At 33.2% G+C, this 288,358-nt stretch overlaps 47 protein-coding genes across 47 annotated transcripts; 21 read left to right on the top strand and 26 right to left on the bottom strand.

Annotated features, from left to right (window-relative positions):
• Window positions 1–50,499: 50,499 nt before the first annotated feature.
• Window positions 50,500–51,211, bottom strand: HO133_009243 (uncharacterized protein; the record flags this gene model as incomplete). The annotated part of the gene is made up of 2 exons (XM_037300104.1): window positions 50,500–50,718; window positions 51,074–51,211. 2 exons carry the CDS (start codon window positions 51,209–51,211, stop codon window positions 50,500–50,502), a joined length of 357 nt encoding a protein of 118 aa, XP_037154930.1.
• Window positions 51,212–52,963: 1,752 nt separating this feature from the next.
• Window positions 52,964–53,495, top strand: HO133_009242 (uncharacterized protein; the record flags this gene model as incomplete). Its single annotated transcript, XM_037300103.1, has 3 exons — window positions 52,964–53,014; window positions 53,072–53,191; window positions 53,247–53,495. The coding sequence occupies 3 exons, from the start codon at window positions 52,964–52,966 to the stop codon at window positions 53,493–53,495; spliced, it is 420 nt and encodes a 139-aa protein (XP_037154929.1).
• A 526-nt stretch (window positions 53,496–54,021) lies between these two features.
• HO133_009241 (uncharacterized protein) lies at window positions 54,022–55,482 on the top strand (the record flags this gene model as incomplete). Its single annotated transcript, XM_037300102.1, has 4 exons — window positions 54,022–54,171; window positions 54,562–54,658; window positions 54,712–54,935; window positions 55,063–55,482. 4 exons carry the CDS (start codon window positions 54,022–54,024, stop codon window positions 55,480–55,482), a joined length of 891 nt encoding a protein of 296 aa, XP_037154928.1.
• Window positions 55,483–57,605: 2,123 nt separating this feature from the next.
• On the top strand, window positions 57,606–58,271 carry HO133_009240 (uncharacterized protein; the record flags this gene model as incomplete). Its single annotated transcript, XM_037300101.1, has 3 exons — window positions 57,606–57,998; window positions 58,059–58,138; window positions 58,193–58,271. The coding sequence occupies 3 exons, from the start codon at window positions 57,606–57,608 to the stop codon at window positions 58,269–58,271; spliced, it is 552 nt and encodes a 183-aa protein (XP_037154927.1).
• Window positions 58,272–59,630: 1,359 nt separating this feature from the next.
• HO133_009239 (uncharacterized protein) lies at window positions 59,631–61,279 on the top strand (the record flags this gene model as incomplete). The annotated part of the gene is made up of 6 exons (XM_037300100.1): window positions 59,631–59,847; window positions 59,901–60,005; window positions 60,057–60,123; window positions 60,271–60,482; window positions 60,535–60,764; window positions 60,920–61,279. The coding sequence occupies 6 exons, from the start codon at window positions 59,631–59,633 to the stop codon at window positions 61,277–61,279; spliced, it is 1,191 nt and encodes a 396-aa protein (XP_037154926.1).
• Window positions 61,280–107,051: 45,772 nt separating this feature from the next.
• HO133_009238 (uncharacterized protein) lies at window positions 107,052–108,288 on the top strand (the record flags this gene model as incomplete). The annotated part of the gene is made up of 4 exons (XM_037300099.1): window positions 107,052–107,254; window positions 107,305–107,361; window positions 107,419–107,767; window positions 107,818–108,288. The coding sequence occupies 4 exons, from the start codon at window positions 107,052–107,054 to the stop codon at window positions 108,286–108,288; spliced, it is 1,080 nt and encodes a 359-aa protein (XP_037154925.1).
• Window positions 108,289–150,451: 42,163 nt separating this feature from the next.
• Window positions 150,452–153,759, bottom strand: HO133_009237 (uncharacterized protein; the record flags this gene model as incomplete). Its single annotated transcript, XM_037300098.1, has 6 exons — window positions 150,452–150,635; window positions 150,688–150,848; window positions 151,125–151,205; window positions 151,254–152,721; window positions 152,769–153,130; window positions 153,181–153,759. The coding sequence occupies 6 exons, from the start codon at window positions 153,757–153,759 to the stop codon at window positions 150,452–150,454; spliced, it is 2,835 nt and encodes a 944-aa protein (XP_037154924.1).
• Window positions 153,760–154,666: 907 nt separating this feature from the next.
• Window positions 154,667–156,703, bottom strand: HO133_009236 (uncharacterized protein; the record flags this gene model as incomplete). Its single annotated transcript, XM_037300097.1, has 4 exons — window positions 154,667–154,870; window positions 154,917–155,153; window positions 155,204–156,217; window positions 156,437–156,703. The coding sequence occupies 4 exons, from the start codon at window positions 156,701–156,703 to the stop codon at window positions 154,667–154,669; spliced, it is 1,722 nt and encodes a 573-aa protein (XP_037154923.1).
• A 414-nt stretch (window positions 156,704–157,117) lies between these two features.
• Window positions 157,118–157,515, bottom strand: HO133_009235 (uncharacterized protein; the record flags this gene model as incomplete). Its single annotated transcript, XM_037300096.1, has 2 exons — window positions 157,118–157,345; window positions 157,420–157,515. 2 exons carry the CDS (start codon window positions 157,513–157,515, stop codon window positions 157,118–157,120), a joined length of 324 nt encoding a protein of 107 aa, XP_037154922.1.
• A 1,110-nt stretch (window positions 157,516–158,625) lies between these two features.
• HO133_009234 (uncharacterized protein) lies at window positions 158,626–162,938 on the top strand (the record flags this gene model as incomplete). Its single annotated transcript, XM_037300095.1, has 5 exons — window positions 158,626–160,592; window positions 160,645–160,830; window positions 160,886–161,351; window positions 161,405–161,989; window positions 162,036–162,938. 5 exons carry the CDS (start codon window positions 158,626–158,628, stop codon window positions 162,936–162,938), a joined length of 4,107 nt encoding a protein of 1,368 aa, XP_037154921.1.
• A 324-nt stretch (window positions 162,939–163,262) lies between these two features.
• HO133_009233 (uncharacterized protein) lies at window positions 163,263–163,773 on the bottom strand (the record flags this gene model as incomplete). The annotated part of the gene is made up of 2 exons (XM_037300094.1): window positions 163,263–163,289; window positions 163,345–163,773. 2 exons carry the CDS (start codon window positions 163,771–163,773, stop codon window positions 163,263–163,265), a joined length of 456 nt encoding a protein of 151 aa, XP_037154920.1.
• Window positions 163,774–164,193: 420 nt separating this feature from the next.
• On the top strand, window positions 164,194–169,248 carry HO133_009232 (uncharacterized protein; the record flags this gene model as incomplete). Its single annotated transcript, XM_037300093.1, has 1 exon — window positions 164,194–169,248. One exon carries the CDS (start codon window positions 164,194–164,196, stop codon window positions 169,246–169,248), a length of 5,055 nt encoding a protein of 1,684 aa, XP_037154919.1.
• A 1,744-nt stretch (window positions 169,249–170,992) lies between these two features.
• HO133_009231 (uncharacterized protein) lies at window positions 170,993–172,761 on the bottom strand (the record flags this gene model as incomplete). The annotated part of the gene is made up of 4 exons (XM_037300092.1): window positions 170,993–171,908; window positions 172,205–172,230; window positions 172,292–172,419; window positions 172,608–172,761. The coding sequence occupies 4 exons, from the start codon at window positions 172,759–172,761 to the stop codon at window positions 170,993–170,995; spliced, it is 1,224 nt and encodes a 407-aa protein (XP_037154918.1).
• A 3,261-nt stretch (window positions 172,762–176,022) lies between these two features.
• HO133_009230 (uncharacterized protein) lies at window positions 176,023–177,930 on the bottom strand (the record flags this gene model as incomplete). Its single annotated transcript, XM_037300091.1, has 5 exons — window positions 176,023–176,289; window positions 176,347–176,852; window positions 176,911–177,387; window positions 177,438–177,841; window positions 177,890–177,930. The coding sequence occupies 5 exons, from the start codon at window positions 177,928–177,930 to the stop codon at window positions 176,023–176,025; spliced, it is 1,695 nt and encodes a 564-aa protein (XP_037154917.1).
• A 2,086-nt stretch (window positions 177,931–180,016) lies between these two features.
• HO133_009229 (uncharacterized protein) lies at window positions 180,017–180,693 on the top strand (the record flags this gene model as incomplete). The annotated part of the gene is made up of 3 exons (XM_037300090.1): window positions 180,017–180,181; window positions 180,234–180,559; window positions 180,612–180,693. 3 exons carry the CDS (start codon window positions 180,017–180,019, stop codon window positions 180,691–180,693), a joined length of 573 nt encoding a protein of 190 aa, XP_037154916.1.
• A 1,536-nt stretch (window positions 180,694–182,229) lies between these two features.
• On the top strand, window positions 182,230–183,142 carry HO133_009228 (uncharacterized protein; the record flags this gene model as incomplete). Its single annotated transcript, XM_037300089.1, has 3 exons — window positions 182,230–182,506; window positions 182,567–182,738; window positions 182,797–183,142. The coding sequence occupies 3 exons, from the start codon at window positions 182,230–182,232 to the stop codon at window positions 183,140–183,142; spliced, it is 795 nt and encodes a 264-aa protein (XP_037154915.1).
• A 3,502-nt stretch (window positions 183,143–186,644) lies between these two features.
• On the bottom strand, window positions 186,645–186,935 carry HO133_009227 (uncharacterized protein; the record flags this gene model as incomplete). Its single annotated transcript, XM_037300088.1, has 1 exon — window positions 186,645–186,935. The coding sequence occupies one exon, from the start codon at window positions 186,933–186,935 to the stop codon at window positions 186,645–186,647; it is 291 nt and encodes a 96-aa protein (XP_037154914.1).
• A 651-nt stretch (window positions 186,936–187,586) lies between these two features.
• On the top strand, window positions 187,587–191,930 carry HO133_009226 (uncharacterized protein; the record flags this gene model as incomplete). Its single annotated transcript, XM_037300087.1, has 3 exons — window positions 187,587–188,792; window positions 188,842–189,185; window positions 189,236–191,930. 3 exons carry the CDS (start codon window positions 187,587–187,589, stop codon window positions 191,928–191,930), a joined length of 4,245 nt encoding a protein of 1,414 aa, XP_037154913.1.
• Window positions 191,931–192,835: 905 nt separating this feature from the next.
• HO133_009225 (uncharacterized protein) lies at window positions 192,836–195,488 on the bottom strand (the record flags this gene model as incomplete). Its single annotated transcript, XM_037300086.1, has 3 exons — window positions 192,836–193,632; window positions 193,730–194,016; window positions 194,080–195,488. 3 exons carry the CDS (start codon window positions 195,486–195,488, stop codon window positions 192,836–192,838), a joined length of 2,493 nt encoding a protein of 830 aa, XP_037154912.1.
• A 588-nt stretch (window positions 195,489–196,076) lies between these two features.
• On the bottom strand, window positions 196,077–196,912 carry HO133_009224 (uncharacterized protein; the record flags this gene model as incomplete). The annotated part of the gene is made up of 4 exons (XM_037300085.1): window positions 196,077–196,164; window positions 196,312–196,705; window positions 196,758–196,835; window positions 196,888–196,912. The coding sequence occupies 4 exons, from the start codon at window positions 196,910–196,912 to the stop codon at window positions 196,077–196,079; spliced, it is 585 nt and encodes a 194-aa protein (XP_037154911.1).
• A 745-nt stretch (window positions 196,913–197,657) lies between these two features.
• HO133_009223 (uncharacterized protein) lies at window positions 197,658–199,435 on the bottom strand (the record flags this gene model as incomplete). The annotated part of the gene is made up of 3 exons (XM_037300084.1): window positions 197,658–198,978; window positions 199,036–199,204; window positions 199,261–199,435. 3 exons carry the CDS (start codon window positions 199,433–199,435, stop codon window positions 197,658–197,660), a joined length of 1,665 nt encoding a protein of 554 aa, XP_037154910.1.
• A 423-nt stretch (window positions 199,436–199,858) lies between these two features.
• Window positions 199,859–201,829, bottom strand: HO133_009222 (uncharacterized protein; the record flags this gene model as incomplete). The annotated part of the gene is made up of 3 exons (XM_037300083.1): window positions 199,859–199,879; window positions 200,225–200,800; window positions 200,855–201,829. 3 exons carry the CDS (start codon window positions 201,827–201,829, stop codon window positions 199,859–199,861), a joined length of 1,572 nt encoding a protein of 523 aa, XP_037154909.1.
• A 1,272-nt stretch (window positions 201,830–203,101) lies between these two features.
• HO133_009221 (uncharacterized protein) lies at window positions 203,102–206,956 on the bottom strand (the record flags this gene model as incomplete). Its single annotated transcript, XM_037300082.1, has 3 exons — window positions 203,102–204,787; window positions 204,887–206,276; window positions 206,334–206,956. 3 exons carry the CDS (start codon window positions 206,954–206,956, stop codon window positions 203,102–203,104), a joined length of 3,699 nt encoding a protein of 1,232 aa, XP_037154908.1.
• Window positions 206,957–209,077: 2,121 nt separating this feature from the next.
• Window positions 209,078–212,137, top strand: HO133_009220 (uncharacterized protein; the record flags this gene model as incomplete). The annotated part of the gene is made up of 2 exons (XM_037300081.1): window positions 209,078–210,982; window positions 211,328–212,137. The coding sequence occupies 2 exons, from the start codon at window positions 209,078–209,080 to the stop codon at window positions 212,135–212,137; spliced, it is 2,715 nt and encodes a 904-aa protein (XP_037154907.1).
• Window positions 212,138–213,437: 1,300 nt separating this feature from the next.
• HO133_009219 (uncharacterized protein) lies at window positions 213,438–214,631 on the top strand (the record flags this gene model as incomplete). The annotated part of the gene is made up of 1 exon (XM_037300080.1): window positions 213,438–214,631. The coding sequence occupies one exon, from the start codon at window positions 213,438–213,440 to the stop codon at window positions 214,629–214,631; it is 1,194 nt and encodes a 397-aa protein (XP_037154906.1).
• A 690-nt stretch (window positions 214,632–215,321) lies between these two features.
• On the top strand, window positions 215,322–216,278 carry HO133_009218 (uncharacterized protein; the record flags this gene model as incomplete). The annotated part of the gene is made up of 1 exon (XM_037300079.1): window positions 215,322–216,278. The coding sequence occupies one exon, from the start codon at window positions 215,322–215,324 to the stop codon at window positions 216,276–216,278; it is 957 nt and encodes a 318-aa protein (XP_037154905.1).
• A 723-nt stretch (window positions 216,279–217,001) lies between these two features.
• HO133_009217 (uncharacterized protein) lies at window positions 217,002–220,970 on the top strand (the record flags this gene model as incomplete). The annotated part of the gene is made up of 3 exons (XM_037300078.1): window positions 217,002–220,224; window positions 220,288–220,307; window positions 220,842–220,970. 3 exons carry the CDS (start codon window positions 217,002–217,004, stop codon window positions 220,968–220,970), a joined length of 3,372 nt encoding a protein of 1,123 aa, XP_037154904.1.
• Window positions 220,971–221,425: 455 nt separating this feature from the next.
• HO133_009216 (uncharacterized protein) lies at window positions 221,426–222,806 on the top strand (the record flags this gene model as incomplete). Its single annotated transcript, XM_037300077.1, has 2 exons — window positions 221,426–221,638; window positions 221,751–222,806. 2 exons carry the CDS (start codon window positions 221,426–221,428, stop codon window positions 222,804–222,806), a joined length of 1,269 nt encoding a protein of 422 aa, XP_037154903.1.
• Window positions 222,807–223,378: 572 nt separating this feature from the next.
• Window positions 223,379–225,016, top strand: HO133_009215 (uncharacterized protein; the record flags this gene model as incomplete). The annotated part of the gene is made up of 2 exons (XM_037300076.1): window positions 223,379–224,247; window positions 224,398–225,016. 2 exons carry the CDS (start codon window positions 223,379–223,381, stop codon window positions 225,014–225,016), a joined length of 1,488 nt encoding a protein of 495 aa, XP_037154902.1.
• Window positions 225,017–225,637: 621 nt separating this feature from the next.
• On the top strand, window positions 225,638–226,421 carry HO133_009214 (uncharacterized protein; the record flags this gene model as incomplete). Its single annotated transcript, XM_037300075.1, has 3 exons — window positions 225,638–225,645; window positions 225,702–225,994; window positions 226,093–226,421. The coding sequence occupies 3 exons, from the start codon at window positions 225,638–225,640 to the stop codon at window positions 226,419–226,421; spliced, it is 630 nt and encodes a 209-aa protein (XP_037154901.1).
• A 1,852-nt stretch (window positions 226,422–228,273) lies between these two features.
• On the bottom strand, window positions 228,274–229,713 carry HO133_009213 (uncharacterized protein; the record flags this gene model as incomplete). The annotated part of the gene is made up of 2 exons (XM_037300074.1): window positions 228,274–229,324; window positions 229,382–229,713. The coding sequence occupies 2 exons, from the start codon at window positions 229,711–229,713 to the stop codon at window positions 228,274–228,276; spliced, it is 1,383 nt and encodes a 460-aa protein (XP_037154900.1).
• Window positions 229,714–232,048: 2,335 nt separating this feature from the next.
• On the bottom strand, window positions 232,049–233,105 carry HO133_009212 (uncharacterized protein; the record flags this gene model as incomplete). The annotated part of the gene is made up of 3 exons (XM_037300073.1): window positions 232,049–232,403; window positions 232,453–232,766; window positions 232,821–233,105. The coding sequence occupies 3 exons, from the start codon at window positions 233,103–233,105 to the stop codon at window positions 232,049–232,051; spliced, it is 954 nt and encodes a 317-aa protein (XP_037154899.1).
• A 20-nt stretch (window positions 233,106–233,125) lies between these two features.
• Window positions 233,126–233,543, bottom strand: HO133_009211 (uncharacterized protein; the record flags this gene model as incomplete). Its single annotated transcript, XM_037300072.1, has 2 exons — window positions 233,126–233,402; window positions 233,464–233,543. 2 exons carry the CDS (start codon window positions 233,541–233,543, stop codon window positions 233,126–233,128), a joined length of 357 nt encoding a protein of 118 aa, XP_037154898.1.
• Window positions 233,544–235,253: 1,710 nt separating this feature from the next.
• HO133_009210 (uncharacterized protein) lies at window positions 235,254–235,742 on the top strand (the record flags this gene model as incomplete). Its single annotated transcript, XM_037300071.1, has 1 exon — window positions 235,254–235,742. The coding sequence occupies one exon, from the start codon at window positions 235,254–235,256 to the stop codon at window positions 235,740–235,742; it is 489 nt and encodes a 162-aa protein (XP_037154897.1).
• A 1,295-nt stretch (window positions 235,743–237,037) lies between these two features.
• Window positions 237,038–238,108, bottom strand: HO133_009209 (uncharacterized protein; the record flags this gene model as incomplete). The annotated part of the gene is made up of 4 exons (XM_037300070.1): window positions 237,038–237,196; window positions 237,285–237,368; window positions 237,525–237,631; window positions 237,718–238,108. The coding sequence occupies 4 exons, from the start codon at window positions 238,106–238,108 to the stop codon at window positions 237,038–237,040; spliced, it is 741 nt and encodes a 246-aa protein (XP_037154896.1).
• A 564-nt stretch (window positions 238,109–238,672) lies between these two features.
• On the bottom strand, window positions 238,673–240,115 carry HO133_009208 (uncharacterized protein; the record flags this gene model as incomplete). Its single annotated transcript, XM_037300069.1, has 2 exons — window positions 238,673–239,944; window positions 240,005–240,115. 2 exons carry the CDS (start codon window positions 240,113–240,115, stop codon window positions 238,673–238,675), a joined length of 1,383 nt encoding a protein of 460 aa, XP_037154895.1.
• An 823-nt stretch (window positions 240,116–240,938) lies between these two features.
• On the bottom strand, window positions 240,939–242,945 carry HO133_009207 (uncharacterized protein; the record flags this gene model as incomplete). The annotated part of the gene is made up of 4 exons (XM_037300068.1): window positions 240,939–241,588; window positions 241,640–242,177; window positions 242,228–242,559; window positions 242,609–242,945. 4 exons carry the CDS (start codon window positions 242,943–242,945, stop codon window positions 240,939–240,941), a joined length of 1,857 nt encoding a protein of 618 aa, XP_037154894.1.
• A 1,680-nt stretch (window positions 242,946–244,625) lies between these two features.
• HO133_009206 (uncharacterized protein) lies at window positions 244,626–245,965 on the bottom strand (the record flags this gene model as incomplete). The annotated part of the gene is made up of 2 exons (XM_037300067.1): window positions 244,626–245,489; window positions 245,942–245,965. 2 exons carry the CDS (start codon window positions 245,963–245,965, stop codon window positions 244,626–244,628), a joined length of 888 nt encoding a protein of 295 aa, XP_037154893.1.
• Window positions 245,966–246,774: 809 nt separating this feature from the next.
• HO133_009205 (uncharacterized protein) lies at window positions 246,775–248,828 on the bottom strand (the record flags this gene model as incomplete). The annotated part of the gene is made up of 2 exons (XM_037300066.1): window positions 246,775–247,083; window positions 247,422–248,828. 2 exons carry the CDS (start codon window positions 248,826–248,828, stop codon window positions 246,775–246,777), a joined length of 1,716 nt encoding a protein of 571 aa, XP_037154892.1.
• Window positions 248,829–251,746: 2,918 nt separating this feature from the next.
• HO133_009204 (uncharacterized protein) lies at window positions 251,747–252,851 on the top strand (the record flags this gene model as incomplete). The annotated part of the gene is made up of 2 exons (XM_037300065.1): window positions 251,747–251,886; window positions 252,500–252,851. The coding sequence occupies 2 exons, from the start codon at window positions 251,747–251,749 to the stop codon at window positions 252,849–252,851; spliced, it is 492 nt and encodes a 163-aa protein (XP_037154891.1).
• An 842-nt stretch (window positions 252,852–253,693) lies between these two features.
• Window positions 253,694–256,606, bottom strand: HO133_009203 (uncharacterized protein; the record flags this gene model as incomplete). The annotated part of the gene is made up of 3 exons (XM_037300064.1): window positions 253,694–255,014; window positions 255,068–256,197; window positions 256,256–256,606. The coding sequence occupies 3 exons, from the start codon at window positions 256,604–256,606 to the stop codon at window positions 253,694–253,696; spliced, it is 2,802 nt and encodes a 933-aa protein (XP_037154890.1).
• Window positions 256,607–257,468: 862 nt separating this feature from the next.
• Window positions 257,469–261,350, top strand: HO133_009202 (uncharacterized protein; the record flags this gene model as incomplete). Its single annotated transcript, XM_037300063.1, has 1 exon — window positions 257,469–261,350. The coding sequence occupies one exon, from the start codon at window positions 257,469–257,471 to the stop codon at window positions 261,348–261,350; it is 3,882 nt and encodes a 1,293-aa protein (XP_037154889.1).
• Window positions 261,351–262,009: 659 nt separating this feature from the next.
• HO133_009201 (uncharacterized protein) lies at window positions 262,010–262,855 on the bottom strand (the record flags this gene model as incomplete). Its single annotated transcript, XM_037300062.1, has 1 exon — window positions 262,010–262,855. The coding sequence occupies one exon, from the start codon at window positions 262,853–262,855 to the stop codon at window positions 262,010–262,012; it is 846 nt and encodes a 281-aa protein (XP_037154888.1).
• A 337-nt stretch (window positions 262,856–263,192) lies between these two features.
• On the bottom strand, window positions 263,193–263,926 carry HO133_009200 (uncharacterized protein; the record flags this gene model as incomplete). The annotated part of the gene is made up of 3 exons (XM_037300061.1): window positions 263,193–263,603; window positions 263,730–263,788; window positions 263,869–263,926. The coding sequence occupies 3 exons, from the start codon at window positions 263,924–263,926 to the stop codon at window positions 263,193–263,195; spliced, it is 528 nt and encodes a 175-aa protein (XP_037154887.1).
• Window positions 263,927–264,329: 403 nt separating this feature from the next.
• HO133_009199 (uncharacterized protein) lies at window positions 264,330–265,508 on the bottom strand (the record flags this gene model as incomplete). Its single annotated transcript, XM_037300060.1, has 4 exons — window positions 264,330–264,853; window positions 265,086–265,314; window positions 265,375–265,445; window positions 265,499–265,508. 4 exons carry the CDS (start codon window positions 265,506–265,508, stop codon window positions 264,330–264,332), a joined length of 834 nt encoding a protein of 277 aa, XP_037154886.1.
• A 360-nt stretch (window positions 265,509–265,868) lies between these two features.
• On the bottom strand, window positions 265,869–266,819 carry HO133_009198 (uncharacterized protein; the record flags this gene model as incomplete). Its single annotated transcript, XM_037300059.1, has 1 exon — window positions 265,869–266,819. The coding sequence occupies one exon, from the start codon at window positions 266,817–266,819 to the stop codon at window positions 265,869–265,871; it is 951 nt and encodes a 316-aa protein (XP_037154885.1).
• A 1,098-nt stretch (window positions 266,820–267,917) lies between these two features.
• HO133_009197 (uncharacterized protein) lies at window positions 267,918–269,660 on the top strand (the record flags this gene model as incomplete). The annotated part of the gene is made up of 1 exon (XM_037300058.1): window positions 267,918–269,660. One exon carries the CDS (start codon window positions 267,918–267,920, stop codon window positions 269,658–269,660), a length of 1,743 nt encoding a protein of 580 aa, XP_037154884.1.
• Between the last annotated feature and the right edge of the window lie 18,698 nt (window positions 269,661–288,358).

Here is a 288,358-nt window from a genome sequence, read left to right as displayed (position 1 = left end):
ATAACTTTAACTACTATCGTTATATTTAATATCTTTTATACTTTAATCTCCTATTATTATATCTAGCGTCTTTTATACTTTAATCTTCTATTATTATATCTAGCGTCTTTTATATTTTAATCTTTTATTATTATATCTAACACTCTTTATTTTTATATTCTCTATTATTATATCTAATATTCTTTATTTTCTACTCTTAATTATATTTAGCGTTATTTCTACTTTAATCTCTTACTACGTATTATAGATTTAAGCTCTAGCTTAGTTCTTAAAATTTATTATATATAATAATTATATTTAACCTTCTAGTAGTAAGAGTTATTACTCTCTACGTTATAAAAATAGCTTATTATAAAAATATATTTATCTCTATACGTTATAAAATAGACTTTATAAATTTCTTATTATTAAATAAATTTATATTTAATAATAATATTATATTAATTTAGTATAATATTAAAAGAAAAGATCTTATAAAATAAAATATTTATAAGAATTCGTTTTAAATTATTAATCTTAATAATTTAGATATCTCGCTATATCTAAAGCTAGAAAATATTTTTCTTAATAGTATAATTATTATAATACGAAATCTAATATTTAATATATCGCTATTTCGAGATAATTAACTCTTAATTTATTTCTATTATTATTACTTATAATATCTTCTAAAATATCTTCATCGAGTTAAATAACTTTATAAAAATCTTTTTAATATCTTTATAATAAAATAATTCTTAATTTAAATTCTTAATATCTTTAATAAGCTCTTTAATATGTTATTAAGAACTTAAAATTTATTAAATCTTTAATATATATAGATAATAAGAAAAATATTTAATAATAAACGTTATATTATTATAAATTATAATTTAATAATTTAATATTATTATATCTTCTACTCGATCTAAATATAAATATTTATATTAATAAAGAATATAATAAGTCTTAAAAAGATCTTATTTAAAGGGAGGTATTTAAAAGGTAATATATCGTTAAGTAAGACCTTTCAATCTTAAATTACTTTCTTTAAAAATTATATAAAATTTATTTTTTAATTAATTTATAGCTACTTTAAATTTAATAATTTACTATATAAAAATAAAAGAGAATAATAAAGATTTATTTATATTTTAATAAATGCGATTATTAATATAGTTAATAAAGATCTTTTATAATAAATAGTAGATTTCTATTATATTTTATACTCGTATTATTTTAATATTTTAACTTAAATCTAACGTAGTTCGCGATTAAATATAGATTTATTTTAAGATTTTATCTTATAATAAACTTAATAATTTATTATTAGAATTTAAGTTTAATTATCTAATAGTTTTATATATAATAACTTTATCTACTTATAAAGACTTTTTATTATTAAAATTCTTAACTAGTTTAATTATAAAGAGACGTATTACTTATTTTAAAGATAACTCGATTAATAAATTTTCGATAAGCTCTATTCGAAAAGAGAATATAAAGAATATATTATCTATTAAATTCTCTAGATTTCTATTAAAGCGTTTAATTCTAATAAAATTTAATAATTTATTTTTCGTAAAAAGAGATTAGATTATAAGATTAATTAAGAGTATAAAATTTCCGCAAAGCGAAAAATAGCGTATTATTTATTACGAGTTTCTAAAGCGAGATTAAATTAAGTTTATTATTATTTATAATAATAATATATAAGAATATTTAATTATAATAATTAAGCGTATAAAAGTTAAGACTTAAAATAATACTTCTAAGCTTTTAAGATTATATAGTAATATAATTAAATTAAAAGAGATTTTTAATAAAGATAATAAAACTTTTATAGTTTATAAATAAATAAATATCTCTTTAAGATTAATTAATAATATTTTTAAGTTATAATAAAATAAGTATAAGATTATAGTAATCTATAGAGAAATAAATCGTATTAGAAATAAGCTATATATCGAATTTAATAAAATTATTTAAATCTTATATAACTTAATTTTTATATATTAAAGATTTTTATATTATTATAAAAAGCTTAACTATAATATAATACTTTTAAATTAAAATAATTATATTAAATTAAATTAACTTTTTAGCTTTAATTTTAAAATAATATTATTAATAATCTATAATTAATATAGAAAATTATATTCTAGAGAAATAGTAATTAATAAAATTAATAAAAAAAGAAGATATTCGAAGTATAAAATATTTAATATTTAAGTTTATAAAAGTTAATATAAGTTTAATAAGATTAAAATTAATTTAACTTTAATATTTAAAGAATTAAAAGAATAATATAGAGATTAAGAAATTTTTTATAATAATTTATATAATTTTAAGAAAGAAGTTATATAAGATAAGAGATTTTTAAATAAAATATTCTTTTCTAGATTAATACTTAATAATATCTATTTCTATTATAAAAATCTCTTTAAAATTACTTAAAGTTATATATTTTTATAACGCTTATTATAGCGAAAATTAGTTAGAATATTATTATATTATCTATTATATTATTAAAAAGTAAATAAAAATAGAGAAGATAGTATAATATTAATATTTTAATTATATTATTTATATTAATATAAATCTAAACTATATATAGACTTCTAGAAAAATCTATTAAAATTAATTTTTCTTATATTAATTTCTCTTATAAAACTAAGAAATCTATATTAATTATATTTTTATATTTATAATATTTAGCGAGTATAGCTTAAAGCGATATTATATTTAAATATTATTAAAATATTTTAAAGTAAGATAATAGTTTAGAAAAGATTTAAATATAGAATCTATTTCTCTAGCGCTAATAATTATCTCGAGATTAATAAAATTAATAAAACTATCTTATTAGAATAGAACTATTATTTAAACTCTCTTATATTAATTAAAAAGCTTTATAATTCTTATAGAGAGTTTACTATAAGAGTTATAAAGATATATTATATTTAGAATTACTTTTAAAGTAAGCTTAAGTTTTTAATTATTATTTTAAATTTAATAATCTCTTAAAGAATATAGAAAGAGCTCTCTCTTTAAATATAATTTAAATAATTTAGCTATTAAAATAAGATAGAGATTTTTTAGTAAATAGATATTATTATCTCTATAGAAATTTAGATTCTTATCTATTAAAATAGATTTATAGTCGATATTACTTATTATAGATATCTAGATTAAATCTTAAAATAATATCTTATATCTCCGCGTATTTTTCTTATTAAGACTTTAAATAAAATCTAAAGATTATAATAATATATCTTACTAATAATAATAATAAATAATTAATAATTATATTTTAGAATTTTTATAATATCTTATCTACGATTATAAATATAATATAAAAAGTATTAAACGCTAAATTAATAACTTAAAGAAGATAAAAGCGATTAAGATAAGTAAGATATCGTTTATAAAATAATATATTATTAATAAATTTATTTATCTAATATTAAAGATATAATATACTTATTTAGAGCTATTATAATATCTCGATAATATTATAATCTTTAAGCCTTAAGTTATATCTATAATAACTTTATTATCTCTTTTTATTATTAATACATCGTTAAGAGTAATTTAAACTTCTTATAATATAATACTATAATTACTAGCTTTCTTTATAATTACGTTTATAATAATATTTATTATTAAAGTTATAATTTTCTTACTACTTTAATATAGATTTATTACTTTATAATAAATATCTTATTATTATATTTAAATCTTTATTAAAGAAATTTATATAGTTATTTATATATATCTTCATCTTAAAACGATTATTTAAAGTTATTCTCTTAAATTAAATTTATATTTTAAAATATTTTAAATAAAGAATTTATATATTTTAAAATATTCGAATTTAAATACTTTCTTCTTTCTACGCTACTTATATATTATTATTAAAATCTTTATTTTTATAATTATTATTATACTCTTAATTCTTCTATCTCTTAATATTATCTATAGAAAGATATTAAATATTAATATATAAAAACTAAATTAACTTATCTAAAATAATATTAAATTTAATTATAATAATTACTATTAGATATATCTTATTCTTATTTTAACTATAATAGTATAAATATACTATATAATCTATAAGAAGTATCGATTCTATATTAAAATCTATTAAGAATATCGTTTTTTATACTTAAGTCTAAATATTATCTTTATCTTAGATATTTTATATAATCTTTACTCTATAGATAATTTCTTTATTATATATAAGAAAATAATTAAAAATATATATTATATCTAAATTAATCGAGATTAAAAGATATTAGATAAAAAAATTAAATAGCGTAATAAGCTTATAACTCGATTAGTAGTTATAAAGATATATCTTATATTAAGAGCTATTAAAGTTTACTCTTAGAGTAAAAACTTAAATAATATATATAATAAACGCGAGTTAATATATCTTTTTTACTTATAATTTATATAGATATTATTAATTATTTTACTCGAGAAGAAAGTTAATCTAATATTTTATTATTAACGAGAGATTTCTAGATTAAACGTTAAGATTATAGAAGATTAATAATCTATAAATTAAAATAAGTATCTTTATATAGCCTTTATATAATTTAAACGCTCGATCGATATATATATTATATATTAATTCATTATATACTTTTTATTTTTTCGTCTTTCTTCTTATTATATTAATAAATCTATTAACGCTATAATTTAAAATAACGTTTACTTAAAATAATAGAAATACTATATTTATAGTATTCTTATAATAACTATTATCGTAAAATAGACGATTTCTATTATATTTATTAAATTCTTATCTTAACTAAATATCTTTATAACTTTATTTATTTTATTAATATACTATACGTTTTAGCTCTTGAATTTTCTTTAAGATATCTTATTTTAATCTATTCTTATTATCTTTATTATATTATTATCTATTATTATTTAACTACTAATTTAATAATAGAGATTTATCTTATAGATCGAAGTCGAGCTTATAATTTAGAGATATTACTTTTACTTTATTTTTATCTAAATTTTTCTAACGATAACTCTATCTTCTAGTATTATTATAATTCTTAACTAAATTTCTTATAACTTTAATTTTTTATTTATATTTTTAATAATTAATCTTTTTAAAATTAATAACTACTTCTTATCTTATTTAACGCTATATATATTTTTTATTAATATAAACGAGTTAGTTTAAATATCGAGACTCTTATAATATTTCATTATCTCACTATTAATAAATTATATTTTTAGAGAGTAGTTATAATAATAAATAGATATCTTTAAGATCGCTTAAGTTACGATATATTTAATCTATATTAATTTAATCTATATTAATATATAATCTAAAAGATACGCTTTTTAAACTCGGCTAATAAATAAAATAGAAATTATTTACTCTATAATTATATCGCTAATTCTTATATTTATTCTTATTATATTCGATATATTCTAAGTAATATTTCGATATAATATTATATTTATTACGAAATCGATTAGTAATATTAATAGTCTTCTCTATTTAACGACGCTTAATTAGCTATTTATAAAAATCTATATATTCGAAATCTATCTTATTAAATTATTTCTTTTTATTTAAAATAAAAATTAAAAGTAAATTTATCTAGATTAAGCTATAATTATAATTATAAAAACTTTATTAATTAGCGACTTTTAAGTTATACTAAATTAAGCATTTACATTATTATTAAGATTTCTTCTTTATATTAAGAGTAATAAGCTCTTTAATTTCGAGATTTTTAATAAAAATATCTCGAGTAATTATAAGAATAATGCGTTACGCGTTTATAGATTAACGATTTAAATTTTAAAAGATTCTCTTAAGATTAATAATAATAAGATTTTTAAGATAAGAAGTTTAAATAAGAAAATATAGATTAGTAATAATAAGATAAGAATAAGTTTAAAGAGATAAGTTTTAATTAATAAAGATTAAGAGATCGTTAGCTTCGCTCTTAAATTTTCTTATAAAGAATTCTCGCGAATATTATAAGTATCTCTTTAAGATATATTATTATAAATTATTACGACTTAAACTTTTAAGTCTTTTTAAATTATATTATAAATTATATATATTAATTAACTAACTAATAGATTATAGATATAATATTATATACTAAATAACTAATATTAATAATCTTATTTATTTTAAGATTTTCAATATTTAAATATAATTATTAATAGATTTTTATAATATTAATAATACTTATAATTATATTAAGCGATTTTTAAACTATATAAATAATTAAGAGTAAACTCTAATATCGAATATTTATAAATAAATATTAAAATATAAAAAGTAATTAAACTTATTAATATATTATATTTAATCTAGAATTTATTAAAATTACTAGAGTATTTTATCGAATATTTATTAGTTTTATAGTCTTTAGAAAAATTCGTCTAATAGAATTTATTTATATATCTACTTATATTATTAATATTTACATCGATATAAATCGCTAATAAAGAAGAATTATATAAGATAGATATAGATAAGTTAAATAATATAATAATAATTAAACTCGAATTAATTAATATAATTAAAGGCTAAAAATCTAAGATTATAGTTAATATTAATAAATTGCTATTTAAAAGAATATTTAATAATTATATCGTTAATATAAGCGAAATACTAATAAAAAAAAGATTAAGAAAATTAATATTATAATAATATTAGTAAATAAAAGAAATAAAAAAGTGAATAGCTATATATTTAATATTATTATAGTATTATTTAAAGAGATAAACCGTTATATAGTTAAAGATAAGAACTCGCTAAAAGCTAACGAAGTTAATTAAAAAAACTTTATTAAGCTTATTAAATTTAGAATAATAAAAAATATTATTAATAATTAATCGATTTAGAATTAAATATAAAATGTTAGCTTATAGAGAGATAGAGTATTATTATAAATATAGATTATACTTATTAAAATTATAGTTATAATTATAATCTTAAATACTATAAATATAGAAATACTTATTAAAAATTCGCTATTAACGAGAGTCTCGATAATATTAATATCTTTAATTATTAATATATTATTTTCTTTATAAATAATTTAAACGAGATAAATACTTCGTAAAATTTCCTTCGAGAATAACGTTATTCTAGAAATCTTATGATTAGTTAATATTATATTTAAAGTCTTTTCTATAATATAAGTTATTAATTCTAAATTAGAAATATCTAAGCTTAATAATATTATATTTATTATATTTTCTAATAAAAGATAGATTAATAATATATTAAGACTATCTCGAAGATTATTAATCGATCTTAATAATCTAAAAGAAGTTTTTAAAGATATTAGAGAATATATAAACTATTAACTCTAATATAAAGATCTTAACTTATTTAGAGTCTATTTAAATAATATTATTATTTAAAATTAAGATTATTATAGAAATTAACTTCGACGTAGAGATAAAGTACTTAATATTAAAAATAGATAAAATAATAATATATAAAGCGCGAGGTAATTTTAGAGTAGAAGTTTCGAAATAAAACGAAGTTATTAACGCGTATATTAAAAGATTATAATTAAAGAGGTATTAGTTAAAGTATAATATCTACGTAGTTAAATAATATATATAAAAAAGAAAAGCTAAACGAGTACGAGCTCGTTATTAAATTTATTTATAATTATTAATATAGAAATAGAGATATACGAAAAAATCTCCTCACGTATATTTAAAAAGTATTAATTTATAAATATTTACTAATAATATAGTAAGAAGATTTCTTCGAAGTTTAAAAATAAACTTATTTTGTTTTTAAGTTTATAAATCTATTTTTTATAGTTTAAAATTAATAAGAAAGAAATCGCTAGCTCTCTAAAAGAAAAATTAAATTATAACTTTTCTCTTCTATCTAAACGCCTAATTAATATTATTAATATATATATTATAGTTTTTATTTATATTTAAATTCGAAGATTTATTAAGTATTATTCTTATAAGATATACTTTTAATTATAATATTATTTCGCTAATATAGAGAAAGATTATAGCGATGATAATAATGATTAATAATAACTTTTCTTATATAAAGGCTTAAATGAAAATATCGAGCGTAAGATTATAAATTTAAGATATACGTCGATTATAAGATTAGTAACTAAAGCGGTTTATATAAGAGTAGAGCTTAACTTTATATGTTTATATAAGAACGATAATTTATAAATTATATAAATAATTAAGAGAATAGAAGATTCGAATTATATAGAACTAGACTATATCTAAAATTATTTACTTAAAATATATCTTTTAAAATTCTTTATATTCTATATAACTATTTATAAGATTAAAATAATAATAAATAATTAATCGCTATACTAGATATTAAGCGAACTTTAATCTAATTTAACTCTTAAATAAAACTTAAAATTAAAGATCTAAAAATAAAAGTCTTAATAAATTATAAAAAATAAAATTAATATTATTCGCTAGTTATATTTAATATACTCTATTACTCTTTATTCTTATCGCTATAATAAATTAAAAAATATTTATTATATCTTATTAAGTAATAATTTATCTTATCTAAGAAATCTAAGATAAAGTTATATAAGATTTATCTTTATTCTTAATAAGAGTTATTATCTAGATCTTCGAATTTAAGCTTAAAAATCGAATATTAAATAACTATAATAGAGTTTAAAATATTATATTTTAAAATTAAATCTAAATATTTAAAGTTAGAGAGATTAAACTTAATTTAATATTAATTAATTCGAATTTAATAATCTATTATAAGTATTAATAAGTATTAAATATCTTATATATATATCTCTAATCTAATTCAAATTCGCGTTAGATATATAAAGCGTTTTTATACTTCTCGAAGAACTTCGAATTATTTCTTAAATACTTAAAGTTTTATTATTTCGATTAATTTATATAAGAGATTAATTTCGATTATAATATTACTCTTAATATCTTAAATATTTATAATAGTAATAATCGATTTATCGTTATATCTACGAGACTCTTATTATATCGCTCTTATAGTTTTTTATTTAATTATTTATTATAAAAGAATAATATAAATAATCTTTAATAGATCGATTTATATTTTAATTATAATAATATTATAGATAAAAGCGAGTATTTAACTATAAAACTCTCTAATATACGAGAAATATATAAAATAAAGCTACGCTATCTAGACGATAATATAAAGTGTATTAAATTATTAGACTCGAAAGAGAAAAAAAGATAAGTAACGAACTTTAAAACGTATTATTGATAAGATCTAATTCTTAATTTTATTAATCTCGATAAAGATTTTAAATCTAAGATGAAAAGCTTAATAAGAAATCTTTTAATTCGCGAGAATAAGATAATATCCTTTTTAAATTGAGTAATTAAGTATTTTAAGAAATTAAAAAGATTAAAGACTCGTCTTATAAGTCGTTTTATTTAATATTTTAAAAAAGAAGAAAGTCGATTAATAAATATAATAGCGAATTTAAAGAATAAGATAAATTTAAATAAAATATATTAAATGATAATAAAAGCGTTAATCTTTATATTTAGACTATTATTATTTTATTAAAACGTTATAAATTAAAGTATAATAGTAATTATTAAAAAGTATCGAAGATAGATTTACTAAGACTAGAAAAGAGAGATTATAAATAAATTATAATGTTTATATTAAGATTAATTATCTTCTAATAAATTTTAGAAATAATAAATTTATATAATTTAATTCTTATTATATATAATTTTTCGTATAATAGTTTTTCTTCTTATTACTTTTTATTAATATAGCGTTTTATATTAATTATAATAAGTTTTCTTATAAGACGCGAGCGTTATATAAGAATTATTAAAGATTATTAAGACTAGAGAACTTTAGAAAAAGATTATAAATTACGATATAAATATTAAAACGAAAGCTTAAGATTAATAAAAGTAAAGAGTAATAAATAATTAAAGATTTAAAATTAGAAATCTTATTTAAAAGTTCTAGAATTAAATTCGTTTTAACTTATTAGAGAGTCTTTTATAAATAGTATTTCTTATTTATTCTCGTATTAATAATATTAATTAATAATATTCTATTATTATAAAGATAGATATAGTATTATTCTATATTAAGTTATTTATCTCTTTATCTTAAGATAATTTTAAATACGTTAAACGCGTTTTTTTTTATAGTTTATAGCCTATAGCGACTATATTCCCTTCTCTATTATTTTTATTATACGCTCTTTTACTAAACTTAACCTTTTATCTATTATTATTATTCTTACTTTTTTAAGAAAGCAATTAGCTTTTGCGTTATACTAATAAGCGTAATATCTAAGTTTTAAATAATATGAGGCTCTAGATACTTATAACTTTCTTAAATAAAATAACTAATTTCTTTATATACTTTTTTAATATAATATAGCGAGATTAATATAAATAAATTTATTAAGATTAAAATCGCTATTAATATCGATATAGTACTTATACTATTAAATATAAATCTATATCTCTAAATTCTTAATTTATTAATCTTCGAAAGTAATAAGAAGCTATTAATTTAGAGAAATCGAGAAATTTTTAAAATTAAAACGATTATTATAACTAATAACGATTTATTTAATTTCTTAAAAATAAAGAGCTTTCTAATAATCGATTTTTTTAATAACGCTAATTATTAAATAATGAGAATTCTATATTAAATATTAATAATTATAATATCTATATATAAAGACTACTCGCGATAATAAATATAAAGCTTTTTAAGCGTCTAAGTAATATTTTAATTAACTTAAATAGATAATAAGATATATAATAGAATTTTAATATAAATATTAAATATATTAGATATTTATTAGATAATAATTTAAAATTATAAATTATTACTCTTTAATTAGAGAAGAGCTATAAAGACGAGAGTAAGATAAAAAGAAAGATATACTCGCTTACTCTCTATAATAAAAGCGAGAAAAATTCTAATATCTTTTACGATAAGCTTATCCTTTATAATAAATATAAAAATATATTATTTAATATAATTGACTTTAGCGATAATAATATCGTAATAAAAATCTTAATAGAGAATATATTAATAGACGTCGAAATAAAATTTACGATAGCGAGAGTGAAAAGTAATTTAAAGATCTTTATAGTTATTAATAAAAAGGCTTTAAATATCTTTAATATTACTAATATTATTATTAGAACTTCTTTTATTATTTTAGATTTTATAGATTATAATTAGATTAAAGAAGTAATTAACGTCGTAGATTTTATTATTAATATTATTATAAATACTTTGATTACTAATTTATTAGATTAGATTATTAAAAAAGTAATTATTACTCTCTTTAAAAGTAGATTATTATTAATAACGCTTTAAAATCTCGATTAATTTCTATAATCTAGTTCTTTCTAATTTATTCTTAAATATAAATCGATTAGTCGCTATAACGAATATTTAAAAAATTATTTAATAAAAGATATTTAGCGATGTCTCTCATATTAATAATAATATGTATTATTCTTATCTATTATCTACGACCTCGAGACGTATATTCTTCTACTTTCTCGAGGTTTATATAATTAATATTAATAATAAAGTAATATTAAAAAAGAATAATTAACGTTTTAAGTAATTTTAATTATATAATAATATATAATTTAGATATATTATCCTCAATTCTAAATCTAAATAACTTCGATTTTATTACTTTTTTAATTTAATATAATTAGAGATATCTGATAAGTATCTTAATATATTATTTTATTTATAAAATCTCTATATTAAAAGTTATCTTAAAGAGTTAAATTAATAATTCTATAAAAATTATATAAAGTATAGAATATCGTAATTATATAATTTATTATTAATCTAACTATCGAAAATAATAAAAGCGATAAGATCGCGATAATTAACTATAATAATAAGAAATATATCGAGGCTAGTAAAGCTAAATATATATATAATAATCTATTATTATTATATAATTATTTCATATTTACAATTAACAAATACGCTCGCTATACTTAAATTATCTTTTACTTCTAAATTCTAAATATTAATATTAATTTCTTTTCTCTTTTATTAGAGACTTAATTATTTTATTAAATCTTAACGCTAGAGTATTTAATATTTATAATAAAATTATTCTTAACTTAAATAAAGACTATAAACTTATTATTTATCTTAATATTTAATATTTTAAAATATATAATCTCTTAATTATTAATCTTCTATTTATTATAGTCTATAAGCTTTTCGCCTTTTTCGATATAAGCGAAATTTCTCTTTTTATTAATATCGATATATTTAATAATATTATTAATATTATATTTATTAATAGTTAAGATAACGCCTATATACTCGCTCTCTTTACTAGGTTATTTACCGCTCTCTCTAATAATAATTATATCTATCTCTTCTATAACGACGTATTTCTCTATTTATTATTAGAAATATATTAAAAGTAAAGCGAGCTAAGCTTCGAAATTAAAAATATAAATATTTTAACTCTTCTCGCTAACGATTATAAATTTTAAATCTATTAAAAAAACGTATTTATCGCTCGCGACTCTCGCTTATAAGATTATATAATAGATTAATATATTATTAATTAATTCTCTTCTTTTAAATTTAATATCTTTTATAATTTTATAATCGATATATAAGCTATCGACTAAAACCGCGATAAATAAATTAAATTTACTATTTTAAGCCTCTTAATCGAATTTAATCTTATTTATTATCTTTACTCCGCTATATTTTTTAGAAGATAATATATAATACGATAATATTAAAGAAGAGTTACTATTTATATAATAATAGAATTAGATTTAGAGTATAAAGTCTTTTAATAATAAAAATATATAAATCTATATATAGACTTATAGAATAAAGGGAATATAATTATTAAGAGCGAGATAAATAATTTAATTAATATATCGTATAGAGATATATAGAGTTTTTCGAAATAGATTAAGTTAATATAAATTTTGAAGAGAAGCTAAAAGAAAGAGAAGTAAAATATCTATTATTCGTATTATAAAAAAGCTATTAATCTTTTATTTAATAGCTTAGAATATATAAAAACTTCGATTATAATATTTATATCTACTTTATCTTCTTCTCTATAGTATTTAATTATCTTATTAATTATCTATTTATTAGTCTTAATATATATTACTTTTATTTAATCTATATCTTAATTCTCTTTATCTCTCTTAATTTATATACTATTAAATTATTAATCTATTTATTCTTTAACGCTAACTCTCTATTACTAAAATTAGAATAAAATATAATTTAAATCTTTAAACTCTTTAGCGTATATAATTTAATTAAATTATATTAGAAATTCCCTTAGCGCTCGCGCTTAATATTTTTTAATACTTATTCTCTTTTAAATTAAAAACTATTAAATTTAAAAATTAAGCTATTTTAGTCTAACGCGTAGTAGATATATAAAAATTAAATATATTAGATTAATTAAAAATACGAGAAATAAATAATAGACTTTAAACGAAATAAAGCGAGTAAATTATATATTAATTATATTATATCGCGATAAAAGATTAACGCGATTTCTTTATATATAATTCTATATATTAATAGAATAACTCTTATATTATAATTAGATAGCTTATAAGTATTAGAATCGATATAGATATAATATTAATGTAGATATATTGAATAAGATAACTAAGGTATCGAACTATGTAGGTGAGAAGGAGGTATGATATAATAGGGGATGTCTCCGCTAAGGCCCGCTAGCTATAGGGCTGAGGGGTGTGTTAAGAATACGCTTATAATACTATCCCCCCCCTTCGTTAAATTATATCTTATGATTGATAAGTGGAAAGGTAGAAAAATGGGTATGTATGCACGCTTGACGCCTGAAAAATGGTAAAAGTAGTAAAGAAATAATCGTATCCGGGAACTCTAGTATCGTATCTTTCTTTGTTAGAGGTATTGGGAATAGTAGTAGCTTTTTATATTTACGCTGTAGCGATATTGCTAGCTAAGATATATACGTATATAGGGGGTCTAGTCGGGAGGAAATCGATGTAATATGATGAAAACTATGCTTATGGGCGTAGGGGTAAATAATAGTAATTTTCGAATTTGTATTTGAGCGAATGAAATGTCTATGAAATAATATAACGTGATTAATTAAGGGCTTTCGAATCGAATCGAGCTATAGGCGCTAAAAACTCTAATTCAATATTAAATAACTTTAATATAGTCTTCTCTATAATATATTATTTAGCTAATATTAATTATATTTCGTAATAGCGATAATGTGGTCTATGTATATACTAGTATAACTTCGAAAGGTCTTTAGAATTATATTAATAACGGGGGTTTACGCGGAAGGCTATATATAAGGTAATTCCTGATTAATATGAATCTAAGGAATCGATTCTTGGTTTCTAAAAAAAATAAGGCTATTATGAAGATATCGGATGGTTTTAATTCGATTAAAAATGGGGTGTCTAAGGTAGTTTCGGCCCGGGGACGCTGTCGCTGTTGAAGGCCTCTCGCCTTGGTTTCTTTATAGGTGAGGCTCTTCGAAATATCGCTTGTAGAAGTCGTTTATTAGATTTTAGCAATTTTCGAATTTATCGTTGTTTGTATTATATTAGTTAGAGTTATTATCGAGGTTTTCTTACTTAACTTTATACTTAAGATGGCTATAGATTAATTTAAAGTTAAGTATTTCTTTAATAACTTATTCGATCTAATTATTAATAGTAATATACTTCGATAAAGAATTTATCTATCTTAGTAAGGGGTTATTTACCGCGAGATTTAAGAGATTAAAATAAAAGACGTCGTAGATTTTTATAATTAGAGGAAGTTTTAGATAATATAAGATTTCTATAAGATCTATAATCTCGAATAAACTAAGTCTCTTATAATTTAGTTTATAGAAAGGGCGATTAAAGATAATATTCTTACTATTTAGAAAGATCGCATTATCTATTTAAAAAGTAATCTTTTATTAATACTTATTAACTTATATAACTATAGTCTTCTAAGCGCGGTCGATATTACTTTAGATATACTTAAGAACTTATTTTATATAATTTATAATATTCTTTACTCGAGTAGTATTAAGACGCTTATATATAATCTTATAGTCGATAGTATTTAGACTAAAAGTCATTTAAGAATAGAACCTCTTATTTATAAGAAAAGGTGGGATATTAGTAGTTAATAAGATAGTATTATTATTGGCGAACTCGGTAATAGATAGCTATTTTGCCTAGTCGTTCTATATATAGTTATAATATATTTAAAGATAACGCTCTATATTCTAATTCGCTTATTTAATTTATTTATTAGTTTTAGAGTAAAAGGCTATTAATAGCTTAGCTATAATATCTAATCTCTTATAAAAAGACTTTTATATAATAGCTATGAATTAAGAGCCTTAATTCGATATTATTAAGATTAATAGATTATATAGACGAAATACTTCTTTAAGTAGTAAGTTAATTATCTTCTTAGTAATAGTATCTTTATTGATATCGGAATAGGCTATATAGTAACGTTCTTTAATAAGCTAATTAATTACTATTTAAATAGTATTATAGCCGTTAAATATGAGTAAGCCTATGATAAAGTTAATTGATATATTTTATTATTATTTTTATGAGATTAATAGAGATTATAATAAGCTATGCTTTCGATCGCGAGATACTTTAATTCTTTAATAGATATAGTAATTCTTAACGTAAGTAACTATAATAGCTCTTATATCTCGCTAGTAGTATTCCCTTTTAAGTAGTTTATAGATATATATTATTTTGAAATAGCCGTAAGATAGTTAATTGTATATCTCTCGAATAATATCGGTGTATATATTATCGAATATCTATAAACGATTCTTATAGTAAAGTATCTTATCTTATACGAAGTATTTATTAAGAGTAATCCCTTAAAACTTATTCTTATTTTTAGCGATAGCCTTACAAATTTTTATATAATATTCATCTTTCTTATTAGCCCTTACTACTTTATAATAAATAGAGTTATTAATTATATATATGTCGATATATTCGCTATCTAATTCTAATCGATTAGAAATAAGAATTATCTAATACTATTAACGTAATCATTTATCTTCGAGATCGATTAATTTATACTTAGCTATTCGTGTAAGTATATTAGCCTTAATATTCTAAGGTTTAGATCGATAAATAATCTTTATATTGAATTCTAATAATATATTCAAATATCGGGCCTAGCGTCGGCTGAGATTTCTTCTCTTAATAAAATATATTAGTTTTTTATAATCGATGAAGATTCTAATAGAGACGTTTATATATTCTAGTTTAGGGTGTTAGTATTCTAGATAGCGAATAATTATTAGTAGTTTCTTATCGTAGATCTGATAATTGCACTTAGCCGAGGTTAGGTTTTTATTATAGAAGACTATCGAGTAAAGTACTTTCTTATTATTATATTAAAAAAGAATATCTTTATTAATATAGTCGAAAGAGTTAATCTCTAAAACGATCTTCTTTATTTTATCGAAATAACGTAGAACTAAAGCTTTAATAATAGTAACTTTAAGAAAGTAAAAGATCTCTTAATATACTAAGAATTAATCGAATATAACTTTCTTTATTATAAGTTTTATTATAAATTTAACTATTTTAGAGAAATCTCTAATAAATCGCTAGTAAAAATTGCAAAATCCGATAAAGGCCTATATCTCTTTAAGATTAATAGATATAATTTACTTAATAATAGCCTAGATTTTAATAGAGTTTATTTATAACCTATCTATAGATATTAGTAAATCTAGAAATTTAATTTTCTAAATATAGAATTCGTATTTAAGAATATTCACTTAAAGGCCGATGTCTTTTAATTTCTAGAGAATTTATCTAACGTGTTAAACGTGTTCCTTTTTTATCTTATTATAAATAAGTATATTATCGAGATAGATCTAATAGAAGTCGTTTAGGTATTTAAATAGAATATTATTTATATATTATTAATATGTGGCTAAGCCATTAATTAGTTCGAAGGGAAGGATTTAATACTTATATACTTTAAGAAAGATAATAAAAGTAATAAAATTCTCGCTATTAAGATATATATGTAGTTTATTAAACGCGGCTATAATATCTAATTGAGTGAGATATTTATATCTCTAAATCCTTATTAAAACCTTATCTATTAATGGAATTAGATATTAATTTCTTTTAATAATAGCATTTAGCTTTCGATAGTCTATATAAAAATATAATTCTTTATTTAGCTTTTCCGCGAATAGAATAGATAAGGCGAATAATATATAGCTTAATGTTATAAAACTCTTCTTTAGATATTTATTTAGATACTTCTTTATCTATTTTAGTTTATATTCTAATATTAAATAGATTCTACTTTTTAAAAGTTTTATTTTATTAAAGCTATTATTAAATTTTAGTTTATAATTATAAGAATAATATAGGGAAAGTATATTTATCTTAATTCTATTGAAAATATTGAGGTAGTTATAATACTCTATAGATAGCTTACGTTTTATCTTTTTAGAACTAATCTCGTTGGCGTTATTAATCTAAATAGGGTAGTTAAAACTATAATATCTCTTATATTTCTTTTCTAAGTTATAGAAATACGGTTTATTAACTAATATATGAGTTCCGCGAGGTATTTGAGTAAGGGGAAGCGTATATAGTATAGGCGATGTGTTATAGATTTCATTCATTATTAATGTAAATAGCTTATTATCTTTTTTATAGACTAATTAATAGTAAGCCGCTATATTAATCTTAGCGATATTAATAAACTTAGACTTCTTACTATTCTCATTCTTATTTAATAAGAAGATATTTAAATCGATCTTATTATCGTAGATAAGTAGAGAAGAGCTTTATTATTTTAGTATAATAGGTAAAAGAGTAAATAATATAAGTAATCGAAGCTCCGAAGTTAATAGAAAGGGGAGATCATCTATTATTAATATTTAATTATTATTATAATTATATCGATCGAGTAGAAAGAGTATCTTATCTTATAATATGTTAAGAATTACCTCGTATTTATTTATCTATGGTTTTTCAACTATTATATCGTATTTTAATAATGCAATTAGTATTGAATATATTTCTTCTTAATAATCTTTTACTATTATCGTAGAGAGTAAATAGTATATAATTAGTCGTTTTATAATCTAGTCATTATAATTTCTTAGTGGTTTAGATTATAATAGTAAGAGTAGTTTTAGATATAAGGCCTTATATATCGCTGGGATTAAGAACTTATTTATAACTATATAAGTCTCGATATATCTATTATCTATAAGAGAGTCTTAAAATAAGTACTTTCTTTCTTATGAAGATAGTATAACTTATATGCGAAAAGAATAATGTGCTAGAGCGTTATTAAGGGTGTCTACTAGGTATACTTCATAAGTATCTCTTATTATAACTTTAGAAGAGGCTATTTATTTCCCGAATCTAAAGAAAAACCGTCGCTACTCGTAGTGTTAACGTTATCAATTTTAAATTCTTTATCTATTTCTATCGCGTGAAGTCGTGCCTTCTCGAAGGCCTTTTTGTCGATCTCGATTTGAGTAGTTATTATATAGTCCTTCCGATAATAGCCTTTCTTATCGCAGTTGTAATATATTGGTTCCCTTAGTTTTAAATTAATCGTGATATTTAGAGGCGTAGTGATTATATTTAAATTAGACTTAATAACGAATATAAGATATATATTAATTATGAATATTATCGTTAATGTTCATATTATAATTAACTTGATAGTGGTTTTTATAAACTTAAAATTCTTATAATTAGTACGTTGTAAGTTATCTAGCTTTTAAAGATATTCTTTTATAATCTTTAAGATAGTAAAACCTTCTATAATCTACTATATCTTCTTTAGTTTTTTTCTTAGTTTTTTAAAAAGATAGTTTTTTAATATAAGAGTTTTATTATAGCTAAGAATAATATCTAATTAAATAAAGTCTAAATAGAAATCGATAAAGGGTTAGGTTTCTTATTATAGAGTATATATATTATATAATATATTACTACGTCGATCTAAATTCTTATAGATATTAATTAACTCGTTTATAATTTTAGTAAAAGACTAATATAGATTAGTAAAGTTTCGAAGTCTTCTATATATTATATATTATATAGTCTTATCGCCAAATTATAAGATTATATAGATTATCTTAAAGTTCTTAATAAAATAATAATCGCTATTAATCTTAAATTTCTATTTTATTCTAAAGGACTAGTCGTTCTAGATAAAATTAATATCATCGATAAATAGAGGTAAGTTTAAGACCTTAACTAATTTCTCTTTTAAATATCTAGATATATGTTTTTTCTCGATTAGTAATAATCGTAAGTCTTTTATTAACTATATTTTAAGACTATTAACTTTCCGCTATAAAGAAGTTATATTCTTCTAGAAATCTTAGACTAGTTAATTTATCTTCTCGATTATTCTATAGATCTGGTATAAATCGTTTATGACTAGATTCTTTTTTATTATAGCGATATGATATCGAGTAGTAACCTTCCAAAAATCATCTCGCTTTTAACGAATTTTATTTAATATAGTTATAAATTTATTGAGTTAGTGCTTAGTCTAATATTATAGTTATAGACTATTAGCGATATTTTAAGATATATCTATTAAGTCTATCTTATTAGAGGTATTATCTAATAGAACTAATACTTATTAAAACTTAGTTTATTTTAGTAGAGTCTTAATTTAATTTATTCTTTCGATGTTGGACTTCGCTATAAAAAAGAAGAAAGAAAGGTTTAAAATAAAGTGAAGAGAAGTTTAAATATTTCGAAAGAATAGATATTAGGAATATTAGATATACTAGAGAATAATAAAGCCTCTCTAAAGCGTATCGAAATTATTCGATATTAAGAATAAAAAATTTTACTATAAAGTCTAAGATAAGGTTATTTCTTTATAAGGGTTTAATATACTTATTTCTTAATTATTTAAGACGTTAAGAAGACTGTAAGTGCTTTAAATAGTGGTCTTTCGAGTACACTTACTTCGCTTAGAGAATCTCTTATCTCGTAGAGAAGTTGTATATAGAGAAGTTTTAGAGAATAGTATCTTTAAATAGCTATAACTTAGCCGTTTCTTGTCTAATTAGGGCTTCGTTAAAACTTTAGGCGTTATAGTATGTGAAGTTGTAAGTAATATTACTAGTATGTATTTTAAATATGGAAATATGAGATGGTGTTGGCTATTTCTTTTAATTCGCTAGTTATATAAATAGTTTAATGCTTTCTTTATTCCTTAATTACTATTTGCCGAGGTCGTTTCGCTATCCCTTTTAGGCTCTTTGAAATTAATTTATCTATTTAATAGGTTTACCTAGAGATATAATAGCTTAACTTAGTTTCTTACTAAAGCCTCTACTAGCGTATTTCTTTGAATTTATTCGCTAATATAAATGAAATAAGTAAGTTAATCTTAGTTATAGTATTAGAATTAGTATAGATATAATATTAATATAGGTATATTAAATAAGATAACTAAGATATCGAACTATATATATGAAAAGAAGGTATAATATAATAGGGGATGCCTCCGCCAAGGCCCGCTAGCTATAGGGCTAAGGGGTGTGTTAAGGGTACGCTCGTAACAATAAGCGCATTTAAAAGAATATTAATATTAATCTTAAATAATTTATTTATTCTCTTTATAGATAAGAGATAGCTTATTTAAATTATCTAAATCTAAGATAAATAAGAAGAAATAGCTAGAATAAAAATTAATATTAAATACTTTTAAAGCGTAACGACGTAATAAAAGGCTTTTACGTATAAAGAATTATATAATATAAATAAGATTATATTAAAGAAGAAAGTAATAATAGATTTAAAAATAAATTTCACGCGTAAGGGCGATAAGAAAGAGATATAAAGGGCTATTAAGAGAATATATAAGATTTTAATATTTCGACGATATAAAGAAGAATTATATAGTAAATTTTAGATTAAATTTATTATAAAGCTTCTTTATTTTATAAGACTCTAAGATATATTATAAGTACTTATAAGTTTTAATAAAATATAATAATCTTAAGTTTATATAAAGATCGTTTAAAATAATATTATTCGAATTTAGAAATATAATAATATTTTATAAAAAGATAAAAGATCTAATAGAAGTAGTTATAGATTTTATTAAGATTATCTTAATAATTATAAGAAGAAAATAGCTAACGCGTATATATATTTTAAGTTAATTTATCTTTACTTATTAATAGCTTTATAAATATAAATAATTAAAGATTTAAAATTAAAAAACTTTCTAGAATTAAATTTATTTTAACTTATTAGAAAATTTTTTAAAAGTAACATTTCTTATTTATTCTCGTATTAATAATATTATTTATATTCTAACTAAAATAATATATCTCGCTTAAAAAATCTAAAATTAAATTATATATAATTTATCTTCATTTTCTATAAAGAGCGCTACTTAAATATTTAAATTTAAGTTTAATAATAAATTATAGATTAAGTATATCTAAATTTAAAGCGTTATCTTTTAAAATCTAATTTAAATAATAAAAGCTAGAAAAGGAGAATTAGTATTAATATTAATCGATTTAAACTTAAGAGTCTATTATAATTATTAATAAACTTTAAATATAATATATATAACTCTCTATATTTAAATATATACTCGAATAGTTAATACGTTTAAAGTCGATTTAGAGAATTTTAAATTGTTTCTTAAATACTTAATATCGTACTTCTTTAATTTATCTATTTATAAAATTAAAATTAAATATAATATTATTTTTAATATATTAAAAATTCGCGATTACGATTTAATAGTAATTAAGTCTATAAAACTCTTAATTTATTATTTTAAAGGCTTTCGATCGAAGTATTTAATATAAAATAATATTATATATAGTTTTTAATAAATCGATTTAGTCTTAGCTAAAAGATTATAAATATTAATTATATAATTTATTAATCTATATAAAGATTATTATCTACTTCTACTAAACTATTTATATTCTCTCTATTATTTTATTAATATATTAGAGTTAAAAGAGTATTAAAAAAGATTAGCGAAATAAAAGCGTTAATATTTAAATATACGCTAGTATATCTTTTCTAAAAATTTAAAAAATCGCTAAGAAATTAAAGTAAATAGTTATTAATTAACGTTAAAAATTAGATTTAATAATTAATTTAATTAAGCTTCTAATCTTTATTATAATCTTTAATTCTATTAACTTCTATAGTAAGTTATAAATATCGATATAAAGACTTTTATCTAAAATTCTTTATCTACTCCTATACGCTCTATTAGTATTATTATTAGTATTATTACTAATATAATTTTAAAAGCGTCTTAATTATTATATAATTTTATAAAGCTTTTCTTTTCTCTAATAGTAATACTTCTTATTTATAGATTATCTAGATATATATAAGCGATAAAGTTCTTTATAATAAGACTAATCGATAAATATACGATTAGACCTCTTTAGAAAAAATTTAATTACTTATTATTATCTATTATATTTAAATTTAATAATTATACTTTTATACGCCTTTATCTATATTTCTAAGATCTACTATTTATTATTTAAGTCTTTTTATCTTATTTTAAATTATAGCTCTTAATCTTAATACTAGATATTTAATAGAAGAGCGTTTATATTAATTTTAAGAATACTATAATTTATCTAATTATATCTTTAATAATTAATATAATAGAAGCTAATAATTCTTCTAATAATAGTATTAATTAATAATTATTTTATAGATTAAGCTTTAAAGATTATCTTTTTATATTAATAATAAAGTAATCTAATACTAGCGAGTTCTTTTATATAAGAATTATTTCATTTAATAGTTAAGTCTAATTAATATTTATTAAGATATAAAAAATCTATAACTCTTTAGATCTTTCTTTAATAAGAAATTAACTTTTATCTTTTAATAGAATTCTATTTATATTAAGATTATTTCGAAATTAGAATATAGATATAATATCGATAACTCGCTTTTAAATTTACTTCTTATAGTATAGATTATAAAAAGTTCCCCGAGATCGCGGCTACCGCTATCTCGATTATACTCTTATATTACCTACGCTATTTATTTCTAAATATATTAAATTTTATTATAATATTATATACTTATCTTCTATTTTTATTAAATATATTATCGAGAATATAGAGGCGAATTTTATATTTTATAGTTTTATAAATATAATAGATAATTAAAATAGATATATCGCGTTTTAGCTATATATTTTAATCGCTATATAAGTTTATAACTTAATTACTTAACGACTATAATAGAATAAAGTCTATATAACTATATAGATTATTAGAGTATATAATCTATATACGCTTATCTCTATATAAATTAATATCTTATATATATTATTTTTTCTTTAATTTAAATAATAGCTTTTTATATACTTAAATAATATATTAAAAGAAGATTAATAAGAAAATTAATAAGAAATAAATAATTAAGACTCGACGTAGATAGAAGTAATATTTAAATTAAATACTCTATATTCTCTTATTAATTAATAATATAACTTCTTATTTAAAGATCTTAAGAATAAATTTAAATCGAATTTTAATAATTTAATAATTGAGAATAATATATACGATAATATTATAAATAATAAATCTATAAATATTTATAAATCTAGCTTATTTTTCGTTTAAATTCTATATTATAATAATAATAATAGATTCTAGAAAGAAGACGTAATAATTTCTTTTTTATAATTATTATAAGACGCTAAAAGTCTAAATTAACGAGCTTAGTTTAAGAAAGATTAATAATATAGAAGATATTAAGCTTAATTATATACTATATAATAAGCTTAATATAAATTTAATAGATTAATATATTTAAAAATTATAGAATTATAGATATCTAATTATATCTAAAAAAATTATTCGCGCTTAAATTTTATTATTTTAAAGTCTCTATACTCTTATAGTCTTTAATTACTTATTAACTATATTCATATTAAAATCTAATAAATTTCTCTTTATATTATTATAATAGCTTTTATATAATATCTATATTCTCTTTTTATATTTATATATCTTTTTAAATAATTTTAAATTCTAAATCTAAAATCGTAACTCTATAACTCTTTATTTATTTTATAATTCACTTGTCGTTATAATCGAATTCTAAATAGATATTATTTATATTCTTTTAAATAAGAATTAATTAATCTATTAAGTATTAGCGAAGTATTAATCTATATAGCTATATTAATATTTATTTAAATTATAATTAACTTTACTAGAGAGTCTTAATAGAGATAAATTATAATATTTATTAATATTTAATAAATCGTTAACTAATATAATAAGTCTACTACCCTCTATATTTAATTTTTCTTTATAATAAATAATTTAATTACTATTAGATTTTCTCTTATAATTAATTTTACGCTTATATAATAACTAATAAAATAAAGATATTAGATTAATCTTTAACTTTATTATAAGTTATTAAATAATTATAAGATTATTATATAAATAGAATTTTACTAATTTAATACTAGATTATTCTAAAAGCTATTAGTATAATAGAAATAGAGATTTAAGATCTTTATCTTAATCTCTCTTTTTATCTAAAATTAAGTCTACTATACTTACTTTACGCTTATACTATTATTTAATTTTTATAGAGACTATAGTAAACTAATACTATTAGAGATTCTCTAAGATTTATAATAAGAAATATATCTCTAATTAATCGACTTACTAAGTCTTCTCTAATTTTAAAAACTCTATTAAGATTATTAACGATTTAAAAAAATAAACTTAATTTAAGTAGTTAAGATTATTCTTATATTTAAACTATATTAAATTTTTAACTCTTAATAAATATTAATCTTAACTCGATAATAATAACTAAATTTAATAAATTACTAATTTATTCTCGATAGCGTATTAAGTCGAACTTACTCTAAGGGCTTTATTAACTTTATTAAAGATATAAAGAAATATACTAACTGCGATTAATTAGAATTCTCTTTTAAATAAATTTAATAGATATCTTAAAGTAATAAGTTATCTTACTCTTTCTTAACTATAATCTTTAATTTATTAAATAAATGAAAAAACTTTATAAATAATTTTAGATATAATATAATACTAAGTAAAGCTATAAAGATTAAGAGATTACGAATTTTTAATAATTATAAATCTTATAATAAATATAAAAAAAGTTATAGAAGACGTAAATTTATATAGATAAAATTTTATTTAATTTCTAAATTAAGATTACTAAGTTATTTATAATATAATAATATTGTCGAGAGAATTAGATTAAATAGAGTATTTTAGAATCTAATAGCTATTATCTAATATTAATTATCTTTATAATAATTTATTTTAATTAAGATCGTTAGCTTCGTTTTTATAATTATAAGTATATTATCGCTAAACTCTAAACGCTAAATCTCTATATTATATAATAATTAATTAATAAAAATATTATAAGATATTTAATCTATATAATTAGCTTTATAATATTAATTCTTAATCTTTCTACTTTAATTATATTTAGCGATTATTATATAAATTCTTACTCTTTAATTTTTATTAATTTTAAATTTATAATTTATAAGAGAAAAGTAAAGATTAGTAAATAAGATAGCTTATATTATAAAATAACTAGAAGATATAGCGAAAAAAACTAAAAGAATAAGCTATATAGCGATTTTCAGCTATAAAAAATATCTTATAATTATCGAATAATCTAAGTTATTATAAAAGATAAATTAAGAGTCTTATTATTATTAAAGAGACTTATAAAGAGATAAAAATCGAATATTCTATTCTCGATCTAAGATCTTAATCGATAATCTAAATTAGTCGAAGATTATTAATAAAAATTAATAAAATATAATAAAAACGAAATATATTAATTAGAAGTATATATAATACTTAATAATACTTTTAAAATTAATAATAATCTAATATAAATAATTTAATTAATTTAAGATAATAGAATATAGAGCTCGATCTTAAATAGCGTAATGCTATAATTACTTAGAAAATTTAAAAATTATTAAGAGAAATAAGAATAATAAATATAAATATTTATAATCTCGATATACGTTAAATTAAAAAAATAGCGAGAAAAATAAAGTATATATTAATATTCTCGAGATAAAGTTAATAAAGCGACGAGGTATATTAAGTCTACGCTTATTCTATTATAACCTCGCTAAACTCTTTCACGTAGTTTATCGTCTTATAATTAAGTAATATTAATTAAAAAAGTTAAGTTTACGCTAAATAGAGATCTAATTAATATCTTAAAATTAAAATATTTAAAAAGAAATTAAAAGAGATACGTAAATAAATAAAATATTAGAAATAAAATAAAATTAATATTTAATATATAAATTTTATCTTCTCGCTATAATAAAAACTTATATCGCTTTAATAATATATCGCTATATTATTTTCAATATTTTAAATTAAAAATTAACTTTTTCTAATTAGTATTATAATTAATAATTATATATTTAAAAATATATAATAATATTAATATAGAATTAATATTTAATTTTATTAATTTAAAACTCTAGCTATTAACGCTTCTCTACTTAATATAATATATACTCTATTTACTTTAATATTAATACTTATTTATTACTATATTATTTTAATTATTAAAATTAAAAATTATATTTATTTAATTAATATTCTAATCGCTAATTATATTAATAAAAGTATATATTAATATCTTAAAACTATTAAATTAATTTTATTAAATATTAATATAGAATTAAAATTTAATTTAAATACTTTAATAATTTAATTAGCTAGACTAATTATTATCTAAATCTTTTATATATAAAAATTAAATCTTTTATTATATTAAAATTATTCTTAAATTTTAAGATCTTTTTTATTAATATAACTCTCTTTTATTTAAATAATATTATAATATTTTTTACTTAAATATTAAAATATTAAAATATTATATTCTTCGCTTTTAATTAAGCGATCTTATCTTTAAATTAATATCTTTAATCTTATAAAAATAATAACTAGTTCGTTATAGACGAAGATAAAAAAGAAATAATATCTTCTCTTATCTTTATAATAGAAGAAGAAAAAAAAAAAAAAATTAATTATAAACTATAAATAACTCGATATCTAAAAATAATAAATTAATAAAGTTATAATATTAGAATAAAGAGTTTTTTTTATAATTAATAAATATAAGATTAAATAGAAATTAATTAAATTAATAAGATTATCTTTAATAAATATATCGCGTATATAAAGAATATTAAAATATATAAAATATAAGAGAGAGCGTATATATATAGCTATAGATATTTAAAGTATATTTAAAATATAAAAAGAAGCGCTTATATATAGCTTTATAATATATATTAATAAAAAAAAATCAACTTCTTTTTCTAATTAGCTTTCTAATTAATATTTAAACTTAATTTATCTTTAAATAATATTTTATTTTAATAAGATTTTAATTATATAATATTAATTAGCTTAATAATAAATATTTAATATTATTCTTTTTTAATCTACTCTCTTCTTTCTTAAAAATTCTTTCTATTATTATAATATTTATATTATAATATATTTATTTATTATAATATTATCTATATTTAAAAAAAATAAAATTATTTTCTCTATACTCTATAGTTAAATTAAATTAATAATATTATTTTTATAAAGTAAATATATATCTAATAATAATATATCTCTTAATATAATAATTAATTATAATATTAATTATAATTTATTAATATATAATATTATTATTTATTAAAGTTATTAACTTAATAATTACGAAAATTTAGAAAATTCTTAATAATTTATTAATTATTAATTTAGATTTATTTAAATTATCGAAGTAAAGTAAAGATAAGACTTCGCGAAGATAAAAATTAGAAGATTATATACGAAGTTTAAGAAGTATAGCTATAAATAAAAAAAGTATATAATTATATTAATTATATATATCTAAATTAAATAGTAAATTAATTATATATATTTATTATATTATTATTAATTAGATTTTAAAACTTATATATTAAAAAAAATCCGCGAATTATAGAGATTAATAAATTTAATTATTTTTTAAATTATATTTATTTAAATAAAAAAGAAGATCTTAATTTATATAGCTTTAAATTCAATTAATTTATTTTAAATTTAAATCTCTATATTAAGCGCACTTTAAGAAGCTATAAAGATAAAATTAGCGAGTAATTTTAATAATATAACTTACTCTTTAATAATTATAAATAAAGAAAATTATTAATTAATATCTAGCGGCTTAATTATATATATTTTATATAAAAAGAATTACTTTATAATTAAAAGATATATAACTTTTTAGATAATTATAATAAGATATAAACTTATAAATAATAATATAATATTATTAAAGTCTAAATATAGTTTTTATAAAAAGAAAATATATAATAAATAAAAGGAAAATTATTCTAAGTTAAGAATAAGATATTCTAATTATTATTTTACTTATTATACTTAATTAATAATATTTAACTATTATACTTAACTTAATAACTTTATATATTTTATACTTATAAAATAAAACTTCTTAAATTAATTTAAATATAAATATATATTTATAAAAATACTACTACTCTAATAAAAGAGACTTCTTATTCTAGAATCTATATTAAATTAAAAATTATATTCCTATATCTAATAGCTTTAATTTCTATAATTATTATTAATATCACGATTAAATTTATATAATAATAATACGCCTTTTTTATTAATAGATATTTCTATATTTAATAGCTTTAATTCTTATAATTACTATTAATATCGCGATTAAATTTATATAATAATAGTATATCTTTCTTATTAGCGAGTATTCCTATATTCGATAATTTTAATTCTTATATTTATTATTAATATCGCGATTAAATTTATATAATAATAGTACGTCTTTCTTATTAGCGAATATCTCTATATTCGATAACTTTAATTCTTATAATTATTATTAATATCGCGATTAAATTCGTATAATAATAATATATCTTTCTTATTAATAAGTATCTTTATATTCGATAACTTTAATTTCTATAATTATTATTAATATCGCGATTAAATTTATATAATAATAATACATCTTTCTTATTAGCGAGTATTCCTATATTTAATAACTTTAATTCTTATAATTATTATTAATATTACGACTAAATTCGTATAATAATAATATATCTTTAATTTTCGTTATTATTCGCGAAGGATAAGAATTAATTAATATTATTTTAAATAAATTTATTTAATATAGTAATCTAAAAAATAAATTAATAAACTATAAAGAAGTTAATATAATTACTAAAAGATTAATTTCTTTAAAATTAATTAATATAATTATAATAATAATTAGAAGTATAATTATTATATTATATAACGTAATTTAATAGATTAAATTTAATAGACTTCGCTAGTATAACGCTAGATAGATTTTAAAATATTAAAACTATAAGTAGAAATTCTCTCTTTCTTTCTTTTTTAATATCTTATTATAAATTAAATATTTTTTCTTATCGATATTTTATATTATAATTATTTTATCTTATTTATCTTAATCTAATTTAATAATAATATATTATTAATAATTATTAATTTCGATAATAATTCTATTATACTATTATTATATAGAGATAGCGATATTAATTTATATACTAAGTCGATTTATTTAAAAAATAATATAAATCTTAATAATCTTTTTAATAATATAAATAATTAGTTAAATAATCGCTTATTTAATCTTTATATTAAGATTTTAAATTAAAAAAAAATTCTAAAGTCTTCTAATTATAAAAAGATAATTACGAAAAAAATTAAATAAAATAAGTTTTTAATTATTCGTATTTTCGATATAAAGACTATAAAAAAAAGTATATTAGAGTTTTTATTTATAAAGATTAAAAATTAATATTAGAAGTAAGAAAGTAAGTATAATAATATAATATATTAATAAATAATATATATATATAATTAATAATATTTTAGTTATTACTTTATAAGAGATTAAAAAATATTAAAAATTAATTAATTTACTTCTTTTAAAAAGATCTTTTATTTATATAATATAAGAGATTATTAATATAATATTATTATTTTATTATATTATATAAATTTAGATTTTTATATTAAATATATTATAAGAAGCTATTAAAGCGATTTTAATATTAAAATTTTATTATATATTAACTTTCTATTAAGTTATTATTTTATTAATAAATTATATAATTAATAATCTCTATACTATTTATAATAAAAGAGTTATATTAATAATTAAAAATATAAAATTTATATAAATAATATATTAATATATAATAAGAGAAAGTATATAAAAAATAAGAATAAGATAATTAAAAATATTTTACTTAGATAGAAGAGAATTAAGATACTTAATATAGAATAAAATTCTAATTATCTTTCTAATTATCGAAAAATATATAAATTTATTCTTCTAATAATAATCTCTTTATATCTTCTTTATTAGCGAGAACTTCTTATCTAAATAAATATATAGCTAATAATTCTAATACGAAATATAAGATCTTAAATTCTTAAATTCTAAAGTATTATAAATTAAATAATAATTATAAACGATTTTAATATAAATTAGATTAGAAGTAAGAATTTAAATATAATTTTTATTATTAATAAGAAGATCGCTAAAAAAGAGATAGCACTTAATATTAATCTATATTTTTAAATATATAAATAAAATATAGTTAAACTATAAAACGCGCTTATAAATTAAATAAGAATTTAAATAATTTATAAATATAGATTTTTTCTATAAAAGCTTATTAAGATAATCTATAAGAGTATAAAATCTTTATTATCTCTATATTCTTATATCGTTAATAGCTTTATCTATAAAAGCATTTAATAAAATAAAAATATCGAGATTAAAAATCGATTAATAAATATTTCTTTCTAATTTATAAAAATACGCTTAAAACTTAATTAAATATCAAAAATTAGAAATTTATATTTAATTACTATAAAGTATTATTTTAGCTCTATATAAAATCTAAAATTCGAGATCTAGATTATAAAATTAATTATATCTATTATATATATAAGAGAAAAGAGAAAAATTAAATATAAGTAAATAAAGAGATATTTAAAGCGTAATAATAATTACTTTAATAAAGAGTCTTAAATAATAATATTAATTATATATATATATCGAGAGTGTAAAATAAGATCTTAAATTCTTAAATTCTATAGTATTATAAGTTAAATAATAATTATAAATAAACTTAATATAAATTAAATTAAAAGTAAAAATTTAATATAATAGCGAGAATTTAAGATATTATTTATAAGATTAAAGAAGAAAAAGTTAAAAAGTTAAGAAAGAAAGATAAGAGTAAATCTAATAGAAATATTAAAGTTAATAAAAAGAAAGATTTAAAAAAAATAAAACGTATATCTAATAAATATAAATATCTAAGATATAAATCTTAATTAAGAAGTATTATTTATTTCTAGATATATCTATAAATAGAAAATACTCGCTATATAAAAAAGATATTATAATTAAAAAGAATTATATTTTAAAATCGATTATAACTTTTAATAGAAATATTAAAGAAGCTTATAAGATAGATAGCGTAAACGACTAAAAACTTAATAGTATAAAATTATTACTTCGCTATTATTAAGTATAAGAAATAATTTTTATAAAAAATCGAGAGATTAATAGCGAAGAGCTATTAAATAATATATTAGTAAATCTACTACCTCTTAATTATCTTAAAAAAGATTTATAAACTCTAAAACTTCGAAGGGGAATACTATAGATCTTAATAAGACTTTAATAATAATTAATTTAATTAAAAGTAGATAATAGCCCTCTTATTATTAGTTAGATATTTTTTCTTATTCTCTATTAATTTTATTTATAAAAAGCGTTAATTAATATCTCTTTAATAATACTAGCTAATTTATTATCTTTTAATAAAAAATATTACTAAAGTATATAAATTTAAATTATTATATTATTTAATAGCTATAAGATTAATATCGTTAATAAAAAATTTTATTTACGATTCTTATTATATAGTTTTTTAATATCTATATTATAATTTATAAATATTTATCTTATTTAATAATAGATATCTTTTCTAATTAATATAATTACTTAAGAAATTTTTATCTTCTCTTATATTTATTACGAATTCTTATATTTTTAAATATTATAATTTATTTCTTTATTTAAATTTTAAATTTATTACGATATTAAAATAATCTAGATTTTAAATAAAAAGTATAATATATAATATAAGAATTAGCGTTTTATATAAGAGAAAAGAATTTATATTATAAAATTCTAAATATCTTTTTAATTAATAGATAGCGAAATCTAATATAATCTCTTCTTTTAAGCTCTTATATTTAAATATTTATATCTTAATAATAAGAATAAAAAGCGATTTAAAATTTTATTATTATAATTATTAATTATTATTTAAAAGATCTCTTTTATCTTATTATTATCTTTATCTAACTTTTATTTATTTAGCGTATAATTATAATTCTTTAATTATTATTTAATTAAGTCTAATAAATCTAGAAAATTATTATTATTTATATTAAATTACTATATTACTAAATTTCTTTATATTATATACTTAATCTTATTAAAATAAATATATAAAAATAATAAATTAAATTTTAATTAATTAATCTAAATAATTTTTAATATACTTTTATTAAAGAGAGAGTAATAAATAAAAAATAATTTACTATAGAATTCGTTTATATATAATTATATATTTTTTTAATCTAAAAATTATAAATTAATAATTTTATATACGCGAGAAATAATAATAATATATTTTATAATTAATTTTAGAAGAATAATTCTATATCGTAAAATCTCTATATTTATATATTTTAATTATATAATAAAATTTATAATCGTAAAAGTTAATATATATTATTTTCGCTTATAGAGACTAATAAGCTCTCTACTAAAACTTTTAAATTATTATAAAAATAAAAAATAATCTTTATTTATAAGATTACTCGATTATATTAAATAATCTAATTAATAACTTTAAGTTATTATCTAATAATATACTTATCTCTTATTCTTTCTCTTTTTTTATTTATCTTAAAATTACGAGATAAATAAAATTATTTAATATTTTCTTCTCTATTAAATCTTTTTATTATAAAATTATACTCTTATTATTATTAATAATACTTTTCTATTTTTAATTATCTAGACTTAATTATATAGCTAATATAAATATATATTTTCTCTTTAAAATATTAAATAAAAAAATTATATATATTAATATCTAATAATACTATAATATAGTTAATCTTATTATTTATAGAAATATATATCTTTAATCTCTTATAATATCTTTTTCTACTTCTCTAAATTTACACTTTTAAATCTATTTATATTTTTAACTTTATCTCTTATAATTAATATTATATTAAAATTAATATTATATATTTTTTATAAGCGAGCTCTAAATAAGTTATATATTTCGAGAGTTATTATATATTAATAAAATTTAATAATATAAGAATTTTAAGAGAGCTCTTCTATCGCTTTATACTTATAATTTTTAATATTAATTAAATAATTATAGAATTTTAATAATAATAGAAATAAAGAGAATTTAATTAAAAGATTATTATTATAAAATATTCGCTAAAAATTATTTATATTATTTACTTTTATATATATAATTAAAATTATAAATTTAATTTTACTTTATAATAATAAAGAATCTTATTTTTTACTTTTAATAATAGATTATTTATAATTCTATTATTATTTATCTTCTCGCTATATAAAATTACTATTATATTAATTTTATAATATATATATTTACTAAATCTATAAATAATAGTATTTAAAAGATATTTTATAAGAAGAAAATAAAATATAACTTCTAAATATCTTTCTAATTATCTTTTTAATTATTATAATATTATAATAAATAAAAGAAAAAAAGAAAAAAAGAAAGAAGTAATATATAAAAAGCTTATTATTCTTATTTTAATTTATAACGTTTATATAAAACTTAAAATAATAATTAATATTATAAAATTATAAGATTTTTAGATAAAGAAGAATAAAATAGATATAATAAAAAACTTAAAAAAGAATTTAAATTTAAATTTAAAGAAAAGTTTATAAGTTTAATTATATATTAATAAGTTAATTAGTAATTAATAATTAATTCTATTAATATATATAATAGAATAAAATAGAGTTAAGCTTAAAAATCTTAAATTTATATATATAGCTAATTATAAATTTAAAGTTATTATACTCTTTAATTAAATTAACTAAATTATCGCGAATAAATAAATTAATATTTATAATTATAAAAAAAATATAGCTAAATAACTCTAATTAAAAAATAAATATATATTATTTAATTTTAAAATAACTTTTTTATTTTCTATTAAAATTTTAAGATTTTTTTTTAAAATTATAGAATAAAATAAGAATTTTTAGATAAAAAAAGAATTTCTAAATTTAGTTTAATAATTATTAAAGTGTAAGAAATTTAAATATTATTTATTAAAGTTCGCTCGATAATCGAATAACTCGCTTATTAAAATTCGCTTATTAAAAATTACTTATCTATTTACTCGATAATCTTAATTAAAAAAATAATTATAAATTTAATTTATAGGCCTTTACTTATAAAAAATATAATATCTTATAGATTTTAATAGAATCTTTCATTTTTTAAAATAATAATAGAAATCTATTATTAAATATAATACTTATTAATTAAATAAGAAAATAAGATATTTAAACTATATTTATAATACTTATAATTTTATAATAATAGATTTTTTTTATAATTTAATAGAATATAATTTTTAATATAATATAATTTTTTAAAAGTATAAATTAAATATTTTATATAGTATTAATTATAAAGATAATTAGAATTCTAAGTTAAATACGAATCTAAAATTAATATAATAAATAAATATCTTATAGATTTTAATTAAAATCTTTTATTTTCTAAGATAATAATAAGAATCTATAAAAATATATATTTATTATTAATTAGATAAGAAAATATAATATATATTTATATTAAAACTATAATTATAATATAAATAATTTTATAATAATAAATAATATTAATTCTTTAATATAATATAAATCTTTTAAATTATAAATTAAATATATTATATAATATTAATTTTAAAGATAACTAGAATTTAAAATAGAATATAATCTTATAAGTAATATTATAATTAAGAGTTATATTATAAATTAAGAAAATCGATAATTTAATTATAAAATATTTTATTCTATTATTTATAATAGTTTAATAATCTATTTAAATTAAATTATAAATTTTTAATCTATCTTTATATTTATATATAACTTAATATTATATAATTTTAAAAGTTTATATAAAAGTAATATATTCTTAATTTATAATATTACGCGTTTACTATAAATTATTAATAATTAAATATTTATATTCTATTATTAGCGAATTTTATATAAGAATAATAAAAAGTCTTATTTAAAAAATTATTAGATAGAAAAGATTCTATCGTCTTCTATATCGCTTTAATAATAAAACTTTATTAATAATACTTAATATTATTCTTAAGTCTATCTATTATATCTAACGAAATTTTTTAAATAAATCTTTAAAATAAAGTTTTCGAAATTAATAGTATAATTAATTTCTAAAAATATTTAATTTCGCGAAGAATAATAGCTAGTAGATTATAATTAGAAAGATAATTAGAAATATATATAAAGCTAAATTTATTATCTAAATAAAATCTATATAATTTTCTTACTTTAAATATATAATTAATAACGCTTTTTCTCTTATTTATACTTTTTTTACTTATAATAGATTTTCTAAAAATCTTATTACTCGACTTTCTAGCTACTTTTACTATTAATAATATTTAAAATATTTTTTTATTTATCGCGACCGCCGCGAAAAGTATAATAAATTTTCTCTTTTTAAATTTCTTATTATATTTATTCTTTTTTAATAATTTACTTATAGATAAATATTCTTTAACTATTATAATTTTAATATTTTTATTATATATATTATTAAAATTTCTACTCTTATAGATAATATCTCGAGATTAAGAGTTAATTTAATTTTAAAATAAAGTCTTATTATTATCGCTAGATATATTATTATTAAATATATATATTAACTCTTTATTCTTATTAATATATTCTTAAATTTATTTAATTTAAAAAATTAGATAATTAGAATAATAATTAAAAAAGAGAAGATTATATCTAAATTCTTTCTTATTATAATAATTAGAATTATAAAAATTATCTCTTCTTCTTCTAATTATATTAATTACTTATATATTAAAATTAATAAACTTATATAAATTCGTTATAAAACTTATTACTAGATTATAATATTATTATTTTTATTATATATTAGAAATTTTTAATTTTAAGCTTCTTTTATAATAAAGTCTATCTCTTCTTTTTCTAATATAATTAAATTTATTAATAAATTATTATCTAAATCTACTAATTAATTACTTTTAGAATTTTCTAATTAAATATCTCTAAAACTTTCTAATTAATTACTTTTAAAACTTTCTAATTAAATATCTCTAAAACTTTCTAATTTATTACTTTTAGAATTTTCTAATTAATTTAATATTTTTTTAGAATTAAGAAATTAAATAATTAGTTAAAAGTTTATTAATAAAAATTCTTAATTAAAAATATCTATATTTATTATTATATCTTTTTAAATATAAATATAAAATAAATAATATTCTAAAAGTAAGTAGTCTAATTAATATTCTAATTATTCTTTTAATTACTCTTCTAATAATTCTTTAAAAAAGAAAACGCGTATAATAAATCGAATGCGTAAAATAAAATCTTAAAAAAGATAAATTTATTTTAAGAAATTCTTAGATCTAAATTCTTAAAAGTTTAAAATAAATATCTATTATTATATAATAGTTAAGAAAAATTTATTATTAATAATAATCCTTAACTATTCTAATTAGATTATTAAATTTAAAAAAATTTAATTAAAATTTAACTTTATAATATTAAAAATTAATATTAAATATTTTTATAAATAAGATTTTAAAAAAATATGAAAATACGCTAGTAAACTAGCCTATTTTTTTATTAGTATATTCTTAAATTTTCTTATATTTTAATCTTTTCTAATATTTTTTCTAATTATATTATCTTTTATAATAATATAATTTTATTTAAATTTTTTTATTATTTCTATTATAATATTAATATACTCTTTATAATATATTCTTTAATATCTTATAATAAGCTTTTTATACGAAAATTATCATTATAATTATTTTAAATAAAAATTTAATTAAGTAAGTAAATTTATATATTTTCTATTATTTCTTAATATTATAAAAGTTAATATTATTAATAAAGATAATAGCTTTAATTCGCTCTATTATACTATTTCTAAAAAAATAAAAATATTTTAAAAGCTTAAATAATAGTAAGATATAAAAAATAATAGATAAATATTTTAAAAATAAGAATATAATAAAGTCGTATTAGTATTTAGTAAATTTAAATATATATAAATTATTAAGAGTAATTTTAAGAAAATAAGATAATATAAATATAATAGCGAAATTTATAGCTAAGAAAAAATTTCTAGCTTTCTTTAAATATTAAATAGTTATTTCTAAAAAAAAAAAAAAAAAATAAAAGGAGAATTATTAAATATATTATATATAATTAATATATTTATTATAAATTCTAATTATTATTATAATTATTTTTATATCTTTCTAATATTATAATTAATATTTACGCGTAATATTTTATATATTATATTAAAAATAATAAATTTTATAAATAATTAGATTTATTAGATATAATTTTAATTCTAGATTTTATTAAGAATATTAATATAAAGCGCGATAAGTAACTTAATATAAAGAAAGAAAATAAAGATATAATTATTAATATATAATTAAATATTATTAATTAAAAAATTAAGCGATTCGAAAATTTTTAACTTCTTTTAAAAAATATAAATTTTTTAATAATATTAATAGAAAAGATATAAGTATAAAAGATTAAAAAATTAATTAATATCTTTTTATTATAGTAATAAATATAATAAACTATAATTAAATCTATTAGAATAAAAATTAAATATCTAGAAATTTTCGAAGATATAATAAACTTTTAAAAAAAACTTAATTTTATTATATAGAAATCTTATATAATTTATAAAAATTTTCTTAAAAAAGAATTATTAAAATAATATTTATTAATATAAATTTTTCTCTATATTAATTTTAATTTTAATATTCTAATTTATATTTAAATAGACTCGTTATTTATATATTAATCTTATTTATATTAAATTTATTTATTAATTATCTTTAATTATAAAGTTTAAAAAAGTTTATTATCTTTTTTTTTTATATATATTTTTTACTAGAATAAAATATATAATTTTTAGAAACTATAAAATATAAGTATTTAAAAATAAAAAAGAATAAATATCGCTATTAAGATTAATTAGATAATAATCTAAAAATTATAATATAATAAGATATAAATTTATATTTAATAAAATAAGCGAAGAAATATAAAAGACTTTTAAATTTATTAATATTAAATTAATATATAAGAATATTATTAATATATTTAAGCGATCTAAGTATCTCTATAAAGATATAAATTATTTAAATTTAAAATCTTAATAAATTAATTATATAATTCTAATTCTAAATTAAAAATAAGAATATAAATATTTTTTATTATTATAATTATCTTTAAATAATAATAATTAGAAAAATAATTAGAATTCTCTATTACTATAAAAATATATATTATAATTTATAATTCTTTATATAATAGATTCTTTTTACAATTAACTTATATTTAAAAGTCTTAAATAATAAAATATTATTTAATACGCGATTAAATATTTATATAAAAATAATATATAAATTTTAATTTAATTAATAAGCTTAATAAAAAAATAGAAATAAGCTTTTAAATAAATTAGATAAAATATAATAAATAAATAATAAATAACTTCGAAGTTTAATTATTATTCTAATAAGTAGATTTATATTTTAATAGTATTATATAAAAAAAGTATATAAATATAATTTAAAGAAAGTCTAGAGTTTTACTCTTTATATAAATTATTATATATATAAATAAAGATAAGAATTTAGATTATAAAAATATAAATAATATTAAAACTAAATAAAATATAAGTATTAAAAATAAATCTATTATATATCTTAATAATTAAATAAACTTTATCTTTTAAATTATTTAAAAATATAATATAAAATTTAATAATAAACTCTATTATAGCTTAGATATAATAATATTAATATATTAATTAATAAATATTAAGCTATTATAAAAATTTTAAAATATTAAATATAATTATATCTAGAAGATAAAATTATAAATCTTTATTAATATATAATTAATTTAATATATAATAATAAAAAATTTACTACGAAAGCTACGCTATTTAGATTAATATTTTAATCTTAATTATTATTTTTACTATTATACGAGTAATATAAAGTTATCTTTTATTTAAATATATTTAATTCTTAATTTTAATTATTATTATAGATATTATTAATTTATTCTAGAATTATTAAATATACTTTTATATACTTTTTATATTTTATCTTTTTTTTAATTAAATAGCGATTAAATTCTAAATTAAAATAAATATTTAGAAAAGAAAAGTTTATAAATACTTAATTATATAATTTTATTTCTCTTATACTTTTTATAATTATTAGAGTAATTAATAATATATAATTATATCTTATAATTATATATATAATAATTAATTAATTTAATAATTAAATTATATAAAGATAAATATATTTTTATTTTTAATTTAAATAACTTAGCTAAAATAATTATAAGATTTAAATTCTTTTTCTATAATATAATTTACTTTTTATATATTATATAAAGATAAATATTTATTTAAATAGAGATTATTAAAGCTAATTATAAAGCGTAATAATAAGAGATTTACTTTTAAATTAATAAATTAGAAAGACTTCTATTATCTTATATAATATTTTAAAAATAAATTTTTAAATATAATAGCGCTTTAATAAATTTTAATTAAGTATAATTTAATAAATTAGATATTAAAAGAGAAGTTTCGAGATTATAAGATTAATTAACTTTTAATAATAATAAATCTCGCGTAAAGCTTAAGCTATAGCTTATATTAATTATATATAATAAATATAATAATAATTAGAAAAATATATTACTTAATTTCTATTAACGCTTTAATATTATTAAAGTAAAAGCGATATCTATTAAAGTAAAGACGATATCTATTAAAATAGAGATAATATCTATTAAAATAGAAGCGATATCTATTAAAATAAGAGTAATATCTATTAAAGTGACGATAATAGCGATTAAAGCGATAATAATATCTAATAAACTCTTTACTTTAACGCTATATCTAATTTAGAATAATATTAACTTTTTTAAAAAGCTATTAATAATAGATTAAGCGTATATAAATTAAGCTCTTTACGTAATTTATCTATATATTAATTTAAAATTATTAAAAAATAAAGAATAAATATATAATTTAATAATTATATTATACTTTTAATATTATTATAATAATATTAAATTATTTAAATAAAAGTCTAACGTATAAAAAAGATAATTTTATAATAAGAAGAATTAATATAAAAAAAAAGTCTTAGAGAGAAGAAAAAGCTTAGATATCTATCGCGTATATTAAATTTTTAAATTATTTTATATTATTTAGCTTAAATTAGATATTAATAAAGCGCTTTCTCTTTAATTTTAAAAATTTAAATTTAAATAAATTACGTTTATTAAGCGCTATTATTTAATATAATTTTAGCTATTTTTATAATAATTATAATTATTATTATAATTTATATAGATTAAAAAATAAAAGATTTAAAAGAGCGAGTTAATAAGTAATTATCTTTATCTAATTTAGCTAGCGTTAACTTATTATAATTTATTAAAATTTTCGTATATTTTATTCTTACTTTCTTTTCTTTAAGTCTTATTATTTTTATAAAAATAATTATTCTTTAAGTCGAACTCTATAATAATATATTTAAAATAATATATAATATATATTCTCTTTATTTCTAATATCGATATTTATTAGAATTAATATATTTTTTAATAAAATAAACTTTAATTAAAATTAAGAATAGTTTAATATTTATAGATATTTATATAAATTCTTTAATTTCTTTATATATATCTATTAATTTATCTTTTTATAGCGATTAAAATAGAAGAGATTAAGTCTAATAATTTATTATAATAAATATTAAATATTAATAATAATAGCGATATTAAAGAATCTCGATATAGCTTAATTAAATAATAATTAAATTCTTAATTAAAATAAAAAGCGAAGAATAAGCTTAATTAAAATAAAAATATTAAGAGATTATAATAGCGAATAAAAATATTTATATTTAAAAAGAAACTAATTAAGAAAGTAAAGAAAGTTAATATTTTAATTATTAATTACGCTATAATTATTAAAAAGTATAAAGTTAAATATATTAATATATTATTATTAAAATAGAAATAAATTTTTAAATAAATTAGATAAGATATAATAAATAAGCGATAAATAATTTCTAATTCTAATTATCGTTTTAATAGACTTATATTTTAATAATATTATATAAAAAAAATACGCGAGCGTAATTACGAAGAAATCTAGAATTTTACTTATCGCGTAAATTATTATATATATAAATAAAGATAAAAGCTCGAATTAGAAGAAAATAAATAATATTAAAATTAAATAAAATATAAGTATTAAGAATAATCTTATTATATACGCTAATAATTAAATAAATTTTATCTTTTAAATTACTTAAAAGTATAATATAGAATTTAATAATAAATACTATTATAGTTTAGATATAATAATATTAATACGCTAGCTAATAAATATTAAATTATTATAAAAATCTTAAAATATTAAATATAATTATATCTAAAAGATAAAATTATAAATCTTTATTTATATATAATTAATTTAATATATAATAATAAAAAGTTTACTATAAAAGCTACGCTATCTAAATTAATATTTTAATCTTAATTATTATTATTACTATTATACGAGTAATATAAAACTATCTTTTATTCGAGTATATCTAATTCTTAATTTTAATTATTATTATAGATATTATTAATTCGTTTTAGAATTATTAAATATACTTTTATATACTTTCTATATCTAATCTTTTTTTTATATATCGCGAGAAGATAGCTTAGAGAAATATAACTTATTATATTAAGTTATAATACTTTTAAGAGAATATTAAGAGATATATTAACTTTTCTAAATTAATAATTTAATAAAAAGATTATAATTATAATATATATAATTTTATATTAGATAGCGATATTAAAAATATATAATAAGCGTATAAAATTATTATTAACAACTTTAATTATAAAATATTAGCGGATTTTATGCGATTAATATTAGAGAAAGATAAGCTTTTCTTATTACTAGTAAATATAACTCGCTTTCTTTTATATATATAGAATAATAAAATATAATTTTATTTAATTTTATATTTTATTAATTTAGTGTAATTATTAATTAGAATAATAATTAGAATAACTATTTCTAAATATAGAAATCTTAATCGAAATATCTTATATATATATTATACTATAGTATAATACTATAGATATATTATATTATAATATATATTATTAAGATTCTATATTATACTAGATATAAAATTATATAAATCTTAATAACTTATATTATATTAGAGTATAATATAATAGATTAATATTCTATATTATATTATATCTTTTCAACTAATAGAAGTTATAAAAAATAAAAATAAATAATTCGAAAGAGGTTTTTATATTCTTTATTATAGTACTATTACTAGTAAGTAATATCTAATAATATAGATAGTAGCGATACGATAATATTTCGCTATTATCTATAAAGCCGCGTCGCTTAACTATTATTATTATTTCTATTATTATTATTAATTAATAATCGAGAGTATTATCGCAGACGCGTTACTCTATTAATTATTACTTTTAAATCTCTATAATAAAGATTATTATTATATTACTTTATTAAAAATATAATACGCTATAGAAATAACGTTATCTATCGAGAAACTCTTCTTTCTTCTTTTATCTACTAGATTTTTAAGATTTTATTATAAGTTTTTAAATGAAATATTATTCGCTATAGAAGCTATTAATTAATACTATAAAAACGTCTACGCTAAGCGCGTCGACCTACTATAAATTATTATTAATTAATATTATAAAAGTAATATTATTCTCGAAGATAATATTAATATTATTATATAATATATTAATAACGCGTCTTCGACGCGTAATAATTAATTCTATTATTTTATTAAAATAATATTATAATAGATTAACTCTTTTCTCTTATTTCTCTATTAGAGTTTAAAGATTTTTTAATAAATATTCTATTTTTACTTAGACGCTTAAGAATTAAGATCTAGAAGAGAAGATAATTATTAAATCTAATACTATTATAGATCTTAACGCTATTTACGCTAAGGCGTCGATATTATATATATTACATTAAGGTTTCTTTTAGAGTTTAATTTTAATAATATATTCTATATACTTAGAAGCTTAATAAATATAGATTTACTTTATATATCTTAAAGTTTTAATATTTCTTAGAGATTAGTTCTATTATTAAATATACTATTAAATTCTATAATAACTCTATATCTTTTATAGTCTATATTCGCTAGCTAATCGTTAGTAAACTATATTCTTATATAAAGACATTATATAACTTAAAAGATATTATTATATATTCGAATAAGCTATATCGAGTAAGAAATATAATTTTTTTCTTATAACTCTTTTTTACTCTAATTTTATTAAAAGCGGCTATAATATCGAATTTACTATATATTCTTATCGCGTATAATTTAGCGAGAATCTCTTTAATTAATAGAGAAGTATTTCGATTAGAAATAATAAGTATATTAAGAGCTCTATAGTTTATATATAGTTTAAATTCTCTATCGAGTTTTTTTTATAATTAGAATAAATGCTATATAGAGAGAAATGCTTAATCTAATATAGTCTTTCTCTAATATTTTATCGATATATTTCTTTATAATTAATATCTAATCTTTAAAAAGCTTATAAACTCTTTTTAATAATAAAATAGCTTTTTCTTTAAGATATATTTTATAATTAATAAAGCGATAAGAGGGAAGTTTATTAATTTTAATAAGATTTTAAATATCTAATTATTCGTAATATACTATAAAAATTTATTCTCGTAGCTGTTTTATAATTAGAGGTTTCTTTTTTAGCTTATAAAAGAATTTCTTATAATCTTCTATTATAATAGCGATAACGTTAATAATAAACTTCGCTTTCTTATTAATATTAAGATTAAAAAGTTATTTAAAATCTTAAAATTATATAATAATAACTTAATTTTCTAATTTCTTAGCTATCTTAATAAAAATATAGATAAAAATCTCTACTATATTCTTTTTTTTAAATATAATCTTTACTATATAATTTAAATTCTTTCTTAAAGACTTATTATTATTTTAAATAATAACGAGTTTACTATATAATAAATAGTTAAATATATAATAATCTAAATTAAGTATAATAATTCTAAATCTAAAGAATATATAAGAGTTATACTATTCTAGTTATAGCATTTCTAGAATAATATTAAATCGTTTTAGTAAGATAATTAAGTATTAAAGTTCTTCTATATAGTCTTCTAAGGTAAGTTTCATTAAGATTATATATTCGATATAGATCTAAGATATCTTTATCTACTCTTATTTTAATAATGTTATACGTAGTAGATTTATAATAGTCTCGTATATAATCGATTTTCTTAAGTTTAATAAGAAAGATTATAGCGCTTTATCTAAATTTCGCTTTAAGATATTAACGCTAGCTATCTTACTTATTTCGATTATTAATATTATAAAAATCTAAAATATTAGAGTATCGTTTATTTAATTCTATATTCTCTACGCGATTCGTAATAGAGATATAGCGTAAGTTTTAATAGATACTATTAATGAGAATACTCGGCTAACGAGATATAATCTTTATATCTTCTTTATCGAAGTTTTTTAAATTAATTAATATATAAGATTATTACTTCTTTAGCTATTATTCTTTACGCTTTAAATCTTACTTAAGTTTCTTATTTTCTTTAGTAAGTTTCGTAATATTAATATAATATCTATTACGTAAATCTCGAAATCTATTATTAATTTCTCGCTTATAAAATAATTAACTATTATTATTACTTAGCTAAATAATAATTATTAATATCTTTATCTTAATATAAGCGATATTATAATCGAATTCTTTATTTTATTATTAAAGTATCTTAATATTACGACTAGTAGTTCGAAAGCTCTCTATTAAAATCTTTAATTTATTATATTAAATATTAAGAGTCATCTGTAAATCTAAAAAGTTTCTACTAAATTTAAAATTGCTAATCTTGCGAATAGGGTTGAAATTAAGAGTTTCGTCGATTTAGCAACTATCTTAAAAATTAGCTAAAATCCCATCAATTTAATAATTATTCTAATCTTTTTTATTAGTTCTATTAGTTTAATAGTAATATATATAAAAAAAGAAAAGTTCTAATAATCGACGTTATAACGATAAGATTTTACGATAACGAGTATTAACGTTAACTTAAATTTAACTATAAAATTAGATAATTTAATAAAATTAGTCGTATAAGTAATACTCTAATATAGCGTATATTAATAATAATATATATTAATATTATATATATATAGAATAGTACTTAGAGTATATTAGAGTATATTACGTAAAAAAATTTTAAAGTTACTAAACTAATAGAACTAGCGGAAAGGATTTAGATATAGATAAAGTCTGCTAAATAGGCTAAATCGTGCTAATCGTACGGATTCGGCGGAAATCGTGCGAAAATTAATTTTTTAGATTTGCAGATGATATTAATAACGCTTTCTATAAAATTCTATAAGTTAATAATAAATATAAAGATTATAATTAACTCTTCGATAATATTTATAAATTACACTTCGATATAATCTAAATTAAATTCGATAATATATCTTCTAGAGATAGAATACTTTCTCTTATATCGTATAAATAATATAGTAATATTTAAGACCTTCTTATCGAAGTTCTTAAGTTCTTCTAAACGATAATATATCTATAACTTATCTATAACGATTTAACTTTATATATTATCTAAATTTAAAGTTAATAAGTTTATAGCTAATATTAAGCTATTATAATTTCAATCGACATTCCTTCTTTAGACTTACGCTAGACTTTATTCGAGCTAGCTTCTTAGCGACTTAATACTCTAATAACTTCGATATATATATTACTTAGTAACCTTTATAGTTAATATTCTATTCATATAATATTATTAATATTATTATTTAATATACGATTTATTCTCTAATATAATATTAACTATTTAATATAGTTATAAGCTAAGCTATTATTATCTATCTACTTCTATCTATCTATCTACTCTACTCTACGAAGATCTCTTAAATATCGACTACTTAATCGCCTTATTATAAAGAAGATATTTAAACGATTCTCTATCTATCTGCCTATCTACCTATCTATCTATTCTATCTCTACGAAGATCTCTTAAATATCGACTACTTAATCGCCTTATTATGAAGAAGATATTTAAACGATTTCCTATCTATCTATCTACTCTATCTCTACGAGAAGATATTTCGACTATCTCTCGCTTATCTTATCTATTATCTATCTATATTAATAAAGAGATCTTTATCTAATTTATTATAGACTCGAATTAAGAAGAAACTTATTCTAAATCGTTATTAACGATTTAGTATTATTAGGTCTAGATTTATAATCTTAATATTATTATTTAGAATCTTAATATAATTATAATACGACTTCGAGAGTTATAAGACCTTTATCGTTTTAATATAAAGACTCTTACTACTATAAATACGAAATTATAAATTAAAATTTAGTATTACGTTTCCAGCATAGCGTGACTAGCGTAACTTGGCATGTCGCTTCCTTTCTTCGATTTCGTTTATAGCTTTAGCTTATTTCAATCAATCAATCACAATCAGAATCAAGAAACATCTTTCCCTTCTTCGTGAAACTCCTTTTTAGAAGTACATGTATGCTTCTTACATAGTATCTCTAAAATTTAGATCTTAATTATTAAAGAAGAAATAATTACTCTAGTAAAGTCTTTAAATTTCGATATAAATGAACAACTAATTAAATTAAAAGTTATTAAGACTAAAATATCTATCTCTACTATTCTTATTATCGAAAATAATAAGAAATATTCTAATATACTCTACTTCTATAGTAAAAAAGAGAAATAAGACAAATAGCGATTCTATCTAGACTTCAAGTTTCGATAAAATACTATATTATTTTCTAGTAAAAAAGATAAAATAAACTATATTCGAGACTACTGTAAGTTAATTATATTCGATATACTTAAGATATAAATAAATCTATTAAGCGAGAATCTCTATAATACTATAAAAGAGATAATTTTAGAGCTTTATAATATATTTAATAATTACGATAAGCTAATAAAGAATAACGCTTTACTTTATAACCCGGCGTTTATTATAAAAAAGAAGAAGGTATATAATAAGTTCTATACTCGATTTTTAGCTATTATTACGCTATTAAACTATAGCGAAAGTTATAAAATTACTATACTACGAAGACTTATTACTCTTAAGCTTTAATTATAAATCGTTAATATCTTATTATCTTTCTTTCGCTTAGTTATTAAGTATTTATAAAAGATTAATTAAGATCTTCGTTAATTAAAGACTATATATATAAATATAAAAGAGATTAATAAATAGAAGTTTAAATTAGATTTATAGCGATTACTCTATTTAAAATAGCTAAAGAATTAATTAAAGAAAGAAGATCGATATTTTAAATATCTTAGCTATAACTATCGATCTAATTAGATTAAAATATATATAATCTTAAAGATATTATTATTTAAAGAGATAAAGATTATTATAATTAAGGAAAAGATTATAAAGAAAGTTATAGAGAAGTAATAACGATATAGATCTTATCTATAGTAGTAGTAATAAATTTCTTCTTCTTTCTCTAATTAGTAATAATCGTTCCGTCTAGTCATATATAGCTAGCGTATTCAAATTAGTTTCGATTTAATAAATCATCGGACTTTACGTTTTTAAACGAATTAGCCTTATTCGATTTCGATTTTTTTTTTTTTTTTTTTTCGCTTTTTTCGGCAATGCGCTAAAACTACGAATCTATTATACTATCTCTCAGCACCCTATACTATTACTTTAAGCACCTTTTCAAGCTATTATCCTATATTAATACCCCTATTATTTATATCCGTAGGCCTACTATATAAGATTTAACTTAATATCACGATCGAATATAGAGAGTATCTGCGAGAAAAAGTTTAAAGTTATTATTTTAAAGAGTAATAAATATGCTTTAAGTTATAAAGACTAATATATTATAAATTATAACGATTATCTCGCTATTATTATCTTACTATCGCTATAATTTAAATTATAAAAATATAATTATTTAAAAAAGAGAGTAATATTATAATTTTAATCGATATTTCTTCTTTAAATTTACGCTAGACTTTATTTAAGCTAGCTTTTTAATAATTTAATACTCTAATAACTTTAATATATATATTATTTAGTAATCTTTATAGTTAATATTTTATTTATATAATACTATTAATATTATTATTCGATATACGATTTATTCTCTAATATAAGCTAGTAGAAGTATAAAGAAGATTTAATTTAAAGTCTATTTCTTTTAATATATTAAAGATATTTATTTCCTTTAGATTCTTATTTAATCTAGCTAGATTAGTCTTTATATAAATAAAAGACTTTCTAATCTTTCGAGTAGTAAGCTTCTTTAACTATAACTACTAACTTCTTAATAATATACTCTCTTCTTAACTATATATTTAATATAATTAGTAAATAAATTACTATCGCTCTAGAAGAAAGATAGATAATATTATATTAGAGACTTAATAGTATATATAATAACTCTATATTATAGTATAAAGAGAATACTATCTATATAGAATTATTATAAGTATAGGTTTCACAGCAAGGTAGAAAGGCCGAAAGGCCTTGGCACGCTAAGCCCAATTGGGCCATAACACAAGTAAGGTCATTGGAACCGTGACATCAGAGCCATGAATGATGCAGATGAGTGCAAGACCTTTCTCAATAGAACGGAAAATGTGATCGATAGCACGAAAATCGATGAAGAATGCTTATCCACTGTGGCACTGATCCGGATATGGTGTTTATACATCAACGTCAGGAGGGCTGTCCCCGTCAAGAAAATAAGAAACACCGCAAAACCATTGTACCAGCGCCAAGAGGAATCGAACCTATTACGGACTAAATGCCTCTAACCTCCATAGGCTCGCGCTTAAGAGAGGGTGTGCTTCTTACGATCGATTGCTTAAATTTCATGACCGATGCTCTCACTCGTACCCATTCAAAAACTCTTATCATAATCTTTCGCCCCTGGATCCACCCTACTTGCTTCCACAACAGCTGGAGTAGCATCAATGAAACTAATAGCTCGTTGTCGAATGGGATGTCGTATAACCAGCCTCGACACCTCCTGCGGGTTCTTACACCAGCGGAAGAAATTTTTCCGTCTATAGAACCCTGGATTAGGGGATGACAGCAATTCCTGTGGAATAGACCTTGAGCTAAGCCTACTCGTCGTTGAACACCGACAAGGTCGAATTGTCTTGGCAAAATTGACCACCGTAAACAGAAGCTAAGCCTATTTGAGGTTTTGAGCGCCGCCAGCCTTAAACTCCCACAACGGTTCAGTCATGAAAACGCTTCAACCTGTCAGCCCGTCAAACCGTAAAAACGTCGACCTTGGCAAAACCTACATCGTAATTCAGAATTCGAAGTTTATCAGCGCCGTCAACGTTCACCCGAGGCCGCAGTCCGTCCTGCCATCTGTCGCAACTGACAATGGTCCTGGTCCCTACGTCGCTAGTCGTCTTCTCCGATTTCCCATCTTCCATGCTTGCAGCCTTTTGTCCAAGCTGGCGTAAGACGTCCGACCAATTGGGCAGAGACACTATATAGGTGATCGCGGGAGAAGAGATGGAGAACAAAGGTGCGGTAGTAGAGAAGGCGGGCCGGGAAAGTCATTGTGGACATTATGGCCTTTTCTTTTCATTAACATCGAGGGATTTCGATTCAACGTCCAGATAAAGAATTCACGGAGCACTTTTTCTTCGTTCTACTCACCTTATCGACGTCACTAACCCTCGTCCACCGCCGCATCGCCTACACTCTTTTCGTTGTTTTCATACTCGTTGTCAGCAATCAACTCCACGCTACCATTCCCGCCACTCATTATCTCATCCTCATCACCCTCTCCCTTTTCATCAGCCCTTTCATCCTCGTCGGGCCCCTCCTCGAATCCATCCTTTCCATCATCTTCCAATGCTACCCGTTCCAAGTCCTCCACGCTCACGATCTCAGATCACCGCACAGCTGTTTTCGTATGTCTTATTGTTTTTGCGATAGCTCGGCTTGACCTTCGATTCTCAAAGCCTCGACATGGAGATGAGGAGGTTGCTACATCTTAAAAATGGATTCTCGAAAAGGTGATGAAGCTGAAATTGAACCCTTTCTGGTTTGTAACTCGTTGGAGGTGAGACAGAAATCTCGGGCTAAAAAGTCACATGAAGATGGCAGATGAGCTGAGTATAGGTTTGCATTCATTTGAGCTGCGAGCAGGTGCCCTTGGACTTCTCAGTTCCGTTTCGGAGTCATTTTGGAGTCATTGGCCCGAGGACCTTGGCTTTTTGTACATACACTGTTAGGTATACGCAAACAATGAGGGAGAATTCATTGTCGAATATTACTGCAGAGGTCTTATGCGTGCCGGTAAAATTGGTGTTGACGAGGGCGTCGACGCAGCTCAAGAGTGCCCAAGAGCACAGAATTACGCTCACTGCGTTCGCCATGACGGGGCCCGTAGGTCTGCTCAACTCCTCCAGAAGGAAACCTGCTCAAGAGCCTGACAAGACTTTGAGACAGAGACCTAAAACCTCGGGCCCCGGATGGACGAAGACGATGTTTGTGGTCATTCGTCGCGCCAGCGCCAATGTGCGCACTATCAGACATCCGGGGCATCCGGGGCGCGTCGCAAGCCTAAACGCCGTTTTAGAGGTTTGGCTGGGGTTGCGAGTTGGCAGCTTGGCAGTTGCTGATTACTTTAGAGCCTAAAGGCCCCTAAGATGCGGCTATTTTTAGGCTCCCTTGGCTGAAACTCCTGAGCAATGACCTCCGGTGATTCAGACCCGCGACCTCTTGATAAGGACGTTTTGCAGGAAGAGCAAAATCGTTCTGTAGAAGGATGATGGAGGTTGGAACGCTTGAGGAGATGCTCGACCTATGGACTGCCGCGCTTGTACCGATCATGCCTGTGGAGGCTAACAAAATTGGAGGATGGGGCGAGATTCAGGCTGTTTGCGTGCATGCGTATAAATGCCTTGATGACAGAGAGATTTGTGGGAAAGGGTTTTGGGACATTGACAAGAATACCGTTAGAAATTTCTCCAAGAACAGAGCACATGCCTCTGTTCGGAATTGCTCTCGGGAGATGTGCTGTAGTGGCCTGCACACAGCCTTGTTGGAATATCAATTTTCGGCGACACATAAGAATGGGCTGTGAATTCATTTCCCAGGAGAAGGCAAGACCTTCAATTTGCAGCATGATTCAGCAACTTGCCACGCGGAAAACTGCATATACAGCAGCTGTGTGACAAATTTCTGGATGCCTCACGTCGCCAGGGTACTTCTTTCCTATGCCAGTCTTGCGGTTTCAGGAGGCGAATGAACATATTCAGGCGGTGCCGTAGCGAAGGCTTAGCAAGCTGACATGATTGCACCGTTTTGGGAAACGACAGTCGAACGATGGCAGCAGCCACTTTGAAGGGTTCAGAGACACTGATAAGAGCTGAAAGGTTTGCAGGCAATTTCCGACCCTTACAGAAGCAGCGCTTAAATGTTCACAGCTGCGACCGGGAGGCAGGGCCAAGCGAATAGAGTTGGCTTGCAATGACTTGCAAAGGGGGGGAAGGGGCCGGGCCCGGAGCCTTTTCGGGAATCGTCGCGGTGTTCATCGAAACCTGTCCTACCTTTTGCGGTAGCGGAATCTCGCATATTAATGCATTGGAGCCCAGTCGCTGACTTGAATCAGCCGTTGATCGATTTTCGTCCCCAAGCGAAACAAGGCTGACGGTTCGCATGGTGCAAGCTCCTGTTGAACAGGTGGAACACCTATCTCCGGCAAATTCGATGCCGCCGGTATGGTTGAAACTTCACTGATGCGATAGTGAGGAGCTAATTGCGGTGTCGGGCATCCAATTATTAGTGGTTACTGACTTGCTGAAGGTCTTTCACCGCTGCGCACCCCCCGTCGTGCTAAAAAGAAGCAAAAGGGTGGTGGATCTTGTGTGGGTGCCTTGGCATCAATACAAAAGCATTTGAGAAATATTATCCTAAATGCGCCGAAGTGGCAACTGAAAAAAACTGTGCATGCGGTTTCACGCAGCATAATTGCGGCCTGATCACGGATGGGCGGGCAGCATGGCAGGGCTGGAAATTAACTTGGTACAAGCGCAAATCCTCGCCCGGCCGTTGGAAGTTCTATAAAAGCTTCCGGTGATGCCACCTGAATTGTTATTCCCGGATCCCTCGAGGTTTTCCGCGTAATGTCTGACTCAAAGCACGGCCAACGGTTGCCCAGTACCGTCCCGAAAAAGGTATGCCGCTGTCTTCTGCCTGTATCTGCTCCCAAGGTTGAATATTGAGTTATACAGGCTAGACAACCTAGTTTTGCAAGTGCAAGCAAGGCAGCCTCGTCTTCGACCAGCCAGTTTGTACCTGGTACGAAGAGCTGTTCAAATGCGGCTGTACCTGAGGAGCCATGGAATGATGTAGTATGACGTTTCTTGCCCAATCAAAGGTGAAAGCTGAATACTAGCCTCGCAACAGTCTTTTGGAATGTACAACGAAGGAAATGTGGTCATCAACAACACTGAGCGGCGGGATGGCACAGGCAAATTGACTCATACCAGATACTGGGTATGCTGCAAACAGAGATTGGACAATGGGCAAGTGCAGTATCGATTGAAAGATAGATCACCACAAGAAGACGATGACCAGCTGGAAGAAGACGAGCTCTATGTGGGTGGAGAAGATAATTGGATTGACGAAGAATGTCTTGACTGGGTTAAGGATTAGGATCCATTGAGTGAGCGATCAGCGCACTTGTTCCCGAGAAAAGGACAAACAAGCAGAATGATGAAGCGCTATGCGCTTGGACCCGTCAGACTCGGTTCCAAGTCTCTGGTTGGATAGACCTCATGTACTTATCTGCTCTCTGCGTTGAAGCCATGCAGCTTACGTTACTTTCCAGAATCAAATCAGAGCATGGTCCGAGGGCCAAACGCCAATGCTGACTAGGGTTGGGGCATAAAGGAGGTGGGCGATTGGCGTCTGTAGATTCCCAACTCTGCAGGATCGCGCACTTGGGATAGAATGGCGGCACAAAGCGCAAAGCAGCGAGACGGGGCTGACTTCGATTGCATCATGAACAGCCCTTGCTTAGCCTCCCGTGGTGTGTGTGACGGCCTGCCCCGTACCTCTTGTTCAAGCCTGGCTCATGATACTTACCTTATTTCGCAATTCGCATCATGGTAAATAATCTCATCAGACAGCCTGACAACAAAAACATCTTATTCTCCTCTGCTCATAATGACACAAAAGAATGGAATTGAAGTCCTACGAAGCTCGCCCCGGGAAGCCGCGCCGCGCCTACGACACCCGCCGTCAACCACGTCAACTAGCCCATCACGCGGAAGCTCATCAAACCTGCTGGTATCAGATGAGTTTGACGCAGAGAAGTCTAGCAACCAAGGTGGGAACTCACTCTACATCTTATGACTCGTTACTGAATCTGCCTTTCCCACGAAGCTCAAAAAGGTGACCTTTGCAGTCGAGCGAAGCAAGCATTTGGACTTTCAAGTCAGCTGCCACCGGGACTTACTTATAAGTACAAGGTGCCTCCAAGGATCCGAACTTGTAAGTACAGAACCAACGGGACGCAAGCTGACACTGACCGAAAGCTTCAGTGGATGAGTACCCGGTTGGCTATCCGCAACTTGCTGCCTTTGAGGACTGCGATCCTGCCTTTTTGATATGCCGCAAATTTGGATGGCTTCACACCCGTCTATTGCTGCATCTTCAGGATGATCTTGAGAAATTAGAATGGGATCTCGAGCAAGTTGACTAATGGCAATCCTCGAAGGGTGACCCTAAGGCAATAAAGTCAAACCGCATGGGCGGTTCCGATTCGGAGCGCCAGACACTGTTGAACAAGATCAAAGAAAAGCTCAAGGAATACGGTGATTTTGCGCACTCTACACATCGGGTCCTTTTTGTACTGATCTCTCTGCAGACGAGCTCATGTTCCACATACAGCGAGTTCAGGCAATCAGAAGGCCAACGGAAACCCATCAGAACGCATTGTACGGACAGATTACCCACAACATTGCTTGGGCAGAGCACAAGTGGATATGTCAATATGATGACCTGGCAGCCTTATCGTCCGACACTGAGCATGGCTGGTTCAACGTGTTCCTCGAGGGGACACTGAACAAGATTTCGAGAAACGCATTGCTGGTAAGTACCGCAACTTCACCCGCCAACGAAAATTTCAATCTTGCCTCGTTACAAGTCTCCCCATTCATATAAATCGTGCACTCGGCGGATATATTTCGAGTTTGCCTTGATGATTCCTCTTCCCTAGCATGTTCAGGATATTGGTGCCTACCGCAACCCCAAAGCTAACAACGTGGTTCAGGCAATTTTCCGCACCCCGGAACAGAACACTAAGACAGGTTCTAAGACCGTGGACCTCGTATCTCCTGGGCGACTTGACTTCCTCCTTCGTGCCATCCTGACGGTCCTCGCCGCCTCCCTGCTCCTCTTTCCCGTCCTTATACTCTTTGAACTCCAGACAGAGGACCCCAGCAAAGCTAAAAGCAGAAGCCGACTTCAGATTCTGGTTGTGTTTCTCTTCACACTCGCGTTCTCGACTTGCTGTTCGCTTTTCACTAAGGCCAGAAAGCAAGAGGTCTTCACTGCCACCGCGGCTTATAGCGCAGTATTGGTGGTTTTCTTGAGCAATACCTCGTATGGGGGAACTACGCCTAGCAGTGCACGATAAGCATGCGTGCGCGAACATACCGCACTGGCCTGATGCATCTATGTCCTGGCTCGGTCTTTCCATTTATGTCTACAGGGCGGTCTATGGTTGCCCAGTCGCCTTTCTACGTCTCTTTCTGTTGGTCGTCGGATAGGATTCGATGGTAGTGCACCGTCGCTGCCATTGCAGGCTTCGAAATTTCACGAAACACTGGAGAGAGTCTTGTAGATTATAAAAGTGGCTTAATCTAAGACTAGACTTGACTTCGGAATAGCGATGTAAGCCAGTCTACGTCGTGGTGCATTGAAAACAAGTTGGCGGGCAATCTTTGACAGCAATGCCTCCTGGAGCTCGAGACATTTGTTGGGTAATGAACAGTGGATAGCATGGAACAAGGGATCATTATGTCGTAGACATGACTCTGATCTAGCCAAACAGACCCAGACAAGGATTCACACTTGATGGTCTCTTACCCGTAAGGCTTTACCAGTATAAAAAGGCATGTTCTCGGAGGTAAGACAAGGAGGACTGCCAATTCACATCCAATTGATGATCTGCTAAATGCTGAGACAAGGCTTCCATACTCCTTACGTCGATATCGAAATATGACTGATATCCGAGATTAGGCTTCCATACTACTTACGTCCGGAATATGACTGATATCCGAGACAAGGCTTCCATACTACTTACGCCGATATCGGAATATGACTGATAGCCGAAACCCAAGAGGAACTCGGTAGGGTATTCTAAATGCTCATGCCCGCCACTTGATAAGCAACAATCCAGGATACTCTCATTGAGCACGAGGCTGATAGAAGTGGGCGGGGTTTTTTTTTGATACGCATGTGATTGTAGTCATACAGCTTCGCATAGCAGACCCAGACCAGGTGGAGCCCTAGCATGCATGCATGCACCGTAACCATCACAAATGTGTTGGAAGCAGACAATCAGGGGGCCATTGCATTGACCAAGGACCCTCGCTTTCACTCACGCACCAAGCACATTGACATCCAATGGCATTTCGTACGGGACCAAGTGGAAACAGGAGCAGTCACATTCGAATGGGTACCCACCAACGATATGGCTGCGGACGGACTTACCAAAGCCCTTACAAATGACAAATTTGCTACATTTGTACACCAAATTGGACTCAAGAAGAGTGGATAGGAGGAACAGCCCAAATTCGGACTGTGTGGGAGTGTTGGAACTAATAGTGTTTCCAGCCCACCATTTGGACTGTGTGGGAGTGTTGGAATCAGCCAATAGGAGGCCAGCATGTCTACACCACTAAGTTCCAAATAGGTGTTGTGACTACTTCTCATGGTGGCAAATAGCCTTATGGTGGCAAATAGCCTTCGCGTGGGCTTCACACCATAATCCTTCCTACATACTTCATAGAACATGACAATAGAATAACTATTCTACATGATATGAGACCATTGAATGCACACATTATCCAATAAAATGATGCCCAGCGAATGCGTTAGCGAGACGTGCAGATACAGATCATGCGAGTGAAGCTGCCTGCACAGGACTTGCTGCGAGCCCGATCAGGCCGAGGGACGCATGCTGTCAAACACGTGGTTCGGCGCTGCTCGTTTCCCTTCGTCTGGGCCCGAAGGGGGAAAAAAAGAGCAGCGCCCCATTTTCTGGACCTTTTCAAGGCTACTTCTGGTGACCATTGCATGAATCGCTGAGGAGCAGCAAATTGCTTTGCAGCTTCAAGAGGCCTTCTACCCGGTCGAGCCTTGCGACCTATCATTTTTCGATCTCTGGGTGATTTTCTTTTGGAGGGTGCTGGGTAGCGAGACTGCTGCATACTTCCTACGCATATATCTTTCATCTAGAGGGTCAGGTTGGGCATCAGGGTAGCCGTCGATACTGCAGAAACACTCACCGCTACATGAGTTGATGCACGGGATGCATGAGATCCTGGATGCCTCAATTTCGGCTCTAATAATTACTTTTAAGATGTCTTCGGAACCACCTTCAGCCTTCCCAAAGAAACGTTGTGACGTGGCAGGATTGTTTGGGCTCTTCTGCGTGACGGGGTGTGGCTGTGAAAATGCGGCTCAAGTCAGAGGAGATGTGGTTGGCCACACCAATCTCGCGGGCAGCGAGATAAGGGCACTCGAGCCTACCGAATGTCTATAAGGCCTAAAGACCCTCCGACAAGAAATGCAAAGAAACCCTTCAGTCGTGCTGTGATCCCCCACATACCACTCTGCAGTCATATCAAAGGTCGATCCAAACGATATGAATCGTTCTACGAAGTATCTGGCCTGTTCTTACAAGATCCACAAGAACCAGGTACGTCAACGAGCTCCGGGTCGCCCAAAACTGCTATTCCGCTTCACCTGCTCAAAGATGGACAGAGTGGGGAAAGAGTGGCTATCAACAAGGCTGCAAGTATCAAAAGTGCCGGAAGAGTGGCTATCAACAAGGCTGCAAGTATCAAAAGTGCCGGTAGATCGACCATCAGCAAGTCCCCGAGCGTCCACAGTGCCGCGGACAGCCAGCGACGCGAAAGTGCACTGGTAAGTCCTCCAGGCTCACAGCCAATCGCTCTTGTGGACAGCGAATCTGATTAGACGCAGCCGCCAAAGAAGTATGAGGATGTCGAGTCCGTCTATGACGAAAATGAGCGAGATGACAGCGGTCGTCCCACGGGCAAACGGTATTGGATCTGCTGCATCGACTGGAGTCAGTCCAAAAGGACGTGGATGTACAGGTTGAAGGACGCGCCGCGTCCGGGTGGAATCACTGTTCGCTGGGTCGAGGAAGAGTCTCTGAGGGAATGGTATGCCTAGCTTCGATTGGAGAGAGTGGTTATGTTGGCGACTTCAGAAGAGGCAGTAGTATTTTCCTTGTATCACCGTATCATATTTTCTGAAAATATGAAAGGAGGGTGAAGGAAAGGGGGAAGCGTTGGGCGAATTACCGAATCATACCCCGAAAGTACGAATCCTTACCGAATCATACCCCTACACCATTTCACACCCAAAGATGGGGTATGATTCGGTAATTTGCCATTGCTTGGGGGTATGATTTGGTAAAGATTCGTACTTGCCATGGTGGTCTACTTGAGTGGCCTACTTGTAGATACAATAGGTGTCTATTAGAAAGTATTCCTTCAGGGCCCCTATAGAGGCCTAAGTAGGGGTGTTTTTGTTTGTAGCGTGAAGTATAGATACCCCTAGGCTGTGTTTACACTTCTGCTCCGGGCCGAAGACCCCTAGAGCGTAAGCTAAAGATAACCTAAGTGTTTGAGTCTTTTAGGGTAAGAGGTACCCGGAAGCGTCTTCGGGGGGGGGTAAACCCTATAAACCTTAAAGCGCAGAGCAAGATGTACTTAGAAATCATTCCTATCAAACGCGGTTAAAGAAATCCCCTTATTTCTATGGTCAGATAGGTCAGATCGCGGATTATCTCCTTCGTAGGTTGAGGCCATTTCGACAATTTATCGAATCATACCTCATATTTGGGTGGAATTTGGTGTAGGGGTATGATTCGGTAAGGATCCATACTTTCGGGGTATGAATTAGTAATTCGCCCGGGAAGCGTCGTTTCATAGGGTTCAACTGTTGCATATGCATGTCATCTAGACGCGGAAGTCATGGTTGAGCGAAATTGAAACAAGGAGAAGGAGTATGGGATTAGCGATCGCCCTGACAAACATGTTTTGATTGGCTAGACAAAACGCCCGACTGCGTACTGAAACATGAGCGGGCTGGATCGTATTCTTCTAACGCAGTCACCCACTCACGACGGCCGAGTTTTGGAAATTCCACCAGTCAGCCGGTGCCCTTGCGTGCGTTCTTCCCACGATCCATGAGAATGCCAAATAAAATAACAGAGACTTGCTGCGGATCATAACGTTTCGCAACAATTGGTCTCACCCGTTGCCGCCCTCTGGGATTTCATCCTTGATCCAAGTACCATTCCGAGGCGTCTCACAGGGGCCTTATCGGTGTGAATGAAGGCATGCCTTGCCCACCGTGTCACACCCATTTTACCAGCCTCCATTCAAGACCTACGCCGTCAGCCCAGTCAAGAAAAGTTCCAGAAAAAAAGTACTCATCCTCTGTGACAATTTTCAATAATCACAAACGGGCACTTGCAAAGTTTGCGCCAAGTGCGCGGGAACTACGAAAATAGACTCTCGATCTATGCCCGCATTACGGCAAGCAAATTGGAATGTGAGCGACGGCGATTTGCAATCCTCTACAACAAATCACGCGCAAGCAGGCCGTGACCAGGTCTACGAGAACCCATCAAGTCCAAACAGCCAGGAGGCATCGACAGAGTCTCCACGTCATAGCGTCTCAAATCTGCCCTACCCCTTCGATTCCCAATCTTCCTTAGAGAACGACAATGGCAGCCACGGTATGTACCGCACTAAGGTTGAGACGATGTCAAGGAGTTGACAGGAGGGCCAGCATGGAGAAGAAGCTTGATCGCACGCATTATAGACACGTTTCAACTGTCCAAGAGCTATCTGCCGGGGCATGTCAAGGGCGATGTAGATCAGATCATACATTCACGTAAGCCTTCTCCCCTTCTAGTTGTTCGTCAGGCTTATACTGTGATTGTAGTCAATGAATACTGTTCAGGCTATGGAAAAGTCGCTGCGATCGAGAATTTGGACTCGGACTTTTTAATGTGTGTATTCTAGGACTCCATAATTTCTTTTCCGCGCGGATCTTGAGTCTTGAGACACAGCTTGGAAGTTTTCTCTCTTCAAACGTGTTTTAAGCCTCGATATTGCCCCCTCAAATAGGCATCACTAACCGCGAAATTGTAATCCAGATACAGGAAATTTGGATGGCTTCGCAATTACGCTCTGCTACACCTTCAGGATGAACTTGCTGCTCTCCAACATGAGTTGGAGGAATTTGATAAATGGGATTTCAGAGATGGTGATCAGAAGCGGCTAGTTTCGCGCCAACTGGACTATGGACGCCCAGACTCAAGACGCAGGGAGATCATGGCCAGTGTGCACGGCAAGCTTAGAGAATATGGCACGCTCACAGCTTCTTTCCGGTCCGGATTCGCATACTAATGCAATAGCAGATGAAGCGCTGTTGCGAACGCAGAAAATCCAGGCGATCAAAAGGCCTTCTCGCAGATCTCAGCGGAACGTGCATAATCTGATACACAATACTGAAAGCCTAGTCCGCAACGAAGCTGACTGGATTCGTGAAGGAACCGACCTAGCTGCTCTAGGTTGTGCTGCCGACCGAGGGTGGCTGAATACTTGTCTGGAGAACACATTAAACACAATATCAAGGACCGCTACTAAAGTGAGTGCTCAACATCGCCTGCGTCGTGTTTCTGTTCAACGCCATCCCAGTATGGTGTGGCCACGTTTCCTCTGCCTGTGACCATATATGGTTCAGGTTCAAGCCTTCCATGCATTTCTGTGGACCTCGTCTGGCTCTCTAACATTGCTGAACAGAAGCTCTTCCAAACTCACGAGCAGGAAATTAAGACTGGAGACGAAGCACTCCACCTGGTCTCTCTCGACCGCCTCGACAACGTCCTGCGCGCCATCGTTACGATGGTAGCAGCGATTTTACTGCTCGTCCCCGTATACGTGCTTTTCAAGTTGCAACCAACCAGCATGTCAGATGTCGAGCGGAGGGGCATCTACCAGATCCTCACAATCTTCATCTTCACCCTGCTCTTCTCCGCCTCTTGCTCAATCTTTACGCAGGCAAAGAAACAGGAAGTTTTTGCTGCAACTGCCGCATACTCCGCTGTGCTGGTCGTGTTTCTAGGCAACACATCAAACGTCTTGGTGGCCACGAACAATTAGATGGCCATGGAGAATTTAACACCTTGAGCTGCTTTTAGCTTTCCTACTCTTCGTGCCTTCTTCGAACATACTTTCCGCTTAGCCGGTGCTCATAGCCGGCAGTTGTACATGGTATGGTGCTTGCTTTGCTTGGAGAAATTTGGAGAAAATATACCCTTCATTTAACGGGACGGACTAAAGACGGCTTTGATTTTGAAAGACTACTAATTTTGGATATTTTATTTTCATTGGTATACACGTTCCTTGACCTTTGCGTTCTAGTGGTATTGCGCATAGTCTTTGGAATGGAAAAGCATGGAAAGAGTTACAACAACGAGTTTCTGGACCTCTTTGTACGTCAGACACATCTTAATGTGCGCCTGAATAATGTTTCCTCCTGTACCGCTTATTCACAGAGTCAAGGGGGCCATACGGGAGCGTAAAAACTTTTCACCTTCCTGTCGCTTATCGCAAGTTCAAAAAACAATAGCTGCATATCGGGAGTATGTGCACATTGCGGGCTACCATACCACTTCCGCTGGGACAGGGTTACCTGCATTGACTTTGCATCTGATTAATAGGATGCTTTTACTGGACTACCTCCCTAGGATCTCAACGCTAGCTCTCGGCCGAGCCGTGCTTCATGTATACAGATCGTCTTCGGAACCCGTTGGTCTCAACAGCAGGGGACGCTGGTGAATATAACAATACCTCAAAGCCGAGACAGGCTTTCAAGGGCACACCAGTTTAAACATCTTGATTAAACATGGAACGACAGATTGCGGTAAAGACTTTCGTCGTGGATTTCCACGCTCTCAAGCTCATGTCGATTTCGCAAGGCTTTAGGATTATGTCTCGGTGCATTTCATTGATCGAATCGTGCAAGATCACTGATTGATGCGATTATCTCTTTTCAGTTCCAAGAAATCAGAGCATCCGCCTCTCTTCTTCGATATGCATTACGAATCCACGTTTTCCGCACATTATTGAAGATCAGCGTCAATCTGATCAAAAAGAGAACGGCATTTGACCTTCGATTGAAGGTCTGTGCGTAACGCCGAGGGCTTTGAAAGAAGAAGTCCTCGTCCAGACTCTTGATGCTAACAATTACCGATGCTCTACAGGATCGCATACCTTCCGGTAACAACCTCGAAGCGGATCCGGCTTTAGCGATCTTGATATGGCTAAGATCGTGGACAATATCGGTCATTGGCCCGTCGGGTGCTGCACCTCGTGCAGATGCGGCTGCGGCTGCACTGCTAACCCGAATGGTCGAAGCTCTAGAACGGGGGGATCTGCAATATTCAATTCGAAATTTATTCGCCGGATTCGATATTAGATCCTGTCATCGTGCCTACCTAAGCCATTCATCCAGTAGCTTTTCCAGCTCTGGGGACGGACGCTTGACTCCTGCGTGGGGTCTGCGGCGTAGGTGGGTTGGCACTGCAAGCGTCCGTATCACGACCTGATTAGCTAGTCGGAGTTGATCTCCCTCATCTCCCGAAAGCGCTGTCACGGTTCTAATGACCTTACGACCTTACTTATATTATGGCCTAATTAAGCTTAACATATCAAGGCCTTTCGGCCTTTCTATCTTATTATAAAGCCTATATTTATAATAATTCTATATAGATAGTATTCTCTTTATACTATAATATAGAGTTATTATATATATTATTAAATCTCTAATATAATATTATTTATCTTTCTTTTAAAGTAATAGCGATTTATTTATTAATTATATTAAATATATAATTAAAAAAAGAGTATATTATTAAGAAGTTAGTAGTTATAATTAGAAAAGCTTATTATTTAAAAGATTATTTAAAAAAAAAAATTCTATTTATATAAAGATTAATCTAATTAGATTAAATAAGAATTTAAAAAAAAAATATCTTTAATATATTAAAAGAAATAGATCTTAGATTAAATTTTTTTTATATTTTTATCGATTTAATACTAGCTATAAATTTCTTAATTTTAAATCTAAATAATATTTAAAGTTAAATTATTATAAATAAATTATAAATATAATATTATTTAGAAGAATTTAAGAATTTTAATAAAAAAGTCTTAAATATTAGTAAAGCTAGATTATTTATATAATATAAGAGAAAGCGTTTTATTATTAGAAGATATATTATTAAATTTAATTTAAATTATATTAAAATATAATTTATAAATATTATCGAAAAAGAGTTAATTATAATCTTTATCTTTATTATTAATTTATAAAATTTTATAAAAAATACTATTAAAACTTCTAATACTTAATATAATAAATTAAAAATATTAATAGAAAGCTTTCGAATTATTAATTATAATATTAAGATATTTTAATAATAAAATAAAGAATTTAATTATAATATTATTTAAGCTAAAATAAAAATATTAATAATTATTATTTAACTAAATAATAGTAATAGCTAATTATTTTATAAATAAGAAATTAATAATAGATTTCGAGATTTACGTAATAGATATTATATTAATATTATAAAATTTATTAAAGAAAATAAAAAATTTAAATAAGATTTAAAATATAAAGAGTAATAGTTAAAGAAGTAATAATCTTCTATATTAATTAATTTAAAAAACTTTAATAAAAAAGATATAAAGATTATATCTTATTAGTCGAGTATTTTTATTAATAATCTTTATTAAAATTTATATTATATCTTTATTATAAATTATATAAAGAATATAAAATTAAATAAATAATATTTCGATATCTCGAATTTTTATAATATTAATAATTAAGATAAGTAAAATAGCTAATATTAATATCTTAAAGCGAAATTTAAATAAAGTATTATAATCTTTTTTATTAAATTTAAAAAAATCGATTATATATAAAACTATTATAAGTCTATTATATATAATATTATTAAAATAAAAATAAATAAAGATATTTTAAACTTATACTAAATTATTTAAAAAATAATTAATAAATTAAATAATATATTCGAAATATATAATAAAATTATTAAATTAAATATTAAGATATTTAATTTTAAATTTAATATAAGAATAATAGATAAAAAGAAATTATTTAAGAATTTCTATATATAATTCTCTATAGCTATTACTTTCTTAGAATTTATTAATATTTATAAAATATTTAATCTAAAATAATTAATCTCTATATATCTAAAATATTAAATTTTAAAATAATCTTTTAATACTTTTTAAGAATTAATTATTTTTCTATAAATATTAAATATAAATCTTTAAGTTATTAATAACGCGTTAAATTTAAAAAGTAAGAAAGAAATTAATAAAATTAATAATAATTATAAAAATTTTACTTTTTTAAATAATTAGCGTAATTCTTTTTTTATTAAAAGAAATAATAATATTATTATCGAAAATTCTTATATATAAAAATATAAATATTCTAAATTATTAATAGATAGAATTTAAAAAGAAGATAGATATTTTAAATATTTAAAAATTAGATATTATTTTAGCGATAATAATACTTTATATAAAAATATAGATTTATTAATAAAAGAATAAATCGATATAGTTCTAAAAGCCGTCAATATAAAGAAGAATATTCTTATCGAATTATTATAAGAATTAAAAAATTAAATATCTTTAATTAAATCGTTATTAGAAATTTAAAAGTCTTATATATAAGAATTAAAAAGTTAAAAATAGAAAGAATACTCGCTTTTATCTTTTTATTTATATATATTATTACTATTAAAGTCTCTTTATAAAATAAATATTAATTAAACTTTTATAGAAAAATTATTATATTAATAAAATAGATTAAGATTAATTATTTTTTAAATATTAAAATTTTAATATTAAGCTTTATAAATATATTTTTTATTAAAATAAATAAATTATTTAAAATAATATTAATATAATTTTATAGATTATAATTAATTAATAATAAATTTATTTTTATTTTTAATATTATATATATAATCTTAATAAAATTTATTTTAAAAGATTATATAGAAGAACTTTAATATTTAATTATCTTATTAAAATAATTTAATATTATTTTAGAGATATTATAATTAAAATAATATAATTTTTATATATTTTTTAAATTTAAAATTATTATATTTAATTTAGATTATTATATATTTAACTATTTATTATATAATAAATCTATTATTATTTAGAGTAATAATAAATTTTTAAAAAAGAATTTAAATTATATAGTAAAGATTATATTTAAAAAAAAATATAATAAAGATTTTTATCTATATCTTTATTAAAATAATTAAAAAATTAAAAAATTAAATTATTATTATATAGTTTTAAGATTTTAAATAATTTTTTAACTTTATTAATAAAAAAGCGAAGTTTATTATTAATATTATTACTATTATAATAAAAGATTATAAAAAATTCTTTTATAAATTAAAAAAGAAATTCTTAATTATAAAATAATTATAAAAATAAATTTTTATAATATATTATAAATAATTAGATATTTAAAATTTAATTAAAATTAATAAACTTTTCTCTTATTACTTTATTAATTATAAAATATATCTTAAAAAAAAAGCTATTTTATTATTAAAAAAAGTTTATAAACTCTTTAGAAATTAAATATTAATTATAAAGAAATATATTAATAAAATATTAAAGAAAAATTATATTAGATTAAATACTTCTCTCTATATAATATTTATTCTAATTATAAAAAAACTTAATAAAGAATTTAAATTATATATAAACTATAGAGTTCTTAATATACTTATTATTTTTAATCGAAATATTCTCTTATTAATTAAAAAGATTTTTATTAAATTATATATAATAAGAATATATAGTAAATTTAATATTATAATTACTTTTAACGAAATTAGAATAAAAAAGAATTATAAAGAAAAAATTATATTTCTTACTCGATATAGTCTATTCGAATATATAATAATATCTTTTAAATTATATAATATCTTTATTACTTTTTAAATATTTATTAATAATATCTTATATAAATATCTAGATATATTTTATATTATTTATTTAAATAATATTCTTATTTATAATAATATTAAAAATAAATATATTTAATATATAAAAAAGATATTAAAGAAATTTTAATAAGTTAATCTCTATTTTAATATTAATAAATATAATTTTTATATTATTAAAATTAAATATCTAAAATTAATTATTATAATAAAAGAAGTAAAAATAAATATAAAGAAAATTAAGATTATTACTTAATAAAAGAAATTTAGATATATTAAAAATATATAAATATTTCTAAAATTCGCTAATTTCTATCGAAAGTTTATTATAAAGTACTTTAAAATTATTATATTTCTAATAAATTTTATTTATATTTAATAAAAAAAAGATTTTATTTATTTATAAATTTAAAAATATCTTAAATAACTCGCTTTTAAAATACTTAAAAAAGCTTTTACTATTATCTCTATATTTATTTATTTTAATTTAAATAAAAAGACTTAATTAGAAATAAACGCGTTTAATTTTATAATTATAATTATTTTATTATAAGAAAATAAAGATAAAGTATTTAAATTTATAATTTTTTTTTTAAAAAGATATCTTTTATAGAGTATAATTATAATATTTATAATAAGAAACTTATAATTATAATATAAGTTTTTAAAAAATAATATTCTAAATTAGCTAATACTCTTATCGAGAATTCTATTAAAATTATTTTAAATTATAAAAATTTATAATATTTTATATTTTTTAAATAATTTAATTTCTATTAAATAAGATAAATAGAGTTTTTTTTCGAATTTAATTTTTATATTATTTATTATTTAGAAAAATAAAATATTAAATTTAATAATTTTACTCGATAAGTAAAAGATCTATTTAAAAATAAAAATAATAATTATATTTATTATTAATATTATATAATTTTTAAAAATAATAATCTTAATAAAAATATTAAGAATATTATATATTTTATTATTATATTTTTAAATAATATAAAAAAAAATATTATCTCTCTAATTATAATATTATATAAATTTAATAAATAAAATAATATTAATAATAAGAAATCTAATAAAGAATTATTATTAAAGATCTTAATAGAGATTTTTTAAGAGAAGTCTATAGAAGAATTAAGAGAAGTCTTTATTATTAATACTTCTAAATTATTATATTAAATAAAAAATACTTATAATTATAATAATATTATTTAAAAAATTATATAATTAAAGATATTTAAATAGAGAAAGTTATTATTTAAAATAATTAAGAATAATCTCAAATTAGAATTAGATAATTATTACTTTTATAACGAGTTATTATATATTAATAATAGATTATATATATTAGATATTATTAGAGACTTAATAATATATATAATAACTTTATATTATAGTATAAAGAGAATACTATCTATATAGAATTATTATAAGTATATAAACTTTATAATAAGATAGAAAGATCGAAAGGTCTTAATACGCTAAGCTTAATTAGATTATAATATAAGTAAGATTAATAAGATTATTAAAATCGTAATATTACTCTTCTCTTTAATTCGAAGCTTTAGTAATAACTATTATATAGTAGATATCGATTTTATAAAAAGTATATCTAGATATATACGAAGTAATATTCTTAGATATATTAACTTAGTATTCTATAACGGGTTTAAAATCTTTTTATAAGTCGATATAGCTACTATAGATTAATAGCGTTAATAGAGGAGATTATTTCGAAGGTTTTTTAAATAATAAATAAGGGTTAATAGCCTTAAGGTAATAATAATAGAAATCTACTATTAGATTCGAATATTCTATTATATCTATAAATAATTATTAGAATAAATTTTCCTCGATCTTAGAGTCTCTATATCTAATTTTATATATTAGATATCCCCTCTTACTAATTAAGAGATTATTTTTTTATTTATTTAATTTAGATTAAACTATTTCTTTAATATTATAAATTTCGTCTTTTTTATTAATATCGATAAAAGATAATAAAGACTTAATCTATTTTAATAGTAAGTTATTATTATTAAGATATAATAGCTATAAATAGAAGATAAAGTAAATATTATTTATAAAAGTTAAGAGTTTTAACTTATAAGCGAAATTATTTAAAACTTTAATAATTCTAAATAATTTAAAATTTTTATAATTTAATAATTTATTAAGATATATAATTTTAATATTTCTTTTATTAAATATAACTATATCTTCGACTCTAAATTTTAATATCGAGAGTTAATAATAATTAATTTATTTCTTCTATAAAGCTTATAATTATTCGAGCTAACTTCTTAAATAATTTTTTATAATATTTATCTTCTTAATAAATCTATTAGCTAATTTAATATCTCTCTTCGCTTTTTAATTAGCGAATTAATTTTAAAGAATAAAGAATTCTATTTTTAAGTGAAGAATATATCTTTTAATAAGAAGAAATAATAATATATTTAATAAAGCGTTCTTATCGAAGTTAGCTTCGAACTTTATTATTAATAATAAATTTATCTAATTATCTTAGTTATAATTAATATAAGCTCTAAAATATTACTTTAGAATAGCGTTAGCGTTTCTATTTATTAATTTCGAAGTAAAATATAGTAAAGAGTTTAGATTTAATTCTAATTCTTTTATATAGTTTTCTCTAGAAATATATTATAAACTAAGTATCTTAATCGAAGATAATAATAAATAGATATTCTTTCTCTTACTATATAAATTCGATAAAGACTTAAATTATTACTTTTACTTCTAAGAAGTCTAAAAAAATAAATTTTTTCTTCTTATTAAGCTTATTTATAATTATTATAATATATTAATAAAAATATCTATATCTAAGATAAATAGATAATAATATAATAAAGTTAATAAAAATGTTTTACTAGTATTATTTAAAAATAGATAGAGATTTAAAAAAACTTTATTTACTCTTTTTATAAATTTTAAATCTTTTATAGATATAATAGCTTTTAATATAATAAATAATAAAATTTATTATTCTTAGTTAATAGTAGTATCTACTTAATTTATTATAAATTAATAATCTATTAACGTAGCCTTTAAATAAAAAATTATAAATATCTCTAATAATTTTAATTTATAATTCGAGAATATTTAATATATATAATCTATTATTAATATATAATAACTTATCGTAAAAATAATAATTATTTAATTTTAGCTTAAAGTTATTCTTAATTATTTTAAATAATAACTTTCTCTATTTAGATATTTTTAATTAAATAATTTTTTAAATAATATTATTATAATTATAAATATTTTTTATTTAATATAATAATTTAGAAGTATTAATAATAGAGATTTCTCTTAATTTTTCTATAAACTTCTCTTAAGAAATCTCTATTAAAATCTTTAATAGTAATTCTTTATTAGACTTTTTATTATTAATATTATTTTATTTATTAAATTTATATAGTATTATAATTAGAGAGATAATATTTTTTTTTATATTATTTAAAAATATAATAATAAAATATATAATATTCTTAATATTTTTATTAAGATTATTATTTTTAAAAATTATATAATATTAATAATAAATATAATTATTATTCTCGTTTTTAAATAGATCTCTTACTTATTAAATAAGATTATTAGATTTAATATTTTATTTTTTTAGATAATAAATAATATAAAAGTTAAATTTAAAAAGAAACTTCGCTTATTTTATTTAATAAAAATTAAATTATTTAAAAAATATAAAATATTATAAATTTTTATAGTCTAAAATAATTTTAATAAGATTCTCGATAGAGATATTAATTAGTTTAGAATATTATTTTTTAAAAATCTATATTATAATTATAAATTTTTTATTATAAATATTATAATTATATTTTATAAAAGATATATTTTTAAAGAGAAATATTATAAATTTAAATATTTTATTTTTATTTTTTTATAATAAAATAATAATAATTATAAAATTAAACGCGTTTATTTCTAATTAAGTCTTTTTATTTAAATTAAAATAAATAAATATAGAGATAATAATAAAAGCTTTCTTAAGTATTTTAAAAGCGAGTTATTTAAAATATTTTTAAATTTATAAATAGATAAAGTCTTTTTTCTATTAAGTATAAATAAAATTTATTAAAAATATAATAATTTTAGAGTATCTTATAATAAACTTTTAATAGAAATTAATAAATTTTAGAAATATTTATATATCTTTAATATATCTAAATTTTTTTTATTAAATAATAATTTTAATTTTCTTTATATTTATTTTAATTTTTTTTATTATAATAATTAGTTTTAAATATTTAATTCTAATAATATAAAAATTATATTTATTAATATTAAAATAGAAATTAACTTATTAAAAAAATTTTAATATCTTTTTTATATATTAAATATATTTATTTTTAATATTATTATAAATAAGAATATTATTTAAATAGATAATATAGAATATATTTAAATATTCGCGTAAGATATTATTAATAAATATTTAAAAAGTAATAGAAGTATTATATAATTTAAAAGATATTACTATATATTTAAATAGATTATATTAAATAAAAAATATAATTTTTTTTTATAACTCTTTTTTATTTTAATTTTATTAAAAGTAATTATAATATCGAATTTATTATATATTCTTATTATATATAATTTAGCGAGAGTCTTTTTAATTAATAAAAAAGTATTTTAATTAAAAATAATAAATACGTTAAAAACTCTATAGTTTATATATAATTTAAATCTCTTATTAAGTTTTTTTATAATTAAAATAAGTATTATATAGAGAGAAGTACTTAATCTAATATAGTCTTTTTCTAATATTTTATTAATATATTTCTTTATAACTAATATCTAATCTCTAGAGAATCTATAAACTCTTTTTAGTAATAAAATAATTTCTTCTTTAAAATATATTTTATAATTAATAGAGTAATAAGAGAAAAGTTTATTAGTTTTAATAAGATTTTAAATATCTAGCTATTCGTAATATATTATAAAAATTTATTTTTATAATTATTTTATAATTAGAGATTTCTTTTTTAGTTTATAAAAGAATTTTTTATAATTTTTTATTATAATAATAACAATATTAATAATAAACTTCGCTTTCTTATTAATAAAATTAAAAAGTTATTTAAAATCTTAAAATTATATAATAATAATTTAATTCTCTAATTTTTTAACTATCTTAATAAAGATATAAATAAATTTTTTTATTATATTCTTTTTTTTAAATATAATCTTTATTATATAATTTAAATTTTTTTTTAAAAATTTATTATTACTCTAAATAGTAATAGATTTATTATATAATAAATAATTAAATATATAATAATCTAAATTAAATATAATAATTCTAGATTTAAAAAATATATAAGAATTATATTATTTTAGTTATAGTATTTTTAAAATAATATTAAATTATTCTAATAAGATAATTAAATATTAAAATTCTTCTATATAATCTTTTAAAATAAGTTTTATTAAGATTATATATATAATATTAAAAATAAAGATAGATTTATTATTAATTAATTATAATTTATAAAGTTATATTAATATTACTTTAAATAATTTATTTATTTTAATAAAAGATATATCTATAAAGCTTAATATTAAAGCTTTAATATTTAAAAAATAATTAATCTTAATTTATTTTATTAATATAATAATTTTTTTATAAAAGTTTAATTAATATTTATTTTATAAAGAGATTTTAATAATAATAATATACGCGAATAGAGAGATAAAAGCGAGTATTCTTTCTATTTCTAACTCTTTAATTCTTATATATAAAACTTCTAAATCTCTAATAATAACTTAATTAGAGATATTTAATTTTTTAATTTTTATAATAATTCGATAAGAATATTCTTCTCTACGCCGACAAATTTTAAAATTATATCGATTTATTCTTTTATTAATAAATCTATATTTTTATATAGAGTATTATTATTATTAAAATAATATTTAATTTTTAAATACTTAAAATATCTATCTTCTTTTCGAATTCTATTTATTAATAACTTAAAATACTTATATTTTTATATATAAATTTTTTTAATAATAATAATAATATTTCTTTTAGTAAAGAAAGAATTACGCTAATTATTTAAGAGGGTAAAATTTTTATAACTATTATTAATTTTATTAATCTCTTTTTTACTCTTTAAATCTAACGCATTATTAATAGCTTAAAGATTTATATTTAATATTTATAGAAAAATAATTAATTTCTAAAAAGTATTAAAAGATTATTCTAAAATTCGATATTTTAGATATATAGAGATTAATCGTTTTAAGTTAAATATCTTATAAATATTAGTAAATTTTAAGGAAGTAATAGTTATAGAGAATCGAGCGTAGAAATTCTTAAATAATTCTTTTTTATCTATTACTCTTATATTAAATTTAGAATTAAATATCTTAATATTCGATTTAATAATCTTATTATATATTTCGAATATATTATTTAATTTATTAATTATTTCTTAAGTAATTTAATATAAATTTAAGATATCTTCGTTTACTTTTATTTTAATAATATCGTATATAGTAGACTTATAATAGTCTTATATATAATCGATTTTCTTAAGTTTAGTAAAGAAAATTATAGCACTTTATTTAAATTTCGTTTTAAGATATTAATATTAATTATTTTACTTATCTTAATTATTAGTATTATAAAAATTACTAATCGAAAAGATATAAAATATCTTATAAGATATTTCATATTAAGTAATATTATATCGTACTCGAATATAATATAAATAGAGTCGAATATTATTTCATTTTTCTAATATGAATTCGAAATCTTAATGAGATATTTTACGATATAATATATCTGTAATATTATATTAGTATATATAAAAGAATAAGATAGAGCTAAACTAGAAAACCTTGAATTTGTATATGCAGCCAATTATAAATTTATTAGGTCTACGCTTTTTGATTAGATACCGCGGATAAACAAATTAATATCCGCAATCATTAAAAAAATAGGTGTATATTATTAATATATAGAAAAACTTTTTTATTTTCTATTAACTTTTTGAGATTTTAAATTTTAAATTTTAGAACGCAGTCTGCGCTTTCCGAATTTTTAAGAATTATAAAATTTAATCTTATAATTATTAAAGCGCAAGGAATTTAAATATCGCTTATCAAAGTTCGCTTACCAAAATCCGCTCGACAGCCCTAATCAAAAAATAGGTGTACATTATTTAATTTTAGAATAACTTTTTTATTTTCTATTAAAATTTTAAAATCTTTTATTTAAATTATAGAGTATAATATAGGCTTTTAGATAAAAAAAGAATTACTAAATTTAGTCTTATAGATATTTAAAGGTAAGAAATTCAGATATCGCTTATCAAAGATCGCTCACCAAAATTTACTCGACAGCCCCGATTAAAAAAAAATGATTATGAATTTAATTTATAGGCCTTTACTCGTTATAATATAATATATATATAAGATATCTCGATTAGAATTTCTATATTTATAGAATAATCCAATTAAGATATATAGAATATATTTATTCTTCTTTATTAAGAGAGAGAAAATATAAAGAGTAATTTAATATAGCTATTTATCTTTTTATTAATAGTAATAATTAGAATAATAATTAGAACTATAAATATCTCTATTATTCTTTCTAAAATTATAATATAAAAAAATATTTGAAATTTTAAATCTTTAAATATTATAAGAATAAAATTCTATAATTATCTTTATTTATATATTTATTTTAACGCGTTAAATAAGCTTAATAGATTTTATATTCGTTCTTCTCTTAAACTCTATTCTACTCTTCTATTCTACTTTATTTTAATTCTTTTAAATATCTTAAATCTGTTACGAGCGTACCCTACTCAGCCCTCAGCCCTATGGCTAGCGGGCCTTGGCGGAGGCATCCCCTACTATATCATGCCTTCTTCCCACCTACATAGTTCGGTAGCCTTATTATCCTATTCTACCTCACCCATATGATATGCCTCTATGCTGGTCCTGACATTATAATAAGGCTCCTTCGTACACCCGGCGAAGAGAAACACATACGGGCCAATCAACGCACACTCACGCCCATTCGGATTAGCGGACGAATGGTTAATAAACAAACGCGCTGGCAGGGGCTTTGTCAAGATACTAAGTTGAGGTGTCAAGATACCAAGTTGAGACATCAAGATACGAACTTGAGGCATCGTATCCCTGGGTAAGCCCACCATACGGGTAACTCGATTCCAAAGAGCCTAATGGGACAGCGGAACGGCCTCGCCAAAATAGTAGGCGAGGGATAAACAAGGCACTGGGACCATTCGTACGACTAGCGAATTGATAGTAGAAAGAAATCGTCACAAACCCCACACACAGTGAGCCTGCTACAAGGGCAGCAAATGTATGACCTCTTCACTGAGCATGTCGACAACATAGTGAGCCTGCTACAACGGCGACGGGAACAGCCCCGAAACGACTACGATTCGACCTCTTCACTGAGTATATCGACAACACACATAGTAAGCCTGCTATCAAATGGCATTCAACACATTCGATTCTTATCACCTACCTCCCTACCAAACCTACGAATCGACAAGTGCATGAGTTTACGGAAGTGGTCTATATCAATGCAATGGATAGCACTACGAAGCGAGATGGCTATGAGTTAAGACAAAGGATGGAATGGAGGATAGACTTGATGGCAAGAGCATGGGAGACACAGGGCAAATCTACAGTGAAGCTCCCAGGCCAGGCTGCCAACAGATGTTGGAGTTGAATACATGACACATGCATACGTTGGATTTTTTTCAATTCTACCGAAGGACTACGGCAAGGAGAAGAACTCGGAGAATCTTACTGGCACGCAGGCAAGATATGGCTAATATCTCCAGGATCTCTGCAGGACAATGTGGGTATGGCAGGTATGGATAGCACAGTCAAGACCAGCATGCGATCCGATGTTTTCGACTACTACCACTACACCTCGGCAAATCGTCTCCGATCGAGGCCTACACGGACTATGGATGTTTGGAGACACAGGGCAAGCAATGGGCGTGCATCTCCGGTCTACCAGCCATGGGGGCCATGGCTCTTTGAGAGGGGGGGTAGTGTTACGAGCGTACCCTTGACACACCACTCAGCCCTATGGCTAGCGGGCCTTGGCGGAGGCATCTCCTACTATATCATGCCTCCTTCCTACATACATAGTTCGGTAGCCTTATTATCCTATTCTACCTCACCCATACTGATATCGCACCTATACTGGTCCTGACAAAATCTATCTCTATCTAATTAAACTTATTAATTATTTATAAATAAATTCGCTTTTTAAATTATTCTAAATCTTTTTATTAAGATTAGATTTATTATTATTAATTTTCTCTAATTATAAATTTATTAATTATCTCTTTATATATTACGAGTACAGAGGTCTGCACCGAAAGTCCTGCACCCGCCAAGACTCTTGCGCTCAGACTTCGGATAACGCCTCACCTAAAGGGTTACCTGGACAATACGTCTGGAGTTCTTCGGAATCGCACCTAGCTCTAGCCAGGTTTCAGGGCTTATTGCCCCTATCAAGGCTAAAAGAAATACCATCATGCGCTATAAGAAGATATTTTTAGACTTCCCCTCTATAGGGCCGCTTTTCGAAAGTAGGATTAAGGCTGCACTAGTGCGGGTGTAGGACTTTCAGTGCAGACCTCTGTAAAGGCCTATGAATTAAATTCATAATCATTTTTTTAATTAGGGCTATCGAGTAAGTAGGTGAGCGATCTTTGGTAAGCGAACTTTGGTGAGCGAACTTTGGTGAGCGATATTTGAATTCCTTGCGCTTTAATAATTATAAGACTAAATTTCAAAATTCTTAAAAATTCGGAAAGCACAAACAGCACTTTAAAATTTTAAAAAAAAATCTCAAAATTTTGATAGAAAATAAAAAAGTAATTCTATGTGTCAATAATGTACACCTATTTTTTTGATGAGGGAGACGCGGGAGGGCGAGATTTTGATGGTTGCGGACGCTAATTTATTTACCCGCGATGACTCAGCCGGTCTAACCAAAGAGCGTAGCGAACCCGAATTGATGATTGGCTGCACATACAAATTCAAGGTTTCCAAGCTCAGCTCTATCTTATTCTATTATATATACTAATAAAGTATTAATAATATATCTTAATAAATTTATAAATATTAAATTTATTAAAATACTTTTTATAAGCTCGTTATCTTCGCTAATATAATTATTATAATTATTAATTAAATTTTTATATAAAGTATTATTAGCTCTTTTAGTCTAATTTAATATACTAAGATCTTCTTTAAAATTAAATTTAATTTATTTAAACTTATTTTCTTAATACTCTATATAAAAAATTATTATTAAAATATAAAATATCGCTAATAAATAATATTTTTAAATATTATAATATCTTTTAATTATTAAAAAGTATCGCTTATACGTAATAGCTCTCGCGAGAGAATAAAGAATATTATAAGTTATTTAAGTAATTATAATATATTTAAATTTTAATTTCTTTTATTATTTTAAAATTAAAAGATTCGTTAAATTAATAAAAGAAGCTTTATAAAGATTAAAAATAAAATTATAATTAGAATAATAATTAGAAAACTTATTATTTCTTCTATATTACTAAAATTAATTATATTTATTTTTATTATCTAAATTTTTAATCTTAAATTCTATTATTTAATTAAATATATTTTTATTTAATTAACTTATTCGCTTAGCTCTTTATAATTAATTACTTATATTAATATTTTAATAATTTTAAAATATTCTTTTAAACGCTTCTTAATAGATCTTTATTTATAGCTTTTCTTTAATATTAATTTTTTAATTTAATTTCTTTAATTTTATATTATTATAATTTAAATATAAAAGCGTAACTTATTTATATAGATAGTTTAAATTTAATTAAGTTTAATTATAATAGATAATTAATTTCTTATAAATCGTTTTAAAAGCTTTAAAAAGTTCTTTTTTTTAAGAAATTCTCTTTCTTCTTAATTTTTCGAGCTCTTTATCTATATAATTAAATAAATAATTATAAATATTAAAGACGTAGTAAATTATAATTTTCTTTTCTCTATTTATTAACTTTATAAATTTATAAAAAGATTTAATAAATTAAATTAAATATTAAATCTATTAGAAATTAATCGAAAATTATTTAAATATCTAAATTATAATTTCTATTTATAATTATTTTTTATTATTTAATTTTAAATAAGTAGTTAATCTATTTTTTAAGAAGTATATAATATTAATATAAAGAAGTAAAATGCGAATTAATATCTAATAAGTTAAATTTTAATAAGTCTTAATATTTTAAAAGAGTTTAAGAGAATATCTCTAATAATATTACTTTTTTTTAGAAAATTAATATTTATTTAATATTAAAATATCTTTATCTTAAAGTTATTTAATTTATAATATAAAAAAAATCTCTTTATACTAATCGCTAATATTAATATATATAATAATTTTTTAAATTTTAATTTAATTAATAATATAATAATTAAAATAATAATAAGAAATATTATATTTTTATTAAGATTATTAATAGATTAATTATATTTATTTAAACTTAATTCTTATTTTCTTTATTATCTTAGCTTCTCTAGAATTTCTTATTTATTAAAATAATTCTAATATTATTTAGAAATTCTTTTAAGACTAATTAAATAATATACGCTATATAAAGAATATATTATAAATAATTTGAGAACTTAAATTCTTTAATATTAAGTAGATTATTTATTATAAAAATAAAAAGATAAGTAATTAAATTATCGAAGAGTATATTATTATTACTAATATTATTAATTATAAATCTAAATATATAAGATTAAATCTTATATTTTATAAAAATTAGATTAATAATATTTATAAGTTTTTAATTAATATATTTATCTTTAATATACTCGAAATTTATAAGAATCTTATATTATTATTAATTAATATTAATAAAAAAGATTAGAATTATTATAAATAATTAATAATTATAAAATAACTAATAATTTAGAGTTAAAGAGACTTTAATATTATTAATTAATAAATTTTTTAATAATCTTATTTTTAGCTTTATAGCTTTTCTTATTAATTAATTCTTTATAATAAATATTAATTTTAATTATATATTAAAGTTAAGATAATATAAAAGTTATAATATTTTAAAATTATTAATAATTATAAATAAAATATTAATATTTATAATTTAGCGATAAAATTATTTTAAAAAGTCTTCGCGTATAAGCTTTTAATTTTTTAATATTATAAGAGAATTTTAATATTATCTTTTCTAGAGTAAATAGTAAATTAGATATTTTATTTATTATTTTATTTATTAATAATCTATATTATCTAATTTAAAAATATATTTAATTTTTATAACTATTAATTAAATTCGTTTATTATAAACTACTTAAATTAAATTTCTTAATATATTTCTTAAACTTAATATATACTTTTATATTACTTATTTTATAATCTATAAATAAATAAATTAAAATCTTATTATAGTAATAATAAATAATATATAATTTTCTAAAATCGATAAGCGTATATTTATTAAATTATATTTATTTCTAGAATTTTCTAATTTCTAAATCTTAATAAATAAATTAATAATCGCTATTAGATTTAAATTAATTCTATATAATCTATATTATTTTTATCTATTACTATATCTATTATTTTTTATTATTAATATTAAAAAGAAAATAAAGTTTATTATTATCTTTATATTAAAATATACTTATTAATATCTTATATTAAATATTATTAATTAAGAAAATTAAGTTTACGCTAAATAAAGATTTAATTAATATTTTAAAATTAAGATATTTAAAGAGAAATTAAAAGAGATATATAAATAAATAAAATATTAGAAATAAAATAAAATTAATATTTAATATATAAATTCTATCTTCTCGCTATAATAGAAACTTATATCGCTTTAATAATATATCGCTATATTATTCTTAATATTTTAAATTAGAGATTAACTTTTTCTAATTAATATTATAATTAATAATTATATATTTAAAAGTATATAATAATATTAATATAGAATTAATATTTAATTTTATTAATTTAAAACTCTAATTAATCTAATTATTAACGCTTTTCTACTTAATATAATATATACTTTATTCACTTTAATACTAATACTTATTTACTATTATATTATTTTAATTATTAAAATTAGAGATTATATTTATTTAATTAATATTTTAATCGCTAATTATATTAATAAAAATATATATTAATATTTTAAAATTATTAAATTAATTTTATTAGATATTAATATAGAATTAAAATTTAATTTAGATACTTTAATAATTTAATTAACTAGATTAATTATTATTTAAATCTTTTATATATAAAAATTAAATCTTTTTTTAAATTTTAAAATCTTTCTTATTAATATAACTCTCTCTTATTTAAATAATATTATAATATCTTTTATTTAAGCGTTAAAATATTAAAATATTATATTCTTTACTTTTAATTAAGCGATCTTATTTTTAAATTAATATTTTTAATCTTATAAAAATAATAATTAATTCGTTATAGACGAAGGCGAAAAAGAAATAATATCTTCTTCTATTTTTATAATAAAAGAAGAGAAAAAAGTAAGTAAATTAATTATAAATTATAAATAACTTAATATCTATAAATTATAAATTAATAAAATTATAATATTAAAATAAAAAGCTTTTTTTATAATTAATAAATATAAAATTAAATAGAAATTAATTAGATTAATAAGATTATCTTTAATAAATATATCGCATATATAAAGAATATCGAAATATATAAAATATAAGAGAAAGCGTATATATATAGTTATAGATATTTAAAATATATTTAAAATAGAAAAAGAAACGCTTATATATAGCTTTATAATATATATTAATAAAAAAAAATCAACTTCTTTTTCTAATTAGCTTTCTAATTAATATTTAAATTTAATTTATTTTTAAATAATATTTTATTCTAATAAGATTTTAATTATATAATATTAGTTAGTTTAATAATAAATATTTAATATTATTCTTTTCTAATTTACCCTCTTCTTTCTTAAAAATTCTTTTTATTATTATAATATTTATATTATAATACGCTTATTTATTATAATATTATCTATATCTAAAAAAAATAAAATTATTTTCTCTATATTCTATAATTAAATTAAATTAATAATATTATTTTTATAAAGTAAATATATATCTAATAGCGCTATATCTCTTAATATAATAATTAATTATAATATTAATTATAATTTATTAATATATAATATTATTATTTATTAAAGTTATTAACTCGATAATTATAGAAACTTAGAAAATTCTTAATAATTTATTAATTATTAATTTAGATTTATTTAAATTATCGAAGTAAAGTAAAGATAAGACTTCGCGAAGATAAAAATTAGAAGATTATATACGAAATTTAATAAATAAAAAAGTGCGTAATTACGTTAATTACGTATATTTAAATTAAATAATAAATTAATTATATATATTAATTATATTATTACTAATTAAACTTTAAAGTTTATATATTAAAGAAAATCCGCGAACTATAAAGATTAATAAATTTAATTATTTTTTAAATTATATTTATTTAAATAATAAAGAAGATCTTAATTTATATAATTTTAAATTTAAATCTCTATATTAAGTATATTTTAAGAAGTTATAAAGATAAAATTAGCGAGCGATTTTAATAATATAACTTACTCTTTAATAATTATAAATAAAGAAAATTATTAACTAAAATCTAGCGGTTTAATTATATATATTTTATATAAAAAGAGATTACTTTATAATTAAAAAATATATAGCTTCTTAAATAATTATAATAAGATATAAATTTATAAATAATAATATAATATTATTAAAGTCTAAATATAGTTTTTATAAAAAGAAAATATATAATAAATAAAAGAAAAACTATTCTAAGTTAAGAATAAGATATTTTAATTATTATTCTACTTATTACGCTTAATTAATAATATTTAACTATTATACTTAATCTAATAATTTTATATATTTTATATTTATAGAATAAAACTTCTTAAATCGATTTAAATATAGATATATATTTATAAAAATACTATTACTCTAATAAAAGAGACTTCTTATTCTAAAATCTATATTAAATTAAAAATTATATTTCTATATTTAATAGCTTTAATTTCTATAAATATTATTAATATTATAATTAAATTTATATAATAATAATACGCCTTTCTTATTAGCGAGTATCTCTATATTTAATAACTTTAATTTCTATAATTATTATTAATATCGCGATTAAATTCGTATAATAATAATACGCCTTTTTTATTAATAGATATCTCTATATTTAATAGCTTTAATTCTTATAATTATTATTAATATCGTAATTAAATTCGTATAATAATAATACGCCTTTTTTATTAGCGAGTATTTCTATATTTAATAACTTTAGTTTCTATAATTATTATTAATATTACGATTAAATTCGCATAGTAATAATACGCCTTTAATTTTTATTATTATTCGCGAAGAATAAGAATTAATTAGTATTATTTTAAATAAATTTATTCGATATAATAATCTAAGAAGTAAATTAATAAATTATAAAAGAGTTAATATAATCGCTAAAAGATTAATTTCTTTAAAGTTAATTAATATAATTATAATAATAATTAGAAATATAATTATTATATTATATAGTATAATTTAATAAATTAAATTTAATAAGCTTCGCTAGTATAACGCTAGATAGATTTTAAAATATTAAAGCTATAAGTAGAAATTCTCTCTTTCTTTCTTTCTTAATATCTTATTATAAATTAAATATTTTCTCTTATTAATATTTTATATTATAATTATTTTATCTTATTCGTTTTAATTTAATTTAATAATAATATATTATTAATAATTATTAATTTTAATAATAATTTTATTATATTATTATTATATAGAGATAATAATATTAATTTATATATTAAGTTAACTTATTTAAAAGATAATATAAATCTTAATAATCTTCTTAACGATATAAATAATTAATTAAATAATTATTTATTTAATCTTTATATTAGAGCTTTAAGTTGAAATTTTTTTTAAGTCTTCTAATTATAAAAAGATAATTGCGAAAAAAATCGAATAAGATAAGTCTTTAGTTATTCGCGCTTTTAATATAAAGATTATAAAAAAAAAAATATTAAGATTTTTATTTATAAAGATTAAAAATTAATATTAAAAGTAAGAAAGTAAGTATAGTAATATAATATATTAATAAGTAATATATATATATAATTAATAATATTTTAGCTATTACTTTACGAAAGATTAAAAAATATTAGAAATTAATTAATTTACTTCTTTTAAAAAGATCTTTCGCTTATATAATATAAGAGATTATTAATATAATATTATTATCTTATTATATTATATAGATTTAAGCTTTTATATTAAATACGTTATAAAAAATTATTAAAGCGACTTTAATATCGAAATTTTATCGTATATTAGCTTTTTATTAAATTATTATTTTATTAATAAATTATATAATTAATAATCTCTACGCTATTTATAATAAAAGAGTTATATTAATAATTAAAGATATAAAGCTTATATAAATAATATATTAATATATAATAAAAGGGAGTACGTAAAAAATAAAAATAAGATAATTAAAAATACTTTATTTAGATAAAAGAGAATTAAGATATTTAATATAGAATAGAATTCTAATTATCTTTCTAATTACTAAAAAATCTATAAATTTATTCTTCTAATAATAATCTCTTTATATCCCCTTTATTAGCGAGAATTTTTTATTCGAAAAGATATATAGCTAATAATTTTAATATAAAAAATAAGATCTTAAATTCTCGAATTTTAAAGTATTATAAATTAAATAATAGTTATAAATAATCTTAATATAAATTAAATTAGAAGTAAGAATTTAAATATAATCTTTATTATTAATAAGAAGATTATTAAAAAAGAGATAATACTTAATATTAATCTATATTTTCGAATATATAAATAAAATATAATCGAATTATAAAACGCGTTTATAGATTAAATAAGAATTCGAATAATTTATAAATATAAATTTTTTTTATAAAAGCTTATTAAGATAATCTATAAGAGTATAAAATCTCTATTATCTTTATATTCTTATATCGTTAATAGTTTTATCTATAAAGATATTTAATAAAATAAAAATATCGAGATTAAAGATTAATCGATAAATTTTTTTTTAATTTATAAAAGTATATTTAAACTTTAATTAAATATCGAAAATTAGAAATTTATATTTAATTATTATAAAGTATTATTTTAGCTTTACGCGAAGTTTAAATTTTAAAATTTAAATTATAGAATTAATTATATTTATTACGCGTATAAGAGAGAAGAGGAATATTAAATATAAGTAAGTAAAGGAACGCTTAAGATATAATAATAATTACTTTAATAAAGAATTTTAAGTAATAATATTAATTATATATATATATCGAAAGTATAAAATAAGATCTTAAATTCTTAAATCTTATAATATCGTAAGCTAAATAATAATTATAAATAAATTTAATATAAATTAAATTAGAAATAAGAATTTAATATAATAATAAGAATTTAAGATATTATTTATAAGATTAAAAAAGAAAAAGTTAAAAAGTTAAAAAAGAAAGATAAAAGTAAATCTAATAGAAATATTAAAGTTAATAAGAAGAAAAATTCGAAGAAAATAAAATATATATTTAACGAATATAGATATTTAAGATATAAATCTTAATTAAGAAGTATTATTTATTTCTAGATATATCTATAAATAGAAAGCACTCGCCGCGTAAAAAAGATATTATAATTAAAAAGAATTATATCTTAAAATTAATTATAACTCTTAATAGAAATATTAAAAGAGCTTATAAGATAGATAGCGTAAATAGCTAAAAACTTAATAATATAAAATTATTACTTTATTATTATTAAGTATAAAAAATAGCTTTTATAAAGAATTAAGAAATTAATAATAAAGAGTTATTAGATAATATATTAATAAATCTACTATCTCTTAATTATCTTAAAAAAAATTATAAACTTTAAAATTTTTAAAGAGAAATATTATAGATCTTAATAAGATTTTAATAATAATTAATTTAATTAAAAGTAGATAATAGCCCTCTTATTATTAATTAGATATTTTTTTTTATTCTCTATTAATTTTATTTATAAGAAGTATTAATTAATATCTCTTTAATAATACTAATTAATTTATTATCTCTTAATAAAAAATATCGCTAAAGTATATAAATCTAAACTATTATATTATTTAATAATTATAAAATTAATATTATTAATAAAAAGTCTTATTCGCGATTTTTATTATATAGCTTTTTAGTATTTATATTATAATCTATAAATATCTATCTTATTTAATAATAAATATCTTTTCTAGTTAATATAATTACTTAAAAAATTTTTATCTTCTCTTATATTTATTATAAATTCTTATATTCTTAGATATTATAATTTATTTCTTTATCTAAACTTTAAATTTATCGCGATATTAAAATAATCTAGATTTTAAATAAAGAGTATAATATATAATATAAGAATTAGCGTTCGATATAAGAAGAAAGAATTTATATTATAAAATTCTAAATATTTTTTTAATTAATAAATAGCGAAATCTAATATAATCTCTTCTTTTAAGCTCTTATATCTAAATATTTATATCTTAATAATAAGAATAAAAAGTAATTTAAAATTTTATTATTATAGTTATTAGCTATTATTCGAAAGATCTCTTCTACCCTATTATTATCTTTATCTAACTCTTATTTATTTAATATATAATTATAATTCTTTAATTATTATTTAATCGAGTCTAGTAAATCTAAAAAATTATTATTATTTATATTAAATTATTATATTATTAAATTTCTTTATATTAAACGCTTAGTCTTATTAAAATAAATATATAAAGATAATAAATCGAATTTTAATTAATTAATCTAGATAATTTTTAATATACTTTTATTTAAAAGAGAGTAATAAATAAAAAAAACCTTTTATTATAAAATTCGTTTATATATAATTATATATTTTTCTAATCTAAAAATTATAAATTAATAATTTTATATACGCGAGAAATAATAATAATATATCTTATAATCGATTTTAGAAGAATAGTTCTATATCGTAAATTTTTTATATTTATATATTTTAATTATATAATAAAGTTTATAGTTATAAAAGTTAATATATATTATTTATATTTATAAAGATTAATAAGCTTTTTATTAAAATTTTTAAATTATTATAAAAATAAGAAATAATCTTTATTTATAAGATTATTTAATTATATTAAATAATCTAATTAATAACTTTAAGTTATTATCTAATAATATACTTATCTCTTATTTTTTCTCTTTTTTTATTTATCTTAAAGTTATAAGATAAATAAAATTATTTAATATTTTCTTCTTTATTAAATCTTTCTATTATAAAATTATACTCTTATTATTATTAATAATACTTTTCTATTTTTAATTATTTAGACTTAATTATATAACTAATATAGATATATATTTTTCCTTTAAAATATTAAATAAAAAAATTATATATATTAATATTTAATAATATTACGATATAATTAATCTTATTATTTATAAAAGTATATATCTTTAATCTCTTATAATATCTTTTTCTATTTCTTTAAATTTACACTTTTAAATCTATTTATATTTTTAATTTTATCTCTTATAATTAATATTATATTAAAATTAATATTATATATTTTTTATAAGTAAGCTTTAAATAGATTATATACTTTAAGAGCTATTATATATCGATAAAATTTAATAATATAAGAATTCTAAAAGAGCTCTTCTATTATTTTATATTTATAATTTTTAATATTAATTAAATAATTATAGAATCTTAATAGCGATAAAAATAAGAAGAATTTAATTAAAAGATTATTATCGCGAAATATTCGCTAAAGATTATTTATATTATTTACTTCTATATATATAATTAAAATTATAAATTTAATTTTACTTTATAATAATAAAGAATTTTATCTTTTACTTTTAATAATAGATTATTTATAATTCTATTATTATTTATCTTCTCGCTATATAAAATTACTATTATATTAATTTTATAGTATATATATTTATTAGATTTATAAATAATAGTATTTAAAAGATACTCTATAAGAAGAAAATAAAATATAATTTCTAAGTATCTTTTTAATTATCTTTCTAATTATTATAATATTATAATAAATAAAAGAAAAAAAGAAAAAAAGAAAGAAGTAGTATATAAAAAGTTTATTATTCTTATTTTAATTTATAGCGCTCGCGTAAAATTTAAGATAATAATTAATATTATAAAATTATAAAATTTTTAAATAAAAAAGAATAAAATAAATATAATAAAAAATTTAAAAAAGAATTTAAGTTTAAATTTAAAGAAAAGTTCGCGAGTTTAATTATATATTAATAAATTAGTTAATAATTAATAATTAATTTTATTAATATATACAAGTAAAGGCCCATGAATTAAATTCATGGAGTTGGATTTTTCTAAGTCAAATCGAATTTTAGCCCTAGCCCTAAGTCAAATCGAACTCTGATCGCTTGCTGTGCGTTTTTGACCTACTTCCACCACTATAAAATTGATTTAGATAATCTATGTGGTATACAGGCATATATGTGCGGAGAGAGGCGCGCTAAGGCCTAATTAGGAAGGTGTATCGAGTGTGAAGGATTGATCCGTAATAATTGCCTATAAAAAATAGAGAAAGGCCATATTCTTATGGCAAGAAGTATCGAAATACCGGAAAGAAATGGAGACAACGTGTTAATTAGTGGTGTGAATTCCATAATATCTCCTGCCGCAGTGAAATCTTTCGAATAATGAGATAGCTGTAGACATCGGACGGTTTCAATTCGTCCAAATATGCATCGTCCGATGTTCCTTCTGTAGAGGCTTAATTGACTATGATCGTCGCAGTAGATCCTCCTCTTGTGACGTTATTGTAGTGATATACCATATCAATGCAGTGGGGATAACAGGCCAAGTTGCAGTGGTGTTCTCCGCTTGCTGAGTGATGATTTAACGTGGGATCTTGGAGAGCTGAGCCGTGTTCTTGACGATGGTAGCCTTATTGCCGCTTGGTTTCTCCGCAGTGTTCTCCGTAGTGTTCTCCGCAGTGTTCTCCGCATTTGCCTATTGTAGTTCCTCCTCTTACTCTTCCTCTTGTAGAGTATCAGACTAAGTGACTAGCTGAGTGGCTAACTGAGTGGATGACTGATATGACGTGGGATCTTGGAGAGCTGAGCCGTGTTCTTGACGATGGTGGCCTTGTTGCCGCTTGGTTTCTCCGTAGTGTTCTCCGCATTTGCCTGTTGTAGTTCCTCCTCTTGCTCCTCCTCTTGTAGAGTATCAGACTGAGTGGCTAGCTGAGTGGCTGACTGAGTGGATGACTGATATGACGTGGGATCTTGGAGAGCTGAGCCGTGTTCTTGACGATGGTGGCCTTGTTGCCGCTTGGTTTCTCCGCAGTATTCTCCATAGTGTTCTCCGCAGTGTTCTCCGCAGTGTTCTCCGCATTTGCCTGTTGTAGTTCCTCCTCTTACTCCTTAATGTAGTGGGGATGGATCCCGGATGCGTCTGGTGTGATTATTATATTTTTAGGAGCTTCTTCTTGACGATGTTTAGGATCTAACACGCGTTGAGAGGCTTTAAAATAGAGTGATGAAGAACGGGTAGAGAAGGAAGATGCGTCTTGGGAGGTAGCATCGCTGGGTTGAAAGGCACCACCGCTGGCTTGGAAGGAGTATATAGGGGAGGACGATGGCTGTGAATTCGTTCGGGCTCTTTTTGAGAGCTTTTTAACGCGTTTATGAGTAGTAGTAGGTAGCTGTTGGGCTCGCTTGCGGCCTCGATTGTTAGTAGTAGGGGCGTCAGTAAGGGGTTCAAAAGACGGGCGGAAGGGATACGTGCCTTAGATACTTAGTAATGTTTCCGCGAGGGGTATCGACGACGATTGTGTTTATATTGGTAAATTGATAGAATAGTGGAAGAAGAATGGTTACACAAATAGGTGGAAGGATTATTATCCGATTCCCGGACGCGTCTGGTGTGACTACTATGACTATTATATTTGAATATTCATTTAATCCACCAATAGTAGGCCAAACTTCATTATTTTTACAGCGTTAGAAAGCGCAAAGCGAGCTCTACAATTTGAGGAATTATGAAGTAACTGTATGTATCGCAAGCTGAGTACTTCAAAGTGTAAGACTTCTACACACAAATTTTTGATGAGGAGGCGCGGGAGGGCTACCGGGCTGACTCAGCCGGTCTAACCAAAAAGCGTATAGGACCCGAATTGATGATTGGCTGCATATACAAATTCAAGGTTTCTAAGCTCAGCCCTACCTTATTCTTTTATCAGTATATATAATAGAATAAGGTAGGGCTGAGCTTGAAAACCTTGAATTTGTATGTGCAGCCAATCATCAATTCAGGGTCACTACGCTCTTTGGTTAGACCGGCTGAGTCACCGCGGGTAAATAAATTAGCGTCCGCAACCATCAAAATCTCGCCCTCCCGCGTCTCCCTCATCAAAAAATTGGTGTACGTTATTCACAAATAGAATAACTTTTTTGTTTTCTATTGAAATTTTGAGATTTTTTTTTAAATTATGGAGCGTTATTTGCGCTTTCCAAATCTTTAAGAATTTTGAAATTTGGTCCTATAGTTATTAATAAGTAAGGAATTCAAATATCGCTCACCAAAGTTCGCTCGACAGCCGGACAGCCCGCTCACCAAAGTTCGCTCACCTATTTACTCGATAGCCCTAATCAAAAAAATGATTATGAATTTAATTCATAGGCCTTTACTCGTATACTGATAAAAGAATAAGATAGAGCTAAGCTTAAAAATCTTAAATTTATATATATAATTAATTATAAATTTAGAGTTACTATACTTTTTAATTAAATTAATTAAATTATTATAAGTAAATAAATTAATATTTATAATTATAAAAAAAATATAATCGAATAACCTTAATTAAAAAATAGATATATATTATTTAATTTTAGAATAACTTTTTTATTTTTTATTAAAATTTTAAGATTTTTTTTTAAAATTATAAAACGAAATAAGAACTTTTAGATAAAAAAAGAATTTTTAAATTTAGTCTAATAATTATTAAAGTATAAGAAATTTAAATATTTTTTATTAAAGTTCGCTCGATAGCCGAATAACTCGCTTATTAAAATTCGCTTATTAAAGATTACTTATCTATTTACTCGATAGCTCTAATTAAAAAAAAAATTATAAATTTAATTTATAAGCCTTTATTTATAAAAAATATAATATCTTATAAATTTTAATAGAATCTTTTATTTTTTAAAATAATAATAGAAATCTATTATTAAATATAATACTTATTAATTAAATAAAAAAATAAGATATTTAAACTATAATTATAAAAGATTTTTTTTACAATTTAATATAATATAATTTTTAATATAATATAATTTTCTAAAAGTATAAATTAAATACTTTATATAGTATTAATTATAAAGATAATTAGAATTCTAAGTTAAATACGAATCTAAGATTAATATAATAAATAAATATCTTATAAATTTTAATTAAAATCTTTTATTTTCTAAAATAATAATAAGAATCTATTATATAAATATAGTATTTATTAATTAAATAAGTAAGTATAATAAATATATTTCTATATTAAAACTATTATTATAATATAGATAATTTTATAATAATAACTTATTTTAATTTTTTAATATAATATAATTTTTTAGAATTATAAATTAATAATTTTATATAATATTAATTATAAAGATAATTAGAATTCTAAATCGAGAATTAATATAATAATTAAATATATATAAACTTTAATAAAATCTTTTATTTTTTAAAATAATAATAAGAATTTATAAAAATATATATTTATTATTAATTAGATAAGAAAATATAATATATATTTATATTAAAATTATAATTATAATATAAATAATTTTATAATAATAAATAATATTAATTCTTTAATATAATATAAATCTTTTAAATTATAAATTAAATATATTATATAATATTAATTTTAAAGATAATTAGAATTTAAAGTAGAATATAATCTTATAAGTAATATTATAATTAAGAGTTATATTATAAATTAAAAAAGTCGATAATTTAATTATAAAGTACGAGTAAAGGCCTATGAATTAAATTCCACAATTTTTTTTTTGATCGGGGCTGTCGAGTAAATTTTGGTGAGCGATCTTTAATAAGCGATATCTGAATTTCTTATCTTTAAATATCTATAAGACTAAATTTAGTAATTCTTTTTTTATCTAAAAGCCTACATTATACTCTATAGTTTAAATCAAAAATTCTAAAATTTTAATAGAAAATAAAAAAGTTATTCTAAAATCAAATAATGTACACCTGTTTTTTGATTAGGGCTGTCGAGCGGATTTTGATAAGCGGACTTTAGTGGGCGATATTTGAATTCCTTGCGCTTTAATAATTATAAGACCAAATTTCAAAATTCTTAAAAATTCGGAAAGCGCAGACTGCGCTTCAAAATTTAAAATTTAAAATCTTAAAAAGTTAATAGAAAATAAAAAAGTTTTTCTATATGTTAATAATGTATATCTATTTTTTTAATAGTTACGGATATTAATTTATTTATCTACGATATCTAATTAAAAAGCGTAGACCTAACGAATTAATAATTAGCTATATATACAAATTTAAGGTTTTCTAGTTTAGCTCTACCTTATTCTATTATATATACTAATTCTATTTTATTACTTATAGTAATTTAATAGTCTATCTAAACTAAACTATAAGCTTTTAATCTATCTTTATACTTATATATAGTTTAATATTATATAATTTTAAAAGTCTATATAAAAGTAATATATTCTTAATTTATAATATTATATATTTATTATAAATTATTAATAGTTAAATATCTATATTCTATTATTAATAAATTTTATATAAGAATAATAAAAAGTTTTATTTAAAAAATTATTAGATAGAAAAGATTCTATTATCTTCTATATTATCTTAATAATAGAATTTTATTAATAATACTTAATATTATTCTTAAGTCTATCTATTATATCTAACGAAATTTCTTAAATAAATTTTTAAAATAAAGCTTTCGAAATTAATAGCGTAATTAATTTCTAGAAATATTTAATTTTATAAAAAATAATAGCTAATAGACTATAATTAGAAAGATAATTAAAAATATATATAAGATTAAACTTATTATCTAAGTAAAATCTATATAATTTTCTTACTTTAAATATATAATTAATAACGCTTTTTCTCTTATCTACTATACTCTTTTTATTTATAGTAGATTTTTTAAAAATCTTATTATTTAACTTTCTAATTACTTTTATTATTAATAATATTTAAAATACTCTTTTATTTATCGCGACCGCCGCGAAAAATATAGTAGATTTTCTCTTTCTAAGTTTCTTATTATATATTTTTTTTTTTAATAATTTATTCTTAAATAGATATTCTTTAACTATTACAATTTTAATATTTTTATTATATATATTATTAAAATTTCTATCTTTATAGATAATATCTCGAGATTAAAAGTTAATCTAATTTTAAAATAAAGTCTTATTATTATTATTAAATATATTATTATTAAATATATATATTAATTTTTTATTTTTATTAATATATTTTTAAGTTTATTTAATTTAGAAAGTTAGATAATTAGAATAATAATTAGAAAAGAGAAGATTATATTTAAACTCTTTTTTATTATAATAATTAAAATTATAAAAATTATCTCTTTTTCTTCTAGTTATATTAATTACTTATATATTAAAATTAATAAATTTATATAAATTTATTATAAAACTTATCGCTAAATTATAATATTATTATTTTTATTATATATTAGAAATTTCTAATTTTAAGCTTCTTTTATAATAAAGTCTATCTCTTCTTTTTCTAATATAATTAAATTTATTAATAAATTATTATTTAAATTTATTAATTAATTACTTTTAGAACTTTATAATTAATTACTTTTAGAATTTTCTAATTAAATATCTTTAAAACTTTCTAATTAATTATTTCTAGAATTTTCTAATTAAATATCTCTAGAATTTTCTAATTAATTATTTTAAGAACTTTCTAATTTATCGCTTTTAGAATCTTCTAGCTAACTCGATATTTTTTTAGAATTAAAAAATTAAATAATTAATTAAAAGTTTATTAATAAAAATTCTTAATTAGAAATATTTATATTTATTATTATATTTTTTTAAATATAAGTATAAAATAAGTAATATTCTAAAAGTAAGCGATCTAATTAATATTCTAATTATCTTTCTAATAATTCTTTAAAAGAAAAAACGCGTATAATAAATTAAAAGCGTAAAATAAAATCTTAAAAAAGATAAATTTATTTTATAAGATTTTTAGATCTAAATTTTTAGAAGCTTAAAATAGATATTTATTATTATATAAAAGCTAGAAAAAGTTTATTAGTATATATAAAAGAATAAGATAGAGCTAAGCTTAAAAACCTTGAATTTGTATGTGCAGCCAATTATAAATTCGGGTTCGCTACGCTCTTTGATTAGATCGACTGAGTCATCGCGGATAAATAAATTAGCGTCCGCAACCATCAAAATCTCGCCCTTCCGCGCCTCCTCATCAAAAATTAGGTGTACGTTATTTACAAATGAAATAACTTTTTTGTTTTCTATTAAAATTTTGAGATTTCTTTTTTAAATTATGGAGGGTAGTTTGCGCTATCTAACGATAAAAAAATTATAAAATTCGATCTTATAACTATTAAGAAGCAAGGAGCTCAAATATCGTTTACCAAAGTTCGCTCACCAAATTCGCGGCAGCCCTAATAAAAAAATAGGTGTACATTATTTAATTTTAGAATAACTTTTTTGTTTTCTATTAAAATTTTAAGATTTTTTCTTTAAATTATAGCCTATAGCTTACGTTTTTTAAAAAATAAAAAAATTACGAAATTTAGTCTTATAATTCTTTAAAGGCATAGAATTCAAATATCGCTCACCAAAAATCGCTCACTAAAGATCGCTCACCAAATTTACTCGACAGCCCTGATCAAAAAAAATGGTTATGAATTTAATTCATAGGCCTTTACTCGTTTATTAATAATAATCCTTAACTATTCTAATTAGATTATTAAATTTAAAAAAATTTAATTAAAATTTAATTTTATAATATTAAAAATTAGTATTAAATATTTTTATAAATAAGATTTTAAAAAAATACGAAAACGCGCTAGTAAACTAGCCTGTTTTTTTATTAGTATATTCTTAAATTTTCTTAAATTTTAATCTTTTCTAATATTTTTTTTAATTATATTATCTTTTATAGTAATATAATTCTATTTAAATTTTCTTATTATTTCTATTATAATATTAATATACTCTTTATAATATATTCTTTAATATCTTATAATAAGCTTTTTATATAAAAATTATTATTATAATTATCTTAAATAAGAATTTAATTAAATAAATAAATTTATATATTTTCTATTATTTCTTAATATTATAAAAATTAATATTATTAATAAAGATAATAGCTTTAATTCGCTTTATTATAGTATCTCTAAAGAAATAAAAATATTTTAAAAATTTAAATAATAGTAAGATATAAAAAATAGTAGATAAATATTTTAAAAATAAGAATATAATAAAATCGCGTTAATATTTAATAAGTCTAAATATATATAAATTATTAAGAATAATTTTAAGAAAATAAAATAATATAAATATAATAGCGAAATTTATAACTAAAAAAAAACTTCTAACTTTCTTTAAATATTAAATAATTACTTTTAAAAAAAAAGAAAATAAAAAAGAGAATTATTAAACGTATTATATATAATTAATATACTTATTATAAATTCTAATTATTATTATAATTATTCTTATATCTTTTTAATATTATAATTAATATTTATATATAATATTTTATATATTATATTAAAGATAATAAACTTTATAAATAATTAATTTTATTAGATATAATTTTAGTTTTAGATTTTATTAAGAATATTAATATAAAGTATAATAAGTAATTTAATATAAAGAAAGAAGATAAAGATATAATTATCGATATATAATTAAATATTATTAATTAAAAAATTAAGTAATTCGAAAACTTTTAATTTTTTTTAAAGAATATAAATTTCTTAATAATATTAATAGAAAAGATATAAATATAAAAGATCGAAATATTTATTAATATCTTTTTATTATAATAATAAGTATAATAAATTATAATTAAATCTATTAGAAAGAAGATTAAATATCTAGAAATTTTCGAAGATATAATAAACTCTTAAAAGAATATCTATTCTTATTACGTAGAAGTCTTATATAATTTATAGAAATTTTCTTAAAAAAGAATTATTAAAATAATATTTATTAATATAAATTTTTTTTTATATTAATTTTAATTTTAATATTTTAATTTATATTTAAATAGATTTATTATTTATATATTAATCTTATTTATATTAAATTTATTTATTAATTATTTTTAATTATAAAATCTAAGAAAATTTATTATCTTTCTCTTTTATATATATTTTTTATTAGAATAAAATATATAATTCTTAGAAATTATATAATATAAGTATTTAAAAATAAAAAAGAATAAATATTACTATTAAAATTAATTAGATAATAATTTAAGAATTATAATATAATAAAATATAAATTTATATTTAATAAAATAAGCGAAGAGATATAAGAGATTTTTAAGTTTATTAATATTAAATTAATATATAAGAATATTACTAATATACTTAAGCGATTTAAATATTTCTATAAGAGTATAAATTATTTAAATCTAAAATTTTAATAAATTAATTATATAATTTTAATTCTAGATTAGAGATAAGAATATAAATATTTTTTATTATTATAATTATTTTTAAATAATAATAATTAGAAAGATAATTAGAATTCTCTATCGCTATAAAAATATATATTATAATTTATAATTTTTTATATAATAGATTTTTTTTTAATTAGATTATATTTAAAAGTCTTAAATAATAAAATATTATTTAATATGCGATTAGATATTTATATAAAAATAATATATAAACTCTAATCTAATTAATAGGCTTAGTAAGAAAATAGAAGTAAGCTCTTAAGTAGATTAGATAAAATATAATAAATAAATAATAAATAACTTCGAAGTTTAATTATTATTCTAATAAGTAGATTTATATTTTAATAATATTATATAAAAAAAGTATATAAGCGTAATTTAGAGAAAGTCTAGAATTCTATTTTTTTATATAAATTATTATATATATAAATAAAGATAAAAGCTTAGATTATAAGAATATAAATAATATTAAAATTAAATAAAATATAAGTATTAAAAATAAATTTATTATATATCTTAATAATTAAATAGATTTTATTTTTTAAATTATTTAAAAGTGTAATATAAAATTTAATAATAAGCTCTATTATAGCTTAGATATAATAATATTAATATATTAATTAATAAATATTAAGCTATTATAAAAATCTTAAAATATTAAATATAATTATATTTAAAAGATAAAATTATAAATCTTTATTAATATATAATTAATCTAATATATAATAATAAAAAATTTATTATAAAAGCTACGCTATATAGATTAATATTTTAATCTTAATTATTATTTTTACTATTATATAAATAATATAAAATTATCTTTTATTTAAATATATTTAATTTTTAATTCTAATTATTATTATAGATATCGTTAATTTATTCTAGAATTATTAAATATACTTTTATATACTTTTTATATTTTATCTTTTTTTTAATTAAATAGCGATTAAACTCTAAATTAAAATAAATACTTAAAAGAAAAAAGTTTATAAATACTTAATTATATAATTTTATTTCTCTTATACTTTTTATAATTATTAAAATAATTAATAATATATAATTATATCTTATAATTAATTATATAATAATTAATTACTTTAATAGTTAAATTATATAAAGATAAATATATTTTAATTTTTAATTTAAAGAATTTAATTAAATAAATTATAAGATTTAAATTCTTTTTTTATAATATAATTTATTTTTTATATATTATATAAAGATAAATATCTATTTAAATAAAAATTATTAGAGTTAATTATAAAGTATAATAATAAAAAATTTACTCTTAAATTAATAAATTAGAAAGACTTTTATTATCTTATATAATACTTTAAAAGCGAATCTTTAAATATAATAGTATTTTAATAAATTTTAATTAAATATAATTTAACGAATTAAGCGCTAGAAAAAAAGTTTTAAAATTATAAAATTAATTAATTTTTAATAATAATAAATCTTATATAAAGCTTAAGCTATAGCTCGCGTTAATTATATATAATAAATATAATAATAATTAAAAAAATATATTATCTAATTTCTATTAACGCTTTAATATTATTAAAATAAAGATAATATTTATTAAAATAAAGATAATATTTATTAAAGTAATAATAATAGCGATTAAAGCGATAATAATATTTAATAAATTCTTTATTTTAATACTATATCTAATACTCTAAAATAATATTAATTTTTTTAAAGAGCTATTAATAATAGATTAAATATATATAAATTAAGCTTTTCGCGTAATTTATTTATATATTAGCTTAAAGTTATTAAAAGATAAAGAATAAATATATAATTTAATAATTATATTATACTTTTAATATTATTATAATAATATTAAATTATTTAAATAGAAATTTAATATATAAAGAAAATAATCTAATAATAAAAAGAGTTAATATAAAAAAAAAGTTTTAAAAAGAAAGAAGAAGAGAAGAAAAGCTTAGATATCTATCGCGCGTATTAAATTTTTAAATTATTTTATATTATCTAACTTAAATTAAATATTAATAAAATACTTTTTTTTAATTTTAAAGATTTAAATTTAAATAAATTATATTTATTAAGCGCTATTATTTAATATAATCTTAGTTATTTCTATAATAATTATAATTATTATTATAATTTATATAAATTAAAAGATAAAAGATTTAAAAGAGTAAATTAATAAATATTTATTTTTATTTAATTTAATTAGCGCTAAATTATTATAACTTATTAAAATTTTTATATATTTTATTCTTACTTTCTTATCTTTAAATCTTACTATCTTTATAAAAATAATTATTCTTTAAGCTAGACTTTATAATAATATATTTAAAATAATATATAATATATATTCTCTTTATTTCTAATATCGATACTTACTAGAATTAATATACTTTTTAATAAAATAAATTTTAATTAAAATTAAAAATAGTTTAATATTTATAAATATTTATATAAATCTTTTAATTCTTTTATATATATTTATTAATTTATTTTTTTATAATAATTAAAATAAAAGAGATTAAATCTAATAATTTATTATAATAAATATTAAATATTAATAATAATAGCGATATTAAAAAGTTTTAATATAGATTAATTAAATAATAATTAGATTTTTAATTAAAATAAAAAGCGAAGAATAAATTTAATTAAAATAAAAATATTAAGAGATCGCGATAGCGAATAAATATATTTATATTTAAGAAGAAATTAATTAAAAAAATAAAGAAAGCTAATATTTTAATTATTAACTACGCTATAATTATTAAAAAATATAAAATTAAATATATTAATATATCGTTATTATAATAGAAGTAAGCTTTTAAATAAATTAGATAAGATATAATAAATAAATAATAAATAATTTCTAATTCTAATTATTATTTTAATAAATTTATATTTTAATAATATTATATAAAAAAAATACGCGAGCGTAATTACGAAGAAGTCTAGAGTTTTACTTATTACGCGAATTATTATATATATAAATAAAGATAAAAGCTCGAATTAAGAGAAAATAAATAATATCGAAATTAAATAAAATATAAATATTAAAAATAATTTTATTATATATATTAATAATTAAGTAGATTTTATTTTTTAAATTATTTAAGAGTATAATATAAAATTTAATAATAAGCGTTATTATAGTTTAGATATAATAATATTAATACGCTAATTAATAAATATCGAATTATTATAAAAATCTTAAAATATTAAACGCGATTATATTTAGAAGATAAAATTATAAATCTTTATTTATATATAATTAATCTAGCGTATAATAATAAAAAGCTTACTATAAAAGCTATATTATTTAAATTAATATTTTAATCTTAATTATTATTATCGCTATTATACGAGTAATATAAAATTATCTTTTATTCAAATATATTTAATTCTTAATTTTAATTATTATTATAAATATTATTAATTCGTTCTAGAATTATTAAATATACTTTTATATACTTTCTATATTTAATCTTTTTTTTATATATCGTAAAAAGGCGATTTAAAGAAATATAGCTTATTATATTAAGCTATAATACTTTTAAGAGAATATTAAGAAATATATTAACTTTCTTAGATTAACGATTTAATAAAAAGGCTATAATTATAATATATATAATTTTATATTAAATAGCGATATTAAAAATACGTAATAGATATATAAAATTATCGTTAATAACTTTAATTATAAAGTATCGGCGGATTTCGCGCGACTAATATTAGAAGAAAATAAATTTTTCTTATTATTAGTAAATATAGCTCGCTTTCTTTTATATATATAAAATAATAAAATATAATTTTATTTAATTTTATATCTTATTAATTTAATGTAATTATTAATTAGAATAATAATTAGAATAATTACTTCTAAATATAAAAATCTTAATTAAGATATCTTATATATATATTATTTTATAATATAATATTATAAATATATTATATTATAAAATATTTTATTAAGATCTTATATTATATTAGATATAAGATTATATAAATCTTAATAACTTATATTATATTAGAGTATAATATAATAGATTAATATCTTATATTATATTATACCTTTTCGACTAGTAATAAAAATTCGAGATATCGAGATATCGTTTATTTAATTCTATATTCTTTACGTAATTCGTAATAGAAGTATAATATAAGTTTTAATAAATACTATTAATAAAAATACTCGACTAATAAGATATAATCTCTATATCTTTTTTATCGAAGTTTTTTAAATTAGCTAATATAAGAGATTATTACTTCTTTTATTAGAATTAATATAGATATAATATTAATATAAGTAAGATAGAATAAGAATAATAAGGCTATCGAATTATATATATAGAAAGAAGATATAATATAGTAGAGGATATCTTCGTTAAGGCTCGCTAGCTATAAAGCTAAGTAATATATTAAGAATACGCTTATAATACTACCTTTCTTCTTTATTAAATTATATCCTATAATTAATAAGTAAAAAGATAGAAAAATAAATATATATGCACGCTTAACGTCTAAAAAATAGTAAAAGTAGTAAAGAAATAATCGTATTCGAGAACCTCAATATCGTATCTTTCTTTATAAGAGATATTGGAGACGATAGTAGCTTTTTATATTTACGCTATAGCGACGTCGCTAGTCGAGATATAGATGTATATAAAAAGCCTAGCCGAGAGGAAATTAATATAATATAGCGAAAACTATATCTATGGGCGTAGGGGTAAATAATAATAATTTCCGAATTCGTATTTAAGCGGATGAGATATCTGTGAAATAATGCGATATAATTAGTTAAGGGCTTTCGAATCGAATCGAGCCGTAGGCGCTAAAACTCTAAATTAATATTAGATGATTCTGGTGTGAGTTTCTTTATAGAGTGTTATATAGTCGATATCGATGAGGGCTATCGATGAGAACAGTGAGGCCTATAGGTAACGTACTATGGCTTCGAAGAATACTTAAGTATTCGTTAATAAGGGAAGCCTACTTGATAGGCTTGATATAAAGTTATTATTAAACAATATAGGCTTAAGAAATCGATTCGCGAATATAAAAAAATGAGGCTATAGTGAAGATATCGAATAATTTTAATTTGACTGAAAACGCGATATTTAAGATATTGCCGAGTCGCTTATAGAAAGTCCTAGCAACTAAACTCGTATACTTCGTCGAAATTTATATCGAGTTCGATGTATTTATTATACTTTTATATATAAGTCTAATTCTTATCTATAAGATCCTCTGTCTTAATAAGATTTAAACTCTCTATATTAAAAGTAAGACGAGTTATAATTAAGTATTTACTCTTCTTTACGTTAGCCTCGACCTTTACTTTTATATATTACTTCGCGAATCTTTTAATCTTCTTTTCGATAAATTCCTTAATAGATTATTAATATTAAAGCTATATTTTTATAATATATTTCTTTAATTTAGATATAATTTAATTTCTTATTAATAGATTAATTAAGTTATATAAACGAAGTTTTAATTTCTTTTATATATCGTTTATTAGATTATTATTTCTAAGAAGACTAAGACTATTATTCTTAAAATCATATTCGATATATTTAATAAGATTATCGTAGAATTTAAGAAATAATTAATTTTCTTAGCTCATTTTATTATAAGTATATTAATAGATTATTCTAAGAATAAATAAGAGTATCTTATATACGTTACTTAAATAATTTAGAAGATTATCGACTATAGAGTATAAGCGATATCGTTATCTAATAGATATATATTAATTAACTTTTCCTTTAAGTCTCGCTATAACGTAGATAATTTTAAAAGTATTAGTAGGGAAATAATTACTATTATAGATAAGCTTATCTTAGATTCTTATTTTCTAATTATTAAATAATATTAAATTAGTATCTATAAAGATAGATAAATCTAATAATCTTAGACTAAGTAACTATCTAATTTACGATTATCGATTTACTCTAAATATCTTAAAATCTTATAAAGTAAGTAATAATGGTGGGGATAAGGGCGGAATAGAGATTCTAGGCGAGTTTTGATCTTACGTCTTCTATTATTATTCTAATATCTTCTCTTAATTAATAAATCGCTAATAAAGATTCTTAGTAGATAGAGAGCGCTATATACGTAATATATAGAGTTATAGCGAATTTGAAGGTAAGTATCTTCTATATAGATCGTTATATATGAGATAAGACTAGCTATAGTATATAGATAATCGGCGATGCGGAGGGATATATCTTGGTATTAATATAGGTGAGGTTAAGTCGGAATTTATGATGTATTGAATGTAGATAAGAACGGAGCGGAGAAGATAGGCGTAAAAATGGCGATTTTGGCTGGGCTTCCCCGTCGAGGGTTACTGCAAATATCGATAGAATGAAGAGATCTCTAGAACTTCGGTACTGTGAAGGTGTATGCGAGTCGAGAAAGGTGGTAGATCTCTGTGTTGAGTGTTGATATTTGGCTGTGACGCCTGAAATACTCGTTTCTTGACCGATTAAGTCGCTGTAAAGACTATGAGTACTCTGAATAATATCCTTTCGAATGGTAGAAAGTCCGCCGGAGGTCTGTTAGTTGGTGATAGATTTTTTGCGGGGAACGAAGTAGAGAAGAATTTCTTATATTCGATGTAGGAAACTCGTTTTTTAATAGATTAGACTATTATTAATAATATAGATTATCTAATATAGATTCTTTCGAATAATATAGGTGGTTTATGATTTATATATATAGTAAGGCTTCTATATAATAGAAATACCCAGCGTTTTCTTTATTAGACTCGATCGCTTACTTCGAGTAGAAAGTAAAAAAACCCGTTAGTTCTCTTCGCCGGGCCGGGGGGTATATAAAGAAGTCTTATTATAATGTTAGGACTAGCATAGATACGATATTAGTATAGATGAGATAGATAGAATAATAAGACTATCGAACTATATATATGAGAAGAAGATATAATATAATAGGGGATACCTTCGTTAAGGCTCGCTAGTTATAGGGCTAAGTAATATATTAAGAGTACGCTCGTAACATCTTTAACTATTATTCTTTATATTTTAAGTCTTACTTAAATTTTTTATTTTCTTTAATAAGATTTATAGTATTAATATAATATCTATTATATAAACCTCGAAGTCTATTATTAATTTCTTATTTATAAAATAATTAATTATTATTATTATTTAGCTAGATATTAATTATTAATATCTTTATCTTAGTTTAAGCGATATTATAATTAAATTCTTTATTTTATTATTAAAGTATCTTAATATTATAATTAATAGTTTAAAAGTTTTTTATTAATATCTTTAATTTATTATATTAAGTATTAGAAGTTTTAATAGCATTTTTTATAAAATTCTATAAGTTAATAATAAAGATAAAGATTATAATTAACTCTTCTTCGATAATATTTATAAGTTATACTTCGATATAACTTAAATTAGATTTAATAGTATATCTTCTAATAATAGAACGCTTTCTCTTACGTCGTGCGGATGATCTAGCTTTATTAATATTTAGAATCTTCTTATTAAAGTTTTTAAGTTTTTCTAAATAATAATATATTTATAACTTATTTATAATAATTTAACTTTAAATATTATTTAAATTTAAAATTAAGAAATTTATAGCTAATATTAAGCTAATAAAAGTATAAAGAAGATTTAATCTAAGATTTATTTCTTTTAATATATTAAAAGTATTTTTTTTAAATTCTTATTTAATTTAATTAGATTAATCTTTATATAAGTGAAAGGTTTTCTTTTAAATAATCTTTTAAGTAGTAAGCTTCTTTAGCTATAGCTATTAACTTTTTAATAATATACTCTCTTTTTAGCTATATATTTAGTATAACTAGTAAATAAATTACTATCGCTTTAGAAGAAAGATAGATAATATTATATTAGAAACTTAATAATATATATAATAACTCTATATTATAATATAAAGAGAATACTATCTATATAGAATTATTATAAGTATATAGACTTTATAGTAAGATAGAAAGATCGAAAGGCCTTAATATATTAAGCTTAATTAAGTTATAATATAAGTAAGATTAATAAGATTATTAAAATCGTAATAGATATTCTCAAATTACGAATTAAAATTATTAGAGATATTTAATTTTTTATTTAAAGGCTACGTTAATAGATTATTAATTTATAATAGATTAAATAGATATTACTATTAGCTAAAAATAATAAATTTTATTATCTATTATATTAAGAGCTATTATATCTATAAGAGATTTAAAACTTATAGAGAGAGTAAATAAGATCTTCTTAAATCTCTTTTTATTCTCGAATAATATTAATAAGATATTTTTATTAACTTTATTATATTATTATCTATCTATCTTAAATATAAATACTTTTATTAATATATTATAATAATTATAAATAAACTTAATAAAAAGAAGAAATTTATTCTTTTAGACTTCTTAAAAGTAAAGATAGTAATTTAAGTCTTTATCAAATTTATATAATAAGAGAAAGAATATTTATTTATTATTATCTCGAATCGAGATATTTAATTTATAGTATATTTCTAAAGAAGACTATATAAAAGAATTAAGATTAAATTTAAACTCTTTATTATATTTTATCTCGAAATTAATAAATAGATAGAGAATACTAACGCTATCTTAAAGTAATATTTTAAAATTTATATTAATTATAATTAAGATAATTAAATAAATTTATTATTAATAGTAAAGTTCGAAGTAAACTTCGATAAAAACGCCTTATTAGATATATTATTATTTCTTTTTATTAAAGAATATATTCCTTACTCGAGAATAGAATTCTTTATCTCTTAAAATTAATTCGCTAATTAAAAAGTAAAGAGAGATATTAAATTAATTAATAGATTTATTAAGAAGATAGATATTATAAGAAATTATTTAAAAAGTTAATTTAAATAATTATAAGCTTTATAAAAGAAATAAGCTAATTATTATTAGCTTTCTATATTAAAATTTAGAGTTAAAGATATAGTTATACTTAATAAAAGAAATATTAAAATTATATATTCTAATAAATTATTAAATTATAAAAATTTCGAATTATTTAAAATTATTAAGACTTTAAATAATTTCGCTTATAAATTAAAACTCTTAATTTTTATAAATAATATTTACTCTATCTTTTATTTATAATTATTATATTTTAATAATAATAACTTACTATTAAAATAGATTAAGTTTTTATTATTTTCTATCGATATTAATAAAGAAGATAAAATTTATAATATTAAAAAAATAATCTAATCTAAATTAGATAAATAAAAAAATAATCTCTTAATTAGTAAGAGAGAATATCTAATATATAAAATTAGATATAAAGATCTTAAGATCGAGAAAAATCTATTCTAATAACTATTTATAAATATAATAAAATATTCGAATTTAATAGCAGATTTTTATTATTATTATCTCGAGATTATTAATCTTTATTTATTATTTAAAAGACCTTCGAAATAGTTTTTTCTATTAGCGCTATTAATCTATAGTAATTATATTAATTTATAAAAAAATCTTAATATCGTAATAAAATATTAAATTAATATATCTAAGAATATTACTTTATATATATCTAGATATACTTTTTATAAAATCGATATTTACTATATAGTAATTATCGTTAAAGCTCTAAAATTAAAGAAAGAAATAATATTACGATTTTAATAATCTTATAATCTTATTTATATTATAGCCTAATTAGGCTTAGCGTGCTAAGGCCTTTCGGTCTTTCTATCTTATTATGAAGTCTATACTTATAATAATCCTATATAGATAGTATTCTCTTTATACTACAATACAGAGTTACCACACACATTATTGAGTCCCTGACAAGCGCGTATTGATGCCAAATCAGTCCACCTGGGATTACGTCCGCGGTTCTCGAGTACTTGATGCGGTAAATTGGTCCAAAACCGGGGAAATGGGTGCTGAATCCTAGCCTGACATTGCATGTTTCCGCCCTCAGGTTCATTGGCGTACGGACTTGGGAATCCGTAACCCCCGCTCGTTGAAGCTTCACTGTGTTTCAAACGCTGAGGACGTGGAGTTCAACGTCCGGCACTGCGGCCAGACATCCTGTTCCTCGAGTCTACGAGACTAATGTCTTACAGAGGCTATTGAAACGACGTCACTTTTGTCGCATCATCTTGCTCCTTCTCCTTCGTTTCAGCCTTCGGCACCTGCTCTTGCTCACCGCTGCCCGCAACAGGCTCTGTTTTCTCCGTTTCACTCTTCGGCGCCTGCGCCTGCTCACTGCTGCTTCCCACAGTACTATCTTCCCCCCCCCCGGGCCGCCCCCCGGTCCGAGTCCCTAGCCTCGGCGTCGTACCGCGACTACTCCGCTCGCTTATCACCAATTCACGTACCATCTCGCTACGTTTCCGCGCCTCGCTCATGTCTTTTGCCTCATCCCATTCCAAAATAGGATCCCTGAAGTGAGGCGCGGATCCTAATCACCGCCAGGCATGCACTCTTGACTTCGCCCTCATCTCCAGGCACGTCTTTCCGATTACCAAAAATACTACTTCAACTTTCCCCCTCTGATTAACATGTCTGTGATCCAATAGGGCCTGCCTATGGTGATGTCATCGGACTCGACTCATATTTTGTCGCCGACTGCAAGGAAGGGGAGTCGCTATCAGTATGTTGGGTGAGATGATGATTGTGGATTGCAACTGCCCTGTCTTCGGGATCCTCATCGAGAGAGGGAGTCGAAGTTCGAGACACTGAGAATTAAGTCGCTAGTAATGGAGGAGCCGGCTTTTTGCTTTCTTTGCGTCAGGTTGTGATGGAGTTAAGTTGGAAGAAAGCTCGACGGTGCTGGGGAAGCACCGTGTTCTGTGTCCGCTGAGTTCGGAAGTCACCCTGTCTTTCACGCCGTGTAGACCTGTAGATTGACAAAGCACATGTTTCGGGTGATTTCTCGTTAGCAGATGGGTCGTCTTGAGCGTTCTCGCGCCATCCAGATTATTGTCGGGGATTGTAGGATCCTCCCTCTCCCAAGAAGGCCGCCATTCACAGCTGCCTCTGTTCTCGAATCACAATGATAATCAAGTAACCGCACCCCTTTCTTCGATCTGACTTGGTTTCCAATACATGTTGTTGGGTGGCCGAATTACTCTGTCCAAGACGTAGTCCCTGCCTATTGCAGTGGTTCGATCACTCCACTGGTAGCCATAGGCAAAGAGCGTCAAGGAAACACAGGGAAGATCCCATCATCCGCGACGACAAGAGCCAGTGCACAAATCAAAAGTATGAGAAGAGCTCTGCGTTTGTTCTGGCTGTGATGCTGGCCCCACGGTATATACTGCGTGTCAGTTGAGAGCTGTGTCTGCGTAGTCGGCAGTATCAATGAACGACGTTGTTTTTAAATGCGCAAATGCACAATACTGATAGTGGATGGCTCGCCTCGCAGAGAATGTTACGTCTCAAGAAGATATCGAGGAAGCAACTGGACGATTCCCTCTTCGAGACAAGCGTAGCTTTATCTCAAAGTTTAAAATTTTCTCGATTATGCCTTGATGACCTCAGTGTCAAAGTCTAAATCTTCTCGATTATGCCTGGGTGACCTCAATGTCAAAAGTCTTATCCTAACCGGTGATCCGAATGTATGTGAATTATAGGACGGCAATGGCGGCAAGATGCTCCGGCAAGGGGCTACTTTATCATTGCGTCAGAGCAGGATAATGATGGTGTCTCTCACTCGGTCGAATTGCACTGTTCGAGAAATCTGCTCTGTACCCACGATCTACACTGGCACCGTCGAAATCTATAGAGATATCTACTCGTACACCCTCTCAATACCGCAACAATGAGCACGTCATACAAGTTTCAAGGATGGCTAGGTTTCGACCCCAGCTCCGTCAAGGGTAACATGAAATGGCAGGGCTACGAGCCCAAGACGTGGGAGGAGACCGACGTCGATATCAAGATCACGCATTGTGGCATCTGTGGCAGTGATCTACACACTCTTCGCAGTGGCTGGGCTCCAACAATTTACCCATGCTGTGTTGGGTATGTCGTCGCCTCCAAAGGATTGAGCTGCATTGGCTAAGTCGCAACAGGCATGAGGTCGTTGGCACAGCGGTCAAGGTCGGCAGCAAGGCTGAGAGGGGCATTAAGTAAGATCGAAGAACATTCCACATTGGCCTTGGTCATGGTGCTAATTCAATACACAGAGTTGGTGACCGTGTTGGCGTTGGCGCTCAATCGTCCTCCTGCCTCAAGCCAGATTGTGAGGAATGCGCGAGCGGTATGGAGAACCACTGCATGAACATGGTCGGCACCTACAATGGAAAATACGATGACGGCAGCAAATCGTACGGTGGATACTCGGATTACTGCAGGGCACCGTCACACTTCGTCTTGAAGATCCCTGATGCCATCCCATCTGAAGAAGCAGCGCCTATGCTCTGCGGTGGTATCACGGTCTTCTCACCCTTGAAGAAGAACGGGTGTGGGCCGGGCAAGAAGGTTGGCATTGTTGGTGTTGGTGGACTAGGCCACTTCGGAATTCTCTATGCTAAGGTACTATCAACTGTTCTGTTGAAGACGGAGAATCGACTAAGCTGCCTTAGGCCCTCGGAGCTGATAGCGTCACCGCCATAAGCCGGTCGGCTGCGAAGAAGGAGGATGCGATGAAGATTGGAGCCGAGAAGTACATCGCAACAAACGATGACAAAGACTGGGCCACCCACCACGCTCGCTCGCTAGATCTCATTGTCAGCACGGTCTCCTCGCCCAACATGCCACTCGAACAATATCTGATGCTTCTCCGCACCAATGGAACATTTATCCAGGTCGGCGCGCCCGAAGATAGATTGCCAGCTTTTAATGCCTTCTCGCTGATTGCAAAGGGCTGCAAGATCGGCGGGAGCGCGATTGGTGCACCGCATGAGATAGAGGAGATGTTGGAGTTGACGGCGAAGAAAGGCGTCAAGCCTTGGATTCAGAAGAGGCCGATGAAGGATGCGAACGAGGCGGTGGTAGATATGGATGCGGGAAAGGCGAGGTATCGCTATGTGTTGGTCAACGAGGCCCATGCTTAAGATACAGGCAGCCTCCCCTCAGGAGATAGATACGATTATCATCCATAAACAAGTCACATGAATCAAATCCTGCCAATTGGAAAGACAGATGAAGTTCAGATCTGACATTACGGACTCGAACAGCACCACGACTAATACTCCTACTATTCACCATGAGACTGCGATCCTGCAAGGTTTGATCCTCGACCTCGGACGAGACGGCACCGTAACCACGACATCTCCACCGCTCGACCGTCGCAATCGGCCGCCGTCCATCCATCCATCAGCCCCACCCCAAAATATAGACCAGAAGACCCCATGGCAGGTGCGCAAGAAACGGTGGCCCAAGGGAAAAGCCATGCGTGTTTGGAACCAAAATCCCAGGTACAGACAGGCACGTTGGCCCCAAGTCGTCGGCGTCCAACCCAACTAACTGACTCACTTGCCGCTCTACCAACGGCTCTGGGCCCCACCAATTTAGCCACGTCGAAATGGTGGCGTGTGAGAGTGTGCAGCTCCGGAGCTTCGGGCCCCCTCCCGGGCGAGATACCCGGACCGAGGATGACCTGCCCATGACGGATGGGTTGGGGGGGGGACCTCCTCCCTAGTCTCAGCTTGGCCCTACCGGCCTTGAGATAGGTCTGAGTAGGAAACCCTACCAAGACCTATTTTTTTAATATGTGCTGGGGCGCGGGCTTCCCAGTAGTGAAAAGCTTGCCGAGTACTGGTTTTTGACTATATTTGATTCTTAGGGAGACCCCCTAAAACCCCTCGGACCCTTCGGGGGGCTCTTTAAGGGCTCTTCGAGAGCTTGTATCGGAGGGGCTGTTAAAGTAAGCTCGAAATTTGATTATTTTAGTGATATTTGATTAATTTCGAGCTTGCTTTGATAGCCCCTTCGATATAAGCTCTCGGAGAGCTCTTAAAAAGCTTCGAAGGGCTTAAGAGATTTTAAGTAGTTTAACCCTAAGAATCGAGAGAGAGATATTATATTTCACTGAGAATCGAGAGAGATGCTGTAATTTATTTGATATACTTAGGGGGAGATTCTCTGAAACCCCTCTAACCCTTCGGGGGCTCTTCGAGAGCTCTTCGAGGGCTTCTGTCGAAGAGGCTCTTCTCGTAAGCTCGATAATTTAAATAAAAATCTTAGTTCTTAATATATCTTTACGAATACTTTATTAAATCTTATCTACGCTATACTATTTAAAAGCCTTTAATTAACTCTATAACTCTACGTATTTAGTTTATTATTATACTCTTAATAAAAGAAAAGAAATCAAAAAAGGTAGATTTAAGGTTTTTAAAGTTCTTTTCTAGCTTCCTCTTTTGAATATACCCGTGTGTACCCGCTTTTAGATCGAAAATGAAGAAATAAGATGTGTTTTAAACTGAAAATAATGAAATATAATGATCTGATTGGTTACTAGCATCTTAGCGTAGAAGTTATTTAAGATTTCAACTCTTAAGTATTAAGAAAGCAAGCTTTTCAAATATATTACCCGATATATAATATTTATACTCTACGTATATATAATTCTTAATAAAAATACGTAACTACGTAATATAGCCTTTTTTAAAATTCTTAAAAAAAGTTAAATAAATAGTTAAATAGATTCTTATTAAATTAGAAGCTATAATATAGTAATTAAAAAGTAAGCTTTTAATTCTATTCTACTAAAAAACTTAGTTAAATTAGTTATAGCAGCGATATTAATACTTAAAAACGTCGTATATCTTAATAGACTTATAGCTACGATAGCTCGATTAGCTAAGATAATTAAAATATCTCTATAGCTGCGATAGTTTAACTAGCTAAAATAGTTAAAATATCTTTATAGCTGCGATAGTCTAAATAGATAAAATAATTAAGATCTCTTTATAGCTGCGATAGCTTAAATAGCTAGAATAGTTATAATCTCTTTATTCGTTAAATATTAAGAGATAATAAATTATTTCTCCGTATTATTATTTCGATTACTATTCTACTATATTAATATAATTTAATAAATATAGTCTAGATCTATTATATAGAGTTTAATGTATTATTTCTTTTATAAAATTATTTTATATAATTCTCTTTACGATATAAGAAGATCTAATATACTTTATATTCTTTATATATCTTAAGAGTATTATTACTATTCTTATTAATCTCTTATCTAAAATCTTAATTTTAAATATTCTTATAGTATATAAGATACGCTCGAATAGCCTTTAAGTCTTATTAATTATATTTATCTCGTAGTATAAAGATAGAGAGAGAATTTAATCTTACTTAATAGATATCTTCTTTTTTTAACGACTTTATTATTATACTTTTATAAATAATAGAAAAGTAAAAGATTTCTATATAGATTATAATAGCGATAAAGATTTTAAGCTCTAATATAGTTATAGAGTATTAATAAGAATTACGAGAACTTTAAATAGAGATATATAAATTAATATTATTTTAAAGTATTTTCGAGATAATAGTAGTTTATATAAGATTAAATATAGTATATAAAATAAGAAATAGATTATTTAAAAGATGACTAATAGCTACTTAATACTTAATTATTATTAATTAATACTCTAAAAATAGTGAAATATACTAAAGAAGATTATTACGTTTTTTAAGAAATATCTATCTCTTACTAATTTTCATGAATTTTTTTTACTACTTTAGGGTCTAATCTAATTCGTTCTTATTAGAAGCAAGTAAAGTAGTAATTTAAGATATATTAAACTATTAATAGTAAAGTTATTTAATAATTAATATAAGAAAACTATTAAATATAAGAGAAGAATCTCGATTAAATTTATTATCTCGACGTCGGCGTTTATCGAATAGCTACGATAGTCTAAATAGCTAAAATAGTTAAGATCTCTTTATAGCTACAGAGGTCTGCATCGAAAGTCCTACACTCGCACTAATGCAGCCCTAACCCTACTTTCGAAAAGCGACTCTATAGAGGGGAAGCTTAGAAATATCTTCTTATAGCGTATAGATGAGACTTTAGATACTTCTTTTAGCTTAATAGAGATATTAAGCCTTAAAACCTAACTAGAACTAGATGCAATTTCGAAAAACTTTAGATATATTATTTAGATAGCCTTTTAGGTGAGGCGTTATTTGAAGTCTAAGCGTAAAAGTCTTAGCGGGTATAGAACTTTCGGTGTAGACCTCTATACAATAGTCTAAATAACTAAAATAGCTAAGATATCTCTATAGCTGCGAGAAATTAAATATATAACTTTTTTTCTTTTCTCTAAAATTAATTCGCTAAATATCTTAAAACTTTATATTCGTTAGAAGAAAGAATATTTTTATAAATTATAAAGAGGTTTATCTGTAAATCTAAAAAGTTTCTATAAAATTTGAAATTGCTAATCGCGCGTTTATCGCGGAAATTATAAAATTCGTCGAATTAGTAAATCTAATTAGAATCTATCTAAATTCTATCGATTTAATAAATCTAATTAGAATTCGCCTAAATTTCGCTAATTTAATAACTATTTTAATCTTTTTTATTAGTTCTATTAGTTTAATAGTAATACGTACGAAAAAAGAAAAGTTCTAATAATCGACGTTATAACGATAAGATTCTACGGCGATAAGTATTAACGTTAACTTAAATTTAATTATAAAATTAAACGATTTAATAAAATTAATCGCGTAAGTAATACTCTAATATAGCGTATAATAATATATATATTAATAATAATATATATTAATATTATATATATATAGAATAGTACTTAGAGTATATTAAAGTATATTATATAAAATTTTTAAAGTTACTAAAATTTTTTAAAGTTATTAAATTAATAGAACTAGCGAAAAAAATTAAAATAGTTACTAAATCGACGAAAAGAGTTAGATATAAGTAAAGTCTACTAAATAAACTAAATTATACTTATAATACGAACTCGGCGGAAATTATATAAGAAGAAACTTTTTAGATTTATAGATGTAATATATATAATTCGAAGATATCTCGCTATCGTCGTTAGAGAGAAAATCGCGTATCTAAGCGTCTCTTATAATCTCTTTATTCGCTTTAATTCATTTTAAACGCGTTAAGCGCGTTAAAATCATTTAAAGTATATATTTTATACTCTCTTTAACTTCTAAATAATATACTTCTAAGTTAACGAATATATATATAAAGAGAATAGCTTTAATACTCGATTTTTATTAGATAATAATATAATTAAATTTATAATTTAATTATTATACTTAACTCGTTATATTATAAGCGTATTTTTAATATACTACTTAGCTCTATAACTAGCGAGTCTTAACGAAGATATTCTCTATTATATTATATCTTCTTCTTATATATATAATTCGATAGTCTTATTATTCTATTCTATCTTACTTATATTAATATTATATTTATACTAGTTCTAATATTATAATAAGACTTTTTCGTATTTCCCCCTCGACGAAGAAAATTAATAAGTTTTTTACTTTCTACTTAAAGTAAGCGATCGAGTTTAATAAAGAAAACGCTAAGTATTTCTATTATATAGAAGCTTTATTATATATCTAAATTATAAGAATCTATATTAGATAATCTATATTATTAACGATAGTTTAATCTATTAAAAAACGAGTTCTCTATATCGAATATAAGAAATCTTTCTTCGTCTTCGTTATTTGTAAAAAGTCTATTATTAACTAAGAGATCTTTAGCGAACTTTCTACTATTCGAAAGAATATTATTTAGAGTACTTATAGTCTTTATAACGACTTAATCGATTAAGAAATGAAAGAAATAATATTATTTTAAGCGTTATAGTTAAATTTCGACTCTTAATATAGAGATTTATTATCTTTTTTAACTTATATACGCCTTTATAGTATCGAAGTCTTAGAGATCTCTTTATTTTACTCGATAAAGATATTATTTAATATTTATAATTTCTCGATAGAAAAGTCTAGCTAAAATCGCTATTTTTATATCTATCTTCTCCGCTTTTATCTATATTTAATATATTATAAATTCTTTAAATTCACCTATATCAATATTAAAATATTACTTACTATATCGTCGTTATGAGAACGCTTTCTCTTTCTCTAAATTACGATCTTCTATATATCGTAATTAATCTTATTCTATATATTATCTTATATACGAAAATCTATATACGAGATATTCGCCTTTAAATTCGCTATAACTTCGTATATTATATATATAGCGATCTCTATCTACTAAGAATCTTTATTAGCGATATTATAAGATATTAAGTTATTCGAAGAAGAGGCGTAGTCAAAATTCGTTTAGTATCTCAGCTTCTTCTTCTTTATAGAAGATATTAGAATAGAAAAGAGAGATATAGATCTAAAACTCGGCTGACATCTCTATTCTTTTATCCCCATCTCTATCTTTACTTATACTATAAGATTTCGAAGCATTAAGAGTATATCGATATCGATTAATCTCGCTATAGTAGATAAATAGATAGTTACTTAGCTCGAGACTATCGAATCTATCTATCTTTAATAGTATTAATAAATCTAAGTTTAAGAATTAAAAGCTAAAGATTATAGATAAGCTTATCGTTAATAAAGATTATTATTTAATCGATATCTCTTAAATTATATATATTATAATACGTCTTAATAGAAAAGCTATTAAGTATACGCTACCTCGTCGTCGAAAGACTATCTCGAATTTATATATTCTAATCGACGAACTTCTAGATTAACTAAGTAATCTTTATAAAGATTTATTATATAATACTTAACGAATAAATAATAAAGCTTTTTATATACTAAAATAGAATAAGTAGTTATTCCTCGAGTTCTACGTGAAATTTATAAGATATTTTAGCGATCTATTATATATTCTTATAAAGAAAAATCTAATATATAACTTAAAAATTAGAGTTATAAAGTATCTTTAGAATATTCTTAATAGATATAAAAAATTAATAAAGCTTAAATCGCTATTAGATATAAAAGAATATCTAATAATATTAGATTATTATTATCGAGTTAGAGTAGAGATATAGATATAAATACTTATAAAAAAGAAGATAAGACTATTTATTAAATAGTATATTAAAATAAGATTTAAAGAGATAGTTAAACTACGTAATAAATATGCTATTATTTCTCGCTTTAATTTAGAGAAATATAGGCGATAAGTATAACTATATAAATATACTAGATTTATAAATAATATAGTTATAAGAACGTAGTAGACGAATATAGTTAAGAACGTAATAGCTCTATAAATATAGTCGAAATTAGTATAAATATCGATAAATTCTCGAATATCGTATTTTTAAATGAATTAAAATTATTCGATATCTTTAGAATAGTCTTATTTTTTCATATTCGAAAATCGATTTCTTAGATCTATATTGCTTATTAATAGCCTTATAATAGATTCATTAAGTAGACTTCTCTTATTATTATATATCTAAAGAACTTTCGAAGCTATAATATATTATCTACGAATCTTATTATCGTTATTAATAGCCTAGATCGATATAAGCTATAAAATATTTTATAAAGAAACTTATATTAGAATTATTTGATATTAATTTAGAGTTTTAGTATCTACGGCTCGATTTAACTAGAGAGTAACTAATTAATTAAATCTTATTATTTTATAAATTTTCTTATTATTATAAAAGTAAATATTAAATAACTATTCGATATTAGACTACGTTTTTAATTACTATTTATTTAATTCTTTATAAATCTTCGTTAAATTAAAAACTCTTAATACTTTAATAAAGTGCTATTAATAATACGCTAGCGAAATCTTCTATTACTATTATCGCTATTATTAGAGAAAAGTACTAATTTAATCTAATATAATATATTAAAAATTCTTATTTTTTAAATATTAGCGAGTAATTAAGTTATAATTTTAATAAGTAATTAAATTATAATATATACTAATAAGAAGATTAAAGAAGAGTTTAAAGATTCTTATTAATACGTAGATAAAATATAATCTATATCTTTAAAATCTCTAATAAATCTTCTTTATTTAAGATCTATAGAGATTATATATATTTAAAGATATAAGATAAGTAATAGACCTATATCTTTAGTTTATCAGCTATGAGAGTTATAGCTATTTAAGAGAGAGAAGTACTATTATAAGCGTATTTTTAATATATTACTTAGTTTTATAACTAGCGAGCCTTAGCGGAGACATTCTCTATTATATTATATCTCCTTTTCATCTATATAGTTCGATAGCCTTATTATTCTATTCTATCTTACTTATACTAATATCGCACTTATACTAATTCTAATACGTTATATAATCTTTTAATAATATTAAATATAATACGCTATCATCTAAAATTTAATTATCGAAGAGTAATTAGCTAAAAGTAGATACTATAATCGTTAGCGAAGAACGCGTATTCGAATAAGCTTATATAATAATAACGAGCTATTTAATTATAATAAAAAGTTTATATACTTATTTAGCGATCTCGAAAGACTTATTAACTTCTTAATTAATTATTAGAAACTTAATAGTATATATAATAACTCTATATTATAGTATAAAGAGAATACTATCTATATAGAATTATTATAAGTATAGACTTTATAATAAGATAGAAAGATCGAAAGATCTTAATACGCTAAGTTTAATTAAGTTATAATATAAGTAAGTAAGATTATAAGATTATTAAAATTATAATATTATCTTTTCTCTTTAATTTAAAGCTTTAATAATAATTATTATATAGTAAATATCGATTTTATAAAAAGTATATCTAGATATATATAAAGTAATATTCTTAAATATATTAATTTAGTATTTTATTACGATATTAAGATCTTTTTATAAATTAATATAATTATTATAAATTAGTAGCGCTAATAAAGAAAATTATTCTAAAGATCTTTTAAATAATAAATAAGAGTTAACGATCTCGAGATAATAATAATAGAAGTCTATTATTAGATTTGAATATTTTATTATATTTATAAATAATTATTAGAATAGATTTTTCTTAATCTTAAAGTCTTTATATCTAATTTTATATATTAAATATTCTCTCTTACTAATTAAGAGATTATTCTTTTATTTATCTAATTTAAATTAAACTATTTCTTTAATATCGTAGATTTTATCTTCTTTATTAACATCGATAGATAATAATAAAAACTTAATCTATTCTAATAATAGATTATTATTATTAAGATATAATAGTTATAAATAAAAGATAAAGTAAATATTATTTATAAAAGTCGAGAGTTTTAATTTATAAGCGAAATTATTTAAAGCTTTAATAATTTTAAATAATTTAAAATTCTTATAATTTAATAATTTATTAAAGCGTATAATTTTAATATTTTTTTTATTAAGTATAATTATATCTTTAACTCTAAATTTTAATATCGAAAGTTAATAATAATTAACTTATTTCTTTTATAAAACTTATAATTATTTAAATTAACTTCTTAAATAATTTCTTATAAAATCTATCTTTTCGATAAACTTATTAGTTAATTTAATATCTCTCTTCGCTTTTTAATTAATAGATTAATCTTAAAAAATTAAAAGTTCTATTTTTAAATAAAGAATATATTCTTTAATAAGAAGAAATAATAATACGCTTAATAAGGCGTTTTTATTAAAATTAATTTCGAACTCTACTATTAATAATAGATTTATCTAATTATCTTAATTATAATTAATATAAATTCTAAGATATTACTTTAAGATAGCGTTAGCGTTCTCTATTTATCTATTAATTTTAAAATAAAATATAATAAAGAGTTTAGATTTAATCTTAATTCTTTTATATAATCTTCTCTAGAAATATATTATAAATTAAATATCTCGATCGAAAATAATAATAAATAGATATTCTTTCTCTCGCTATATAAATTCGATAAAAGTTTAAATTACTGTCTTTATTTTTAGAGAGTCTAAAAAAACGAATTTCTTCTTTTTATTAAGTCTATTTATAACTATTATAATATATTAATAAAAATATCTATATTTAAAATAAATAGATAATAATATAATAAAGTTAATAGAAATATTTTATTAATATTATTTAGAAATAGAAAGAAATTTAAATAAATCTTATTTATCTTTTTTATAAGTTTTAAATCTTTTATAAATATAATAGCTCTTAATATAGCGAGTAATAAAATCTATTATTCTTAGTTAATAGTAAAGTCTATTTATTTTATTATAAATTAATAATCTATTAGCGTAGCCTTCGAGTAAAAAGTTATAAATATCTTTAATAATTTTAGTTCGTAATTTAAAAATATCTAGTATATATAATTTATTATAAAGATAATAATTATCTAATTTTAATTTAAGATTATTCTTAATTATTTTAAATAATAGCTTTCTCTATTTAAATATCTTTAATTAAATAATTTCTTAAATAATATTATTATAATTATAAGCGTTTTTTATTTAATATAATAATTTAGAAATATTAATAATAAAGACTTCTCTTAATTCTTCTAAGAACTTCTCTTAAGAAATCTTTATTAAAACTCTTAATAATAATTCTTTATTAAACTCTTTATTATTAATATTATTTTATTTATTAAATTTATATAATATTATAGCTAGAGAGATAATACTTTTTCTTATATTATCTAAAAGTATAATAGTAAAATATATAGTATTCTTAATATCTCTATTAAGATTATTATTTTTAAGAATTATATAATATTAATAATAAGTATAATCGTTATTCTCGTTTTTAGATAGATTTTCTACTTATTAAATAAGATTATTAAATTTAATACTTTATTATTTTAAGCGATAAATAATATAAAAGTTAAATTTAAAGAGAAATTATTAGGAATACTATATAAGAAGCATACATATACTTCTAAAAAGGAGTTTCACGAAGAAGAAAAAGATATTTCTTAATTTTAATTATAATTAATTAATTAAGCTATAAACGTTCTCGAAAAAAGAAAAGAAAGCGATATATTAAGTTACGCTAGTAAGAAGTTACGCTAGTAAGATTTCTTACGCTATATTAAAAATGTAATAGTTATTCTCCCTTATAAAAAGCTATATTATTCTTAAGCTTTTTCTTATCTCGTAAAGATTTAGATATAAAATATATAAGAGAAATCTTATAAAGTTTTAGATATAAAGATATAGAAAAAAGATATACGGGTTTTAAAGAAAAGCTTCTTTATAAAAGTATCGCGATAAGACCTAATTAGATTTAAGATTCTTTCTTTTACTCTTAAAACTCTATGGAAATAAGTATAAAGAATACTAGATCTAAAATAGAGAAAAGAAGATATATATTTTTCTTAAGAGATATAAAAGTGCGATAAGACCTAGCCGAATATAAGATTCTTTCTTCTACTCTTAAAACTCTATGGAAATAAGTATAAAGGATACTAGATCTAAGGTAGAGAAAAGAAGATATATACTTTTCTTAAGAGACGTGAAAGTATCGCGGTAGGTCTAGTCGGATTTAAGATAGAGAAAGAAAAGTATATTGAATTTATACCTTAGTCGTAATATTAGAAACGAAAAATCCTTTCTTTTACTCTTCGAACTCTATAAAAAACTTTTCGTTATCGTTATAAACGAATATTAAGGTTACTAGATTTAGATATTTCTTAGTAAAGATCTCTTACGCTTTATTTAAGATATCGAGAATCTTATTTAATAATAGCTTATTAATATTCTAATATTTCTTAATACTCTTAATATTAATCTTCTTATCTTTAATTTATTTATAATCTTAATTTAGAGAAGATAAAAGTTTTATAACGTCTTTAATAAGTTTTATTATATTTTTATACTATATTAAGAGTAAAGTAATTATCTTATAAATTCTTTTTATTATTATTAAAAGTGCTATTAGCTTTTTTTATATTCTTAAAAAAATATTCTTTAATAAGTTAATCTTCTTCTTTATATATATATAATTATTATAAATATCTACTTTCTTAACTTTTAATTCTAAATTTAAATTTTTAAAGATAAATAACTAGTAAATTAATTTCTTTTTAATTATTATCTTATTACTTAAATTCTTAAATTTCGACTTCTTAAAGTTCGACTTTTTAACGATTTTTTTTAAGAATTTAGCTTTAATTATAATATTCTTTATTATAGATCTAGTCTTATAAATAATCTTATTCTTTTTAAATCGTTTTATATTAACATTTAACGATAATATTATCTATTTCTTAATCTCTAATAAAGTATTTTTAGATTTTTTCGAGAAATCTATCTTCTTTATAGCGACTTTCTTAATCTCTAATAAGATATTTTTAAACTTTTTCGAGAAATCTATCTTCTTTATAGCGACTTTCTTTATCTTCTTAAAATTATATTTAAAGTTTTAAATAAAGTAGAGATACTTTTAATAAAGATTATAATTATTATACTTCGTAATATTAATATAATTATTAATATCTCGAAAGTAGTTATATTCTTTTTCTTTATTTTTATATAACTATTAGATTTTAAATATAATCTTATAATATTACTTAATTCTATTATTATCTTTTATATTTATCTTTATTAATTAATCTTTTATAATATAATTTTAATATAAATATTTACTCGCGAAGATCTAAGATTAATATTAATATCGCTAAGATTTAATAAAGTTCTATATTTTTACTATCTTAATAATTTAAATATTTAAAAGATTTATATAGTAAAAAGAAGAATTAATATCTTTAATTACTTTCTCGATAGAAATAGCTTTATTTTAATAATAGTTTTTATTCTTAGATAGATCTTTCATTTAATATAAGATTAACTTAAATTTCGAGATAAAAGATATTCTTAAATAACGAGCTACGAAATTAAGAAAGTTATTTAAATTTTTATAATAAAGATTCGATAGATACGTGAAAAAGCCTTATTATGAATAGAGATAATAAGAATCCTAATTGTAAAGCGTATTTATTTAAGAATTCCTAAGTTTATAAAAGTAATTTAGATAAATTTAAGAAGAACGATCGAGGATATATTATAGTAGATTTTCGTAATCTTACTATTTTAAGAGTAAATCTTCTTTTACTTTAAGTTAAATATAATTAATTATTTTATTAAGATCTATAATACTTAATTAAAAGAATTTAAATTATTTAGATATATATTCGATTTAGTCTTAGAGAATTAATTTTAAAATCTTAAGATTCGCTATTTCTACTTTTTTAAATCTCGAATAAAATTATTAAAACTTTACTTTCTTAGCGATAACTTTTAAATCGTTAAGATTATAAAAAGTTTTCTCTTAAAAAGTAGAGTTATATTCGATTATAAAGTGTTAAAAGAAAAATATAATAAAATAAAAAAAAGAAATAAGAGGCTAATTAAATTACTTTACTTCGCAATTATAAGTTATAAAGTATTTCGAAATTCTCGAAATTTCTAAGATTCTCGAAATTTTTAAATTTAAGCTTCTATATAATAATATATTAGAAAATATAAGTTAATAAAGTAAATTATATTTATAATCTAGCGACTTAATAAAGTCTAAAAATTATACTTTATTTAATATTTAATTTAATAATATATTAATAGCGTAAGAAATAATTTTCACGCTACGAGCTTATATAGAATTCTAAAATTTTCTCTTTTAATACTCTCTTTATAAGCGTTTTTTATACTTTAAATTATAGTTATAAATTAAATTCTTTATATTCTCTAAATCTTTTATCTTATATTATATATTATAAATCTTTCTCTAATCTTTTTATTTTATTAAATACTCTATAATATCTTTTTTATTTTTACTTTCTTAACTCGAAGATTAATTAATATATTAATTTATTAATCTCTAAATCTTATAGCGATTCTTAATTACTAGCTTCTTATAATTAAATATAAAAGCTTATTCTTTTTTATAAAATCGATAATAAAAATTTTCCCTCTTAGATATAAGCTTAAATATTACGATTAAGATAATAAAATAAATCTTTTAAATAATTAAAAGATTAAGTCTATAGACTAAACTTTTAACTCGCTCTAAAATAATAATAAATTTAACTCTTTAATTCGAAAGTTTTATATTCTTAAATTTAAAAAGATAATATTCTCTATAAAGCTTAACGAAAGCTTTATTCTCTTTCTCTATAATTAAAGCTTTATACTTTAAATTATATCTAAATTTTATATTAATTATCGCGAAGACTAAGATATCTAAAGCTTTTTATTAATATCGAATATAATTATTTATAATATTTATTTAATTTTTTATTAAGATATCTATTATATTAGATTTATCGTTAAGTTTTATACTATAAATAATCTTATTAAGAGCCTTTTTTATTAATATATTTATAGAGTTATTAAGATTACTTTTAAGATATATAAAGAATTTATTTTAGAAATTATTAAGAATATAAAAAATATAAAATTTTAAAGTAATCTCTATTATCTAATTCGTTTATTTAAATTAATTATTTATTTATAAATAATAAGTAGTAGAGATAAGAAGCTTCGTTTTTAAAGTCTTAAAAATAGCTTTTTAGAGATTTAAAAGAAATTTTAAATCTCTATCTAAAATAATAGCTTTAGAAATTTCTTAGTTAGCGAGAGTAAGAAGTAAGATTTCTATTTATTCGATAGTATTTTATATATCTTTTCTTAATACTAATATATTTCTTTTAAAAAACTTATTAATAATAGTTATTATTATATTAAATTTATTTTCTAGAAATAATAATATTAGAATAAAATTAATAGTAATTATATAAAAAATTAAAAAAGAAGTTATAATAGATTTAAGACTTTTATATAGAATATATCTTATAATCTAATTTAGTTAATACTTTAAATAATAAATAATATAGCGCTTTAAGCGTTAAGTTAAATATCTTATATAATAAATCTCTATAATTCTCTTATATAATTTATAAAAATTAATATAATTATAATTATTATAAGTAAGCTCGAAAATCTTCTATTTCGTCTTCTTTAGAATATAAAGTTATTTTTATTTATTAAACTTATCTTAATAATAGATAATTTTATTATAAAGTAGAAATTATATATTTAAGAGTTTAACGTATTTTATAGATTCTTATTTTTCGAGAAGCTATATCTTTCGAGTAATAAGAGTATCGAGAATCTTTAATTATTTCTTATTCTCTTAATAGTTAAATATAAATTTAATATAAAATTTTTTAGATATTTTTATAAGTATTAAGTTATATATAAGAATTTTATTAAGAATTTCTAAATCTTAGATATCGAATTTCTCTTTTTACTTATAAAGTAATCTAAATAAAGTATTAAGAATTATATTTTACTTATTAAGTCTTTATTAAATATTTAAATTAAATTAAGAGATATATTATAAAGTATATATAAGTTATAAATTTATTTAATTAGAGAATAAAGAAGAAAGTATAATTTAATAAGTAATATCGATAATAATAGAGTAATTAATAAAAATAATAATCTTCTTTTTTATTCTTTAGCTAAGTATATAAAAAATCTTTTTTAAGATTTAAATTAAGATAATTACTTTTAATTTTATTAATTAGTAATATAACTCTATAATATTTAAGAGCTTAGATAGAAATATAATAAATTAAATATTCGTTTTAAAAAAGAAATTTTCTTAAAAATTATTTATTATATAATATATTATAACTTCGAAATTATACTTTTTAAATTTATTAAGATTAATATAAAGTTAATAATTAGCGTTATAATAATATAGATAAATTTTTATAATTAATATTTATTATAAAATATAAAAAGCTTCTACTTCTTTTTCGATAGAGATTATCTTTATAATCTTCGAGAAATTTCTATAAAGACGATTATCTAAGACTAAAGATCGCTTTAAAAGTTTTATCTTTAAGCGTTATAGTAGCTTAGAAATCTAAATAAAATATTTAATATTTCTTTATAATTAATTCGCTATTTTTATATAAATTTTAAATATCTTTAAAATAGTAAGAAATTATATTTTTTTAATCGCTATAATTCTTTTCTTAATAATAATAAGATTAAATTTATTTATCTTCTATTCTAGAAGCGTAATTAATAAGTATTTAAAATAGAATTTCTTAGATTTAAGAGTAATTTTAAATTTCGTAAAGAGATAAAAGATTATTCTTAAGTGCTCGAAATAATCTTTTATATTTTAAAAAAAGATAATAATATTATTTATATAGTATTTAATAAAATAATAATATAAATAAAGAAAATTATCTATTTTTCTTTAAACGTAAAATATTAAATTTTTAAAATCTATTATTATTATATTAAAATACTTTAATTCTTAATAAGATATTATAATAAATTATTATTAATAATCTTTTTTTATTAAAAAAAAATAAAATTATCTATTATAATTAATTATATTAATAAAAATATATTTTTAAATAATTATAACTATATTATTTTATAGAGAAAGAAAATAATTATTAAAAATCGTAATTTTATTAAAACTTCTAATATTAATAATAACTCTTTTCTTTTACTTAGATATTTTCTTAAACTTAATATAAACTATTTTATAGATTACGAAAATAGAGAAAATAAAAAAAATTAATTTCTTAGATTAGCTTATTTTATCTTATATATATATTTTATTAAACTTTTTATTAATAAATTTATAATCTTCTAAAATTAGAGAATAGATCTTATTCTTTAACTTCGTTAAAAAAGATTATTAGTTTATAATAATTAATATCTATAATTACTTTACTTTAGAAAGATTAATAATATTATTAAAGTCTTTCTAGATATAAGAGTTTTTTTCTAAAATACTTCACATTATATCGATATATTTCTATTTTTTATAAATAATAATTTTATTAGATAATCGCGTTTCTAAAGTAAGATTTATAATTATCTTCTCGATAACTAACTTTAATATAATAAGATTAATAAATTTCTTAAATATAGACTTCTTATTTTCGAATATTTTAATTATTAAAGAGTAATTCTTTATTTAAATCGAGTAATCTTCTTTAACTTTATATTTAATTATAAAGCTAATTTTATAATAGCGAGATATTATAAACGAAATAACGCTATTATTTCGAATAGAAATAAAATTAAAATTTATATCTATAAGATATATATAAATTTTATTTATTTTTAATTTAAAAAGAAAGTTTTAATTAGAAAGTAGATCTTTATCTTATAAAGATATAGTAATAGATCTAGTAAATTTTAAAGAAATAACTTAATATCGTTTCGATCTTACGATTTATTAAATTCTTATATTATTTTTAATAGTAGCTTATATCGATATAGCGATATTTTTATACTTAATAAGAATTACTTTCTTCTATAGAAGATTAATTATTATTTTTTCTAGATCGAGTATATTTATTTCTATTAGAAGATTTATTTTAAGATTATTTATAATATATATATCTCGAGTAAACTTAATTATAATAAACTTTTTTTTCGAAGTTTTATTTTTTATAAAGAAAGAAAGAATAATCTATTTATTAATAAAATATTAATTTAAGTTAATCTTACGTAAGATAATCGAAGCTATATACTTCTTAATAGAGAAAGAAAATATTAATCTTTTTAAGAAAACTCGATTTCTTATACTTATTAGATATTTAATATCTAGATATTCTAATTTTAATAAAACTTCTAAAGAAAGATTAAATAGCTTAATAAGATAATATTATAATTAAAAGATTATTTTATTATTCGAATTTATAGATATTATAAATTTAATTAACTCGAGTTTTTTAGAAATAGATATCTTTTCTAATAGTATTTTCTTAGAGATTTATATTAACTTCTCTAATAATAAATTAAATATAGAATTTTTCTCTCTAGAAATCTTCTTAGTATTTTTTAAAAGGGCTATTTAATAATAAGATTTCTTTTTAAAATAAATATATAATTAATTATTAGATAAAAACTTCTTTTAGTATTTTCGATAAACTAATAAATCTTTTATTTTACTTATAATAATATAATAAATAATTAAGATAAATTTAATATCGACTTTCTCGTTCTTATAATTAAATTTCTTATCTTTTAAAATCTTATTCTTATATATATTATAGAAATAATTATTATTACTTATATAATATATTAAAGAATTCTATAAGTATATAAAATTATAGTCTCTATAATAGCCCTTAGAAATAAAGCTCTTATTTCTAAAATTATAAAAGTATACTTTCTATAGAGATTAAGATATAGATATTCTCATAAATTTCTAATTATTATATCTCTAATTACCGCTATATTATCTAATTAAATAAAATAAATATTTATTATAATTCTAATAGTTTATTTAATTTAAATACTATAATTAATTTAATTAGATATTTTCGATTATAATTATAAATAACTATTTAAAAGTTAATAAAGCGTTTTTTAAAATTTAATTTCTCGAAGTTATAATCGAAGTCTAAGCTTAAGTTTAAAGCGAAGTCTATAGAAATTATTATCTAAATAATTATATATAAAAAAATACTTAATTATCTTAATTTTATTAATAAAGCGTATAAGCTTAAAAAGTATAAGAGAAATATATAGAGAAATTCGATTATTACTAATATCTATAATTTAAATATAATAATTTTAACTAATAAAAACGAGTATTATAAATTTATAAATTCATTATAAAAGGGCGAGAAGAAAGAAATAATCGCTTTTAAGCTTTCTAAAATCTATCTTATTATTCTCTAAATAAAAATCTATCTTTATTAAATTATTATTTATAATCTTAATCTTAATCTCTCTCTTAATCTTAATCTCGAATTTTCTTTTATATATTTTTATATTATAATTTTTTTTACTAATTAAAATAATATTATAGCTTCTTTCTATTATTAAGTTTCTCTATAAATTTATAAAGTATAGTTTAAAAAATTAAAGAAGATATAATAACTTATAACTCGATTTTTAAATAATTTTATATCTAAATAACTTAAGCGTACTTTTTAAAGATTTCTATTTATATAATATATTTAAAGACGCTCTATATATAATTTATAGAATTATATTTATTATTAATATTATTAAGAGTATAAATTTATCTTATAAATTAATTTAAAGTCGAGAATATAAATATCTTAAAACGATTCTATAATCGAGTAAGCGTTCTTTTTAATTCTATTTAAAATTATATTATTATATCTTTTTTATCTTAAAATAGAGTATTTAATTATTAGAATAAAATAGCTTTTTAAAAATAAGTTAAGAGATTTATATATATAATATTCTCTTCTTTAATTATAACGTAATCTTCTATATATTAATAAAAAGAATATATTTTCTAATATATAATTTCTTTACTATTAAAAATAATATTATTAATATTATATAATTCTTTAAAATCTAAATAAAAGAATTCTAGATTAAAGATATAAAAATTATTATTAAATTCCCTCGAAATAGCTTATTTAGAAGATTCTAAAAGACTTTATAAATCTATTAAATCTATAATATTAGATATAAATTATAAATTTCTTATAATTACTTATATAGCTTATAATATAATTTATTATATTATTAAATTTACTCTTATAAATAAAAACGATATTTATTAAAGACTTTCTTAATTTTATAAAAATTAATTTCTATTAGAATTAAATCTTAAAGCGATATTTTCTAAATTAAAAGATTCTAACTAATTAAAAATTAATCTATTAAATTTATTATCAGAAAATCCTATACTTATAAAATTTCGATATTCTTTATTATTATTTCTCGATATCTTATCGAATATAGCTTAATCTAATAAAAAGAGAATTTTATTTACTAAGTCCGTAGCTATATAAAGATTCTAAAGATTTAATATACTTAATTTTCTTAAAATAGAATTTATTTTTAATATAGAATTTAAAAGTAATAAGAAGAAAGGTGAGGATTAAGATTAATAAAGAGATTAAGTTTTTCGCGTAAATATTATAGATAATAATAAGAAAAGATTAATAAATCTTCTTTCTTTATCTTTATTAAGCTTAAAAAAAGAAATTCTATTATTAAGACGAGAAGATTAAATTATCTTAAGAAAAGGAGAAGATAACGACTCTAAGGAGATATCTATATAACCTCTTAAATCGAGATTTAGATTCTTAAAAATAGAGATATTTTTAGATTTAAAATAAGTTATTCTAGCTTATTAAATAAGAAAGTAATTATTATTTATATAATAATAAACTTCTTATATAAAGATAATAACTACTCTTATTAAAGTATTTATAAATTTAAAATTATAATTCTAAAAAAGAGAATAAATAAGAGATTTCTCTAATTAAGTAATCTTCGAAAAAGAGATTAAGTTAATACTCTAAGATTAACTCTATTAAATATATAGATCTTAATTATATAGAATATCGATAGATAGATTATAAATCTATATAATCGATTTAATAATCTAACAATAGTTCTTATTAAGAACCTATTTATAAAGTTTAAGATTTTTTATTAAGAAAGCTTAAAATTAAAAGATAAGTAAAATCGTTAAGTCTAATAGAATAGATTTTCTAACTTTATCGATTATAAATAGTTATACTCTATTATAAAAAGATATAAAGAAAATATAAAAAGAAAGATTTATTAAGAAAGAAGAAAAGTGTTAAAAATAAGAGATTAGTTTTTTTTAAAAGAAGAAAAGTTATTTAAAAAGGTAGAAAGAATCAAATAACTTTTATAGCGGTTTTTTCTTCTAAAAAAAGATTCTTTCTTTAAGAAAGTAATAGAAGTAAAACTTTTTAATATAAGAATAATATCTTTAATACGGAAAATAATAAAAATAATAATTAAAGAATATAGAAAAGTCGTATATTACTATTAATTATTAGAGATATTATATAAAAAGCATATATATACTTCTAGAAAGAAGTTTTACGAAGAAGAGAAAGATATTTCTTAATTCTAATTGTGATTGATTAATTAATTAAGCTATAAACGTTCTCGAAGAAAGAAAAGAAAGCGATATATCAAGTTACGCTAGTAAGGAGTTACGCTAGTAAGATTTCTTACGCTATATTAAGAACGTAATAGAAATTCTATCTATCTTACTTAGCGAAAGTTAAATTATTTAAAAAATATAAAGTATTATAAATTTAAAATGATTTAAAATAATTTTAATAAGATTCTCGATAGAGATATTAATTAATTTAAAATATTATTTTTTAAAGGCCTATATTATAACTATAAGTTTCTTATTATAGATATTATAATTATACTCTATAGAAGATATCTTCTTAAAAAGAAATATTATAAATCTAAGTACTTCGTTTTTATTTTCTTATAATAGAATAATAATAATTATAAAATTAAACGCGTTTATTTCTAATTAAGTCTTTTTATTTAAATTAAAATAAATAAATATAGAGATAGTAATAAAAGCTTTCTTAAGTATTTTAAAAGTAAGTTATTTAAAGTATTCTTAAATTTATAAATAGATAAAATCTTTCTTTTATTAAGTATAAATAAAATTTATTAAAGATATAATAATTTTAGAATACTTCGTAATAAACTTTTAATAGAAATTAGCGAATTTTAGAAATACTTATATATTTTTAATATATCTAGATTCTTTTTATTAAGTAATAATCTTAATTTTCTTTATATTTATTTTTACTTCTTTTATTATAATAATTAGTTTTAGATATTTAACTCTAATAATATAAAAGTTATATTTATTAATATTAAAATAGAGATTAGCTTATTAAAGTTTTTTTAATATCTTTTCTATATATTAAATATATTTATTTTTAATATTATTATAGATAAGAATATTATCTAAATAGATAATATAAAATATATTTAAATATTTATATAAGATATTATTAATAAATATTTAAAAAGTAATAGAGATATTATATAATTTAAAAGATATTATTATATATTTAAATAAGCTATATTAAATAAAAAATATAGTTTTTTTTATATAACTCTTTTTTACTCTAATTTTATTAAAAGTAATTATAATATTAAATTTACTATATATTCTTATCGTATATAATTTAGCGAGAGTCTCTTTAATTAATAAGAGAGTATTTTAATTAGAAATAATAAATATATTTAGAACTTTATAATTTATATATAATTTAAATTTTTTATCGAGTTTCTTTATAATTAGAATAAGTATTATATAGAGAGAAATATTTAATCTAATATAATCTTTCTTTAATATCTTATTAATATATTTCTTTATAATTAATATCTAATCTCTAAAGAGCTTATAAACTCTTTTTAATAATAAAATAATTTCTTTTTTAAGATTTATTTTATAATTAATAGAGTAGTAAAAGAAAAGTTTATTAATTTTAATAGAATTTTAAATATCTAACTATTCGTAATATATTATAAAAACTTATTTTTATAACTATTTTATAATTAATAATTTTTTTTTTAGTTTATAAAAGAATTTTTTATAATCTTTTATTATAATAGCGATAACGTTAATAATAAACTTTACTTTTTTATTAATAAAATTAGAAAATTATTTAAAATCTTAAAATTATATAGTAATAATTTAATTCTCTAATTTTTTAATTATCTTAATAAAGATATAAATAAAAATCTCTATTATATTCTTTTTTTTAAATATAATTTTTACTATATAATTTAAATTCTTTTTTAAAAACTTATTATTACTTTAAATAATAATAAGTTTATTATATAATAAATAGTTAAATATATAATAATCTAAATTAAGTATAATAGTTTTAGATTTAAAGAATATATAAGAATTATACTATTCTAATTATAGTATATCTAGAATAATATTAAATTATTTTAATAAGATAATTAAGTATTAAAATTTTTCTATATAATCTTTTAAAGCGAGTTTTATTAAGATTATATATATAATATTAAATATAAAAATAGATTTATTATTAACTAATTATAATTTATAAAATTATATTAATATTATTTTAAGTAATTTATTTATTTTAATAAAAAATATATTTATAAAATTTAATATTAAAGCTTTAATATTCGAGAGATAATTAATTTTAATCTATTTTATTAATATAATATTTTTTTTATAAAAGTTTAATTAATATCTATTCTATAAAGAGATTTTAATAATAATAATATACGCGAATAGAAAGATAAAAGCGAGTATTCTTTCTATTTCTAACTCTTTAATTTTTATATATAAAATTTTTAGATTCTTAATAGCAACTTAATTAGAGATATTTAATTTTTTAATTTTTATAATAATTCGATAAAGATATTCTTCTTACTATTAACGATTTTTAGAATTATATTAATTTATTTTTTTATTAATAGATTTATATTTTTATATAGAATACTATTATTACTAAAACGATATCTAATTTTTAAATATTTAAAATATCTATCTTCTTTTTAAATTCTATTTATTAATAATTTAAGATATTTATATTTTTATATATAAGAATAAGAAATAATAATATTATTATTTCTTTTAATAAAGAAAGTATTATATTAATTATTTAAGGGGATAAAATTTTTATTAATTTTATTAATCTCTTTCTTACTTTTTAGATTTAATATATTATTAATAACTCGAAAATCTATATTTAATACTTATAGAAAAATAATTAATTCTCGAAAAGTATTAAAAGATTATTCTAAAATTCGATATTTTAGATATATAGAGATTAATCGTTTTAGATTAAATATCTTATAGATATTAGTAAATTTTAAGAGAGTAATAATTATAAAGAATTATATATAGAAATTCTTAAACGATTTTTTCTTATCTATTACTTTTATATTAAATTTAAAATTAAATATCTTAATATTTAATTTAATATAAATCTAAAATATCTTTATTTACTTTTATTTTAATAATATTATATATAGTAAACTTATAATAATCTTATATATAATCGATTTTTTTAAATTTAATAAGAAAGATTATAGCGCTTTATTTAAACTTTACTTTAAGATAATAATATTAATTATTTTACTTATTTCGATTATTAATATTATAAAAATTCGAGATATTAAGATATTATTTATTTAATTCTATATTCTCTACGCGATTTATAATAAAGATATAATATAAGTTTCGATAGATATTACTAATAAGAATATTCGATTAATAAGATATAGATATAATCTTTATATCTTTTTTATTAAAGTTTTTTAAATTAATTAATATATAAGGTTATTACTTTTTTAACTATTACTCTTTACACTTTAAATCTTACTTAAATTTTTTATTTTCTTTAATAAATTTTATAATATTAATACGATATCTATTATATAAATCTCGAAATCTATTATTAATTTCTCGCTTATAAAATAATTAGTTATTATTATTATTTAGCTAAATAATAATTATTAATATCTTTATCTTAATATAAGCGATATTCTAATTAAATTCTTTATTTTATTATTAAAATATTTTAATATTATAACTAGCAGTTTAAAAGCTCTCTATTAAAATCTTTAATTTATTATATTAAATATTAAAAGTATCGATAGCGCTTTTTATAAAATTTTATAAATTAATAATAAATATAAAGATTATAATTAACTCTTTTTTAATAATATTTATAAATTATACTCTAATATAATCTAAATTAGATTTAATAGTATATCTTTTAAAGATAGAATACTTTCTTTTATATTATATAAATAATATAGTAATATTTAAGATCTTCTTATCGAAGTTTTTAAATTTTTCTAGATAATAATATATCTATAATTTACTTATAACGATTTAACTTTAAATATTATTTAAATTTAAGATTAATAGATTTATAATTAAGTTTATAGCTAATATTAAACTAGTAAAAATATAAAGAAAATTTAATTTAAAATCTATTTCTTTTAATATATTAAAGATATCTATTTTTTTTAAATTCTTATTTAATCTAATTAAATTAATCTTTATATAAATAAAAGATTTTTTTTTAAATAATCTTTCGAGTAATAAGCTTCTTTAATTATAATTACTAACTTCTTAATAATATACTCTCTTTTTAATTATATATTTAATATAATTAATAAATAAATCGCTATCGCTTTAAAAGAAAGATAGATAATATTATATTAGAGATTTAATAATATATATAATAACTCTATATTATAGTATAAAGAGAATATTATTTATATAAAATTATTATAAGTATAAGCTTTATAGTAAGATAGAAAGACTAAAAGATCTTAGTACGCTAAGCTTAATTAGGTTATAATATAAGTAAGTAAGATCGTAAGATTATTAAAATCGTAATATTAATATTAAAAGACTATATAATAATAGTTGGAAAATTAAAGGAAATCGCGACTTTTCGATAATGGGGTAATTATTGCGGTAGGTTTATATAAATTAACGGTTAATATAGCGATTCGGGGGTTTTCTACTTAGACTCTAAGGGAGGGGTATACCGTAATGAGCTTGCGATATGATTAGCTCCCGAAGCGAGGCACGAGTGTAGGGCTGGCCATAGGTACCCCGGCTAGCCGTGAGTCTGAATTACTGAGACTACCTCCTCCCGGCCTGGGTAGGTACAGTACAATCTGTTGGGATCGCGCCTGTCTCATCGTCACTGCTTTTATGCCCTTTGTGATTCGCACCTTCCATACGGATATTTACCTGTTTTCGCCGTTTCGAGCATTTCTATCATCGTCGCTATCGCCCTCCGCGCCAAGGTCACCGCGTCCCCACGTTCGGGAGTCCCGTCTCATGCAATATCGTACAGATCCTTCTTCCTATTCTCCACCCCCAGCGGCGCGGCGCATCAGCCCCACACAGCTGTCCCACAAGCTTCTCCCAATTCCATTTGCACACTTCAGGCTGCTCAAATTGTTCTCCTTTCTCTCTCTCTCTCTCTCTCTCTCTCTCTCCCTCCCTCTTTCGACACTATCATCTTCTTATCCTACAGCCGTGGTATGGTTCTCCATTTATTCAATGTCTCACAACCCTGAATCGATGAGTTGATGCTCGTCAAAGAGTGCTAGAAACAAATTGGATGGCTCAAGTGTCCTTGAGCAATCCCAGCGAAGGATTCCAGCGAAGGATTCTCAAAGGGATCGTTGCGGATAATCCGGCGGTACCCCTATATTCTTAACTATTGGGAAACAAAAAAGTTCCCGCAAGCACCCCTCTCTCGAAAAATGAAAAATGGGAATAACTTCACGACGATAAATTATAACTTTCTAAAAACTTTATAACTATAAGAAGATATAATAAAGATTAAGATCTTTAATTTTTGAAATATTCTTATTATCTGCTATATAGTAAAATAAAAATCTATTAAATTCTTAAGATTTTTTAGATAAGTCTTAGCGATTATAGAATAGTCGAGGTAACTTTTCAACGTAAAGCGTAGATTTTTAATTTATACTATATCTTATAATATCGAAATTAAAATCTTTTAAAATTCTTAAAATTAATTATTTAGTATTATGAGAAAAGATTATAAAAATTATAGATTATAAAGAGTAGTAGTTATAAAGACATTTAAGAAATTTTAATTTTTGATTTTCGAGGGGGGGTACTTACGGAAACTTTTTTATTTTCTAATGATTAAGAGTCTAGTTAGTTTTATAAGAAAACGCGAAATACTAGAAAATGCGAAATTTTTAAATCCGATAAATTCGACTTAGATGGCTACTACTATTATGGCGTATATAACTACTACTATTACTTATTTAAATAGTCTACTATTATAGTTTATTATAATAACTAATACTACGATATTATAGTCGCCGCCTATAGATTTAATATAGTAGATATCTCTATCTTAAACTTAGATATAATCTATTTTTATCTAGCGATATATATATCTAAGTAGTATTCGATATTTCGAAGGCTTTATCGCAGTAATAATAGTAAGATAAAAGAGATAAAAGAGATAAGGTAGTAGAAGAAGAGATAGTAGAAGAAGAGATAGTAGAAGAAGAGATAGTAGAGATATAATTTTCACGAAATAATAGATCGATAAGGTCTAAAAACGATAAATTAAATTCTGCGATAAAAGAATAAGAATAACTAGGATCGTATGAGTAGAAGAGAATATAGATTCTATAGAGAAAGGATCTAAAGAATTCTCTAAGAATTTAATTAAGTAAGCTATACTATATATAGCTAGTAAGAAAGATCTTATAGAAAGTATCTTTTAATTACTACGAAATAAATAAGAAAGAGCTCTAGCGATTATAAAGCTATATATAAATATAAATAAAAATTACTTTTATAGTAAATAAAGTCGTAATATAGTATAATACTTAAAGTAAAAATAAAACTATTATCTTTACTACTATTTATATAATATTAAAAAAAGCTCTAAACTTAGAAGAAAGAGAAAATAAGAATATTAAAGAATATTCTAAAGAAAGCTTTAAAGAAAGCTTCGAAGAAAGCTCTAAAGAAAGCTCTAAAGAAAGCTCTAAAGAAAGCTCTAAAGAAAGCTTCGAAGAAAGCTCTAAAGAAAGCTTCGAAGAAAGCTCTAAAGAAAGCTTCGAAGAAAGCTCTAAAGAAAGCTTCGAAAAAAGCTTTAAAGAAAGTAAGAATACTAAAGCTTTCTATAAAATATATATATTTTAATTTACAAAAGTATATACTTTCGAAAAAGTATAAATTCTAAAGTTTTCTATAAAAAGTATAATTTTTTAAAAAAATTTAAATTTCTAGAAAAACTTCTAGCGAGAATATTAAATAGTTTATTATTATAATAATAGAAGAGTAGTAAGATCTAGAAGATAATCTATATAAGTAACGAATTTCTTAAGATAATTATCGTAAAATATATATCTAATTTTTTAACTATTAAGTTATATAAGTATAAAGAATCTTTTATAAGATTTATTATATTTACTTATTCGAAATAAATCTCTTTAACGAGCTTTTAACTTTTCTATATTCTTTTAATATAATATAATTAAATTATTAGTATAATATATAACTTACTTAATTCTCTTATTATATCGCGAAGTTATATTTTACTTCTATTAATTTAAATATTATATAATAATATTATAAAGATTTATTTAATAAATAAGATATTATTATATAAATTAAGAATAACTAATAGAATTCTCTAACTTAGCTATTTAAGTAGAAATATTATATTTAAAAAATATATATAAGATAGATATATTAGTAGAAGTTTTTTATAACGATTTAAAAAGAATATTAATAGAAGAGATTTCTAAGTACTTAATAATTTATATATTTATCGATTCTTTAATCTTTAATAAACGCTAATTTCATTTTACTTTAATATAAAGAGAATTTTTATAAAGTATTACTTTTAATAGTTTACTATAAATCTCGATTACTCTTATACTCTTAAAAGTATTAGAAGAACTATATATAATAGTAATATCTTCAGATCTTAAGAATTCTTTTAGTTCATTATTAAAGAAATGCTAACTACGATTAAGATAGTAGATATAAGACTTTTAATATATAGTAAAGAATAATTTAAGATATTAGATAATATTCTTTATATTAGTAGATATAGTAGTAAAGAAAAGTATAAATCTACTTATATAGTAGACTTTTATAAATATAAAAATCGATTCTACTTTAATAGTTTTAAGTAAGTTTATAAAATTTATACTTATAAGTTAAAAAGAATATATAACTTTAATAGAATATAAAGATTAAGATTTAATAGTAAGTCTATATTTAATCAATTTAAAATATCTAATAATATACTTCTTGATATTTTATACTTTTCTAAACTAATAGTAGTTATATAGTCTTATTAGAATATTAATCTTAATTTAATAACTACTCTTATTATAAACTTCTTATAATATTATAAATATCTTTTCTTTTAATACGTAAGATAAATATATATCTTCTTAAAAGATTTATAGAATATATCGTATTATTTAATATTTAAAAGCTTTATAAAGTAGCGTAATAGTAAGAATCGAAGATCTTATAATAAGAAATTCGTATATTTTATTAAATTAGATACTATTATAATAAGCTTTAATTTAAATCTAATTATTTTTATTAATTATATTAAAGTCTTTTATAGACGATTATATAAGTTTTATAATAAAAATAGCTTTTAATAAAAAAGAAGAAATACTATATAGCGTATCTCTATTAATAATTTCAAGTTATCTTAATTTAATAAATACTATTAAAAACGAATTAAATTTATTCTTATCGTTTTTTTAAATTTATGTTAAGTTATAATTTTTTAATTTCTATTATACTCGCGTAATTATAAAATTCTCTAAATATTTAATATTAAATAAAATTCTCGATAAGTCGTTAATAGCTTTATTTTAAAACTTTAATATATATTAAATAATAAGATTTAAGCGACGAAGTCTATTAATCTAATATCTATAGATTCTTTTATAAAGATCTAAATTAAGAAAGTATATAAGAGACTTATAATTAGTATATATTATAGTAAACTAATATAAGTACTTATATAAATAATTATACTTTTTATAAAACGTAATAATAATATAAAGTTCTTACTTATAAGTAGAATATTTCTTTTAAATAAGATTAAAGATAAATAAATCGTATAAAATAAATACTTTTATATTCTTTTTTATTATAATAGACTTTTAAAATTATAAAGCTTTTAATAGAGTAGCTTCTTATAATATAGAAGTATAATATTATATAATAGTATATTTAACTATAAAATAAAAGATATTAATATATATATAAACGATTCGACTTAATTAATATCGTATATATTTATTTTTATAATATATTTAATACGTAGAATTTCGAATAATAGCTATTTTATTTAAGTCTATCGCTATTTTATCTTTCTTATAAATCTAAAAAAAGATCTCGCGATTTTTATAAAATTCTTTACTTATTAATATATAATATCGATAATTTCTAAGAAATCTTAAACTTTTAATTAATCTAAAGAAATAGAGTATTTAAGTATCTTAATAATCTATTCTTTAAGAATATAAATATATTCTTTAATAATATAAGTTATATTAAGAGTCTTAATTAATAATATAAATAATTATAATTTCTTAAAGAATAAGAGTAATTTAATTAATTCGACTTTAGAAAAGAAGTAATATTATAAAAAAGAAAATAAATTCTCGAAGTTATAGAAACTATTAAAGAAGTCGTTTATATAAAATATAAGAGATAATAAAATCTTAGAATTCGACGAATATAGTAAGGAATATTTAAAAGAAATAGGGCTAAATATTTTATAAGCTAGCTTTACTATAATAAAGCTTATAAATTATAATTTCTATTATATTCTAGTAAGCTATATCTAATTAATATCTAAAATAATAAAAATAAAGTAATATCTATTATTAGAATATAGAGATATTATAAAATATATATATTTTAAATTAGCTAAGAATAAGTATTTATAATATAAATTAAATAGATAATTATAAACTTTTAAGTTTAGCTTAAGATAAACTCTTAAAAGAAGCTTTATAATTTATAAATAATCGAAAATTATTCGAGACTTATTAATAGATTTTAGATCCTCAATTTTATTTATTATAATAGCTCGTATATTCTATAAAGATAAATATCTATTTATAGACTTACTAAGTTTATAGATATTATCTTCAAGATTATCTTAAATAAGCTTTTTTAATTATTATTCTATATAAGAAGATTAGTACTTCTAAGATTTCGAAAAAATAGACTTTATATTAGATATAATATGTACTTAATATATAATAAAATTTATATAAGATAAATCTCTTAGATCTTTTTTATTAAAATACTTATATTAATATAATAATTATAATATTTCTAATCTCTACTTTACTATAATAATAAGCGATTTAAAATTAAATCTAATTCTAGCTTATTAATTTATTCTTTAAATTCTAATAATAAAAAATATTATAAAAAACTTTTACGAATTATTCTTCTAGTAGAAAATACTTATTTAAGAGATATTTATAAAAATAATAATACTAATAGTTTAGAAGTATTAAAGGCTTTAATAGACTAGTTTAAAAGCTTATAATAGTTACTTATTTTGATAAAGAAAAAGAATTAAAATTTTTAAAGATAATAATAAAGATATTTAAGAGACTTAAATTCTTAAGATTAACTATTATAAATCTTAATATTTTAATATTCTATTTAAGATAGACTTAATTTACTAAAAATTCTAACGCTTAATCTCTTTAATATCTAATAAGTTATTTCTAGAATTAGAAGAATTATTAAATTTTAAAGAATTAATTTTCTTAATAAAAGTCTTTAATATAGCTCTTTTAATAGCCTTCGAGATAATTATAGCGAATTTAGAATATATTAATAAATTATAATCTTTATAGAAAATTATTTTCGAACTTACGACTTCTCGAACTTTCTTATTTATTAATTTATCTCTTAGGAAAATAGTAGAAAAATAAATTAAAATAAAAGTATTTATAGAATAAAGCTATGAAATTTTAAGAATTAGATTAAAATACTTAAATCTTTCTAATTTTATAAAAAATATAACTTTCGAAGTTATAAAGTATCGAATATTTCTTTAAATTTCTTTTATATTAATTATAAACTATATTTAATATTCTAATACGATATTATAATAATTCGTTATATATATATATAGACTTTTAAATTTAATCTTCGAAAATAAGTAAAGATATAAATTTAAAAGGCGTATTAATCTCGAAGATATTATATTTATATCGAAACCTTAATTCATCTAAATATAAGATTTCTTAAAACTAATATCGAATCTATTAACTTTCTTCGTAATAATAGAAATACGGAATATCTTATTTATATTTATAAGAGAGTTTAAAAAGTATATATTTTTCTTAGCTTTTATAGTAGAAGTATTAATATAAAATATAGATATTAATATAATAAGATTCTCTAAAATTTACTAAATAGAAAGCTAAGATATAAATATTTAAGATATTAATATAAAAGAAAATATCGATATAAATTAATAAACTTATAAATACTCTTAAGATAATATAAATATCTATAGAATTTATTAAATAAAAGTAAATTAAAAGCTAATTAAAGGTGCTTGCGTAGTATTTATAGTAGGCTTTAAAATTTATTTCTTTAAAACTCGAGTATAAAGGCGCTTTAACTTTTTATATATAGTAGATAATTATATTATAAGATTTATCTAACTTATATCGACTTTAATACTCTAAAATATATATTAACTTAAATAGAAAACTTAAATTTAAATTTATTAAATAGACTTATTAAAGATTAAAATTCTACTTTCTTATTAACTTACTTCTTACTCTTATATTTAAAATACTCTTCTTTTAAAGTAATTTAAAATAGATATAACTAATTCTAAAATGAAGATTCTTAATTTATAATTATTAAAGATTATTACGAACTTATTTAAATAGAAACTTATAGCGAATAAAAAGAAGTATTAAAATTTAGATTAATATTAAGCTACTTTTATAAATATTAAAATATCTAAAATTATTATAATATAAATTACTATAATTAAATAGATATTAATTAGAGTCTTTTAGATTTTTTTTTATTATTTCTAAGATACTAATATCGATATTTATATTAATACTTCTTTCACGTAAGCTCACTTATTAAATTTTAATTCTTTATTAAAAAAAGCTTTAGCGATTTTTATATTAGCGAAATAAGATTAATTTAGCTTTATTATTTCGAATTATACTAAATTAAAATAAGAAGAAATATATAAATTTATAGAGCTTAAAGACGTTATTTGATTAGATCTAGTAAAAAAAGAAGAAAAAGAAGTTATATACTAGAAGCAATGATCTAATTAATGTAATAAAACTTAATTAATTATATTAATAAAGAATTTACTTTCTAAGTAAGTAATTCCTCGCTAAGTAAATTTACTAGAAGTAATAATCTAATTAATATAATATAACTTAATTAATTATATTAATAAAGAATCTACTTTCTAAGTAAGTAATTTCTTATTAAGCTTTACTTAGCGAAAGCCCTTACTTAATAAAAGCCCTTATTTTTCCTAATAAGATATCGCTAAATAAAAAATAAAAGTAACGTTCTCATTAAAAGTAGTAAGTAAGAAAAAAAGTTCTAGAAAATTGAATTCTTTAAAAAAGAAAGTTTTGGGAAATCGAATTTCTTAAGAAAACTCTTATATTTAAGTATTTATAATTTGTCTACTTCTACGTAATATTACTTCTTAGAAAACTAGTTTTTTAATTGAAATTTCCACTCTTATTAATCTCTATTTTAGTTAAAGATTTGTTATTTCTAAATAAGATCCCGAAGTTTCTTTTAAAAGTCGAGTCGTCGTTTTTTGCGGTGTGGAATATGGTGGCGGTGTGGAATTCGATGCTTTCTTGATGCTTCTGAGAGGTTTTAAAGCTTCTTCTAGGAGTCGAGGCGGTGTGAAATTCGGTGTTTTCTCGATACTTCTAGAAAGTTCTAAAGCTTCTTTTAGAAGTTGAGGCGTTATCGTTTCTATAGAATTAAAAACGTCGATATACTTATTCTTATAATTCTAAATTAATTCTTAAATATTATCGAGGTTCTTTATATTTATCTACTTATTATACTATAGTCTATATTCTTTTTATTTAATAAGATATTTTATAATAAAATCTTTTTCTTTAATAATAACGCGCTTATTTAAAAATTAATCGAGTTTTTAGAATCTAAAAATCTCGATATTATTTTTAATAAAGATAGAAGATAGCTTGTTAAAATAAGGTTGGGGCTAAGTGTATAAATCGATTTAAGAATTTAAATATAATTTTAATTATACTACGATAAAAATCGAGTATATTTTTTAATTATTAAGAATATCTAATTAATAGATAAAACGCTTAACTCGTTTAAGAATCTTAAAGAAATTGATAAATTATAAATTATATTTTCTTTTAATAAGCTAAATAGCTAAAATATTATAATTACGATATAATTATAGAAATATATAATTATTTATATAAAAGAATTAAAACTAATATTATTAATTATAATAAAATTTCGAATTTATTTAAGTAAAGATAATAGTATTCGATATTTTTAGATAAGCGATATTTTTTAATATTAATTATTTCTTATAAACGTTAAAATCTAATAACTAATTTAATAAGAAATTATAAAAAATCTTATTTAGAGATTTATTTAAAGAAGTAAAGATAGCGTTATTATAGTTTACTTAAATAGCTAGAATTATAATTAATTAGATTATAATGTTATTAAGCGTAGATATCTAAAAGCGAATAGCGATCTTAATAATCTAATTAATACGCTTATTAAATTTATTAATTTATAAATAATAAATAGTTAAGTATAATAACTTAACGTCTAGCTTAATAAAAAGAATCTTTTATAATTTACTAAGAAATTTATAATTATAATTTAAAATAATTTACTTCGATAATTCTTAATTAATCTTTTAAAGTTATTGAAATAGATAATATATCTAATTCTCGATAGTAAAAATCGACTTATTAGAAATTAATATAATTCTTTTAAAAAATTTATTAATAATAAATATAATTATATTATAGTCTTTAATAGAAGTTAATAAGATAAGAATAAAATTAATTATTAAGATATAAAATAATATAGATAAGATAAGAATAAACTATAGAGATTTATATAATAGATATCGAGATATTTCATAAAGCTAATATTAAGAATAATATCGAATATACTTCTATAGCTAGCGTATAAGGTTGCGTATATATTATTAATAAGATATACTTTTATAATATTTAGTAAATTCGATATAATAGAATTAATTAAAGTAGATAACTTCGAAAAAGATTTATATATAAGAGAATAGTATATAGAGTCGACTCGGTGTGAAAGCATAGTTGTTAATTAATATATCGACTTTTTATATAAGATCGTTATTATTTTAGAAAAAAGAAAGAGAAGCGATATTCTTATCTACTTAATTATTCGAGTTAAAAGTTTTTAAGATCTTATATTATTCTAAATTCTTTTAATAATTATTAAGAATTTATTAATATAGTTTCGAGTTTAGCTTTATAAGAGTAATAGCGATATAAGCGTAGCTATATAAAGTATTAAGCTTCTTAATAATATTTTAATTAAAAGCTACTATTTTAATAATAGCGAAGTTTAAAAGTCTTAATAAAACGTCTAATATAATATATTCTCTTTTTAATTTATAATAAAACTTAAGATTTTAGAAACGCTAGATAAATTTCGATATTTAAATAAAGCGAAGATTTAACTTTATTATTAAAGATATAAATAAAGATATCTATTTAAATATATTAAGAGCGAAATTATAATTTATATAGACTACTATCTTCGACGCTAATTTAATTATATATCTTATTTTCTAAAGTATTTATATAATCTTAGCGATTTCGAGTTTTATAGACTAATATCTTATTTTAGCGTCTTTAAGAAGATAATTTAAAAATAAGATTAATTAAATTTAAGAGCGTTTAAGATAATTATTAATAAGCTCTTCTTTAATATAATAAATTATAATCTTAAATTTAAACTTATTAATATTAAGATTTATATAAAATATAATCTTATTATCGAAATAAATTAGAAATAATGAAGTTAATAATACTTATTATAGCGCTTAAAAAGAAGTTTTTTTAATATTAGTTAATAGACTAAGCACGAAGCGAGAAGTAAATTTTTTTCTTATTCGACTCTAGGAGATATAGTAAGTATTATAGTTTTTTAATTTTAAAGAGACTTTATAATAATAGTATAGTTAGTAATATAATTATATAGTTAATCTATTATTTCTAAATAAATTCTAGTTTAAAAAGAGTTTTCGAAAATAAGAGCTTAGTAATTACTTATAATTTATTCTCGATAATCTAAAGTTTAAGAGAATCGACTTTCTATCTAAGTAAATACACTAATAAATAATTAAGAAATATCTTCTTCGAATTTATAAATATTCTTAATTTTATAAAGAGATCGAAGATTTAATAAAGATAATTAAGATATTTTTTTAAGATTCTTAAATAGATAATAACGTTATCGATATACACTTTAATAAATTACTTAAACTTATAAAATAATTTATCTATCTATCTTTATATATAGATTAGTAAATTTTTATAGTCTATAATTACTACGTTAAAAGTCTTTTAATTATAATAATTTATAATTATAAGTTTATAGCGATTAATAAAATATATATATTATTAATAAAAGAAGCTTATATAATTAATAACGCTAAGATATTAATAATTCTTTATTAATAATATTAAATTTAATTATAAAGATAAAGAATAGATATCTATTTATATAATAGTATTTAATTCTTAAATATTAATAATAACTTATTCTTTTTTTAAATTATTAGATATAATTCTATAAATAATAAAATTAAGAAGTTAAAAGATATTACTTCGATAATCTAGCCTAGTCTTTTTTATTTATAAAGCTTATTAAATATCTTATTAATAACGTTTTTAAATTCGATATTAAGAGAATAAACTCTTATAATTATATTAATATTCTTTTTCTAATTAGATTTTAATAAAATATATATTTATTCTTATTTTAATAAATCGATAAAGTCGTCTTTTTATTAAAGCGTTAGAAATTCCTTGACTACTCCCTTAATAAAAGAACTATTATTATAAATTATAATTCTATTTAATAAGATTATATCCGTAATTATAGTAGTAATTATTACTTTCGAAATAAAATAAAAAGAAGTTATAAAAATAGAAATTCTAAAAATTTCGAAAATTTTAGAGCTTTCTAGAATATTAGAATTTTTAGAAATATTAAGAAATTTTATAAGAAAAATGTTAGAAGTTGTAGTTCTCGCTAATAGCGATATTAAGAAATATATAACGATTATTAGTATAGTAATAGCGAATATTATAATAATTTTATTAAAAACGTATTTAATCTAATTCTTTTAATATTTATTCTTAAATTAATAACTAGCGAGTTTAATAACGTTTTTCTTCTCGAATATAATATAATAATTATTATTAAATTCTACTTTCTATATAATATCTAAGCGAAGATTTCTAAATATCTTAATTAATTGATTTAAATTATTCTTAACTAATATTATAGTTATAAAAAAGTTAATAAAATAAGTATAAAGCGTTAAGTCTATATAATCTAGTTTAAAGAAAAAATTATATTCTAGTAAGAAAGTATAATATATCGATATTTATATCTAAGAATATAGAGAAATAATAATAGATTTTTTAATATATACGGGATATATAATAATATAATCTTTTCTAATATAAACTTCTATTAATATAAATATCTAATAGCTATTAATTAATGCCTTTAATTAAAAAATAAGAATATTAATCTTTTTAGATATTATAATATTTATATTAATTAGAATATTTATCTTAAACTCGTTAATAATATAAATTTCTCTTAGCGATATTATAATTATAGCGTTTTTACTAAAGAAGTAAAGAGATATAATTATATATTTCGAAGTTTTATATCTATTAGATTCTAAATCTCTTATTATAATAGAGCTAGCTATATTCTTAATTAATAGATTTAAAAATATCTTACTTAGATAGATTTAGTTTATTAGAATAACGAAGTAATCTATATTTAAGTAATTCTTTTTAATTTTTTTATCGAGTAGTAGCTTAATAGTAGCTCTCATATAGTAATAGTTATAGAAAGTATAGTCGATATTAACTTTAGAAGTGAAGTTAATTAATAACTTAATAACTTTTCTAATAAAACCTTATTTTTCGAGATTAGACTCGCGAGGTTTTTTAATAGAAGGTTTTTTAATAAAAGAATAAGAATCTTTAAACGATTTCTCGATAAAAGGATATATTTAAATTATAAAAGAAATTTCTAAGCGTTTTTTAAACGAAAAGTCTAGATATAAAAAAGGGTTAGAATAATAATCTCGATCTAAATTATTGAGATAGTAATAAAGTTTATTATTTAAGAGGAAAATCTTATGATAATAGTAATATTAATAGTTAGTTATTAGAATAGAGATAATCTTAGCTATATTAATAGAATACTCTACGATTTCTACGAAGTATTTATCTATTTTATCTTTCTAGCGAGATTAATAATAGTTTAAATTCTTATTAATATAGTAATTACTAGACTCGCTTAAATCCTAATAAATATTCTTATTCTAAGATATAGATTTAGATTTAATATTATCGTGAGAAGATGGCGACGATTCTTTTTTATTAGCTTAATATATTATTCTTTATTATTATAGTAATCTATTTTAATTATAATTAAAGAATTTGGCGTTTAATCTATTTACTTATCTTTCGAATTTATTATCTTTATAATAAGAATTCTACTAACTCGATAATATCTAAGAATTAAATAAGTTAATATTTCCTTCTATAATTTATAAAGATTATCGAGAAATTAATAAGATAGAATTTAATTATTATTATTAATAGAACTAATTAGATTAATTAGTAAAGTTATTTTTATAATTATTATATCTTAATAGAAATTCTTAATAGAATTACTACTAAGAGTATGGGAAAGAAGAAAAGAATAATTTTAAAAATTTACTTTAATGAAAGTTATTACTTATATACTAATTAGGCTACTTAAATAATATTAACGCTTTCTTATCGATATACTATAAAAAACTACGATTTTATTATATTATTTCAAATTGAATACTCGATTTAATATTAATTTAATTTAGAAATTAACTTAGAATAGTCGATAATATCGACTTAAGAATATCTCGTCGAAATTTTAATAAAAGGTTATTTTAAATTACGATTAGTTAATTATAAATAAAAGTAAATTTAACGATTTTCATATATTTTAAGATACTTTAAATATAAGAATACGCTAATTTATTATTTCTAGTATTACTTATAATATAGCGTTTAATTTAAAGATACTAGATTACTATAGAAGCTCTTTTCTTAAATTACTTCGTTAAAAATTCGAATTAAACTTTTAATAAAGCTATTCTTAATAATATCTTTTTAAGCTTCGTAAACTTAATAAAGTGTTAGATTAAGGTTTTATCGCGGAAATACGTTAATAAAATTTGCTAAATCTTTTTATAGCTCTTAATAGTAATAATATTCTTAAGTCGATCTATAAAGATATAGACGTCTTTATAGAAAATATATTAACTCGTATTAATAATAAATCCTTTTTTTTTAAAGATAGAATTAAAGAAATCGATATTGTTAGCCTTTAGATATAAAGAATTATCTTCGTTTTTTATAGCGTTATTTTCTAGAGAGCTAAAATTGTTTAATAAATCTAATAGCTCGAGTTAAGAAGTAATATTTCGAAGTAATTCTTATAATATAGTTTATTATTATTAAGAGAATTCGAACTCTCTTTAAGATTAATCTTTTTAAAAAAGTATTTTAAGTTTAATAAAATAAGTATAAATAGTCTCTTTCGTAGATATAGCTCTAATAATAAATCTAATATCTTTAGAGAAATTTAATATTATTAATTTAAAAGAGATAATTATAGAGGAAGTGTATAAAGTAATATTAATAGATAAAGGATTCTTAAATCGATAAAATGCTAGGGTATTTCTTTCGAAGATATTAAAAATATCTTAAAGAGTAGACTTATTAACGGCCTAGTTATATAATTAGCTTAATACTTTTATAAACTATAATTATACTCTAATATATTTATCTCTCGCGAAGATATCTTAACTAATTTAAGAAGATTTAAAGTTATTTCTAATAATTTAAGTAATTAGATAATAAGTATTTTTATTAAAAAGACTTATAAAAGAGTAATTACTTTTAAGAAATTTCGAAAGCTAAAATGTAAGAATTACTATATCTCTAGAAATAGAATTTATTATAAAGATTAAGAATTTTAAAGAAGCTATTATAAAGATTAATTAACGATATTAATAACTTATAAAAATAGATAAAGAAGTAAGAATTAAATAAGTTTAAGATTTAAATTTTTTAGAGAAAAGCTTCTTTTTTAGAAGAGATTTCTTTCTTAAGAAGAAAGATATAACGAGATTATCAATTCGAAACGAATTTCGATTTAAAAGAAACTTCTTAGTAGATAGTAAAAGCTCGGCAATTTTAATATAAAATAGATTAATAATATCGTTAAATAGATAATCGAAGAAGTTTTTAGAAAAGAAAGATTATAAGAAAAGAAAGTAATTACTTCGAAAGTATATATAACGAAACTATTCTTATAATATAGCGAAAGACTTTATCGAAGAATTATAATACTTTCTAATTAATATTTATTAGAAAATAATAGACTTAATTATTAAATCTCTTAATACTTATTAAGTAAAGAAATAATATTAATAAGATAATTTCGATATTACTATTATTTATTAGAAGTAATAATCTAACTAATATAATATAACTTAATTAATTATATTAATAAAGAATCTACTTTCTAAGTAAGTAATTTCTTATTAAGCTTTACTTAGCGAAAGCCCTTACTTAATAAAAGCCCTTACTTCCCCTAACATTATAAAAGACTTCGAAGAAGAGATAATCTCGTAAAATTTAAAAGATTTATTAAATTTCTCGAATCTAACGATAGTAAAGTTTAATTATAAATTATCTTTAAAAATAAGTAATTTTAGATAAAATTATTCTTAAGTAGATAGTAAAGTATTATTATAATTAAAAGAGATTTAATTTTTAATTTTATACTTAATATATAACTAATTATCTTTTCTTTAAAATTAATAAATAATATTATTAATATAAGAATTCTTCGAGATAATTTAATTAGATATATCTTTTAAAATAGATTAATAGTTATAAAAGTAATTATTAGCTATAAGATTCGTAGATTCGCTTTTACTAGCGTTTTCTTTATTAGAATTCTAAGTTAAAATTAAAGCTAAAGTCGAAATAGAAGCTAAAACTTCGTATAAAGAATAACGATACTTTAAAAGTTGAGATTACGTAAAATATTAAGATTTTATAAAAGCCTTTAATAATTACTTTAATAAATCTATATAAAAAAACGAAGATTAATAATATAAGAGTCTTAAGACTTTAATAATTTAATAAAAAGTAATAAGAAAATTACTTATTATTTCGATAAGTTTCGTTTTATAAGAGATTTATAAAACTATAGTTGATCGAATCTCGATTCTTTATCTAAGAGCTTCTAGATTTCGATATTAATACGCTATACTTCTTTCGCGAGATTATAGATTATATATAGAGATCTATCGAAAGATACTATATCTCTCATTACTTCCTTTTAAATCTCTTAATTATTTAATTCTCTAATAAAAATACGAAGAATAATATTAAGTATAGTAGATTTAAGAAGACTAAAGATAGCACTAGAAGTAATAGCGAGTTTATTCTTAATTTTAACTCTCTATATTAAGTTAGTAATACGCTTAAAGTAAAAAATAAGAGATTCTTTAAAACGTTAATATAGATCTATAATCTTAATATTAAATAAGATTATACTTACTTCTATAGCTTTCAAGAGAAATTTCTTATAGAATATAGCCCGAAACTATTAGATCGTTTACTAAGAATCGATATACTCTACTTCGATAAGAAGTCGAATAGTTTTTAAATAACTTTCTAATTATTTAAAAGTATTATTAATAAGAAGTATATTAAGATATTCTAAATATTTAATTAAAAGAAAATACTTTTCTTTATCTTAATAATTCTTTATATCGAAATTAAACTTTTAAAACTACTTTACTATTAATATATTAATAATTTTAGAGAAGTTATTATATATAGCAAATATAAGATAAGGTATAATTGCTTTTATAGTATTATTAGACTATATAAGAGCTTTAGATTAATTTAAAGAAGATATACTTTAATAAAATTCTAATAATAAAATTATAGAATTTATAAAATTATTATTAAGAGGAATTTTTAAAAAGTCTAGAATATTAAAATATTAGTAATAAACTAATTTTTTAAGAAGATTTTTAATACTCGCTAGAATACTAGAATAGTTTAATACTTTAATTTACTTTTATAGTAGTAAGAGAGTTTTAATAAATAATAGTAATAATTTAAAAATTAAATTAGATAATAACAACTTCTTAAAATACTTATTAAAGGCTTCTTAAATCTCGAGAAGTAATTTAATAGATAAAAGAGGTTTTCTAGACTAAATAACTTAAGAAAATACTTTTATAATAAGATTTTTAATAAGAAATTTAGTAAAAAAAAAAAAAAATAATAAATTATAGTTAGATAGATTAAATAAAGATTTTAAAGATATATAAGAATAATAGTAAAAAAGATTCTACTTTAAAGCTATAAAAAGATTTAAATAAGATTTTTAAAGAATAAGGATAACTAGGATCGTGTAGATAGAAGAGAATATAGATTCTATAGAGGAAGGATTCGAAGGATTCCCTAAGGATTCAGTCAAGCAAGCTATACTACATATGGCTAGTAAGAAAGACCTCGTAGAAAGCACCTTCCGACTCGATATAGAAGCCTTGATAGTAAGGAAGAACCAGATTTTTTCATCCTTATTGTGTGGAGTTATCATAGAATTTTAGTGAGAAGTAGACATTTAAGTGTTGGACCGGACTTATCGGATCTAAAAATTTCGCATTTCCTAGTATTTCGCGTTTCCTCATGAAACTAACTAGCGGTAAGCCGTTGAAGGACGCGCCAATGGCCTGAATACATAGTGTTGTGGCATGCCGTAGTAGCTGCCGCCATTGGACTGAGATGCGAGAAGACGTAGTCCATTGTTGTCTTGGTCGGCAGGTTGAAGTGGTTGGCTTCGTAGATCTGGGGGTGGTGGGGGGATTTTTAGTCTGTGCCCACGCAACACGCGTAGTGATCCATGCGGAGCAGGGATCTCTCCTGTAGTACTTTGACTGTTTGGCTTCAATCTAAGACCGAGCTTGTCCCGATCTGGAAATCGTGCAGGAAGGGCTCGGAAGCTGACAAGGGCTTGACCGCCTCGACCGCAAGAGCTGTGTCGTGAATCTCACGATGTTTTCCTGCAGAGAGCACCACATCACTAGAGAGCGTGCGTGAGCACACAACGATCTGAAAACCTCGGCTGAAAACTCACTTTGATTGCTGACTCTAGCATGCCCATGCCTTGACATGAATGGATCGAGATGTATATTCTGACACATCCTCTGAGGCTCGCGATAGCAAACCCTGCGTCCGAAGCAAGAGGACCAGAAAGACCGATGGGAACCAAAAGCAAGCCGCATAATTTTCCAATTGCGCCGACCAATGGGGTATCACAAAAGCCGTCCAAGATTGTTGATCCAGAATGCTAAGCCAGTCTGTCCCAAGTCTAATGACTAGAGATTGTATGTGCCGGGGCGCGCTCCATGGAAAGGAGTGCCGTTCAAAGTAGAGGGTTGTGAGTTGTACTCCGGAATCAATTGGTTGAAAGATCGACTGAACATGCACTACGTGTGTCTAGGTCGCCTTTCAAAGTGATGTAGACCGTTCGTGCCAGCAGATGCATCGACAACTGGGGAAGCTACCGCACTGCTGTCGGCGTTGACATCATCGTCGTCAAACCAGTCATTGACCGCGCCGAGAAGCATCTTCCAGACGTTCCCATCCGAATGCTCTGTATCGACAATGTCCCTGGCCTATCATTAGCACCATGGCTCGCATGCTGAGAGGTCAAGGTGCGTACATTGATAGGCCCAAGCCGGAGTCCAGCTGATTGAGGCGATTGATACCGTCAGGGTCATTGCCGAAACGGATGAACTGGATTCCAAACTGTTCTCTCTCCATAAAATTCTGCTCGAGGCTGCCCACCAGCTTTTTGATCATTGGGGCTGGGTCGCAGCCGGGCTGCCAAATCCCATCAGTAAAGATATATAAGTTCTGGCGTCGTACCGGCCGCGGTGATTTCAACAGTTTGAATAGTGATCTCGTTGGTTTTCGGTCCCTTAATTTGTCGTGATAATCTTGAAAAATGTCCCCCAGTTGTATTCTGATATTAGATGTGCCAACATATCGCACTGTCTCTAAAGTTCGTAGGAGCTGACCAGTGTTTTTCGCTCTCTCTTTTCTATCACGCGACATTGTGAACTGTATTTCTATACCATCAGGGTCTGTCCCCTTGACTATATATCCAAGCAACCCGAAAAGATTCTCCACTTCTCTACGATAAGGTCGCATGGAGAGGGAGTTGTCGATTAAAAAGACCTGGCAGTATTGTAAGTATTAAGAACAGCAGATGCAACGCTGACTCACGTGATCCCTCTCGTTCAGATCTGCCAGAAGATCATCATGAGGCAGCCTGACAGGTCTATGCTCCTTTTTGTCCTTTTTCCACTGCTGAGCGTCGGTGAGAGACAGAGAAGGAGGGCGTTGCCTTGACCGGGTTTCTATAGGAGGGGGAACGTTGGATGAACCAATTGATACGAATCTGGGGTGCTGCATTCCTGAACCAATGTTTGGATGGTGTTGGCCGCCTCGTGAGCCATTGTGTCGATCTTGAACCAACGTCGCAGTACTAGCTCTTGACACTCCTCCTGGTGGAGCCGTGGGTGTATCGCGCTGATTGAGGTCGTAGGTCTCTCGTCGGTCGTGGGAAAACATATGAGGGCCGTTCCTAGTATTAGCACCCGAGAACAGATCAGATGTAGTTCGGCGTCGCTTGCGATGTGTACTCTGTGGTTCCTGCCACGAGGGACTAGAAGGGTTGTCTTGCGATAGATCGACTTCGGTGAAGGCGCGATTCAAACGGTTTTCAGGGATTTGATATTGGTCCTCGGATTCGGAATAGCTTGGATTACTGACCAGGCCTATACTTTGTTGCCGGGTCGGCCGATCGCTGTAGTGCACTTGCCGGGATGCCCTTTTGCCGACGAAATCATCGACGGGCTCTTGGTGATGAGCCTTATCCTCATCATACGATATACTCGCTGGACTACCAGCGCTTTTGTGTGAGGGTAAGTGTTGGCTGTGGGAGTTGCTGGAACGACTTTGAACGTGTCCAGGCGGTGGCTCGGGAGGTGTGCGAGGTGGCGATTGGGCACCAGTTCTGGAGTCGTTGCTGCCAGTACCCGTATACGACCCAGATCTTTTCAGCTTAGACTCTGCATCTTCCAAAATCCACTTGGTTTGATAACTCAAAGATTTCGCAGGTGTCCTACTATTCGCCTCTATCAACATCTGTTTCGTCACCATGTCCACCGTTGTTCCAGAGACGTGGTCGCGGGGACGTATGTCATCAGGGAGATTTCTGTGCATCCCCATGACAGTAGCAAGCACTTCCCGCCCGTCGTGAAAACAATTGCCATCTCTGAAGCCTGGGATTCGGGCAGTCTCAATTCCACGTCGTCGGCGGTATTCTTTCAATCCACCTTTTCCGTGAACAACCCATACTGCTGCCTCACTGAGAGTGCAGCCAAGGCTCCAGATGTCTACGTTCTGCTTTACAAGAAAGCGAATTTTCTCGATGTCGCTGTCAGCTCTATAGCACTCCGGGGCACCTGAACAACCGTCAGCCAGGGTGAAGTCGGACAATTTGTCGGAGTGTAGCCTACCGTACGCGCGAGTACCATAAGTGTCTCTATCGGTTGCGTCTCCTTGTGACGGTACGTGTTTTTTGAAATGGCTCAACCCAAGGTCGGCAAGCTTGAACTCACAGTCATAGTCTGATCCTCCGTTCTTACTCTTCACGAGTATGTTGGAAGGTTTGATGTCTTGATGCCATCTAGAAATATTAGCATGATTCCATGCAGTGTGGAGTTGCTTGAGTACCCTTGAAATATGGATGCGTCGGATGACGCTGCAGAGTCGCTCGGCTGCACACTGTGAATGGCGACCAGAGCCCCAAAAGTCTTGAATAATCCGCGCCAAAACTTTATGGTGTCTTCACCGCTAGAAGGGGGTTGGATAGTGTCGAAGTATTGTTCCAGGGTCCCTCTATCTGCATATTCCAACAACACATTGTATGTTCCATCTCGGACAAAGCTCCCGTGAAAGCCAATGATGTTGGCATTGGGTCCTCCAACATAGTTGAGATTTAGAAACCCGCTCACTTCGTTCTGATAATAGCGTTCGGCATCGGGAGTGTTGTACGTCTTCAATACGAAGGTGTGAGTGTCCTGATCGTTTGAGCCCTACTCGGGATAAGCTATTTCAAAGACAGGCACTTTGTATTGTTTCTCACCTCTCGAGAAGGAGCCTCACGGCCTAACTTATTATACGCCGGATGCAATTCGATCTTGTGGACGATTGAACTGCCGCCGTGTCCGAGCTTCTTTTTATATATGATTGGCAGTATCAAATCCTTTTCATCAAACTGCACATTCATTCCGTATTGAAGGATTGGGGCGCAGAATTCCCACTGTCGGTGGTAGAACGATTCGAAGAATCCAGCGTTTGCGGTCGATGGTGGAAAACGAGCAGGTCGAGACGTGAAGGGCAGGTATCGATCGCACAGGCTGTCATGGCGGACAAAAGATACGATGAAACGTCCATTGCCGGTAAGTACAAGTATGAGGAAGACTTTGGCATAATTTTTCCGGATGGTCTCAGGATCCACCTGGGGAGGGTCATGGGGAAATAGAGCTGCCAGGAGCTTCTTTACTGGTCGATTGTCCTGAAAGTAGGCCTCGATTTCTGAAACTGGAATGAATGGCCGATCTGTTTCGAGCCCCGCACCTCCGGTACCTAGCCGGCGCGCTCCCTCGGCCCATGTGAGAAGATCCTGGATGTGTGGGTGGTCGTCAGGCTGCAGCTCGACCATTCTGGAAGTGGTCGTCGCTCTGGGGGGAACGCAGCCAGGGATGCTGGAGCGCAATAACACAACTGTGCATGCCTGTTTTCTTCGGTAATGTTTTGTGGGTTGCTCCAGAGTGCTTTGGTGGTTTGTTGATGTTGACTGCGGGCCATTTGAACCGAGGGTGCCCCTCGGCTTTTATATGTATATTACGGAAGAGCTGACTAGTGTAACGATACTTAGATTTCGACTGTCCCTGATACTGCAACTAACCTTTGGCACCTCGACACAGCCACTTTGCTTGCTGCCGAGCAATCTCCAGGGCACGAGGCAGACATGAGCGGGCATGGGGTCGTGCATTTCTGCCTTTTGTAGCTATTAGTTGTCCCATTCATGAAAAACACGCATCAATGCACGCATAGGGGCCCACATAGAGTGTAGATAGTGGATGAGCCGTCTACGCCGGGGATAGCAAGCCTGAATAGGCCTAAATAGAGGCCTGAACAGGCATATTTCTCGTACCCATGGGCAAGAAAGCTCCCATGCCTATGGCATAGACCTGCACATTGACAGGTGCAAAACAGGTGGCTATATAGCTCGTACTGGACACCTGTCTCCTACCCTTTGCAGGGGTACCGACAGGGCTATGAAACAAGGGCATCTCATGTAACTCATTAACCCCCAGTCCCACTGTGGCGAATTTATCCTACGACCACTTCTGACGCTGCGCCCTACGCTATGACCGTTTCATGCAGTTTGATATCTGACACAATGCTAATAAGTGGGTCTTTGGCATCCTTCGACTTGTCCAATTCTAATCACGGCTCCATCTGACATTCTTGACCTTCTTAGTGCTCCAGAACTTCGACGCCCTCGAATAGGCAATAGCCTCATTGGCCAATTGATCGCACGAAGCCTCTGACTTCCTCCGCCGCTAGACATGAGACTTGAGTGCGGATCTCTGCATACGCAGCTTTTCTTTCCGGGTTTCCCACCAATAGACGCCGTACCAGGCCAACATGGTGACCACTACAAGGGGCAAGCTGATCGCAATGTACAGTCTTAGAGCCCCTAGCTGGACAGTGTTACCGAATTGGCCTGTACTTGTTGCTTTAAATATATCGGTGCTCATGAGTGTCTGCATGGCCATCAGCTAGATGTTGGGAAGAAGATCAACGACTTACCGATATGTAGGTGCCTGGGAGGAAGAACAAGGTAACGAGAGTGATTATTCTCATCGAGACCGTTTCTTGTTTTGTTTTCTGTGCAATTACATGCATCTCGCGTGTAATAACTTCCATATTGCGCGTAGATTCATGAGCTTTGCCTGCAAGGATCTTACTAGCTTCCATGTTTTGATTGGCTTTTCGAGCGAGTGTTTTGCTAGCTTCCATATTTCGATACTCTAAGATGCCATATAGCTGCAGGAGATCAGTTTACTCACATCAGACAACTAACGAACACGACATACCAGGCTCTTCCTGTCAGCGAGCAGGCGTAGCAGTGTTTCAGTTCTTGATTGTTGCATTCGAAGATCTTTCTCTACAGCTACAACGCGTGTCTCAAACCGGAAAATGTCCCCTTTGCACTTCAAAATTAGGTCGCGCGGCCATCCATCAGATTCGCAAATGGAGTGGTAATATTGTCTCAGCTCTTTAAGGACATCGACGTTGACTTTAAGTACCAACAGAGTCTCGTTGACCTTCTCCTGAATAAATTGTATTCTCTGCAAATCACTAAAAGAGAAATCTGGGTGGCTAGTTGTGACTTGTGGTTGGAGTGTATCCAAGTCCTGCAATGCTAGGTCGATATCCGACATTTTCTTACAATTCGGAGTTGATCGACCTTTTAAATGGTACGCTTGTGCAGGCGGTCCTCGTAGGACTGGATCAGCTAAAGTAATATCGGTAGAAGAGTTTGCACACTGTGCCAGCATGGAGTGTCCGAGTGGCTCCTCATTAGCCATCGAGCTGGGAAAAGGGTCAACCATTGCCGACAGCGTTGGACGGGTTGTAGTCTGAAGTGCTTCCTCTAGGAAGTTGATGAACCAACGCCAATTCTCTCCAGACCATTCGCACATAATAACATGGACAGCGAGGGATGATGCAAACGCACGGTCGACTGTATCAAAGCACGAGGTTTCTGGAAGACCCCGAGATCCAGTTGCTAATTTGATCCGCTTCTTCAATAATTGATCTCCTTTTATGACTATCCAGTTCGTCCGGCCATTCTCAACGTCGAATGAGTGATACAAAGCCGATTGGCGGATAGACCATGGCCACTCCGGTTGGCCTCTCGACCGCTCTATCGATTTCAGATTATAGCAAAATTGAAAGTTGCGCCCCGACCATCCGAGGTCAGGTATCTTCAACCCACTGTCAACCTCCGAAAATCGATTTTCGTATTTGAAGCCGCTGAAGTGAAACCCTTCGGCGTATTGCTGATTACCAAAAGGGAACAAAAAGTCTAAGAACTGTGGCAGAACCTGGTGATATGTAAACACCAGAGTGAGCATATCCCGAGTTACTTTCAAGCTTGCCCGCGAATGTGGTGCGTGCACAAACCTGGAAGCAAGTAATTGAGCTTCGGAAAATTGTTGGATTCGAGTGTGAGTACACTTACACAAATCTGCACCGCGGATCTTCGCGTTCGGGAGGACATCCAACCCGAAGGTGCTTTCTCAGCTCGTCTACATAGCCTATACGTGAAGGCCAGAATGCTGGGATTGATCAGATTCGAAGCCGTTATTGGGGACTCGTGGATTCAGCTCGAGCTTTGCTAACGCACCCGTGGCCTGTGCATCGAGCTCCCAGAGATCCAATGCCGCCTCAGCGTCGTTCTGAAACAGACTATCTTCTCGTTCGTTCAGCCGCTGGTAGTACGCGGTCAAGTTGTATTCGTACGTATTGGGGCGGATCAAGTTCTGTGGATAGGACCTGGCGTCGCGACACGAGGTGGCCAATTGCTCCATTGCACTGTCTCTTGAAGGTGTATCAAGGAAGGCGACTCTGGGCTCTTTATATTCCAAATTGAGGCACTGCCTCATCAATCGTGTCCTTGAACGGCTACACGGCTAGGAAAACAGCTTCGGTATATCAGCATGCGCCGATGCGGGCGTCTGTGCAATGTCTTAGGTGTCCATTTCAAGGCGTTATTTTAGAGTACGACAAGTAAGCCAAGTTGATATGTGAATTAAGTGCCTGCATGACAGGCAAGACGTAAGGGATGGACGAGAATGACAATAGTGGTATTCCCTGGTTACTAGACAGCCCCGCCAAACGTGAAAAATTGACGCCCGACATGCCGAGATGTAGCTAGCGTATGCACTCGACTGACTAACCGCAGCAGAACGCCTTTTACAGGATTCCGAGTGAGCGCATTTCCCTTAGACTGCACTGCCATTGGCACCCAGATATGACGGCTGCCTGTTTCCTGCTTCCTGCTTCCTGCCTCCTGCCTCCTGCGCCTTGTCGCCTCGCCCACATTGCGCATCAGTCGTCTCGAATTCGCAGCGCAATAATTTCCTGTTTTTCAGACTTTCGTCCTGTAAGGCTTCAAGTCTCATGACAGTCTGGGGAGACTCACGCTTGATAAAGGTCTTGCAATCCAGAACCTATAGGTGTCGTTGACGTGCTAGAGGTCGCGGTCAGCTATCCCTAATACAACGTCCACATAGGGATAACTTACCTCGACATAGAACTTGTAGTTGCCGAATACCCTTCTCAAATAGCCTTCGACGATTGACTGGTTTAGGCGATAGGAATCAATAGTATCGTAGACCATGGTGATTCAAAGGTAAGCCGCTGGGGTTGCCGAACTTTGGGGCTTCTGGCGCTGTGAAAGAGGCGGTCTCTGTCGCAGGAGGAGGTTTCGTCCGTGAAGGAAAAGGAGGAGGCAATGAAATGGGGCAGGGAATGCTTGTATATATCACCTTGGCCTGTTTGAGTGTAGCCTAGCAATGCAGCGATGGCAAGGTCCGCACGGCTGACATCGCAAACTACATTAATGGGTTCGGCTGTAACAGCTTGCGCCTCATAAGTACTGGGTCTATGTACCCTGCCTGATTAATTGTATTGGCTAGCCTTGGTAATGCCTGAGCCTCTCTGCAGGGTGAAGGCGAGCCTACCTCCTGACCATTTGACCTATTAAAGCTCGCATCTTGTTTTGGAATAGGACGTGCCCGGCAGTAGTCCGTTCATATATATGTCAGGCTCAGCGTGCTACAGACGACCTAATCAGTGTCAAAGGCATCGCAAGTCTACCGAAAGGCTCCTGTAATCAAAAGGCCGATGTTGACATTCTGAAAAAACAGCTTTGAGCTAGACACACAGTCTCCGTAGAGTTCCAGTGAGCTCACAAGCCAGTATTGCTTCTGAACATTAGAACCTCGAGTCATGAAACCCTTTGTACATTGGTATGTAGATGTAGATCCGCTGAAAGTGCTCGCTGGTCACTATCGCTCTTGTGTTTGTTTTCCTGACACTCTTTGCTTGGAACATTCTACAACTTCTCAAATGGTCCGAGAAAACAGAGCTCCACCGTCTAGATCTTTTTGAGGACCAAGCTCACCCCAATCATAGAGGAAAGGTCGAAGCCAACAAGTTGGTCGTTGATACGTGGAATTTACTTTCTTAGCCCCGGCCCCTTAGCGCGTCGCCAAGATTGAGCCGGATCCTGAAACCAAGGGCGTCATTGGCCAGTCGCCTCTCACAAGACATGCTTTTGACGCTTAACGACTATCTCGAGACTATTATCAACGTTTCAGAAGTTCACATTGACGAACCTACTTTTATAAACTTGCATTTTTTTGAGGATCTATGTTGAACCCTCACGCTGGTCCGGAGCTTGGTCAACAGCAACCCCGAGATCGTGGACGAAGCCCTTGAGCCCTCGATGTCTACATCTTCCACACAGTCTCGAGGAATCAATAAGCGCTTTAACAGCCTGCAGAATGGGCAACCCGCTCGCAGCGACTCCTACTCCAGCAAGCGGGCCATAAGCCACAACGATGCCTACCTATACGCTCTACGAGTAGCCTACCTTGCATACCTCCTACAGCCTCGAGCTAGGCGAACTCAGCATGTACCGGCACCACAAGCGCCGGTGCAGCGTTCTTCTACCTCTATAAATGATTTAATGAAGGATTTCAGTCTGGTGCGGGACTCCAAGAGCACCAAGTTCCCTCATGGCTTCATGGCGGAGCTCGAGAAGCGCCTGACAGGGGTCTTGATGGCAAAGGAGAAGAGACCGGAATACAATGATGCTGCTGTCAAAAGGACGTTCGCTGCCTTTTTCAACGCCTTCTCGGAGCCAAGCTTCAGGAAACGAATGGAAAAGGATAGACGAGTTGAGGACCTGGTACTCATTTTCTTCTCTAATGCAACGAAAGAGCTATCGAAGGGCAAGCAGCAGGGAGATGATGCGTGGAAGCTGATGGTTGACCGACACCTTGCTCTTTTTGTCCGTCTAGTCAGCCTGGTGCTGAAGGATCATGACTGGGTCAGAGATCGGCCAGACCTTACAAGTCGACTAGCCACCCTGGAAAGCAAATTACTGGCGCACGACCAAGACCTAGCAGCAGCACCAACAAGGAACGGCGCTATTGGAGGCACAACCATTGAGGTAGAAGTTCCTCTAAGCTACGATGTCAAGGACATGCCGCTTGTACAACTGGTTGCCAGAATATTCGGTCTCAGAAACACTATGGTGCAGTCTGATATCAACAAATATAGGTCGGTATGGACCGAGAAAGCGGCGCTACAGGATTTGAAAACATACCAGACGCTCTTAAATCTCAATTCTCGGAAGACTTTACGCAGCGATGACTTCGACCTTGATGAAGCTTATGAACAATGGAAAAAAGGAGAAATACATGATATTTCCCAGCTGATGTTGTCGATAATGCAATCTAATCCGGAGTTGGCAAAGAGCACGACGGGAAATCTGCCTCAATTCAGCCACAGGGCCAACGGCTCAGACGCGTCTGACCTTCAGCATCCAGATCGGAGGACCTCCGATTATTCTGAGGCTTCATCCTACGTCATCGACCAGCCAGTGGACATGACTAACCTGAGCTCTCGTAGCCAAAGCCCGGAGTCATCGCCCGACGACGATAAGACCTTTACCTTCATGCCATCGGACTCAAGGGGCTACTATCGCTTCATTGTGGCCCAGGCCTTAGCCTATGACTTGAACGACAAAGACCTACAAGTCTCAACGTCAGGTAGCAGCGATCCGCCGCCAGCCAAGCTGCTTTCGAAGCATTCTACGGAACTGCTGAACGAGATCTGTGTTCGCTGGCGCGTACCCTACGTTTCTAAAATCATCCTTTTCCTAGATGTTGTTCATGAGAAATTTGTTGATCAGGAGATCACACTTGATACCCTGGATGCTGCTTTCAATTTTATCAAGGAGCCACCTCCGGAAAACCGCAAGCAATCGAATTTCATGTCGTCGGTTCTATTTGACCGACCGAAATGGCTCTTGACAGACACTGTGCTCAACCAGCAAATCCTTAGCGCTTTACATGTGGCTTTATTACGAGACTTGTACGATGTCCTGCAACATTGTTATGAGCCGAAGCCGCCGAGCGTAGGGCCTGTCGTCTACGTTCTAGAACATCATATTTATGATGACCCCGGCTTCTCGAAAACCCAGGAAGATCTCGACGTCTATAGAGACCAGCTTTACCAGGGATTACAAGGCAAGGCGCATGACATGTATAGAGCCTTCCTTCAAAAGGAAGTCCCAAATGATCAGCATAGCTGGGAATTTTTTCATGTGATTGAATTAGGCAAGATGGTCGTTGCATTGGCTCAAAGGATACAGAAGCGGTATCGCAAGAACCCCGAAATTATGGGGTACGTGTCGTCTTTACCTTCTGTATGAGACCTTGCTTACATGGAATTCCAGGGTGAATCCGTTGACCGCTCTGGTTGGGACGATTTTACCCCTTTATGCGGAAGACGCTCGCGACATTATCAAACGAATATTGGACCTTGCCATGGAAAGGAGCGAGGAAGTACCTATTGAGGATGGCTTCCAATTATACGGGGAGTTGGTTGAGATCCGGCGGATTCACGGCGAGTGTCTTCCAAAGTGAGTCCAGCCAGGTTTCCAGCAGCCATCCAGGATCCTTTTAATGAGTGATTAGCGTTCCATTCGCGTTCCACATTGAGGGAGACCTCGCGGAGTTTGTGTGGCGCTGGATTCGTATGACCGAGTCTTCGATCCTTGACTGGGTGAACCAAGCAATCAAGCAAGACAATTTTCGGGTACGAACAGAGAAGAATGAGATACCGACTGAGGACCAGCGGCATAGTCTTTCAGTCATCGACATCTTCAGCTCCTTCAACCAAACGATAGACCGGATAGTCCAGCTCAACTGGGACGACGATCTTCAATACGCAAAATTTATGACCGCATTAGCTAAAGTCGTTGGAGCGGGAGTGGCAAGATATTGCGAAGTGCTTGAGCAAAAGTTTAGCAAAGAGATGGACCGATTGACTCCCGAGCAAGAAGCAGCAAGGAATCAAAGTACCCAGGAAAAATGGCTTTCGCTGGCAAAGGATGCCTGGAACAATAAAGAGAAGATCGAGCCATTCAACTTCTTCCCGGAGGTTAGTGGATATTCTTCGAAATTAGACCTTGCGGTGCTAACATTGGCTCTTAGTCCTTTGTGAAGCTCAACAACATCGACTTTGCCACTGCCCAGCTTGACAAATTGGAGCACGAGGTCAACGTGGATGCGTGCGCCGCTGTCATTCAGAGCCATGCACCCCCGGTCACTCAACGCCAGAAGAAGGTCAATAACTATGTCTTCACTATCAAAATAGTTGAGGCGGAAGATCTCAAGGCTTGCGATGTTGGCGGTTACAGCGACCCCTATGTCGTGCTCGGTGACGAGTATCAAAAACGCCTGGCCAAGACAAGGATCATATATCGCAACTTGAACCCGCGGTGGGATGAGACGGTAGATATCACGACGCAAGGCCCACTGAACATAATCGCTACGGTCTGGGATTGGGACGCCATGGGTGACCACAACTGCGTTGGCCGAGCTTCTCTCAAGCTGGACCCATCGCACTTTGGTGACTTTCTGCCTAGAGAGTACTGGCTGGATCTTGACAGCCAGGGTCGTATTCTGCTACGAGTAAGTATGGAGGGTGAACGTGATGACATTCAATTCTACTTCGGTAAAGCCTTCAGGACGCTGAAGCGGACTGAGAGGGACATGACAAGGAAGATCACAGACAAGGTACGTCGGGTCCTTACAGACCAAGAAAGTGCTGACACATGCGCAGCTATCTGCATACATCAGCCACTGTCTCTCACGGCGTGCTTTGCGCAGTCTACTCTCGAAAGGTATAACAATGTCCTCAGTATCAAGCTACTTCAATCGAAACAAACAACCTCAAACGACCCAGCCACCAAGCGAAGCCGAAGTCACCAACGCGTTGAAACCGCTTTTTGCATACTTTGATGACAATTTCGCCATCATGAACCAGACGTTGACCAGTGCCTCAATGGTAGCGGTCATGACAAGACTCTGGAAAGAAGTCCTGGTCACACTAGAGACCCTGCTAGTACCTCCACTATCCGACAAACCCTCTCAACAGCGCCAACTGAGCCAACAAGAGCTCGACATTGTCTTCAAATGGTTACAATACCTTTTCGACTTTTTTCATGCCGTAGACGAAGAGACCCGCGAAGCGAATGGTGTCCCACTCAACGTCCTCCAATCTCCCAAATATTTCGATATCAAAACACTAAATTTCTTCTACTTCGAGGCTACCGAGTCTTTGATTCGCACCTCCGAGCGTATGGCCTCCGCCACTGCTGCTCGTCAACAAAATCAACGCAACAACCGTCTTTCGGCCCCTGTGGCTGCCTCCTCCCACGCTTTCGGTGGTGCCGCCGGCCTCGTGGGTTTGCCCTCAACGCGAAGATCGAAAAGTGTCATGCACTCACGGAATTTGGGAACTATGAAGAAGGCGAAACAGGAAAAGTGGAAGGAGGCTCAGGCAGACCCTAACGATGACATGATACTCAGGATACTAAGGATGAGACCAGAGGCCGAAAGATACTTGAAGGATCGAAGCAGACAAAAGGAGAGGCTTGCCGCAGCGGCAGCTGCGGAACAAATCGTACGGCAGAGTCTGTTGGCGGGAGGAGGGAGGATGATGGGAAATTTACCCAGACGTTAAGATATAACGTTGTGTGCTTAGTCCTAGCGAGTCTTGGTCGGTGTCTGGTTCTAGAATCATGTGGGCGGCGGTGTATGGTGATACCCTGGGTATCTAAGGGTCATGTCGAGAGGTCCGGAGGCGTTCATCCTTTCGGCCTTGTTGAGCATAGCATAGCATAACAATGGCGCGCACACTTTTCATAGACGTCATTATAGGATATAAGCAAATGTCAAACAGCTTTCAAGACTTAAAAATTAGTGATATTTCTGCCCGGAAATTGCAGCTCATATGTACAATGACACGTACACCTTGGAACGCAGTTTCAATTGTCCTACCTCACCCTCAATCAACCCCATCCTCTGTCCTCGCCTACACTCCCTTTAGCCCTCACGCATCACTGACCATGTCAAGAGTGTTTACTTACCAGCACAGCACCTTCACCGCCCAATTCCCGATCTAAACCCCCCTCATAACCCCTCTTTACTGCCGGCATATCAGGATAATACACTCCCACCACAGTCACCAACCCCAAAAACGTCGCGACAAAAATGCCCAAACAAACAGCCCCCCACCCAGGCTTAAAATGTGTATACTCTTCTGGAGAGAATACGCCAAGGATATCATTGTCCTCATGTACAGGCTCGCCGTAGTTGCGCCGTTCTTGCTTATCCCACCAGTCGGCGTAGGGATCACGGAACTGACGGGGAATCGCAGGGGGGTTGATGTAGCCACCGTTCATGTTAGGGTCCTCGATGTCGGCTTGGGATAGGTAGCGGATTTGTGGGCGGTAGGTGACGGGGTTGCGGAGGAGATGGGTTAGAGGTCGCGCTGTTGCGAGGCGTCGAGAGAGCATCTACACTCGATTAATACTCTCAACCCAGGCGTACCAAGCGACCTACCTTGGAAGTGATTGCACTGTCGCGCAATGCCTCACTCGAAATGTGAGACAGCTGGGAAGTTGCGATTGAGGGTGAGGTAAGTGCCAAGATTAGCTGGCTTGATCGGGTAAGGCGCGATCGAAAGTGCTGGGGTCGAAATATCCGAGCGCGAGTCGCCCAAATTTCTGATTAACATTAGGCACATCATACAGCACATTTTTCTTTCGCCTCTACACAACCACCCAGGACCGTGGTCTCTTTCAAATTCCACCAGTGAAATGGTCTCACATCAAGCTTTCATTTGACGTACCAATCACAAAAATTGGATGCGTTTTCATGGATGTTTTGGGGGGTCGTCGAGTAAGGATTGATGATTTGGTCATCTCACGCCAGAAATGCAAACCGAGGCGCCGCTGGAAAACGGCGACGCTTCAAACCACGTCAACCATCAGCCCAATGGACTTGATCATTCGACACCACCACCTCAAACTTTGACTGAACAACTCTCGCATGTGAATGCTGAAGCCTTCTTAGAAAATGGAGATACCCCGCATGGAGAGGACAAGGGCATTGATGCACCTCCAAACAAAAAGCGGAAGCTCACAGATCCCCCAACGGGGAAGAAATCCGCGCCAGGATCACGGCCCATCTCACCACCCTGGAAGAAAATCGCAGTCGAGGGACCCACATCATTCGTGGAAGAAGGCAGACGAAAGTCGTCTCGTACAAACTATGTGCCTGTCGAACTCCTCCCACAAGCGAATAAACGGAAAACGCGTGCTGCCATCAACCAGGGCTCTCCTATCAGCAGTAGTAAATATGGAGGTGCCTACAAAGTTTCACCCTTGACTACACCTGCCCCAACACAAACACAGACGCCCAGCAATGCCAAGCGACCCCAATCGGCTGGTAAGCCCGCCGTCAACACTGTTGGTAGACCGCCAATGAAAAGCAGTCAGCCGGCGAATGCTACAAACTCCGATGATGCACCCCCGCCGCCCAAACGATCTCATAAGAAAAAGATACAACCGCCTCCGGAATCTCCCATACCGTCTCACTCACCTCAACCATCAAACCCCCATCAAACTCGCCGAGCAGCCCGCCGCTCTGAGGCTGGAACAACACCGAGCAGAACACAAGGGCCAACTAGTAACGGTTGGCATACCAACGAAGAAGAAACAGGAGATAACGAGGAGGTGGAAGAGCTTGTCGAAGTAGACCCCAACCAACGGTTTCAACGATTGAGTCTCACGGTTCGCATGCCGACGGTGAACGTACAGCATCCTGGACATGTGCTTCCACAACGGAATTATGACTCGTTCAAAGAGTGGTTTGAGAAAGAAGGCAGACTAGGGCTTGAGATTGGAGACCCAGATCCTGCGATGACCGAGCGGTCTGCTTCTGAGGAAGCGCACTTGAGGACCCGCATCAACGAAGCTGCGAATCCGGGGGGCCTACTCAGTGAAGATCGGTGTTCATTATACAAGCCGGAAAAGTTCGACCCGCCGCCTCGGCAGTACACCCACCATGACCGTCTTGTCGCACATGCAGTATACTTCCAGAAATTGTTGGGTCAAGAAAATGCCAAACACCGCAGAAATGCAAAGGAGTGTGCCCGTATGGTAGCCGATTTCGTTCAGCGCAGAGAGCTAGAAAAATACAAAACCTGGAAGCAAGGACAACCTAAGACAGAGGAAGAGGTTTCCCAGGAGCAATACGACGCGGCAAAGGAGGTCTGGCAACAGATCAGAGAAGACTTGAAGAAAAAGTGGGCCATGGTCACTGAGATCGTGGAGGCAAACCGGCTTCAAAAATGGCAAGAAGAGCAAGAGCGTCTGGGAAAAGAAGCGTTGAATGAAGTAATAGACAAGTCGGAAGGCTATATGATGAAACAAAGAACTCGCCGCACTTCTCGTGGCAGCGACGAGGATTCTGGTGGCGATAATGCGAGCGGTGGTGAAGGATCAGGTTCCGGACCAGAAGGAGATAGCGAAGATGAAGTCAATATGTCAACCAGTCAATCTGACAGTGACGAAGATCAAATTGCTGTGGATGATGACGCAGGTCTTACCCAGGAGGAGCTGCGTCAGAAATACGCGACAGTCCCAAGCCTCAAGGAAAGTCAGCCTTCAGACTCGAAGCAACCGAGCGGAGACCACGTAAGTACCGATAGTCCTAGCGACGGCCAGGCTCCCGATGAGACAAAGTCAGATCCTGCAATCGAAACCGACGAACCTTCCTCAGCACCTGATTTGACCCATGAGGAGCCTCCTCACAGTCCTGTTGCGTTGGATGAAGTTGATGATGCTTTGATGGATGACAGCGATGAGAGCACAGACATGGACGACGACATGAGTGACAGCGATGAATCTTCGGATGAGGATGAAAGTGGTGACGAACAGAGCGCAGATGAAGAGCCAGCCGGTTTGCTTGGTTTCTTTTCGAAGAAACAGCTGCAGCCCGATGTGGAGTCAGTTGATGAAGAAAAACACGACGCATCTCGAGACGATGACGAGGCATCTGAAGACGAGGCCGAGGAAGTGTCTCTCATCCCAGATGCCACGCAGGGCCCAACACCGTCTGCTACTACGAGTGAAGAACCGTATACGGAAGTCCGCGACAAAAGTGCCCGGAGTATTACTCGGCCTGGACGCGAGACTGAAGCTACGACAGGCGCAAATAACGAATTGACCATCTCAAAAGCAGCCGAAGAAAAGCTTCCTCCGTCTCAGGACTTCAGATCGTTGGTCCAGGATACTTCGTTGCCAACAACACCCATGTCAAACAATCCGTCGAAGACGCCTATACCATCTCTGCTTCGAGGTACACTTAGAGAATATCAGCATTTCGGCCTTGACTGGCTTGCTGGGCTCTATGCCGCTGGTACGAATGGCATTCTGGCGGATGAGATGGGTCTTGGGAAAACGATACAAACCATTGCATTGCTTGCACATCTTGCGGTTGAGCACGAGGTTTGGGGTCCACATTTGATTGTCGTGCCGACAAGCGTCATGCTCAACTGGGAGATGGAATTCAAGAAATTTCTTCCGGGCTTCAAAATCATAACCTACTATGGTACTCAGGAAGAGCGAAGGAAGAAGCGTCAGGGGTGGCTCGATAATGAGAAGTGGAATGTTTGGATCACGTCGTATACTCTGATTACGAATGATCAGCAGATCTTCAAGAAAAAGGCGTGGCATTACATGATCCTCGACGAAGCTCACAACATCAAGAACTTCCAATCGCTGCGTTGGCAGACTCTCTTGACGTTCCGGACTCGAGCTCGGCTTTTACTGACAGGGACTCCTCTGCAAAACAATCTGACAGAGTTGTGGTCATTGCTTTTCTTTCTTATGCCTGCCGACAGTGCCGAAACCGGTATCGGAGGGTTTGCAGATCTGCAGGAGTTTACAGAGTGGTTCAGAAAACCAGTGGAGCAGATCCTCGAACACGGAAGGGATGTGATGGACGATGATGCCAGAGCTATTGTCGCCAAGCTTCACAGGGTCTTAAGACCTTTCCTCCTTCGGCGGCTGAAAGCAGATGTTGAGAAGCAAATGCCTGGTAAGTATGAGCACGTGGTCTATTGCAAATTGTCCAAGCGTCAGCGATATCTGTACGATGGCTTCATGTCTCGAGCCCAGACACGTGAGACGCTAGCTTCGGGAAACACCTTTTCGATCATGAACGCTTTAATGCAACTTCGCAAGGTCTGCAATCATCCCGATCTTTTCGAGACCCGGCAAATTACCACTTCATTTGCAATGCCAAAGTCAGCCATTGCAGACTTCGAGATCAAGGAACTCCTTGTTCGGCGACGATTGCTTCAGGATGACCCCGTCAGTGTTGTTGATTTGAACACAATCAATCTGCTTCCAGGCGCAAACGAAGAGTTCTCGGCTCTTGAGACCATCCAAAGACAGAGAGTCGGAGCTCTTGGAGCTTTCAGGCAATTTTCAAGCCAACAGTGGGCACGCATGGATCACAACGTTCCTTTCGATGCCACCTCGGTCAAGAGCACTCTTGCCAGTTACGCGAGCACTGCTAAGTATGATACGTACGAAAGACTTAGGCAAGCTGCCTACCTTACCAGCCTCCGAAGCCAACGGCGTCCTCTGTACAGTCGCGACAAGATCGAGCGGCTCCGATTTGGTACCAAGACTCTACCACATTCCCCTATGCCGGAGCGAAGAGCTCAACTATCGGAGTGGTATTCGCGGATGTCACCTGCGTTGCAGGAGATGGTCTTGACTATGCCTGAACGCGCCAAGGCTCTCGAAACGACTGTACAAAAGTTTGCTTGCGTGACGCCTTCCGTTGTCGCTACTGATATGGCACCTTTAACCCTATGCCGCAAAGGCGTAGAGGTCGTCCAATCTGCAAAGGAGGTCTGCCCCCAAGATCCTTTCCATGAAGCTCGCATGCACCTCTCCATCGCTTTTCCGGACAAGCGCCTCCTCCAATACGACTGCGGCAAACTCCAGCGGCTCGACACTCTGCTTCGTACTCTTCAAGCTGGTGGTCATCGTGCTCTTATTTTTACTCAGATGACGAAAGTGCTTGACATTCTTGAGCAATTCCTCAACATTCATGGTCACCGTTACCTCCGTCTTGATGGGGCAACTAAAATCGAACAGCGGCAAGTCTTGACAGAACGATTCAACCGTGACGACCGCATCCTAGCATTCATCCTGTCCTCACGGTCGGGTGGTATAGGGATTAATTTGACTGGCGCAGATACTGTCATCTTCTATGATTTGGATTGGAACCCAGCAATGGACAAGCAATGTCAAGACCGATGTCATCGTATTGGTCAGACGAGAGACGTCCATATCTATCGACTTGTGAGTGAGTACACCATCGAGGCCAACATCCTCAGAAAAGCCAATCAGAAGCGCATGCTCGATGATGTCGTTATTCAAGAGGGAGAGTTCACAACAGACTACTTCAACAACATGAGCGTCAAGGACATGATTGGCGATGAAGCTCTCGATGACCGTGATGCCGGTGCTAATGCAGCTATGGACCGTGTGCTTGGTCGTGGTCGTGGTACTGGCCGAGTGTTCGAAGCAGTCGAGGACCAAGAAGACATTGCCGCAGCACAGGAGGCGGAAAAAGAAATCGCCAACGAGGCAACTGAATTCGACGAAAAAGGGCCCGCGACGCCCAAGACCCCAGGGCCAGCTACTCCGGGCGAGATGATGCCTCCACCAAGACCCTTGCAAAACGATGATGTGGAGAGGACCACAACCATGGAAGCTGCGGATTCCGGCTTAGCAAATCCTGCTGACATGCTGTCACAGGAGGCTGAGGAAGAAGTGCCGTCATGCGATGATTTCATGTTACGCTTTATGGAATGGGAGTTCGAAGATATTCCCGTGCAGCCACCTGTGGATAAGAACAAGAAGAAGTCGAAGAAGGGGAAAGAGCTTGGGCACCGGAGGAGGTGATGTGCTCTATCTTCATCAACGGGGTGGTCTTTGTAAATAGGACTTTGAGCGCACTTGTACTATAGTATACTCGGGGTACGGCTTCGACTGTCTTGAATTGCTCAGCGGCATTGGGTGGAGCGTTTACGTGCGTAAGCAGCATTCATTGTACTATTAGAGAGAAGCATATGATATTGGTGATACCCTAATCACACCGTGCATACCGTACCAATGATTATCTTTCCTTTACTTGCCACGCTAGCTCCTTGCTGAGGATGACCAGCCTTGCTCGCCGCAGAGACTCAGCGCAGATTCCGAGCGCTACTCAAACCGCCCCGTCTAACCTGGGCTCTTTTCTTCGTCTTCGCTGCGACACACGGCATCCGAATCTCCGTCTTTCCTCCATCAATCCGATCCCCAAGCCCTCACCACCCTACCGCTAAGTCCTCCGTGGACCACCTCTGTGTGCCTTTGGCCTCGATCTTTTCAGGAACAATCGGCTCCATCCTTCGACGATCCGCCTGAACGGTAGGTAGAGCGCGGCGAGATCGTAACGTTACCACGCACGGGGGTCGGTCGTCGGAATTGTCGAAATCGTTTTTCGTCGGAGCACCACTTCCGCGGTCTTGGGGGTCGGTCGTCTCGTTTTGGGGGCGGGGATGCTTTTTCGATTACAGCAGGCGTGGGTAGTCCTTTGTGGGGAGCTTGAGGCGTGGACGGTCGGTTTCGAGTCGGAGACTTGTTTGAGCACTACAACCAAACTGTTTTTCCCCACCGCCCCCTTTCTCCAATTCCACCTCCCTCCCCTCTTCCGTCCGGGCGATGGCCGAAATACTCCCGCAACCCTCCCACCCTCTCCTCCTCCCTCACTCTCACAAACCCTCACCACCTCCATCTTCCCCCCCCCAGATTCCACTCCACGACCCCATCGACCACCATCACCTTCCCCTAAACCTCACCGTCCCCACCCCCCCCCCTCCTCAAAAACTCGACAACCAACCCCGCATGCGTCCGAAAGCTCGCCGGGCTCCGACTCACATAAAAAATCCACCACCTCGAAATCCGCGCCCGTGGATGCGGATTCCGGGGAGCGGTAACGGCCGTTCCGGTCGTGGTGCGCCGGATGCCGGTATAGGTAGATTCCGACACCTTTGGGCTCCGGGAAAGGCTGTTCGGGCGTGGCGGCGTGGAGGAGGCGGAGGTCGTTGGGTGCTGATGCCGCGGGTGACGAGGAAAGGGGAGGGGCCCCGGCCGGAGGGGGGGAAGGGTGTGGGGGGGGGCGTCGCCGCCGTAGCTGATATCGGGCAGGACTTGGGGCCCGGTGGGAGGGGTGACGTTGTTGACGGCGTTGGACCCTGCGATATTTATGCGGATATGATACCTTTCACTTTCTCCCGCAGATCCTGGGCTGGTGCAGCGTACGAGTAGAGTTTTCTTGGGGCGTCGGGCCGAACCCCCCCTCCCCAAACTCTGTATGAATGGAAAGGGGTCGCTACGGTTTGCTTCAAACTCTTTCGCGATGACATCGATGTAACAAGATTACTTACGGGCTTGCGGTTTGAAAAAGTGTTCGTTTGATATGTACGCCGTTCATCGGATAAACACAGCCCTGGAATCCAAGAGCGCAAACAGAGCACGAGAGCGCCCTTTCAAAATTGAGTGTCCGACATGCCAATCGCAAGCAAAGAGATGATATTCACGGGACTCCGGAAACTCCCAGCTTGCAGACCACCCCAGAACGGGCCAACGGGAGACCCCGAACCGATCACCCCCCGCCATACGCGACGCAGAACTCATGGTCCGAATTCTTGTAATTCCGATTACGCAGCAGACCCCACCCCAAATAGCAAACCGGCGCCGCGCCTCCGCCAAAGTCTCCGATCTCGCCCAAACACCCCTGGGCGTAAAACTTGGGCGCGACGTTCGACGCACAGTCCGTGAACGGATTCGGGTGCGTGTTGATCTCGGTCAGATCCCAGGTGCAGACTTGCATGTTGCTCAAGCAATACGTCGTCGAGCCGCCGGGGGAAGTGTCCACGATCGCCTGACTGCCCTGCGTCGAGTGCGACGCCTGCGCGCAGAGATCGGCGCCTTTGAAAAATTTCTCACCCGTCGAGTACCCGTTGAAGAAATTCTGGTACTCGGTGTTGAAGTCCTTGGTCTGGGTCTGCGTATCGTAGAGCGCGTAGGTGATGCTGGTGGCCGTGTCGTACCAGAAGGTCGAGCACTCGCCGTACTGGCCGTAACCCTTGCCGCAGCCCGTGTCCCAGTTGAGAGCGGTGCCGTTACTGGAAAGGGCGTTGACGTCGGTGTCGATCTGGCGGGTGATGATGACGTTGCTGACTTGGTAGGCTTGCGATATGACGTAGGTGTAGAGAGAGGTAAGACATTGATCGACTACTGAGTCGAGGTCGGGGATTTCGCCCGACAGGGGGGTATTTTCGACGAAGGCGAGGAAGCTGGTGAGGTCGTTTTCGGCTTCAGCAAGGACGGCCTTGTAGTTGGTTCTGAATTGCGTGACTAGGGTGCCGAGACTCGTGGTGACTTTCTTGAAGTCAAAAGTCTCGGAGTCGGTGGTGCCGGTAGGGAAGATGTTTTTGGCTACACCTGGGACCTGTTGTGCGGCAATGATGATGCCTTTGATGAGGGCGCCCAAGTCGGGAATAAAGGCCAAGCCGACACTCAGCGCTGTCAACATGTCATTGAGTGCAACGTTAACTGTTTGTACTGGGTTGATGATATCGATGATGTTTTGTAACTCAAGTTGGCAAAAAGACCGTTGAGATTCCAGATGTTCCAAGCCACGTAAAATGCTCGTTGCGCATTCCATAGTCCTTGGAAATTTCCCCAGGCCGGTTCTCGACATCCGGGATCTTCATCGATCTTAGCGCAAGTTGACGGCGAGTAATCTGGGATCGCGCGAGCATAGTAACAATCAGCGAAGCCTAGTGTAGGGCAAAAAGCGTGATTGGCTGACCACCACCAGTTGATGTATCCCGTCAACTAGGTCAGAATGTCAGATACACGAGAATCCTTTCGAAAGATGATGCTGGTGAACACTTACGTCGAGAGCCTTCCAGCAAGAGGCGTCCGGAATTGTGGGATCGGCACAAGGTGCAGCAGGATCAAGGTCTGTTGCCCAGACAGGAGCACCGGGACCGTACGGGACTTGAGTGAATCCCTTAGGTTGTGCTGTCCCAGTGGCGCAATAAAATGTTGTCGCAGTGCCCGAAACGGCAAAATTGATACCCGCTATTAAAGTACTGCTACAGACGCAACCTGTTATAATGCTTGTTGGAGTTGCGGCTAACGTAGTGCTGTGTCTTGTTAGCTTGATGCAGTCTTGACCATCACACTCATTACGCACGTCTGGAAAATACAACCAGCACCTTGCCTCGGTTCAAGCGTTGGCTCCGGTGCTCTTTCAACTATATCGTATAGTGCGGCCGGTGTGTGCGCAGGTATGGGTTGCGGAAGAGCAGCGACACCTAGAAGTACTGCAGATAGCCCTGCAAGGCACTTGAACAGGTACATGATCAACTAAAAAAGAGAAAGATGTTTTCTTCAAACGGTGGGGAGCGAGTAACAGATGCGTACAACATGAATCAGCGAGAAAGAGAAAGAGAGGAATAGCAAGCGACTGCCGAATTTGGAGACTGGGAAACAGGTAGGATTTTGTACAGATTTTCGGGAATGCAATTCGTCGTTCGACAAAGAGGCAGAGCAAATGAATTTTTCAGACAGGCAAAGAAGACTTCAGAGCAACCCACTGGTAGTACTTCAACTTCCGAGAACTAAGTCGTCAATACGGGTACTCTGAAATATGGTTTGGGGAAAGACCGGCCGACACTTAAATGGCATTGAGCGTCAAGAAAGTTGGATGCTTCGTTTGAATCTAGGAGGCAACCAGCTGCAACGGCCAAAAGACTGCGGACAGCAAGTATGACGTTGAAGTCACGTTTGACTTTTGACAACGAGGATCGAGAACACGTCCGTTCCGGCTAATATGGGGGGCACAGTGGAGGATAGCAGTCGGGCAATGGGCCACATGCTTGCAGGCCGTGTTGGGGGCCGGCCAACCCCTGATGGATATCCCCGATGAGGCAGCAGTGGGGAACATGCGATTGCTGTCAGATGTGACATACAGGAGAGTCCGTGCAAGGCGTAGAGCAGGTAAGTGAGCTTTCTAACGTAGGAATGCGCGCTGCTTGCGCCAACGCGCCGACATCGCATGTGCTACGTCAGGGGTCCCTTTCAGCCCTTTCAGGGTCCAGTTTCAATGACGTGCCCCTTATGCTTAGGGGCTTGGCAGACATAGATCTAGCATGCCGCGGAGGTTTGGTGTTCCTTAGAGATTAGTTTCTACTATCAATAATATACTATTGAACCCCATAACGACTCTACCTCTTAGGCCACAACTGCGACGCTTGATAAAAGCTTGTGGCTCCTCGAGAGAAATAAGGTAGTTGGGTAAGGTCCAAGTAGAAGATTAGAAGGAAAAGATTAGAAGGAAAAGATTAGAAGGAAAAGATCAGGGTTGAAAAGTAAAGAGTCAACGTAAGAGGCGTGGATAACGTTTTATGTTTTATGTTTTGCTTGGCATGCGGCCCCGCCTTTTGCACGATTTTGAGAGTCGTCGGCTCAATCTCGCAATCAGAGTGTACTCTAAAGTATTTTCCTGACCTCTCCTATCTTCCTATGATATTTTACCCTTTACCATGTTCATGAGTTGAGGAGATACAACCCGCTTGAACACGTCTTGACGCAGAGACATATCAAAATATTGAAGCCTCTCCAGGCTGGACCAAGAATGTTGGGTCCCTGTCCCTATGCTTACCCCCGTGCCTCACCGTGCCATAGGGGTACCACCATCATCTCAACCGCTGAGGGATTCTGGATCAAGACCAACTCACCTCGGTAGTGCTAAGATCAATTCGGGATACGGCTTGCACCTTTGAAACTAAAATCTTACCGTCAACTTCTCTCTGATCTTCTATTCGTGGAGCCCCATTTCCACGGTAGTTCAACCGTGAGGGCGGTGACCATGGTCTGTTTCATCACAAACTTGCTTTGTAGCCGAGGGATTCAATGGCGTCCAGAGGTTGCTTTATTCTTCACAATGCGCCCATAAGGCAGACACGAGCAGGCACGTGGTAGGCATCAGCAAGTCCGTAAATGCCGTGAAAGTCATCGTCCAACACAGAGGCAGGCTTGATTTGTCGTGCGATACTCTGAGATTTCGTGGCCGCTGGAGGTCGCTAATTCGCGCATGACGCTGAGGGCGTTCTCTCCGTTCTCGCTGTTGACATGTATACATTATGACATGGTTCATCCGATCCTCGTTTTTTATCTCGTCGTCGTTATTATTATGAGCTTTTCAATGTCGCCGCTGTCACCACCGTCGAGCCTTACTCCCCAATCTTGTCCTCTCCTGTTTTCTGAGACCTCCAGATGAAACTGCAGCCCTGATGTCGTGGCTGAAGCAGCAGAAAAAGACGTAATCAGGAAGTCTTGTTGGCGTATGGCATGCACTTTAGCGAACAGCAGGAATGCTGCTTTCGAATACAATGGTTTCAAGCCAGTGATTACCATGCTTTCGGCTCGAGCTTGACCTTATCGGACAGTCAGTCGAGAATCGCTTTCCCAAAGGTTCTCGATTTCCACCACGCATATTGGCAGCTTCTAACGTCGATCCCAGTATGCGAGTGACAGTCAACCTTGAAGATGGTAACTGGAAGAGAAGAATGCGACAGCAATGGCTACATGGTACTCCCTGATTCGAAAAGACCTTCTCGCCAACACACCCATTGCTTGGGACGATTCCGTCGTTAGCTTTCCGCATCCAGTACGGCATCCAGCCAGCAATATAATTCCTCCAGCGATTCAAAGTTCCACTTTTGCACGCAGCACATGATGTGCACCAACGATTGCAGGCGCGCCGCAATCGTTTCCAGTTGGGCGACTACACCCTTCTCTCGTACACGTGGGGTTACTCAACCATTACCAGTAAACTCCTTGTCAATCGGAGCCATATGCAAACTACCACCAGTCGTAAGGGTATCTTCTGTGGGCTGGAAGTCGCAGACACCTCCCTACTCTATCCGCTGTAGACCCTGATAGATGCCGAGGCTTGGAAATTCAATGCTTCAAGTCCATTCTCAACGCAATCAACTGTAAGTGTCGGAAATGAAAGCTTCCAACAAAGGGTCCCTGAGACGAGGACACCAAGTCGATAGAACTTACCTCGAAGCCAAATTAGTAGACCAAGAGTCTCGGTATCTCGCAATCGCCGCCCATACCTTCCCGTCCGCGATGTCTTACCCACCTCATCTACCCTCCCTGCCAGCGATTCAGACCCGGAAATCCCCTTTCTCTCCCCATCATCACCCACACTGACTACCACATAAGACAAGGAAGCCATGCTCTCATAATCCACCCCGGCTTCCAGAGTTGTGATCTCTACCGCGCCGGATATTCCACTCGAAGTTCTTCCGCTCCCCGTCACCCACCCGGGAACCGGAAATTACAATCGGCGGATCGACCCCGTCACCACGACGACGCGGGGACGCGCTATGCCAAGTTGGGGTTTCTGTCCCCGCCAGCATCGAACCCTTGGCGAGAATGGTAGGAAATATAATAGGTTTTGAAGAGGGCAAGGGTGACGCTAGTGGGCGTTGGTGAGTGTCTTGGAGGTGTTTGTCAACAATCATGACTGGGTAGCGAGAATTTTGGACTTTTGTTTCAAACATGGTTCGTCATTGCTTGTGAGACCACAATGCTCACATACTTCGCTACTTACTCTATCTTTAAAAGGTCGTACTTGCCACCTGTTTCCACCAATGCCTCTTCGATTCTTTCCATGATCGCTAGCACTTTCTCTTCTTGCAATCTTTGACCGACCACCTGGATCGCTACTGGCAGGCCGTGCATCTTTTCAGCGTCGTAATGCCGATATGCACCTTGAGCAACGCCATTTAGTTTGTTGAACTGGAAAGTTGCTGGTAGCTTGTCGAGCACTTTGTTTACGTGGGTGATGGGCATGACACCGCAGGTGTAATCAAGCTGTCCCGGTCATTAATACGCCGTGTCTGAAGCGTTCCAGCATGAAAGAGCCCTCACCAAATTGAATAAAAACGTATACCCACAACTACTTACCGCCTCCTTCATCCCGCAATGCGGCACCGCCGGCGTCGCATTTACCGGTGTCAACATAAAGTCCAATTCCTCCCGTTTCCACCATTCATGCCAGCACGCTTTGTAAGCCTCTCGCTTTGACACCCATTTCCACTGCTCATAAGCGCTCTTCTCATTCCAGTTTTCCAATAAACCTGCCCACACACTGTCGCGTGTTACATACTTGACCCAGATGTAGTAGAGGTATTTGAAAGGCCGTGGCATCTTCATATACAGTGACATTTGACGAGCGCCGGGGTCGTTGGTTTCGCCGGTCCGAAAAAAGGAGAGGAACATTTTGCAGCCGTCGGAATTGAGAAGCTGGGAGCCGATGAGGAGAGCGGTGTACGGGGAGGGTGGGGAGATGTCGACGAGGGTGTGGCCTTGGGAAGAGAGAGCAGACACGGTGCGTTCGAGTGCGCGGGCGCAGGCCGGGGATGGGTCGACAACTCCTTGAAATGGCTTAGCAGAAAGCTTTTGGGCGGACAGATTCTGATCTGTTCGTCTTACCATCTGTCCTCATAACGCCGATCTTAAACTTCTTGGTCTCTTTCACTTTCCGTTCTTCATCATTCCGCCACTCAATAGGGTGTACGGTGTGATCCCACAGCCACGGCTTCATCCCAATTAGACTCCTCGAGAAGTAGACTAGATCTTCCAGCGTCCTTGCCATGGGGCTGAACACGCTTGGTATACCCTCTTGTCCAGGCATACTCGTATTCATGCCCATTTTCGGCCAACGTCCCGTGCTACATCTTAACGAGTAGATACCAGAAAAGTGTGCAGGCACTCGTACTGAGCCTGCAACGTCAGAGCCAATGCCGATACGGCCACCACCGTAGGCGAGAAGAGCAGATTCGCCGCCCGTAGATCCTCCCGGGGAGTACTTTGGGTTGTGTGGATTGAGGCAGCGGCCCCATACGTCGTTGGAAGATTCGAAGGAGAGAAGCGTAGTCGGTAGGTTGGTTTTGACGTAGGGCACGGCTCCTAGAGACTGTATCAGGCCGAGCCAATCAGTAACGGCAAGGAATGTTGACCAGCAGCTTTCAGTATCTTGACCAAACTACCATCCTCAGCGTAAGGTTTGCCTGTATTGCGCGAATATCCTACGCTGACATCGAAGCCGCGAACCGCTATTGAATCTTTCAAAGATATAGGTATGCCCGCTAACGGGCCTTTCAAATTGACTTCGTTCTCTGCCCACGACTCTGCTTCAGGCAGCATGACTTCTGTCAGACAATTGATTTTCTCGTGTGCGCGTATGGCAACTTTGCCGTAGGTTCGAAGGATGTCAATCGGTTTGAGGACTTGCTTGTGGACATCTTGAACAATGGTCTCAATGGGCTTGTCCAGTATTTCATGGTCCTGAGATGAGATAGGACTCTGGTATGAGGGAGGTAGGTTGGCGATACGGGTCGATCGTTCAAGCTGTTTCCGTTGGCTGAGAGGTGATTAGCTTGCTGCTATCCAAGTGCTATTGGAGGCGTACCATGCTCGGCGATGCTCGAAGTAATCGAAAGGCGGCAGCATCTTGGGTGCTACGACCAGTTCAGGTGATTTATATATTTCTAGAAGGGAACATGTAGAAGAGGGAGAGACCTAAGGATACACTGATCTCCCCTCTCCACAGCTTCTCGGATCCCCGCAACGGCGACTGAGCTGCGATTAGATAACGGTTGTACATTCTACACTCGGACTAGCTTATGTTTGTTAACATTGCGCATTAAGTAGGATCTGCGACCACAAAGGTCATTGTATTGTAAAGAGGTAAAAACGGTCCGCCGGCGTTCTGTGTGTTCCAGCACGGTCAACATACGGTACGTGCTTCGAGCAGTCAGAAGCACCATTGATTCCGACGGGGCCTTTGTTTGAGGGGCATGTCGTTTGAGTGGCATGCCATCCTGTTAAACAAGGAACTCTTCTGACCAAGATGGCACAACGCGAGCAGCCTAGCTGATTAAGACATCCCCCGCTCTTCTCGGGCAGCGTTGTTGGCCTCCTTGAGGGTCTTACGCTCTGCACGATTTGCTGGACGAGCAGCCTCCTCGGCTGCCCCGGCCTCTGTTCCTTTTTCTCATGTTTCTTGCTTGACCTTGTACTTTGCCTTTCTCGGCGTAATACACGCTGTAATCTCTTGTTCCTTCTCAACAGACCATCGGTTCGTCAAGTGCTCTGCATCTCGGATTTTGTCGGCTATCATCACAGTGGCACGTTGCAGGTGAAGCATTTGCAGTGATTTAGACAATTGGAGACGGTCCAAGAACTACAAGTAGGGTTCGTGCTGAGAAGCAAGCAGTCCAGTTAATGACATATCCTTGTCCTGAAGCATAGTCTCATGCGGCCATGGTGCAAGCCGAACCAAAATCTGATCGAAAAGTTGTCTTGAGGCCTTTCGAATTATCTCAGAGACGGAGCTTGAGCGCACGCTCTCGCTGCTCGTGTTTATAACTAACCCGGCTCATGCTGAGGTGCATCTTCGTCAGTTTCTCTTTTGGAGAGACGTCAAGAAGGATTATGGTGGAAAATAAGAAACACCGCAACACCATTGTACCAGCGCCAATAAGAATCGAAACCATTGCGAATTAAATACCTCTAACCTATGGTACCTGCACCGCCACTTTGTTTATACGTACACCGCAGAAGGCTGAAACTTCCCAATGCGGCTAGATCAAGGTGGTATATACCTGGTAATTCTCCTCCACCATTCACCATCTCATGAATTTCATTCAATAACTCAAGATTTGGTAAGTCTTGCGCAGCCGGTACGGATGCATTGGTGTTTTGCTTTCAGACCACCAACGCTCTGAGAAAAACTTAAATCCTCGTCTCGTCGCGTAGTGCATTTGTTGGCCATCGCTATCTCTGCATGGATCGACCATCAACTCGGCCTAGCCATGTCTCAAAATCCAATGTGCTAATATTATTACAAATGTCTGATCTCTTTCTTTGACGCCGTCACTGGCGAGGACAGGAATATCTCCGGCGTAACGTCTGCTTGGGAAAAGATTGAAACGATCCGTTCCATGGTGCCCTTTTCTATTCTTGCCTGTGTAAGGCCAAAGAAAGCCACAGATCTACTTCTCGTTATAGATCGTGTTTCTGCCTATAAGCTCATCAAGCAGCTTCTGCGACCTCAGTGGTCGGTTTTTTGTCGCCATCCAGTCGGCCAATGCCCTGAGATTCTTCTAAGCGCCCACCTCGGTAAGATCCGAGAAGCCTCATTTAGAGATTGTTCGACTATTGGCTGAGACGCACTATTATCGAGCAAGCGTGAAACTGCTTGATAATGAAAAAGAGACATCTTTAGAAACATTGTGAAGCGAGAGCGTTGGTCGGACATCGAAGAGGTTGGAGGCTGGATTCTCTTGGTACTTAAGAAGGGCGAGATACCTCGCTACATTTCTTCTACATCTGAACCACAGTCTCTTACGGATTTCCTCAAAGCATCTCATCTCTCGTGATTTTCTTGCCTCTGTCTATTTCCTTAAGACGCTCATTGCAACAGATCACGGCCAATCGCTACATCAGCAGCGATTCAGTCTACGATCTCTTTATTCCAGCATAATCAAACGCTTGTTTTACCCTTCCTCTCCAGTCAAACCCGCAATCTCTCGACATGGCTGGACCCGACTACGGTGCTCTTGGAGCAACGTTCAAAATTGTCCGCTTGCTTCAAGTAATTAGTCTCCTCGGCTGCATTGGCATGGCTGCGAACTTCATCTCGGAAATGGTCTCGCAAAACAACACTCCGTCAGAGGAACTTGTCGGCACCCTCAGCGTGGTGGGTATCTCATTGCACCTTGGAGTTTCCAAAGCTGACGTCTGCAACGTAGACTTGCATCGCGATCCTCTACTGCGCAATCACTGTCATCCTGCACATTGACAACATCCTTCCATACCTTATCAACACTGGTATGGATGGTCTGATGCTCATCGCCTTATCTGTTGTCGCTATCGTCGTTGGCAAGCCCCTTTCGTATCTGAATTGCCAAGTCGTCGGCACCTCCAGTGTCGCTGAATCGGCATCTCAGCTGAGCTCCCAGGTCAAAGACACTTTCAACAAGCAAGGTGGAAAGGTTGTGTACAGCAACTGGATTGGTGCGAACAAGACCACATGCTATGAGATGAAAGCTGTCTGGGGCTTGAGCATTGCTCTTTGGTATGTACCTCTTACATTGTCGTCGCCCATCATAATGTCTAATAGATCTCAGCATCCTTTTCGCCTTCTCCGCCATGTGCAGCGTATGCCTCTGGCGTCGTAGCAAGACCGTCCCTCCTAAGGACATGGCTTAAGCAGGCTGTGAGAGAGTACGCTGTGGATGTGAAGATACACTGTCAGAGTCGGGGCCACAAAAAGGAAGAACAATAGACACTCTCATTTAGCGATGCACGGGATTCGGCGTTATGGTGGGGACTTCTGGGGGAAGCCATAGACCTTGGCCTAATAGATTAATGAACGTTTTATGAATCACGCATTTCCCTGTGGAGTAGTATAAACAATCCTCTCAAAAGTTGGTTTATTTCAGCCCAGTTTCATGACTGGTTATTCTACGACGCTGTAGTGTGGGGGGGGGGCTCAGGTTGCGCGATTGAACAGCTCATATCCACTAGGCTTATTCCCGGGTTCAGGCGCAGGCTGTCGTCTTTGTGCATCTCCAAAAGTTAATCGCTCAACAAGTTGGGGTAGTTGCTTCAACGGTTTTTCACACCACCGTCAGACTTTGCGCTGCATATTCAAAGGCTGCATGAGCTTATCTTTCGCTCGCTCATTTGCTGGCAGTCCAATGGGACTCGAAATTCGGTCGTGCCGGGGATGACGTTTCCCACATGTCTCCAAAGTACCTTATATGTCTCCATATTACCGGCATGAAGAAGAAGCGCGAGCCCGACGATGATCGTGCAGATCAATGCCGCGTGCCGTGGTGAAAAGGAAGCCACAATAACAACACCCTGGTCCCTGAAGCCCAAGGACACGGTCGAGCCCCACGAGCCCCAACCCAGAAGTGTGGGACAAGAATTCCCCACTCTGTGGAGAGTTTTACCGACAGAATGTTCCCGCTCCTGGTTCCGTCCGGAGGTAGTATTTGAGGCTTTTTGATTGGCTTCCAAGTTGCCGGATTCCCAGGTGTTCAATGCAAATCCCTGGTTCAGTTCCAACGCCAAAATCTTTTAATCGCTGCATCAAGCTTTTCCCCTCTCAAATCTCGACGCCATGAAATAAATGAACCCCTCCGATGGACAAATAGTCCCATCACTAACTAACCTTGATGATGTGGCAATCCTACTCTGACATCCCTCATGATTTCTCACTCTCTATCTCCCCCCCCCAGTCTTTCCCTTTTTTCACCTCCGCACACTCTTCCCCACGCTCAATTCCGCCTGCGCCTTCACCCAGTGCAAAACCGACACCTGAGTCTTCACATCCCACCTGTCTCATAAATATATACCAAGAGCTTCGGCAAGGCACTCGACTCGAGCCACATGGATGGCTTCAGGCAGTGATGATATCCCCATTGTGACACCAGCCTTCTCCTTTGCACTCTCATCAGCACTGATGCAACGGTAGGATTCGAGATACAACGACGATGAAGACGCTGGCTCAATCTTCGGAGACTCTTCGTGAGCAACTAGATCTTATCCCCGCAAAGCAAATACCCTCTGATTCCATGGTAGCCGAATGTCCTTGGATAGCGACCTGAAGCACTACCGGCTTGAGAACGATAGAAGGTATCACACCTACCGTACGTTTGGACACCTCATATCGCAATTGGGACCGAAACGGCTTGCTGATGGAGTCAGGCGATGGTGAGTACTGGATTCCTCATGACGATGAAGCTCTACGACTCGACTTATATGCGTGAGTCTACCCATAAATTGCTTATTCTATTTAACGGTTCTAACGAGTCGACCTGGAATCGCAGGCATCATATGTTTATCCTGACGCTCAACAACAAGCTATTCCTCGCACCGATAAACAATCCAAAGCGAGTCATGGACGTGGGCACCGGCATTGGGATATGGGCATCGTATGGTCTACAACTCGACCTCGGAGATGACGTGGCTGATGTCTCGCAGGGACGTCGCCGACAAGTTTCCGGAAGCAGAAGTGATTGGTAGACCACCAAGCAACCATCATAAAAGTGTCTGTACTGACACGTCAACTCAGGGACCGATCTTTCCCCAACCTTCAGGGCAACTCCGGCCCCAAATCTCCTGTTCGAGATCGACGACTGCTGCAGCGAATGGATCTACCCTCCTAATCACTTCGACTACGTCCACGTCCGATTCCTATACGCTAGCATTGCCGACTGGCCCGCCTTCTACAAAGAATGCTTCGAGTGAGTGAGGCTGGAAATTACCGCCTGGCTCTCTCAAGCTGACCTTGACCCCGCGCAGCCATATCGCCCCTGGTGGCTACATCGAACACAGCGAACCACGCCCAGATTTACTATCGGATGACGGTTCCATCGCTCCAGGCGACATAATGCATCAGTGCTCAGACCTCGCCAAAGAAGCCAGCCAGAATTTTGGGAAGAATATCATGATAGCGCCACACATCAAGACTATGATTGAGGAGGCGGGCTTCGTCAACGTAGTGGAGAAGCAATACAAGTGGCCTATTGGTGAATGGCCTGTTGATCGCAAATTGAAGGATATCGGACGCTGGAATATGCAGCATTGGTTTGAGGGATTAGATGCTTGGACGTTACGGCTGTTGACGCAGTACTGTGGGGTGAGTTAGCATTCTGTGCCGAGTGCCATCTCTTGATTCCGAGAAGAGGGGTGGTTTTGCGAAGGGCGATGGCTGACTGAGAGCAGTGGACGTCTGATGAAGTCAAGGCGTGGACGGCGCGAATGCGCACTTCCCTTGTGAATCCAAAGCATCATGCTTATCACATGATGTATGTTGTACTTCCAGCCCTTCGTCGCTATGTTTGAGCGGCAGGGTTGACAAGCTTGACAGAAACGTTGTATACGCTCGCAAACCGTTATGACGCCTCTCCCAGCTTTGTTCTCTTGGCACTTTCAGCCGACGAAATCTACCATACTCGTAGTCCGACTATTCGCTCCGCTTATAGTAGTCCTCAACTCAAAGACGCATTAGTCTTAAAGACGCGAAAATCTATTATTCCTTTCTAATTCTATATAGATCTCGTTCTATAACTTAAATCTTAATAAATATATTCTAATATATATATATTAGCTTTTATAAATTATAATCCAGCTTTCGAATATAAGCCTTAATAGTCTTATTAATCTTTTTTTATTAAATTTCCTTAGCTTAAATAACTCGCTTTAAAGCCTTCTTCATCTTTTCTATAGCTATTTCTTTTATTATAATTAGAGATTTACGTATTTAATCTATTAACATTTATTCTCTCTTCTAAATAATTATTCTAGAAAGTATCTTATATACTCGCTTAACTATAATCTCTTTATAAATAATCTTAATATTTTACTCGATAATTTATCTCGAGTAGCTATTAATAATAAATTCTTTTTATAAATTAGACTAATAGCTATTATATATTCTTTAAAATAATAAAAGTCTAAATAATAAATAATTCTTTAAATTATGAATTGTATTTAATAACGTTTTTAACTTTATAAGGAATTCTAGTAAGTATAAGAGATATAAACTTATCTAAAGTTATAGCGCGGGGTATTAGATTTCTAATTTTTTTAAATATTACTTTAGAGTTATAGAGTATAAAACTAGTTTTTCGAAAGGTTAAATATATAGTATTGAGTGTAAAGGTTTAGATTTTTATTTAATTAAATACTACGAGAAAATCGAGCCTATTAAAATCGCTACTTTTAAGATATATAGTTAAATCTATAGTCTTTATATAATAGTATTTAAATAATTAAAAGTATTCTATATCTAATAACTATATAATATATATAGAATATAAAAAAAGTATAAATAAGTTAATCTTTAATTATTAGATAAATATATGAAATTCGTAGATATAGTAGAATCCGAAGTCGTCTAGAATTAAGATTCTTTATTCTCTTACTTAATAATAATAAGAAAATATATTAAAATATAATAGTTAATCGTATATTAGTCGATTATTTAAATATTTAATAAATAAAATAGCTAATATAGTATCTAAAGATAAGTCGTTTTTATCCTATTTATATAGAATATAAGTATCTTTTAGAATTATAAATAGAGGTATACTTTAATCTTCGATGTTAATATATTTCACGAATATAATATAATTATAATTATCTAAATCTACGAATTATAGAGGCTTACTTTTATTTAAAGTAATAATATAATAAATAATTTTATAATTAATTCGAAAGCTAGTCTTATCTATATTTTAAATATTTTAATATTATATATTCTTCTCTTTATAACCCTATCGAAATTTCTTATATATTACGCGTATACTCTTAATATTATATATATTCTTACGCTCGATACTAAGAGATTTTTACTTTCATTTATAATATTTAAAGTATTATTTTATAAATTATATAGCTTAATCTTTATTAAATAATTTAAAAGAATATAATATAAATTCGAAGCGATTTTTAGAATATATTTAGTAATATTCTAAATATAATTTAGTTAAAATAAATATTTAATATTATTTAGACGATTAATATAATTATATAATAATTATTCTTAAATTATAATAAGATATATATAAGTAAATATTCGAGTATTTCTAAAAAGCTTATCCTCGAAATCGTCTTTATATCTATCGCGATTTAAGATTATAATACTCTACAACCACTATAGCGCTGTGAAAATAATTATTTTTATACTTATTAATAATCTTTTAAACGAGTTTCTCTTATTTAGAATAAGATATAGATATAATGTGATAGAATAATAATAGATTATAATATAGAGTATTAAATCGCGAAAAAACGCGTCTTTAAGACTAATGCGTCTTTGAGTTACGAACTACTATAAGCGAAGCGAATAGTCGAATTACAAATACTACCTTACTTGTATTTGCACGGCATTAGCGCATAGCGTGACAATTCATGTAACGACCAAGATTTTCATTATTTAGAGGAGTATTCATAAAGCATTTTCGGATGTAAGGGGAGTCCGATATGATCCTCACTCATCATAGATATGATATTGATTTATCACCCTGGTTGCTTGAATTGGTTGCCGGTTTTGATGGGTTTTACAACGTAGCCAACGCTAGTGACGATACCGGATGCCGGCAATGCCGCCCACGTGTATCAGTAGGAGCCAGTATCTGCCGGCTAGCGTCGGCCTCAGTGGAATCTTTGCCTGCTCTCACACAAACTCCTCTATTAAAGTACCTAGGGCAAATACGCTTCTGTATCCATTCTTCCTGTAATCCAATCATCTCAACACCCCCAGGTTTATTGAAGCTCCCATTGAGCAGGAGGATGTAGTATTCTATCTTTCACAATAGCACCTGGCCTTCCTCTACTTCCCCTCTTCCCCTCTTTCCCTCTCTTTCACCCTCTGACTTCCCCTCCGATCCAAGACTCCACTACTCTGAGGCAGCCTTATCGCCGCCTCAGCGAATGTACACCCTGAGCACGTGGGGTTATCGACAGGGCAGAGACTGCCAGTGATTGAGGACTTTCGATCGACCGGAGCACCAGTCAATCATCCCAGACTTCCAGATCGAACCTGCTGCAGGATGTTGGAACCGCGGCGGTGATTGGGAGCCGGAGGGTTTCTCTGGATCCCGTTCACCAACGGCGGGGAAGATCGGCGGACGATTTGATCTGGGAACCCGGATGTGTGTCTTTCCGGGGAAGTACTATGTATCTATTCTTCGAAGGAAGCAGTCCCGATTTTGCTTGGCAGTCCGATACAGAATTCAGCAGTCAATTCCACCGAGGACCGGTGGATCTGAAGCAAATTTTCTCGCTGTTTATGACACCACTGGAAGCTACGACTGTGGTCGACGCACGCACTTGTATCACATAGCTCAACGATATCTTGATCCCATCTAACCGTCAATATGTTTGCCATCTCTCCGTCTTCTTCGATTGCCGTCCATCACTCTTGCATCCTCACTCGTGATCTCCTAGCGGTGAATCTTCCTTGGGACAGGTCTAGACGACTTGAATAGCACGATTCAAGCACCAAGCACACCTGTCGTCCTGGCGGCATACTTCTCCCCAGTGCTCTCCTACCCTGGTTGCTCTTTCAACAAGTGGACGTGCCACATCCTCGCAAGCCAACAGCTCTCCCTAACACATGTATACTCTTCATCGTCCTTGCATCTTCAACCAGAGCTCACAGGTGGTATAATCGCCACCTCATCCCCCTCCTTGATCACCACGCCCGCTTTCTCCTTGCCACTCTCTTCTTCGACGTCCACATACTCCAAGTTCACAGTCACAGCGCAGCTGTCTAGCACCGCCTTTGTAATCCCCGAATACTTCTTCTCCAGAACGCTGAACAGGTCGCTGATAGGCAGTGGGGCGGGGAAAGTATCAGAAGATTTGCGGGTGAAGGAGGCGGCGGAGGCGAAGTAGAGGAGGCGGAAGTGTTCTGAGGGAGGCTTTCCGGACATCTGGTCGGGGGTGTTGAGGTCAGCGGATATTTGACAGATTGGCTAGGGAAAAGAGTACACGAGGGGGGTGGTTGAGAGTCAGGATGGTCTGTTTCTCTGAATGGAAGCCACAAGGCGCTTCTTCGGATAATACATGCTATTGTTTTTGATGCTCATCATGCGTGCCGGAATTTCATGAATAATGAAGGAATGCGAAGACTTACGTTGGATGTGGTTCATGAGTCTATATAGGTAGAGCAAACCAGTCGAGCCAGTCCGCAGAGGGCGGAGAAAAGCGCCAAGACTTTCAGCCCTATCGACGAAAGTTTTGTCCTGAGGAGCTTCGATTGCCATTGCTGTCATCATATGCTCCTTTTTCCTCGAGGGTTGCCCTCGCCTGCTACGATCATGGCAGCCAGACAGAGACTCAGGGCGGTCCTAGATGCCAGAAGACCCAGCCAACCATGCTGGCGCTGCGCGCTGGACCTACCTCGTTACAGCTCCACCAGTCCGGCCGGCATACCAGACATCCCGGAGAAGACCTACCTCGCCCCCTATAGCCATATACTACAGCATATGATCCGAGACACGTTGGAGTCTCATTTCCCCCCTATACGCCCAGTTCACAAAAAATCGCCCCCAAGAAGCTTGATTAAAATGAAACCCGCAACGATGCAAGGCGCTCGCAAGGCTCGTATACGGGTGATGAACGGTGGTCGACCGGTGGCTGTGAACACTGAGTCACAATCACAATCCCAATCCCAATCGAGGCGAAGCGATCACACGCCTCGTGTACGAACGGTCCCATATTTGGTTCTGACGAAGTACTCCAAGGAGTCTAGGTTTAACCTGGACCAAGATGCGAAGGAGGTCTTGTCTGAGGCTGGGCATGAAACGGGCACGGTTCTGAGGAAGGTCTTGTCTGAGGATACCTATAGAATGGACCTGGATGCGAGGAAGGCCTCGTCTGAGTCTAGGCGTGAACCGGACCTGGTTCGGAGGAAGCATTTGTCTATGTCCACGCATGAACAGGACCTGGTTTCGGAGCAGGTCTTGTCTCAGGAACCGGACCTGGTTCTGAAAAAGATCTCGTCTGAGGATAATTATAAGTTGGACCGGGTTGCGAGGAAGGCCTCGTCTGAGTCTAGGCGTGAACGGAAACTGGTTCGGAGGAAGCATTTGTCTATGTCCACGCACGAACAGGACCTGGTTTCGGAGCAGGTCTTGTCTCAGGAACCGGACCTGGTTCTGAAAAAGATCTCGTCTGAGGATAATTATAAGTTGGACCGGGTTCGGAGGAAGAAGGCCTTGTTTGAGTCTAAGCGTGAACGGAAACTGGTTCGGAAGAAGGCCTTGTCTGAGTCTAGGCGTAAACGGAACCTGGCTCGGTGGAAGCACTCGTCTAAAACTACGCACAGGCCGGACCGGGTTCCGAGGAGGGTCTTGTCTAACGAATCGGACCTGGTTTCGAGGAGGGTCTTGTCTAACAGACCAGACTCGGTTCCGAGGATATACTTGTCTGAGCCTAAGGCGTCAGCTATCGATTATGTGGCCAAAGGGAATAAAAAAACTCGTTTGATACGCAAAGCTGGCCCCCCCTTAGGCAAGGGTTCAACAAACAAAGATGAAGTTTTCCTTGAAGCATTGACACCCTTGCTGGACGAGTCCAGAGACCTTCCTACGTCAAAATTGCCAAATCCCACTAGAGAGATTGGGGCGTCAACTTCAAGCACCCTCTTATCTCCTCAGGATCGCTTGATTCGACAGTTTGCTTTAGGTAGGAGCCAGATGTCGAATCGTCAGAGCATGAAGTCATCGAAAACACCGTTCTCGACCAGGACTCCTAAGGCCCCAAACAGGCACTATGGTACTGCAACTGTAAGTGAAAAAGACTGCTTTTTCTTTCACATACTAAGGCCTTTCACAGAGTCAGGCTCCCCGGGCTGATGCCCCGATCGACCCCACCGTTATTGGAACGAATCCAGATGGGCTCTTCAAACACAACTCTGGAGGCATCCGAGAGGCGCTCAGATTGTGGCAGGAGCAACACGACATTACTTTGGCTGATACGTCAGGTCGGCCTCCCTCAAGTACGCTTAGCGACACCCAGAACCTATTCACCCAGTCAGGCGAAGACGAGAGCTTTACCGCCATTGCCTCGGACGAGAAAATGGAAGATGATGACGACGTAGACTTCGGATCTGAAGAGCGAATTCCGGACATCTTCGCTCATCAAGTCTTTCTTCGACGAGGTGATCTAGTCGAACTAGTGTGAGTCTTACGCCGAGACAGTGGAAGGCAGTGCAGACTGACGATTACAGAACGGCCTCGGAGCCAGTCTTGGCCATCTTTGTTCGAAACGTGGCCGACCAGTGCCAATTCTACACTATTCGAGGTGAATGGGTCAACCGAGAGTCAGGGGTCGCACGGTGGGGAGTCTCGCGGTTTGTGGATCCGGATGATTTGAATGAAATTCTTCCGTATCTCCCCTCTGAGGAGGTTGCCGAGGAGAAGATGAATCGTCTCCAACCCGTTGATGTCCATGCTCCCCGAGGTGCTGGAGCTAAGGTCATAGAGCAGATGTCGCTCTTCCACCAGACCGCCGACGCTGTGTTCAGAAAGCATGCCGATAGAATCAACCGCCTTTACGAGATTATTGCTCCCTCTGAAGCCTTCGCAGATCGAACATATATGTCGCTCAAAGATATTGCCCTGAAGGTCTTGATGAAACAAGACCCTTCCGAACTTACTCAACCGATGATGTGGACCATTCATAGAGCTATAAGCCAATGTCAGAATATTACGTGGGATTTCTTGAACTACCGTCAGAATCCGGTATACGAGATTTATCCTCAGCAAGGCTTGAAGTACATTTCTCAAGTCAGACAGTGGGTTCGTGAGTATCAAGAAGCGATAATCCAAGACACAACCAATGAATCGATGTCCAGCATTGATTCCACCTTGATGGCGACAACGCGTTCGCTCAATCCAATTGCAACGTTCGTCAAGAAAGCTCGAGCTGCTATACAGCAAAGCCGACAGACAAGACCTCTTTCAAAATCGGGTTTGATTGGTCCAAGCTCGATAAGAATAGACATCGACAAGGGGTTTGGGGGCAAACCTTATATAGAGAAAGATATGCAAGAATTCGACGATAATGAGAAAATCATAATTCATTATCTTGACGTGTGGGCGACGTCGTCATACGTCAATACTTATACATACCTGGCATCTTTGGGTCCCATGATCCTTCGTGCCATAGGAATGTATGGAGGTTTTGAGCTGAATGAATCCAGGGGGTTCACTCTACTTCAGGAATTAGGCGTCGTTACGCCGTGGGAGAACAGGACCGTGTACAATATCAGAAACCTGAAACTTCCTGGGCACGATGGTGGCTCCGGAGAGGCAAGCCGATTATTGCTCGATGCTCGTAAAGAGGCCAGGATGTTTAAGTCGAGGGATTCCATGGAGGGCTTGAGAAGGGACTGGGGTGACATGCCGGTTTTCTGCATCGACAGTGCGGAGACTCTGGAACGTGACGATGGAATTTCTTTGGAGCGTGTTGATGGTGACCCATCTGCGCATTGGGTGCATGTCCACGTCGCCAACCCATCTGCTTTCATCACTCCTGACTCTGCCATGGCAAAGCACGCTGCGTCGCTTGCAGAATCGGTCTACTTCCCAGAAAGGAAGTACCCTATGCTGAACCCGAAGGTGACATATGACCAACTCAGTCTTGCAAATGATCGGCCTTGCATCACTTTTAGCGCAAAGTTCTCGGCAGATGGTGACATGCTCGAGAAGAAGGTTACACCCGGGATCGTACGCAACGTCCATTATCTTACGCCTCAAATGGTGGGCCAGGGCCTCGGCTTGGCAGAGACCGACGAAGAGTTGGAGACTGTGTCAATATTGACCGTGGGCGGACGCATGCCTGTTCAGCCTATCGACGATTCAAGCCAGACAGCCAAAACGTTGACGGATCCTGGGCACATCAACCTACTGCACAAGCTGCTCGAGCTTGGTGAAGCCGCTCGTCACAAGCGAGCCCAGGCTGGAGCCCCGGAATTCTATTCATCAAGCCGCATAGCACACACGTATCCGGTAGTCTATACCTCCAAACACGTAATGAAGAAATACTTTAAGATCAAAGACGAGAAGGTGCGACAATTCGAAGGCGACCCGATCATCACTCTACAAAGGACGACAGAAACCTACGGCCTGGTCGCCAAAATGGTCTCCGACCTCATGATCATAGCCGGCGACGTCGGCGCCTCCTGGTGCTCCGACCGCAACATCCCCATCCCCTACCGAGGCATCCTCCGCAACCCCGAACCGGCCTCCTCGCCCGAAGTCTTCAAGCGCGAAGTCCTCGACCCCAAAATCGCCAAATACGGCCACGCGGAGCAAAGCGACCTCCTCCGCTACATGCGCCTCGTCGGCCAAGCCCAAGCCTCCGACCGGCCTCTCGAACACCCCACCCTCGGCCTCCCGGCCTACTGCAAAGCCACCTCCCCGCTGCGCCGCTACATCGACTTGTACGCGCACTGGCAGATCGAAGCTGCCCTCCGGCACGAAGCCGCCACCGGCACCTCCCTCGTCGGCAGCACTGACGGATCCTACCTGCCCTTCTCGCGCGCCCAGGTCGAAGAGTACGCGGGCGGCGCGATCCACCGCGAGAAGAAAATCAAGCTCGCCAAGACGGCATCGACCCGCCACTGGATCTGCCAGGCGCTCTTCCGGGCCTTTTACTTCAACGAAGCGAGTCTGCCCGAGACGTTCGAGGTGACGACGATTGACGGCCGGGCGCGGCGCGGGCACCATCCGGGCTGGGCCAGGGTGTGGAACATCAAGGTGCAGTTGAAGGATAGTGCCATCACGCTGAAGGAGGGCGGGTGGAAGGTCGGGGATGTGTGGGAGGCGAGGCTGATCGGGGTGGACACTTATCATAAGAAGATTGACATGGAGCCGGTCAGGTTGATTGAGAGGGAGGGTGGTGCTTCGAGCAAGATTTGAGACATACTTCCTTTGGATCTCTCTATTTGATACCCATTCTCCACCGTATCTATCGCACTCGGTCGGGCTCGTCTTTTGGGAAATCGCCATTCCACAACATCGAAACCACAATGGAATCAAGCACAACCCTACCCCAATCCCTTCCCGATACATATTGATCCTGTAGCGCGTGACCATCCATCACATCCCCCACTCCCTCTCCCTCCCCCCCACCAACCACCCCGTCACCGCGCCTCCCCGACCCCCGCCGCGAACACACCCACCATCGTCTGCAGCTTCCGTCCTTGACGGCCATTACTACCGTGGGACCTTTTCGTCGGAGAGAAGTGTCGGTGTTAGCGCTGGCGTGAAGAGCGTTGCCGACGGATGCCTCACCCTTTGTCGTCGGTGGGAGGTCGGGGTATGGTACGGTACTGATGCTTTCGGATGACTGGCTGAGATGAGTCGGTTGGAATTATTGGGAAGGGAAAGGAAGGGAAGGGAAGGGAAGGGAAGGGAAGGGAAGGGAGAGGAAAGGAGGGGAAGGGAAGGAAGGGAAGGGAAGGGAGGGAGGGAAGGGATGGGAAGGGAAGGGAGGGGAGGGAAGGGAAGTTGGGGGACAATGGCTTGCGGTAGGGTTGTGATCGGTTCGTCGGGTATGATTGAAATTGTCAAAGGGGGTTGAGAAGTATTGACTACCACCTTGAGGCCGAATTTGAGTGATAGAGCGTGTGCACCGCGTGTTCAATGATATCAAGTACTGCGAGACAGCAGTGCAGGTGTAGGCTTGAATTATTATTTATTAAGCTCGGAGTGTATACACCCTGCTTTGGTAGAGCCTGCAGGCCAAGCACCAGCTTCTGCTTACTTCAGCGATTGTATGATTGGTGAAGCAATCGAGCACTTCCTCCGCCACTGCTAACGCGCTACACGCCATTCGTAGACATCTTACGCACAGCGCTGGCGAAGCCATCCTCACTCGCTGCCATGGCCTCGGCCGCTGCTGCAACCTGTTGAGGCCCGACTTGGCCTTCCTTCACTCCGTAGCCGTTCACGTTCGATTTTCCCATGGCGGCCACCTCACTCAGAAGGTGCAGTGCTCCCTCTGGGAACACGTCCTTCTCCAGCGGATACTTATCGCCCAAGTAGTTCCATTGTCTAGGGGTGGGCGTAGGCTCGTGAAGATCGAGTATCTGAATGAAGTTCGTCGCCGGAAACTTCCCACCGCAATGTTCTTTGATTTCTCCAAGGGTCATGTGCTTAATCTCCTGGAACAAATCGAGAGACGCGTGGAGAACCATTAGAAAGCTGTGTGCTGGAAGAGACTTTCCACCTTCGGCACCAGTACGCAGTAAGTCGATCAGTCGGCCCACATACTGCTCAACCGTTTCCGCGCTGAGCGACATTTGCTTGCGATATTCCGGGTCGGCTTTTCCAAAATTAAATATCTTCGTCAGAGTCAAGGTTCCATGGGCAATCTGAGCAAATTGGAATACTGGCAAACTCCGCAAACCTTGGACACTCAGGCCCAAGAAATTGTCCAGCATCCCAAGGGTCGAGGATAAAGGCGTGTTCGACGGGTCTGCCATGGTAGACGGAGATGACTCAATTCGTTGTTTGCCTCGAGCGCCTGGTACTATGGCAGGTTCAACCCCCACGTAATATTGCATTGCTAGTTCGTGCATGTAGAGATTCACCACGTTGAGAGCGAACGACAGTGGCCCTGCAGATACATTAGCCATGTCATACTGAAGACTTGGACGGCATTGATCAAGTCTGTGTATGCAGAGGCTTGTCTGGGTGGGTGGATGAAAGCTTACTTGATCTGAGCTCGGAAAAACTGCGCACCTCCCACTCAGATACCTGCTTCGCAAAGTGTGCGTGTGCGCTTCGGGTCCTGGCGTCGCGGGCTTCCACAGTAATTTCGGAATCCTCCTCTGCTGACGCCTGCGCTGCAAATTCATCTGCTAACCTTTGTAGCTGTACCCATCGACAGAGAATCTTGTCAGATGGGAAAGCATCTTCTGATATCTCTAAAGCTTTGAGGCAGTCTTCCGTATGTGAACTGGGTTGGACCAGATTTGGTCGTCTCATTCCCATTGCTATGCTGCATTTTCCGAACGATCAGCTTTGCAGAATTCGACATCAAAATTGCCCGGGAATGGCTTACCTCGAACACAATAAGTAGCAACCTAGCCAGGCGCGTCTGCATTCGGTTGTACAGGGATCGGACAGGTAGGACTTTGGCTTGGGAAGGCCAAGAATCTGCTCCTTCCTAACAATTAGTAAAGGCTGTCTCCTGTGCATGCCAAGATCTATCGCCATGACAGCAGTCATATAGATGAATTGGTAGTATTTCGAGTCACCGTTAGGCTCAGGCCAGTACCAAATTGTGACTACCTGCAGAGCTTGGACCAGTTCCAAAGATTTTTCGCCGTGGACGAAAACTCGGTCTGCTAGGATTCGCATGATCTCCTTCGTGAGTGTAGCTTGTAAGTCGGGATAGTCTTGTCCGGAGGCGACACTAAGGATAGCGAGGAACAGGACTGGGCTTCTCTTGCGTATAGTATCGGGCCTGACATCGGGTGCAAATACAACGATCGGCATGTGAGGTGCCATGTGATCGGTGTAGTGCCTGAAAAGCCCATTGGCAGTCTCTGCGTGTACAATACCCCGGCCGACGACATCTGCCTCTCCGTAAATGACAGCGTCTACCTCTCTTCTTGGCTCGAGATCTGGACCCCCGGCCTCCGACTTTGGCGGTGCGAACAGTCGCGGCCCCATGTTGGCCACATTAGCCGGAGAGATTTGACTCATGGCTTCGGAACCACTGAAACGACGCGACCCAGAGCTTCCACTCTGTTGATACTCGGACAAGCGTCTCTTGCGACTGGTACCAGCCGATGTGGTAGTGTATGGGGGAGTCGGCTGGTTAGATCTGCCATCTGAAGATTCGATCTGTGGTGTGTCTCCATCTCCGTATCCATCATCTTCGCTTCCGCTGACATTGCCTTCTTTGGTAGCGTGTAGACTGGCTGTAAGAGCATCAATCTTTCTTTCCAGCTCGGCAACTCTGCTGTCCGTCTTCTTCTGCCTCTTTCGACTCGGGGCCGTAATAACACAATTGCGGTTTGCCTTCCTACACCTCTTGCAAGGCCCCGTGCCCGGGTCCGGTTCGCATCTCACCTTGAGTCCGCGGCACGCCTCACAGGCTCTCGGCCGTTTGGTGTCATTATTGAACCCGGCTTCTGCGGACGATGGAGCCGCCTCCGAATTGGTCTGATATGCTTGATAATTAGCGGCCTGTTGCATTGGCGGATGCTGTTGGTCTGGCGGAGGGCCATAATACGGATTGTAATCATCTTGCTGCCAGTGGTGTGGGGCGCTGTAGGGGTGCTGTGGTGGTTGTTGTTGCTGCTGTGGTGGAGGAGGTGGTGGAGGCAAGCTATGAGCGGGAATGTAGCTGATTGGGGGGAGATTTGAATACTGTTGGGGAACTTGGACCGACTCTTGGAGACGAGGATCAATGTCACTGGCCTGCGTTTGAGAGATAGGATATGGGGGCCGCTCGGCATCCATGTTGAGAATTTGGGTTCCTTGGAGTCGGTTTAAAACTGGCCGATTCACCGCGTCGGTGCGGGAGGCGATATCTTCCTCCGATCAGTAAAGTAGCGACTAGCAAGGGAGCTTTCACAGGCGAGACCGGCTTGATTATTTCACCACAGCAGCTGCAGAGAGACAGACCATGCGAAATCCAATGGCTACTCCATATCAAAAATGAGTCACACGGTGGGTCTACGGAAGAAAAAGGAGAGGTGGGTGAAGTCAAACGTGCATGAAAACGCCTAACGTGATTTGGTTTAGGGTAAGTGTATGTATTGACACTCGACTACTTGTGTACTACTTGTGTACTACTTGTGTGCTGGTATGATCAAACACTTGAATGAGCGCGTGTTGGATCAGTGCATGTATTCATTGAGCTTTTCCACAAAAAGCACAGTTTTTCATCTGTGTGCTACTGTGCGTAGTCAACTCCATGTGAGCAGAGTAGTGACATGCTGAACTCCATCTTCTTCCACCGTAAAATCTAAAAGCCACATTACCCTCTCTCTAGTCCTGTTCCTGCTCTCAAGGACTGTCTGGACTCATGAACCACCAGTCTCCCCATCACAACCCCCAGAACTCATCCTCCCTGCTCCCTGGCATCGCAATCTCTGCCTCCAGATCCGTCATCTCCTCCCCTAGACCTGCCCACCTGCACATTTCGGCGTCAGCATGGCCTCTTTGTGGCAAAAAAAAACACCATGTTACAAGACGGGTTCGGGGCCTAAAACCAGTGTATTGCTTGCGGCTCAAACCCATTGTTTGATCAGAGAGAGTTCGCTCGGAACCATGCACTTACTTATATCCCGCCCACTCATGGAGCCCATTGAGCTCTTTGAGACGATTCAAGATGTCCTGTGACCCGTCGATGGACATCTCGCCCTGAAGGCGACCCTCAAGCTGGTCGATCTCGGCCTTCGCTGTAGTCATGTGACTCAGAAGCTGGCGCCTCTGATCATGCATCACCCCCAGACGCTCTTTGTTGCTCAGTCCACTGGACTTGAGGCCTCTCAGCTCTCTAGCAAAGCGTTCCAGCGAAGCTGGTGTCGAAGGACGCGTAGTGGCTGGCCGCACAGTCGGAGTATCAGATGCTGGCGATGGAGGACCAGCAGTGGTGGCGATTTGGCTGCGTGGCGTGAAAGACGCAGCCATTGGGTTTAGTGTGGGTAAGATACCACCCACACCAGCCGTTCCTGAATCATGGTGAGCCAAGAGTGCTTTCAAAAGCATGGTGTACAGCCTTACCTTCTTGACCAACACCTGTCTCTCCCTGATTTGAAGTACCCAACTCTAAGGGCACGTTCCCTTCCATACGAGCCGTTTCTAGTTTGATGTGAGCCAAGTTGTGAGTCAAAAAAAATGTTGGCTTGCCTACCTTTGTTGTCAGTATTGGCATCCATATTGTCTGGATGACGGGAAACTTTGGGTATGCTGCCACGAAAAGGTGCCGTTCCTAAACTGAGATGAGCCAAACATGCGTGAAAGTATAACACCTTGCCTTACGTCTTGACCTGATGCACTGAGGTTTTCAGGAATGCTACCACAAAGAGGTGTTAATTCTAGCCTAAGATAAGAAAGGAGTCTGTAAAAGTATGGCACTTTGCCTTACCTCTTGACCTGATACACTGATTTTTTCAGGTATCTTGTCCCAAAAGAACACCCCTCCAGACTCAAGACGAGCAACAAATGCGCAAGACTATGCTCCCTTTCAGATACCTTGCCTAATGAGTAGGATGCAGTGGTATGAGAAGAAGAAGGATAGTTTGGAGCCGGCGGTGGGAATATATACGCGGAGATGCTGCAGAGATTCACTTCCGGACGCGTGTGAAGAATATGTTTATGTATAGAGTGATAGACGCCAAAGTGATGCGAGACGGGAGTGTGATATAGAAGAAGCAGTGACAAAAACGGCAGCGTGATAGGGATTGTAAGTAGTGATGAGTGACGGACGCAGTGACAGAAAGCACAAGGAGTGACATAGGATGGAATGAATACATCTGTCTTGTTCACTTTTGCACGCCTTCACTATCCACATGTGATTCTGTGAGGTCTAGAGAAATGGCTGGATGGGTATATGCAAATATTACAAAGCCACACACATATATGCATTCAGACAGCAACAAATCAAAAAACATTTTTGGTTCGTCAAGCACCATTTGCAGCACCAGGCATTCTGGTATCTTCAGTCTCTTCGGCCTCCTCTTCTAGAGCATCTCTCTTCAAATGCCTACTCTGATGATACACATAGCCTACCAGCATCACACCCACCACAAAAGCTACCACCAACAATATAATATTGACAGGCAGCGGATTCCGATGGAAGACCTTGTGAGTCAGGGCGTCCAGGCCTGACTGCGAGAAATTGAGCAGACCGGCCAGGCAGATGATCAGCCCGTAAACCTTGCCAAATGTTTGGAAGCCGAACACCTTAGCTGCGTAGTCGGAAACGGCGGTGTAGTAAAGGGGCCGGTAGAGAACGAAGAGTACAATATTGCCGTAAGCAGCCCATAGGAATGGCAGAACACCTAGAACGCCGATCGCTGTAGCCACAAACACGAGTAACGCGAGCGTGAAAGGGGTGCTCGTGTTATCGAGCACAAGGCCAATGAATGGTATACTCAGCACGCCGCCTACTGGTAAAGCGACATCAAAGACATGGTTGACTTGCTCACCCAGAGCGTCACTGTGGAGCATGTACTCATACTGAGTTGTGACTGTGGCGACGAAGTAATTAATCCTCGTCATCTGGACGACAGTGAACAAGGCGATGAAAATAAACCAGGGAGTCATGATCTGTTGCATAGCCGAGCGACCGTGTAGAGCACCCCACACGCCACTGATCTGTTTCTTCTTCTCTTCTTCTGTCTGCTGTTTAGTGGCGGATTTGCCGAGAAGAGATGTCGTCTCCGAGACTACGCTTTCTCGATGCTGGCGCCGCCTCACTGTATTCTCAGCATCCGGGTTGGCAGAATCGATCTCCTCGGTCCGTTCCTCCGCCTGAATTATGAGCTCACCAACTGTCTTATAAGAGTTGGCAGGCATTACAAGGATTTGTACAACTAAAATGAAGATAGGAACGACTAGATAAACCAAGAAAAACTTCTGAGGCGTAAATGATCCATGAGACGCCGTATAGATCAATCGATAGAAAAGAAAAACGGCGCTTGATGAGTCGAAAGCGCCGGTAAGCAAGGCGAGGATGAGGCCTGAATGTTGGGGGAAAGTGTTCGAGAGTTGAAAAGAAGAAATGAATACAAAAGGGCCGCCCAGGGCAAGGAAGAGGTACCCCGGAATATATGCATCGAAAGGTAGTTGTGTCGCGAAAGCCATGAGGAGAGTACCGATGGTGAGAAGTATGCTGCCGATGATGCCGCTGATACGGGGGCCGTACCTATCAAGGACGGTACCAACGGGGAGAGCGCAGACGTTTGTTGCTACGGCGGCTGTTGTGAACATGAAATTGAGCCTAGCAGAGTTCCAGCATCAGCAGGATTCATAGCCTTCCCAGTAGCAGAAAGCCTACCGTATTTCCTGCTCGTAGCACGTCGTCCCCAATTCACTACTCCTGAATTCGTCTCTCTCACAGAACTGACTGTAGACCCCCTCCTGAATCAGGACCGGTTTAATCGCTGCATATCCAAATACGACCCCAGCTGAGAAGAGGCAATAGATGACGGCGGTAACAACCTGGACTGCAATCCTTATCCGTCAGCCACGTCTCATTCCCTCCAGGTCAACGAGTACTGACATATTCTCTTTATCTTCGAGACTTCAAACGCCCCCATAGGCTCGTCCTTACAGGCCGGCGCTTTGCCGTTGCCCACGGGGTTGAAGGACATATTCTTGTGCTCTGATCTTGCAGGCGAGGAACCTCGCACCACTTGCTCGTAAGAGCTCATAGAGCTGACACGGTGTAGAGACATTTTGGGAGTCCGGATTGGCCAAAAGATGAGAGGGTTCCAAGAGAAGGAAATTCAATTCGAAGTCGCAGACTTGACCCCGCGTTTCTTTTTGTAGGGATTCGGTGGATGGTTGAAAGTCTAATAATCAGAGCAGAGAGAAATCGACCAAAAGGTCGCAGAGAAAGAGCTTGAAGTGCGCATGAGTGAAGCGCGACTTATGAGACTCGAAATCACCAATGTTAGTGACACATGATCAGAGGACTCTCATACCGAAGGTTGGAAATCTTTGAACAATCTTTTTCATAGGAAAAGATCAAGAGCAAAACCAGCCGCGGGACCCCACACAGCGGCGGAAAGAAGCCGCCGTCGCCACTCGCCAAGCACAAGAGGGAGTGAGGGAGTGAGGGAGTGAGGGAGTCTTGGAGTTTTCTCCCCTCAATACACTTACATAGCAAACGGCCATGTCTAAAAGATTGGAAACAGTCCAGATGGTGGAAAGCGAATAAACTCACACGAGATTTCTAAAATGAGTCTTATCAACTTGTCCAAGCCATATCAAGCCAACTTGCAGATTGCAGATTGCAGGCAGGCACTGCTCACCAAAACGCCTTCGTTTGATAAAGTCTCCAAAACAGGAACATTGGTGATCAAACTCCCAACCCACATCTCAAGTCTCCCCTTGTGGATGCACAGGGCAAGCACCAGCGCCTTTCGTAACCCACCATTGCCGTATACATGCCTGATTCTGTTGTCAGTCCCTTCGCTATTCACAAGTTACACCCCCCAAAACCGTAAGAGTCGAAGACTTACCCTGTGAAACTTACACAAACACACCAACCTCCCCATCTCATCGCCAACCGCAAATTCCTCGAAGCAAATCACACACTCCTGCACTCCTTCACCATCTTGCCCAACACAGTCCTTTTCACTCGCATGATAGACAAACATGCCTGGCGTCCGCATTCTTTGTTGAAACGATGAGGATGGCATATCAGATGATCCGGATGACTCTCGGTGCCCGGTAGAGATTGGCCGTGAGCCAGCAGCTTGTGAAGGCGTAGCTGCACTTGCGACTACGGCTGCTGCTGTCGCTACTGAGGCTGGTGGGTGAGATGATCGAGGCCCAGAGGAGGAGAAGTGAGTTGCAATGCACAATTCTACATGACCTTCACGCTCAGCTTCAGAACCATCGGGACCCTTAGGCGGCAGAGCTTGATGGCAGATTGGACATTCGTCTTCTTCACGCAGTTGAGGCCTGGGAGCGGGTCGCGAACTCGCCATGTCCAAGTCAGGGAGAGGGCGATAGCGGGATGATGATGGGATAGGGCCCAGTGATGCATGGTGACGATGGTGGGGACGGTTTTGAAGGAGCGATGCAAGATGGCGCTTGAGATGTCAGCTCATGTCGGTCATGATCACTGATCCTTTTTGTAGACTTACCTGATGCGCTGTTTGATCAGGCGCTGAGCCGTATACCGAGGAATATCCTGGCAGAGACATGGGAGATCCCACCAGTCGTGATGCATGACTGTGGCGTCTATTTGTAGATGAGCCCGGGGTAGGAGGTGTGAGTGCTGCAAGAGGTGCGATGCCATCAAACCTGGAAGCATTGTTTGACCGGTATTCAGAGCGGCCTGAGGACACTGTTCTACTCAGCGTCGGCACTTGGTCGTCTCCTGAAGATGAGAAGCATGGTATTGTAGGTAATTGCTGATTTGGGCCTGTATTATCTGGTGTGGGAAAGGAATCGAAGGTATGACGGGCCGTCGAGAGATATGGAAGATGAGGCAAGGGATTTGGATCTGGCACGCAGGGGTTGCATAATCTAACTTCTTGGCCACCACCGAGAGCAGGGTCAATCCTGTACTCTGAACTCTGCGGGCGTTCTTCAAGGTTCACCACCTCTCCAGGAGTATCGTCATCGCTAGTAAGATCAACAACCTCAACCCCAGCGTTGTTTGCAGTGCTTGGGCTCGGGGTAGCATCTTCGGGTGGATGGACGATGAATTGTCGAGGTATCGTGATCCGATGAGGAGAGCAATTCGCGCACACCACCCTTCCACACTTCCTGCAATGATGTTTTCTATACCAAAAGCTAAAAGTCGTTCCGCAAATTGGGCATTTGGACACCCCAGCATCGGGCTCCCACTGGGGAAGAGTGATTTCTCGACTTCCTCGATTTGGCAAAGAGTCTAAACTCGGCCGTCGAGGTAAGGCTCGCTCTGTAGCTCTTTGCGTAGGAGGACTGTTCAAGGTGGTCGAGGTGACAAACATGGGTCGGTCATTGCCCGGTTGCGTAATGCTTTGCCTCGAGCGAGAGCTGCCAGGGTGCACAAATGATATGCCACTAGACGACCTTCTCCTCGAATGCTCCTCCGCGTATTCCGAGAGCCTTTTTCTTCTATCCGCAGCCATGATCGCCGCCCGGCTTGCAGCCAATTGAGTCCGATTCAAAGGGTCCTGCCTACTACTTGATGGCTGCCTAAGCATGTCCATGCATGTCTCTCTTTCTGCCGATGCAGCTTCTGTAGATATCCTGCTCTTTGATTTTAAGCCACTTGATAGCACATCCCCGTCACTATGCCCTCTTCTCAAAGCATCTCCATTCCGACCATCATTTGGTCCCTGGCGGTCAACTGTACTGTTGGCCGAGGTGGTCCGAGGATGTTGTAAGTTTGGACGATGAGAGGGCGTAGAGCTTGAATTGCTGAAAGACGGGTCCATCAAGTATTTCGAGGCCAATCTAGGCCTCTTGTAAGGGCGTTCCCCAGACGGTGGAATGTTCCTCAAACTTGCCCTCGCACAGTGGCGGTGATGGTTATCCAGCTTGTTGTTTTTCGGAATAATGACGACAGATACCAGGAAGAACCTTGGAGGACGAGGGCCAGGCTGCAGAGGAAGGACTTCGTGAGCGCTGACTTCGGTGGTCTAACGGGAGGGTGGTGAAGTTTCAAGATGCGCAAATGGCAGCAGAGGTAGTTGTAATAAGAAGCCTTTGTCGGCGTGTTGATACTCGAATACTCTATAAGGATAGGTTGATTGGTCGTTCAAGGCCTAGAGCGAAACAATAGATATTAGGGAATGGGTGTGAGCCGTCATAACAACCATCAATTGACTCGCAGTTTGCATTGGGATTCTTGATGATGGACGAGCCCAAGTTGATTCCTATTGCAGGAGTCGAGTGATATTGGGAGTTCTCGCCATGTGAAGGAATCGCGCAACCTCGTGGCGGCTACGAAGACGGCACGCGACCCTCGGACCCCTTTTCTCCATAATCACATCAAACAAAGCAAAGGAACGTTACTTTCACATGCTTGGAGCTCACAGTGACCTGTGGAAGTAGACGATCCGAATGCGTGAGCATTATGTGGGTATTGTTGTAAGCAGCGTCTTCGACCCTCTCTAGTTTCATGCTCTGAGCAAAGCTCAAGCTGTTTATTATACACATTCAGTGTCTATTCTACAGTCTTTTCCTCACTCAGTCATTGCCCTTTGTCCATCGCGCATACTATTAAAATGATAACGCCAGCCAGTGATTCGTAGCCACATGCAACGCTAATATATGCTCGACTTCTGCCTCGAGGAAACAAGGCCACCGCACCTTTGCGTTTACAATGATAAAAAGAAACAGAAACTCGGTTCGCACCCAATCTATGGGATAATGTGACGCCGAGGGAATGAGCTGGCCTAGAAAGCATGAGCTTGCTGGGCATCAGGACTGACACTCCTTTGATCAGGGTCGTCAACGAGCTCAGCGCTTGAGCCCAGCATTGATGGGCCATCCGAATTTGCAGTGTGGATATTGTCGCTGGCTCGATGTTGCTGCACATAACCCATGCTTGTGGGCCGATCGAGCTGTTGAAAACCGGGAGCCAGAGAGCCAAGTACAGATGAAGAGTGTCTCGCATGCTGAGCGTATCCAGCCTCATCAGTTTCTCGGGTTCCTGGTGAGAACATGCTGGAGTTCATTGAATCCCCACCTGCTGATAGATGGGTGCCTTGGGAAGGTGAGGTGGCATGATGAGAATAGAAAGGAAAGCGCTTGCTGTTGTCTTCTGGTGGCTGCAAACGCTGGTGGGCAGAAATTTTGGGAGTGATTGGTGGAGAAGGCGCTACTGTTGATAGCCTGGCACCGAACTTCTCCAAATCTGTTGAAGAGTCGCGTCTGGAACTCTTTCGTGGTATGCTCGGTCTGGTGCTTCTCCGCGTACTCTCACGAGTGGGTCTTGAGCTTGCCTTAGACGCAATTCGACTTGGCAGCTCTATACCTCCTGGGGTTTCGATATTTGGTAGGGTAGGCGGAAATTGTGAGATTTGACTTTCTCGATTCGGCCGCCAGTCTTCATCCGAAAGAGATCTGTCGTCACCCTCGTCGTCTTCGCTGCTCACAGGGCTTTCTTCGTCAGGCAGATGCCTGGTACCAGCCCCAATTGCATCTCCTTGATCGCTCAGGGCAAGGTCACGAGATCTCTCTGGCTGGTTGACACCGGGTTCATCCAAGTAACGAACTTCTTCACCCGGTATAATTGCACCTGAAGGTGTTTGTCTTCCCATAGGCGGCGCTCTTGAACTCCTGACGACCTCGAAACCCTTCCCTTTCTCTTTGGTCTTGCCACCAAATAGACTCTTGATCCAGCCGGAGGCAGATATCACAGGCCCAGTCGGATCAGCGGGGCCCGTCTTCAGCCTTCGAGTTGGCTGGTTCGATAGAGCAGGTCCTCTCACGCCGTAGTAGAAGTCAACTTCTCTTGTTGCGTAGTCAGTCTTGGATTGCCGTGGTTCTTCCGCATCAGAGTCAGAACGATCACGAGCCCCGCTCAAATGAACTGGGATTGGTGTATCACGTCCAGATGCTGATGGGCCTTCTGTTGGCTGAGGGGATCCTTCCAGGTCAGGGCTGTGGTGACTCCACCGCTTGTTGGCCCAGTCAGGACTTCCCCACGAACCTCGAGTACGCTCTTGCGGAGAATTCGCATCCATGGTCGTCCTTCTCTGTCTCGGTGGGCGATAATACGGATCGGCCGTTTCAGCATTTCTCAGATTGACTATACCACCCGCTGTTGCTCCGTGGCCTGCAGCTTGGCTGCCACCTGGAACATAAGAAAAGGCGCTCGCCCCTCCAGATATTGGGGTTTCTCCTGCACCACCAGCGCTGACCGAGTCAAGCCCAACACTCGTGCGGTTATCGCTAGTACCTTGCCTGTTCAAAAGAATTGCTGAGCTCCCTGACATGCTTCGAGATCGACCTCCGTTCCACTGTAAGGATTTCTGGTCTGATTCCTGGGCTAGTATAGCCGCGTCAGAGGTTACGCTTTGACGTGCTCGGCCACTACGCCGAGGGTTTCTTCGGGAGAGTTGACGCATTCCGAAGACCTAAATAATGCGCGAAGAGTGAGTGCTGTAATCAGGAGAATCATACCAATCTTGGGAATTGACGAGCAACAAAGTTCATCAAGGACTGGATGGACGCACCTTGACCAGTCCTCCTCTGGCAGCCCCTCCACCAACGCCCTCTTCACCTCCTGCACCAGCCAATCTTGCGAGAACCTCGATTAGAGTTTGACATGCATTGAGGAAGAAGCCAAATACCAGCACAATGGCGTGCATGAGAAGGATGATGTAGCCTATCCAACCTCTGGGTGCATCTTTGACACCTAAAGAGGGCAAGAATGCCACACTTAGAAGGACCGTTAGAAGTCTGACGACGGCGAAAAAGGTGTGAAACGCGTTCATGGACGTTGGAGAGTGGAATGGCCGAAAAGCGTTCAGGGTGAGTATGTTGATGACTTCGCAAATTGCGAGTAAAACCAGTTGAGCGATCCCGGACGGTTGAACGGCACCGATTGCTATTCCTCGAATGAAGGTCAACATGACAGGGACCAGGGCAAAGGTAGCTGCGTTGTCCGAGTACGTGTTATACAAGGGCCCATAGAGCAAGACCGTAGGGAGATCGTCGAACAAATACGATCGCGGACGAGTAGTCGCTATCAACCACAGGAGAAAACCTGCAAAGCCTATAAGGGCAACAAGCAGGACTGTTGCAAACCCTACTGTGGAGCCTGGAGAGTGTCCCGCGATGACTAGCTGGAAAGTCGAGAGCGCCACAATAGGTAGCAGAAAATAGTTGAATACAACCCGGATTGCATTACCAAGACTGAAAGGCAGGTTCTTTTGCCGAAGGTCTTCTTCTCGTGTATCCGAGATGAATCGATAAGCCCAACGGCAAGCGAAACCGATCTGTATCAGGGTGACAACAGACACCACGATGACCAGAAGCCATATTACCATACCAGCCCATATATCCTTATCTGCGGTCATTCCTACCAATTGACTCATCCTATCAAGTCCATAGGATCCGTTGGCCACATATATTCCATCGAGGAGGCTTTGGGAACCGCTGCCGTGCGTGACGAAACTCTCATTGAACATGAGTGCAGACCAGCTCACTTGGCTTACCACAGGCTGGTAAAATCCTGGGTAATTCAGGCTCAAAGATCCTATCAGGACGATGAACTGGATATACTGTAGACAATCTCCGAAGCCGGGAGTCACCAGTCGTAGAAGATCGTCATCTCTGCCGTAGTTGCTTGTGAACTTGAAGACATCGGTAGAACCCCAAGGGCTGAAAATTGCCGCGGTGGCTGTTGCAATGGCAACCAGAATGAGGACGACAAGCGGCAGGTAGGTGAGGGTCCTGCTGATAGTGTGCCCTAAATCTGGAGTTACGCTGGCTTCTATGCACGCCAGCGGGTCGGCATGTGGGTCTCCGGACTTGAGCCTAAGGAAGGTGTTGATTGAGGTGAATGCATAGCTCGAATACAGATCGTGCGCGGCAGTAATCCCAGGAAGCTCGGATATGTTGCTTCTTCAGGCAAGATGATTAGTACTCGTGGTTTTGGGGATGAGAAAGAGGACCTACTCAGTGCCGTTGAAATTGAAGACTGGGGCAACTGGACATGCTGTCACAGACGAAGTGTTGCAGAATCTCGCAGCGTCAGGAGCATAGGGTGTGTAGTCCAGCACATTGAATTCCGTCGTGAAAGTGGTATACAGCGCGTCTGGACCTGAACCATAGACATCTGGAATTTTGCCAACCGTATCATTCGGATTCGTCCACTGCGGGTCCGTCTGACTAGGATACGGCTGCTGGGTAGCAATTCCAGCGACGTTGCCATAAGCAGTAACATTGAGATTGTAGCTCTCCGCACTCGTATTAAAAGTGGCCCAGACGAATAGTGGCACAAATTGTAGAGTCTCCGGGTTGTTTGAGTTGATGGTATCCGGACTCAGGCAGTTGCCAAAATTAATGAACGCGGCAGTCGAAAGTCTGATAGGTAGGAAAAGTGCCAGTAACACCGTTCGCAGGATGTTAAAAGTGGAAGGCGTATCCTGGCAACTGCGTGTCTTCCATGGTGGTCGTCTTGGTAATATATCGCATGGCCATGGCAGCTTCTGGCTCTTCCTTGACTGTCCTTTCGCCTCTGCGGTTGCCATCAAGCCCTGCGTGTATTGCAATTGTGCGTCCCATGATGCCTCGCCCATTGGCGCAGGATAGTGCTTTTGACCATGCCACCAGGTCTCTGTGGCCATAGCCTTCACCCCTCCATCGACAGCGTGTATTAGTCACGATTTGCAGGCCTCTTAGATCTCTGGTATACTGTGTGTATTGAATCGATGGTTGGTTTGAGAGGAGAAGGACCGCTGAGTGGTAAGGCGATGGATCGACGGGTGAGGCGGAAGCGAGAGAGCTGATTCGAGGAAACAGTGCTGCGGTCGCAAATGAGAGTCTCAAAACAGGATTATCTAGTTTGAAATACTCGTGGTGGGCAGGCTGAAACGGGAGGGATTTGGGTGGTAAAAAGTTGACGTTGGACTTCGCGGGGTGAATTGACTCTTGAGATGCGAGGTTCGGGAAAAGTGAGGATCGCCTGGCCCGTTGCTTACGAGAGAGTAAATGGAGACTTTTTGGGGGCTCTCTTGAATCGCATCTATAAATCTGCTACAGTACGTGCGCCTATGTCACAGTCCTTTTGGGCTTCCTCTTCAACAGCCTGTGAAGCTGGAATTTGTGCCAAACAGTTATTGTTGTCTTGTGCGGAATGGTGAGAGTAGTCGAAGAGACTGATACGAGTAATCATGCAGATCATTCTATTTCTAGACCTTGTTCCGCTTCCCTTATGGTCAACAACCATCCAGCAATAGCTATGTCTTGGGATGTCCTGAAGCATGTCATACTATCTTGACGTCTGATAGGCACGCCGAAGGAAGCTCAAGCGTAAGACTTGCAGAGGCAGTCAGTCCCACACCGGTGGTGCCGGGCTCCCAGCTGAAACGCCTGGCAAACATGCCGGAGATATGTCGGTCTCGAACATATACTGTACAGATCCATGCACCTGGTCCAAAATTTGGTGTGCGCGTCTCAAGCCAACCCAATGACTCGAGAAATCCGAAAGCCGGGCCATGTGTGCGAGTGCGGGTTTCTCCCTGCCACGCTTACATGCGCATGCAGCTTTCCCCGTTGGAGTTTCACAACAACTGTCCGAAACTAATGACTTCCACTTGTTGATCGTTGATCTTGAAGTTTCGGCAGAGGAATCAAAACGGCATTAGACAACAGCGTAATGTTTGGTTCGTCCTTGATGTCACCGTAGAATGTTGCTTCAATGAGAATTGCTGCAATACCCAGAAAGGCGTTCGAGGTGGAACAAAAGTTTGAAACCGATTCCGTGTCGACTTATGTAGACGTGAGTACCGTAGTGGTGGTAGGAAGAAGCGTTCATGTATATTGTCTACGGGGAAGAGTCTCATTCTCCGTCTACATCAAAATGCTATATATATTAGCAGTTTGCTTGAAAGGGATATAGAGGTCGGCCCCACAAGTCCTGCATAGCACTAGTAACAGCCCTAACCCTACTTTCGGAAGGCAGCCCTATAAGATTAGTCGGGACGGTATCCGACATCTGAACCCTTTTCTCATATGCCGGACTTTTCTCTATCTTAAGATATCAAACGTCCTGCACATGCGCTAAATCTCTTAGCATGCTGAACACTGATTGATTTTTCTATGGAGATTGTATTCGCGTCACTGTTCACCAGCATCAAGATCATTGACATTACTATCGATAGAGCTTGAGTTCAAGCTCAATCACCACTGCCATTCCCAGGCTCACCAGCCTGTCGTCGTCAATAATCAATACACCTCAAATAACCTGAACAGCATTGCCCTTCTATAAGACTAGAAGCGCAAGACCAGAAGATTCTTGCTCATCTCTTCACGCAAGTCGATCCTCCAGACGACCACCCAGCTCGCTGTGAAAAGCCTCTGGCGTGATGCTTTGTGATACCCCTCTCCATTCAAGCTCCAATCCATGCGGTACTAGCTGCTTCAGCATCTCTTCCAAACTCCTCCGCATCCCGTGGCCAAGGATGGGCGCGCAAACCGCTATGACCTCAACCAACGAGTGATGGACGCCTCCAAGGAGCAGAGCCGCCATCGTAAGCCTCAACTCTGGCAGTAAACTCTATTCAAACAGTCCGGCTCGATAGAAACTGAAGATTTGATTGAACGCCAAAATAGCTCACGACTCCAAAAAATCAAGTTCCTTGCCATTCTTTCCTAATTTAGTTTCGAGGATTCAAGATTACCGTTCCCCACTCGGAACGATGCATGCGACCATCTTCGAAGATCGACCTTCGTGCTTTTTTCAACGCCATGCCATCACGGCAATTTTTGAAGAAGTCGCCTCTGAAAACCCAGAGAAGCTCGCTCTAGTCAGTCGTTGCGGAACTTTGAGCTACGCCGGCTTGAACGAGCGAGTCAATCAGCTCGCACGTCACCTACGCTCTCTGGGAATCGGTCTAGAGTGTGTAGTTGCTGTTGCTTTGGAAAGGGGAATCGAATACGTTGTTGCCATGCTTGCGAGCTGGAAAATTGGTGCTACGTATCTACCGCTTGACCAATCACTGCCCGCTAAGAGAATGCAATATATGATGTCGGACAGTGGAACTTCCTGTCTTGTCACCGTCAAGAAAATCATCGAGGAGAAGTCTCTCAAATTGAAGGCTGGAACGACCCTATGCCTGGACGAAGAAGAACTCATTGATAGGCTGAGGGCATGTCCTAGCGCGGACATATCGTCTGTAGCGTATCATGACAATTTGGCATACATCATTTATACTTCCGGTACGACTGGGAATCCCAAAGGTGTCGCTATTACGCATGGAAGTGTCTTCAATCTGGTTGATGATATTCGACAGAGTCGCGAAATCGAGCCTTCCGATCGAGTGTTGCTATTTTCGCCTTTCTGCTTCGACGCTTCGATACGAGACATCAACGGCGCACTGGTGCTAGGTGCTTCGTTGTATGTCCCAGAAGAAGAGGAAATCCTCCCCAGCAATCTCGTGAAGACCATTGCGCAGCATCGAATCACCAACTCAGTCATCACCCCCTCGGTCCTCCGGACCTGCACGTTGGAACACCTGCCAGACTTCAAGACCATTGTTCTTGCTGGTGAAGCCGCTGACGCGTCTCTCATCAGGACTTGGGGTGCGGGGAGGAAATTGATCAATGCTTATGGTCCTACAGAAGCCACTGTCTGCAGTACGAAGCGGGTGTACTATGACGGCCAAATCCCGTCGGGGTGCTCTGCATCAGTGATTGGAAACCCAATATTGAACACAATTATCAGCATTCTTGATGATGACGATATTCCTGTTAAACATGGCGAAGTTGGCGAGATATGCGTTACGGGGCCCGGAGTCAGTCGCCCTGGCTACCTCAATATGCCACAACTCAACGCTGATCGTTTTAGAGATGACTCATTTTGTCAGTGCCGTTCTTACAAAACCAGGGACCTTGGAAGGATTCTGCCCAACGGAGAGGTCGAGTGCCTTGGACGCAAGGCTTGCACGAGGCAGATCAAATTGAACGGACAACGTATAGAGCCGGAAGAAGTCGAAAACGTCATACGCAGCGCTTTCAATGTCCTTGACGTGGTAGTAATTTCACAAGGAGTGGCGACAACTTGCAGCTTATGCGCATACGTGGTGCCTGCACATGAGGGCTCGACAGTCAACAGAGAGGCACTCACAGCGCATTTGAAAGAGCTCATGAGAAAAAACCTGCCTTCTTACAGTATTCCAAGCGTCATAGAAGTCATCGACGCCCTTCCATTATCTGCGAACAAGAAATTGGATATCAAGGCTCTGTCGGACCCGGCGTTCAAAAAAGTTAGGTGTTTTCGTTCTAGTCGCGAGACACTTCTCACACCGCTTGAAAAGAAAATTGCAGCAGCATTACTAGAGGCTCTGGATTTGCCGACAGAGCAAGCTGTGTCGCCCGGAACAACCTACGGGGAGCTGGGTGGCAGCTCACTGCAGGCATCATTGGTCCTACGCCGTCTGAATGGGTCTATTGGCTGCAAGATTCAATTTGGACAATTCTACCGAAGAGACATCTCGATACGTCATCTTGCGGACCTCATATTGGGGGAGCAGCAACAGCAAGCAAGCCCACCACCTGACGACCTACTGAAACGAACAATTCTTCCACGTGATATTGTCTACAATGTACGAGCACCTAGATCCTGTCGGCAAGAGTATGTTTTTTTGACAGGTTCTACAGGTTTTCTTGGGAGCCACCTTCTCGCAGAGATGCTAAGTACAGGAAGCACCAGGGTAAGCTGCATCGTCCGCGCCCCAGATAACAGCACTGCATGGAATCGCATCAAAGCTGCTCTCCAGACTTGGGACTTGTGGGAGGACAGCTTTGGTTCACGTTTCGACGCCTTTTGTGGCGACGTGTGCAAACCGTTCCTCGGTTTAAGCACGAATGAGTATCTGTATCTTGCAAGACAAGTCGACACAATATACCACTCCGCGGCTGCCGTCAGCTTCATAGCGCCCTTCGCCTAGCTAGAAGAAGCGAATATCACCGGCACCATTGAGATCCTCCGATTTGCCAGCACCCTTACTCAAAAGCGGCTGACTTACATCTCAACCCTCGCCGTATTCTTTGGCATCGGCAATAAAATTCACTGCGGAATTGAAGTCCCCGTCAACAACCTGCAGTCTGGCATCGTGACAGGATATGCACAGTCCAAATGGGTGTCCGAGCAGCTGGTACTTGAATATGCACGATTGGGCGGACATGCTCTTGTCCTTCGACCGGGTCGTCTGCTCGGCAGCACTTGGAACTACAAATGTCCTCGAGATGACTTCACTATCCGTCTAATCGCGTCGATTCTAGAAATGGGGGTCGCACCTAACTTCGACGATATTGGTGGAAAAAGTTGGCAAATTGATCTCACGCCTGTAGATTTTTGTGCTCGGTTAGCCCATCGGTTTTCGTTGCAAAAGAAGACTGGAATTCGGCATATCATCAACAAGGAAACCATTTCATTTGAAGCTATCGTCAAATCTCTGGGCGAACATATTCAGCGGATGCCTTATCGGCAATGGCTGCAGCTAGTCACCCAGTCCGCGCACCTCGCCCCTTTGAGCTCACTCTTCCACGAGCCGGTCTCGGATCAGGATAGCAGGAGTGTTTTTGAGGTTCTGCTCCAGACGAAAATATTTCGGTACAGCAGCTATGAAGCTATAGTGCCGAAGGACGACACCGATCAGCTCCCGTTGACTATCCAATTGCTCAACAACTATCTGGAAGGAAATCTGGATATCTTTTCTAACAGTAGAAAGCATAATACTCCTAGCGTATGGAACTGAAGTAGCAGTAGCCTCTTAAACCATAACTTAGACGTTTTAATGTCCCGTTGTAGGTAAAAGATTTGGCGCCGAAGTGACCAATGCTCCCAACAGTCCGACTAGTCCGTCCAAAATCCGAACCAGTCCATAAACAGTCCGTCCAAACCTCGGAATAATCTATTATGAATCAGTCCGCGGACCAGTCCGACTAATAGTCCGAGATTTGGGGACTGTTGGGAGCATTGCCGGCGAAGTCCTGTATATCAGGGGGGCTCAGGCCCTAACACACATCCAAATTCGTACTGTAGCATAGAAATCTCTCAGCAAAATCATTCAAATCAAGTAGCCACATCGCAAACAGTCGCATTTAATCAATTTTGAAGCGTATACAGAAACCTCAGCCATATCTTCTAAACGCATCAATAACGCTTAATTACTTGCGAAGGCTTTAAATAGAAATAAAGAAGATGCTTGGCCTTCGCCGAAGTAGAAGTATTAGGGGAAACAGGCATAGCGATTAAGGGGCTGAGGAACATGTCAAGACTTCAGTATAACTTCATTTTTTTTATCTGGGACCTATACTAACGATAGCAGTGTTATTAAATGGTTTTACGGAGAGATTTCTATGCTACAGTACGAATTTGGGTGTGTGGTGTGGAAGATCTCAGGTGCCAAGCATTCCAGACGTTTTTGAATACGCTAATTCAGCTTTCGTCTTTCATCCTGAGCTTCCAACGTTCTCCTGCCTGCCCCCACATAATCCTCGCATTAATCGAAAGCGCCCTGTTTCTAGTCATAGAACTGGAGGATTTTCCTGCAGTAGATGCGGCAAGATCGCTTCATTGACAGCTTTTAAGCCTTCTCATTGGCCGCCTAATCATGATAAGATGACGCTATATGTCTGCTGCTGTATCGAAAATGCAATCACGAACGATCTGATTGTATCGGAATCAGTGTGGGTCGCTACTTTAGGAGTTGAGCTGGAGCTAGTGAGATGTCTTCCTGCATCTATTGTTGTGCTTTATGTCGTCTCGTTTGTTTGTTGTGATCGATTCATTGTCCTTCCTGTGTTGTTTGCTTCAACATTGTCTGTTTTTGTGCTTCACATTGTTTCGTTTGTGCTTCGTAGTCGGTACTCTGTACTTTCTTTGTTATTTGCTTTGACATTGGACATATCCCTTATTTCATTCTTGCAAAGCTTTTAGTGCAATTTTCTTCCGTAAGACGCACTCACATCCTGATACTCGGAAACGACCACGCGCTCGTGTCGTCAAAAGACCATTACACACTCACCTCCGCAACAACGATCGTACCTAGCAATATGGCTGCGTCACCTTCACCACTAATCCTCACCGAAGATGAGAGGTATGACCTTATCACATCCAATATTCAGGAGGTCCTCCGCCCTGACATTATTCGGGGGATCCTGCCTGTACGCCCCCTCGAAATTTTCTGGGGTACAGCGACTACAGGTCGCCCACACGCAGCCTATTTCGTTCCTGCCATCAAAATTGCCCAATTTCTCCGTGCTGGCTGCAAAGTCAAGGTTCTTCTCGCCGATTTGCACGGCTTTCTAGACGCCGACAAAGCCCCTGAAGCTACACTAGAGTACCGAGCCCGGTACTATGAGCGTGTCATTGGAGCCTTACTCCAAGCTGTGGGTGTCGGACTCCACAACGTACAGTTCGTGCGCGGTAGCTCTTACCAGCTGACTCCAGCATTCTCCCGTGACCTGCTCCGGCTCAGCAAGCGCGTATCGGTGCATGATGCCGTAAAGGCAAGCAGCGAGATTGTCAAATCTATGGGCGAACCCGTTATGGCGGATGGACTCTACCCAATGATGCAGCTGTTGGATGAAGAGTATTTGAGCGTCGACGCAGAATTTGGCGGCGTTGACCAACGCAAGACATTCGCGCTAGCCAATGACACAATGACCAAAGCGCTAGGGTTCAAGACGCGCGCTCATCTGATGAATCCAATGGTTCCCGGTTTGAGTGGCGGAAAGATGAGTAGCTCAGACCCGAAATCGAAGGTCGATCTATTGGATGACCCGGCAACCATACACAAGAAGATTGCGAAAGCCTACTGTGCACCCGGCAAGATAGAGGGAAATGGTATCTTAGCATTCATCCAGCATGTCTTACTACCGTACTCGCAATTGCAATCTCCAGATGGTAAGACGGCAGCCATTAGTGTGGTTTTGAGAGATCAGACTGAGCCGACCACTTTCAGTTCGTTTGCTGAAGTAACAGAGGCTTATGCAGCAGATCACTTGACACCACAGCTGGCGAAGCAGATTGTTGAGGAGAGTCTGATTAAGCTTACCACCTCGATTCGCCATCAGTTCGACACCGATAAAGAGTGGCAACGTATTGCCGATGCTGCATATAGCAATCTTACGGTATCACCTAGAGGGCAAGACACACAGAAGAAACAGAACAAAAAGGAGAAAAAGGAGAAAAAGGCAAATCGGACTAATCCAACAATCCAAGATGGTGCGGTCGACGATCAGTAGCGATGCCTTTTGTTCGTAAAGCGTGGACTTGGGCCCTCTAGAATAGATAGGCAGTGAGACTCGAGGGACAAAGAATGCGAAAAGTATGGAACCCTAAGTCCTTAGATCCGCAAGATAGTGCCTGTCCATTCTTCCTTTTCACCACAGCCTGTCGTACCAAAATAAAATAAAAACTGTTTTCAATGCGTACAAAGAACGGCCCCCTTCAAGGTAACAAATACTGAATTGGAATACTGTATATCTCCGAGCTCTTGCGGCGGTTCCCTTAAACAGACTGTGCTCTACTGTCAAACTTTTGTATGCTGCTTTAGATTTTCTAACCTACGATGCGAGCTTCCTGAATATAATGCTGACCATTAGCAGGAAGATCCAGAAATCGCCAAATGCAGAGAAGCTCCAACTTACATGTATTCTTGGATTTGGGCCCTACAGATGAAACTGTAGATCGCCGCTGTACACAACATACAAAGATTCAAGTTGGAACAAAGGAACAAAGCAGGGAAGCTTCTGTTCAAACACCGCGGCTCTCGTGGCGAACAACCAGGCTCTGAGCCGCGTCCTTGAGATCTAAAGAACAGCGCCCTTGTTGAATACAAAGAAGTCTCTCGGTTGAATAATTTATAAATGCTTGGTTTGTGAACGCTGGATTTATCTCATCAGACTTAGATCACCAGAAAATTCAGCACTACCATGACGGAGCAGCAACAGCAAATAAAGCCGGTCGACGGGGCTTTCAAATGGCCAGCACGTGAGTCCCCACACCCCGAAAATCTTGCTCTTGCCTCCAAACTCTGCACAGCATTACTGCCTAAGGGATCAGATACTAAGACTATTACAAAGCACTTCCCCTGTGGCTGGTCTTCCAACGACGTCATCCAAGTCTCGATCCCCTCTCCCGCTCATCAACGCCGCTTCGTGGTCAAGCTCCCCCGCCGTCAAACCTCTTCGTGCATTGCTGCCAGTTGCAGGGCGGAAGCATTGCGAACCTGCTGGGCGGCCAAGCATGGCTTTGGACCCAAGGTGCTGGCTATCCATGAGGAGAGTGGGGGATTCGTCATGGAGTTCATCCAGGGACAGACGCTGACGACGGAGATGATAAGGCAGCGTCTGCCGCAAGCTGTGAACATGCTTCGACGGATCCATGAAGCTGAGGCAATGAATTGGATGAGGAGGTACGACCCAATGGAGATTGTAAAAGAGCATCTGGAACGCGTGAAGCAACGCAACGCGATGCGACCAAAAGATGTGGGCTTCGTCGAAGGCATCATACGCGATACTGGGGAAGAAGTGAAGGGCCATCCGTGGATGCCCTGCCACAATGACTTCCACAGCCACAACGTAATGCTTAGACGCGGCAGCAGAGATGATTCCGACTGTCTGCTCGCAATCGATTTCGAGGACTGCGATCTCGGCGATCCGATGTGGGATCTTGCTTACTTGACGGTCAATCTCGAGCTGGAGCAGGAACCCTACCCTTTGGAACATCTGTACGGCGCTAGCGCAGAAGACAGACGACGCGTTCGAGCTTATGTTCCATTGGCCATGGCGCATTGTGCTACTTGGGCAGCTTTGCACGGAGGGTTATGGGCGCAGCATCAAAAGGAAGTCATGGAACGATTAAGAAAGCTGGTAGGCGATTTAAGTTGAGGGACGGACGCATTGGTTCGCATGGTATTGTTTCCAGTAACAAAGAGTTCAAGGCTCGTCAGGCTGGAACATCTTCCTATTTCAGCGCCACGTTGAAGGTTTCGCAGAATTCTTATGAAATTGTTCTACAAAACGTGAATCGCTTCAGTGATTGGAGGAAAATTAATGCCCCAGCGCCCCTCTATCTCCTTGTCTCCACATTGCTTGTTGACGTCGAGCCTCGGAAGATAATCTCAGTCACCTGTAGAAGCGATGTCAGTGGAATCCGAGATAGTAGGGCACGGTTGCTCTCATCCCGATTGCCTTCCAGTTTGAGTAACCGCAGTGCCATTCTTAGCCCGGACATTCACTCTAGATCAGCCTGTGCCAGATCTGTCATACATCAATACCTATATAGCTATGATGCAAGATTGAATCCCACGAATTTGGTGCCAGCGCCAAGACAAATTTTCGCCTCATCCCTGCCGGCTGCAGCCTTGTTTGAGAAGCGGCCGCTAGTGTCTTGGCACCAATCAGAATCGTAGAAAGAAAGCTGCTTTGACAGGCGAGAGGCAGGTACGCGTTGAAGGTCTCGTGCTTGTGTGGTCAGCATCGACCGGGGCACACAACAGTCTCAGATAACGTCTGCTTGCCATCATGCTTGCCCTATGTCAAGCATCGAGCAGCTACAGAGCCCAAGACTGTTCAGCTTCTCCACCACGGGAACCCCCATGAAACCCCACAATGTCGGAGAGCGTGTCTTCCCCGGAAGAGTCTCAAGGCGAGAATAAACCCTTTGGGAAGCACAACTGGCGAGGAAAACTCTTTTCAGCCGACAGCAGATTTGGAAGAGCTGCGGAGCCTCTCGAAAGTACTGACGATGATGTCGCCAACTTTCTCCACCCAGCAGGTACAAGACCAGAGGCAGGAACTCAGTCAGCGCCGCTTCCTCCTCGCATTGATGTTGCTGCTGGTTCGAGACGGCCATCTGCCGCCAATGTCCACCAGGATGATACCATAGTCGATGTTTATCGAAGGCCCAAACCTCGTCAGAACAAGGGGCTATGTGTAAGATTTGATTTAGGTCCGCTCGTAATTGGTGTGGGCGGAGACGAGGCTGAGCTTCCTTCAAGAGATGTCTCCAGGTCGTTCGCAGATTCAATGAGATCTGAACGATCGCCGAATCGAGAGCTATCACACTATGACACCAATGACCAGCGCTCCCAGGCATACGGACGGTCAACACATCCTGATGACGAGACTTCCTTCCGGCCCTCGTCTCTGCAGAGAAGACCGACCGGCATCGACGATGAAAACCTTGTGGAGGAATCACGTCATGCAGGCCATGATAGAGAAGCAGTTCAGTCTGCCTTTTCCCGAACTCGAAAGTTGGCGCCTCGACCGCGAAATGAAGAGCAGGATCTGGACTTGGACTTTCGTAAAAGAGAAGTCACGGATCTATCCTATAGACCCTCCTCGGCGAGCGAAGACCTGTCTTATGATCAAAGCTACACCTGGCAGACGGCAGAATTTGGGGATCAGGGGGCCACACGGCTGTTAATCGCGCTTCCTTCAGAAGCTCTGCCCGCCAGTGCTTTGAATCCTAGCGAGACACCTGAGCCACCATACGTCTTCCAAGAGCCCTCATCATCAAGCTATCACTTTCCACCTGCCACTAAACGTCTACCAGAGCTGCCGGGTTCAAGAGATCAAGACATACATCATGATTCTCAGGACGTCCCACCCAGTCTAAAAATTAATTCGCTTGCTATACACACTGCAGCCGAGAGACTTGGGGGCGACTCCTTGGAAGACTTTGACTCGCGTGTGCGGCGCTTCAGCGACCTCTTCCGACTCAATGCTTCCGCTCATGTCGATATCATGGCAGTGCCCTTGGAACGATGGGTCAGCATCTCTGCATGGTGGTTCTTGAGGGGCAGAGGAGGGCTCGAAAGTGCCTTGCGTAGAAAAGCCTCGGTCATCGCTCCAGCTACTGCTGCGAACGATGGTGGGTTTTCTCAAGCATACGTCAACCTTGCAAAGGCCTGGTGGGTATTGAAAGATGTCACCCCGAATCTTCCTGAGATAAGAAGGTTCGGTAACGCGAGTATGGGTTCCATGGTTGCGGTGATTACGAGCTTCGGAGACCAACCTCTTGCTGAGCTTGTCGAGGTGCACTTAAGAATACTTGCAAATTTGCGTGGGTTAACGATGTCGATGAAAAGAAATGGAAGGTTGCCACCGGACGATCTCCAAATGCAGGGACTAGAGCCACAGATCTTCCTCGAGACTCCGACCTTTTCCCCAGATATTGCGGCTCTGATGATCAACAATACTCTCGATCCCACAACCAAGGGCAAGAACTACGTTGCCGAGCCCTTTTTCCCGATTTTGGTTGGAGACACGGCACGTCACTTCAGCTTTGGCAAGATGTTTGTTGACGTTTGTTTGGACACTCGTGATGATGCAAAGTCAGGAGTACAAATAGCCTGCGTGGTGTCGGTACTGCGCGAGCGAACCGATTGGGCGGTTAAGGCAGCCGTTGCGAGCCAAGACGGGAAGGTCAATCTTCTGATACAGTCAGGCGAGGCTGGCAGTCTACATTGGCATGACGTGCAATGGAAAATACCGCTCCACACGATGCAGCTTCGGCTTGCAGAAGATATCTGTCTAAAAATCAAGTTTTGCGAGAAAGATTTCAAGACCATCTGGGGCATCTGTGATTACACGCAACGCATTCGAAAAGAGTACTCCGCCGGGAGAGACGAGGAAGCTCTTTATGAGCGCGAGCTACCAACCTTTCAATGTTTTGATTCTCCATCATTTCCTAGGGAGCCCATCAAAGACTGCAGAGTACGACTCTTCGAGAGGAAAGTCGTTGCAGTAGAGGGTAGTAGGCAGCATAGAGTTCACGATGGTTATCGGTTGATGGTGATCACTCCCCCAGGTACCAAAACATTGAGCAAGGTTAACTATCAGCTGGGAAAAGAAAGCCCAATACTTTTCGGCACCTATCGAAGCAAAGGTGGGAACACATTGCTTGTAAGGGTGCCGCCTTCTTTGAGGGTGTCTCTTACTTTCCAGAAAGCAAGCGATGTCGAGCTATTCCGTTCCACCCTTACTGGGACATCGATAACGGAAGACGATCATTGTTCGGCCTTTTTGCAGTTGCAAAACTTTACTATCAGTTCCGTGTCTGCTGATCAAGACATTGCATATATGAACGCCAGTCGCTGTATTAATGATCTCAAATGGCATACGCTACGCGTTGTCAGTAAGGGACCGCCGACTTATGGTCACGACTCGCAATCGACAATTTTCTCAGAGCATCTTCGAATACTGGCAGACTGTGATTCTGGCACATTCACGGACCGAATTAATGCAGGGCCAGGTGATCTGCAGCTGAGTCTGAGCGTTGAGAATTTTGATGAGATCAAGCTCCTGCGGGCAGCACAGCAAGACATGACTTGGGGCTTCGCCGACGGTGTACTGCCAGAGGCTGACTTGAGCTCGTTGTCCCACATGTTACAGTCGGCGGGCATGTCTCCATCCATAAGAACCTACCACTTCCGTTCTCTGTCAGATCTGCACAGCTTTCAGGCCATGCTCACAGGATTCCACGTGCTGTACGACGGATTGGCAAGCACATTCTCTATCTCGCGCCGACGCTTCAAGCACTGGGAAACCAGCACTCCGCGCTTGCAGATCATAAAGCAAGACAAAACCGTGCAACTCGTAGCATTCTTTAAAGACTTCAGCCATGGAGCATGCATGAACTTTGTCCTCAAGGTCACTGATTTCTTTGACACTTTCGCCCGTTCTGGCGTATTCTTTTTGCGCATCGTAGATGCTAAGTTTGCGTTACCAAAGGGCGAGTCGGATCTCGCAAGGGACTTCGTTTGTCTTGACATGCCTGAGTATCCGGGTGAACACGATGATATCATCATTGGATTTGATAACGAAGATGGTAAGCATCTGAAGAGGCTCATTGACTCTAGCGCAAAAAATATCTGGACTGACCAAGCTGCAGACAGAGATAGATTTGCACAGGTACGTTATTTCGGAGTGAATGCTTTCTATTCGAGACCTGAGTCTGGCTCGTGAGACATATGTTGGGAGCGAGAAAAGGGTTTCTTCGCGAAGCAGGCTCTAGAGACTGGTCTCACGATTACATTGCGTATCGCGAGATGGGCTTTTTTCCCCCTTCCCGGGTTCCTAGACCTGTCTTACGAGTCGACTTTGTGTCTCACAATTAGCTTCTCTTCCTCTTTGTGCTCGCTAGACCTGTCTCAAGAGCTGAGTCCGTTCCTTGCAAACAGTATGCTGACTTCGGCATCAGACCTTGCCGGCGCCGGTCAACAAAATGTCTCGAATAGCGTCTTTGAGGAGGTGACATTGACTGTTTAGCGACTCCTTCTGAAACTCTGGCGGGGTGCTTAGGCTTCGATGCTGGCATGAGTAATGCCTCTACTCTACTGGGATCTTCATGTCACGATGAAGTGACACAAGTCAGAAAATCGCAAGTACCTACATTATATGAATCAGGAAGCACCGTCGGATTGCTCGACGCTATATTTGTTCCAGGGCCTCGCGGCACCTGTTTATGGGGCTCTACAGATGGTCAAGTATGTCCTTCCAAACATGGGCCGAAGAACACTGTATGTTGCTCTAAACATTTCGAGGGTGAAGGTTGACGGAGAGCTGACGAGGTGACGCTGAGGCCAACAATTGAAGCCATTTTCCATATTCGGCGCTTTCGCAAGGCCCAGCGGGCAATCATCTGAAGTGCTATCCTTCAAGGAGGTGTGAAGGGTGGCCGAATAGGAGATACCCCGGAAGAGAGTTATCTTCTCAGTACGATAGGTTCCAAAAGAGTGACATGAGAATCGTCCAGACACACTGTTGCTGGTGATAATATTTGAGCAACTTGTAACAAACACTTGCGGTGGTGTCCTTCATTGAGGACAGCAAGAAGTATAGGCGTGATAGATAGCCAAAATGTTGAATCCCCTTCACCACTTTACTGCAATGCAATATATCAACTACAAGCTTAAACCTTTTTCAGTTCAAGCCCTAACTCGGCAATTCTTCGGGTAATTCCATCTGAACCTCCAGCAAAGAGGTTGCAGACTCCCCTCCTGAACACCGCCGTCCTTACTCAATCAAGCATGCCTCCCTCCGCTGCTCCCATGGGTATAAACGCCGTCTCCCACTCCGAACCCCCCCATTCAACCCAAACCCTTCACCACCCTTCCACCCTCGCCATCCACGCCGACGACCAACTCAATCGCTCCACCGACGTATCCCCCGCCCTGCACGTCTCCACCACATTCCGCTACGCCTCCAACCCCGACGACTTGGTCCCCGCGAAAGACCTCAAGGTACGCCCCCGGGTTATCCCACACGGGCACCAACGGGTTCTCCCAATCCCCAAAGGAAAAAGCATCCGTCGATTCCCAGCCCAGCTGATACGTATCCCCGCCGCCGCAACAGGGGCCGCAACCGCTCGACGCGCACGTCTACTCCCGGCTCACCGCGCCCACGAGCACCCGGCTCGAAGCGCTCCTCGCGCCCCTCCTCGGCGCCCCGTGTCTGACCTACTCGTCCGGCCTGGCGGCCCTGCACGCCCTGTACGTCTTCTTGAAGCCCGGGCGCGTCAGCATCGGGGGCGGGTACCACGGCTCGCACGGCGTGCTCGGGTTGCAGCGGAAGATGACCGGGTGTGCGGTCCTGCCGTTGGATTGCACGGAGGAGGAGTTGGGCCCGGGGGACGTCGTGCATCTGGAGACGCCGGTGAATCCGACGGGGGAGGCGTTCCGGATCGAGGAGTATGCGCGGAAGGCCCACGCGAGAGGCGCGTACCTCCTCGTCGACGCGACGTTTGGGCCTCCGGGGTTACAGGATCCGTTCGTGTGGGGCGCGGACGTCGTGATGCACGCCGGGACCAAGTATCTAGGCGGGCATAGCGACATGTTGTGCGGCGTTCTGGCGAGCAAGAAGGAAGGGTGGGTGGAGGAGCTGAGAGAGGAGCGGACGTATTTGGGGAGCGTGATGGGGAGCCTGGAGGGTTGGCTTGGAGTGCGGAGTTTGCGGACGCTGGAGGTTAGGGTTCAGCGGCAGAGTAGTAACTGTCAGCACCTGGTAAGCTGGCTCCATGGCATGTTAGAGGGGGCGGAGGGAGGTGAGGCGGTTAGGGAAGCGGTGGAGAAGGTTCAGCATGCAAGCTTACAGACTGAGGATATGGAGTGGTTGAGGGACCAGATGCCGAACGGATATGGACCTGTATTTGCAGTCACGATGAAGATTGAGAGTTTGGCGAGAATCTTGCCGAGTAAGCTGGAGTTGTTCCATCATGCTACGTCTCTAGGCGGTGTGGAGAGCTTGATTGAGTGGAGGGCTATGAGTGACGAGAAAGTTGACACTAGGTTACTCAGGATCAGTGTGGGGCTGGAGCATTGGGAGGACTTGAGGGATGATTTGATGAGAGGGTTTAAGGCTCTGAGAGACGAGGTGAAGAACGGGGTTGTCCCCTCCGACTCAACGGCTTGAAAGATCCCTCCCCAAGCAATCGCGGCATAACACTCGCGGCATCCCCGGCCAGAATCTGGCCCAAGCGTCAAAGCAACCAACACATGCAGGAACTCACCGTTCTGTGGCAAACAGCCCTATAAAGTGACCGCTCTTTGGTCAAGTGATGGAAGCCTCACTGGTTTACCGACCTCCGGCCAGTAAAATGAATGAAACAAACAGTCACCTCTACATCCCGCAAGGGACTGAACCCACAATGAATTCATAAAACAGTCACCCATCTTTTTGGCTCTTTTATTTATCTAGTATATGTTGTGTCTCTTCCGCACAAAGGAAGAATACCCGGATTTTACACAGCTGTTTAGGTATTCAAAATCCACACAATGTAAGGATTCGGAGCATTCTGCGTTCTTCTTTGCAAAAAATCATGGGCTTGCTGCCCAATTTGCGTGATCATTTGTAGGCTGACTCCCCAGTTTTTGACAGTGATATCAGCATACAAGCCTTCACTGTGAGTACAAAAGGATGGCTCCTTACCCGTCTCTCAGCCAGAACACATGAATTGACACAATCGAGACAGCTACCGGAATAGGATGTTGGCATCTCCAGACGTACCAACGGAAGGCCTTGCAGCACTCAGTGCCATGCCACCTGAAAACACCATAACCGACAACGTGACCAACGCATCGGCATCTTCCCCAGGGAACAACACCAATGATGGGCCTCATACCGCTGCAGATACTCAGATTGAGGCTGGGGAGCCATCCATTACTCACAAGACTGGGACAGACGATCCGGATCATGAGGCAGATATCGGACCTGCTATCTATCCGCCTGCCCTCGAGAACATGGAGGTCCTGGGCTATATCAAGGACAAGAATGGAATTGACTATTTTCGTGACATTGGCTGTTCCGCTTCGATCCATGACGAGGTGTACTTCGTCTTTGGGGACACATTCTGCAAGAACTCTGCAGGAAAGTCCGTTGGTACCACGAGCAATACAATTGCCTATGTTGAAGATCGCACCAACTTCCTCGAGAGCGAGTATAGAGAACTCTCAAACAACGCCAGGGTCAAAGCGTTTGTGCCTTTGAATGACAGAGAAATTCGCTTTGAAGAGAAGAACGAAAATGCTCGTGTAGTGTTTCGCATGTTTGGTGGGATAGCTGACATTGGTGTTGTGGGTGTCGTCTGGTTCCAGAAGTCGATCAAGTACGAGAACGGCGAGGAATCTTACCGTGGCGTTGGTCAAGCCAGACTCAGTACCTACTCGGATGGTAGTATCCTTGTGGAGCGCCTCCCATCTCTCCTCTTTGGCCCCAATGAGCCGAGGATAGGTTCATTCTCCACATTGTTCTATAAAGGCCACGTCTATCTCTGGGGAGACGGTCCAAAGGGGCAGATAATGCTTGCTCGAGTGGATCAGTACGAGACGGCTCTTCGTGACCGATATGAGTACTGGTGAGTTATGTTTTCCCAGCCATTTGTTCCTCATTCGTACTGCATCTTGTATTGCAAGACACGTTGCCGGAGTTAAATAATACTCCCGGAACATGTCTCACAACTCGGGTTTGATCCTAGAAGAGTTCTGCTAACTGCGAAACCATATAGGAGTGGTAGCGATTGGGTTCCACGTTGGCACGATGCCGTTCCTGTCTTGCACGATGTCCAGCACGGCGCCATTATTCACACTAACCTGTTCGGTAAAGAAAAACCATTCGTCTTCGTCGGAGTAAACAAACAGGCGGACAGTATGGTTCAGATTGGCGCAGCGGCGGAGGTCCAAGGCCCTTTCGCCCTCGCGGCTGTATGCCAAGCAACAAGCATTAAGAGCGACAAAGAGCACAAGTGCTGCATCTACCCTCATATCTACCCCCATCTTTGGGCCTCCAATGTGCCAAAGCGTGAACTGATGATCACTTGGAGCGAAAGTCCGCCTGGTGGAGTCATCGCTGCAAAGCTGAAGTTCAAGATCGATGAGGTCGCGGCCGTCAAGGAAGCCGAGGAGCGTAAGCGTGCAGCCGAGGAGCGTAAGCGTGCAGCCGAAGAGCAGGAGACCCGTCGTCTTGCCAGCATCGCCAAAGAGCAGGAGGCAAATTTTGAGTATGGTTTCGTGTCCGATGAGAGCGATGACCCCAGACCAAGGAGGGATCGCTCAGAAGGACGCCTGAAGACAGGCTATGTCTTGAGGGTGGTACGCACCTCTTCTGATCATCCAACGAAACCATAACCGAAGCATTCTGCCTGCATTCAGGAAAACGCTCCCATGTGCTGGCGGATGTACATGGATATTGATCATGAATCATGTACCTATAATGTTTAATAGCTTCACAAGAATGCTCAAAGAGAGATCCTGGTGAGCATCACCGAACGTAGACTGCTAACATGTCTCGTTTATATTAATGCTAGTTTTGGGGCTGTGGTTCTCAAAGCCAGTGTTCCGAAGAGGCTGATTACTCTGTGTCTACGGGTTTCTGAGGGGGACTATCTCCAGAAGAGTTGGCAGTTGCTCGTATGTTGATGCATTTGTAGGGCACATAACCATCGCAAACAGGCAGTCCTCGCATCATAGGACCAGTATGTCAGAGCGCAGAACAGATCGTCCCGCGAAGGAGGATCCTGAACTTGAGGTTTCGTACCTTCAAGTCTGGCAAATGGAAGGTCGAGGAAATTGCTCCGTTCGATGTTCAGTCTTGGCAAAGATTCGTAAGCACAGATTTATCCAAGGTCTTGGCGCTAGCACTTCGCGAATTTCAAACGCAGTCTTCGACACTCGAATTACAGACCACTCTTCTTCCTCCTCTCTACCAAACTCCAGCAGTCTCTCTCGAACCCTCACCTCACCTCAATCATGGCCAAGTAAGCCCCTGCCCCCTCCCCTTTTCCATCCAAGCGTGAGCTAAGTAGCCCAACAGCTACCTCGCCTCCATCTTCGGCACGGAGCAAGACAAAGTGAACTGCTCCTTCTACTACAAAATCGGCGCCTGCCGGCACGGCGACCGCTGCAGTCGCAAGCACGTCAAACCCTCCTACTCCCAAACCATCCTCTTGCCAAACCTGTACCAAAACCCGGCCTACGACCCCAAAAACAAGATGAACCCGAGCCAGCTGCAGAACCACTTCGATGCGTTCTACGAGGATTTTTGGTGCGAGATGTGCAAGTATGGCGAGCCGGAGGAGGTGGTGGTGTGTGACAACAACAATGATCGTGCGTAGACCTTCCCACCCCCCACCCCCCAACACACCCAAACATACTGCAGCGTTACGAGGGAGACGACGAAGCTGACTCGAGCGGTGCCGTACAAGATCTCATCGGCAACGTGTACGCGCGCTTCAAGTACGAAGATTCGGCGCAAAAGGCCTGCGACGCGCTCAACAGCCGCTGGTACGCCGCGCGGCCCATCTACTGCGAGCTGTCCCCCGTGACCGATTTCCGGGAAGCGTGCTGCCGGCTCAACAGCGGGGAAGGGTGCGTGCGGGGCGGGTTCTGCAACTTCATCCACCGGAAGGAGCCGAGCGCGGAGTTGGATCGGGAGTTGGAGCTGGGGACGAAGAAGTGGCTGAGGGCGCGCGGGAGGGATGAGAGGAGTATGACCAAGAGTCCGAGTCCGGAACCGACGAGGAAGAGGTTTTGAGGCGAGGGTGCGAGGGCGGTTGGGTAGCTGGGTGACGGTGATGGCCATGGTGGCTGCGAAGGTGGATCTCGTAGCGTGCAAGTTCTCATGCTGAATGCGCTATCTACGTGGCGTTTTGCGGAAAAGCGAGGCGTTGAGTCGATGGGCCTTTAGGTGAGGCCGAACCCATTTCATGTACTTTAATCAGGAGGGAAACTTCATGTTTCCTGGTCATGATCCAATTATTACTCCACTAGTGTCCCTCGCGAGCCATGTGTATCACTGTATTCGCAAGTCCCAAGTCCTAAGTCCCAAAGCCCATATCGCTGAGCCCCATGCATGATCTATACCAAACCCCATTCGCCATGCTTGTGACCATCAGCCAGCCAACAAGCAGCGCTAAACCAACGATGTACCATCACGCTTCATGCCAGTAATGTCTCATCTAGGGAACTCCTCATTCGTTCCCATGCTTAAACCAATTATTGCTTCCCAACCATGCAAAGATCGCGATCAATATGCCAATAGCAACGAAGAAACAAAGCGAGATCATCCATATCCGTAGCCGGTTGCGTTCGTGCTGCTTTCGCAACCAAGACTCGCTGTCGCAACGGTCAGCATATCGTGCGTCCTTCGAACACGGCGAGTCCGGCATGGTAGACGAGGACGTACGTGTGTCTGAGCTCTGGCCGAGGTAGATGTCTATGAGCATGATGGGCTTGGGATTGGGCTTGAGAGATAGAGGAGGATGGGTATATGCTTGTATCGAGGGAGTCTCCACGGACGGCAATGGATGGATAGAAGGTTTTAGGGTCGAAGTTCTTGAGGTGAACGGGATCATCAGGCCTGGCCATCCTGGTTGTGGGATATAGCAACCAAGCGTAGAAAGTGCTTGTGTTGGACCCTGGTATGCGGACGATGTTCCAATCAATGAGATGCTGATTTGATGAGGAGCTGACAAGAGTCTTGGTATCTTCAAGGGCTGGGCGCCGAGCAACGGTACTCCGGGAGGAGACTGTGCTCGTACGAAAGAATGTGAAAGACAAGGGATAAGAAGACGGAAAGGGACGGGAAGATGATACACTCAAGTATCCCAGAGCAAAGAACAATAATAAAGGGGGGTTGACGAGGGCACGAGTAACACGGGAGCTTCACATAGCCAAGGACATGCCCACGTTTTCGAATCGCTTGACAAATATGCCTGAAACATTCAAACCCTCAGCACACTTGCCCACACGGTCACGGTGGATTCTCAGCTGAAGATTCATCACATAAGAGCACCATTTGATTTCCATTTTGCAATGTTGTGAAACCTCAAAAGAGCTCAGCAGTTGGTCTTTAAGTAGCGGTCGATGTCGATTGGGGGCGTCTTGAAGTTTTGCTGACATTCGAGCCAATGAGGCTGGAGCGCAAGTCGGCTCCGCGTGGGATGCAAAGCTAGATCTACGATACCGTCCAACCTGGGTCGATAATCGCAGTCGTTGATATCATTATTGACGATAGCGCTCCAAGCGATGCTTGGGACACAAGGTTGAACCGCTTCACGCGGCGTTCTCTTGGCGTCTGAGGACCTTGTACTTGCGCCGCGATCCACTTTCAAAGCAATGATCACAGCGAGGGTTCGAACATCATTTCTGTCTTTAGGGAAGAGATCAGCGATCCTTCTTGATCCATTGGAGAGATCCTTCTAGAACAGTGTACGTGTTGTATGCAGTATCATCAGCCATGATGACTTCCTTTGCCGTACTTCTCCGGTCATGGGCCTAGGAACACTGTATCTGGACTTTGCTCCAAGACCTGTGCTTCTCCCCAACACCTCTATTGGTGCACTGTTCTTGAGCAATTGCTGAAACTTTTCTCTTGAGAATGGTTTTCATCCTCTTCTTTCTTTCTTTCGTCTAGACCGCTCCCTCTCTTCCATATCTTCAAAGACTTCCTTTTCCAATTCGTCCCTCAACCCGCCCAAATCTGGCGGTATGTGCTGCATCTGTACACTCGGCGCTCCCTGAAGGTACCGTAATTGTTCCATTATCCCCATCACTACGCTTTCCAAGTACACCCTGCTGTTCTTGTTCTCGTACCGCGTGAAGTCTAATTTGGGAAAAAGGGTCTTCTCGTTGCCGAAGTGTTCTAAGAATGGAGTGTGAGCCGGAAGATTCGGATGCACCTCCGCACCAATGCACAAGCTAGTCTCATAAGCCCATGCTTTGGCCACATTCCGTGGTGTGTACCCTCCGCCGCCAAGTACAAGCAGAGGCAAATTGAATTTTTTGACGAAAGCTACACATGCACCATGTGCCTTGATGTTGACGTTGAAGCAGCCAAGTCGGTCTCCACCGAGTGAGTCGGCGCCACATTGAAGGACGATCGCTGTAGGCTTGTACTGGCGCACACAAGGCTTCACTACGTCTTCGAAAAGTTTGATATATTGCGCATCCTCGATGCCATCATGCAGGGGCACGTTGAGGGAATGGTGGGCGCCAGGACTCGCATTGTTGAGAGGGCCAGTGTCGTCTAGGGCACCGGTACCGGGGAAGAACTCGGCTCTGTTGTACTTATGGAATGAAAGTGTCATGACGCGGTCTGTGGACCAGAAGGCTTGTTCGACGCCATCGCCATGGTGGACATCGATGTCGATGTAGAGGACTCGAGGGTGATGAAGAAGTAGCTGAAGGATAGCGAGGACAATGTCGTTGATGTAGCAAAATCCAGAAGCTTCATTCTTCTTGGCATGGTGCAGCCCTCCTGACCAGTTGATCGCAATGTTAGACTGGTGGTTTGTGAGCTTGCGGGCTGCATCAAGAGAGGCTCCTGCATAGAGCGAGCAGTAGTTGTAGAGACCGTCGAAGATCGGGCAGTCGTCACCGGTATTATAAGCATATGTCTGGCTGTCGGGATCCCATGTGTTGTCTGACGGAGTGACTCTAAAGGTGGTGATTCAGCAATGCTAAAGCAAGACCGGAGGCATATCCACCACTGACCTTTGCAAGAAGTCAATGTAATCTCCGCGGTGAAAATCTTTCAATTCTTGGCTTGAAGCCGCCCTAGGTATGTAGATGTCCATTGCTTCATGCATGCCATAAGCCATGACAATCTTGTTTGTCAAGGTCAGTCGCCATGGCTTCATAGGGTGCTTCTGCCCAAAATGCATCTGTTCCATTTCAGGGTTGGCATGGTAAGATACGGTGTATCCCTTTGGCTTTTTGATTCCATTGTTCCAGATCTCCCTCCGAATCTTCTCATCGACAGTGAAAGTGGATGTTGTTCCAGGTTGTGGATGTTTGTAGTCTTGAACTACAGATGTCTTCGCCATATCGCCTTTTTTCACATCCCTTCCTTCTCTGAGATGAGGTACAGATGTTTTCCCTTGGAGCAGTGAGTCTTCTCATGTTCAGAACAAGTAGCCAGCGATTGAAGGGGAGAGGAGCATTTCTAGACAATGAGGTGAAGAGGACCGTCAGGAACAATTCTGGAAGCAAGAACAACCGAGATGCGCCTTGTCATAGCTACGGCTCGGCTCGCACTTCCTGACCAGATCAGTGACTCCCATTCGCTCTCAGCTTGATCAAGCAGAGAAAAACAACACGACTGTCTTCCAGAATTATCTCGAAAGGATATCAAATCATCGCATCAACACCACTTTCCATCATTTCATTATCGGAGTGATTCTTTAAATCTGAAGGGACTGTAGCAGCTTTCGGGCGATAACCAAAGTCAAGGTATTGCGCTCACTCTCCCGGGGCAAACCCTAGGCGATAGGATAGGATAGCGATCAAGGGTGAAAAAGGGAAATAGCTATGCGTAAACACTCTTGTTTTTGGTCGATTATTTAAGAAAACATCGGTATCGTGCGAATTCACTGGACACCTCAAAATCTTGAGAACTATTTCCTTGGATAAACTTGTGCCTTGAAAAAGATTGTTTAAGGGCAGCTGGTTCTCTATTCGCTAAGAGTATTCGAAAGAGAAAATCAAAAGACAAAGCCATACATCTGTGTCTCATTTGTTCGGACATGGCAATGGCAGAGGATGCAGCTTCTGTGTTAGAGCAGTTCGTTCAAGATGGTAAATACCTGAAATTGACTTGTACGCCTGTACACGACTAACCACCCTACACAGTGGCAAACCTACCCGCAGAAATCGCTCATCTTCTCGAAGAAATCCAAGCCAAAGATCGAGTTGTCCAAGAGTGCCGAAATGTCATTGCAACTCGCGATAGCAGCATTCAAAAGTTCCTCAAGCTGAACGGAGCTGGTCAACCAAATCCCAAAGATGAAGGCTATTGCAAAAACGTCATGGCCAACTTCGACAAAGCGCAGGTTGTCCAAGAGGAAAAGGTCGGCTTGAGTGAGAAGGCCGCTTTATTGGTAAGTCTTCTTTCTGTCTCCTTTTCCAGCCGGCAGGAGGATATCAGATCTTGCTAACACCATCTCTCCAGCTGGACCGCCAAATCAAACGCCTCGACTTCAAAATCCGCGATCTCCAAAACGAAGGCGCCATCCATCCAGACCCGCAGCTCCCCTCCCTCCTCAACAATAACACCCTCAGCACGCGTCTTCCACCCCTCTCATCCACCACAACCGGCGGCCCAACCCCTCTGCACCCGCTGTCCGGGAACGCCGGCCCCTCCACCACCATCGCGAACAACCCCATCAGTCGCCTCGTCCAGCCATCAGCATCCGCTCGGCAACCATCTCCGCTGCAAACGACCGCTCCGGCCACTCATCTCAACCAAGCGCGCAACGCACATCGGTCTCCGTCGACTGATCCGTCGAAGCGTAGGCGGTTAAATCCGCATCATCTTTCCATTCCAGCTACGTCGTCGTCGCTTCGTCAGTCATCCCTTGGGCCCAGCACTCCGAAAGGAGATCTCGCAGCCTCCCGCGGCAGTAGCGCCGGTCCAACGCGTCCCACTCACAAGAAACCACCGAACGGACGCGCTGGTCAACCTCCCCATCAACGCATCGGGCACCTCAATCCCGCTGCTACCAAGAAATCCAATGCCGCCGGATCCCGACGCCGTGGAAACCAACACAATAAAAAATCTGGAACTCCACTGTCGACCACTGGGGACGACGATAGCGTGATGGGAGATGACAATGACGAGGATGTAGAGATGGAAGAAGGGGATGATGAGGGAGAGGGAGATGATAAGAAGTACTGTGTATGTCACAGTGTGAGCTATGGGAACATGGTTGCTTGTGATAATGATGATTGTCCGAATGAGTGGTTTCATTGGAGTTGTGTGGCTGTTACGAGGGAACCGGTTGGGAAGTGGTTTTGTCCGGATTGTCGGAAAGGCAGGGGGTAAGGAGAGGGATTTGGTGTGGACAATGTCAAAGTGGGGGAATCTGGGGATTTTGGCTAGAATCTTAGTATGGTAATGGAATGGTAGTTGACAGCATGCAGGAAGAGGTGAGCTGAACTTGGTTGAAAAGCAGCTCAGTCCCTAGCTAGTCATTGACAGGGCGAACATTTATTGAATGAAGATGCTGTTCGCCTAATCATGCTGTTCAATCGAGGGGAAATTGCAGAGACCATAAACCCCCTTTTAGAAGCTTTGTGGATATGCCAACAAGCCAAATGGAGACCTACCATGCCGTCGCTGTCGTCACCCTCTTCCAGAGCATGCCCCTTCTGAGTTACTGTCTAATAACCTGGTGCGTCGACGAATTCATCAAGATTGTTTGTTTTCGTGTCGACACGCTTGATCGGATGGCCCGGCTGTAGTGGCGCTTGCATCCCTGGGGGTGCATTTGGCTGAAACTGCATTGGATTACTCTGTCCTACTGCCGCAGACGTACTTGGGGCTGGGTTTGACTGGCCGAAATCGATCAAATCGTCGTGGGCTACCGCCTGCTGCTGTGGCTGACTTGGTGGTTGTGAGTTCTCTTGGCTTTGCTGAGGCTGGGAAGCCTTGCTCTGCTGGTTGTGTTGCTGACCTCTGAGTATTGGAGCGATGGCAAGTATCTGCTTGGTTTTTTCTTCGGGAGTAGCACCATCGCTAGCATTGTCAGGTCAGTACAGTCATATGGACTCAGCTAAACACATACATATTCGCGTTTAGTATCCAATCCAGGTCTTCTTCTCCTTCTTCTGGTCCACCAGGCCCTCCACGAACTGGCCGGAAAAGTTTTGGTTGCCACTCAATTCCCTGCTCCGCTCTCTTTGCGGTCTCATCTCGTTGTCTGTCTTCTACTTTCGACTTCTCCTCTGTCGCAGCAATATGATTTGACTCCTTGATGGCTATCACGGTCTTAAGCCACAGCCTCTGCGACTCCCGCTCATCTTGTTCTTCAATTGGTCGTATAACTGGAGGCGTGTGCTTCGCATGTGACGCATTGAAGAGAACTTCTTTATGTCCAGTCTAGGTGTAGGTCAGCAGAGTAGGGCATCAAGGGTAAATCGCGTATCTTCCTACCCTGACATCCTTCAATACCATCTCGCCACTCCACATGCCTGATAGCTCGAATAAAGTCTCTCCGGTCTTTTCGTTCTTGATGTTCCCGCCTATTGCGTTGTAGGTCCCACCAAAGTATCCTTTGGTCTTGAACTCGATGTCTGCCATCAGGCCATTCTCAGGACATTTAATGAAACTGTGGTCGCCCAATTCGTACTTCATCTTTCCGAATAGTATTCCACGTGCGTACATATTCGGCTGCGTGAGGAAGCTAAGTTGTAACATACTGTCAGCGGTGCCAAGCATTGTCGTGTAAGACCTGCATACTATCTCTCTCCGCCTTGTGTTCTGCCCCGGTTCATGAACCGTAGAACACCTACGCCCTCCATCAAACTTGCAGCTGAGTTGCCCAAGAATTTACTTCTCGGCTTCAATGCCCCATCTATCCGTATGTTGTGTTCAGGTGCCATGAAGAAATAGCTGGACTTTGGAGGGTGATGTGATGTTTGCTCTGATATGTAGTATCCTCGAGTATGATCCGGATAGTCCCAATAACAGGTAAATGTTTCGCCAAGAATCGGATTGAGAGGTTTCTTCACGCCCCTGCGGTTGTCTTCAGCCAAAGGTTCCAACGTGCTTCTTATACCAGCCAAAGCCAACGTACGGTGGTTTGATATGCCAGCCGCTCAAGTAAAATTTGACGACGGAAACGAAACGCTGTGTTGGATCTTCGATTTCGGGCATAGGAAGGAGAGTTTCAGGATGTGCCATGAAGCTATCGCGGATCGTTAGAGATCAGCCAGAACCAGAGACCCGAACGCTTACTTCGTTATCCGTTCCAGCATAGATTTCGGTTCTAGGATGAATGTAGGTAGGGTGACTTTGTTCAGGTCTGCGCCTGGCCGCAGTTGTGATATGATATGTGACAGTACTACCAACCGGACGGCGCTTCAGTATTCACACCAACACCTTCGACAGGAGGAGCAGCCCGTTGCATAGCTCTTCACTGACCATTTCCCTGATCCGGTTCCACCACTAGAATTTTGTCAGAATTGCTTGTTCAGGACAGGCATGGGTCGATTCTCTGACCCGTTTCATCGTCACCGCCAGCTGCTTCTGCACTCCCTTCGTCTGCCGATTTCCCTGTTCGGCAGGCCGTCAGCTTAAATGCTTCGTCGAAGCCGATAGCCGAGGTAAGGACTGACTGCTCAGCGACATGCGCCGATGATCGTCGCCGTGCTTATGGAGGCCTAAAGGCATCTTGAATGCTGTGGAGTAACACTAGTGGTGTGGGAAGCTGGCTCGGAGGGATGATGAGAGGATGAAGTCAAGGTTGGAAAGAGCAGGAGGAGTAGTAAGGGGCAAGGGACATATTATCCCCCGAAAAGGTTTCAAAGCAGGTAAAGAGCACGGACAAGAAGTCGGGCTTTCAAGGGATCCGCAACGTTGGTAGAAAGGCTTACAGCGGAAGCCAAGAAAATGACGTTCAGCGATCCGTCCTTGGCAACTGTTCCCACTCGTGACTACCCACAATCACTTATCAATCACCTTTGAAGTCTAGACTCCATGCACTTATCCATGGGTTTTCCCTACAAGATTGAATCAACGACATATGTATTGGTATCCAGTCTGCATCTTAGGCAACACAAGTAGCCAAGCTAGCATCCGAAAGTCTTGGCAAGCCTCACTGGAGTACTGGACCAGCTATCTGTAAACTTGCTTTTCATTGGCAGCTCGCCTTGCATGAATCCTGGCCGAGAGATAACCTCGGAACGGCACGAAGCAGCCAGCCTCGTTTTCGGTTCATTGCGACTCGATAGCCACTGGGCTCCGTACTCTACAGGTATATGTAATCTGAGCACCGCTCATCACCCAGCAATTCGAGGCTGTCTGCAGATTTGCCTCTCTTCCACTGGGTCAGGAAGAGGGGTTCTACATCTTTATTTGACTGGAAAATCTTGTCTTTAGATCGTGTTTCTTCCAGGGATTTCTTGATGTAGGTGGCAAAGAGGGGAAGGGTTGGAAAGAAAGCGCAAACATGGGAGATGCTCAAAGGGTGAAGGTTGTCATATTGCGTAGCCGGAGAGTGGCAAGCGTGTCATGATCCATCATTCGACTCCTCTTCCATCTGCTGTTAATGTCCCCAGCTAGTCTATAATTCCCGGTGATCCGTCAATACCAATGCAAGACTCGCAGGCCTAGATGCTGAAGGACCACTGCGTCCACCCAGTCTTCTCGCGCGGTGCATTCGCGAGCCGACAGCGCACCCGTGGGCTTCAGCATCAGGGGCTGGAGGTGCCTGTCCAGCTTGTGCTGACAATCTTCTTCTATCAATTCGTTCACAGTCCGGTGAGATATCTCTGAGAACCAATTCTCGAGAGGCCGCCTTTCCTCTGCTGTTCAGGACGAATTCGGTTTGGATGGAATCTAGCTCACGAATTACACATACAGGACATGCACCCCGACCAATACCAAACCACGAAGCGTTCCGCCGAACGATTCCGAAAACCCTACCAGACCGCGAAGATTCTCCACCAATGTAGCAGATGCTCTTGCTCGAGGCTCAAATTCAGATGTCACGAGTGTCGGGAGACACCTGACTCCTTCAGGACCGTCTACACTAGGGACGTTGATCACAACTCCGATCTGAGTCCAGCGCTCTTACGCACCAACAAGAAGGTCCGAAGGGAAGCCCACTCCATATTTTACCACGAGAACACTTTCTTCTTTTACAGTAAGAGCGCCGTGCCGCCTTTCCTGAAAGATCGAACTCGGGAGTCGCCGGCCAACATCAAGAGCATCGGTTCCCATCTGGAGATCGATCACCACGTCGAGCGAGACCCGGCGTCCCTCGACCGGGTGCGCACGTTCCGAGAAGTGGGCCGCATGGCCGGTCCGCACCTGCAAAACCCTCAGTCTCAAGATCGAGGGTCGCAGATGTAGACCCTCGTGTGGAGGATGGTGGGCGACGGACGGCCTGGACTGGGCGTACAGCGTCACCAGGATTGGCGACTTGCCAGGGGCTCCACGTGGAGTTCGATCTGGGCAGTGCGCGACTTTCCCGCAGTTGGAAGTGGGAGCGGACGCTCGGCGTGGAGGGTGTGAATGCCGATTGGCTTTGGTGTTGGCTGGCGCCTAGGATGCTGACGGATCGCAAGGGGGCGGTTGAGAAAGCTGCCGCATGTCTGAAGAGTGAGGAGGCGACTCGCGAGAAGGACTACCTGTTTGTATTGGATGGCGTGAAAGGTGGAGAGATGGTCTGGGATCTCCTGAAGGCGATGCGATAGGTCTGGGCGAAACCTCATCCATTGGACGGACAGCTCTCGGTAAGCCTTCGCCGATTGAAACCAATCTCGAGCTTTGCCCACATTGGGTTGACTTAGAAAAGCAACTAGTAACAAGTGAAGACGATTTTGTTTCCTTGTGTTTTTCGGGCCTGAACAATACTGGCGGAACATGTGTATGACCTCGCGGTTATGGCGAACACTAACAAAAGAGGAGGACTGTTGCTAACATTCAATCTACCAACCACGTGTGCGAAGGCGGTGTTGCACTTCTTGCAGCTGTCGCGGTAAAAGCCCTTTCAACCTTCACGCCAACAATCCTCGCTACTCTACTGCTCCCGAAAATGAAACGTTCAGTGACGGTCCAAAAACGCCGAAAGAGCAGCTATCTGTCGTCGACACGCCCCCACCCCCACGGACGGCCTTGGCGATGAGAAGGTACCTCGGGCGGAAGGCTATAAGTTCCGGTAACCGTACCTGGACGGTATTGATGTGCGGGACGAAAAGAACGAGGCCCCACGCGCGCAACCCTGGAGGCGGACCATCGCGAATCCAAAAGAGACCACGACTTCTTCACCTGCAGCCACGGATTCTAGTCGTAGTCCGTGGCAGCATAAACGATAGCCTCTTGAGTCAGTTCACCTGCTTTTCGCACCACGCGGGGCTCGAGATTCGAAGCTGCCGCTGATTCTTCTCAGCTGAGGCGAAAGGGTGTGTGGAGAAGTAAGGGTGTAGGTGCTGATATTCCGTAGAATGGGCAGTGGTGGGGAGCGGTTGGCCGATGGGAACGTTCGTTTAGAGTAGTCTCCAGCTGCTGTATGCTACCACTGTAGCATCGTCAATGATCTCTATTGCCCTTTGGCAATCGAGCAATCTTGGAGCCTTAGATCAAGGTTTTCAGAGAGATGCATCAGTGCGTTGTAGCAAAATGATACCTTATCCCATTCCCCGAGTCTAGTCTAATATCGTACTCTCGGAAAGCTGTGAGCTGGCCGGGCTATCCCCCTTCGTAATCTCCTTTATGAACTCCATATCCGGGTCCTTCATCATGACATGAAAATGCTCCATGGAATGTATCGATTTCAGCTTCGCCCAGTTCTTAAACCATATGATCTTACAAGGCATCAGTCAAACCCAACCGAACCCTCACAACTCAACCGACAAGTGAAAGCTTTGGTATAAGGAAGAAAGAGCAACCCACATTCTCAGCCGGGACCCTCGACCCAAAAGTCCTCTCCACATACCCATCAATCTTCCCCCTCATCTCCGGCGTCAAATCCCCATTCTACGCAGATTTCGCGGTCAGCATTGCTTATTCGAGGCAGGAAATGGAGTTCCAAGAGAGGTTTTGGGAAGTAGAAAGATGCTTTAGCTCCCGAAACACGTCTCGAGACTCAATGTCAATACTCTATGGGAAGGATTAGAGCCGAAATGTACGTACCGGATCCTTCTCATCGACGTCCAGCGGGAACTTCGTCCATACGCACAGATGGACAATACTCTTATCGATGCCATAAGGCCAATCATTATAGATAATCTTCACATCATCTACCCACACTCCCCACACTCTCGTCAGAAAAACAAACCATTCAAACAAAACGTCCCCATCCACGAAAACGAAACCATATACACACCCGGGTCCTCGAACGCCAAACCCTTAGCATCAAGATCCGTCCACCTCAAGCGCCGATCCCTTACATACTCCATCACGGACCCATGCTCCTCCTTCAACCGAGCCATATAGCAGAGATAATTCCGATGGTCGAGCGGCGCGCGGCGGAACTCCTCGATCCGGTTGGCTCGGATCGTCCGCCGCACCTCCGGCCACGTCAGGCGCCGGAACGCGGCTTCGGGGACGTTGACGATTTCGAGGTTCCGGGGCGAGATGTCGGTGAGGAAGGGTGGGCATTGGGACGGCCATTGGGGTTCGGGGACGTTGAGGAGCCAGTAGGGGAGGGGCCGTTTTCCCGCTCTGTAGGACGAGAGGGTGGCTACGGCTGAGTCCGTTGGGTTTGATGGTGCCATGGTGGCGGTTCTGGGGGTTCGGTTTTGAGAGGGTCGATGCTGGGGGGAGATGAAGGGTCGAAGACGAAGACGATATGTAGCATGAGGGATCGATCCCGAAGAAGACAGATAGCAGCAATGAGCTAGATGACAGAAAAATCTACACGGTTCTTTTGAAAAAGGAAAGGCCTGGATTGAATAGCTACTTACAATACCTAAATAGGGACGAGAGGCTTAGGGAAAAGATAAACAAGGAGAAGAGTTTTGGGAAGGTGACGAGGGGGCCGACCCAAGGTTTCGCCCATTTCGTGATGAGCAACTCACGGTTTTACCGGAAACATCGATACACTATCGTAATTCGCTAAGCTGAATTATTTGCAGTGATCATCCTCTATATATGCTAGTAAAACAAAAGAATAGGAGAGATGCGCCTGCACCTTGCTATGTGGTATGAATGATATCAAATGCTCGCTCGCTCACCCATTCCTCCTACCAGCCGGTAATTAAAAAATAGATACAATTACAAAAGGGTATATCCGACGAAAAGAAATCCTATCAACGCCTTCCTAGTAGATATGAATCCACTTATCTCCAGTCCATCGCACTCCCATTAGGAGCATACCTCCTCCCACCAACCCCAGTCACTGGCCCCACAGACCTCGCTCCTCTCCTCTGGTCCTCTACTCTGTACTCATTTCTTGGATCCCCCCTCCCTCTCAAATCCATACTACGGTTCCTTGGGATGTTGTGTCTTGGCGCATCGAACACGTCGTCCATATCCTGCCATCGCACGTTCTTTGCTTTCGAGGGCGAGGGGCTGGAAGGCTGCCTTTGATAGGGTGAGTAACCTTGTGCAGGACGCTGTGGAGGAACAGTTGAAGAATGACGTCGAGGGCCAGATGGGCCTGAGGGAGAGTGGAGCTTGGCGTGGTAGCGTACTGGACTCATGGAGGCAGAGCTGGTGGTCATGCTCGATGTGTCCGACGTGTCAGAGCTCGTGATGGAGATGTCGCTTGGGATTCTGGTGTGGCGTGGACGGACGTGGGGATGGTGATGTGGATGTGTAAGATGATGTTGAGGATGGCTATTTGGCGGCGGTAGTGGTGGTGGAGGAGCGTAGTTCGTAGGCGTAGGCCCGTCACGAGGCCACGAAGATGGGTAGGCTCTATCGTCGGGTAGACTGCTACGGCGGCGCTCAGGGGACCAAGGCTCTTGATTGGGATACTGTGGTGGTGGGCGTACTCTGTATGGGACCTGAACGAACAGTGGGCCGCGATTGTTGGCGCGAGGATGGCTGAAATATCCAGCTCCATGCGCAGCATCGACACCCGAATACGAATCCACCGACGAAGTATCCCTCGAGCTCTCCAAATCGATGTCACTCAACGCGAGATTAGGTCTTGGAGGCATCGCCCTTGCCGCCGACGCCTGGGCTTCCAACATCAGCTTTTCCGCCACAGTCTCATGCCACTCCACCATCTCTATATCCGGCTGACACGGTAGACTCTCCTTGGGTAGTATACTTGGAAACGGCGCGCCATCCGCCGGGTTCGTGAGATCGAACCTCTTCACCGCCTCTTGCAAAAATGGCACATGCTCTTCTGGCTCCAGCAGCAGCTGGACCGTCTGCCATCGTACGAAGCCCGCAGGGGTCAGAGACGGTATTGTAGGGGGTGTGTAGGGATCTTTTTCTGGTTGGAGAGTATGGTAGCAGCCGAGGGATTGGTAGATGAAGGAGAGCGAGGTTTGCGAGGTCTCGAGGAAGAGAGGGTCGTAGTCACCACCGACGAGGCGGTAGAAGGCTGCGAGCTTGGCGGGCGTAAGCGTCTGGATGTCCCAAGGCGCAATGTGTCTGTTCTGCGTCATGGTAAGTATCCATTCACACACTGTCACAGAAGAGGGGAAGCAAGCACTGACGATGTAGTTTGCGACTCCAAGCAATAGCTGCTCGAATACGGGTGTCGGAGACTTGTCCGGTTGGATCAAATAGCCCCAATATTCTTGCGCGGCTACCGCAGTGCCCGCCATTGTTGTTGCACGAGTTGAGAGTCTTTGGCAGTCGGCATCAGTGACATAACCATGCAGCTACCCTGGTTTTAAGCGGGCTCCAGTATGCTGCAAGTCTCATGATGAGCGGTATCACGTCTGGTAGCTGACCCTTGCCCCCTGGCGGAGGCTGAGTTTTAAGGATCCTTCTGCGGGAAATTAACACATCTAAAGGAGAGCCCAAAGCAGGTTGCGCGAGAGATGCAGCGGTGCAAGGATCTGAGCAATCAAACCCAAATCCCGCAGATCTCAGAACGCCTGCATGATGCTGTATAAGTAAGGTACTTATATCTCAAGAGTGTGTAGCAAAAGTCATACATGGGGGGCGAAAACCCTTAGTGAAATGGTAGAAATCCGACAGTTGCCACAAAATAGTGACAATTTTCATGAACTTTTCCTTAAAAATGGTTATTATGTTTATTAGGGAGACCCTATAGAAGTCGTAGAGTTCAGGTATAGTACCATAAAAAAGTACGATTTTGGCAGATGTTTCCTAGAAATCATTACTTTACCTACCAAAGAGAATTTGTAGAAGCCGTATAATTCACGCACAGTGCCCGAAAAAATGATAGTTTCACAAACCTTTCTTAAAAATCGTTAATTTATTCCTTCCGATTATGAATTGAAATTCCCTCTACATATAGCTTTTGCTACATTATTCTCTGACGAAAATGATTTCCCGATCTATCTTGCATATGGTTTCGATCAGAGCCTAAGTGACAAGCGCTCTCAAACACAACTCAAGTAAATTGACTCCAGAATGCTTCCATCCAAGTTGTCCGGGCCCCGTTCCCAAGCCTCCCATTTACATGAGTCCAGCATTCGAAGCCTTGCGCCTAAAAGTGTATGCAGGCCTCTTTTTCCAACTAAGCCTCGCATCTTTCTCGTCCTCCTCCGGACTTCTGCCCGCATTGCTTGTCTTCCCTCCCTGCTCCAACTCTTCGAAGTCCTCCTCTTGCATCTTCTTGGTCCAGCGCCAATCCTCAATTCCTGCATCTTTGATATTACGGCTGGCCTTGAAGACATTCCAGCTGTTTCCATTCTCGAAGAAAGCATCCATCTGCTCCAGACTCCGGCCCGAGGTTTCAGGGTACATGAGTATCACGAATGGCAAGCAGAAGATATTGAGCCCGAACAGCAACAGCAGAGTTCCGTAACTGATCGCTTGGAAAAGGAATGGCGTGATCATGGTGATGACGCCGTTTCCAATTGACCAGCCAACAACGGACCAAGCACCACCTTTTGCACGTACGTTGAGAGGGAATATTTCCGTAGGGTAAAGCCAGGGTGTGGTCAACCACGTAGCTCCAAATGTGGCAGTGTAAAGGAAAGTGAAAGTCGCGACTCCAGCGCCGTAGGCGTGTTGGTTGGGTCCTTTCACCTGTGCAAACTTGTCGAGGATTCCGGCAACGAGGAGGATAAGAGCCATGGCGACGGAGCCCCAGACCATTGTTGCTTTTTCATGTAAGTCAACGTTTTGGGAGAACATGCAATGACATGACTTACATCTACGACCAAATCTGTCCAAGGTATAGACAGCGAAGATCACAGAGAGCATGTAGCTCAAATTGTTGAAACCTGCCAACAACTTGCTAAGCTCCTCACCAAAACCAGCATCCTCGAAGAGATCAATCGCATAGACGGTGATCACGCCGATTCCAACAAGTTCTTGCATGATCTGAAGCCAGACAGCGAGGAAGACCCGCCATCGCAAGCCCCTGGAGTACTTGTCCTTTGGGAATAACATCGCCCAGTAGTGGTTTGCTGTGGAGGTCTCCAGCTCGAACTTGACGACCTTCTTGATCTCCTTCAATTCATATTGCACATCCCCTTCACGGGTAGCTTTAAGGACGTTTTGTGCCTCTTCTTCGCGACCGACCTTCATGAGCCATCTCGGAGATTCCGGGAAATAATTCACGCCAACGCCAATGATAATGATGAAGATGATTTGAAGAGCGAGAGGTGTACGCCACGCCATGGACTTGTTGGGGTTGAGGTATGCGAAGTATTCAATCCAGTAAGCTAGAGCGAGACCGCCAATATTCTTGTTCTTGTTAGCCAAATCAGGGAGGTAGCAACTGGAGGCTGTCTCACCATGAAGAATTCTACTGCCAGGAAAGTGCCTCTTGCAGAGTGGCTAGAGACTTCCGCAGACCAGACGGGAATGACGCAGTCGATAGCACCCACTCCTATCCCAGCGATAACACGAGCACAGCACATCCAGGCGATATTTTGTGCGGAAGCCTGTAGTACAGCACCTAGTAGAGCCCACATAGACCCGAATACTACAGCCTTTATGCGTCCGGCGCGATCGGCTAGCGATCCAGCAACAAGTGCTCCGATGAGGGTGCCACCGTAGTAAACAGAGACAATTCCACCCTCGGCAGCAACGTTTCGGGAGTTGCCCATCGGGGAATTGATACCCACTGGTCTGTTGTTAGCTGTTTTCCCCTTTAAGAATAGACGCATGCATACTATGATTCCAGTAGTCTTCATTCAGGTTGACTTGCGACATTACACCTTGATCATAACCGTAAAACATGATGGCTACACCCGCAAAGAGGTTGATAGCGGTGTACATGGTCTTGGGCTTCTTGAACTTGAACATGCGACTCTGATTGTAGCCTCCGATGAAGAATCTCTCCCACTTCCATGGCGGAGGATAGTCGATGTTATCGTAACTTTCGTCTTTGGCATCGTTGGCAGGAGGGCCAGCGCTGGGGTCTACTTCCTCGTATTTCTGAGCTTCCTTGGGGATCTGCGTGTCCGAAGACAACGGCGAACCCTGGAATACTTCCTGCTCTGCAGCCATGTTGTCTTAGAAGGTGAGCAAGATGAATGCTGCGATGACTGCGTAGACACGCAGATCAGATAAAATCAAATCAAATGAGATATCAAAAAATGGCATATAATCGCTGGGCGTTATCAACGCTCTCGTAAGCACGCAGTAAAAACACACCAAACCTGGGGTTCAGGAGGCAGCCAAGAAATGGAGGGGAGCATGATTAATGTACTCAAAACCCGCTCACCATACCCAGGAAGGAGTCAGGGAAGCTACAGTACAGTATCCATCCTTCGTCTCCACAAGCACGGGCCACAGTTAGCCCGCGCCTCTGGGGATGCTAATTGACATCATCGTGGCTATTCTCCGCCGTATCAACTCGTTTCACCGAATGTGATCATCGATGGACGAAAAAGGCATTCAAAGTAAATGTCGCACTTTGCAACGGGATGGCTTATATTGTACTGTAGTGGAATTGCCAGATTGGCGATCCAATCAAACCAGCTGTTTTGCACTCCTCCGCAAACGCTGGCGCCGTCGATCCCCGTATCTCTATTTAGGCGACGACATAAATGGGATTCCTATAAGCGCACCGCTCCAAGACATTTGATAAGATTAGGCAACACGTGTTTCCAAGGACGGCGATTTCGCATGGAAGCTTTTGCCTGAGAATGTGCATGGCCTCCTGTACGGCGAAGACCATACCGGCACAGAAAGTTAATGTAACAGTATGTAGCAAAAGTCATCCAGAAAGGGAATTTCACGGTTCTTAGGTACCATTTGCGAACTTCGTTGCTATTTTCTGGTACTGCACTTGAACTATACGATTTCTATAATTTCTCCCTTGTAGATAAAATAATTGTCTCTGGTCTTACGCCTGATCTATATGACTTCTAAAAACCCCCCTTGCAGATTAAATGACGGTTTTTAGGAAAAAACTCGTCGATATTTTCTGATACTATGCGTGAACTGTACGACTTCTATGAATTCTCCCTTGCAGGTAAAGTGACGGTTCTTAGGTAAAAATCGCGAAACCCGTCGATATTTTCTGGTACTGCGCCTGAACTATTTGACTTCTAAGAATTCACTTTACAGGTAAAGTGACGGTTGTGAGGAAAAATCTACAGAAATCGTTGGTATTTCCAAGATACTGTGTCTAAACTCCACGACTTCATTAAGGGTTTTGGCCCTCTATGTATAAATTTTGCTACATATTCTTACCACCTCCTGCTCATCAATTGTCTTGTCTCATTCCTATTCTGGCATACTGTCCCAATGCATCGTCGCACATGCCTTGAATCCTGCTCAAACTTTTGCCACAAAGAAGCCTGTGAGCATGGACCTTTACGAAATTCGAGAAGGCGTCTAGGAATTGCAAAATGACGATTGGCGCTTCTTCTCGTCCTACAATCCGTTCTGGAGTGGAGCAGGGATCTGTAGGCTCATCGGAAGAATGGAGCTGATCTCATGAGGAAACACTTTTGACCTTCGTTCTGACGCGTCATCCTAGATGCCTTTGGCAATGTGTGGCATGATTGGGTAGGGAGTGAAGAGGACCTTCAGAGAGAAGGATGTCGATGTTGCCGAGATACGTGTCAAGTGTCCTTCTGCAGCAAGCGAAGATTACTGCCAGTCGAAGATTCACGTGTTCGGTCAGCTTTTAACGTCTCTGAATCTTCTCAGCTTATTCAATCCGCCTTTGCATCGTTCTCAACCCGCTCCACCTCCGTCTACAGGATTTCTTCTTGCTACTGTCACATTGTTATGCTGAGCAAAGCCTTTCGCAATCTTACCGATCGCAACCTCCACCATTGGATCGCCGACGTAAACAGTGAAATAGCTCGAACGGCAATGCTTGTGGTCAATCATGTAATCGACCAGTCCCAGAACCACCGTCGCAAGTTGTCCCCAGGTAAGCATGTGAGGCGAATTGATGACTTCCAGCACAACCAGTCTGCCATAGCGAAAGCTACTGCCCCCCAGTATGGCATCCTCCCCGCTAGCCGCGATGGCGTTCTGAACAATTTCGATTATGACAACGAAAAGGTTCCTGACCGCCTCCGGGTCCAGTGCTTGCCCTATGGAGCGATGACCACCGCTGCCCGAGAATCGGAGGGTCATGTCGCTATCCTCGACCGGCCAGTCGACAGGTCCACCAAGGTTAGGCAGGCTCGAGTTGCGCTGGTTAGGAATTGAGATTGCAGAAGAGGGCAGCGCCAGAGTGGGGATCTCCAGACCTCTTTTGGCCGTCCTGTTCGAAAGCGAATTTCTCTCCCACTTGACGATATGACCCCAGCCGATCTGAGAATCGTCCTCGATGTCGAGGATATCAAAAGTCACCGCGCGATACCGCACGCCTGTAACGATGTACTCCCAGAGTCCAGCAATGACGTCCTCCAGCTCGGACCAGTCCAGCCCATCCGGATCCTCAGGCATCTTCCTGATCAATATCTCCAAATCATCTCCTAAATCGTATTCGAGCCCACCGTTGAGAGGGTGGCCTTCATCGCCGTGCAAATTGATCTGTTCTTGCAGAAAGGCTCGTGAGACGATAAGGATCGATTGCAATGTCCACTAGCACATCTTAAGAGTCAGCATTGCTTTTCCGGGTTCAAGTTCAAGTCCTGTGATAGCGTCTAGGGATCAATGGCGGGTGGAGGATGACCGCAGTATCGGGAAGGAAGTCAGTGAAATGAAACGATAATGCTGACCGGGTCTACTTCATTGCCGTAAGCCCAGAACCTGAGTGCTAAATAACTGTCGGGAATCGGGAAGAGTTCTGATCTGTGCAGAGCATGTCAGCGCAAACTTCTACCGGGCATCAGGGCTGTATACATGTCCACTGCATTCGATGCATTCGACGACTGCACGTCTTGACCAAGATCTTGAGACGGCAGTATCAGGGGTGAGGCAGGTAAGGAACTAGCAACATGGACCAGTAGCCACAAGGAACAGAGACAAGCCAGGGGAGAGCCTTCTTTTCTGCATCTCATCTTCGCTCATTGCCGGACTGCCAGAATCCGGACGTATTTGGATGGGGAGATATCCATCTCGACGCTTCTCACATATCTGGATTGGGGAGATATACATTGGCGGATCTCCGGCATTCTCAGCCGCGGGAGACACACACACTTGACGTACATTTGCGACATGCGAATGCCCCCTATCTATCCAATCAATGTACTCGATCTTCGTGCTCAAGAGCGCGTTTTTAAGGACCTTTGCCGGCTGGAAGGCGCATCTGCAAATTCTTTATCTATCTACTCGTGCTACTTGAAGATTCCAACTTCAATTTTTGATGAATGACAGTCAATTGCTGGATAACAGAGGGTCTAAAAGCGCTGTAAGCCACCGCTAAGAACAGGGAAGGAGTGCAAAGTTTGTCTCGATTGGACGATTCTCTGATCATTTCTACTGCAAAATTGGCAAAAGAAGGAGAGGCGCACCACGGGGGCAATTTTCCAATAGCGCTTACACGGGCTGTTAGCCGTCACTAGTGTTTGGAAGGAATTTGGGATATGTCTGGATTTACTGTACCACAGGCTATCGACCATGCTAGACTGCCAAAACAGTAAGACCAAGGGAAGAGGAAAGCCTAGCTTCTCAAGTGGCCCCTTTCGTATAGAGATTTGCAAAAGCTCGTCGTTCCGAATTTGATGATCGAATGCTTTCCTTGTCCATATCCATGATTCTAACAAGAACTCGCAGGGCCATCATCCTGCTCACAGCACCCAAGACCCGCTCTCATCCCCCAAGTCCTCCATCTCGTGCCCTAAAGTCTTCTGTTACGCTATCGTGAACAGTCAGCAACCCTCTTCCCACGCAAAACGATCACAAAATGCACACGGAAGACTTACACTCAGGTGCCTGGACGGCTCTGCTGCGCCTTGATGTTTCGCTCGAGATCCTTCTGAGTCATCCACCCAGAGCGCTCGTAGGCCGCGGCTGGTACAATGTTGACCACCGCGACCACTGCGACCAAGCCGGCTCCTCTAGCTGTAAGCTTGACGCCTTTGAGGAGGAGATCGGAGAAAGGCATTCCGACAATCGATGCTCTGGATGCCCTTGGTTGCTTATAGTGATTGGAGACTTTGAGGTAGGTGGATTTGATTGCAGGTGCTTTGAGAAGTTTGCTGTCGGGAGTGCGTGGGTTGGAAGACGAAGACAGCTGGAAGGCGAACATATTTATATAGCAAGGTCGTCCACTGTGTTGTCACTCTTTACAGTGAAGCCCTCTTTGAGAAATCATTGTGCCAAGCATTTGTGTCACTTTCATACTGTAGATTCACAGTGTTTATAGCTTCCCTGTATCGTTGCAGCGTTCACGTGTTAGACACCAGGAGTCTGAAGTTTGTTCACTGATGAATGTCATTGTTCCAAGTGCCGATTGCCGATTCCCGGTTACTGATTGCTGATTGCTGATTTTTGTTTGTGTGAGTGGCGTCAACCCCAAATCCTCCTCCCCAGCTCCATCCTCAGCGCCATTCTTGTGCCCTTTGCCCTCACCACAGCATCCCTATTTTCCTCAGCCCGTCTGATCAGATACTTGAGACACTCGCCCACAGAGCCCCACACCAGATACTTATAGGTCTTGGGACCCGCACACTCCGTCTTCTCAGATGGCACCACCCCTGCCGCCTTCGCAGCCATCACCAACTCGCAGCTAACCTCATCTGCCATACCCATCAGCTGCCCGTAAGCCATATCGATCTTCGCTTCATGCTTTTCGGTTTGCTCTCTCTGGATTGCCATGGCTTTTTGCACGGAATCATGATTATGACTTGCCAGCACAAAGGCCACTTCTGACGATATTCTCTCACTTGCTTCCCTGGTCGACGGTCGCAGAACATTGTTCCACCGCTTCTTGAGCAAAGCCTCTGTAACGCCATTGTAAGCCTTGTCGGTTTCCTCTTTTGTACTCCAGAAAAGTGTTCGAGGATCGCTGCTCATATAAGCGCCCCTGACGAGCTTTACACCCAACGTAAAACCTTCTTGCTTGGCAACAGCAAGATGTTGAGCCAGGATTTTTGGCGTGGAGCGTAAGTAAGCCTGGTATGTCCCGTACACAACCGCTTTTCCTAGAGCCATCCTGTTATACCTTCTCGCGAATTCAAGCGTCCAAGCATCGATACCGCGCTGAACAGCGTCTTGCTCCGCATCAAAAAGTAAGCGAACACCTCTTGCCTGTGCAAGGTCACATATCTCGGTTGTCGCCTTCTCAATCGCTTCGCTAGGTGATGCCTCAGCAGCAAGTTGCCTCATGGCGTCTCTTCCAGCCCCGGAGAATTTCAGGCCAATCATATCGCCTTCTTCAGCCATCTGCACGGTCTTCAAGGTACCTTCTTTCCAATCTTGCACATCCCTCTCGGCTGTGGGATCTGCTGATTGGCTTGAGGATGTGTCAACCTTCTCCCCTTTGTTGAGCACGATCTCTTTGCCGTATGCTAAGATGACGCCGTTATATCCCATACTCTTAAGCCCCTTCACCGTCTTCTGTACCTCAATCTTCGTCTCACCAGCACAGAATTGGGCGTAGAATGTCTTCTTGAGGAGGTAGTGGAGGAGAGGATTGCGGTCTGGGTTCAGGAGTGCGGACGAGGAGTGGGCGACGAATGAGAGGAGACGAAGGGAGGGCGATAGGAGTAGCGGATAGGAAGAAAGAGCTGTAAGGGCGTATGAGCGGAGGAGGATGGGTAATGGAAGGACGGATAGCGGTCGTGAGGGCTGTGATATGGTGGGCAGAGTCGGCGTTACAGCAGGAGTGGCAGCATAGGTGTCCTGATCTGTGGAGGCAGTTGTACTGATGGTCCGGTGCGACTGATCAGTGTGGAGAGAGCGGTACTGGGTGCGATTGAGGTGAGGGGGTTTAGTGCCACGTTGAAGAAGCCGAAGGGGCTGCTGTGATTTTAGCATTCTTGGTAAGAATGAGTATAGAGAAGTGTAAGAGCAGAAAGTGGAAAGTGTTTGGCTTTAGTAGATTCACGGGGAGTATATGAGGAACATGATCCCAATTTATGCTGACTGTCCACCCTTATCTTTTCTAAGAGAGTGATCAAAGGAAGGAAGTAACGATTGAAAAGAGCCGTGTCTAACCGTGCTCCACTTTTATCGATAAGGTGCCGCTTGATGCTAGGATGTCAAATTCTGGCCCCTCTCCTCTGGTGGAGTGAGACTTCATAGCACAAGCGCGTCATTCGCACCCAAAGCCTTGCGCAATCGTGCCATTGGTTCTATTTTCCTATCGGCGCATGTTGTGTAATTCTCCACCAGAGTCTGAGGAATCGTTCAATGTCTCACCAAAGTACATTGCGCCGCTGGACACATCTTGGAGTAGCCAAAATTCGGAAACACGAGCTCGGCTTTCGTTCCTATCTCAACGTCGAGGTGCCATCATGGAAGTCAGCTCTCGTCTGTTATATAGTCAAGGGGACTCGGAGAAACCCACAATCTGCGCTTTTCCGGCGGCTTTTGGAACTTCCTCCACCTTTCTAATCAGATCCCTTGGCATGTCCATTCCCCTAAAATCTCACCCATAAGGGAGTAGGCCACTGTTGCGTTGGCATAGCCCGTAATGACGAAGGCTTTGTCCAACATGACCACTGCAGGAACTTCCTCCGTGTTTTACCATGAATGAAAACGACCTCCCTCCTCGGCTTCTACTCCGCAAATGTTCAATACGACTGGACTGTTGACACATCCAGAGGTGCATCGAAGTGAGTGAGAAAGATTTCTTTTAAATGCAGACGACATGAAGCCCTGCAATGCTTCTGAGAAGATGTGGGTATTTGACTAGAAGCACATCCGTGAGGATTTTCTGTTGGTACATAGTCTCTATGAGACCCTGTGGTGTATCAGATGATTGCCTCTGGGTGACGTGAAGCCTGGGAGGAGTGAACCACTGGTGTGAGGTTTCCAGACAACGGTCTTCCCAGGTTTTGGAAGTTCAAGCTGATGACTAGCTCTGATTAGCGGACAAACCTGGGATCGTTCCGGTGTACTGTCCATCTCGACTGTTACTGTGTAAATGTTTTGATGTGGCGGAGGAAAGCAGGTGTACCGAATTACAAAGTCCGAAAGATTCCCCTCACCTCAATGTCTCGACGATATGACGAAAGCCAGTCAAACAAATGAGAAGAGCAGCAACTATATGCTAAGGAGACGATGAAATTTTAAGAAGTAACATTGCAAGATGGAGAATTTCAGCATCTCCACCAGAGCTGTACTAATGATTGTCATAGTAACGATAGCATCTTCGAGATTCTTCCCTACAGTCGAGGCGAAACAATGCGAACAATGAGATCTGATTCAGATGGCTCACACTGCATCACAACACCTTGGGGACATGTGGAAGAAGCAAGCTGATTACCAGTTCTTAAGAAGGCTCGATTTGCTCCCCCAGCTAAGCCGCAGGTCAAGGCGGCAGGTAGTCGCAGGTTTCACATTCATACTACAGATACCACTGTCATCGTGGCTGGAAATGGCTTGCCATTGAATTATTGCGAGATGCCTGTGTTATCTAGCGTCTCTCGAATCCGCAATAGTTGCAAGCTTCCAAGAGTCAGCGACGGCAGGAAGGCTGTGTTTGTGTTGAAGAAGAGCGTGGACAAATGAGTCACTGCGTTCTTTTGATAATCTGGTGGCAGTAAGCAGATTTCTGCTACGCCCGCTCATTCATTTCGGAGCGGAAGGATTGGAGAGGCTCATCTCCCAGAGGATGGTAGAGAAGGATGGAGAATATGATGTTGGAGATACACTTTGCCGCGCTTAGCGCGTAGGATGAGCGACGAGGCTACGAGTGAGGGGAGCGTCAGCGATCCAAATACCCTTCTCTATTCTTGCTCCTACAACAACCCATCGGATTCGTACTTCTCTAATACTCAGACCTGCAATGAGGATATTTGACGAGGACCGAAAGTGGCGTTTCAGACCTCCCACGCACCGACACCTCGAACTTGCTGACCAAACAAAGCTGACAGGACGCTTGTGGTGCTTGTGACGAGCAGGGGACCCGTCCTCAAGAGAAAGCTGTTATGTCTGATCTTTGGGTGAATCTTTTGTGTTAAAGATGAACGTAGGTTGATCGCATGTATGTACCGGCAAGGAAATGATTTCATGCAGATTCAGTATTGATTTCCATAAAACCCTGTCGCTTGCTTTTACTATAGGCTAGAGTGCGGAGATGCTCGATGCTCATTCTAATTTCAAAGGCCGATCGTGACTGAAGAACCCCTCCGAGCCCTGAGAGAATTAAGCAAGGAGACACCTTCTGCAATGCATTGACAGGAGAGTGTGCACGCTGAACAATCCAATACACCCTTTTCCATGACACCCACACACATGCGATTGACTATACAACGATAGCAAAGGCGACCAAAATTCTGCGATACAGCCTCACAGAACTTTCATGATCCATCATGACCATCCATACCGCAGTCGTCACTGCCACTCCTCGCGCACCGCGAGAGATCCGGCAACTCCCTTCCACACCAAAGGATGGTGAGGTGCTGATTTAAAGCGAATGGACGGCTTCCATGCCCCTCGACCTCCACCAAACAACAGCCACATCCTCCTTACACCACCCCAGATCCTAGGTCACGGTGTCGCTAGCACCGGTATCTAAATCGGCGTCACCACTACCCATCGGAAGTAAACGATGAAACTTTCGGCTTTGTCAATCAAAACGTTGCGGAGAGAGCGCATCAAGGAATCGTGTGCATGCCCGAGAATCTACTTTGCCCTCTCTCACTGACGTGCTCACGAAGTAAGAAGCGGTGATTATGCCCAATGAACTCGTGACAATCGTAATAAGTCTCACAATAAGATTGCCAACCATGTTTTCATCAAGAGCAAGTTTTACAATGCTTTCCTCAATGTTGTTTTTCTCCTTGGAGCCTGGTTTCACGCCGAACCAGGCCGCTTTGTTCTGCGCTCCAGGCTCAGAACAGGCGAGACAGGTCTTTGATCTGGTTCGGTAAGATCAAAGACTACGGCAGAAGAAGTCATGGAATATGCTCTGTAGTCTCAGCCACCATCTGACGAAGTGCACAGTCTTTGACTAACGTTCGTTATCGCTCATAGTCTCGCAGAGCAGCGCCAACACACAAAACGCATCAAAAAGATCAAGCCCACCATTTCTTGGTATACAAGCCCAGGCAGTCATATGATGCTGCTTTGTGGTACCCTTCAATGTTTCCTGAAGAGCTTGCGATCACCATTGAATTTTCGCGGGACAAGTCTTAGTATAGTGACGCGTTTGGTGAACAAAGCTATCCAGATTATCAATCCTGAGTCTCAAACTAGTCCATTGGTCAAAGATTCCCTCAAGGTGCATTGCTGAAAGGTCGCCGCATCCGGAGGAAAAACAAAAAGATTTCACAGCGTTGTCTCTGGTGTTCAACGCTTCCCTCAAAGATCTCAATCTCCAACAAAGCGTTCGGCACACGGAAATCGGATACAAAGCCTGCCTCCGCGTGCGTCTTCTCGACAACCCCAGAATCAAAAAGGCGACGCAACCAGCATCGAAAAATCATTTCCCACCAACTCATCGCACTCGCAACCCACCCCTTCGCAAAACTCACATCCAGAACACCAACGCCAACGCCAACGCCAACCCCAGCCCCATCCTCACCCATCACCATGAAGGCCACCGTATCCCCAGAGCTCAAGAGAGTCAGCCCGCGCACCAACAAGGGCATCTTCACCTCCACCAAGCTAGACCAGGAGCAAACCCCCCTGCCAAAAAAGAGCAGCAAGAGCAAGGGCAAGGCCGGCAAGAGGGCCCCACCGACCAAGACCGCCCCCAAAGCCATCCAGAAAGCCACAGCCCCCAAGAAGGCGGCCCCTTCACCCCCTCCCCACCGCAGCAGAGCAGCCCGCGCGGCCGACCGCGCCGCGCCCGCTCGCGCCGCCGCTGTCCGCAAGTCCGTCAAGCTGTAGGAAGCTCCGAGCCTGGGACCCTGCGCTCGAGATCGGTCGACCGGTCCGAGGCAGCGCGGGGTCTAGGCCGTCGTCGGCCGGTTCCGACGAGGGGGATGCGCGGGAGTCCGACTGGCGTTCTGGAACGCTTGGGATGGTGGAGATTCGAGCTGGGAGGTGGGCGAGGGGGGGGGAGGCTCGGGATCCTAGGACGGTGGTAGATGGGTATGGGGGATTATTTCCCGCGGTGGTGGTAATATGGGAGTTTCGTTGATGGCGGGAGGATTCGGCTACTGGAGTTTGGCGTTTGTTCTGTACTTGTCAATTATTAATAGAGGTTAATGCTCTCCGCTGGTTCGGAGCTTGGACTCCGATGCCTCGCGCAAATTTCAAGTATCTCGTTGCTCCGTCAAGAACGATCATCTGAGGGTTCTCACGTCTTCATCAGCAATGCATGTGGCTGAGAATCTTTTCATCTATGTAACATGAGCCATCCATGAGCATCTACCTCATTTATGAATTGGAATTTTTCCAACTAGACCATCCACAGCCCTTGGCCTGTCCCTCATCAATGGAAAAGGAGACCTCGGATTATCTGAGACATTGACAGCCATTGAAGTATCTTCCTCCTTAATTACCCGTCAGCTTGTAAAGCTGCAGACGAAATCTTGACTTCACCGCTCGCACCAATCAGCATTAAAGAATTACTGCTCCCTTTTGTGCTCTCTGATAAGAGCTAACACCATGAGCCGTTGCATCGTCAAGTCATAACCCTAGCTCCGAAACCTCGCTTTTATTTTAGTTGAATGCATGTATGTACTGACCGAATTATTTCCTCGAGCATCGCTAACAGCTTCTATACGTCAAGGATGACCATGAGGCATACCATCGTCCTCATAGCGAGAGCCCGGCTTCGAACTTCCCTGTGCTGTCCGTCCACGTGTATTCCCTCCACTTCTCTCATCCTCGGATTGGCTAGCGCTCTCATCGCCTCTGGCTTCCTTGCGGAGTTTCTCTGCTCTATCGGCAAGGTCTTGGGCTTCCTCGGCGACTCTCTGCGCACGAATTTGCTTGCGCCACATACTCGCGTATCGCCCATTAACCTTCAGGAGGTCAGAGTGTGTACCACTCTCAGCGACCTTGCCCGCGTGGAGGACCATGATTTGATCTGCGGTGGTAATGGTTGAGAGGCGATGAGCAATTACGAGTGTAGTACGGCCTTGAGAAAGCTTGTCTAACGCAGTCTGAATGTTCTGTTCGGTCTCGGTGTCGAGAGCAGCGGTTGCTTCGTCAAGGAGAATAATACGTGGATTCTTGAGTATGGTCCTGGCGATGGCAACGCGTTGTTTCTCGCCCCCAGACAGCTTGAGTCCGCGTTCTCCGACACGGGAATCGTAGCCATCAGGAAAGTTCAAGATCTTTTCATGAATGCTCGCCGCACGACAGGCCTCGAAGACCTCTTCATCTGTAGCATTGACGTTCGCATACTTGAGGTTGTACATGAGGCTTTCGTTGAAGAGCACAGTATCCTGTGGTACAACACCAATGTGACGTCGCAAAGAATCGATCGTAATATCTTTGACATCATGCCCATCGACTTGGATGCTTCCTCCACCAAGGTTGTAGAAGCGGTAGAGCAAACGGAACACTGTTGATTTGCCCCCTCCTGACTCTCCCACTAGTGCTGTAGTAGTGCCTGGAGCGCATCGGAAGCTCAGCCCTTTCAATGCAGGCTTCCGAGGATCGTACGCAAAGTTGACATCATTGTAGCGGATTTCCCCTTGGCAGCTCGGCAATTCTTCTGCAGTAGGCTCGTCTATGACGGTAGGACGCTCTTTGAAGAGCTCAAGCATACGCTCAGCATTGATCATCGATTGTTGGATGGAGCGGTAGAATGTGCCCAGAAAGTTCAGTGGTGCTTGGAGTTGGGCCATGTAGGTTAGAACTAAGACGAAGAGGCCCACATTTTGTTGGCCGCTGGTGACTTGATAGGCAGCAATGAAGCAAACGATCATCAAGCCCAAGGTGAACACAACATTCTGAGAGATGTTCATGATGTTGAGTGTAGTTGCAACCTTCCACTGCGCTTGCTGGGTCTTGTTGACGGCGTTACGGTAGCGTTGGAACTCGTAGGTCTCTGCATTGAAGTACTTGACGGTTTCGTAAGAGACCATCGAGTCATTCCTTGCAATGAATGTGTTAGAAAATCCAACGATAAATTTCGCCATTAAACTTACTTGACAGCATCCTCTTGGCGATCAAGGTTGACATACTCCCTTCGAAGGTCTGCACGCCATTGTGCCAAACGGATGGTGATGTACAAGTATGCACATGTTACGATCGCCACTACCAGAGCGTAATAGGCATCGACGGCGTAGAGAAAATAGCCGAAAGCGACGGCGAGGTCAACCAGCATCGGCAGCAGCTGGAATGTCACTTGTTCAAGGAACGTGTTGATCGACTGGCCCTTACTCATAGCTGATATTACTTCTCCAGTCTTCTTGCCCAAATGGAAGTCCAAGCTAAGCCCATGGACGTGCTCAAATGACGCAGTCGAGAGCTCACGGTAGGAGTATTGTTCAATAGGTATCCACATCACCGATCGAGCGGCGCCAAGTACTCCACTGCCTCCCTGGAGAAACCTGTAGAAGATGTAAAGACAGATCTGGCCCCAAGGAACACTAGAAGGAGCCCCATTTTCGCCTGCGAGAGTATTGGTAACGCGACCTGCCTGTATTGGAACCAATAGATTGACGGCTCTTTGTATCATGACAATCACGAAGCAGACGATAACAATGCCTTGCAGTCGGCGCGACTTCGCAGGCCAGAGGTAAGGGAAGAAAAGAGAGTATCCACGAATGTATTCCCACCAACTCTTCGTCGGTACTTTCGTTGGCCTCACCCAGCCCGGCTCTTCTTCTTTGGCGTGGTCTGGATGAATGCTACCGTAAGTTTGACCATTGACTGTGCCATATTCTGCCTGATGACCATTGAGAAGACCGGTTGTCTCGGGCAGATTTCCGTTTGCTGCATGACGCTTCTCTCTCAACTTTGCCCATCGAAGGGTGACAAAGAGAACGTAAAAGAATATCAGGGCACCCAGGAATAGTATTCGCAAAAGATCGATGAGGACCTCAACAGCTTCATATGTGGTCACCCCTGTCCTGAATTGGCCGTCCCTACCACTACCTGCTTTGGGCTCACGGTGGTCGGAAGTATACAGTGCCAAAGAAGCGCCGAGGAGTATGATTTCTAGGATGGATGCCACGATCCATGTAGAGAGATGAGCACCCGTTGGAGCCGGCTTTGTGTCGACAATCGATATCAAGAGAAGAGAGTATGCAAAGAATGAGGCAACTACATAGATCTGGAGGCCGCACATCAGTCAAGGTCCACCGGTGAAGCAGGAGTATAATCTCACATACCACAACGGCTTGGCCGCACCACCAATTATCTTTCCTGTCCAACAGTGCATGCACAATCACGGTTACGGCATTCCCGAGGAAGGTGAGCACGACACCAGCGGAGAGCCAGGTGAAAAGTAGCTTTCGAGATGGACTGAAGTCCAGTGCCTTCTTCTCCCGCGCGGCTTTAGCAGTCGGTGAGCTGTTCCGTGGTAACGGCTTGCCCCCCGGTCCAGTCTGGCCCGTTTCCGGTTGGACGACATCCTCCTTGGAAGCGGTTAAGATGCTGTGAGCGGTGAAAGCGACGAGGAAGAAGACAAGGAGAATGATAGGAGAGGCATAATGGGTATAGACCATGATCTCTTGAGCCATGGTGATAATGGTTGTTGAAGAGGTCATGCTGGGTAACGAAAGACTTGAAGGCACCTGAACGCCAGCACCGGTAAAGAGTAAGAGATATTAAGTAGAGGCCATGATGATATGCTTGCTGAATTGGGATATGAGAGGGAAGGGGAAGGGGAACAGGGAAGGGGAAGAGGGATGGGCGTGGCGAAAAGGAAAAGTGTGATAGTCGCGTGAGGTCTTTGTGAGGAGCTGCTGCATATATTAAAACATGTTCATCCGAGATGCTTATTTATTAGAAGTTAAGGTAAGGAAGATTTAGATCCTTCCCGCTGAAGAGTGGCCCAAGAGGCTAATACTGTAAGACTCAAGAGTAGTCTATCAATTTAAACGTTGTGAGGCGTAAACAAGCCTGCAGAAGCACTGCAGAATGCCTGTAACACCTGCTTAGAGTCAAAAGTCCCTGGTCCCCGGTTGCCGGTAGATTAGGTGCTCTGCCAATGATCGCTTAGGCAGCTTAGGCAGGGGCCTTAATGCTGCCTTTAGGGTCGCCGTACGAGCACAACCCGCTCGTCGGCTGCCCAGAAGGAGCCAAGGCCCAACGCCTAAACCGTCAGCCAACATGCCGCCAAGCCCGTTTTCGAGATCAATCTACTGCACCACTCTGCACCACAATGCACCGGGAGCTGTGAAAGGCGTCGTCTGGACCTCTCAGCTTCTTCAACGTCGTCGTCGAACCGTTGCATTCTCTAGACTGTATGCAAGCCTCGTTATCTCAAATGAGTGAAAGAATCCTGTCCTATACGTGCTCCCTGACCGCTCCTTTAGATGGTGGGGCCTTCGGGCTGTCCCAATCATCATCGAGTACAGAGCAGGCTCAGCGTGATACTCAATGTCCAAAAATCCGCTCCAAGATGAAAAATCCCCGTCACCTCCATCGCCGCCACCCCTTCCCCCGCAGCGATATGGATTCGCAGCGAATACTCTTGCACGCCTCGCACATCCCTTCCGCTATGGCCCTCGACCCTCGACAGCCGTGGAATACCTACGGAGTACGGACTCCCAACCATCCCGGTTGAGTGGGCAGACAAGCACAAGGTGGGAAGCCCCGTCGCTTTTGCGTTCGTTGTTCCAAACCCCCAAGGTCCCCCAGGTCCCCCAAGGACATCAAGAATCTCCCACTAACGATCCTCGTAGCCCAACATCAGAAAGAAAAACACAACATAAGACAGGCATTCCAATCGCCGCTCTTGACATCTCCCCGGGTCGAACACATGCTGTCTTGGCAGGGCGGGACATTCTCAAAACCATCCAGGTCGAGGATTTCACCTGTGCAGAAGACTTCAACCTTCGAACCAATATAATCGCTTACGCAACGACCCACGAGACCTCCGCAGGTGCAATATCTGCAAGACACAGAGATCGATTGGCAGCACAGGATGTAAAATGGTCCCACGGGAATTTCGGCACCACCATCGCTACGGCTGCTGCCAATGGAAATATCGTGGTCTATGACATCAGCCGGCCAGGTGTGGAGATTGCTCGTCTACACGAGCACAGTAGACAAGTGCATAGGTTAGGCTTTAATCCGCACGCACCCCAGCTCATGCTCTCTGGGAGCCAAGACTCGACTGTGCGCTTATGGGATTTACGGAAACTTGCTGGAGAAAGAAGTGTAATGACTTGCCAGAGTCTCAATAAATTTTCAGGAAACAGCGATGGTATACGTGATTTGAGATGGTCCCCCACAAATGGGGTGGAATTTGCCATTGGGACCGATAATGGTACTATCCAGCGTTGGGACATCCGCAGGGACAATGCTCCGCTCCTCAAAATAAACGCCCATGAGAAAACCTGCAATGCAATTGACTGGCACCCGGATGGAAAGCATATTGCAAGTGGAGGAGCAGACAAAAATATAAAGGTCTGGGACTTTTCCTCGTCAGACCGTAGAATGAAACACCTATGGCAGATTCGTGCTCCTCAAGCCGTCGTCAATGTCCGTTGGAGGCCAGCTTGTTGGTCTTCCGATAAAGAAGATCCTGCCCAGTGGCAATGCACACAAATAGCAACATCATATGATCAACAGGAAACAAAGATACATATCTGGGACTTCCGGCGGCCATATATACCTTTTCGCGAAGTGAATCGTTATGATACCCCTGCAACTGCGCTTCTTTGGAAATCGGAGAGCTTGCTTTGGTCTGTGGGATCAGCTGGCATGTTCACACAAACAGACATTAATTTTGCAACAAAGACATCCGATAGACGAAGTTCAAACACTGTTGATATCGCTCCAGATGGCCGGGTCTTGTTTTTCCTGCAGAAAAGGGAGCGAAGGCGAGCATCAATAAAGGATATGCTTGACGACTTTAATCAACGGGATCAACGACGAAGTAGTGGAAGCGAGAAGGTCCCCAGCAACCACGGCACAACGCACGGTAGCTCAGAGGAACCAACTTTACTCAGCTCATCGTTCAAGAACCGGCAACGTAAGCATCCAGGCCCCTCGAGGTCAATGAAATCATTAGCAGGTACGCCCCCATCTGCGGGCTCTGGTGGACCAATTCAGAAATTGGACATAAGCCTACACGAAAAGGAGATGTCTCACTCAGCCCAAGCAGCTGGCATTGGGCGGATTGAAGGTCTCTCTTATCACGATACGTTCAAGGTCTATGCACGCGAATATCACATTCCACCACCACCACCGACCGACGATTCAAGATGCAATAGACATCACGAACTTGCTTATGCTTTACGCTCCAACGGGGAGATTGCTGCACAAGTAGGCGAGTATCAACTTTCTGGAACCTGGAACGTGGTGGCGAAAGCAACGGAAAGCGAACTGGGCGAGAGAGCAGATGAAAATCGCCGGAAGCGTCTCAATGCGGCATCGCTTTCAAGTTCGATGAAGCGAGCGTCTTTCCAGTCGACGAGTAACAATGATGGCTACACGAACGAAGACCAGGAGAGTCAGATGTCGATTTCGATTGAAGGAAAGCTGCGATCGAGAAACAAGGCCTCCACAGCTCTTGATGATGCCTCCAATATGACCACGCCTCTCGCCAGACCACAACCCGATGCTCTACCTGGGTCGAACTTTTCGGCGAATGTCGAGTCTCTTCAGCTTTCTGATGCCTTATGGAGCAAGCAGCCCTTGAGACCAGTCACAGGCGTATCACAGCTGGCGAAGATGACCAGCCCTGAAAATCACGCCGTAGGCAAGGACAGCGGCCTAGAGAGATCTGGAGGGGCAACAGCTCTTTGTGAACCTGAGAACGAGCGTCTATCAAAGACTTACCAAACATCTCCAAGGGCTGATTTTGGCGAAATTGACCGGCAAATGACCGAACGTCGCGCTGCCATGGAGAATTATAGGGCGATACCCCGTCCATTACTCAGACTTGATGATCCGTTCCAGATGAACGGGCCGAGCTCAGGCGCTAGTATTAATCGCCACGACTCGAACGAAAGCTTTCAGCTGTTTTCGGCTTCAACTGACAGTTCGAACCGTGCTCAATCAACCATGGGGTCTTTTGAAAGCAATCCAGGATCCGAGAAGGCCTCATCTACTCCCGAACGTTTGAATGCTCCCAAGGACCGAGTCTATCAAGATAGCCCAAGTCACGAGGAAAGTGCATTGGTGTTCGAGGATGAAACAAGCCTACGCTCTCCAGCATCTTCTCCAGCCTCTCCACACCATTCCAAGAACCCACCCGTGCAGCACTTTCCGCCTGCTACACTGATATCGAGCTACCGCCCTAGCAATACAGCCGCATTGGTCCATCACGAAGACATGGAGACCAATGGCCTTGGCCAGTGGGCCCTTGACCCTCCCACAACAAAGGGGTTGCCAAATAAACCTGATTACTATATCCTTTCGGATTTCGATCGTCCCAAGCAGAGGTCGCCCATTCTACATCCATGGACAGCAACAGCCATATTCGAGGAGATCATCGATTATTACACCCTTAAGCTGCACAATGCACAATTTCCTGCTTATCTTGTCCTTCACCTTGCACCATATCTAAATCATTCTATTCCTTTCGAACGCTGCAACTTGATCCTACTACAATATCATGAGCAACTTGTCACCCATCAGCTCTTCGTCGAAGCTGACGCGCTTCTCAACCTCTGCGATCCCGACTATCCAGACGTCGTAGATAAGGGTTTCTACCACATCGCTTCAGGCGGGCCATGGTGTACCATCTGTCAAAAGCCAAACAAAGGTATAATCCCGAATTATTGCGAGCGCTGCCAACAACATTGGGCTGAATGTCCCATCTGCTTTGGGGAAGGTCTTGGATCGTCCAGACGGCATACGCAGGAACCTGCGGATTGTGGTAAACCGCAAAAGAAAGATGCCTCGTGGGGATGGTGCCAGGAGTGTGGGCACGGCGGGCATGCGGACTGTCTACGGGTTTGGTGGGGCGATCCAATGAGTGAGGGTGCCTGTCCGACTATAGGGTGCCTGTGTGACTGTGTGCCAGGAACAAGGAGAGACGTAATCGTGGAGAAAAAGGAACGGGGCAGGAAGGCAGAGAGTGTGAGCAAAGATGAGCGATATGCAGCTGAGAGTGGAGCTGTCCGAGGGGCTAGAGCCATGGTTGGCGGAAGCTCTAGGGGCAAGAGACCAGGGACAATGGGTTTGGGAGCCGCGGGGAGGAGTATGAGTGGTGGTAAGAAGGTCAGAATCGTGGTTCCAGAGGAGGAGGGAAAGGCTGCTTCTGGGAGCCCTGGGGCTTCTGGCAAGACGAGTGCTTCGGTGCCTTGATAAGGGCATAGGCGAGTTCATGGGGGTTCTCGCCAAGGTATGGGCATTCTTATGGCGTTCGATACCCAGGATAAATGAGAAATTTGAAAGCATGGACCCGAGGATCTTGATTCTTTCTCCATGCGTTGATGCTTACAGGCCCCCATCCTTCAGCCCACCCCATCATCAACACCATATCAAATCCCTTGCTTAGCAAGTACCAACATATTGATCAAATTGACCACCAAAATCCACTTCCCCTCTCTACAGTCACCGTTGTACTGGGCGAAGAACCAGAAAGTAAGAGATCTTCTATTCTTACTTTCCCAGAGAACAGCAGTCGTCTTTGTTTCTCAATGTGTCTCATAATATTGACTTGGTTATAGAAAGGTAAATACATGCCAACTCAAATATGTCTTCATCAGCCAGTTCCATTCCTAATCGCCGTCTCGCTTTCGAGCCGACATTTTTGCGTCTGCAACCCAAACCTCTGCTATCGAACCGGACTTATACTTGCACCTTGCTATGATGATGGCCAGGCACAGATACCCTCAGCTTCACATTGAGGCACGATAGGCCAATCCGTACACCCAGCTTGAATTGCTAAAATCCGAGTCAGACACTGACCCACACCATCCATTCAAACAGACGTGGGCGTGAGAATGAAAAGATGACAGCGCCTACTCACCGGCAGCGTAAAACGCATAATTACTCGCAGTCACCAGACTCTCCGTCGCGTTCAGCTCAATGGCAGCCTGCACACCATCCACCTCCTGCACGACACTGTTCCCGTAATCCAACGACTCGGGCACATACACGTGCGCCAACATGTGCACGACCGAGCCGTACATGCTCCGGATCAGCGCCGCGTCGTCCGGACTGGCCCTGTTGTCGACGACGCGTGGGCAGCTGGCCCGCGTGAGCCCGGCGGGGAGGGCCCAGAAGGAGGGGCAGATGAAGATGATCTCCGTCGCGCCCCATGTCATCAGGGTTGCGGATATCGTCCCCGTGTTTCGGGCGAGGCATTCGGCGTAGAGGTGCGCTGTGAAGGCGTCTCCTTCTTCCATGCAGGCGAAGGTTGGGGACGCCGTCGGTGATCCCAGGCGCGTGGCTCGGTCGGCGGATACGGGGACGGGGTCGCCGGCGGAGATTTTGTGGAAAAGGTCCGTCACGGCCGCTTGGTTGGTGTCGGTTTTGAAGAAGGCGGTGTAGCCGTGCTGGGATGTGGTGCCTTTCTTGACGTCTTGGATTGCTACCTGGAGATTCTGCCAGATCAGGGGGAGGAGAGCTTGGAGCTTGGCGGCTTTGGAGTCGGTTTGGCCGGCGCCGCAGAGGAGGATTTGGTACCTGCCGCTTGTTGTTGCGTCGTCGGTTCCGTAGTACTGGAGGAGGAGGCGGGAGGTTGTGGTGTTCGTTGCAAGGACAGGTTCGGTTGCGTTCGTGGCGTTTGTGTCAACTATGACCTGTGCAAGGACTTGATGGCCGGTGGCTAGAATACACCAACACCTCCAAAACGGGAAAAGCATTGTGAGGGTGTGGAAAAGTTGGCAACAAAGGAGACACGTAGAACCGGGAGGCAGCGACTTCGTGAATGTCGGCTATCGCCAGTCGCGTGTATTCAGAAAACCAAGGAAAGGTGGGACTGGATGTTCAAGTAATTCGAGCGCGAGACATTAAGAACGGAAGGAGACTGGATAGCTAACACAAATGGTCTAGGCCTCAGTTGCTTGAAGCTGCGGAATTTGGATGAGGTATCTAATCACTCTCCACGGTTTGAGTATACAAAAAAGCGTCCATTCTCGAAAGGGTATTCACCGCACGGACACCGCCAGCACCAACTTGTCGATGAAGGAAGAAGTGGCTTCACTTCTTAGCAGAAGTCTTGGCCTTCTTCGCTGGTGCCTTTTTCTTCTCCTTCTTCTCTTCCTCCTCACCGTCGTCGTCGTCGTCCTCCGGCGCGCTACGCTTGGTGCCAGCAGTGGCGGCAACGCGAGAGCTCTTCCTTGTTCCCTCTGCAGGTGGCTTCTTCTCTTTCTTGGGAGCTTTGGCCTTTGGCTCAGCTTTCTTGGTGCCGGTTGCCTTCTTGCCACTGTTGGCCTTTGGCTTCTCTTTCTCCTTCTCCTCGCTCTTCTCTTCGCCATTCTCCTTCACTTCGGCATCTTTCTTCGCGTCGGATTTGGGGGTCGGAGCGCCTTTGGTTGGCTCGTTCTTGGATCCTGCTTCATTCTCGTAGCCGCCGCCGCGCTTTTCGTACTCTTCGGAGATTTTGCCAGCCTGTGATTGACAGACGCGTCAGTTACTTGGACTCCAATAGATGCTGCGCTGCACGGATAGAAGATAGTGGCACATGGTGGTACGCGATGCAGCGGCGCAGGATAGAGCTTCGAAGCGAGGACTGACCTTCCATCCAGCCATGTGACCCTTTCCACCTCCATCCTTGTTTGGCATCTGCTTGACATCTACAGATAATGGTGCGTTAGCTGGACAGGAGAGTGTAACACTGTAATTTCTGGGCGCATAGTAAGGTGTATTTACATACCTTCCTTGGCCTCCTCGCGAAGCTTAGGGTCTGTAGGCTTTCCCTTTGATGAAACCATGGCGACGAATTCGAATTGGTTGCGTAGGAGCTTGTTGGTAGATTTTGGAAATTGTTGTGAGGTTGTTAAAAGCGCGTCGCAGCGAGATGCATGACGACGGCCGGCAAAGGTAGATCTCTTGCTGGAACCGCGCTAGTAAACGAGTCCATAGATGGTAAGAGCCGGAGTTCATCCACTATAAACACCGGTTCCATGTAATGATGCAGATACTGTTGTAGCCCTAATGCAGGAAAAATGCAAAGATGCTGAGGTCCACTCCTCTCAAACACAGCATCTTCAACTTGTCCACCGAATAAGCTCCGAAAATTCCAGTGCTTGAAAGATGATTCTCTGCTGGCGGAATAAGCTCCGTAGACAGTTCTGGATGATCAAAGACAGCGTGTCCAGTATTACTGAGTATTGCTCACTTCAAGCTCTTGACTCTCGCCATTTCCGGACCTTCGACGCTGATGATCTCGATCCTAGCCTCCCTCATCTCCTTTGTGGCTTTGCCCCACCCATTCTCGCCAGCATCCACACTTCTCGTGGCTTCCTTGACCACATAGACCTCGAATCCCTCTTTCTTTGCATCAAGAGCCGTACATTTGACACAATAATCTCCTGCCAAGCCCACGGCGAAGACCGTTGTTATTCCAGCGCAGTGAAGCAATCCGGCAAGATCTTGCGAGGCTGCCTCCGGTGATTTGCTTCCGAAAATATCCGCAAAACCAGAGAACATCTCTAACCCGCTATCCTTCCCCTTCTCAACCACTTCATCCAACTTTGATACGTCTATCTCTGGAATGATCTCGGCTCCCTTCGTACCTTGAACACAATGCACCGGCCAAAGCGGTATCTCGTGAAATTGGGTCCTGTCTGATAAATACCTGGGTATGCAGTTACTGCTATAATGAGACTTATCATTAGATGTGGTAGTCTTAATGATGTCTGTGTCTAAAGAAGAAGAAGAATTCTATGTACAGGAAAGGCCTTTATATACCAATGTACTAGGCCGAATGAGTACTAGAGGTAGCGAGTGTTGAGTTACCGACATGGAAAACAAAAAAGGCTATTCTATCAAACATACTGAATCCTCTCCCAAGCCCATGACGCAAGTTCCCTTCGCAGTGGGCGTAGACCGGACAGGCGTATTTCTATACAAAGGAGAAAAGATATCAACTGCTTCCACCCACCCTTCCAGATCTTGTCCTTCGTCGTCGCATCGGATTGGAGATCTTGACAGCAGACTCGAAGGCTTTGTTGTTTGGGGGGGGATGGGATATTGCAAAGGAGACGTGGCCTTGAGGATGTGCGTCCTTCGTCGCTATCTTCAGGGCAAACGGCAGAGAGAGGAGGCTGTTGATTGTCGGTGCTATGTCCCGTCCACCTTCCACTGCTAACGATCCACTCTGCCAAAATGCTTAGCTCCTGCTGAATATCATCGACTTGTACATGGTGGGAACACCTACAGGCCCGCAAAAGTCTTCCTGCATGTCCACCACCAGCAAAGCTGGCTTGAAGTACTCTCTAGATGTCGGCGCTGCCATATTCTTCAGAGCTCAACGACGTGGAGCCACCATCTGCTATCCGTACCGTCATTCATGGCGGATCGTGCACGCTCAATGAAGGATGCTGAAAACCCACCTCAGCTTTCTCCGCATTTCAATTGCGGGATGGGTAATCTTCGGCAGAAAGGGCCCGAGAGGAGTGAAGCGTAGGGAATTGTTTGAGTCTTGACAATATCAGCATGATTATAAAGGCTCATTGTTGACTTAAAAAGGAGATGCTAGACTGCTTCTACACCTCGATTGTCCAGAACTTTGCTCTAATACCTACGGATGTACACAATCTGGAGAAGCCAGTACCCAAGACTACCACTTTCTGACAGCTTGGGTCCTGTTACTAAGAGTTTCAGACGATTCGTATGTAAGCCGACTCTCGTGCCAAGAATTCGTGTGCACTATCAGGCTTTTGTGGCCTCAAGTGCAAGTCTCTTGGGCGCCGCTACAGAGAACCTTGGCTCTCCATCTGCCTTCCAGAGCGCATATTCCTCCCCTCGCTTCTCCTCGAGATGCACGATTGGCGCCTTGCCAGCTATGATGTCCTGAAAAAGCTGCTGCACAATTATCAAGATCTCCACGCCGTCCACAGAGGATGTAATATGTCCACAGCCAATCCTGATTGTAGCTTTGCCTGGTTCCTCATTCTTCTCTTCCACGAAGCGGAGTAGCTTCTCCAAAGACTGCATGTAGTGGACCCAATTTCCCTCTTTAGGGAAGATGATAGCCTGTTCATACGAGTTGTCTTTCGCTACTCGCTCATAGAACGAGTCTCCGACATATAGATGGCGCTCTTGCTCGTCGTACCATGCCAGCTCATCTGGCGTGTGGCCCGGAGTATGGAGAATCTGCAGATGGAGTGGTTTTCCGTCGAACGAGAGCTTGTCGAGATCGTCCGCCCAATATGAAACAGTGTACTCAGGAGTGGGCACGTCAAGAAATTCACAAAGTGAATGCACAGGAAGATTTTTTTCGATGAAATGTCTATCGAACGAGGAAGCAAGGATACTCGTAGAGGCGGTCTGAAAGTGTTTGAGACCAAGAATATGATCGTAATGACAATGTGTACAAATGATAAAATATGTTCTCCGGGCCTCAATGGGGTTCAACGGCTTCCCATCATTAGCCGCGGCTGGACAAGTCTCTATGTACTTCTTTAAGTTGTGATAATGTTCTCGATCCTCGTCACCACCTCCACAGCCGGTATCGGATATTACAACGAGGCGAGGGTCATCATATATCTTGACATAGATAAAGGGGTGCTCTTCATATTTGTCATTCTCGTATACCACAAAGGTGGTAGCGTTCAACCGAGAGCAAGTGAAGTATTGAGAGCGACTAGGATTGGCCGCCATCAAGACCTGGGTTCCCAAGACAAAGGCAGTATCAGCTGCCAGTGCTAGCGTCCAGCAAGAGGCAAATGACCTGGCCTCGACCGACTACAAAGGCTTATCTTGATGGGCAATAGCTGTTTGCTTGGAAGAGCTGTGGTCGGCGAAGAACTTGGAATCATGAAATCAGTTTCGACTTGTTTGTGTACTCGAGAGGTGAGTGGTAGCGCTCTCGGCGCCCGCAATTTTTAGCCTGGGGAAGCGCCAAGAGAATTTGAAACGCTGCCGAATCTGAGACACCACGCGACCACGCGACTCAACATTTTCACTGGATAGCGAGCCTCAACAGCTTGCTCCTGAGGACGATGACTTCTTTACTGGTAGCTTCTCCAAACATCTCTTGCACGATCTTGAAACAATAGCTTTGTGCCCGGAACAATTGAATCTAGAAGCCTGTCGAGGTGTTTACGGCTTCTTGCCACTCAGTACGCGCCTTGCCCAATCGATGCAAAACAGTCTCCTTCACCAAGTATAGCAGCGCATGCCTTTGCTATGGGACTTGCTCTCCCAATGGACGCCACGGGTCCTTTCGAAAGGTTTCAAAGTTCCCCGTAATAGACCCACAGTTTGATGGTGTTTAAAACTCGAATCACCATTGGCTGTCATCAAGTCATGTCAAGGCAAGATGCTATTTCACCCCTCGATACATGTGAACAGATGCAGCACTGCATTCTTGCTTCTCCATGCCTCGTCGTGATATTGAACTCATAATTCCCTTTTCACTTCAATTCTCTTTTGTCTTCCTTGACCTTCAACAGACTTCCATTGTACTGTAAAACGTGTGAATACTTAGTATTTTCGACAATAGGCCTCGCCTCACGACAATGACTTTCGTTCTTTGATATCCTATTCAGCACGTTGACCGTGCCTATTGTTCATATTTAATTGTTTTCTTCTACCTCTCACTTCCTTTATCATCAGCATCTTTCCACATCTTTCACATACTCTTCCACCAAAACGTAATTCACTAGCATTCTACGATCTCACGTCCTTCAGCCTCACACCGGCCGTGCTTCAGATATCAACCAACGACCTCAGTCCAAAATCCACTCACACATCAGAATGTATTCTTCGGCGGCAGCTGCCCTGGCGGCACTTGTCCTCCTCGTTGCTCCCACCACAGCACACTCATGGGTTGAGGAGATGGATGTCATCGACCCCAAGACAGGACTCTTCACAGGCACCCCAGGCTACTGTCGAAACAACACTAAGAGAACAGCCCCGAATTTCAGCGACCCTCTTATGGTACATATACTCCCGAGTTTAGGGCAACCCGCGATCGAAGAGAGAGACACGATTCCTGCACTGGACACAACTGGAGTTTACCCCAACGACACAATGTGCAAGCGCACCCAGGACGCGCAGTACCAGGCTGATGGCAGTCCACGCCTTCAAGCAGCTCCGGGTGACTTAGTCGCGTTGCGCTATCAGGAGAACGGCCATGTCACTCTCCCGCAAAATCAGCCGGGTAAGCCTTTGAATCGTGGTTTGGTCTACATTTATGGTACTACCCAACCAAAGTTTCCCGAGCGATTCCTTGATGTCTTTGGACAATGGAACGCGGAAGGTAGTGGTGGTGATCGGCGTGGCAAGCTTCTCGCGACTCAACCTTTTGATGATGGCTACTGCTATCAAATCAATGGAGGTAACATCTCAACCCATCGTCAAGCGCAATTTCCTCACACAGCAAACCAGCTCATGGGCACGAATCTATGGTGCCAAAATGATATTGCTCTTCCTACAGATATACCCACTGGGGTGCCCTATGTGCTCTACTGGGTATGGGATTGGCCAACGTCTATGTATGGGGACCCAAATCTGCCCAAAGGCAAGGCTGAGCTTTATACCTCGTGTATGGACGTCGATATAGTCGCCAAGCAGGGAAGTAAGAGACGCGTTAAAGCTCGACAAGCATCGTCACCAGCTTCGTCATCCGCTGCCGACCACCTGAACAGCGCGGCCATTCCAGCATACGTGAGCTCGCTCACCGCTTCCCCAGCGGCAGCGGGAGCAAGCCCAGCTGTATCTGCCCAAGCTTCACCGGCACCTGCGGGAGCAAGCCCTGCTGTATCTGCTGTATCTGCTCAAGCTTCACCGGCAGACTACAACTCAACGACGAATGCTGGAATGGCTTCCTACATCGAGAACGCAGTATCCGCGGCAATAGTCGCTGAAGCTCCAAAAGTTCCGCTGACAGTCACTGTGGATATTGTCGAATCCACCATCTCGCCAATGACTGCCGGAGCTGCAGCGGCGACTCAGCCAGCCGCGGCTCCAGCATCCGCTCCAGGCGCGTCGCCAGCTTATGTAGCACCAGCAGCAAATCAAGCCGCATCCCCAGCCGCGGCTCCAGCATCAACTCCGGCCGCGTCGCCGGCATCTATCTCCCCAGCAGCGACTCAGCCTGCATCCCCAGCCCCTGCATCGGCTCCACCAACCGCTACCATTTCGACGCCAGCTCAAGCACCAGCAGCGGCGCCTTCATCGATGCCACCCAAATCACTGGACATAAACCCACCCATACTATCAGCCTCGCCTTCGACTCCCACAAGCGCCTCAACGCCAGGCTTCTCAGGTACCGCTACCCCTGTGGTTGCATCTCCAGCAGTTGCAGCGACTTCGGTCGTGGCAGCCAATATCGCATCTGGCGCAGCTACGAACTCGAGCAGCCCAGTCATGGCGTCTGGAGCGTCTCAGAATGGAACGACGGCTGCGAAGGGTCAGCGCGGATGTACCGCGACGACTTGCAAGTCAAAGAGGCAATCGAAGATTTTCGGCAACAAGAGTGGTGGTCAGCGCCTCTGAGCAAATTGGGCCCATAGCTTGCAGGGGTTGGAGGTTTGCTTTGCATTTCGTCTCTAGCGAGCAGCCTGCAGGGGTTGAAGGTCTGCTTTGCATTTCGTCTCTAGCGAGCAGCGTGTCGACAATATATCATTTCGGAGCGAAATAAACGGTGATTTTGAATAAAAATATGTTAAGCCTAAAGGAAATATGTCGTTTCGGAGCGAAATAAATAGTAATTTGCGGAAGAGCGGAGCGGAGTAAGGAGTGAAGTAGCAGTCGGAAAAAATAAAGCGTAGTAATGAGTAAGAAGAATAAAGCGTCAATTAATTAGTCTCTTAGGCTTCTCAAATTATATAAATATATTATTTCGAAGCGAAATAATTGATATATCGTTTCAAGCCGGAATTAATTTTTTTATTCGCTAGTTTTAAATTTCTATTCGATTTCTATAATTTACGAAAGAGCGAAGCGAAGTAAGAAGTAAAGTAGTAGTTAAAAAAAATTAAATTAAAGTAATAAGTAAGAAGAATAAAGCGTAAATTAATTAATTCTTTAGGCTTCTTAAATTATATATAGAGAATTAAAAAATAGATAAATATATTAGCGAAGTCGCTAGATTAGATAATCTTTAAAAAAGAGCTTTAATTATTTAAAGTATTAAAACTAGTATAGAGATATATTATATAAGTAAGATAATATTACGTTTTCGTAATTTAACGTAGCTTAATCTAGCGTAACTTAACGTATAACTACTTTCTTCGTTTCTTTATAGCTTACTAGCATCTATTAATTAATTATATTAAGAAATATCTTTCTTCTTTATAAAACTACTTTTCTAGAGTATATACTTACTTCTTATATATATAATCTTAATTACTAGTCGAAAAGATATAATATAATATAAGATATTAATCTACTATATTATACTCTAATATAATATAAATTATTAAGATTTATATAATTCTATATTTAATATAATATAAGATCTTAATAATATATATTACGATATAATATATTTATAGTATTATATTATAAAATAATATATATATAAAATATCTCGATTAAGATTTCTATATTTAGAAGTAGCTATTCTAATTATTATTCTAATTAATAATTATACTAAATTAATAAAATATAAAATTAAATATAATTATATTTTATTACTCTATATATATAAAAGAAAGTAAGTTATATCTACTAATAATAAGAAAAGCTTATCTTCTTCTAATATTAATCGCGCGAAATCCGCCGACACTTCATAATTAAAGCCGTCAACGATAATTTTATACGTTTATTATATATTTTCGATATCGCTATCTAATATAAAATTATACGTATTATAATTATAGTCTTTTTATTAAATCGTTAATTTAGAAAAGTTAATATATCTCTTAATATTCTTTTAAAAATATTATAGCTTAATATAATAAGTTATATTTCTTTAAGCTATCTTCTCGCGATATATAAAAAAAAGATTAAATATAAAAAGTATATAAAAGTATATTTAATAATTTTAGAACGAATTAACGATATTTATAATAATAATTAAAATTAAAAATTAGATATACTTAAATAAGAGATAACTTTATATTATTTATATAATAGCGATAATAATAATTAAGATTAAAATATTAATTTAAATAATATAGCTTTCGTAATAAGCTTTTTATTATTATATATTAAATTAATTATATATAAATAAAGATTTATAATTTTATCTTCTAGACGTAATTACGCTTAATATTTTAAGATTTTTATAATAATTTAATACTTATTAGCTAGCGCGTTAATATTATTATATCTAAACTACGATAACGCTTATCGTTAAATTCTATATTATACTTTCGAGTAGCTTAAAAAATAAAATCTACTTAATTATTAGCGCGTATAGTAGAATTATTCTTAATATTTATATCTTATTTAACTTCGATATTATTTATTTTCTTCTAATTCGAGCTTTTATCTTTATTTATATATATAATAATTCGCGCGATAAGCGAAACTTTAGACTTCTTCGTAATTACGTTTATATATTTTTCTTATATAATATTATTAAAATATAAGTTTATTAGAATAATAATTAGAATTAGAAGCTATTTATCGCTTATTTATTATATTTTATCTAATTTATTTAAAAGTTTACTTTTATTATAATAACGATATATCGATATATTTAATTTTACGCTTTTTAATAATTATAGCGTAGTTAATAGTTAAGATATCGATTTTCTTTATTTTCTTAACTAGTTTCTTTTTAAATATAAATATATTTATTCGCTATCGCGATCTCTTAATATTTTTATTTTAATTAAGCTTATTCTTCGCTTTTCGTTTTAATTAATTTATATTAAAACTTTTTAATATTACTATTATTATTAATATTTAATATTTATTATAATAAATTATTAGACTTAGTCTCTTCTACTTTAATTATTATAAAAAAATAAATTAATAGATATATATAAAAGAATTAAAAGGCTTATACGAATATCTATAAATATTAAGCTATTCTTAATTTTAATTAAAGCTTATTTTATTAAAAAATACGTTAATTTTAATAAGTATTAATATTAGAAATAAAGAGAATATATATTACGCGCTATTTTAAATATATTATTATAAAATTCGATTTAAAGAATAATTATTTCTATAAAGATAATAAGATTTAAAAATAAGAAAGTAAGAATAAAATACGCGAAAATTTTAATAAGTTATAATAATTTAACGCTAGTTAAATTAGATAAAGATAATTACTTATTAACTCGCTCTCTTAAATCTTTTATCTTTTAATCTATATAAATTATAATAATAATTATAATTATTATAGAAGTAGTTAAGATTATATTAGATAATAACGCTTAATAAACGTAATTCGCTTAAATTTAAATCTTTAAAATTAAAAAGAAAATATTTTATTAATATCTAATTTAAATTAAATAATTTAAAATAATTTAAAAATTTAATATACGCGATAGATATCTAAACTTTTCTTCCCCTCTCTTTTTTCTCTAAAACTTTCTTTTTTATATTAATTCTTCTTATTATTAAACTATCTTCTTTATATATTAAACTTCTATTTAAATAATTTAATATTATTATAATAATATTAAAAATATAATATAGTTATTAAGTTATATATTTATTCTTTATCTTTTAATAACTTTAAATTAATATATAAATAAATTACGCGAAGAGCTTAATTTATATATACTTAATCTATCGTTAATAACTCTTCGAAAAAATTAATATTATTTTAGAGTATTAGATATAGCGTTAAAGTAAAGACTTTATTAAGTATTACTATCGTTTCTATTACCGCCATCGTCGCTTTAATAAATACCGCCTCTACTTTAATAAATATCGTCTCTATATTAATAGTATTAAGACGTTAATAAAAACTAGATAACATCTATAAATCTAAAAAGTTTCTATAAAATTTGAAATTGCTAATCGCGCGTTGGTCGCGGAAATTATAAAATTCGCTAAATTAGTAAATCTAATTTAAATTCGCTTAAATTCCGCCTAATTAATAACTATAATTTACTTTTCACACGCTATTCGCTAATTTAATAATTACTATTTATTATTAGAATACTATTTACTAATTTAGTAATTATTATATACTATTCGAATATTATTTATCGATTTAATAATTACTATATACTATTCGAATAATATTCGTTAATTTAATAATTACTATATACTATTTAAATAATATTTATTAATTTAATAATTACTATATATTATTTAAATAATTTTTCTAGAAATAGTAATCGCTTTATATTAATATTTTATTATTTCTATAATTCGCGATATTAATTTAACTTTATAAGTCGAATTTAACTTAACTTAGTTATATTATAAATTTAATTTAATTTAACTTAATAATATTATCGCTAGATATTAAGTTTATATATATAAATTTATATTACTATATCGAGTAATCTATCTTCTCTATTAAAGATAAGAATATTATTATTTATAATATATCTTATAAGCGCTAATTATCTAAGAAGAAAAATCGTTATTAATACGTTTTTCTATCGCTATAATCGCGTTAAAGTTAATATAATATATATAAAGACTAATAATATATATTTATATTCTTATTATCCGACTTTAGCTCTATTAATCTCTTCTCTTAATATCTAAATTCCTTTAAGATTTATATATATTAATACTCGTTAAAGTATCGAATATCTTTCTTATAAAATCGAAATCGACTTTCTTAAATTAGAAGTTTCGATTTTTAAATAATTATATATATAAGAATATAGCGAGTAATAATATATATAAATCTTCTTTTATAATATCTTACGTTAAAGCTTTCTTTTAATTTATTATATTTTTAAAATAATATATCTCGATTCTAATATTATTATATAGATTATTAATTTATATAGATAATAAAAGTCTTAATAACGTCTTCGTTATAAGTATTAATAACTTCTAAATATAGATTTAATATTATTATTTTAGATATATTATAAGAAGCTCTTAGATCGCTAATATACGAACTTTATTTAAAATAAATCTCTAATAATATTAAGAAAGAGAAGTAATTCTCGCTAGCGTCGGTAATATTAGAAGAGATCTTTATATCTTTAAACTTTTTATACTTATTAATACTCTTATTATCGTTAATTAATAAGATAAAATAATTAATAAACTCGAGATTATTTAAAGATATTTTAAAGTAAATAATTAGAAGTTTAAAAGATATAATATATAGGTAGAAATCGGCTAATATAAATAGTTATAGATAAATTAATATCTATTTACTCCCTCTAAATCTTAAACTAAATCTTCTTTATAATAGATTTTTAATTAAAAACTTTTATAGATATTAATTAGAAATTATATATTTCGAGATAATCTCTCTTAAAAAGAAGTTTTATCTTTTTAAAGATAATTTAAAAGTTATTTAAATCGAGAAGGATATTTAAATTAAAAAGAATATTTAAATTAAGAAGAGTATTTAAATTAAAAAAGATATTCGAATTAAGAAAGATATTCGAGTCGAGAAGAGTAATTAAAATTAATTTTACTCGTTATATATTTAATCTTATTTCTAATATTTTAAAATCTAGATTTTTAATATCTCTATTATCTTATAATATAGCGTATATTAATCTTCTTTATTACTCTATAGCTCTTATTTAAAAAGTTTAAATTATAAATATTATTATATTAATTAAAGTCGATAAAGCTATTAATATAATAAAATTTCTTATCTTTTATTAACGCGAATATAATATATATATTTCTCTTAATACTTATAAGGCTATAGAATCGTTATTTTTTAAGAGTTTTTAGATTTCGCGCTATTAATAATTACGCTCTTTCTACTTCTATTATACTATAATATTTCTAAACTTATTTATTATATCGATATTTAAATATCTTTATAAAAATATTCTATAAATAAGTTAATCTTTATTTAAAATCTCTATAAATTAAATTTATTACTTTTATTATAACTAATACTTTTTTTATTAATTTTTCTAAAAAATTTTTATTAGTATTAGAGATTTATTAATTATATTTATAGATTTAAGCGTAGTTTCTACGCTATCTTTTTTAAAAGAATTAATTAATAAATTTATAGATAACGACGTCTTTAGATAAGCGAGCTATATCTAGAGAATTCTCTTTAAGAGTCTTTTAATATCGAATATTAAAATAAATATAAATTAAATATCGACGTATTTATTTATAATTCGCCTTATATATATTAATATTATTATCTCTCTTAAATAAATAATATTTTCTTAATTTTATTTAATTTATTCGAATAAAGACGACTAAAGCTTCGAGAAAAGTATCTAATTTTAATTATTTAGTAATAATCTTTATTAATTATTAATAACGATTATTATAATAATAGATTTATTTTATAATATTATACTTTTCGTTATTTATCTACTAATCTTAGATATAAAGATTTAAAAAAGTTCTCGTCTTAATCTTTTTTTCTTTTTTTTATAATCTCTTAATTATAAGTAATAATATTTCTATATTTTAATACTTAATAAGATTACGTATTATAATTATCTTCTAATATACGATATTATAACGTATAATCTATTTAATATAGTTATTATACTTATTTATTAGTTCGTAATACTTTTTAAAGAATTTAATATACGTCTTTTCTCTTATTTAAATAATTAATTTATCGAATAAATTAAATAATTATATTATTTCGAGTAAATAACTAATACTATAAAACTTTAGAAAGTTAAAATAATCTTTATTTATCATTTTATTTAGAAATCTATATATTTGAAAAATCTCTTTTAATAAATTAATTTAGATTAGAATCGCGAGTAGATATTAAATAGTATTATTATTATAAGAATAATATCTCGCTAGTATAATAAGATTAAAAATAACGCGATCTATATATAGCGTATTTAAATTTAATTTAATTAAAATCGATATAAAGATAACTATTATCGTTCTCTATAGAATTTAATTATTCTCTTCTATTTATTATATCTTCTTATTTAGAAATTCGATATATCTTAGATTAATATAATTAAAGATTATTTAAAAGCGAATATTAAGAAGCTTATTCGTCTTATTCTTTATCTTTATAATCTTAATATATTTAATCTACTATTTAAATAAATAGTTTATAAGTTTTTTAATTATTAAAAAGTATAGAATATCGAAATATTATAATCGATATATATCGATAGCGAAATAGCTATCGATAAAAGAATAGCGATTATAAAGTACTATATCTTATAAGTATTTCGATATTTTTTTAATATATCTCTTTTATAATCTTAATTACTCGACTATATACTTAAATATTTATTTAGAATATAAAGTTAAAAAATATAATCGCTCTCTCTCTATAAGTAAGATTATATATATAAAATAATATCTACTACTTAAGATTAAAGTAATTATTATTTATTTTTTATAGTTTAATATTATAGTAGTTAGTATTAGATAATATCTTTAAATTAAATTATTTATATATTATATATTAATATTATATTCGAAGTATTCTTTAATTATTAAATATACTTCGTTAATAGATAATATATCGCGAGAGTATAAGAAGTTATCTTCGATTATTAAATTTAAGATATAATAATAAATCTAGATCTTAACTTCTTTTTTTATAATAATTAATATTATTTCTAGAATCGCTATACTCGATCTACTATATACGCGTTACGCGTTTTATTAAAGATTTTTAATTATAATATAAATTAATTAAATATATTAATTCTCGTATATTCGAAAGAGATAAGTTTTATTTAATATTAAAATAATAAAAATAATAATAAAGTTATTAGATAGCTTATTCTATATTTTTTACTATTAATTTATAATATATATCTCGCTATAGACTCTTACTTTATTAATATTTTTTTAATATATAAATCGATAATATAGATTTATATTAAAAGATTTATATATTAAAAATACTTTAATAATATTTATAATATCGAAGTAAATAATATAATATATCTTCGATCTTAATTTAGATTTAAAGTTATAAATTTTAAAAGACTAACTAGTTTAATCGCCGTCGATATTATCGCTATATATATTCTATATCTTATATTTTAATAATTTTATATTATTAAAGCTATAACTATCTCGAAATTATTATAAATAAATATCGCGAAAGAACTTATTAATATTATTATTAAAGAGTTTTAACTTAAAAAATTATAGCGTCAGCGTATAATCTTCCCGAGATTTAAATAGATTTTAAAAATTATTTATATTAAATATCGATTTAATATCTAATCTAGTTCGATAATTAAATATTAATTTTATTTAATTAAGAGACTTCGATTTAAATTATAATTTTATTAACCTCTTAACGCCTCGCTCTTTTAAATATAATTCTATAAAGTTAATTATTAAAGATAAAATTATAATATTATAATTTAAATCTATTATAGAGATAAGGGATATTATTATCTTATTATTTAGATTTATTATTTATATCGCGTTTATCTTCTCTTCTTCTATCTTCTACTCGTTTAATTACTATTATAATATCGAATTTATAGTTATATTATCTTCGAGTAAATATATATCTTCTTCTTTTATAATAATTAGAGTTATTAGATTATTAATATTATTAATTATATCGTAGTTCGTAATATTAAAAGACGCGTATAAAAAGATCGATTTTCGCTTTTTATAATCTCGTAGATATCTAATAAGTCTATTATTATTTTTATATTATTTTTTATAAAAGCGATATACTTAATATATATTCTCTTATCTATTATTAATTAATTATAAGATACGCGTTTTTTAGTAATTAATAATATATTAACGTCTTAATAAATATATATTATTACTCTAGTCTTACTTATCGCGAAGTCTAATTTTAACTTTATATTCTTTATAATTATATAAAAGATATTTATAAATCTATATATAAAAAATATCTTATATTAATAGATATTTATAAAAAGAAAAGATCTATAACGAGCTATTTAGAAGAGAAATACTTTTATTACTTTTAAATATTTCTTCGTATTTAATATATATATAGTTAAAGCGCTTTTATATATATAAAACTATATTTATATATTTATTTTAAAATAATAAAGTCGCCTATAGAGTATATAATTTAGAAATATATATTTTATATAAAAGAAATTAATTTTATTTTAATTTAAACCGTTTAATTTAGATAGTAATACCTCTAAAAATAATCTTAAGTATTATAAAAGAAATATACTAAGTCTATTTATCGTTATTTATAATATATAGTTATTTTATTATATTTAGCTAGCTAATATATCTTTATATTAAAATAAAAGTCTTTTAGATATAAATAATTAAAGCTAAATAAATTATTAAAAGTCGTATATATTCGAAGAGAAGATAATTTAATTAATTAATTTTTATAGATATAAAGAAGAAAGAAGATTAGTATATTTATTAAAAAAGAAACTCAACTATCTATTAATTAATTAAAGAGTAGATAAAAATTATATAGATATAATATCTATTAATTACTATATCTTACTATTATCTCTTATATTAAAGAGTTAAAATAAGTATTAATTTTCGAAATATTAATTATCGAAGTAATTATTATCGCTTAAACTCTATCGAAGATTATTAATCTCGAAATTATTAGCAGAGAATAGATCTTAGAAAATCTATATTATTATTAAATAAATTTATATTCTTAGTAGATATAATAATAAAATTTATACTCTTATTATCGATATACGCGTTACTAATTTTAACGCTAATCGAAACTTTTATTAAAGTTTTTATTAATAATTAATTAAAGTTAGTTAAAGATATAATATATATTTTAAGAAAGTTGCTTAAAGCTAATAGAGAATTAATAGATAAATTTACTTAAGCGATAAAGAGTAAATTACTAATATCGAATATTCGACTCGAACTCTATAATCTTATTTAAATTTCTTTTATCTTATATCTTACTTAATTTAATACGCGTTTTCTTATTATTATATTATATATATTATTATATTAATATTTATATTTTTTTTAAACGATATATTTATAATAATAGCGTTTATCGAAATCGATTTTTATTTTAAAATCGACGTCGCTAAGTTAGACGTCTTCGCGAATCGAGATAATATTTATAAAGAATTTTAATTTTTAGAGCTTATATTTAAAGTAATAAAAGAGAAGTTCTCGCGTTAATTAAGATATAAAGGCTTTTAAGAAAAGTTTATAAAATTATATAAGAAAAAGATTAATATTATTATAAGCGAGATTATTTAGTCGCTATTTATTCTTAATTATATAGTCGTTTAAGATCTCAGCTTTCTTTTTAAATTTTTATATAAATTAATTTTATTAATTAATAAGATATTTATAAAGTAAGAGAAGTAATTATTTAAAAGGAAATTAATAGAAATATAGAAAGATAAATATATAAAGATCTAGAAGCTTTTAATAATTAAGAGATTAATAAATCTTTATTAATCTAATAAATTATTAATCGAAAACCCCTCTAGTATTAACTTTCTTTAACTTATTATTATCAATAATTTAAACGAGTATAAGCTCGTCTTTATTTAGAAGTTAATAAATAATCTAATAATAATCTCTCGATTTTAAAAGTAATTTAGTTTTAAAGCTTTTATTATTTATTTTTAATTAAAATAATTTTAAGGCGATATTAATAAAATTTTTATAATATTATTTTATATAATTTATAGAGTAAATAATATAAGTTTAGCTATAAATAATAATAATAATTTATAAGAGATATATAAGTATTAAGAGTAAGTATATATATTTAAATAGCGAATATTCTTATAGCGCGTAATTAAAGATTTATTAATCTCGCTTTTTTATATTAATAATAAATATTAATATTAATATTAATTTTAATTAAGACGTTAGATATCGAAGCTAGTATTTTTAAAACTTCGCGAGATTTATTAATATACTTATATTTCTAATTTTAACGACTCTTTAAAATATTTAAGCGTTTAATCTTTTCTTCTATTAAGCTAAAGTAAATCTTAAAGTTTTTAATCTCTTTTAAACTTACTAATATCTCGCCTTAATTTAAATCTATTAAAACTTTATTTTCTCTTTATTTTATTATTACTTTATCTTTAATCTTATTATTTAATTTATTTAATATTTATAAAGAAAATAAGATAGATTTTTAATTTATTAATATTAGCTTAAACGAAGATAACTCTTAATTATAAATTCGTTATTATTTTTTATAAAAGAAGTTCGTTAATAATTTAATAAATAACGTTATTATATTTAAAATTTATAAGAGTAATAACGCGCTTTCGCTATAGAAGAGAAGATATTTAATAATAAAAGATATTATATTAATAAAGCTCTTAATTAAATAAGATTACGCTTTTTAATTAATTAATTCTTATAATATTAAGATCGATAAGATTATAAGTTAAAAAAAGATATAAAATAATATAAAGATCGGCGATAAAGATCTAGTATTAGAGTATATATTCGAGTATTATTAATTATTTATTCTTTATATTAATTAATATAATAAAAAGATAAAGCTTAATAAAAAAGAGAGGTCTTAATAATTTAATATAACTTAATAAATTATAAAATAAATCTTATAATTTAATTATAATAATATAAGTATTAATAATACTTAAATATTTAGAGATTTAAGCTATATCTTAAATTTATAAGAGATATTAATTTCTATTATTTTAAAGATTTATTAACTCTATAATTTAATATAGCGACGCTTTTAAATAAATATCTATAAAAAAATTATTAATATAAATAAACTCGGCTTTAATAAGATAAATATATCTAATTCTTTTATTTAACTCGCTAATATAAATATTTCTTTAAATTTTAATATTATTAATAAGTTAAATATTTAAATAATAACTTACTTTATAATTTAATATTCTTAAAAAATATTAAAATATTATTATTATTAAAGTCTTTAAAAAGTCTCTCTTCGCGAATAAATATTTTATATTATAATTTATTCGAAAGAATTAATAATCTTAATACTCTTTAATTAAGATATTTAATATTACTTATTTATATAAAGACGAAGCGAATTACGTAATTTAAATAATATTTAAAATAAAATTTTTTCTTATTATTATTCTAATAAAGACTTTAGCGAATTAGTTTATAGAAATTATTAAATTTATAAATCTCGATGACCGCGATATTATATAACTTCGCGTATTTTATATATATAAATCGGCTCGATATTATAAAGTTAGCGCTAAGCTCTTAATCTCTATAAATATCGAGTTATTTAAATATATAATCGACGATTAAGCTTAATCTAGATAAGAGAAATTCTTAATTCTAATAATTTCTAAATTATATAAAAATTATATAAAAACTATAATTAAAGATAAAGAGAAATTTAAATATAACTTCGTTATCGATTAGATTTATATTAATAAATTTTATAATATAAAGTTAAATATTATTTTAATCCTCGTATTAATTAATATCTATAAGATAGAGTAATTTAGAATTATAATCGATAATTTTATAAATATATAAAAACTATATAAAAAGAAGTAAGTATATCGTAATAGACTAGCGAAGAAATATAAATACTATCTACTATTTATATATAAATACTTAGCTATATTATAAATCAAATTCTTTATAAATATAGTAGCGATGATTCTTTTAATAAAATAGCTATAATAGAAAATATATTTCGTTATATTAAAGATAATAGAAAAAATATATTATAAGATTAAAAAGCGAATAGAGAATATAAAGTCTTATCTACGCGCTTTATTAAACGAGGAATTAAAAAGAAATATTAATAAAATATAAATAATTTTAGATAAGCTAATAATTAAATAAATAGCGAAAATAAGAATTATTAATAATAATATTTTACTTATTAAACTTTTATTATATAAGATAAAAAAGATTATTTATATATTAAGCGAGAATTAGAGAAAGATATTATAGAATATTAATTAAATTATTTAAAATTAGATTAAAGTAAAGTATTTTATATAATATAAGAAGATTATAATTTAAGACTATAATATTCTTAATCTTATTTATAATTTATATTTTAATAGAGTCTATAAGCTTTAAATAATAATAGTAATTTTAAATATTCTTAATTTTTTTAAATAATATCGATTAAAGCTAATTAATTCTAAGTATTAAAATAATAAAAATTATTATAAAATAGAATAATAATAATTAAATTTTATAAAGTTAGATAATAAGAAAGATAACTAGCTTTAATACTTAGAATATAATATTTATAATTACTATCTAAATAAGCTAATACGAGATATTTCTAAACTTATTATCTTAAAATAGCTAATTAATACTCTCGAGGAGAATATATATAAATATATTAAAAAATTAGTCGTTTTTATAAGTTCCCCTATTATTAATCTTATTATTAATTTAATATATTTTTCTTCTTTATTTAATTAATCTCGAGTAATATTAATAGACTTATAATAGCTTAAATAAGAGTATTTAAACTATAAAACTCTTTAATACTTCTTAGCGATTTCTTTTAAGAATTATAATAATATAATAATATAATCTTTTAAAGATAATAACGAATCTCGCTTTCTAGTCTTTATTAAATATTTTATAAATATAAATATAATCTTAATAAGATTCTTTCGCTTTATAAATCTAGATATTAATTAAAAGAAATAATAGAATATTTAAATAGATAATAGAATAGTATAGCTATTATAGAAAAATAAAAAGATTTATAATTATTATTTAATATTAAATAATTTAAAAAGCCTCGATAATAAGATATTAAATCGAAATATATAAAGAGAGATAATTCGATTTTAAATATATAATAATATTAGAGATAAGAATGATAATATTAAAAATATAAATAACGCGAATATATAGATAGCTTAGATATTACTTATTTAATTTCGATATTATTATTATATCTAATATTCGAGCTAAATAAGTAATATATTCGAGTTAACTAATAATAATAATAGATTTAATATTTAATTTTTATTAAATATCTATAATTCTTTTAATTATAACTCTTAATTATTAATATAATCTCTAATCTAGTTTCTAGATAATATAAATTATAATATTAAATTAATATTATATTTAAAGGTAGTTAAAGTAACTAAGAATATCTATAATTAGACTATAAGAATAAGATTTATTTTTAAATTATTTAAGCTAGATAAGCGTCGATTAAGATAAACTCGCAGTTTAAGTCTTATATTATTTTAATAATTCTAAAATATATATTATTAAAATAACTCTATTTTTCTTATTAAGAGATAAGAGATTTATTATTATTAATATTAATATTATTACTATTTTATTAAATCTTATAATATTCGCTTAAAGAATTTCTAAATTAATATTACTTTCTTCGATATAATTAAAGAAAAAATAATTTATTAAAAAATAATTTATTAATATATCGTCTAATAGCTCTTTACTTTTAATTTTATATTTAATATAAAAGATAGTATTAAGTACTTAATATTAACGAAGCGATAATTTTAAATTAAAAAGTTTTTAAGCGTTTTAATCGTTAGTAATATCTACTTCGTAATATTCTTTAATATATCTATTAAGGGTTTAAATCGCTTTTAAAATTCATTTCTTCTCGAAGATAATATTCTTTTATATTATTCTAAGAAAAACACGTATAATAGAAGTAGCGATTATTTTATTTTTATTAAAGTAATTAAAAACTAATAATACTTCTCGATTAAGAATTTTATTTATATTATTATAGATATTATTAATAAAAAGATTACTAATATCGATAAGAGATTTAATCTTATTACGCCGACATTTTATTTTCTTCTATTTATCTTATTATTTTAAACAAGTAAAGGCCCATGAATTAAATTCATGGAGTTGGATTTTTCTAAGTTAAATCGACTTTTAGCCCTAGCCCTAAGTCAAATCGAACTCTAATCGCTTGCTATACGTTTTTGACCTACTTCCACCAATGTGATATATAGATATATATGTGCGGAGAGAGGCGCGCTAAGGCCTAATTAGGAAGGTATATCGAGTGTAGAGAATTGATCCGTAATAATTGCCTATAAAAAATAGAGAAAGGCCATGTCCTTATGGCAAGAAGTATCGAAATATCGGAAAGAAATGGAGACAACATGCCAATTAGTGGTGTAAATCCCACATTATCTCCTGCCGCAGTGAAATCTTTCGAATAATGAAATAGCTGTTAGAGTAAGACATCGGACGGTTTTAATTCGTCTAAATATGCATTGTTCCGGAGTGATGATTTGATGTGGAACCGTGGAGAGCATATGACGTGGGATCTTAGAGAGCTGAGCCGTGTTCTTGACGATGGTGGCCTTGTTGCCGCTTAGTTTCTCCGCAGTGTTCTCCATAGTGTTCTCCGCAGTGTTCTCCGCATTTGCCTGTTGTAGTTCCTCCTCTTACTCCTTAATGTAGTGGGGATAACAGGCTAAGTTGCAGTGGTGTTCTCCGCTTACTGAGTGATGATTTGATGTGGAACCGTGGAGAGCATATGACGTGGGATCTTGGAGAGCTGAGCCGTGTTCTTGGTGCTGGGGGCCTTGTTGCCGCTTGGTTTCTCCGCAGTGTTCTCCATAGTGTTCTCCGCAGTGTTCTCCGCATTTGCCTGTTGTAGTTCCTCCTCTTACGATGTTCCTCCTGTAGAGGCCTAATTGACTATGATCGTCGCAGTAGATCCTCCTCTTATGACGTTATTGCAGTGATGTACTATATCAATGTAGTGGGGATGACAGGCCAAGTTGTAGTGGTGTTCTCCGCTTGCTGAGTGATGATTTGATGTGGAACCGTGGAGAGCATATGACGTGGGATCTTGGAGAGCTGAGCCGTGTTCTTGGTGCTGGGGGCCTTATTGCCGCTTGGTTTCTCCGCAGTGTTCTCCATAGTGTTCTCCGCAGTGTTCTCCGCATTTACCTGTTGTAGTTCCTCCTCTTACTCCTTAATGCAGTGGGGATGACAGGCTAAGTTGCAGTGGTGTTCTCCGCTTGCTAAGTGATAATTTGATATGGAACCGTGGAGAGCATATGACGTGGGATCTTGGAGAGCTGAGCCGTGTTCTTGGTGCTGGGGGCCTTGTTGCCGCTTGGTTTCTCCGCAGTGTTCTCCGAAGTGTTCTCCGCATTTGCCTGTTGTAGTTCCTCCTCTTGCTCCTTCTCTTATAGGGAGAGTATTAGACTGAGTGGCTAGCTGAGTGGCTGACTGAGTGGATGACTGATATAACGTGGGATCTTGGAGAGCTGAGCCGTGTTCTTGACGATGGTGGCCTTGTTGCCGCTTGGTTTCTCCGCAGTGTTCTCCGCATTTGCCTATTGTAGTTCCTCCTCTTGCTCCTCCTCTTGTAGGGAGAGTATCAGACTGAGTGGCTAGCTGAGTGGCTGACTGAGTGGATGACTGAGTGACTGGCTGACGATCTGACTGAGTGGATTGCTGAGCTGATAGGGTAGGTAGTGTTGACTGAGCGGCTGGTCGAGTACCGCTGGCTTGGGAGGAGTATGTAGGGGAGGATGATGGCTGTGAATCCGTTCGGGCTCTTTTTGAGGGCTTTCTAACGCGTTTATGAGCAGTAGTAGGTAGCTGTTGGGCTCGCTTGCGGCCTCGATTGCTAGCAGTAGCGGATTCGCGTCAGTAGGGGCTCTAAGAGGCGGGCAAAAGGGGTGTACGTGCCTGAAGCGTTTAGTAACGTTTCCGCGAGGGGTACCGAGGACGATTGTGTTCATATTGGTGGAATTGATAGATTGATAGAGTAGTGGAAGAATAATGGTTACACAAACAGGTGGAAGGATTATTATCCGATCCCGGACGCGTTTGATGTGACTACCATATTTGAATGTCAGTTTAACCCACCAATAGTAGGCCAAACTTCATTATTTTTACAGCGTTAGAAAGCGCAAAGCGAGCTCTACAATTTAAGGAATTATGAAGTAACAGCATCCTTAGGGAGGTAGTTATTTCAGAGTGTAAGACTTCTACATACAAATTTTTGATGAGGAGGCGCGGGAGGGCTACCGGGCTGACTCAGCCGGTCTAACTAAAGAGCGTAGTGACCCTGAATTGATGATTGGCTGCACATACAAATTCAAGGTTTTCTAGTTCAGCCCTACCTTATTCTTTTATATATACTGATTAAATAAAAGATTAATATAGATAATTAAATATTTAAGTTAGATAGACGATCTAAATAGTTGATAAACTATCGAATCGAAATCGAATAATTAATTATCGCGTTAGTTATTAGCGCTTATAATATTATATTCTACTATTTTCTCTTTATAATTTATTATTAAATATTTATTTACTTATATTATTATCTATATTACGCTTTAATATCGATTATTATTAGCGAGTATATAATAATTAATTAATATTATCTAAGAAGTAATTACTTATTTACTTATAAATACTATTAAAAATTCGAGTTAAATATTATATCTTTCTTCTATTTTTCTATTTACTTATATCTTATTATAAATCTTAATTAAATTCTTATATACTACTTACTCTACTACGCGTTTCTTTATAATTATTTATTTATTTATTATTATATTATACTCTTTACGATTATCTTATTAATTATATTTAAAGTAAATAAGAGCTATATTTATTAAATCTAATTTTTATATTAAATTCGATATCGCGAAGTTAGATATCTTAATAAATTATAAAAATATTTATAAGAAACTTCGCTTTTTATTATTTATATTTAAAGTTATAAAAAAGAAATTCTCGCGTTAATTATAATAGAATAATTTTTAGAAAAAGTTTATAAAATAGTAGAAGAGAAAGATTAATATTATCGTTAGCGAGATTATTTAATTATTATCTATTTCTAATTACGTAATTATCTAAAACTTAAATTTCTTTTTTAAAGATTTAAATAAATTACTTTTATTAATTAATAAGATATTTATTAAGTAAGAGAAGCGAGTATTTAAAAGAAAATTTATAAAAACGCTAAATATAGAATATATAAAGATTTAGAAGTTCTTAATAATCGAGAAAATAGTAAACTCTTATTAATTTAGTAGACTATTTATCGAAGAGCCCTCTAGTATTTAATCTTTATAATTTATTATTATTAATAATCTAAATAAATATAAGCTTATCTTTATCTAAAAGTTAATAAAAGATTTAATAATAATCTCTTAATTATAAAAATAAATTAATTATAAAGCTCTTCTTACTTATCTTCGCTCGAAATATTTTTAAAACGATATTGACGAAATTTCTAAGATATTATTTTATCTAATTTATAAAGTTAATAATATAAGCTTAATTATTAATAATAATAATAATCTCTAAAAGATATATAAGTATTAGAAATAATTATAAATATTTAAATAGCGAATATTCTTATAGCGCGTAATTAAAGATTTATTTATCTCGCTTTCTTACGTTAATAATAAGTATTAATATTAATTCTAACTTCGATTAAAACGTTAAATATCGAAGTTAATATCTTCGAAATTACGCGAGACTTATTAATACGCCTATATTTCTAATTTTTAATAATTTCTTATAATACTTAAGCGTTTAATCTTTTCTTCTATTAAATTAAAGTAAATCTCGAAATTTCTAATCTCTTCTAGTCTTTATAATACTCTATCTTAATCTAATTTTATCGAAATTTCGCTTTCTCTTTATTCTACTATTACTCGATCTTTAATCTTATTATTTAACTTATTTAATATTTATAAAAGAAATAAAATAGATTCTTAATTTATTAATATTAGTTTAAACGAAGATAACTCTTAATTATAAGTTCGTCGTTATTTTTTATAAAAGAAGTTCGTTAATAATTTAATAGATAACGTTATTATATTTAAAACTTATAAAAATAATAACGCGCTTTTATTATAGAAGAGAAGATATTTAATAATAGAAGATATTATATTAATAAAGCTCTTAATTAAATAAGATTATACTTTTTAATTAACTAACTTTTATAATATTAAGATTAATAAAATTATAAATTAAAGAAAGATATAAAATAATATAAAGATCGGCGATAAAGATTTAATATTAGAGTATATATTCGAATATTATTAATTATTTACTTTTTATATTAATTAATCTAATAAAAAGATTAAGCTTAATAAGAAAAGAAGATTATAATAATTAGATTAGACTTAGAAAATTATAAAATAAGTTCTATAATTTAATTATAGTAATAGAAATATTAAAAATACTTATATCTTTAGAGATTTAGA

Source organism: Letharia lupina, assembly GCF_014066315.1.
Source record: "Letharia lupina isolate WasteWater1 chromosome Unknown contig_6, whole genome shotgun sequence".
NCBI classification, from domain to species: domain Eukaryota; kingdom Fungi; phylum Ascomycota; class Lecanoromycetes; order Lecanorales; family Parmeliaceae; genus Letharia; species Letharia lupina.
Note: the sequence above shows the minus strand (reverse complement) of the source record. Positions and strands in the feature narration are given on the sequence as shown.